The sequence below is a fragment of the Ammodytes marinus genome (assembly GCF_949987685.1).
Source record: "Ammodytes marinus genome assembly, chromosome: 2".
Lineage (NCBI taxonomy): Eukaryota > Metazoa > Chordata > Actinopteri > Uranoscopiformes > Ammodytidae > Ammodytes > Ammodytes marinus.
Genome location: NC_137231.1, coordinates 20,668,171 through 20,956,528, shown reverse-complemented (window position 1 = coordinate 20,956,528; position 288,358 = coordinate 20,668,171). Strand labels below are relative to the sequence as shown.

At 40.4% G+C, this 288,358-nt stretch overlaps 5 protein-coding genes across 6 annotated transcripts in view; all 5 read right to left on the bottom strand.

Moving 5' to 3' along the window:
- grid2 (glutamate receptor, ionotropic, delta 2) overlaps window positions 1-17,072 on the bottom strand; it is a gene marked incomplete at both ends in the record, with an annotated part of 478,613 nt that extends 461,541 nt beyond the window's left edge. The window contains one exon of one of the 2 annotated variants that reach the window (XM_080044597.1): window positions 16,985-17,072. In XM_080044597.1, coding sequence (XP_079900723.1) covers window positions 16,985-17,072 — 88 coding nt within the window. The remainder of the gene's footprint in view (window positions 1-16,984) is intronic. The other variant, XM_080044598.1, reaches the window with a different exon arrangement.
- Window positions 17,073-91,449: 74,377 nt separating this feature from the next.
- On the bottom strand, window positions 91,450-217,633 carry ccser1 (coiled-coil serine-rich protein 1). The gene is made up of 11 exons (XM_080044587.1): window positions 217,521-217,633; window positions 209,201-210,287; window positions 207,967-208,408; window positions 203,905-204,089; window positions 196,431-196,521; window positions 192,538-192,643; window positions 175,586-175,760; window positions 170,172-170,249; window positions 158,635-158,712; window positions 154,394-154,474; window positions 91,450-94,224 (listed from the first exon to the last, which is right to left on the bottom strand). Exons 2-11 carry the CDS (start codon window positions 210,254-210,256, stop codon window positions 93,454-93,456), a joined length of 3,063 nt encoding a protein of 1,020 aa, XP_079900713.1. The 5' UTR covers window positions 210,257-210,287; window positions 217,521-217,633; the 3' UTR covers window positions 91,450-93,453.
- Window positions 217,634-218,666: 1,033 nt separating this feature from the next.
- trim36 (tripartite motif containing 36) lies at window positions 218,667-243,559 on the bottom strand. Its single transcript, XM_080038641.1, has 13 exons — window positions 243,436-243,559; window positions 241,956-242,193; window positions 235,187-235,533; window positions 234,434-234,580; window positions 233,161-233,256; window positions 231,642-231,779; window positions 231,317-231,432; window positions 230,167-230,288; window positions 225,855-225,972; window positions 225,535-225,728; window positions 223,220-223,403; window positions 222,648-222,761; window positions 218,667-221,872 (listed from the first exon to the last, which is right to left on the bottom strand). Exons 1-13 carry the CDS (start codon window positions 243,457-243,459, stop codon window positions 221,518-221,520), a joined length of 2,193 nt encoding a protein of 730 aa, XP_079894767.1. The 5' UTR covers window positions 243,460-243,559; the 3' UTR covers window positions 218,667-221,517.
- Window positions 243,560-250,937: 7,378 nt separating this feature from the next.
- On the bottom strand, window positions 250,938-267,895 carry pggt1b (protein geranylgeranyltransferase type I, beta subunit). Its single transcript, XM_080048301.1, has 9 exons — window positions 267,767-267,895; window positions 267,021-267,139; window positions 261,573-261,637; window positions 260,753-260,904; window positions 260,442-260,574; window positions 259,060-259,105; window positions 257,155-257,339; window positions 256,311-256,419; window positions 250,938-254,307 (listed from the first exon to the last, which is right to left on the bottom strand). Exons 1-9 carry the CDS (start codon window positions 267,892-267,894, stop codon window positions 254,141-254,143), a joined length of 1,104 nt encoding a protein of 367 aa, XP_079904427.1. The 5' UTR covers window position 267,895; the 3' UTR covers window positions 250,938-254,140.
- Window positions 267,896-268,139: 244 nt separating this feature from the next.
- Window positions 268,140-273,658, bottom strand: ccdc112 (coiled-coil domain containing 112). The gene is made up of 14 exons (XM_080038952.1): window positions 273,608-273,658; window positions 273,108-273,220; window positions 272,369-272,490; window positions 272,131-272,220; window positions 271,763-271,838; window positions 271,327-271,453; window positions 271,034-271,150; window positions 270,666-270,803; window positions 270,406-270,527; window positions 269,259-269,385; window positions 269,006-269,173; window positions 268,718-268,816; window positions 268,499-268,620; window positions 268,140-268,392 (listed from the first exon to the last, which is right to left on the bottom strand). The coding sequence occupies exons 1-14, from the start codon at window positions 273,629-273,631 to the stop codon at window positions 268,362-268,364; spliced, it is 1,476 nt and encodes a 491-aa protein (XP_079895078.1). The 5' UTR covers window positions 273,632-273,658; the 3' UTR covers window positions 268,140-268,361.
- Between the last annotated feature and the right edge of the window lie 14,700 nt (window positions 273,659-288,358).

Sequence of the window (288,358 nt, the reverse complement as noted above, 5' to 3'; positions counted from 1 at the left end):
ATATGTCTTAAGGCCACAGCAGAAGTATGCTGTTGCTCCTTGGAATAAACTGCATAACATTAATTTGTGGCTGTTAGATCCATCTTTATATTTCTCCCCACTGCTTACTAGTAATCGACAACATCTTCCCAAATATATTCTGTATAAGATGACAGCTCTCACTATGTTTTTTTTAAATTGTTTTTGTTTTTTTTCATTAAAATGTATTCGCTTAGTATTGTTCAAGCATCAAACCTGCTGCGCACATAGCTTTTTGCTGCAATATAGAGTAATGGCATAATCACTGTGGTGACACTCTTGCTCATGTGTCTTATAACTGTAGTATACCAATTGACATAGGCTGTGTTCGAAAAGCTATATGAATGTCCAACTAATTTTGACATCAATTTGAGTATGTACTGGTTGTGTATGTGAGTTTGTATAGGCGAGAAATGCCCGGATGAATACTTACTTCCGGGAAGATTTTGTGTCTGGATCGACAGGTTACTTTTCCTACTCAACCGCCCCACAACGCATTGCGTCTTCATAAACGACACGGAAGGTTTTTTGAAATAATTTTATTGCTTGTGTATACTTCAGTGTAAACAGTCGACGAACCTTGCATATACAATCGATCGTTAAGTAGACAGTATGTAGTATATAAATGTTGAGTATGTAGGAGGGGGGACGTTAGTATGGCTTTTTGAACACAGCCATACACTCCCTAGCTATTATGGCATATTCTGAATGAACCCGAGATACGAATTCCGAGTTGAACTGACAAACATTCTAAAAAAAAAGAATACTACATAATGCATTTACTTATGTACACAACATTATTTTGACACGAGTGATATTTTATTATTAAAAATATGAAAAGTGGCACTAAACCCATCAAATCACTGGCAAAGTCATTTGCCAGTGATTTGTGTCAAAGGCATCTCTGCTTATTGCATAATCCGGGATGGCAGAGGTCATTACCACTGTTGACTGTTAATTTTGTCAGAGTGACAGTGTGTCAAGATCAAAGCGCCGCATCAACCTCCCTCTTGTCAAACTGATAGAAAAGTGAATGAGGGCAAATCAAATAAACCTGATGGGATTAGCGGAGCTTCTAAACGTTATATTAAATGAGCAGACTACATAATTAGCTACTGTTTTACCACTTCCCACCAGAATGCCTAATGTTGGCTCACTTTACCCATTTTGTGTAACCTCTTACTTCTCTCTCGTAAAGGATACATTTCAGCCAGTGCTGCAATATTCCCCTTTAGGAAACTAAATTACATGCCCATTACACGTTGCACAGTTTTTCCCAGCATGCCACATATTCGCGGGCACAGGCTCCCATGTGCACTCTCACACACACACACACACACACACACACACACACACACACACACACACACACACACACACACACACACACACACACACACACACACACACACACACACACACACACACACACACACACACACACACACACACACACACACACACACACACACACACACACACACACACACACACACACACACACAAAATGAAATGTACCGCACACTTGCACACACATTCCTCGGAATAATGTTATGTTACATTCACGGTATGTTAACACACGCAACCACAGAATAAAAAGATCAAAAGTGCTGTACAGAGCAGCATGCACTAAGGTTACCCTTACTGCCCACACTTACAGTACGAGAGCACGCACTACACGCCTGATTTAGTTTTACTGCACAGTTATGCGCTGGGGTTATATGGCTGTCCAGTGTGCGTAACCCTCGGCAGCTACACAGAGATGGAAAAATAAGAGTGTCTGTTTTCATATACTGCTTTTCTGCTGAGCTGCACAGCCAGACAGTATGGCCCTCCATAGGATTGGAGTGTCTGTGTGTGTGTGTGTGTGTGTGTGTGTGTGTGTGTGTGTGTGTGTGTGTGTGTGTGTGTGTGTGTGTGTGTGTGTGTGTGTGTGTGTGTGTGTTGTTCGGACTCAACATCTGATATGTATATTCATCTGTAAACATTGTAGAACAAATACAGAACATTTGCCTTACTGCTATCATCAATTTCTGTTTAATTCTAATTTAAAATTGGTCTCATCACTGTATTTATTATTATTTTTTTTTTTTTTTAATTATTTCAGGACAATGCACATTGATAAACATAGTCATTCCAACATGTAAATGTGCCAGATTGTAGCCCAGGGGCTAATTTCCATCTGTTGTCCATAGAACTGATTTGATTTGTATTAAATATAATAGAAATTGCACGTTTCAAATGCATTAAATTATTCCATAACGCTGTAGTGTAGGCATGTTATATTGATACAGTCTACATTGTATTACCTTGGTGTTATACTAAACCAGGAAACAGTTGACATAATGTGGTAACCCACCTGATTTCCAGAAAACAAATCCATAGCACAGCACAGAACAATGTTAAACATCATTACAGTATGACGCTCGGTAAGTGGGCATACTGTAAAGGAGTTGGCATGTGAACATGCATTCATTTCACAGCTCTGTTTTGTTGTCCAAAGTCAGTTCCACTTTAGTGATGCATTTTGACTTTGGGCTCTTGCTACCTTGTAGCGGCAATACGTACTAATCCACTTTTGCTCTAGCTCTCACCACTAAATCTTTCCTGAATTACAGTATTGTCCTGTTGTGCATGTCCTGTTCTAAGCTCTGCTATCTGTACACGTGAGAAAGAGAGAGAGAGGGAGAGAGAGAGAGTGGCTGCACGGTTTTCAGATAATGGCAGATTGACGATTTGTGAAAGGAACACAAATTAGAGTGACCTTCCCTGACAAGCATCTATCTAGAGAAAACACACACTCATAATATCTCCTGCACGCACCAGCACACACACACACTACACACTGGCACACACAGGTCACCGGAAATCAGTGGAATTAACAGGACCAAAAACAACAATATCCTGACGATTAGAGCTGGGACCTCCAGACTAAAGAGGATTTGCAGCTTAACTTTTTAAGATTTGGTTTGAAGACTTATGCTCAGGACCACAGTGTAATTGAATAACACATTTGCATAAGGATTACCAGTACCCAGTTCTAATTCATTTTATTTAATACCGCAAAGCGACATTTTTGAGTCATGTGAATAATGGTTATAAATAACAAAAGGTAAAGTCCACAGTCTCCCTCCCACTCACAGCAATGTTCTTTGGAGGGAGGAGGGTGAGCAAAATAGAGTGATTCCAATTATACTCAGCCGAACATTATGACTTACACTATGGTTCCGCCAAAGCAACTGTACAAGTGGTGATTTTACTTTCTGCATGTAGTTTAAGTCTTTTAAGGGTCCTATCTCGTCTTAAACCATGACAACACATTGCCAGAAGTAAACAGCTTTCCCTAAGGTTATAAAACAAAAGGCAAAGCTGCACTTCACACAGCAGTATCCTATAACTTCTGCATGAACGAAGATGAGCTGAGCGAGGGGCAGCAACATGGGGGAAAATAAAAGGCGTTGTGCTAATAATTTAATGCATTTGCATTAGTTGAATATAGATCTGATCATCTGTGGAAAACATGATGGAATGAACTTCTGACATACTCCCCTGCTGGATCATAGACAATACCATTTATCTTCAGTTAGAATTTTTAATGACAGAGCAACGGTGGCAACGGACTTACAACTTGCAGATACAACCCAGACAGTAAAATAAGGCCAAAAGACACAATGCAAAGAGCAGCACATACTGTATATCAATATTCAGCTATTTTACAGGTTATATTTCAATAGATTTTTTTTTTCTTTTAAAACAAAATGGTGATAAAGAAATGACAGTTAAAGCAAACATCCTTATTCATTAAATAGTCCACTGAAAACTCAGTCAGTGAAATATATTGATAAACCTTCCTGTCTGATAACCGGTTACACAACAAAACCTGGATGACTATCAAAAAGTTGCTTCCCCAGAAAAATCATTTCTGACAGCAGGAAAATACAAATTGGAAGGAAAGGGAAAGTGTGACAAGTGTTGGGGAATAAATTCAGTAAAAAAGCAAAACATCCATATTTACTCCATATTGATACCAACTCAGAGACAACTATGCCAAATGAAGACCGACTGGGGAAAAGTGGAGTGAGGAAGCAACTAAAAGCTGCTTAATTGGAAAACAGCAAGAGACTAGAGAAGAAGCCAGGAAGCACTCATAGTTTATCGATTTCTCTTCCAAGACGTAATTGTAGGGACCAAAAATCTCTCTTTGCAGTATACGCCTCTGAGTTTAGGAGCACATGATCCAAGTTTTCATTCTCATGAGTATCGGTATTAGACGTTGTAGCGCTCTGTATATAAAGCATTAAAGAGATATTCAGAGGAGGCAGAACCCAAACAAGCATGAGCAAAGGAAGAATATAAGAGAAGAATGAGCTTGATTAACAGAGAAAATTAAGATGACTTTTTTCCTCTAATTGTAGGTCAGCACACGGTCAAAGAGCCTGCAGCGAGCATAGTGTGGGCAGAGGAGAGAGGCAGAGACAGCGGAGGAAAAGGAAAAACAAGTGAAAAACAAAAGGCCCGGAGAGGTTCTAATGATGCTGTCTCAGTAACATTCCGTTGGTTCCCGTGTGCGAGAAATAAAGGGTTGTGCTCGTATGTATGTGCTATGAAGTAAGACATGTATGGAGGAGTTCCTTCCTGGTTTGCCATCGTAGAGGAGCCTTTCTGTGTGATACCGAAATATGTTGTCGTTTATGATATAGTAGTAGTATACAGTAGCATATAGAATAGAAAATGTAGTAACAATGCATTATCGGAGATGTATTCATATTTACATGCATTCTGCCAAATGATCTTGTTTTTATATACATGCCATAACTAGGTTTCACTGATGGTTTGAATATGGATTAAGAGTTTTTTAGACTGAACTCATACATTGAGCATGAATCTTAAAAGTTTACTGTTCTAGTTTGAGTAATATCAATGGTAGAAATGTAAAGAACAGACAAAACAAACTATAATGACAACGACTCCCTGCAATGCATTAAAACTATGTGTAGAACACAGTTTGGGTCAATTAAAGGGTTCAGGGTACAAAGGCGCATAAAACAGCAACACATTTCCCAGGACACACTTTACACTGAATCCCTTTAGTCTGGAAGCTGTAACTATTACAGTGACTGTATAATCAGCACAAAAAAATGCGGCCATAATCAATATGCTACCTTGCCACCATTCCCAAATGCATTCATCGCTGTAAATAACAATGAAGTTTTTATTTGACCTGCTTCAGGATACAAATTTGCAAGCTATTATGAAGAGGTGAATTATCTCACATTGGGGGGAAGCTGAGAGACCGGCACTCGCAGATTTATTAAGAGCTAGCACACAATAGCTATACGTCCTCTCAGTGCACCATGTGCTGTGTATGGACAGTGTGAAATAATGTTGTATGATAATGTCTGAATTGCTTGTGTGTGTATTTTCAAGATATGTTTTACATGTTTGAGACATGCCACTATACAAGCATGGGACAGTGCAAAACAAACAGACATTTATTTGCAATGGGACGGGCAGTCAGACGGTTAAACCTATACAACATATATATTAGGTGTTGAATGATCATCACTATGCCAACTCTAACCCCCTACTGTTACTGTCCATAGAATGATGTGTTATTACCCAACGTTGTTTGCATTGCATGCAGTTTCAAAGGGGGTACTCTGTATTAATGTGTTATGTACTGGGAATGTATTCTGTTCTATCAGTTCTATGGACCACGAGTAGTGCCTCAAGAGCAGTAAATTGAAGAACAGTGCAGGCATTGTTTTCTTCATACCTGCATTAGCACATGCAGGTTCAATGTGTTTGATTGTAAGATAAAAGCATGTAAGCCAATGTGTGAACATATATACAGTACATTTTTGCTTTGAAGCCTCTTGATTAGTTTTGACTTCATAAGGGCTAGAGGCAACACACCATGTGTGAATGCATTTCAGGCTGCAGGGGTTCATTGAATGTGGGCTACAGCTGTATAGGGAGCCTGTGCTGTGTGTCAGAGTCAGACTATTCCTGCCATGACGAACCCACAAGTTGAATCTGATGTGCCGTACAACACATGGAAGTAAAAGGACAGAACAAGTCTGTGCATAATACACCCTCTATTAAGCTTTCACCTTCCCTTTCATTTCTGCATTCACTTAGCAGGTCAATGGTCGTAACTAAAATGGGGGCATGGTAAACAGTGGTATAGCGTTATATTATAAATGTGGGCAAGAACCAACGTATAGTCAGCTCCCCCGTATCTGCTCACAGAGCTGAGAATTTCCTAGCCACAAATATGCAAACCGTATTCAAATGTCTGCTCTTACTGATCTCCTCTCCCACTCAATTTGCTGATTGTCTTTTTGAGACTCTAAAGGATTGGAAGCTTCAATCCAGATGGGCATATGCAGGCGGCTCTGTGACATGTTGCCAAGTGTGTCAGACAAACAAACAGCACATTACCAAATCCACGGCAGTGATTATCAAAGTGTTAAACACCTCTCAGTTCCGATGCATGTTTTTTCTAATCACTGACAACACGGTAAACATCAAGGGACGAGATGTAGGGAGGAAGAACAGAGGAGGAGAGGTAGGAGTACACACTACAGGTACAGAGGAAAATAAACAGAATATTTCTCAGCACAAAAGTAAAGACAAACAATAAGGCAAAAGGGAGAGACCATAAGGGAGAAAATTAACCAGAAATAAAATGCTGTAGGAGAATCCAATAAAAGCACATTGAAGGTGTGACCAACTGCAGGCACAGCTCAGTACTATGGGAATTGATTTGATATTGCTTTGGGAAAAAAATACCAATATTAAAAAAGGTCCAAGAGCCCACATGCACACACATAAAACATCCCTTGATAGATTAGCCACAACAGTGAAATTCATCTGGAGCTATGTCCCATCTGAATTTAAACACAGAAGTCATGTATTTAAACAAGTTATATAATTGTTTTACTTTGATTGTGTGCACTGCATATGTAGTCTTTCATGTATAGCAGCTGGTTTACATCAGCTGTGTTTCCCACGCAAGTGTTTGAGTGTCTGCATACAGAGTTTATTCAGGGAAGGCGCATGGCATTTGATGTTTTTTTCATAACAGTGATATTTAGGTTCCTCCACATTAAACATTACATAACAGTAAAAAGCGTCCTTCTGCTCACCACTGTCTTGTTACGTTCTAAATGGCATAATCATTAGTACGTATTTGCCATTGTGACAATCCCCACTAACTGTGACGTTGAGCAAAGTTGACACCTCTTTTTTCTGGTATCAACAATAACTTTTTTTATTTATTTTTTTTAGATATTTTTTGGGCATTTTTATGCTTTATTGGTAGTGCAGAGAGACAGAGGTGAAATGGGGCAGAGAGGGGAGTGACATGCAGAGAACGACCGCGGGCGGGAATCGAACACGGGTCTGCTGCTGGGCCCGGCCCGGGAGGGGGACGCCTTACCAACTGAGCTAAAGACACCCCCAATAACTTTTTTTCTATAATTTTTTAGGTAAATATATGCAATCTAATTTTGCATGTTGATTGAATTGTCCAAATGCATTAGCTTTGAATTACACAACGTTCACATTACATTGTGTTCTATACTGTATACTGTGCGTTAAACACTCCAAACTGTTTAATTTTAAACAACTATCATTATATGTTCCTCCTTCATTATCATCACTGCTCATTTATACTGTAAATGCTTATCCATTAAAAGATCAACTATATTCTTTGCAAAGCATTATTTTACAATGAATGTGTTTAAAGCAACAATGTAATTTCAATTAAATTGTAATTTTCCCTGATCCAACCCTGTGTGTAGGTTATATGTTTCCTAATATTAAGAGGGGATGAGGGATTGTTGTGACTATTAGCAGCTTCCAGGTAAGGTGTGACATACTTGGAGATTGTAAGTCTGCTTTTGCTTAAACCCAGCTTAGTAAACAACATGTATGATGTAAATGATTTAAGAAGGCAGTAAAGTTTTCACATCTCGAGACACAGGGGTTCATGTTGTATGTTGCAAAGGAATGTGATTAAGAGAGCCCATGTTCATGGTACGCGTGTGCGTGAGTGAGTGAGTGAGTGAGTGAGTGAGTGAGTGAGTGAGTGAGTGAGTGAGTGAGTGAGTGAGTGAGTGAGTGAGTGAGTGAGTGAGTGAGTGAGTGAGTGAGTGAGTGAGTGAGTGAGTGAGTGAGTGAGTGAGTGAATATTTTGTTGCATATGCTTTTGTTTACGTGCGTGTGTTCACTGTAGAACAAACGTCCAAATGCCATGCTCTCTGTGTTTTATAGTGCTATGGAAAGCAGCCTGCCCATTATGGAGGAAATAATTCAGAGGAGAGAGAGAGAGGCACTCCCAGCAAATTAAGCTGGCACTGACATCTGCACACATGCATAAAGTCACATACATATACAGTACATACACCCACACACGCTGGGATGTGCCCATAAACACAGAATGCAGTCCGCAGATTTGTTCACAAATGCAAGTGTAGACGGTGTGCACTGTTTAATGCTGACACACATGCATGTCTGAGATGCTCACACAAATAAAGGATGTTGTGTGCACACAATTTAATGCACATTCAGTGCACCCTTTGACCCAGCCACACACACAGCGCAGATTGCTTGAAGACTATAACAGCATTTGTGTCAGAGCAGGGACATGGAACAAGACTATGAAAAAGTACTGAGAGAGAGAGAAATACTGAGAGAGATGAAGGACAGGGCAGCTGTACATAATCACTCCACTGCAAGAATGTACGAAGCAAAGAATGGATGAACAGCATACAAGGACGCATACACCCACAAATACAGAGTACGTGCATACAGAACATGCCATAGAAATGTACACACGTACAACCACAAAGAACTGCAGTCAAGTAAGTCCAACGTCCTTTGAAGTTAGCATCATTAGCATGATTACCTAGACCTCATGCACACCAAGCATTCTTCTGCAAAACACTCACTGCATACAAATAGTATTCCTCCACTGAGTTTCACTGTATGATCAACATATTTGTAGTATTCTCTTCGCTGAATAGTAACTGCCAAATACAGCGATTCATTTCTCAGTGTGATGTATTATGATTGGCTTGAGAGCTAGGTGTTAAATGTTCCCACTCTGGTTTGAAAGGAATGTAAATACAGATCACCTTACATCTCTTGGATATGGGCCGATACTGTCCGATACGATATCATAACTATTCTGCATTTCTTTGTTGGTAGTGATGTTATGTCTAAGACTAGGAAGGCTTAAGCAACACAGCAATTCTGATTTAAAAGAGCAAGAAATATACACAAATGCATATAGGTTTATCTTAAAGGCATATATGCAATATTTTAATGGAAATATAAATTCTAGAGTCACACAAAATAAATCCCTCTCAATGATCACTTCTGCCCCACTAGAATATGTGGTGGTGTGATTATCTGCACAGTCCTCCTCTCTCTGGCTGTATTTTACACAGTATAATTTTTAGAACAGTGCAGAAGCCTCTCCACTTCCTTGACTAGGGTTAGCTTTGGTTATCTCAGTGGCTAACACACTGATTTGTACTCTATGTCTAACTAGAAAGTGGTGTCCTCTCTCTCCACCGAACGTCGGCGCCTGCTCGCACGCTCTTTCATAGTTAACTTTTTTTTTTTATAATTTTTTTTTTTTATCATAATATCGGAGTTGTCAGTACACTATCCAATATATAGATTGCAGCCATATCGGACCAGATACCAATCGGATCGGCCCCATCCCTAATTTTACCACATCTCATTCTGTATGTCATCTCATCTGGTGCTCACTTGGCAGTTGTGTTGCTGAGGACCAAAGGGAGTGTAGTGCCCAGTGTGAACTAGGATCAGCAGTTCTGAGGAGAACTGCAAAATGCCCGGCCAAAAAGGTCAAGAGTGCGCCACAATCCAAGTGGCAGCATGGGCACATCCCGAATGGGCATGGGCTACTCTAACTATATGAAAGAAGACGTCTCTGTCCGTCTGTCTTTCGAATAACTCGCCAGCCGTTAATCCGACCTACTTCACACTTGGCGGGGGGTTATTGTAGAGAAAACCGAGGGAGCATGGCAAGCGTGAAGTTGTCTGGATCAGCAGTTCTGTAGAAAAACCCAGTGAAGCTGCAGCTGCTAACGTAACAGCCTGAACAGTCACTGCACTAGTTGATCAGAAAATGTAAAAATAGCTTCCTTTCCAGAGTCCAGAGAGCACAAGCGTGCTCTTGCATTTTTAATATTTTGAATAAGTGTGTTAGTCTCTGTGCAAGGTTAATCTATAATATGCATGCGTCTGTGCTCACAGAAGGGTGGAAGTCAATTTCCACATAAGCAAAGCTAAAACTTGTTCTGGTGAACAACAAAAGGTTCCTGTCCTCGGATGACATAAAGCGTGTGTGGCTCTTTGTGGGTCGACCGAATGAACGCAAACACACAAAGCAATTATCCGGGAACAAGGGTCTGTGTTGTACAAGTCCTTCTCAGGCCATCTGGACTGTTTTACCCCCATCGCTGACTGCTGCCCAAGCACCGGCTGGGATGTCTCTCCACGCCTACATCTGCAGTCAACCACAGACAGGTAATCATACTTCTTCTCACAGCTACCTGTCAGTCTGTCTCAAACTCAAAAACACACACACACACACAGTAATATCTCTTTCCCTCTGTCTCTGTGGCCTGGTCCTGCATCAGTGACTAGGTACAGACGTCAGCGCTGATGTCTGTCTCTTTCTTTTGCAAGAGGATGCATAACAGTCTCAGACATAACACAAACCAGACACACAGTTTGCACATCTCGGAATACTATTCACACACACACACACACACACACACACACACACACACACACACACACACACACACACACACACACACACACACACACACACACACACACACACACACACACACACACACACACACACACACACACACACACACACACACACACACACACACACAGAGATAAAAGACCAGTGTTCATATACTCAGGTGAGGTGCTAAATCTTCGCTGTCAATGATAGCATGGACCAGCACAAATGTCAACACTCCTAGATACATAACGCAAAAGATGTGGGGCAGTTCATACAAACTGCCTTGACCCCACCTTTCTCTATCAGTGCATATTACAGCTGATGAAATTACACCTGTGCACGTACATATACAAACAGAAGTTGATAGTTCAAAAGAGGAATTGGTGTTGAAGCACAGATTAATAAAACAACTTGGCATTCCACAGAAAAGACCAGAGTAGCTCTAAAGTGAAAGAAAAAGCAGGCCATGCCAGGAAAAATCTCCCCGTCAGTCTTTCTCCCCCTTATTTCCTCACACCACAAATAATGGAAACCTGTCAACTCTTTCCATCTAAGTGATGGAAAGCCTTTTTTCTGTCATTGCTGATATGCGACAGAACCCCCCCCACACACACACACACACACACAGGCACACACACTGCATAGATCCATTAATCTCTACGTCCATCCCTCACCTCGGTTATTAGTCCAACGTCACACTTATCAGTCCAATTTTGGGACCGCACATTCCGTTACTGAATCATCTCACACATATGCAACCCTTTTTCCTCCTTCTTTCTTCCAACTCATCTGGAGAGCATCAAACTGGACATGTTTTGTGAGGCACTCTTATGTAGATGGTGTAATGTTTCAGGAGACGCTTCACAGATCAAGTCAAGCTCTCTCTCTCTCTCTCTCTCTCTCTCTCTCTCTCTCTCTCTCTCTCTCTATACCAAGCGCTCTCATAACCCATAAGATGGAACACAGACTAAGTACACCACATAGAACACATTTCTGATGTTTTCTAATTTTTTATTTTTTTGGACATTTTTTTTTATCCAAAATATTATCCAAATTTTTTTTTTTACCCTAATATTACAATGTGTTGTCATTATTTTTTGTTTAGATTTGTTCAAATGTACTTTGAATTTAGCAAAAGAACATTAATTCAAAATAAATGATAATGATAATGATAATTGATTAGCTTATTACCATTTTTGTTATTGTGACAAATACGTCACTCCAAATTTTTATGACTATTTTGAGGCTCACGGCCCGATGACGTCACAGCGATATTTACCTAACTTGTTCTATATAAAGTTATTAATGAAATATGGTCAGACTGGGTTAAATGTAATACAGGACACCCTATTAAAGCATTAGAAGTGTTAAATGGGTTTTAACTCACCTTTAGTAACAAAAAACAAGCTTTTGAAATTTGCTAATTTCTCTAATTGTGTGCAGCTGTCACTCTGCAATCTTTGGGAAGTCACTTCCTGACACAGTCACATGGCTGTCACATGACAACCACACCAGGATGTTGAGTATATGTCACTAAGGGACTTAATGAGTAAAAATCTAGTATAAACCTGTATGAGGAAAATTTTGGGACATTCAAAGTGTGTGTAACCTGGATGTCACCGTGGGTCCTTATGGGATAAAGCAAAGGAGCATTGTCATGCAGCACATGATGCAGTGAGGGCCAAGAAGCAAGCGGACTCCCCCTGTCTTCTACATGCTGATCATTAACGACAGAGAGAGGTAGCAAGGGCCGAGAGAGAGAGAGAAAGAGAGAGAGAGAGAGAAACACGGGTGAGGCAGTGGTGCCAGCTCCCCAGAAGCTCAATCACATTTAATGCCTGGACAGTGCAAGATGAACAGTCTGCCGGTCACGGCTGTTAATATCCCAGAAAATAAAGGCAACTCTGTGATTGGATGGCACAGGTTTGCAGTACAGAAGGCCAGTAGTGGAAGATGATGGTGACTCAAAAGTCTATGCTCTGTGCCTTTGTTCCCCCTGGTTTCTCACCCTCTTTCCCTCCCTTTGATACACATCTCTCTTTGCTCTCGTCTCTCTCTCTTCCTCTCTAGTGTTCCATCCATCTTTAGCAGCAACAAAGGGATTAAAGAGGGATTACTTCTGACATGTCAATGTGATGCGCCTGCTGGGTAGGCTATAGTACTTTTTTTCTTTGCAGTCCAAAGTCTATATGATGCAAACACACAAGTGCACGTAGACAGGTCAGCCTTGAATTAGATGAAGAGAAGGGATATAAATGATCTCCAACTTGCAAGATGCTAAATTCTGACTTGGTGGAACCGCTGAATTTTTAAGTGTGGTTCTACTCTCCCCGTACCATGCTTGTGAATAATCACAACTACTCTTCTCTCTACTTGTTTCTACTGCATCCATTACCTGGTGTATCTGCTGTTTCCAGGGTCTGCTAAAGAAGTGAAAATAAGGTTGGTACAAGTGAAAGATGGGAGAGGGAGCGAGAGGCAGAATGAGAAAAGAGAAGTATTGTTTTTTTGGGGTGATAACATTTTGTTGTGATTCAACGTACTTGTGGCTAGGAAGGAAATAAGCTATTGATTATGCAAGGGAGAAGGAGGGTAGAGAGAGAGAAAAGGAGAGAGGGGGGGAGAAAGACTGATATCACAGCAACAAAACCCCCACACTGATCCTTTGTCCGTGAACGCACTCAAACAGACACTTGTCTGCACATAGGCTTGTTTATGCAGGGGGGTAAAAATAACCTGCAACACACTGCTTCAATGGAGTTGTAACTAACTAGGAATAAATTAAGCCAACCAATAAACTGCACACTGCCTTCACTGTCTATTCTACTAATTGAAAACCACTCACTCACTAGCCTGGTTTACACCACGGTGCCAAGGAGGATGAGCCGAGTTTTCTCATTATCCATGCCACTAAACTTGCTCCTCAAACGTATATCTGTGATTTGTATGGATTATGTTGCAAACTGGAGGTGATTGCAGGGCTTCTACTTCTATAAATCACAGCCTAAACGTACCTACTGACCGGTATTAAAAGGTGCAAGTCAATATATCTATATCTATCAACCTTTACGCGTATTACTCAAACCCTGAATAAAGGGGCGTTACCCATTTATGTTTGATGTTGAGTGTAAAATCTGTATCTTTCTATACTGTTACAGGAATAGTAAGGTTGTCTTTGAACTTCCTCAGTCTGATCAGATCTGCCTGTTCAGTTCCAGAGATCCAACTATTCGTGACACTACTTGTCAATGAGAAAAGTGCAATGGAGTTAGACATTTGGCCTCCCGTCAGCCCGAAAACAGTGGAAAACGGACTTAAGATCACTGAATACAGAGCTTTGAACTAAAGCCTTCCAGGGTTGAGATCTTTAAAACTAAGTTAACGAGTGACACTGGGATTTCAGACGCAGCCGAGGCGCGAGCGGCCGCAAGCCTTACTGAGCCAGTGGCGAGAAAAGAAAAGGGAAAAAAATGAGATGCTTGCTGTCTAGGCAGGGTTAGGCGACTTATCTTTTCCTAAACATTACTACGCCTAGCCCGAGCAGGATCAATATAGCCTGGTGCACATGTGTATAAATCCACTTTGGTTTTTGCTTTTGCCATCTCCAGTTTCACAACTCTCTGCTATGGTTTTTGACCGAAGACCCGACACATTATCGCCACCTACTGGCCTGGCATGAGTACGTCAGGGTTGTGCCTTTTCACTCTCTTGTTGAAATGCACACCGACTGACCAAAAAAGAAAAAAAAAGAAACAGCGTCTTGACCTGAAGAACTTAAATAGACTGCGGGGGTTCCGACTGATGATTACAATCAACGACTTCCAGGTGGCAGCCCCAAAAAAATATGTATGCTTACTTTACTCCTGGCTTAGTCAAGAGGCTAATACATGCCTCTGTGTCAGGATCACCATCTAGTTTTCATTTTAAGAAAAGACAAAATGTCTATTCCCAAGGTTCACTGACTTCTACCCAATTAGTAGACTATTTTTACACAGCATTTAAAAATGCTTTAATATGCAGTACTAAAAGAAACACCAGTAAGCTTCAATGTTTCTGGTCAACCTTGTTGAGTCCATACAGCGAACTAATCTGAAAACTACAAGTTTGCCTATAGAGACCAGGGAAATAGAGCAGTCAGTGCACAGAGAACCTTGACCCAGTTTTCAGCAGCTGACAAGAACCTCGGTGCAGTTAGCCCACATTGCTGAAGATCCCTGTCTTAGTCGTTGTAAGCCTAAACAATGTCTCACTGCTTACACTCTTATCTAACCAAACTTGCAGACAGAGAGCAGGTAAAGTTCCAGAGTCTCGCTGTGAGACACTTGCAGAACATATGGCTGCTGCTAGGATCAAACCATCCAGTCACAGGGTGATCTGTCTAAACAGCAGATTACAACTGCCACCCCTGTAGGGCCAGAACCACAGCTTCACAAAGCCTGTCTGCCGGATGAGGCTTCTGCCATGCCACTTTATACTAATACTCCATCAGCAATTTCCGCATACACTCATTTGAATATCTTAAAACAAAAAATGCATGACAATTCGGAAGAGAGCTAGACTATTATTCCATGACAGGCATCGTTTTTAATGTTTGGTTTTCCTAACAAGTGGATGTATATTTCATTGTGTGAAAATTAGACGATACACATTCACCGTCGATAGCCCGGGTAAATCTCATTCATTTGTCCACGCTGCTGTTGTAAGTCTGATATGGAGCATAGGCTTGGTCTGTTGCCCAGAGAAAAAACCTCCAACTGATCCAGCTTGTGGCAAATTGCATCCAGGAAGCCTCTAAATTAGCCTACGTCTGCTCTGTAAATCAGCTGGCCAGGCTCTAAATGGATCAAACAGGCCAGTCCTCTGTCTCTGGCAGCATAATGCAGTGGGTTAGACTGTGGGCTTCAGAATGAGTGTGTGTGGGCGTGCATGTGTGTGTCCCTCTGTCCAATCAAACATGGATTGTGATCTTGGCAAAGGTGCATTATACATTCAAATAACAGTTCAGCGTGGACAGGTGCTTATCTCCCAGATAGTGTGTGTGTGTGTGTGTGTGTGTGTGTGTGTGTGTGTGTGTGTGTGTGTGTGTGTGTGTGTGTGTGTGTGTGTGTGTGTGTGTGTGTGTGTGTGTGTGTGTGTGTGTGTGTGTGTGTGTGTGTGTGTGTGTTGTGCACCTACACACTGCTCATTGTGGCCTATTGCCCATTCGAGGCCACTGAGTTGTGCAACGATTATGTGTGCCCACCACCACCTCGCGTCGTCATCTCTCCCTGCAAGACACGCTCTCCAGCGTCCTCTCTCTTTCCCTCTCTCTCTCTCTCTCTCTCTCTCTCTCTCTCTGTCTCTCTCTGCTGGAGCCGGGGGCGCTGCTACATCGCCTGGAAGAATACGCTCCCTGATGTCGAAATCACACTCAACACAACAGTGCCACACATTGCCGGTGGTGGTGGAAGCCGGAAAAGACCTTATAGGACATGAAACGTTTTTTCTCTCTCTCACTGCAGTAGCCTATCTCACGATGGAATGTGGTAATGCCATTGTGCTTGAGGGAAATGTATTAGATTTGTTTTTCTCTCCAACCAGGGTACTACTTCATGCCATGCAGGACAACAGCACGCCATCCGAAACCACCTGTTTTTTTTCGGGCATCTACCCACAATTGTATATCAAATTCCAGCGAATGGTGCCCTCTTTAAAGTGCAGTCCCTTTACTTGGCACTGCCCACCTTTATCGATCATTTCACATGGCTGCAATTAAACCACTTGAAATTAACGTCTGTTGTAAAGCAAGTATGGGGAATTAGGAGTAGCCTAGACTAGACCTATATATATGATCAGTTCAACTCAAATGCAAACTTCATTCAAAACTATACATATTGACGGTAAACGGATATCTAGTGTTATAGTTTCACAGTATTATAGAAGTAAATGTGCCAAACATTCTGCTTGAACCCCGTGTTTAATATGGCGAATGCAATAGTGTTTTCATCCATAGAAAAGCCCACTAAATACCATAGGGCGTCAAATAAATCGCCAGCAATGTCGTGATTTAAGCAGCGCAGCGCATATCAAGGCTGAACCCTCCAATCTGTTTCCTGAGAATCACACAGAGAGCCTGATTGTGGCCGCGAATTAGAAGGGGGGGGAGAGAGCGCAGTAACTCACCGATGTGGATGATTGAATCCGAGAGCGCCGACTTCCACTCCTGGCTCAAAAAAACGGCAACGAGCAACATAGCCGAGATAACTTTCATGTTGTCCAGATATATTTCCTCCTCAAAAAACAGTGAAAAAACCACGCAGCTCCCTGAGTGAGAGCGATCAGAGTTAATATCCCGAGAATCAAATCTTCTCCTTTTTTTTAGTCCATCTGTAGGGCGGTCAAGGAAATTCCCTGTAATCTATTGATGCCTTGATATGTTCTCTTCTTGACGTTAGAGTGTGGTGCTGGTCCGCAGAGGGGGGAAATTATTGGAGATTCCCGGGTAGTCACTGACTGATACCCTGTTGAAATTCCTCCCAACATTAAATCATATTCTGGGCGAGCGGAGAGACGCAGGGAAAACAAACCGCATCCAAACGCCGCTGCGTTAAGGCGAACTGGGGGAGCTGGATGATGTGGCCGCTCATTAAACGCAATAGATGTTAAGCATTCAATGGCGTGAGGGAAAAAAAACCTTAGTAATCTTGAAAAGCAGGTCGTGTAATAATGACCCGTGATTCCCACAAGCCTGTCGGACCTGGCGACGCAGTTTCTCCCCCTGCACCAATCACCAAACAAGCAGCAGCAGCAGCAGCCTCAGCGGACCAAGCCAACGGCCAAAACTTCCATTAGCACCGGGAGCTTTCCCTTCCTTGAATATCGCCAACGTCACAACACACACAAGACGAACACGACTTTTGTTGGAGAGCAAAGAAAGCCCAAATGATGAACAACCTTGTCACATGGCATTAACCACGGAGAGGTAGCATATTCCAAAATTGTCTCTAGTTTGCTGTAGAGATGAGAGAGACCGGGCTGGAGAAGGGTTCTTCCTATACATATAACGAAGGAGAGCTCCCAAATGCAGACTAGGCTATCTGGAGGAAAAATTAACCCGAGGAGGAGGCGCGCAACGACACTCCGCGGTCCGCACTCCGTATGCGGGTACACGCGTCAGCCTCCAGCACGCACGGTGGCTGGTGAAGAGGAGGTATGCCGCGTCCGTGTGGGAGAGCGAGAGGGAGAGAGAGAGAGAGAGAGAGAGGAAGAGAGCAACTTTGAGCAGCAGCAGCAGCAGTTGCCAGCCGGGGCGCGCATCTACCGTCTGGATTTACCTTGGAGGATGAGAGAGACGAGATGTCCCTGTGAGGGCGGGTGGGCGGGGGATGCAGAGCGGTGTCTAACTGAGGGACAGTCACATGAACAGAGGGCTAATCTGGCCAACCTTAGCTCTGCCATGGGCTCTTCAGGCAGCCATCACCCGCTGTTTACCTCCCACTTCAACAAGTACTGGTGATGGGGCTGCCAGTGGGATAGAACCAATGATATGTAAGGTTATCTGGGTCAACAACTGAGCAAATTCTGCATTAGCAAGCAGATGACCATTGACTTCCCCACTGTTGTCTGGTTGGAGGAGGATATTGTATCATTTTCTCTGCTCTACTGTTCAATTTATTTGCATCAAATACCGGAACAGGATGCTGTCATTCTCCGTCAGTCATTTGCCCATTCTTCACTCCGTGCTGTAAACTTGTGTATTTTCCAAGCAAATTAGTTTATACTTCTTGCCACTCCTTTTCTGATATATGTAATCCAAATGATCATGCATTTTGCTTTCTATTTGTGCAATATTTGTTTCTGTATGACCTTTTTTAACATGTTGGAAACCATTCTCAGATCCTTTTGTGAAGCCCTACTGACCCAAGGGTTCCTTTTAATCTGCCCGAGACCTTGGATTAGGGATTAGAAGTGTCAGGAGCCTCAGGCTTCCATTGGCCTGACTGTTGTGTACGCATTCAAGGAATGGGAGATTAAACTGACAGTGATACTGATTGTGTGAAATCTGCTCTCACTTCTCCCGTTTCACTCTATTGATTTGTTATTAAATCTTTGTATATCCACTCATGTTGAAGAGAAATATTGAAAATACAGAGGGAAGAAAAGCAAAAGGTAATGTAAACAATACATAGTGAGATAAATTTGATAAAATATTTCACTGCCGCAATGTCTGGTGTTTATGCATACATCAAAATTAATTCCTTACAAAATAGGCCCTGGGTATCCGTGATATTGTAGAAATGATTGACTCCAATCTATTTTTCACTTTATACAGAAAAGGGAGCTTTTCGGTTCTTGTTCTACATAATTTTTTACATTTGTGGTCATACTGATTTGAATGTACAGTATAACCCAGTGAGGGCAGGACCTTTTGAGCACTTTGATTAGTATGGATGAGTTTTAAACCTTTTATTTACACCACACACACACACACACACACACACACACACACACACACACACACACACACACACACACATCTTGAATGTATGCCACTCCAAGACATGCTTGCCTAAACTCTCACATATAAATCATTTAGTGATCACAAACTTTAATTTACTTTCTGGCAGAAATATAACTAAGAGTGGTTTACATAATGTGATATGACTAATTAATTTAAAAAAAACAGATGCTTCTGCCAGTTATGTTGAATAAAAATGTATTGTGTGATAATTCGTAAGAAAAAAATGGGAATTTTCCAGTTCATTAGGAAGGATCCAGTAAAGTTAGTGTTTATGTTTAAATGACTGACAGATACTGAAAGTGTAACCTTGAACAGTGGCAGGCAATTGCATCTTTGCACAACACAGTCCATGTATTTCTAATCCGACCTATTAAAATCATTGTGACACTAGGGGCGCCTTTAGCTCACTTGGCGGACCTGGGTTCGATTCCAGCCTGTGGTCGTTCTCTGCATGTCACTCCCCTCTCTGCCCCATTTCAACTCTGTCTCTACACTATCAATAAAGCATAAAAATGCAAAAAAAAAAATCTAAAAAAAAAAAAACATTGTGACACTGAAACTGTACCTCATGTTATTTTTATTGCAGTAGTCAGTTTATAATGGTTACATTTTCGAAATGTAATTTTTGGACGTAGAAAACATCCATTTACATTTTGTTGATCGTTTAAACCGTTGAATTAACTGAGAATGGAGAAAAAACTATTTTTTGGTTCTCAGATTATAGCGGCAGTATGGTCTACTCTATATTCTAATATAATTATACCTCTATGTTCAAAAACACACACACACAATAGAGTACTTATCCTTGGGAACTCTTATTTTTTAAAACTTTCAATCGTTGTGGTTATGCAAGTTTTACACTGCCTTACAGCAATGTTTTACTTTTACAGAACGGCTAGTCTTCTCTGGGGAACCTTTGTTACCACCAGCAGTCCGACCTTTTGTCAGCTCTCAATGTTGAAAACTGTAAACAAAATTGAAAGGCAAAATTGGGCCATGGACAAAAAAAGTGTAAGCAGTTTGTGTGTACTGCCCATACATCTACACACACACACAAGATACAGTGTATTATAGGTCCAGTTGTGTCCGTTGTGCAACATTAACTTCTAAGCTTTTGTGTCATTAATGTGGCTTCCTTGCTCATTAAAACTCTTAATGAGAAAAAATGGGTAATAAAGTAAGAGAACACGATAAGCCTCTGTGACTTAAGAAAGATGAGATTGGGTAAGTTAAAAAGGAGGGTATACATTTTTGGAATGCTCTTGGAATCTTTTTTTTATGCTTTTTTTCCCTTTATTAGACAGTTTGGAGATACAGAGATGAAATGGGGCAGAGCGGGGAATGACATGCAGAGAACAACCACTGGCCGGATTCGAACCCGTGGTCTGCTACTTCTGAGGACTTAGCCTCTATTAATGGGGGGGGGAGAGGGGGCGCTCTAACCACTACACCACAAGCGCCCCCCCCCCCCCCCCCCCCCGCTCTTGGATTCATAATTGTTTCATAATTGTTTATATTATTATATTACTCCTAGAGCAGCACAGTTTTTGGATACAATGAAAACACTGAACATTATTATTGGCAGGACACTATTTGTTCCTTTATTGCTCTTTACTATTACGGGAAAATATGGATGACACAAAAAAAATGTAATTGCATGACGAAAAGCATTTCAAAAATTAGTTAGCTCCTTTGTTCTCAAATGGGTGCTGTCCTTTCTTATGGGGAATCTAGTAGATGAGTCACCTTGAAATGTTAAGGGCCGCCGATTTTATCTGCCTGCTATAGAGGAGGTACGTTAAAGCCTTTTGATGAGCCTACAAACCCAAAACAAACACACACACACACACAAGGAAAAGCAGACCCACATGCACATATAGAGAGACAATGATCAATTCAGGTGTGAGCTGGGTGGCTTGTTAGTATGCATGCCTACTGCTGTCACTAGCTCTCAAGGACAAGTCTGTCTTGTTGATGTACATTCAGGTGGACATGGTTGTGTATGTGTGTGTTTGTTAGTTAATGTTGGATATTTTGCACATTGAATAAAGAAACTAAGCTGCTCTTTTTTAATGATGCCAATGCAGGCAGCCATAAAGTGTCTGTGCAGTAAAGGCCAACACTACTGCGTCTGAAGAAATACCTGCCTTCCGAGCGTGCAAGTCTGCGTTTCAATTTTTTTGTGTACGTGTATTTTATGTGTTTTAGCTCGTACATCCAAAACAAAGACCAGACAGCCTAAACACCCTTATATAAAGACAAACTGTTGAGCATGTGTGCGCAATATTGACCCTTTACCATGTGTATTGAGATTGATTGATTGATTGATTGATTCAATTTTATTTCAGACATATAAAAAAAGAGAAATTAAAAGCATGAAAATACAATAAAAAAATATGTTCAAATGATTTCACAAATAAAAATAAACAAAAAATAAACAAATAACATATTGAATTGATATGCCTGAAAAGGAGTAGGAAGAAGTATTAACTTATTTGATCCTACCCCTTTTCCACAGCTCAATAACTTTATAATAATTTTTTATATATATATATATTTTTTTATATTTATACAATCCATATATCCATATATACTCGACACCATTGCAAATGAGGGCCACCCCTCAATTGGTCTCCTGAGGATAAACAAAAATCAAACGAAAAAATGAAATGAAATATCCACTACATACATCCATACAAAAATACATCCACCATATGCATCAACACAATTCATACGTCCATATCTCCATATTTGTACAACTCACATATCCATATCCACACATACATATACTTTCCGTCTTAAATCTCTCCCTCATCCCTGTACCTGTTAAAAATCATTGCTTTGAATTTTTTTTTTGAACTGAATCATGTTTGGACATTGCTTTAGCTCCGTGCTCATACCATTCCACAGTTTCACACCACCAATTGAGATGCAATGACATTTTAAACTCATGCGTGCAGCCAGTGTCTTAAAGTTTAACTTAGATTAAGCAAGAGTTCAGTCATTCTCTCTCTTATGCTTTTAAACTGCTAAAAGTATTCCAGAAAGTGATAACAGTATGTTTGATCATTATACATCTCCGACAGTCGCGGGCAGATGCACACACATAACACATAGTGCTTGGCGACGCGCCGACCTCACAAGAGAATGCACCGTATTACCTATAATATATCAACACCCTTGCCAGCCAGGCAAGCAATGAATTAGCTCTGCTAATAATTGAATTCCCTTTTTTATTTTTTTAGATTTATTTTTTAACAATATGTCGTTATTTGTCCACCTACCCATTACTTTTAGCTGCTAACAGCTGCCTTGTGTGGCAGAAAGAGATATGTTTAGGGGCATCACATGACCCAATCTAATACCGTGAAAACCCAGACAACATGGCACTATCTCCCAAAGAGAGCCAATTCCAAGCCAACGTAAATCTAACACACATACCACACAAGCACAAAATTACCCTCCCTCTCCGTACAAATACACACAAAAAAATCTAAACACATCTTAAGTGAATAATTGATACATTCAAAGAGTGTTTCTTATCTAAGAGTGGAGAGACTAGAGGAGAGGGCAGGAAACATGGAGACAGGCATAGAAGGAGAACAGAGGGCGAGGTGAAAAGAGCACACAGGACCGAAGAGTTTTTTTAAATACGTGGGCTTTGGAGATATTTCTCAAGGGGCAAGCAAAAGGTGTGTGCTGTGTGAAGATAAGAAACATGATCAAGGCTTTAGCCTGCATGCATTGTGTGTGTGTGTGTGTGTGTGTGTGTGTGTGTGTGTGTGTGTGTGTGTGTGTGTGTGTGTGTGTGCCTGTGTTTGTGTGTGTGTGTGTGTGTGTGTGTGTGTGTGCGTGTGCGTGTGTGCGTGTGCGTGTGTGCGTGTGTGTGTGCGCGTGTGTGTGTGCAAGCAGCTGGCTAGAATCTTGATTCCCTACCATTTTGGCAGTCTTTAATTAGTAATATATTAACCTCGCTATCAAATGTCTGGACTTAAGTGAAGTCCTCTGAAGTGAGCCATAAAATGAAATCCCTTTATTCCCCTTAGCCCAGGGGATAAAGAAGAAGGTAGGGTGAGAAGAACTGGGAGGGTTGTGGTGGGGGGGTGGAATGGGGATGTGAAATTGAAAGATTGAAAAAACATGAGAAGAACAGAGCGCAAGATGTAGATCCTAGCCTAGGGGCTCGGTATTGAGCTAGCTCAGGGTGCTGAGAGGATGTTCTCAGGGGTAATTATACAGGAATACTCCGTTTTTCCACATTATCTCCCTCTATCACTCACTCCCCTTTACGTTGTCTTCTTGTATATCTAATGTTTGTGACTCTCGAGTGCAAATGAGGAAAGAAACATCTTTCCATGGTTATAATGTAATGGTGGAAATTTTCCTCTGACATAATTTGCAGTACAAGTATGTGACATCTGGTCTAGTTTAAAAACCTACTTTAAACTGGCAAAGACTGTTCCTGTATTTTCCGCTTGTTAGTGAGGTAAGTGAGGAGTATTTTTGCTTAGCAGGCAGGTTGCAAAATTAAATTTAAAAAAAAAACATAAAAAATACAAACCATAAAAAAGTTTAGCTGTCAGTGGGGTAAGGGTTTGAAGGAAACATTCACTACCCTGTCTTTTGGTGAACATAATTATATCAGCTCTTGTGGCTTTGCCAGAGAGTAATAAATGCATTGTTGGGAGCTGTCCTTGTGTAATGGTGCTGAAACACTCAGCAAAACTCCTGCACAGCAGTGGAGCTGTCCAGTAGGGATGGTGCTGAAACTAAACTCGAGCAGCTCAAGATCGAGCTTCTAATGTATAACACTTCCAGCATAATGTAGAGCAAAGAAAAATACAGAATACTATGTAATATTGTTGCGTGGGTTACTGGTAACATCATGACTGCTGCAGTAGTCTTCTGGCCACTACACCCTAACATATCCCATTATCCCCATTCAGGGGTTGTCATATGAAGGCCTGTTCAAAACCAGTTGGTGGGTGAGGATATGTGGAAAATAAAATCCTTTAACTCCAAGTGTGCATCAGTTCAGATGTTTTCAAACTTCACTAACCCTATACACACAAGCGCCACAAATGCAGAGGAATATACACCATTTTTCCCTACACTTATTTTAATGGTGGACAAAATACCGTGTAGTGACTCTACATGCAATGATTAATTTAAGTGTACAACTTATGTTATATGAAAAGCTCAACGTTAAGGGGAAAAAAACATCATGTAATTGAACAGCTGAAAGACCAAATGGTCTATCAGGACCAGTGGAACGCCAGCTTCCTGCTTAATTGTCGAGAATGTTGAATTTGTCCCACTTTAAACCTCTTTTATCCTCGTCTTAATACAGTGTCACATGAAACAACACTCCATAACCAAGTGCTGGTGGGGAGGGACTGATGGGGACTGGCGACGAAAAGGCCTCTATGGACCCGATTGTAACTTGAAAGTTACATTAGCACTGGAATAAGGCTTGTGTTTTCTCTACAACTAGACAAAAAGGCTTTTCAAAAACATTAACTATACATAAATAAAACATGTAAGACGTTGGGCCAAAACATGCTTTAGAGCAGTGTTGCCAGACCTTCTTTTTCAGCTGTATTCCCATATGCCCTTAATATTCTAAACCCAGGGGTAACATTCAAGTTAGCAATGTCATTGAATAAAAAAGGTTACACTGGCTTGGCTCTCGGTATAGGGCTGACAGTCACAGTATAGATGGTCTCTGTCTCTATGTATGCCACCATCTCTGCCATAAGCCTATTATTAGGCTCCAGCGGTTAACAGCATGGGATATATCCAATACAGTGTTAAAACTGAGAAGTGTTCACTCTGCAGTGTTGAAAAGTGGAACTTTTTCTTTATCAGACTGTGGCAGACCACAGCATTGGAACATTTTGCTGTGGATGCTGTTGAGTGCTACAATTTATCCATTTAAAATGACTTACATCACCATAAGTGCATACATTTTAAAAATGGTGCCCAGTGGGAATTAAATCATATACTCGAAAGCATGAGTGACTTGCTGTGCCTGTGGGGTTAGTATTACATGAAAGTTGTCCGCATGCTCTTTAATAACACAAATGACCATCAGGTACTGTCAGGGATCCATTCAGAGCACGCATATTATGTCAGAGAGGAGTTCACTACTAACATTCAGCTTTAGTGTATTCAGTGAACTGATCAGTTTCCATTATACCATGAAATTGAGAATTTGGCAAGAGCAAGCTGTTTCAAAAAAAAAATATTCCAGCCGTCCACCAAGGGTGAAAATTCAAAACCACATTGAGAAATATCACATAGGGAGCTGTGCTCGCTCACTGGAGCTAAAATATGTTAATATAGACCATTAACATGTGATATTTGGAGAACGCTTTGATGCTAAGCAGCTTACTTGAGTGTGAGTCTCTTTTAGCATGAGTGACCCCAGTGGGAGGTGAACCCCTAGAATTATGAATGCTATCGTGTTGTCCTGTCAAAACATGGAACAAAAAAACAGTTTTCTAGGTCATTTTTTTATTAAGCATGTAGACAAATAAATACAAAAAACAGATTAAGTGGAATTTTGAATACATGTTTACAGGCCTAGCGAGATTTAGACTCATATGTGAGTGTTTGCGTGTTTAATACCATAACCACTGAATATTCTGGACTTTAAGTTTGATAATTATAAGATTATAATGATTTACATGAGAAAATGAATGACAGTTACATTTGATTTGATGACCTTATGGCTGACACGTTGAACGTCGAGTGTGTATCTTGCTGCCATTCCCAACCAAAGCTTATTTCAGCAGTGTATGGCTTTTCCTGTGCTCTTGTGCTGCATGCATTATCTACTGCTTCCCCAAAACAAGCATAACACAATGAAACTGATTTGCGTTTGAGGAGTAAATAGACACACTGTCTGATAAGCCATTTTGTATATGTACTCCGACACTCAGAAGCATTCAAAACCAACCGCTGATGCTCTCTATCATAGCTCTATTGCAGTACTTGGGTTTGTTGTGTAACAACACTATCAAATCTGAAGTCTATTATTACATTAGAGCAGCTCACTGCACAGACAGAACCTATAGAGATAAAATGCCCCCTATACCTGAAATCTCAGTTTACGTTCAGTCCAAATAACTACTCTGTAACTAACCGCAAAACACAGCATGGGATATGAAAATATACATATGTCCACATTTCATTATACATGCAACAAGATTTTGTTAAAACTTTGTTGATCCCGCTCTCCTATAACACTATATTATTGGAAATATTTGTTATGCTAACCTCCAGCAGTTAGCCTTTTTCCTATGCCCGCCCTATTGAATATGGAAAGCACCATAGTATCCTGGCACTGTGACTGCTAGGGCATTTTTAAATTCAGTACACTCAAAAAGCCAAGAGATCAACGGGTGCTGCATGTTTAAGTGTGATATTCAAATATCAAAACAGATTTCCATCTTAATTTATTCTAGTACCACATAGCAGCAATTGATTCGTCATTGTGTAATGTGGCAGAAGGTGAACGTCTCAATGTAAGTTGCTGTCCTACAGGAGCAAAAGTGTCCCGGTCTGCCAGTAAAAAGCATTAGAGCCGCCCACTGTGGCCTGTGCGGAAGAACAGGTTGCCCTGTTCTGTTCTGGTTATGGGATAACATGCAGTGCAGTAGGGGAGAACGGGGTAATTTGTCACACGGGTTGGTTGTCACAATCGTTATATCTCGGAACCAGAAGGCGTTGTCTGTGAAATTTTGGTATGTAAATATTCAGAATTGGGATAAGAGGTCACCTACATAGTCTTCCTTGGAGTTTTTTTTTCTTTTAACCTTTATTTTTCCAGGAATATACTCATTGAGATTCAAAATCTCTTTTTCAAGAGAGTCCTGGCCAAGAAGGCAGCATAAAAACTAGTGGTGGGCCGTTATCGGCGTTAACGTGCTGCGTTAACGCCAGACTCTTATCGGCGATAAAAAAAAATATCGCCGTTAATCTCTTATTCCACCTCCTGTTCGGCTCAGGGGAGATAATAATAGCCGGGGGCCGTTGTTGACACTTGAGGAGCCTTTATTCTCTCACACACCCGCCGCTCTCTCTCTCCATCACTTGCCCACGACACAATCGGGTATTGGAACGCAGGGTGGGTGTGTGTGGCCACCGGTCGCCACGTGACTATAAGTTTCCAAGTTTTAAACACTTCTATCTCTTCAACGTCAACGTCACCGTACCCGAATCCTAAATATCCCCATAGCAGACGCTATATTTCATCGGGGGGGAAACTTTGTTTTGCACCACAGTTCGGCCGTAATGCTGCTGCACACACACACACACAGACACAGATTAAAAAATTAATCTATGCCCACCTCTAATAAAAACATAAAGGATTCACATTAAAAAAACAAAATTTCATACTTAAAACAAGACACAAAACACAATAAAAAATAAAAATAAAATAAAAAGTCACAAAGCATCAATCTCATTGGCAGTAAGTCAGTGTTCAGTAACCGGGCATGTACAGTTTGCGGTTAAATAGTCCTTAATCCTGCTTTTGTAATTGTTCATGGTGATAAAGGATTCAAGTTTAAGGTGTTTAAAATATCTCTTAAACCTGTAGCTTAAACCATGATGAGGGGGCAAAAGATTTGAAGGCACTTTCACCAAACGCAGTGCGAGTTAGACTGCTGAATTTGAGGTGAGAGGACTGTTTGTGTTTTTCATGTCAAATTGAAAATATTTATCTTATCAGTATTTTTCTTCTAGGCTTTTACAGAATGGGTTTATAACAAAACACTTGTTACCCATAAAAAGTGTGAAGGGTAAACTATAGTTTAGATTGTGGTTAGCAAGCTAATTAGTTGTCAGATGGTTGTTGGCATTGATGCTAGCAAAAAATTCAAGTTGGGGTTGGTCGTCACATTTTTGGGGGGGTTGGTTGTCACATGTTATCCAAAGGCTACAGCCAGAAAAGGAACCCAATAACGAAATAAATTGTCAAGCTGTATCCTCACTGACACCCCAGAGAAGGAAAGAATAGAGCAGGAAAAGGCAGCTAGCTTATACTGTATAGGCCTATTTGTCAACTTGACAATGCAATTGCATTTTCAAATTTAGTTCTACTTTCTTTCCTTCTTTTCAAGATTATTCCCATTAAGATAACATTGTGACAAACAACCCCATAGTGTATGACAACCGACCCCTTGATGGGGTTGATTGTCACAATGTGTTAGGGTGTCTTTGATGATTAATTTCTTCTTTATTACAATAAGATAGAAAAAGTGAGGGGTACACATTTCGAGCCAACACTTCAATGTAATGTAGGAATGACTATCGAAAGATGTTTAGGTGATGAGCAATTCTCAGTACAGTAAAAAGTGTGCCTACTTACCCCGTTCTCCCCTACTGTCTATCCTAATGTTTTTGTCTTACTGTATTCAATTCCGTGGCTGTACCCTAAAGTATGACCCACTTGAGCTAAAGAAAGTTTGTTTACCTCGCAAATACATTCACTAAAAACAGTATGCATCGCTGTTGACATACATGTGAAAAATTGTGATACAAACCAATCTATTCAAATGCATGAGCTGTGTTCATTCTGCACTTTACTGACTGAAAATAACTAATTGAACCTTGCAGAATCCTAACAAATACCCCACTAGGCTCCAGAACAATTCACAGGAGCTTTGTGTGCTGAAGTATGCTGTTGAAAATTGGATCCTACTTTCATACTACTGTCTCATTTTAACACCTTCTCACTCTCTCTCTCTCAAAATAGAATGTGTCAATGAAAACTTGTTCAGAGTCAGACTCTCTGCCATTTTAGCTAGCTCTTGTGTAATCTTTCATCTCAATTAAAATAAAAAGGCCCCTTGAAACAGAGGTTTAACCTGCTGTTTCTATATCAAACTGAATTGCAGAGTACCAAGATTTTAAACTGTGCCACATATTATGTGTACTGTGCATGACAACAGTATTATGTGTTGGGTAAAACATTGGTATAACAGGGCAGTAACATTGCAACAATATGGTGTTGGTTCTGAAATACATGTTCCTCAGTCTGTTTTACTGTCACAGCAGGGAACTGTTCTGCTACGAGTGATACTGGAATCTGGAACTAAGCTTCAGTTAAGCAGCCACAAAAACAATAGAAAAAAAGATTGTTTCACTCCAAACGCAACACTGAATAGTCTATATGGAGTACGTACAGTATGTTGATGTGATATCACATGTCGTCAAAGAAAATTGGAGTTGCTTTTCAAACATGCGTAGTTGGCCATTAATATAGAGCGTGACATTTTCTTAGAATTAATGGGTGTCCCTATACAGAGGAATTTAGACACCAATTTTCATGATTGTCCAAGTAATTCTAATACAACCATGAATAGTTTTTTTTCTAATGTTCGTTTCAAATACATTTGATCAAACTATTAAAAGATATACCCCTCCCCCCTTTCATTTGAAATGTGTTACTATAAGGGATTCTGTGAATAATCCCGCCAGTGTCAGTGATTCTCTCCTTACATGTCTGTAAATAAATCCAGTGTTAAAGGTCACATATTATGCTAAATGCACTTTTTAAATGTGTTCTAACATATCCATGGGTCCACGGTGTGCCTAGAAACTGCCAAAATATTAAAACAAATAACAATCTCTCCTGTTCTCACTCTCCCCCTTTCTGAAACCCCCACCCCTCCCCCCCAATATACTCCAGTCAGAATTTTCCCCTTTTCTGACCTCACAAACTGGAAAGCCAGAAGCTTCCACTGTGCAGCCCACACCCCTATTTCTTATTGGTCCACGGCCCTGACAGACAGAGGGCGAGGCGTATCTGGCTTCGCTTCCGGACAGGGGGCGGGAGCAGCTCAGAGATTGTATATTTACGAGGGGAGCTGCAGCTCTTTTTAAAAAATAGGCCATTGTGAGATTAGCTGAACATCAGCATAGTACAATAAATTATCTGAAAGTTTTTTTCAGCAAACAATTAAAGAAAAACGTATTAGGGACCACTAAGACCATATAATATGGTGTATAATAGTACCGAAAAGTGTATAATATGGGAGCTTTAATACACAGCCTAGGCTCTGTAAACGGGCTAATAGCTACAGTGTGTTTTTATAGTGTTTTTTTGGCAAAATAATGGAGCAAACCAACTGGATGTCATAAAGTGAAATAAGAGGCAAAGCACATATGGCAATTCTGAAATCAATTCAGGAAGATTGTTTCCTGTAAAATTCTAAATTAAAGTTTCTAATGTGAAGGCATATCCAAGTCATTGTCATATGTTAAAGTGTAATGAGATGGTTGACTTCAGATATGCTGCAGGATCCATTCAGAAGGATTTGCTTAACACACAGACCAAATCAAAAAATGTATTAAAGCAAAGAAAACATGGGATATATAGTGAATGATGAGTGCAGGTTGGAAGAGACCCGAGGATAGATTGAAACACACTTTCAGTCCCTGCTCTACACTGTTGCACTCTGTTAATAGCAGGCTGCACCAGCTTTAGCCCAGATGCGGCCCACTTTCACTTTCATGTTGCTCAGCCACATGCCCATCCATCCTCCATATCTCCCCATCTCTTCCTCTCTCTCTGTCCCCTTTCATCTTTCATTCCTCTTTCCCCATCTTGCTCTCCCCATCTACACCCTCTTTAAATCCTCTCCCTCTCCTTTTCCATTGACCAGAGGGCCATTAGTTGTTTTCATGATGGTTATGAAACAAACATAGACGTCGATTACGGGGGGGATGGGGGGTACATGTACCCCCCACTTTTCGTCAAGACTCATTTTGTACCCCCCACTTTTTAAGCCGGACATGGAGTGCGTCCAGCCGTATTAAAACACAGCGTCAAGGTCTCTCTCTCTCTCTCTCTCTCTGTGCGCGCGCGCGCGACCGTGATTGGCCGCCGCCTATCCTTGTTTCGGCACTAGTAGGCTTAGACCGTAAACTTTTTTTAAATAGCACAACAGCAGTGGATACCAACGACAAAACAGTGAACATGCTCCGAAGTCTCCGCTAGTTTGCACACCAGAGAAGACTGATGCATTTCAATCAGCAGCAGAGAGTGGCTTTAAGTGTCCCGTTGTGAAGTGTAAACTGTAGGGATTACCATCCTCTATGCCCACTAATGACTGTAAATGTAGCGGACACTAACAGCAGCTTGTGTCGCGGCACATGGATACTGACGATGTTGTTTATCAAGAATTATTACATGGCACTTTGAGAATCCTATGTAAATCACAGCATTCTACAGGTCTGTTATTTCCAGCAAGACAGACCGCTGTCAAGGGCTGTTGCTAAGGACCTACGTCACAGTTTTGATGGATAGACGTCCACAAACAGGGCTACTACTCGTTCAGAAAACAATGGAATACTTTTTCAACATGACTTTGCATGTATCAGGAGAGCAGGGAACACAGGAGTCATGGTTAATGTCCGACAGGACTCCAGTCAACACGACGTGAGTAGGCTACTTTGGCTGCATATTGACAGTTAGACAGTAACTTCAGGCTGCAGCCTGCAATGTAACTGTTCCGCAGTCATTTTCTTCGTGAATTGTGTTATTTATGTTGGGGGATGATGCTTGTTAGCTAGATGGAGCTCTTGTTAAACATATTGGCCGATTACAATTATTATTTGTACAGTGTGCGAGTCTTGAGTTGTGTTAGCAAAACAGTAGCTCTAGCTAACAGCTGAGCCGGAGCCTCCGGTCAGCTGAAGCAGACAGTCTAGCGGGGCGAGCAGACTATTCCCCCGTTACTAGGTCGTATCCTTGGTCGTTCCTATTTACTGGTGTATTAAACTCCGTTTTCATTACATAAGAACCTAGTGGGTTTGCAATGACTATTCCAGTTGTTAGACAAGGTCTCAGGGTTGCTGGGGAAACGAGTTGTTTTTTGTTAAACTCTTCTAGGTTGGCCGCAGCTTGACATAGTTACCGTTGCTACTGAGTGAGTTCCGACCGTGTAGCGGACTCTTTTTGGCTGTTAAAACCATAAAAACAACATGTTGCTAAAATGAATTGCTTTATTATTTGTAGTAGCCATGTAATAAGCGGGATAAAGTATGTGTCACAACAATATTACTCCGCCTCGGTCTCCATGGCAACCTAGCTAGCTAGGTTGCCATGGTTACCGAGGCGGAGTAATATTGTTGTGCGACAGTCCAGCCGTGCTTCGGCTCGATTTGAGCACGGTCAAAATGCCTATGTGTCAGACATCAGTGTTTTGTATACATTGTATTCATTAAGGTGCGAACACACTAGGCACTTTACACGCGTACAGACGCGTATGAAACCCGCCCCTTTTCCATAGGGAACCATTGGTTTACGCGCGTACATGGCGCGTAAATGCGTCACTCGCGCTAAAGCAACATTTTCACTCGCGCTAAAGCAACATTTTTACGCGCGTATATATTACGTGCGTATATATTACGCGCGTATAGCTACGCGAGGAGTTCAAAAAATTGAACTTTTGTTGCTCCTACGCGAGACGATTAGCCGCGTTGGCCAATCAGCGTTGAGCTTGACCCTACGTCACATACATTGGCAGGGTCGGAGAACAGTGTACTGTACACAGAGGCTGATGCGAGACACCGAGGAGTAAATGTATTGCGGCGGCCGGTGCTGTATGAAGCCGCTCGGGGTTACAATACGTGGGGAAAGTAAACCAGGAGAGTGGACTTCCTGGTTAATTCAGTGAATATGTGTAGCTGTGCTTTAGCCGATAAACAAAGTTAGCGCCGTATAGCATTAGTTAACTCACCCTGTTGTGTGCGGGCGGCTAGCGCCTCATATTATGAACCCAAACATGACGACTGTCCGCGGGACTTTCACGACAAGTACACGAAGCACCGGTGTTGATCTACGCCAGCCACGGTCCCCTGTCACGGTCCCCTGTTACAGCCAGGTAGGGTAATTTTGGCTACTTGCCTTTATGTTGTGCCGCCGTGCACCGATGCTGCTGTAACTGTGTTTGTTATGTAGCTGCCGTGAATATGCAATGCTGTTTTAATGCTAGGCTATTTGTGCTGTTCAGTTTGTCTTTTGGCACAGTTGTTGGCCGTATTGTTGTTGTTTTTGTGTGGACATGCACGCTGTTGTGTCGGGTCGGTTCTGATCGCAGCAATGGTTGATAAGGGAAATACAATATCGGGAGGGAGACTCGTCACATTACGCGCGTATAACCATTTTTGACACAAAATGATCAAGCAACATTTTAGCCGCGTTACGCACGTAAATCTTACGCGTGTAAAATGCCTAGTGTGTTCGCACCTTTAGTGAGCGGGTATGCCGTCTTTCAGAACCGTTCATTACCTGCACTAAAGAGAAAAAAAGATGTTTCCTCATTGTCACCCCCACTTTTGAAAATGCACTCCAGAATGCCTGTTTGTCCCCCCCACTTGTTTAGCCAAATCGACGTCCATGGAAACAAACCAATAAAACTGCATTGGAAGTAGCTCATATGGCTGATATAATGATGTTTAGAACACACAGTTGCAAACTCTGTAATAACTATTGGACAAACACAGATTTACAGACTGGGACAAATATCCTGAACCATCTTTGCTGTATTACAAATGGCCAGGACTGAACTAGCTGAAGTCAGAGTGACCCATACAAGAGAAAATAATGAATATCATGTAGCTCCCTGAACACAAAATGTGCCCTATGCATTCTTGTGACACTTTAAATCTGTTATTTCAGACTGGCATGGCTATTTTTTGGGAGAACAAACAATCACAAGTGTATATGGGCTGAATGCCTTTGTTACAATCATGAAATTGACAGAAGCATATAAATACAGGTCCTTCTCATATAATTAGCATATTGTGATAAAGTTCAATATTTTCTGTAATGTAGGGGAGAACGGGGTAAGTAGGCACACTTTTTACTCTAGTGAGAATTGCTCATCACCAAAACATCTGTCAATAGCCATTCCTACATTAAATTGAAGCTTAAGGTGTTGGCTAGAAATGTGTGTCTCTCTTTTTTTCCAACTTATTGTAATGAAGAAGTAATTTACCATCAAAGACACTCTGACACATTGTGACAACCAACCCCATCAAGGGGTCGGTTGTCACACACTATGGGGTTGTTTGTCACAATGTTATCTTAATGGGAAAAATCTTAAAAAGAAGGCAAGGAGGCAGAACCAAATTTGAATGTTTAATTGCATTGTCAAGTTGACAAATAGGCCTACATAACGTTCTGTAGCCTTGGCAGCTGGTCTAGTTTGGGATGCACTGGGTTGTTTTGATTTTGTTGCCCTTTTTTCTTTTGCTTGCTAGCTGCCTTTTCCTGTTCTATTCTTTCCTTCTCTGGGGTGTCAGTGAGGATACAGCTTGACAATTTATTTCGTTATTGGGTTCCTTTTCTGGCTGCAGCCTTGAGATAACATGTGACAACCAACCCCCCAAAAAATTTGACGACCAACCCCAACTTGAATTTCTTGCTAGCATCAAGGCCAACAACCATCTGACAACTAATTAGCTTGCTAACCACAATCTAAACTATAGTTTACCCTTCACACTTTCTGAGGGTAACAAGTGTTTTGTTATAACCCATTGTGTAAAAGCCTAGAAGAAAAATACTGAGAAGCAAAATATTTTGAATTTGACATGAAAAACACAAAACATCCTCTCACCTGAAATGCAGCTGTCTTCCTCCAAGGAAGTCTATGTATGTGACCTCTGATCCCAATTCTGGACCTTTTTTATATCAACATTTCAGAGCTAGCGTGCTCTGGTGGCGAGATATAACGAATGTGACATCCAACCCATGTGACAAATTACCCCGTTCTCCCCTACTGATAAACATTAGACTTTCATATATTTTAGATTCATTACACACGACTGAAGTAGTTCAAGCCTTTTATTGTTTTAATATTGATGATTTTGGCAAAAAAGTAAAGAAAAACCAAAAATCCCTATCTCAAAAAATTAGCATATTTCATCCAACCGATAAAAGAAAAGTGTTTTTAATACAAAAAAAGTCAACCTTCAAATAATTATGTTCAGTTATGCACTCAATACTTGGTCGGGAATCCTTTCGCAGAAATGACTGCTTCAATGCGGCGTGGCATGGAGGCAATCAGCCTGTGGCACTGCTGAGGTGTTATGGAGGCCCAGGATGCTTCCATAGCGGCCTTAAGCTCATCCACAGTGTTGGGTCTGGTGTCTCTCAACTTCCTCTTCACAATATCCCACAGATTCTCTATGGGGTTCAGGTCAGGAGAGTTGGCAGGCCAATTGAGCACAGTAATACCACGGTCAGTAAACCATTTACCAGGTTTTGGCACTGTGAGCAGGTGCCAGGTCTTGTTGAAAAATTAAATCTTCATCTCCATAAAGCTTTTCAGCAGATGGAAGCATGAAGTGCTCCAAAATCTCCTGATAGCTAGCTGCATTGACCCTGCCTTTGATAAAACACAGTGGACCAACACCAGCAGCTGACATGGCACCCCAGACCATCACTGACTGTGGGTACTTGACACTGGACTTCAGGCATTTTGGCATTTCCTTCTCCCCAGTCTTCCTCCAGACTCTGGCACCTTGATTTCCGAATGACATGCAAAATTTGCTTTCATCCGAAAAAAGTACTTTGGACCACTGAGCAACAGTCCAGTGCTGCTTCTCTGTAGCCCAGGTCAGGCGCTTCTGCCGCTGTTTCTGGTTCAAAAGTGGCTTGACCTGGGGAATGCGGCACCTGTAGCCCATTTCCTGCACACGCCTGTGCACGGTGGCTCTGGATGTTTCTACTCCAGACTCAGTCCACTGCTTCCGCAGGTCCCCCAAGGTCTGGAATCGGCCCTTCTCCACAATCCTCCTCAGGGTCCGGTCACCTCTTCTGGTTGTGCAGCGTTTTCTGCCACACTTTTTCCTTCCCACAGACTTCCCACTGAGGTGCCTTGATACAGCACTCTGGGAACAGCCTATTCGCTCAGAAATGTCTTTCTGTGTCTTACCCTCTTGCTTGAGGGTGTCAATGATGGCCTTCTGGACAGCAGTCAGGTCGGCAGTCTTACCCATGATTGCGGTTTTGAGTAATGAACCAGGCTGGGAGTTTTTAAAAGCCTCAGGAATCTTTTGCAGGTGTTGCAGTTAATTAGTTGATTCAGATGATTAGGTTAAGAGCTTGTTTAGAGTACCTTTTCATGATATGCTAATTTTTTGAGATAGGGATTTGGGGTTTTCATGAGCTGTATGCCAAAATCATCAGTATTAAAACAACAAAAGACCTGAAATATTTCAGTTGGTGTGCAATGAATCTAAAATATATGAAAGTTAAATTATTATCATTACATTATGGAAAATAATCAACTTTATCACAATATGCTAATTATATGAGAAGGACCTGTATATATTAACAAGTAACATAAGAGGTCCTTGGTGGATAACAATAGAAGAAAACGATAAAATACAATGGTGAAACCATAATAAAATATTTTGAAACATGCCAATCAAATCAATGCAAGAGCATATTATTTGTATACATTCAATTCTTACTAAACTTTAAAAAAAATCAAAACATATCTTTATCAGGTAAATGGTAAATGGACTTGACTAATATAGCGCCTTCTAGCCGATTTTCTCAGCCCCAAAGCGCTTTACATATCTTACCACATTCACCCATTCATACACACACTCATACACCGACAGGTGGAAAGTGACATTTCGTAATCAGCGCAACACAGCCCTTGACCCCAAGCAGTTGATCAACATCTGACGTTTCAAAGACGTCATGGGAAATGTCATTATTTTGCCAGTGTATTGGCCACCAAACCAAATGAATAGTTTAGACTGCAGATGGGTATTGTACTGATTCTTGACTCGAACAAAAGAGCAACCATTTACTTTGGCTCTAAAATCATGAAATTGTAGAACATCGATCCCCATCCAAGTTAACGTGATTTCCTTCTGATGTTTTGAGAGGTTGTATTAGGCAAGCTTGTGGAGAGGTGGCCAAACACCTTCAGGGGAAAGACAATAGAACAATGCAGAAAGCTTCATCAGTGAGCTGGGACGAGTCCTGCTGGCAGCTGATCCTCCTGAGGATGACTCTTCTGTGGATGTCAGCCTTCAGTGAGTTTCCTCAGTTTTAACAAATACTGTTAGAGAAGTGACATTTATAGGTATCGTATTTTAACATTTAACAAATCATTATACAGTTGAAAGCTCAATTGTGAAGTGAAACATTGTACAGGATATTCTATATACGTACTGATCAAGCTTCAAAGCACTGAATAATCTTACTAAGATTTAATTACGTTTAGAGCGGAGGATGTCCTTGTGCTGATACAGAATAGCTGTTTTTGTTTTGCAAACTGTACTGAAATGTACAACATTTCATTCAAATTGTTATAAAACTTGTGTTGTTACAGGTTGGAACAGGGATTTCTCAACAATGTCATTGCCTTTACATATGATCCCACCTTTTGGTCAGATGAGTCTAGGAAAGGTGTCAGCAGTTAGGTTTGTACTTTGGTCCTCATTCATGGTAAGAATTGATGATTACGGTGTAGCCTACAACATAGGCCTAGATGTTGGCAAAGTCAAGAAGAGTATTCACAGTTCAGATTAGGAGTGCTATGTTAGTGATTGAAGGTTCTCCATCATGAAAGGATTTGTGTTCAGACTAAACTAGATGCTCTGAATAGGTTTGTTTGGCATTTAAAATTAAATCACACTTAATCGTCTGGAAATAAACTTTGCCTTAAAGCGGCTACGAGTAACATTTAAATATCTTATCTTTAAACAGCCTCATGTTTCCTCTGATAATCATAAATGACCTTTAACAGCAAACGAGACCATCAGTGCAAAGAAAGACGTTTTTATATAGTTTTTATTACTGCTTTTGGTCTGGTCGCACACCCAGTCCGATTTTCGGTTCGCTCGTGCAGGCTCTATGGTCACATATCCGTATTGGTCGCAGATTTCAGTGTGGCGCTGCAACGCGATTTGAGAAGCCTATCCCTCCAGGTGAGGGAAGGGGAGCGGGAGCCTTGTTTGAGACAGTTATTTGTCGTCATAATGACTGATAACGGGGCTGAACCATCAAAGAAAAAAAAGGAGAATGCAATGAAGAAAAGCTAAAAGGGAGAGTGATATAGGCTACGGGCGGGACAAGGACGTTGCCAAGCAACGTGTATACAATTTCACGAGAGCGAAACTAGACTGCAGTGTTTACTCCTAAATGAATGAGCGGTTGGTACTAACACAACGTTTGCTTTGCTTCACCATCATCAGATAACCATTATCTGAAATAGTCATTATTTACATCAACAACACAAACACATTACCTCATCGTGATCCATACTACTCATTGCAATCAGGTGTGTGTAGCACTGACTGGCATTAGTTGATGCAGTGTCAAAACCACTCTCACGGAGCCGAAAAGAGTCCTCACATTTTCAACACACGGACATGCACTATATTGCACCCTTCTCAGTTCACACTCGCACGCCTGGCACGAGCTAGAAAACAGCTTTGCGACAGCGGGCGTCGTAAAAATACTACCGCTTTTGTCCAAAGGGGACGCCAACGTGCCATGTTACTCGTAGTGGCTTTAATATGCTCGGGCTGGTTGCGGCTGTGTAGTACTTTTCAGGTTTTCAGCAACATTTAAAAACACTACTGACCAGCTGGTTGATACGGACAATCGTTTACAGGCTAATGTGGCAGCTAAATCGATTAGCAATACTGGAGAAGCAGTAACTATTAGTGTAGAAGAGACTGCCACAATATCTCAACAGCTACAGCCTCTGCATTTCATAAGCTTAAGATACATGTTTCAATTATCTTAGTGTGCTTAACACAGAGGGGCATTCAAAGAAATGTAATTCCCATGTGTTATCACTTGATTCATGGTATCATAGTCCAGGTCACTGTAGATAATGTTGCACTGCATTGCCTGTTTGAGTTTGTCAAATAATGTGAGCTTCACGATTGCTGTTGTTTCTCTCTCCTTGAGAAAGATTGGTTTTGCTCCCTGTTGTTTCCTGATCTGCTCATCCCCAAAACCAATTGGTCAAGCAATTATCCTGAGCTAATTGTGAAGGTACAATGGGACCAAATTATATTCTCTTTGGAATATGTATATTACCATCTAGAAATGACCAGTTTGTTTAAACACTGAATCCCGTTAAGCCAAATCCATTATATTCAGACTAGTTAGAATTCAGAATAAGTAGTAAGCAAGTTATCACAAAGATAGAATGTGTCATGGCATATTGGTGGAGAGAATAAATAAGAGTACTGCCAAGTCAATAATATAAACATGCAATAAACAAATCGTATCTAATAAATGTGAAAAATTATGTTTGTAAAATGTAAAAGATGTACAATGTGTGCAGGAGTTTAAATAATGAGTATACCAAGTAATTGCAAGAATAACAAGGATAGTTCCTTCAGACATTTTAACTGAGTTTCAATCTGTATTTTCCCCCACTCGGCACATGTGAATTAACTGTTGACTCAGGGAGTATATAGTTTATTGTATGTGTCAGTGGTGTGGGATGCCTGTTGCATAGAGATATAATGTATTGTGTGGTCTGCAGTAACCTGTAGTACTTTCAGTCAACAGCAGAGAGCTCTGTTCCTGCTATGTGTGCCACTTACATCCTTGGTTATGGTCATAAAGCCTATTTAAGAGTTGATGTACAGTACTGTATGGACATGAACAGGGGGACAACTCTGTGAAGGACAATCACATCAACAGACTGTAATCTATTATGTGTATGTATCTAGTTTAGCCTTCACTGTGTTACTTGAAAGAAATCTAAAAGGAAAATTGCGTTCCTGATTACTACCCTATTTGTTAAAACTAGACGACCTACTGTTAACATTTATGGGAAAAAAACTCAGTATGTACTACTCTTTTGAACAGAAAATAATTATTCTGAACTTCTGTCTGTAAGCAGTAGTATATTTGATAAAAAATAGTGAAGAAAGTGCACATCTTAAGGAGAGCAGTTGGTGTTAAGCTTCCTTAAAACCAATATAAAGCCTGTGTGACAGTATGGTGCACTCCATCCTTTGTTTGTTTGGATTTTTGAGGATTAGAGACATGTAAAGAGATGTTGTCTAAAGGCTAGCAATACTTGACTTTTAGTTTGTAATACTCCCATACAGGATAAATATAACAGAAGAATGGTAAAGATCAGGTTATTTAGCTAGTAAAAGAAACATTGTTTTAACAAATTAAAAGCATCATGATCATGCCTATAATGAAATATATTCATGATAGAATCACAACAAAATAATTTTTATTCAACAAACTCAAGTTTCCATGTAACAGTACAAGCACACTGACAATAGGAAATAGTAAGGGCACATGTGCAAAAGGTCTTGGAAACACATCCATTGTTTCTTTAAAGTCAGGGACAGCCACATATTACAGTGAGTCTGTTTGGCAATCTGTTTCCTCACTGGACCAAACAGATTGCCAAAAAGAATCAATGTAATATGTGGCAGTCCCTGACTTTTATGCGACAACCAGGGTGTTATGTATTCTCCAACACCTTGGTGTGAAAAAAAGCAGAGGAAGGAAAGAGAATTGCTGTGTTGCTAGTTTGATAGTCACGGTCATATTTAAAAAATAGTGAAAATATGTTTGCCCAAGTTTTAAACACCCATTCAATTAGATTACATGTTAGAACAAAGTGATTTGAATTAATTAGTTCTATACAAGGATAAGTATTTGTATTTATTTATTTTTGACTGTATACAACACTGTACACTGTTCTTGGGGTATTAAGCAGACCAAAATTGTGTGGTTTATGTTATGGCACACGTTATGCCAATAAATGGATTGGCCCAATGTAGGATTGCTTTCAAGGAAAATGTTCTGCAAGACTGTTGTATCTTGCACTGCAAGTGAGTTCCCTGAAGCTCTCAGATAAGTCAGACTAAAAGAGAAAAAACTAGGATATAATTAAATGGCGATAAAAAGTGAAAGCGGTAAGGAGACCCAAGATTTGTATCATCTTAAGCAGGCTGGATAAGTAAAGTAAGGGGTTTTGGAGGGAGCTTTTGAGAAGACTCAGTCTTGGTGAATTGAAATTCAAGCTAAATGTTTTCTTAACAGATCAATGGATGCCTTGATGTGTAGCAATAAAGCAAACACCGAAGCTTAAGATGGATAACTTGCCAGAGATTTAGGTCGAAACATACATTTGGAGGTTTGTCATGTTGTATAGTAAATTCTGAAGATAGATGGCTTCCTTCCTATTATGGGAAAATTCACCAAGTTATCGTGTATTGCTCTTGTTATGCTCACATACAAAATAAGGATGACTCATGGCACGGCAGCCCCTCCTTCTCCTCTGTGTGTGTTGTGTGTTTTCCCTTGTCTGTCTGTTCCTCTTGTTCTCCCATTTGTTTGTCTCCCTGTTGGCATGTGGGCGTGGCGGCACTCCTGGGCAGACTGCTCCAGGTGAGGATCGTTGGCTAATTAGACCCTCTCTACTTAAGCCTCTGGACTCCAGTCATTCTGCGCCAGATTGTACTTCATATCAGAGCGGTATGATTCCCGAGTTTTCTAGAATCCTTTGTTTGTTGTTTTCTCGTTTTCAGTTGGAGCTAGTCGCTAACTCTGCTCTCGTTTTCTTCCGTGCTAGTATGCCTCCGCCGATCACCTTTTCCTGCCTGCCCGCAGCTCTGGATTCTCACCTGCCCGTGCTCACTACAACCCCCGGCCGTCTGTCGGATCCCCTGGATTAAATAAACATTGTTCAAACTGTCTACCTGAGTTTGTGTTCTGCTTCTGGGTCCAATCCCCGAGTTCCATAACAAGGATCATGTTACTCAGTAAAGCTCTTTTATAATTGTTATTGCAATATTTTGGAAAACTGCTTACTTTAATTGTGTGTTTTGTTGTCTGTGTATGCATGCAGGTTTTGGGATCAAATTCATTTACTGTATAGTGAATGTGAATTTCACTGTCAGAATAAATTGTTAAAGAGGACCTATTATACTACTTTTCTGGTCTTAATTTCTTGTTTTACACTGCTATAGAGCAACCTGACACGAATCACATCACAAAAAATTATGTAGATTTTCGGGAAGCTCTTTCTCTTATTTTGGCGATCCAGCACGTCCTGTCAACACTTGAGTGTGTGTGCTTCGGGCATCTCCGCTCCCTCCGGCTGTGCTTCGGCAATCTTCGCTCCCCTCCCCCCCCCCTCCTGCAAACCCCACTCCGTTGTGATTGGTTACCTTCCTTCCGGAACACTTTCAGTGGCGGGAAGCGCGAGCATGGACCTATAAGGGCAAGAGGCAGACGCGAACAGGGAAATGACAGCATTACCATACATGGAAACATCCGCGTGGTGACGTCACAAATTTTTATGCGACGTCACAAATTATGAAAGGGTAGACCGCTTTGAAGACGTGACTTCTCGACTGGCGAGAATAGTGTTTAGTGCTCTGCACAGACACCCCAGACGGTCAGCAGGGAATACGTCGAAATGCATGTAAGTCATTATTTGATAATTTAGTATGGTTAAGCATGACTATGAATCATCATAACAACATTTATAGGTCATAAAAGTCAAAAAGCATCATAGGTCCTCTTTAAAAATACTACCTGCCTCCACACAGTGTAGTATGTTACTCCACCGTCTGGGCATCCCTCTAACCACTTCTAGTCCACACTGCTCTTTCAAGTCAGGAGGATTTACTGTCCCATCACTTTACACTCATTAACAATGTTACTGTTTTGTTTGTTCCTGCAATATAAAAAGGAAACTGCACTCCTTGTTGAAATGGAAAAAGCTTGTGGGATGGTAAAATAAAAACACCTTGAATCTCAGTTAGATACACTCTAATGTACTGACATAAAAAGTGCATTTCCAAATAATATTCTTGCTAATTTTTGCACAAAGACACCAGAAAGATACTGCAGCAGAAACATAATACCATTTATTGGTGTATATTGGAAGTCAATTATATTTTTTGTAAAATGATATCACATTTCAGAGGGTTGAAATACACAGTGCGTTACTTTATGAAAATTAATAATTTAATAATCTAATTGACTGGAATATTGATGGAAACATTTACTATCACATTTACTTGTGTCATTTTGTGAAGTTTGAATGCGAAATCAATACATATTTCATATTTAAAGTTTAACAGGTTACTGCATATACTAAGTCATCTATGCTGTCAAAGTACTGGTGAAGCATATAAGCAAACTTGTAAACAAAAAGTCTTATGTTAAAGGTGAAGTGAGCGGTTTATTTGTGTTAATATATGTGTTATATCACTCCATATTCCTACAGCAATCACTTCAACAGAGTGCGGACGTCATATCACAGGTCTCCAAGTCATTCTGATTTGCAGTAATAGCCCAATTAAAATGTTGTAGTATCCCGATTTTTTATCCAATCAGGAGAGAGAACGCTACAAACCGTCACTCGTCTCACTCATATATACTATATACACGCCATGGTCTCACTGCTGGTGCACGCCAGAGCAACAGATGAGTGAATGTGTATGCGCCTACAATGGCGGAGCAGGTAAAAATCCTTCCCAATATCTGTTTTGATGGTTTTTTCTCATGTTTTATCCGGTTTTATCACACTTATGGATCCGAGATGATGCTAGATAACTTGCTGCTTGAAGACCGCAATGCATTAAAGCTGCAGTTGATAATTTGAGCCGTTGGGATCCCAACGGCTGTTTCCCCAACGCTCTACTTGCTGTAGCTCCTCCCTCTGAACGACAGCTTCGCGCGTTCATGTGAATTCAGTTATATTGACAGGAGACAAACACCATGTCCGATTCCGAGGTGATTAAACATTAGTAATGATAACTACATACGTACATATTGAGCATACATTTTAATCACAGACATACCATGTATGTTAGCTTAAAATCATTGTAAGTGTGCTGGTAGGCCTAACAAAAGTAGCTGTAACAGCCAGGCAAGATAGCAAACTAATTGTAACAGAGCGGAGAGGTGTGTGTGTATCTCCTATCAATGCACCTGCTCTGACCGCAGCTGGGAGGGGCTGCTCGGGCAGTGTTGCCAATTTAGCGATTTTGTCGCCATATTTAGCTACTTTTCAGCCCCCCTGGCGACTTTTTTTTCAAAACAGCGACAAGCGACAAATCTAGCTTTTTTCTGGTGTAATTGGTGACTTTTTCGCCGAAGCAAATATCACTTTTAACGCTTCTCAACGAGCAGCGGGAGCCTCCTGGCCCGTCCCCCGTCACAGAGCACTGACAGACGGCCCGGTCCTTGCGCAGCAGCCCCTCCCAGCTGCGGTCAGAGCAGGAGATAGCCTACACCTCTCAGCTCGGGGCTCCCGCTGCTCGTTGAGAAGAGATGATACTTGCTTTGGCGAAAAAAGTCACCAATAACACCAGAAAAAAAGCTAGATTTGTCACTTGTCGCCGTTTTGAAAAAAAAAGTCGCGAGGTCGCGGTCGGAGAGGTCTTGATGTGATAGGGCAAGAAGACATGGCCGGTGTACTTTTTTTCAAGCTCTCTTCGTCTCCCTTTCAGCAGTTAACTTTTCAATATTCGTCTTTCCTCGTTTTTTTGCTGTCTTAGCGGTGTTAGTTGTTAGTATCCTGGGAATGGTAAATTGAGGGTTCGTTTGTGAAGACATTGCCACTCGCTGTCCGCCGTAGTAGCCTTGTACCAAACAGTAGGCTAGTGTCAGACTGCTAGGGTCGTGAACGCTCACGCAACTGACGCATCAACGTCGTTGCCAAGGTCCCACAGCCAATAAGAACGGAGAATCTGACCTCGCTCTGATTGGTCAAAATTAACATGAGCGGTGGCAATTTTGGGGGGCAACACACAGAGGCAGGGGGGAGCAAAGTGATAAAAAAATATTTTCAGACCACTTCACCTACATATAGCTGAATGGCTATTATGACAGTTTTGCCAAATATTACAGTAAAAAATTTACTTTAATGTGGTGACGTAGGGACGAGCGAGGGGACTGCTAACTGCAGTAACTGACAGGAAGTTAGCTAAAAGAACCATTCCGCTTACAGCTCCTTTAAATACAGTAAATTGTTAAGTTAGTGCTGTCCTTGTAAACGCAGACCCCGTTAAATGGCACACAACGTTAGCCCTTATTAGCTCACAGAGATATCATTTACCTCTGAGCTGTTAACAAACATATTGTATTTTATGTCTGAGGTTCCTCAGGGCTGATAATAACATTGCAACAGAGAATTCCCCTGCAGAGAGGGCTGCTGAAGTAGCCAATTACTGTACCCTTCAGGATAATAAAAAGGAGATTATTTTGAATGTCTTGTCCTGGTGCCTCAGTGGACTAAGGTGTGTATTTTTGAAACTGTGATGTCCTGGATGGTATCTTCCTCTCTTTGCCAAGCATTCCTTTTTCTCAATAATTCAATGTCAATGACAGCAAAAAAAGGAAAAAAGTTACTGCTGCCCTTGAGCCTCTGGCAACATTGTCAAATTCATATAATACATCCTAAATTGGATTGTGCTGGACAAAATTTCCCTCCAATAATATTTAGTATGCTACTATTTCAAGGGCACACAAATTAAAAGACAGCTACTTACTTTGTAAGTGCTGATAAATCAGAGCCTGTCTCCATAAGGAGTTCACTTTCCACCAACATGCATTGCAGGCAAATGCACTTTATCATAGTCACAAATGCAATTGTCTGACAAAGCCAGGGGAAGGAACCTACTTCGTATTTAAGTTGTATCTATGCTTTCTGTCTCCTCATTGGCTTGGCTTGATGGATGAGGCTTCTCTAGCATACAATCACTCAGGTGACTATGGAGTAAGTGCGCATGTGTGTGTTGCTCTTCAAAGAACTGGTACTCAAACACAGCAGTAAATTGTACAGGGAGAGGGAGAGAGAGAGAGAGAGAATGAGAGAGGTGGGACAAATGATGAACTGTATTGCCATATACTACAAAGAATTAAGGTTTCAATCCCCCACTCCTTTAAATCATATTTTTTCTCTACCCATGTATTTGTGTGGTTTTAGTTTTGATGTACCTCTGAAAATGTTTCCCACTTATGATATCTGTGAACACCGTTCAGATTTCTGAATTCTAAAGGTTACAGCAATCGAATCTTCCATCAACAGATGGAAGATTGGTTAAAGGGGACATATTATGAAAAACAAAACATTGCAGGTGTTTGGGCACCCTTTTAGGTTATTGGGGTCTCTACCAGCACACACAAGCTTCAAAAAAACAAATGTGTCAGTTTCTTCAGGGATGCTTTTTTAGAAAAAAGGGGGATTTGAAGGTTTCTTCCAAAAAACACAGACTGGTGACGAAACCGGTCGGTTTTCATTACCATAAATACTCCCACGGGAAAGCTTACCAGAAACTCGGTAGTTGATTGGCAAATCAAGACGCCCCGTTGGTAATCACACACAGCTGAGCCTCCACTCCCTCATGCAACAACAGAGGAGAAGCAAGCTGCAGTGTTAGCTCATCCTCAAGCTACCATCACACCCCAGCCTCGAAGCAGACCGGGGCTGAATGGATTTTTTGTTTGGCTATGCCCAGCAAAGGTTGGCAATCTAGTGTGATCTGCTGTTATACTGGAGTGTGGAGGAGATTGTGCCTGGAAGACAGAGAGACACCATCTCTCCTCTGGAAATGTAAGTAGTCCTATTTAAAAACAAATCTGTCCGTTTATGAGTTCAATGTGTGTAATGTGCTTTAATTTATCCCTCCTATAATAACCAACGCCGACTGAAACGAGAGAATGTCTCTGGCAGTGGCGGCTCCTGACAATAATCTCAGGGGGGGCAATTGTTGCCATGATGGGAAATATGAACCAAAATTAACCTAAATCAGATAGCATATGACAATGTCATATTGCATTTAACTGTTTGTTTTTCCTGTTCATCTGGCATAACCACTCTGGCAACATTAGACAAGCATTGCACTGTACAGTATTTTTGGAAATTAAGTTAGTTAATTTCTTGAATAAAATTATTTTAGCTCTAAAATGATTTAATTATCCGGCTGTGGCCATCACAGATAACTTGTCATCTACCAGTGTGCTCCTCAGATAGGCTTCCTTTAAAAGTTAGGAGACAAAAATGGATGCTGGCATAGCATGTGCAACATTAACAGTGCTAATCATCACATTGGTTTGGGTTACTACTGTCTACAGCACTTGGTAGGCGGGTTTATGTCGGACGGTGAAAGCAGCTGTCAGCTAAACGACGATCAACAGCTGATCGCCGTTCGGCGCTGGCTCGTATATGCAGATTGATGTTTAATGTTTGTTTTACCTTTTCTGAGAGATGATGCATAGGGGTGACACCCAAAGTTATCCATGCGGTCTCTGTGCTGCCATCAGGATGGATAAAAAGCCAGTATACAGTCCATATCATCATGCAGCGGCAGCAGGACAGAGCGTTAGCGCATTAGCATCCTGCTAGCCTCGTTAGCCGTTCAAACGAGCCCCGTGAAAATCCGCGTTTATAAGATCCCCCAATCCATCTTGGTAGATACTTGCTTGATGGTTACATTTTGTCTGGGAAAGACCTAGTCCGAGTCCGATCAAGTAAGTAGCTTGCCAGCCTAGCCTGAGTTGATATAAAGTTGTGTTGGTCTTGAATATGACCGCTCTGGGCTGCATACTGGACATGTGACTGTATTAGTCACTGTAATTGGTTTATTGTTTACTGTACGTATGACGACAACACGTTAGGGCGAGCACCCCCGGAACCCATAGAGATTGCATTGCGAGGCTTGCAGTTTGAAAAAAAAAAGTTTTACATTGATGTCTATGAGAGCGCTGGGGGCGATTTTCAACCAGCCCGACATCGCCCCAGAGTGACGGTACAGAGCACAGACGCTGATTGTACAATGATATTCAGACTTAGATGCAGGTAAAAACTGTATTGAAATCATAAATTATGATTATTAATACAAAAAAAAAAAAAAACATCATTATTATTCATTATTATATTTTCGTTTTTTGCTGATATGGCTCAAGGAGGGCGGCGCCCTATCGCCCTCTATGGGCGAGCCGCCACTGGTCTCTGGGTTAAGTAGTTAGCGTTAGCGCCCGTTAGCTGTTATGCTAACGGTTAGATCTGTGAGTCTGTCCGTGACAGCCCCTGTGTGAAAACACGGTGAAACTGTATGGTGTGTTGGAAACTGAAGAGTATTTGTTTGTTGTTGACAGTGTGTAGTTATGCAAGCAGTCGTGGTACATGCAGCAGTAGGCCTATTACATCTCCAGTGTCATATAATAGACAGGAATAGCCTACTGTAAGTTGCCTCTGCTGCTGTTTGTTTCCTCTCCATTATATTTCAAAAAGCACACAGTATCACTCAGAACTCGTTTCTTCTTGAGCAAGGGCTATACTGAACTTATTAGTGGCCCATCTTATTTAATAATGGAAGAAAAAATATATTTTCATTAGTTTGTAGCTTTGCCATAACTACAGATGTATCATGTATGTAGGCTACACATGATGTAACATTGAATGTGCCATGTTTTACAGCTATCTGGGTGACCTGACGGAGCGTTGACCCACAAGGACCGTCACACTATCTGTTCCATCAGAGGACTGTTCACTGGGTGGAACAGGTGGTCTTCTTCAGGGCCCACCAGCAACAACTGGACAGTTACATACAATATGGCTTTGCTTCTGTTTGAATTATGTACACTTTATATTTCCATTTCACTGGCTATGAATAAACTGCTTTATTTTTAAGTATGGTTTTGGTCATTTTAAAATGTAATGATACTGTTTCAAAGAAAACATCTTCAGAGAGATAAAGGGTTGAATTAAAAAACGTACAAGTCAATGCATGTAGATCGGTCTGAAAACTAGTCCAACATCCTGACTATGAAAATGTGAGTTTCAAGTAATCCTTTACTACACGAAGCAAACAGTGACAGTAAGCAACACAATACATGTTTTAACAGTAAAACTTTATTATAAATGAGTGATCACAATACAAATGATACATTACCTACTAGATATTGAAAGGGTGTCAGATAATTTGCAGCTCTGACTGTAATTGTTTCTATATATTTTTTTTTTACAAAAGATAATGTCTTTCCAGTGGATCTTGACATGATACATTCCTTTCCTGCCACGTTACTGTACATTTACAGCATGGCTTCATAACCAAAGCTTTTTCACTCCACTGGGTTGTAGATCATTCCCCAGTTTAACCTGTAGAGACATACATAAAACGTTGTATGTTACAAGTTTAGAGAGTTTATTCATAAATACTTAGCTCATATTCTGTTACTGACTGTGACATATTTAAACTGTATTTACCTGAGGATAATGTCAGGGAAACCAGAAATCTTGATGCAATTTTCACAGTTTTCAGCTCAGACTCCTGCCTGACCAGGTTCAGTTGTAAAGCTTTTGGTTTAGAAGTGATAAGTGTGCTGATATTTGCTGTAGAAATGAAGGTAAACATGGTAACATCGATCTCCATGCTGCATTGGCCAAAAGTAAACAAAACTGACAGCTGGGCGTGTGCCATGCCCATATAGGTAGGTATAGAGTAAATGAGCAGGGCGGTGCATGCACACCCATGTAGATAGGAGGGGGGTAGATGTCAAAACCAAATTTTTTAGGGAGAGGCCAAAAAAGGCCTGAAAAGGCAATGAAGAAATGGGCATTGGTAGAAAACTAATGGGCTTTTTGTACAATAGACCATTAAAACCTTTTCTAGTAGACCTCGGAAATACACATTTAAACCCGAGTTTTTGCATAATATGTCCCCTTTAACTTTGTTCATGGATGGGTTTCTTGTAATTGTCATTCTAATTTTTCCCTCTTTTCCTCTCCTCTCTTTTCCGTTATTTACCCCCAGTGTCTTTCTGCCCCCAGTCAGAAAGGTGGCTTTCGTATTTGGCCCCCCTTATGGATTGCAGAGAGGAAATGCATCACCAGCCACTGGCAGGAGGGTAGAAATTGTGTACCCATAATTTGCTTATGGTTTGCAAATTAGGGGCTGTATTTGCTCATAGCTATATTCTGCATCTGTCTGTTCCTCTCCTTTCCCCTATCTCCTCCTTCCCCTCCATGCCTTACTACTTTGCTCTGTTATTTTTTGTTTTGGGGGGGGGGTGCTAGGAAAGAAGGCTATCAAATGCTTGAATATATGAGGCAGAGAGGGAATCAAGTGCTCATGTAAATTATCCAAATATTTGCATGTGGGTCCCCACCACTACAACCCAATTCCAATTTCATCTAGCGGATAATTGTCAATTCAAGCAGGAGTGTGAAAAATATATCAATACCCCCCATCAATCCTCCCTCTCACATATACGCTCATATTTTCTCTCCCTCATTTGTTTGCCTGAATGACTTGTTCCAGAGAGGAGGGTGGTGATCCATTTTCAAAATGTACTGTTCTCATTGCTGCCCCTGCTATTGTTATTTCTTCTTACTTACAGACGACATGAACTTTGCTTTTCTGAGCTGACGGCTTAGGCAAGTAGAGTAAAAAAAATTGGAATACTGGTGAACGTGAGGGGAAATATTTTTGATGTGGCTTAAACCTGGGTACATGTGCATGTGTGTGTGTGTGTATGCGCGCGTGCGTGCGAGTGTGTAAACACAAAAGTATCAAAAGGGAAACTCACAACATAAGTTTTTTCGCCATAAGGCTTTCCATCTTCCACCATCCTCCTTCTCCTCTAGTCGTTTTTTTAAACAACATGCTTAAAGGCTTACAGGTAGCTTTACTTAAAGTATTTTCTATTATGACTAAACTATGGAGGCCTGAAGACAATATCCCCTGGTGTCCCTGTACAGCCTCAAGTGGTCAAATTGACATTGAAACATACAGTACGCGCCCACACATGTATTTTACAAAGGGCCGGGCCGGTGGTATTCAGGTGATAGTGTGATGGCCTAATTATCTGTCTAGTCAGCTCACCCTGAAAGCTATAGAACAAGTGAGTATAGGGTGGCTGGTGGAGGAGTGGGTGAGCTGAGAGAGATAAACATTAAGTCAGCTGTCTGGTCTAATGGGCCTCTGTCAGAAGAACACACTGAGATAGCATACGGAGCACTCAATGACACACACCGACTAGATTCTCAACCAGTGATAAGGGCACTTTCAAGGTTCGACAAATGTGCAACACTATCGATTGCAAACGGATACCTTTTTAAAGCATTGATAAGCACAGGAAGGGCAATTTGTAGGCCATATAGAAGCTACAACTGATTCAGTATTGTAGGGACCAGCATAACTGGTTTGTTCATTGTGTGATTTTGTTTTAGTTTTTTTTATTGTGAAATCATACCTCTCCTAGAACTACTTCCTGTGACAGTACACTGACATCACCACTGACCACCAAACTAAATCACCACGGCTCCATTGTTCCCTCTGTTTCTCTTGCTCCCGGCTCCTTTTCCAAATGTACATAATCAAGAAATAACCCAAAACCAACATCTCTAACCTAGCTTATTTTAGTGATATTTCTGTTTGATTAATGAATTATTTCATGCAGGCTGCCACCTATGCCTGTGATGCACCTGAAAGTACAACAACAGAACTCAATATGCATATGAATGCAATCAATCAGTTTGCAGTGTGGGGTTCATTTCATAAGTCCAGCTAAAATTGTTCCACCAAGTTGTGGTAAGAATGTAAGTAACCATGCGTGCCCAGTGTAACTCGGAAAGACAAAATTACTTGTCGTCTGAGAAATTGAAATGGGGGCGATTGCCGATAAGAAAGCTGGATACACAAATAAATATGTCATGTTGGTCATGGGGGCATACTTTGGTTTCATTCAACATGACAAATGACAAAATTAAGCTTAATAGAAATTTACAAAATTAGCAATAGCAAAGTAGCAAAGAGTGTCCAGTGCTGGAAGTCTTTGTACATAATTTATTTTGATAGGTTGTTTGTTACAATATTTTTAGGTTTTTTTTAGATGTCTGAAGCTGTTTCTGGTCAAGTCTTCCATAATGTCTGTCTAGGCCAGGGGTGTCCAAACTTTTTTCACTGAGGGCCACATACAGAAAAATCTTCGAAGGGCCGGGCCATTTTGCAAAAATAACACATTTATCAGGACATGTAGCTGCTCTGATGTTTAGTTTCATAGTGTCTTCGTAAATTGTAATCCTTCTTCACGGCAACACTTTCCTTGCAGATTAAACAGACACATTCCCCCTCTTGTTTATGCCAATGATACACCCAGTGTTTTCTGCCTTTGCGTCCCATGTCCAGCAGGGTGAAAATAGTATCCAGCCGAGGTCCCGACCCTCCTAGGGGGTCCGGGGGTATGCCCCCCCGGGAGATTTTTTAGAAAGTTTTTAAAGTGAAATGCATGAATCTGGTGCACTTTGAGAGGGAAATTAAGAGGCTAAATCTGAAGAATTTTGTATGAAAAAAAAAAATGGAGACACTGTGTCAGATGAATTAGAAGCTAATGGAGAAGGACACATAGATTTTCCATAATAATATTAATTTAAAATAAAATATTATTCAGGGTCCTCTGGGATGGGCTTGTTGCTCTTTTTCTTTTATGGGACATATTTCTCAGTAATATAATGAGTGCATTTAAATCATTTAAAAATTAAAAGCGCCATATCACATTATATTTTTAAAATGTGCCACGGGCCAATCAATAAGTGTTGGACACCCCTGCACTAGTGGGTTAACTAAGAAATGCAAAAAAAAAAACATATATTTATTTTTTTCAAAGGGCCATATTACATTATATTTTTTAAATCGGCCGCGGGCCAATAAAAAGCGGGCCCGCGGGCCGTAGTTTGGACACCCCTGGTCTAGGCCTAGTCCAGGTTTGTAAATAAAATCCCTGTGTGACTAAGGGTGTATTCACACTGGGAAAGTCCGCTAGTTCACTTGCTTTGGTCCAGACCAAATAGAGATTACCGTACTTTCCGCACTATAAGCCGCACTGGACTATAAGCCGCAGGTGTTATAATGTTTAATTACCATATGTAAGAATTCGTGCACAGAGGGGATTGTCGGGAAAGAGATGGCTGCTTGAGGAAGCTCCCATTTATTAACATTTCAACAAACAAGTTGCATATTTGCATAACGTATTCAAGTGTTACCATTTAGTGCAATAGCTACTAGGGATGGACACGAGTGTTTTCACTACTCGTGTGATCGCTTGCATTCCTCGAGGATCAATCGATTCCTCGTTAAACTTTTTTAAATTTTTAGAACGCAGCGCATCTGTCTGCAGAATAACGGTGCATCGCAATAAAGCCAATAACCTGCGCTTAATGCTTCTTGTCAAACAGTCACAGTTACCATATGATTGTAAGTAGGGCTGGGCGATATGGACCAAATCTTATATCACGATATAGGTAATTTTATATCACGATATGGATATAGGGGAAGGTGGGGTGATTTGTGCATTTTGGAAGTTGCAAAACCCCTTGTTTCTAGAAAACCGTGGAAGAAATTGGAAATGTGACCACATATTTAAGAAGAGCCATCCATTTGACTCATCCTGTAAAGAAGGGAGACACAAGGAATAAGATATAAGCACATTTAAGCTCAAAAAACTGTGTTTTGCCTTTCAAAGTAAAATTTCCATGATCAAGGTTTTTTGATTATTGTGTCTGAACAATTATAGACACGTTTGAAAACATTTGACACATGTTTTAGTGCTTTGGTATGCTACACTTTGAGTCTATATAGTTAGCACAATGTCAACCCTAAATTGCTGCATCATGCCTATTATCCAAAATTCTGGGGATGGGGTGATTTGTGCGCAAGGGCCTGGGTGAGTTATAAGTAAGTAAGTAAGTAAAATGTATTTATAAAAGCACATTTATGACAGTTTGCACTGTCCAAAGTGCTGTACATAGTGCATTCAGTAGGTAAACAATGAAGGTAAAATAACAATAACCAAAATAAAAGACGTAAAGCCCATACATCCACATAAACACAGATAGTAGTGCAGAGGTAAGTAAGTAGTGCAGAGGTTAATGGGGAGGAAACACCAGGGTGTACATATGGGTTTTGAGCCTTGATTTAAAGGCAGAAATGTAGGGGGAATCACATTTGTCAGGTGGCAGTTGGTTCCACAAGCACGGAGCAACTAGTGCAAAGTACATTTCTGAGAGTTGTGCCAGTGGCATGGCTGTATACGCTGGTCACCAAAAGAAAGTGATAGTCTACAGTAGCTCAGGAGAGAGTGACATCTCAATTCCACTTAACGACACCACTGATGAGAGTTCAGATGGCCAGAAAGATGATGATGGTGACTTTGTCATTGTGACACAATGACGCACAAATCACCCCACTACGTGGGGTGATTTGTGCGACAAGACAACTTTTTTTCCGAAAGCTATATTTCTTAAACAGTTTATTCCAGATCCAAAGTTTTTATTGCCAGGGATGCACAACATCCTGAAATATATGTACATATTTGAGTTGGAGACATAACTGTCAAGGCCTCACTTTAAAATCACTTTGAGTAAAAAGTTGCACAAATCACCCCACCTTCCCCTATATCACGATATAGTATTTTTCCTTAAAATTCAATGGATTACAATAACCGTACTGAACTTTAATCACGTAAGATTATTTTCAACTTTTGCTTGGAACTTAAATTTCCATACAAAAGAGAAACTGGTGCAAAATACCACACCAGTCTGGCTTTAGTCAGTCAGTGCAAAATAAAAATTACAGCATCAACCAAAGAGCCTACATTTTCCAATTGATAGTAGCCTATATCAAAATAATGAAAGACTTGAATTTTACTGCAGTATTTGCTCATCTTCATTTAAAAAAGCTGTCAAAATTAACTAATGAGCAAATGCCTGGTAATACTTTAACTCCAGCTTCAACACAAATAATATTTTCAAGTTTGACATGTTTTAAAGTTACATAAAACCAGCCTTGCTGGCTGTCTCCAACAATAACAGCACGGGGGTGAAGCCCCAAGTAGGCTAAAGATGTCATTATTAGCCAGCTAGCTCACGAGAGCTAACCCATGTAGTTTGCGGCTTAAAACAAGCCAACTCTGCGTCACGGCAACAGCACGCTGAAGCAGCAAGCAAGTTTCCTTTGCCCGATGACATTTTTGACCGTTAAAACCAGCTGCTCTGCCACCGTGACACGGAGTTGGTTTGTTAACTTTAGTGACGGTGTTCTGACATTTTCTGCTCCCTCGTCAGATTTTGCTACCGTAGCGCGACTTGATAGCGGACTCTATCAGATTATGCTACCCTATCAGAAAATGCTACCTTACGTCATTGGTAGCGTATTTGAGCTGTAGACCAACAATAACCTCTATCAAACGATGCTCCCACAACATAATCACGTTATTTACACCACTACTCACCCTATGTACACTGTAAGAATATGGGGAGCATATTTTGATGCTGTTTAATATTATATGCTTCCCTATCAGAAAATGCTACCTTACGTCATTGGTAGTGTATCTGATCTGTAGACCAATAACCTCTATCAAACTGCTCCCAGTACAGAATCACGTTAGTTTAGACCACTATACTATTCCACATTACACTGTAAGAATATGGGGAGCATATTTTGATGCTGTTTAATATTATATGCTTCCCTATCAGAAAATGCTACCTTACGTCATCGGTAGTGTATCTGATCTGTAGACCAATAACCAATCAAACCCCAGTACCGAATCACGTTAGTTTAGACCAGTACTCACCCTGTACACTGTAAGAATATGGCTAGCATATGTTGATGCTTTTTAATATATATGCTACCCTATCAGAAAATGCTACCTTACGTTATCGGTAGTGTAGCCTATCTGACAAGGGAGCAGAAAATGTCAGAACAATGCTTTTTAATATACATGCTTCCCTATCAGAAAATGCTACCTTACGTCATTGGTAGTGTATCTGATCTGTAGACCAATAACCTCTATCAAACTGCTCCCAGTACAGATTCACGTTAGTTTAGACCACTATACTATTCCACATTACACTGTAAGAATATGGGTAGCATGTTTTGATGCTTTTTAATATACAGCCCTATCAGAAAATGCTACCTTACGTCATCGGTAGTGTATCTGATCTGTAGACCAATAACCAATCAAACCCCAGTACCGAATCACGTTAGTTTAGACCAGTACTCACCCTGTACACTGTAAGAATATGGCTAGCATATTTTGATGCTTTTTAATATGCTACCCTATCAGAAAATGCTACCTTACGTTATCGGTAGTGTAGCCTATCTGACAAGGGAGCAGAAAATGTCAGAACAATGCTTTTTAATATACATGCTACCCTATCAGAAAATGCTACCTTACGTTATCGGTAGTGTAGCCTATCTGATCTGTTGACTAATAACATATGAAACGCTGCTTCCGTAGGCTACAGAATCACGTTAGTTTAGACCACTACTCATCCAATGTACACTGTAGGAATATGGGTAGCATATTGATGCTTTTTAATATTCTTCCCTATCAGAAAATGCTACCTTACGTCATTGGTAGTGTATCTGATCTGTAGACCAATAACCTCTATCACACGCTGCTCCCAGTACATAATTACGTTGTTTTACACCACTACTCACCCTGTGCACACTGTAAGAATTTTGGGAGCATATTTTGATGCTGGTTAATAACGTCTTTATTGAAGATTTTACCTCTATCAAATTTTGCTCCCAATGCAGAATAACATTTTACACCAATACTCAATAATCAATTAAAGTAAAAAAAACACAAGCAAAGTGTAGCAAAGTATTATTAAAACTTGTTTATTATTGTGAATGGGATTCGTATGTGTGTGTTTGCAATAGATAAATCATCCAATAATAAAAACAATCAATGATCTCAAATATTACTACTTACCAAGATGAACCTTAACCAAAGTGAAGGAAAGGCTAAAGTTTGGAGTAAGAAAGGATCTGCTCATGATCCCAAACATACAGGCTCATCTGTGAAACACGGTGGAGGAAATGTCATGGCTTGGACTTGCATGGCTTCTTCTCAGATGGGCTCGTTAATCTATATTGATGATGTAACACATGATGGCAACAGCTAAATGAACTCAGAAGTTTACAGAAACATTTTGTCTGCCAATTTAAATAAAAATGCAACCAAACTGATTGGAAGATCCATCATCATGCAGCAAGATAATGACCCAAAACACACTGCAAAAACAACAAAGGAGTAAATCAGGGGCATGAAATGGAAGGTTTTAGACTGGTCAAGTCAATCTCCAGACTTAAACCCTATAGAGCATGCATTTTACCTGCTGAAGAGGAGACTGAAGAGAGTAAACCCCCAAAACAAACAACAACTGATGTCAATGGGTCAAAGTTGATCTATTGTCTCATATTCATATTTTGGTGTCAAACCCAAATGTTTCCAGTCTACTTCCAATACTGGTTCCAATACTTTTGGAGAGCACTGTAGCTTCCTGTTTTTTTTTCCTGTCCTTTCTTTTTTTTGACTCAGATACACACAGTTTTTTTTTTAACTTGTTGTGTGCTGCTTTCATCATTGTCTTTTTTTTCCTTTTTGTATTCCTTCTGTGAACAAAACATTTTATTACTAAATCAGGTTATTTAAAACAACAGAAGGAATATGCATACAAAATGATATAGAAACTGAGACACATATTATTATTACTGTCTGCATCAGAACGATCTGGTTTTGCAGGGGTGTGGAAAGGACTTCTTGCTTGCCCCCGCCCTGTCAAGATCATACTGGGCAAAAAAAACAAAAACGTTTTTGAGTCAATTGATAATACAAAGCACATATTTTATGTAATACTTTACCATTTCAATAATGTTCTCATCTGCATTATTTTCAGCAAAGGAGCACACCACACAGTAGTCCTCTACATTCCGTAGAAACAATGATTTTCATAAGCTTTTAAACTGTGGCAACTCCAATCATTCCATGAGTAAATAAATCATGGTACACTCCAGATGTATAATTTGTGAATAAAAAAGAAAATACATCACACAATAGTATTCACACACATCGTATACTTAAATGTATACATGTGTCACATGTGTTATGCTAAATAGACACTAATAACATTAACATTATATATTTTCTGTAACACTGACCAAATGATGACTAAAAACTGTAAAAAATAGTTATGTTTAACAATGTAAAAAGTAACCCACACAGACTGATCACCGTATGTGACTGAGGTTATGGATTTGCATGGATTTTGACAATCGCAGTATGGAATATTTTCATGATTGTTTACTCTTTGGCAGTTTTCACTTTGTGCTTCCTCCTTTTCCATGCCCTAGAATGTCTGTCCAATGAATGAATGACCTCAGCTCAAGTGTAGTTTTGCTTCGTTATCTTGGTTCATTTGCAAAAAGGGCAAAACTCTGCATGCAGTGTTTGTTGTCACTGACCTTTAAACTGAAGCAGTGCAGTGGCTACATGCATTCGTGCCCGATGAACAGCCTGCTGTGTTGTTTGGACATCAATGATGTCTCCATGTTTGAGATAAGCATCTGCAAACTGCAAAATTGCATTTTAGATGGTAACAGTAATTTCAGTTACTTATAAACGGCTATACAATTAGTACAAACATGTTTACCATTAACACTAAAATTCCACAGCTGGTGGAATCTTGCTGCATGTAGTGTTTAATTGTTTTCACCGTCCATTTTTCTCCCTTTGTTCCACAGCCTGTAAGCCTCAAGAAATTCCTAATTTTTATTAAAAAAAAAAGGAAAATCAAACCCACAGTGAACATGTAGTAGGCCAATTCTCTTAACATGAAAAAGATTCAAAATTTCCGTTGTGAAATTGCAAAAGTCTTCTTCAATCTGACCAATCTGTATGTTTTCAAAGTTGGAACTTTATCACAAACACTGTTACCTCCAGTTTCGTAGGACTTTCCGAGCATATACAGTTTCATTTCCCAGTGGATCCACCACCACAAGTGTCTTGCCTTGTATGTTGACAATCTAAAGATGTTAAGTGCATTCATGTTATTCTCTCATCGGATTACGACATTTACATTGGTTTAGCAGATCCTAATAACTTAATTACTATGCGCTCTGCTTCATCAGAGGTCAATTGAAATATCTGTATGCATGATTGCATGATGCATGATGTCGAGGTACGGGCTGGCTAACAGAGTGAGAACGAGTCCGGTAGGTGTAGCCTGTAACAATGACCATGTAATAAATATGTCTGATATGAATAATATTGCACTGTAAATTAAAGAAAAGAAAGGTATCCAAACCACTAAGATCCAGTGAGCCCCAATATTGACAGGGCACATCCAAATGTCTTCCACTGGAAACTTCATCTGAGGAATGGGTTAAATACAAAGTTATTGTTAGTTGTTGTTATTGATAATCACTAATGCTAGATTGTTACAGATTGAGTTGCAGTTTCCACAAGGGGTTGCCATTAGGGGAACTGCGACCCCATCTGTAACAACTGATAATGAATTAAATTAATAGAACAGCAGCATAACAAAGGTCAGCAGCAACATGGCAAAACAGGTCAGCAGCAAGGCAGCAGCATGGCAAAATAGGTCAGCAGCATGGCAGCAACAGGTCAGCAACAGGTCAGCAGCAAGCAGAGCAGGGGCCAAGACTGAGGTTTCTCCCCCTGGTTATATGCCGGTGGCAAATTAAAGAGGGAAAAAGAACAAACTAAGAAAACAAACAGAACAACCCCACATGTAGCACAGCCCATAATAACAACCGATGATGAATGTGATAAATATAGTACCTTTTTGAGGGGCTTGAACTGTCCACAAAACAATGTTGTGGCAACAACAGCACTGAGCTGGTGAACAGGCTCCTGTTTAAAACAATAGAAGTTTATAATGCTAAATTATAGTTAAATAAACATCTAACAAAAGCTACATAAATATAACTTCCACTTGCCTGGTGATCTTTAATGCTGATGTAGATATAGCCATCAATAACCTGTATTGAAAAAAATAATTGACAATAGTAATAGAAACTATAATAAATAAATGAATGAATAAATAAATAAATAGACATTTTTAAATGTTCTCTTTTGTGTCTTACATCATCAGCCAGCCAGTTATTGTCATGCAGTGTGCGTATGGATGAATCATACATTGTGTATGGTCCAACCTTTGCTACCACTTGGCCATAGTCCTCTGCAGCCCACAGCATTTCAACTGAAAGCACAACATGAATGTTAAACCATGGATACTTTTTAATCAGTATCGGGCCGATATCCGATATCAGTAACGGCCCACATGAACAGTTTCAATGGGCCCAATCTTCATACAATCAATAGGGTTGGGCCAAATAAATGACCAACAGGTCAGAACTCAGTAACTCAAATGACCAACAGGTCAGAACTCAGTAACTCAAATGACCAACAGGTCAGAACTCAGAACTCAAATGACCAACAGGTCAGAACTCAGAACTCAAATGACCAACAGGTCAGAACTCAGGTCAGAACTCAAATGACCAACAGGTCAGAACTCAGAACTCAAACCTCTTTGTTCTGCACTCAGCGTGTTCAAGGTGGAATCTTGTGGATGCTTTAATATTAAAGATTATTATTCGTCAAATACACAGTTGTACACACAGTTACAACATGCATGTGAAATGTCATGAAATGTCGACTTGGCATACTCTCCAGTAATTGTGTACAGAATACATGAATAAACTGCATAACGGAAGAATATATTAAATAAACATTGAACAACAGACATTATATTAAAGCAGAAGTATGGAGGCTTTTCAAATAGTGATTTTGATTTTACCTTGATTGTGACATCCTCTTTGGGGGGGGCATAATGGATCACAGAAGGCCTCTGTGGCATGAAAACTTCAGTTGCTGGACCTCCATCAGTTGGCCTCCTTCGGTAAGGCTTAATGTGGTCCACATTGTACTTTGTCTTTAAGACATCCCCTTTGGCATTTGTCAGGGAAACAAGCTTGCCACTGATAGAATTTACCACATAAGGTCCGGAAAAATCAGGCTGGATCCGTCCCCCCTTCCTTCCCCTCTTCCTCATGTTGTAAAGAAGCACCTCATCGCCAATGTGATGCTGGTGATGCTTCTTTTGTCCCCTTTTTGCGTATGCCTTGGTCTGTTTCTCCTGACACTTGGCGATATTTTCGGCTGTGGTCCTTTTCACAGCCTCCATTGCCTCGATTTTATCTTCCAACATTTTTTTATAGTTTTTCTCCTCTGGCATGACGATGTCGGAAAGCTGAAATGACAAATAACTTGCAAAAATAGTAACTTGATTCCAAATATTTAACAGCTTAATATCTAATGAAAAACAGTTTCAGTCTTTATGTGCAGTTTATGTTTGTGGATACAGCAACTAAGCAAACTAATCATTTTACTATATACTGTGCTGTAGCTCTGATTGGTAAAGCAAATTTACTAATCGTACAATAAGCCATTATGATTATTTTTCAAAGGACTCCGGAAACAAACTGACCGGCATGTCAACTGGGACCTCAGAGGGGAAAACGGCCTCTCTCCCATACATAATGAGGAAAGGGCTATGTTTGGTGGTGGTCTGAATTTTGGACCTCAACGAAAAAAGGGTAGCATCCAGGAAGACATCCCAGTTGTTCTGTTTCTCATTGACCAATTTTATGAGAGCTCTAAGATGCAAAGTAAAAATAACAATACATACACATATTATACAATGCAGACAGTATAAGACAGTGGTGAAGAATGTCTGCAATTACAATGGAATGCGTTAAAGTACAATATAGCCCGATTAAAACAGGAACAGGTAGAGTTCGACAGATTTAAGATAATAATAATATGTTTAAATTTGTTATTTGTTAAAGGATATGAAAGTATGTATTGTAATTTGTTGCTGTAAGTTGTTCCAGGAGTCAGGGGCACTGAAGCTAAAAGCTTTCTTTCCAAGCTCAGACTGGGCATGTGGGACATATATATATACTGTATATATATAGCTTGACTATATATATATATGTCAGTGGAGCGGGTCAGATAAAGCCCACCTGAAAAAGATAGAAATATATAGATATGAAATACATATCGGTAGATATGAAATACTTATCGATAGTTAATAAAAAATAATAGATTGAATCCGTTATTAATAATATCTATTATCCATGGTTAAAGCAACACTGTTCCTTTTCCTGAAATCAGAGTGGAATGTTAAAAATAGCGTTACTGAAACAAGGCTGGCTGTCACAAAGCTCTACTATAAACGCGTAAAAAAAAACTTGCTGCTTAATGTTGTGGTTGGTCTTCTCATCCAGACCATTTGTTTGGGGATGATAAGCAGCTGTCACACTCCTTTTGATGGCCAACATGTCACACAGTCTGGTGTTGAGCTGAAATAAAAACAATTACAGTAAAGAAATACAATCCAAGCAGAAAGGAATAATTCCTGAATTGTATTAACTACAATAGAATTTTTAAAACTCTCATACTTCATTAACGAACTCTCTTCCCTGGTCAGACAGGATCCTTTTAGGACAACCATGGCGATATATTATGGAACAGATATGGCGTCCCACTTCAGCTGCTGTTTTTGTCTTCATGGGGAAAGCCTCCACCCATTTAGAGAAATAATCAGTGGCTGTTAAAATGTACTGGAAGCCATCATCTGTCTTTGGGAGAGGTCCCGTCAGGTCAATCCCAATCAGGTCCCAAACAGCTGACACCTATTAATGTAAAAAAAATACAATTATTTGTACATTCTCAATACTTCTTCATTGATAGCTGTTGAATAATATCAAGATACCACTGTACACATTTACCTGAATGCATTGTAGAGGCTGTGTAGCAGTCAGAGGTTTGCCAACCAGCTGACACTTGTCACATTCCAAGACCTTTAAGAAAGCAGTTGTTAATAACAAATTAAAAAACATCACACAACAATGACTCACACACATAGCCTACCCAGTTGTTAATGTCTACGGACATGCCAAACCAGTAAAATCTGGATGACATCGCCGTACGGGTTTTGAAAATTCCAGAATGCCCCCCAATGGGTGAAGAGTGAAATTCCTCAAAAAGCTGTCTGGCCTCCTCTCTTGATGGAATAGCTCTTCTTCTCCCAATGTAGAGCTCTCCTTCTGCAGTGGACATTAAATAACTTGTATCATTAAAGAGCTATCTTAATAAGATAATATCCCAATTGTAATGTATTTCAGATACTCACCCTTTATTGTGAATTTGGAAGCATACCTCCTTAGGTTGAGCTTCTGGGACTTGTCGTACCCATCAGGGAATGTTCCCAGAGACAGGAGGTCAAATGACGCCTTCCATTTTTCTTCCATAGCTTTACAAACACAAGTATTTACAATCGATATAGCACAATCTTGTATACATGACAAGATAACATGGCAATAACATTACCATTCCCTTAACCTCTTCAATGCTGTTGCTATGAAACTCAAAGTGAGTTTCAATTTTTAATCATTAACTCACTTATTCATCTATTTGATGCTACCACATCACTTGATTGTATGTTATTTAGGATTGTATCAATCTAACCTGTTACATCCCCATTTTATCTATAGGGGTAAGGACTGTAAAACAAAAACCAGGTTTAAAAAAAAGGTCGGAGTCAGGCAGTAAAATTATGGGTATTTAATTAACAAAACAGCAGCATAACAAAGGTCAGCAGCATGGCAGCAACATGGCAAAACAGGTCAGCAGCATGGCAGCAACATGGCAAAACAGGTCAGCAGCATGGCAGCAACATGGCAGCAGCAAGCAGAGCAGGGGCCAAGACTGAGGTTTCTCCCCCTGGTTATATGCCGGTGGCAAATTAAAGAGGGAAAAAGAACAAATTATGAAATCACACAAAACAACCCCACATGTAGCACAGCCCATAAAGAAATTATTAAAATAGTTAGCTATATCATAAGGTTTTGTTATGAATGCTCCATCAGAATAAATTAAAGAAATGGACGTATTAGATTTTCTTTCAATTATATCACTCATTGTGGTCCACAGTTTTTCTTGTAATTTTTAAAGTTGATAAACTTTAGTTTGTAATAATCCTTCTTTTTAATTTAATTTTGTCACATGATTCCTTAATTTACAGTATTATTGTCTGGCTAACAGGCAACACAGTTTATTAGCCATTTTCTTGGCATTGTCTTTTAAGGTCATCATATCTTTCAGCTCATTGTCAATCCATAGCGCTTTTTTTAGCTTAAGCAGTACATTTTCTTAAGGAGCATGTTCATGAGTGCAGCTTCAGGATCATTCTCATCACAAACACTGGACCATTGTACTTTTTCCATCTCCTTCAGAAATATTTCTTAGTTGAAATTTCCAACAGGGCGAGTGATGAGCTTGTCGTATCTTAGAACAGCGTAGTCCCCGTTCTTTCTAGCCTCCAGCATCTTAGGTATCAGCTCCCTTCTCTTCTGTCTCACTGCCTCAGGGAAGTCTTCGTTTATGAATATTTTGGAACCCCTCAGCTTGTTTGTGTTCCACATAACTCTTTCTCTATCTTTCTACCTGAGGATTGTTTCAACAATGGGCCTTGTAATGTCAAAAGTCTCCTCCTACGTGCACTTGATCCATTCCCGTTGTCTAAATGGACATTGTTAGTCACGATTCTTGTGCGATGGTCCCTTTCTATTCCAAATCCAGTTGATCCACATCCTTCTGTGTGTATTGAAGGCTGGCTTTGAGGTCTTCCGCATTTAGAATGCCATCCAGTCTACTGTTATTATTGTTCATTATAGTTCCAACATGACTCTAGTAGCCTAACTGTTCTCCATCTGTTGTAAGGAATCCGTAAACAAATGTTTTTGTTGATCCAACAGCTCATACTTGCTAAAGACACATTTTTTGCCATCTCCAAAGGTTTCACACTGCAGTGTTCGTGTTTTACAGTTTCTTACATAGTGAACTCCGTTCCGTGTATAACCATGCTGCCTTAAGATGCGTTTCACACGTTACAAGTGACTCTGTTGACTCGTGGATTTCGACAGCCAATCAGAGGTTTGCAATGTTCCGTCACCGCAAACCAATGACAGCTGTCAGTGCAGTAAGGTAATGTCATGAATCTGGCGTGTGGCAGGGTCTATGTGGCTGATAGCTGCGTTAGCTCACCTCACGGGCTATTCCGCCGAGACCGCTGTCCTATCTCGTCCACTTTTCAAAGCGACCAACGATCGATCGTTACGCACAGGTTGTTGTTTCAACACTTGTTTTGACTTAATCATAAACAGCAGCAGCCACGCATGGCCATGATAACACATATCATCTTATTTCTACTTTCAGCAGCAAAGCCAGTGTCTACATGCACATATTTACATGCTTACAGGTCATAAGGCGCAATGTAAAACAGATTTGTAAGATAATTGCGCAGTTAAAAACATGTTTTTAAAGAAAATACTCACCAGCCGCCAAAAAGGTAGCAGAATCTGATGGCTGCTCACGCAGGATTATTTTTTTTCGGAATGCGCATGCGCAGAACCACTAGGGAGCAAAATCTGACGGGTAGCAGAAAATGACAAGTCAACGGCGCACAGAAGCTAGACCATGAGCTAGACAGCTAGGGCAACAGATGAGGCTTCTTCAGTTGCGGGTAGAGAAGCTGTATTGCAGCCCAGAACTCTGCAGCAGAGCCCCCGTGTGGCGCGGCGGTGTAACTGCAGTGTAATTATAGGGACTCGGAGGGACAGCTGCCTCCCGCTCCACATATACTGTATGCTCCCGCCACATCAACTTTGTATCTCCGCGATATAAACGGTATGGCCAAATCTCTCCCGGTAGACACTTTTATATCGTCCACGATATGATATCGTCATATCGCCCAGCCCTAATTGTAAGGATTTATTTTCCACAAGTTTAAAACACAATTTCCTAACTGAAAGTAATTAAATAAGCGGGCCACAATTTAAACCGATCGAGTAGGTCTGCGGTGGAGAGAGAAAAAAGAGAGAGAGAAAAAGCATGGGCTGTAGTTGGCTAACAATCAAAATAGACACCATTTAAAATAAGAAGGGCAGCAAATACAATAAAATTATTGTCCTACAATTTAAAACACATAGATAGGCTAAATAACTCACCAAAGCAGTAGAAGTAGTAGTTGTATATCCAACCGCGTAATGCTCACTCCGTGTCCGTGACTAATTACCGCGACTAATTCCTCGTTAACGGAACGTTACACCGGTCGGCTTTTGAATCTCAATCCTATATTCCATAATAAAGGCTTCTTAACTGTTGTTTGCTCGAATGTGCCCGAAGTCAGCCTGGCTTCTTTACGTGACTTTCCAAGTTTTCCAGCACCGCATTCAGCTCCGCGGTGCTGTGGAGACCACACACTGGCTGCGCTGCATGGAGATGGCAGTTATTTGCGGTCGCTTAGTTTATTTAACTTGGATCGAAATATTTAATTTTGTTAAACTTTATTTTATCCGTTTTGTGCCGTTTTGTACACGTATATAACATTTTAAAATAGGGGCGGCCCGCCGGCCAGCCTAAAGGCTACTGTAGTGTATTTAATAATGACACTTTCTAAGATTACTGATAATCAGGAGATTGCTTAATTACATGCAGAATTAACTAAGGAAAAGCCAGGAGAAGCTCCCTCGGTGTGTGTGTGTGTGTGTAATTTGAGAGTGTTTAGGTTGGAGGCCCAATTCATGGAGGGGGCCACATCCTCCTGCATAGGCCCGAGGGACCAGAGCTAAAGGTATAACACCGTACATGAACATAGTTGGTAGGATGAGCTAATAGCTGTTTCCAGCCAAATCAGAATTGGGCTTGGGCGCTCATCGTGTCAATCTGTGAGTGGATAGACGGAAGCTCAATCTATCCTAGTTTACCAATAAGAATAAGTAGGTAGGTCTAAAGAGAAAGCGCTTTAAAAAGAGGCACACACACAGACTGAAGGGAGGTTGGAATAATGGAATTGGCGAACCGGGCATGGCCAGCCTGGTCTGACACAGGCGCTGGGTTATTTTATCCTAATAAAATACTTTATCCACCTCAACTTACCCTGTCTCAGCAGATTCATTCTATTTCTCAAACTAAAACCTTTTATGATATACCCCTCAGAAATATACTACACTACAAACACTAAAAAAAACAAAAAACTATTTTCCTCATCCACCAATCGAGATCATTTGAAACGAGGAGTACTCGAGTACTCGATTACTAACGCCCATCCCTAGTAGCTACAGAACATATACTGTGCTGTGTAATAACAGGGTCGAAAAACGGGGAAAAAGTTGCGGCTTATAGTCCGAAAAGTACGGTAGATTTTTTTTGTTTGGTGTGGTCCACTTTCATATTGCCCCTTTTGCAAGTGAACCAGCATTATGAAGAAAAACCAAACGTGATCTGAGGTCATTCATTCATTGGACAGACATTCTGGGGTGGAGAGAAGCAGGAAGCACGAAGTAAAAACTGCAAAATATATCATTGATATAGGCCTAATATGGGGTTCAAAATAATAAAAATGCCTACATCTAGCCTATAAATAAAGGAGAAAAACATCAAATTATTGTTTCATATATGCAGCCCTATGACAATGCCACATTATGTGGCTTGTAGCCTACCATGTGAAACATAATTTTTACTGTATTTTTGCTGCTGGATGTGAGGGTCGCGAGAAGAATAGGCTCAAGCCGACAGCTGATTAAGCTGGGTATCAGCTGGGTGTCAGTTTGGCGCAGCTCAGCTCCAAACTGACACAGGGATGGTATTGACAGTCCCGTACATGGGAAGCAAAATAAAAAACACACACTTCTTGCGCAGCGTGAACCTGTTGGCACTGTGTAGGAGACGCTCCCCTCTCCTTCATCTGATCGCTGAACACATTCAACATTTTTACCAAGCCCCAACCTCAGTAGTTTTTACCAGCATCCAATAAGGAAGTGACACACATTGTAGTACCTTCCGGTGGCCACTGGGGGTGGTACCAGGACTGAGCAATTTCTCTTTGACTCACTTGTTAAACAGGCCATTTTCACAGTCTTATTAAACCTATTTACAGCCTGGTCCAAAAAACCATTCTAGTCTGTATGTTTAGTAGGGTAAGTAGGCTATGTCTAGTAGCTCCGAAACTGTGAACCATTTGGTTTTATTCCTGTCTGCCATTATTCCTTGTGGTGGTGTGCGGAAGAAAATGGCAAGACAACCGACAAAAATTGTCTATTATCTAAATAGTCAAAAAATGCTGTTTTGTTACGGAGCTGTCTATTTTTGCGGGGCTGTCAATCACCCGCAACGTCTTCATTCAATCCATTGGTCAATGTGGATGATCGTCAGAGCCAATAGGATCGAGGTACAGTCCCCAGATACACGACAACAACACTTATCCGCCAATCACAAGGAGGCAACACTGTGTTCATATGACTTGCTGTTTGTATTGTTAGCATGAAGTAGCATAATCGCTAGCACCGGTTTTCGGACATAAGCCGTTAGCGTCTTTTTTTTCTACCAGCTCATTTAGTTGTTTGGTGTGAGACTTGTGTTTCGATTAGGTCAAAATAGATATCATGAGCTTTTAGCCGAGCTTCTTTCCGTTAAGTGGGTGTGCTTCATGATATGTTGCTACATGGTTAGCATGCCCTTATATGGTGTATGTTGCAAAAAGCGCAGCTGCCCCCGGCACCGGGGGCTCTCGGGCTGAAGAGGTTAAGAAGCCTTCAATAGGGAATATGGGGATAAGATTCAAAAACCGACCGGTGTAACGTTCCGTTAATGAGGAATTAGTCGCGGTAGGCTAATTATTCACAGATACGGAGTAAGCATTACGCGGTTGGATATAGGCCTACAACTATCTGCTTTGGTGAGTTATTTATATGTATTTAAATTGTAGGACAATCATTTGTTTACATATTATCTGCTGCCCTTCTTATGTTAAATGGTGACTTAGGCTATTTTTTTTTGTTACAACTACAGCCAATGCTTTTTTTCTCTTTTTTTCTTCACCTACTGGATCGGTTTAAATTGTGGTTCGTCTATTTAATTACTTTCAGTGAGGAAAATGTGTTTTAAACTTGTGGAAAAAAATCCTTAATATCATATGGCAACTGTGACTGTTTGACATAAGCATTGAACGCTTAATTGCGGTCAACCGTTGTTTTGTAGACAGATGCGTTGCGTTCTAAAAATAGGAAAAAGTTTAACAAGGAATCGACTGATCCTCGAGGAATGCAAGCGATCACACGAGTAGCGAAAACACTCGTGCCCATCCCTAGTACTATTGCACTAAATGGTAACACTTACGTACGTTATGCAAATCTGCAACTTGTTTGTTGAAATGTTAATAAATGGGAGCATCCTCAAGCAGCCATCTCTTTCCCGACAATCCCCTCTGTGCACGAACTCTTACATATGGTAATTAAACATTATAACACCTGCGGCTTATAGTCCAGTGCGGCTTATAGTGCGGAAAATACGGTAGCTAATTCCAATGTAGTTGGTTCTTAACGTTAAAAAAATTGATTTGTCTAAACTGAAGTTACTGAACAGTAGAAAAGGGTAGAAAGATGTGGAAACGATGAGAACAAATTGTCTTGACAATGGGGACTTTAGCTGAAGTAGCTTATGATAAATTAACTGTTGAATTTGGTGCTCAATGTATTTGTCATGCAATAAGGGCCTTGGTGATGACAGCCAAGAAGATGATATATACGGGCAGATCATAAATCTGTGGGACCTATTCAATTATCAATATAACCATTGCTGTAATTTGATTTAAATTCAAGTATGCCACTCCCTTGGTGCTATAGGCCTTCAATATCAGGAGAGTAAGAGAACGCTATATTCTGTGAAAAACAAAAAGGGGCTGAGGTAAAGTTTTACAGGTAGAAAGTTAGAAATGTGTGTGAAGCTCCATTCAATTTCAAATAAAATACGGGACATATGCTCACATACTTGTGAGGGTAAAACTCCTGGTAAAAGCAGTCCAAATTGCTTTAAAAAAAATTGCAGTCAATAATCAAATTATGTATGTATCCAATAATAGTACTGTAAGCAGAATGTGTTCAATCTTCTCTCACACAAAGTATTTTTTTTCCCACCACCTGGTCCATTTTCTCTTTCATATCTACATACAATGGAGATGAAGAGATAAAGGGTCTTCAGACATTTACTGTGGAATTATCTAACTTTTTACAGTAGAAAAGTTGGATTTGTAGGCACTAAAACAGATTCTTGATCAATTCAATACACCCAGCCCTCCCCCCCCCCCCCTATACACCCTGTGTGTAAGGGACTGAGTCTGTTTATCTGATGACCACTCTATTCTCCTCTTGCAAAATCCAATAATTGTCACTTGTGGCCACAGTTGGCAGTGGTTAGCAGCTCAGTGAAACACACTCATTTAGTCGTGGTGCTCCATTAAGTAGTGTCATAGGAAACTAAAACAGAGGGCATTTGAACCCAGTTGAACCCATCTTACTGATCGAACACTGCACAATGGTACATAAACATATTGTGACAACATTTAGGGTATTAATTTGGCCACTATGAATATGATGAACAAGCAGTTACATCATTTAGCAGTCAACGTATATAAGCTAGTTAGATATTAAAATAAGACCATTTATTGGGGATAGTTAGTACTGTATTATAAACACATAAAATGTACAAAGAATCAAAAGTACAACTTTTAAGACGGACTAGCAGTGTGGCCCTAGAGGTGGTAAAGTTGTCTCTTTTTATTACACCCATCAAACTATTTGTATGGTGTTTTATGAGCATTAGAGCTAGTATGGCTATATCATTTAAACATTGTCCCTGAACTTTACAGCCAAACCAGAAGGACTAAAATGTACCAACATTTTGTTTTGGAAGTGAGTGAAATACAACAACCACAAAATACAGGTAACACACCTACAAGCTCAAACTACATCAACATCGGGGGCCTGCAAACACACCAAAAAAGGAAAAAGCAGTCACACACAAGATGCACATGGGGAGCTACACAACACTTATTCAGTCACTCACATACACACACTGGATAAGTGGAGCCTCAGACAAGAGCCACAAACAGCAGGCACTTAATTGAAGCAGGCAGGAACCAAAGAATGTCCTGAGCGTGTCCAAGGTTTTCCCTTGCCAATGAGATTGGGACACATACTTCTGAACCAATGGGTCATCATTATCAAACAGATGCATGAATCACTTGCTCACACTCTCCCTCTCTTCATACCCCTCTGCCTTTGTTTCCCCTTTCTTTCAATATCAATGAGACACATGGTGACTTCCCATAGCTACAATGCATCGAGGGAGCCATAGAACAATTCAAAATAAATATTCTCCTGACTATGCTTGTTGGACTAAATAGTGTGTGTGTGTGTGTGTGTGTGTGTGTGTGTGTGTGTGTGTGTGTGTGTGTGTGTGTGTGTGTGTGTGTGTGTGTGTGTGTGTGCTTCTGTGACATTAACTTTTTACTTGTCCTACAGTATTTGAGTAATAAACTTATGCCAACAATAATTCACCAGTGATGGTCTATAATAATATGTCAGGTTATCCGCTCACGTATACTGTCTTTCCCCTCTCTTTTCTTCCTACTTCTCCATCTATCACTTGTGCCCGACATGCTGCACAGTATAGTTATTTATTTTGTGCGTGTGGTATAATTGCTTACTAATGTGTTCTGCAATGAATTCAAAACGTACAGTGTCCTGCTATACTATAGGATAAGCACAGAATGTCAGAAAGGTAAATAGTAAATGGACTCTTTTCCCTGGTTTTTCACAAACCCAAAGCGCTTTGATTTATCTCCTCCTTAAAGGTCACATATTATGCTAAATGCACTTTTTAAATGTGTTCTAACATATCTATGGGTCCAAGGTGTGCCTAGAGACTGCCAAAATATTAAAAAAAATAACAATCTCTCCTTTTCTCACTCTCCCCCTTTCTGAAACCCCCACCCCTCCCCCCCAATATACTCCAGTCAGAATTCTCCCCTTTTCTGACCTCAAAAACTGGAAAGCCAGAAGCTTCCACTGTGCACACCCCTATTTCTTATTGGTCCACGGCCCTGACAGACAGAGGGCGAGGCGTATCTGGCTTCGCTTCCGGACAGGGGGCGGGGGGAGCTCAAAGATTGTATATTTACGAGGGGAGCTGCAGCTCTTTTTAAAAAATAGGCCATTGTGAGATTAGCTGAACATCAGCATAGTACAATAAATGATCTGAAAGTTTTTTTCAGCAAACAATTAAAGAAAAACGTATTAGGGACCACTAAGACCATATAATATGGTGTATAATAGAACCGAAAAGTGTATAATATGGGAGCTTTAAACATGATGAAAAAGGAGATATAGGCTGTGGCATTTTATAATACACAAATCAATAAAGACTTAAATTGCAACCACAAGCATCAGACAAGGGTGCAACTATATGCCTGCATAGACCTGTTGGTCATACAAATGTAATGTCTGGGCCTCTTAAGTTAACAATAGCCATAGGCACATTGTTGCACAGATGATCAATACAAATCTCTAGCTGCCTCTTAATTGCTGAAACAGTTTCCAACTGACACAGCATAATCTCAAAGTAAGCACAACTTGGTGGGGAGAATGCAGACAGATTGGACAGTCTGGATATTGTCATACTTATGTCATGTCAGCAAATCTAGTGTTAATATACAAAAGTGGCAAACAGTATTTCAAACTGATGATTTGTTCATACAACTTGCTTAAAGCGGCTACGAGTAACATTTAAATATCTTTTAAACAGCCTCATGTTTCCTCTGATAATCATAAATTACCTTTAACAGCAAACGAGACCATCAGTGCAAAGAAAGACGTTTTTAAATAGTTTTTATTACTCCTTTTGGTCTGGTCGCACACCCAGTCCGATTTTCGGTTCGCTTGTGCAAGCTCTATGGTCACATATCCATATTGGTCGCAGATTTCAGTGTGGCGCTGCAACGTGAATTGAGAAGCCTATCCCTCCAGGTGAGGGAAGGGGAGCGGGAGCCTTGTTTGAGACAGTTATTTGTCGTCATAATGACTGATAACGGGGCTGAACCATCAAAGAAAAAAAAGAGAATGCAATGAAGAAAAGCTAAAAGGGAGAGTGATATAGGCTACGGGGGACGAGGACGTTGCCAAGCAACGTTTATACAGTTTCACGAGAGCGAAACTAGACTGCAGTGTTTACTCCTAAATTAATGAGCGGTTGGTACTAACACAAAGTTTGCTTTGCTTCACCATCATCAGATAACCATTATCTGAAATAGTAATTATTTACAACAACATAAACACATTACCTCATCGTGATCCATACTAACTGCCGTCTATCGTTCATTCGCTTTCTGTGAGGAGTCGGACACGGTCGGACACGTAATCTTTCAGCTCCGTGAGAGAGAGTAGTTAGGTGACACTGCTCAACTCATTGCAATCAGGTGTGTGTGGCAGTGACTGGCATTAGTTGATGCAGTGTCAAAACCACTCTCACGGAGCCGAAAAGAGTCCTCACACTTTCAACACACGGACATGCACTATATTGCTCCCTTCTCAGTTCACACTCACGCGCCTGGCACGCGCTTTGCGACAGCGGGCGTCGTAAAAATACTACCGCTTTTGTCCAAAGGGGACGCCAACGTGCCATGTTACTCGTAGTGGCTTTAAGCTATGCAAACCTTTCAACATGGACTCTTTATGGCTAGTAACACACAAACAACAGCATTCTAACAGGGTTTTTCCTGGCTCAGAATGGGCCTTTGGGGGGTCAGTACGCGACCAACTTTTTTTGGGGTCGCGACAGTAAAGGCAAACGATTTGTGTATTTTAAGAGGGGTGTTGGGTTGGGAGAGGGGAGTTTCTGTCCAGCTCAAGAGCATTTCAGTCAGCCTGTCAATCACTGCGTTACCATGGAGCTCACTGACGCTTATGAAATCACAATAAACAACCTGTAGATATGAAGTCAAAATACTAATAATGACTAGGCCTAACTGTTTAATACTTTAATTGTTTCTAATTGATCTAAACCATGGAAGAAGGTAGGGCTGCTCAATTATGAAAAAATCATAATCATGATTATTTTGAGTAATCACATTGTGTTATCACGATTATTAAAGACAGTTAATCATTGATTTAAGAACATTATGCATTTATTTTACTTTTAACAAGGTTTTTTTCTAAAAACACCATGACTTTGGACTTTAAACAAAGGCCTAATTGAACTGAAAACAGGGAGAATAGAAATAGGCTAAATAAGTGAAACATATTTTTAATAATTTAATAAAAATATGTCAAAATAAAAATAACCAGTTGTAAATGGTGTTGATAGGGCACGTCTTTTGCTAGCATTAAATGTAAGGGCATGATTTATTTATGTCATGGAGCTGGCTGGATAGGCAGTTGCATTGTAGTGTTGACAGTTGTGGTGGCAGAAGTTAAGGAGCTTTAAACTTCCTGTGTTTTTATTCATTGATTGCTTGGTCATAGACCACTATGACTCGACTTAAAGTGAATAAACAAATTGGTCGGGATGTTTAAAGGTGCAGATCAGGTCGTATATCACTTTTCTTTCTCTGTCTCTCTCTGTCTCTCGGTCGCGTATGTCATGTTACTCGCGTGTCCGCGCGTGACAAATCTTGCACATTATTTTAGTTTGTTGTGAGTCTGAAGTGTTTTCAGACAACACAATTAGTTTTACCTTTATTCTCGTCATCTAGAAGTTTTTCAAAACACCCGGCAATGCGCAACATCTCCCTCGTAGCTACTCTCTGGACTAGCCGTTAGCGAAACTATCAGGTGAGGGAGGGGCCGAGCGGAGCTCACGGCTGAAAGGGTTTGCTGCATTTATAAGCCTGCATGCCCCGGCGAGCGGAACAATGATAGTTTAATAACGATTATCCCCCACCTGATTTCTTTTTTTACAACTGAGATTGCAAGTAATATGACTGGAATGGCGCGGAAATGGAAACACATTTGGAGCCGTTTTAAGTAGATTTTTATTTATTTATCTCTATAAAAAAATAAAAAAAACACTTTGGCGCTGAGGATTTTCCTTTGGCGGGCGCTAAAATTCCTTTGGCGGGCGCCAAAATTTTTTGAATGCAGGAGAAACCCTGTTCTAACACTGTGCCATGGTGGTGAGATACGGTGACATATTGGGTGATGTAGTAGGGACGGGTTTGGGAGGGGGTAGGGAGGATGGGTTTTATTTTGGGTGGTGTGTAAAATGTTGTTGCAAAAAATAACTTGTATGTTTATGGTGATTTTTGCAACATAAATAAGATTTACACACACATAACAAGATTTCTTAGTCATCAAATCAAAAAGTTATTTATTATGGTGTCTTCACATACCTGTATGCAACAGACGCACAAAGACATTCATTCATCATTTAGCAAATGAGGCTTTACTAGAGCTAGGGACAATTTTAATTTATTCAAAAAGTGGAAGATGCATGTCTATACTAGAACTACCTAAAATGATGCTTCTGATTGCAGCCAGCACAGTAGAGGAAGCAAATAAAGGTTGGTGGGCTTTAGTAAAAGGCACAAGGAACCTTTCTCAGACTGTTCAGCTGACCTTTACAAGACAGTATTGTAAAATTACCTAACTATACAAAAAAACAGTAAATGTTTCAGTTAATTAAAGCATCGGTCCCTCCACTCTGAAGCTTAAGCCCAGTTCAGACCAAAGATTCACTTCGCAACGAGACGCAACTGCTTGCAACGAGCTGGCCTGGACGTTCTAAAACTGGACCTTGCGATTTGACATGTTGAATCTTCTGCGACTCCTTGCAACGGCTTGCAACGCGCTGCAACAAGCAGTTTACACTGCTGCGAATTCTTCCCCACTACGCTCTAAAACCGTCTCGTTGCAAGTCGTTGCGAGGCGAATCTTTGGTCTGAACTGGGCTTAGAATTCCTAATAAATATTCACATAAAGCAGCTATTTGGCATGCTGACACATTATCTATTAATGGCTACATTTCAACCATAGGCCTACTGTTTGTGTAGATTTAAGCTACAATGATTGATTTAGTGTCTTGCTCTGAAACCTTTGGCTAGGGCGGAGGATTGAACAGAAGTCATCAAAAAGAAACAATTGAAATCGGGTTGATATCCAGAGAAAATAATTGACAGCTAAACTCTGTTGCAATGAGCATACTGTGCTGCAAGTCAGTATCCAGACAACTTAAGAGGCAAACATATTCTAAAGACAAACTTCTAACAAGACAAAAGTTAGAAAACTAAAAACTGCAAGAAGCAGACAAGCAGCCAAGCCAAGTGGGTATGTGAAGAACATATCGTTCAACTGTCTGCTGAGAGGAAGAGACAGAGACGATCGGCGCCTAGACACATCGATCTCCATGACTACAGGGAGTGGCTGACACCAGAGCCGGTGTTCATGTGTGTCCTTCTGTTCTCCTGTGCAACTTCCTCTAACCAGGTGAAACTTTGCATTTTCCTGTGAGGGGCCTGATGATGTAGATTATCTAGGGTCTTATAGAGTTTAGGTCTTAATTAGGAACCTCCCATCAACCCATCAATGGCGTAACCCACCCCACCTAAAAAAAACAGCATATAAAACCTGAGCATTGTTTCAAAACAACCTCCCAAGTTTTTTGAAAAACTGCACAGAATGTCAACATTTGCTAAATAATTTGTTTTCTCAGCCTTTGTAATAGATAGAGACATGAAATATAAAACCTTTAAAAGCCTAAACCATTGGCCTTTAGTGTTAATTACTATATTTGCCCTATAATTCATGAAGATTTTAAAAGGAAATCAATAAACATCATAAAAAAACATGACAAATTATAAAATTGCTTAGCCTCTGTAGCAGGTGAGAAAAAAAAACACTTGAAATGTTTAACCCTTGGCTTGAATGGTGAATTACTTTAATTTTTATTTGAATTTTTTGCCCCATAGGTTTATTGGTAATTATGCTGTTTTCAGCCCATTTATTGGCTAAGATATGAGGAACAAGAACCAAGGTGAACAGAACCCTGAAGATCACACACCACTATACATAGCAGCATTGTACATATGGGACATCTCAGTAAGTTTAATAACACAATAAAATTAAGTGTGTCATACTAAAGCCCCTATCTCACTGGGCTGCGACTGTTTGCGACCAGTTGGAGACACAAAATTGCGACAAAATATGCCAATTTGCGACAATTTTCACTTGCAGTCTCACTGAGTTGCCACTTACAACACGTTTGCGAATGTCCTTGCCGGGAGGTCGCATTTATGTCTCACGAACGTCTGGCGAGTGTCGCACGAACGGAATGCCAGTCTAATTTGTGTCTCAAAGCAGTCGCAATTTAGTTTCATATGTCGCCAAACACTCGCCAAACCCTCGCAAAGTTGTCTCACACTTCTCGCACTTTCTGACTCGCGGAGACTAAATTGAGAAGGGTTTGCGACGCATGCGACACACCTGCGACGACTCTGAGACTATTTTGAGACTGAGTTGTCACACACTTTTTTTGAACATGTTCAAAATTCATGCGACAAGACTGCGCGACTCTGCGACTCATGCGAGGAAATTGAGACCTCCGCGAACGTTTGGAGACAGTTTAGAGACTCGTTTGCGAATGCAGTCTCCAACTTGTCGCAAACAGTCGCAGCCCAGTGAGATAGGGGCTTTAGGTCACTTTACCTGACATGGTGAGGTAGCGCAAGATAGACATTTCATCGTTTGTTTGTTGAGAAAAGCAAGGGCAGTCATTGGCCTTGTTGATACAAGGACACGGTGTATCAAAGCTTCATAGTCTAAAGCAGTCTCAATGACCCTTAACAATGTATCTAAACGTCTGATTCTCCTTGCCTAATGGAACGCCATCATGTGATGGGCGAAGGACACTCAACAAGACAAGAGTCCTCCACATTTAATATCCCATGATGAGAATTTAATTTACAGCATGTATGCCGATGTTGCCCATATTATTATTATAAGGATCACAAAGGCACCACTGTTACGTCTCAATAAAGAGAAAACATAAAGGGGAGAAGGAAAGAAGTATCAGTTTGTCCTCCTGAATATTTCTATTCTATTATGTAACATTTTGGCTTCTATAGGTGATATAAGTGGGAACGCAGACATTTGAGTGTTGAACTGTATTCAGCAAATTGTCCATCTTCAGAAGATGAAAATAATCTTGAACAACTTCAGCCATGCATATCTTCACCTTGACTTGCAGAAATGTCATTTCTCACATTCATAAATTATTAGAGCCTGAAGTGTTTTGTGCTAGTGGAAAAGTGAGGTTAGAACACAGACAGTGCTAGGACCACAACACTGGAGGTGGTACAGCTTGTGCTGCTTTTGTGGCTTTATCTGGTGTGGTTTGATCTTGATAACATGTTTAGCAGTTCAGGTTTTGACAGCACTGCAGGATAAGGCCAGACTCTCTACCAGAAACCTACAGTGTATTAGTTATGTTAAGGTAGATATTGTGCCATATCATTCTTTGTATATTGTGTTGTATGATATTCAGACTGATGTATGTTTTAAACCTTGCTGCAACTGTTTTGAGTTGAGAAACTGGATATCAAATCAGTGGACTATTTATATGCATGTACTCTTCTTGTAAACACAACTGAACGCACATTATGTTGAGCTAGATAAGACTGGATGAAAGCCACATTGTTTGGCTAAACGATTTTGCAGACTCTAGTAACAAGAGGTAGTATGTAATGTTATGCTAACATACAAAGGAGGAGATAAGGGGCAAAAAACGATAATTTCATCAATAATTGCAACGCATGATGAGCAAAAAACGTCATCATCCTTTAAACAGTTAAAACTTGTTGTATTTGCCTTAACAAACATAACACATTGACATTCAAGCTGCTTTCATACACTTTGTCATATCAATCAGAACTGTAATATGATGATTATATGAATATGACCTTATGAAAATACTTGACGTGATATGCTTATTGGTGGCACAACATCTGAGTCTTGTAGCCCATTGTAGCAAATTGCATTGAGAAACTGTCTATTTTTAAATTACTTGAAATTTCTAATATTTATGAAAGAATGGAATACTGGAGGTGTGAATTAAATCAACTTATATGTTGGATGAATCTAAATTTAAAAACAAACTTTGGAAACAGCTCATTGCCTACGAAGGAAGACCTGATCAGTCTTCAAATCAGACACACATGTGTTTTCAATGGCTGCAGCTCTAGCCATCATCAAAACTAAAAAGTAAAGATTAACTTGGAGTTGCACAGCCAATTATGATATCACTATATCAAAATGACACAAGATTAAGCAACTGCATACACACATTACTATGTATAACACACATCAAACAGAAGCACAAGAGCCTGCGGTCCCACCCTCTTAAGTTTGGTGCATATCGATGTGCCTGTGTATGTTATGTGAGAGTTTTTTGTGTGTGCATGTTATGTGACAGAGAGTGTGAGTGTGTGTGTGTGTGTGTGTGTGTGTAATAGGTTTGAGCAGGTGTGGGGGATTTTCTCATCTCTCAGTGGTCCTCTCAAGCCTGAGGCTTGTTCCTTTTTCAACACATTTTTCTCATTGTTTCAAGAGGATATGGTAAAATGTTCAAGCCCAAAATAAGAAATTATGCAATGACGTGTAGGGCTGTTACTAAGTTACCTACTGGTTTCACATACACCATCTTCATGGTCGTAGTGGAAATGCAGATAACAACTGGCCACCTGAACCTTTCAGTTATTTGAAGAGGAGAACCTTGAACCAAAAGTTCCTGGTAGTTTTGGTGGAAAAGAGGCTTATGGTTATTGCTCAACTCAACAGCGCAATTATGTCCCCCTGTGACTTTGGACCAACACTATGTGAACTTTCCAATCCATTAATCCATAATGGATTATGTGGTGGATGCACTGATATCATTACCCTAGATTGGAAGCAGGTGATTCTACTCGGGCCTTTCTAACGATCTGTGTGCCGGGGTTGCTGTGTTCAGTCAGCTTCTGTGTCTGCTGAAATCCCAGCTCTATATACAAGATGAATACATTTCCACTGTTTGGCCAACATTAAGAATTGTAAAATAGAAATTCCTCAAACATAACAATGAACTGATGGGTAAATACATATTTGTTGTTCCATTCATCATGAACATGTTGCCCAGACACTTCTGGACTTTAAGTGCTGCTTAAGATTTCTCTTTCATTGTCATCTGCTCTGTGGCCTCAGGCTCTATTCGACTTTGTGTTATAATGACACCATTCTGACACACACACAAAAACACACACACACACACACTGCACTAGCAGAAGCCATATGGCAGGTTACCGGCCTGCATAATTGGCTTTAACAAGAAGCATTGTGTGTATGTTTTCATGAAGGCTTGAGAGAGAGAGAGTGTGTGTGTGTGTGTGTGTGTGTGTGTGTGTGTGTGTGTGTGTGTGTGTGTGTGTGTGTGTGTGTGTGTGTGTGTGTGTGTGTGTGTGTGTGTGTGTGTGTGTGTGTGTGTGTGTGTGTGTGTGTGTGTGTGTGTGTGTGTGTGTGTGTGTGTGTGTGTGTGTGTGTGTGTGTGTGTGTGTGTGTGTGTGTGTGTGTGTGTGTGTGTGTGTGTGTGTGTGTGTGTGTGTGTGTGTGTGTGTGTGTGTGTGTGTGTGTGTGTGTGTGTGTGTGTGTGTGTGTGTGTGTGTGTGTGTGTGTGTGTGTGTGTGTGTGTGTGTGTGTGTGTGTGTGTGTGTACGAGGGTGGCTTTTCCTCTCAATAGCAACAACCCGTCGATAATCATGCAGCAAATGAGCCTGCTGTCACTGTTGTGGTCCCCTAACAGAGCTGCTGCAGCCACAGAGCATCCTGCACACACAAAGATACACACGCATGCCTCAAACACACACACATTCTGAAATACAATACATGCTCACCAAAATGTTACAAATCGAACAAATCTATCTGCCTTCTGTTAGTAGATTTGTTATTAAATAGTAAACTTTTTTGAAATACAAACACCACATCTGTGTATGTGCCAGTCAGTTTTACCCTTCTTATTTTGTAGCCTGTACAATAGTATATTTAACATTTTACCCTTCCCTCATACAAAAAGACAACTAATTTGCAACGTTGTACAGCTATATCCACTAAATGTATGTCTTCTTTATGTCCTATCGCTACCATGTCAACCAACTTGTACACTTATCTTCAGTGACCCAAATAAATGTTCTCTTCTGTTAGGTGCAGAGTAAAGACCTCCATATATTGTATTACAATTTCAAAAGACTCATCTAGACAAAGAGATTTACATTGATTAGATGTAGGGATGTCCATGGTTAACTGGTTCACCATTAACCGTTAAGAAGATCTTTAACCGGTTAATACTAAAGGTTAAACGGTTAAAAAAAATTAAATAATCTTAATGTCTCTGAAATCCGGACTCTTATTTTGATATCGCTAAACCGGATGTAAGAATGCCAACTGTCGGTAAAGAATGATACGCTCCCAGTCACAACTTATGGTCACAACATTCCCGTGTCATATGTTTGTATAATTTAATTAACAGCGTGGGCTCCCGCTAGCTTAACATAGCGCTAGCATTAGCCTTCTTGAGGTGGATGCTGTCCTGCCTCTATCACTGTGAGTGTGTGAGAGAGTGACAGACAGCCAGGCAGTGAGTGCACGAGTAGCCACAGCTGCCCTGGGGCAGACTGACGGAAGCGTGGCTGCCATTCAGCGCCAACGGCCCCTTTGACCACCACCTCAAACATACAGCAGTCATACACATTCACACAAGGCAAGGTGGGTGAAGTGTCTTGCCCAAGGACACAACAACCATGACACAGGTGACCGGGCGGGGATCGAACCGCCAACCCTTGGATCGTTGGCCAACCCGCTTAACCACCTGAGCCACAGTCGCCCCACAGTCGTTATGCAGTACTAACATCGGAGCTTATCAATTTTACGGTCTTTCAAAATGTTGCCCCGTGCTCAGCACTACTTAGCACATTAATTATTTAAATTAATATGCCGGTCCTTGGAACAAAAAAAGGTCGGGAACCCTGCTAATGCTTAATGTATTTCACTATAAATAGGCTACATTAAATCTTAACGGTTAACCGGTTAATAACCGTTAATTCTGGTGGTTAACCGGTTAAAGAAAAGATTCTAAATGGCCATCCCTAATTAGATGTATTATAGACCCTGAAAGCACATGCACTCTGCTATAATTTCCATGCATTGCATCTCTGGGAAATAGTAATACAATTGCATTTCGTGTAATAGCATTTTTTTTCCAGTGGTTATAGCTTTCAGTTAATTCCCGTATCCATACAATCCACATTTGCAACCCATGAAGTTACTGGTTTATTCCAATTAATTCCAGATATTGAATAACATCATTTCCACAGCCTTCTCAATTTAAAACTTTTTTATGCATCCAGGAACTCACTTTCTTGAAATTCTTGATTCAACTGATCAAAAGCCAGTAAATTAAATGTATTTCCAAAGTCAATTATGGGCTAGAGTAAAGGATTTGTGAGTAACTGTCTTGAATGATTATGTCTGTTCTGAAAGGAAGACATATACACTGCAGCCGTCAAAACTTTTCCCTGGGGGATGGGGAGCAGAACTTACGACTTCAATATTTCTTAAAAGTTGGCAGAGAAGAAAGAATTACATTTTAGTTTAGATGAACTTCAGCTTCTGTCTAAAACAATCTTTGGTTGTTTACAGAAAGTTCTTGAATGTAGAAATGACATGCAGTGCTGCTTGAAAATATGTGAACCCCTTGTGACTTTTGGAATTTTGTTCAGTTTAACCATACATTTTTATCAATACCAGTATTTTTTGAAGTAACAGATGTTTGTTTATCAATTCAACTTTTTTTTCTTTCGGAAATCGATTGTTAAAACAGATAAAACTAATAATTTGTCGACTATTGTATGTGCAAAAGTTTGTGAACCCTGAGCTGCATTGCTTAAATCGAGCAGGTAAACATAATCAGGTGGGCCAATTTGAGTGATGAAATGGACCAATGTAATGAGAGATCTTTAGGGAAGAAATTCGGTGTAACTAGATTAAACAGAGATCAAACCAGGTCCGTTTAGGCTCACCAAAGTGAACCCATACAGGTCAGACATGCCAAAAGGGAAATTAAATCTCAGAGGATCTCAGGAATAGAGTTGTGATGTTGCACATTTGTCTGGGGACAGCTATAAATTAATTTTTTTTTAAAGTTTGAGCTCCATCAGTCCACCGTGAGACAAATCATCTACAAATGGAGCGCTTTAAGAGTGACTGAACATCTGCCTAGAAGTGGACTTCCTTCAAAAATGTCTACAAGCACCACAATAAAAGTGATTTTTCTGGTAAAGGCCAACCCAAACATTACATCTTTCTTCATATGGATGGGTTCATATGCCAACCTGAGAAGCAAGAGAGAGCTAGGGGGCTGGAGGGGTAGATTGCAGTTTGAAGAAATTAAAAAAAGAACTGTAGCAGAATTAAGCATGTCAGTGTGCCAATTTCCTCATGCAAGCCAGAAATGGCCCATTATGTTTCGTATTCTGAATCTCAGTGGAGAAAGAAAAGAGCAGAGATGCCGAATGGGCTGCTGGGAAGAGTCATCAGTGGCTCACACAGTAACGTCAACATAATACCCTACCATCTGCTTGCTGTAAAAGCCTAGGATAAATGTGTCTTGTGTTGTATACACATGGTAATCCATTGTAGCAAAGAACAGAGAGCGAAAGTGTGGGCAACTTTAGCATTGTAGAGAGTTCACAAAAGAAATGCCATTACACCAACTGCTTTGTTTAAAACACATAAAAAGCCATTCTAAAAATGTCAGCCGAAATCACATAGGTATTCTTCTGTATTTGGGAAGACAGGAGAAGAGCATCGGAGAGTCAAACAGAACCTCTATGTAAAGCGGTCGACCCATATTAAGAATACATCTGGATGATTCGCAATGCAGGGCTGTAGAGGGAGAGTGGAGAAATACACTGCAGGCTGACAAGGCCAACACATATGAATCACTATGAAGGGGATGATGCAAACCAACACAGAACCTGCTCTGAGTGCTGAAGATTAGTGACGGAGCTACACCGCTAGTGAGTGCACTTAAGCAGAAAGTATCACCTTGTGGCTGCCAGCGTGCCTAGGATCCTGTTATGAGTATCATGTGTGTAGTTCCAACACTCAAAGTGTGTATAAATCTCAGGTGGCCCAGGAGCAAAACAGTCACCCACCAGGCAGAGAGAACCAGGTTCAGTTCCCAGCAGCTGTATCTCCAACTTGGCCATGTGCTCCAACAAACAAATGCTGGCAGGGTTACAAGGGTGGGAAGCCAATAAGGGATCATATCCTTGCCGCTGAACTATTGACTCTTCCTAGACGGTTGAAGCGCTTGTGCAAATGAAGGGGATGTGGCGAGGGCGATAGCACAAACCTCAGCATGCATCAAACCCCTAATGCTGAAGTTTCCCACCGGCAGGAAAAGCAGCTGCTGGTGACTTCATGTGCATCCATCCCCAGCCCAACAGGAGAGTTAGATTATGTGGTGACAACGAACACATTATAGAGAATTGGCTGTGTTAAAGTGGGGAATATAGTAGAAACATAGTAGATTAATAGTTTATGGATGAAGTGAGCAACATATGTATGCCTAATTATGCCCCCCCGCGTAAAAAAAAGAGGAATTAATTTGTGTTTAAGCTTGTTAGCCCTATAGGATTATTTCTTAAACCTATGGCTAGCAGTCTCTCTCCCCATCTCGAACTACAAAAATAAAACTAATTTTCCTGGAGGCAATGCCTTTTCTTGGACACCACACTGAAATAAAAAAATATATTTTTTCTCCAATAAGCGCCTTTATATTTAGATAGCTGTCTTCTGTGAATCATACGCCTGCACATCAGTGAGATCTTGGCTCAATGTTCCACACTTCTATCCATCTTTCAAGATTGATGGACTGCTTTGGGTTCAACCAAGATTACTAATGTGGAGTGCAATCATCTCACGGTCCGCAATAGGCATATTGAGGGCAAAATTATCACTAATTTTTCACTTCTTATTTCCTTCCTCCCTACAACACAAGGAAGCAGACTTAGCCAAGAGCTTACAAATGGGCATCTCATCCTATCAGTGACTGACAGAAAGACGACAGCTTTCTAAAACCAAATGTCTAATGAACAAGAACAGAGGCATATTAAATTCTGAGGTGAGGAAATATGTAAACTGCAATATCAACAGGAAACTCACAAAATTAAATAGGTTAATTTTAGAATCCAATCACTTTAAATTAGAGAAATAAAAGCTTAGCATGGGCTTGCATTACTTTAAATTGGAAGTGCTATTCAAAGTGCAACTGTAATCATACTGAGACTTGAGGCTCATAATGTAGACGGTTTGATCTTAGTAATATTTGTGACATAGGTTTTGGATATTTTACATATTAACAGTAAGGCAGTACATGTGTTAAACGTTATCGCTGTTCGGCACATATCTGATTTTAGCTCTGTTATTTTAGAGCAGCAAACTAGACATAATCCTGTGTGTGTGTGTGTGTGTGTGTGTGTGTGTGTGTGTGTGTGTGTGTGTGTGTGTGTGTGTGTGTGTGTGTGTGTGTGTGTGTGTGTGTGTGTGTGTGTGTGTGTGTGTGTGTGTGTGTGTGTGTGTGTGTGTGTGTGTGTGTGTGTGTGTGTGTGTGTGTGTGTGTGTGTGTGTGTGTGTCTGGGCAATGTTAGAAGATTGTAACTGTTCACTGAGAGTGACTGGGCTTCATGCTGTGTTGAGTGTAGTGTATGAGCAATGTAATAGCCTAAGGCCATTTCTCTGGACAGTTGGGGGGACAATACGAGTGGTTTTCTTGGATGGGACAGAGAGAAACTATGATGACAGATATGGGGGAGAGACAGATGGATAGCTATAGAAAGTTAAATCCATCCACACAGATTTTGAATAATGGAACAGAGACAGAGCGAGATGGCAGTGACACTCAAACGCGCCCACAGACTATAAAACTAGAGGCATCGATGATCAGCGTCACAGTGACAAAAACGATTTAAATCCAAATTTAAGTTCAGCCAGAATAGTAAAGCAGATTCAAGCAGCACGTAATTGAGAGCAGCATGATACATAGAACACACACACACACACACACACACACACACACACACACACTACAGTAACACCACCCACCTCCTTTACCCCTTCACTCCAAGCTCACAAACATGAGGGAAGCGTGCCCGTCACAGCAGCGACAATCTGACTGAGTGGTCTGGCAGCGCTTCAAAAAACTGTTATTGATCCGTCTAGTAGTCAAGTTGGGACAAGAAAAGTACAAGACCTGACTAGTTAATGTCACATGCTCCTGCTAAGCCTGTGCCACTACTGTCCTCTTTAAAACGTGTGACATGATATGAATGCAAAGTGAACAAAACGGTAAAGGTTTTGGAGAATTGTGTCATGTTTTTTTTTGTTTGTTTTTTTCACACCAGCGAACCCGAGCCGGCCTTACCAATGAAGTGATATAAGTAGTTTTTTTGTTAATGAACACAAATCAAGAAATAGTCACAAAACAAAAAGCTCAGAGATGGCAACATTTGTTGGTTGTGTTTCGTCAACACAAAATTCTGATTTAACACCAGCCTCCGGGTATTTCAGTGGGTAAAAGGGACGAGTGAGCACACATCTGTGCCATAACCCTCGTGGATGCCATCTACATGCATGAGGACTCTGCAGGTAAACACATCACCATCACCGCACATTCTAGTGGGGCATTGGCAATATTGATCATTGAAAGGAATTATCTTTGTTAGTCTATACTTTCTTTCTGAGGGAATATCCTGTCTGCCTTTAAGGGAGACACATTATGGAAATTAAAGAGATTGTGTTTTTTTTTTCTCCGCCGGTTGAAGTCATAAACAAAGGAGACAGGACATTTTGGCACAGACCCAGAAACTTGGGAATGTATGCCTGAGGGAACATTGGCACAGGGGAAACCTAAGGCCTCATTTTGATAGGGGGGAGGGAGGGGCATTTTATAGGGCTGAGGGAATATGGATGACCCCTTGTTTTTCTGTTATTAATTATTATCAAGACTTGTCTTTACACGAGTGCCATATTACTTTTAGGAAACTGGCTATCCCAAAAAAATAAGAAGAATTACTTCCCAACAATGTTTGTAGCCTACAACAAATGCAACTATATCCCACTAATGTCCGCACTTATAGCTAGGCCTATGGCTAATTCATATAGCTACTACAGAACAACAAAAAATAATGCAGAAAATTACAAAAATCATCACAGCAGACGTTTTACCATTATGATTTTATCTCAAACGCAACAGGTGTAATTACTTAAATACATAGCCATGATAATGTAACTGTGGGCCCTGCTCTCGTGCACGCCGCCTCGCTGACACAGAGCCATGACTGTCGCATTAATCATCATCACCTGTGCTCAAAGTATCTGCCGTGGAAACGCTCCGTAGGCGAATTGACAACTGATAAATATAGAGCCTGCCCACACGTAGCAATGAGTGGCTGTTTATGGGCCGCTGCTGACAAACAACCCCTGACTGCGTCGCCAGCTATTTCAAGCAAGACGAAAAGTATTGAAAAGTAGCAAAGGTACTTTGCTATATATAATGGTCGGCCGTTTCACCTGCGGGAAAAGAGCCACAAACAAAAAAGCAAGGAAACATCATGTAAACGTCACCTACCTGTGGCCTATGAAAATACTTCATCGTGGCCGGAATTGTCCCGATTTTCCTTCAGTCTTTCAGGACTTAACATTCCCACCGATATTTTAGCCAACTGTCAAACTCTTAAATCCAATATATTCCAACTCAGTCCTCATTTTCTTCTCCCTTTCTTCTGCGGGCAGGTCCACAAGGTTGGCTCAACCTGGCCTCCAAACTGACGCTGTCAATTAGAGGAGTTCACGTACATTCTGTAAACACAGGCTACGTCGAAAACTACAAATTGTAGCCTACATGTTGTTTCATTTGAATAATTTTGCTACATGTTTGTAGTTTAATTTGTGTAAAACTGACACTGAGGTAGGCTACTTTCCCTTGAGCGTCCTGACCACTCACAGCTTCATAAAGTTATTTAGCAAGGGCCAGATGCATGCAACTCAGGCTGCAAGGCGTCAAACCGAGAGTAGACGTACACACAAAAACAAAAGTAAGTCAAAGCACCATTGTGTAGGATCTACAAAGTCATGAGAATGATAGATAGATAGATAGATAGATAGATAGATAGATAGATAGATAGATAGATAGATAGATAGATAGATAGATAGATAGATAGATAGATAGATAGATAGATAGATAGATAGTTTTCACATTAAAATCTAGGCCTACAATGTGAATGCTGCAATATCAGTATCAATATGTATTTCCCAGTTCTGTATTCAATAACTGTAATCATAAAAATACTTCTGGTACATTGTGTCTGAAATACCCGATATGTTATGCTAACTCTCTTGTTCCACCCTACTCGTTGAGTCGTTTCCTTTTACTGCAACAACCAGTAGGTCAGACAGTAATGTATTGGCATAGTGTGTGTGTTTGTTTGCATGTTTCTGTTAACACATTCACAGACATCAGTAATAAATATTTGCCAGTGTACGGTCATATTTATGTACATTTATGAGAAATGTCCATCTCTATGGACTTACAATGTACCAATTCACACACATTTTTAAACAATTCAAGTCAGAGTCAGTGGCACAGTTTTACCTTTTTAGAGACAATACCTAAGTGATAGAAGTGGTGAGCACTTCATTATGATATTGATAATTTCTTAATCATAATTAATTTTCTAATTAAAAAAAAGTTGTATGGCTATTGTACAGTAATCAATAATGCTGCTTGCTTGTTGTCTGCCAAACAGTTCAAGAATCAAAGAATCGTAGAACTAGAACTAGACTTTCTGAACTGGATACCAATACCAGAAACACACATTTAACAGCCTACGGAGGATTAACATAAATTCATGTGCTGCCTGTGAGCTCTTTGGACTTCAAAGCTCTGTTAATCAGTAGTGTGTTTTCTAATAAGCTGACCTTCCGTCATATCAATTACAGCAAGTTAGTATCATAACTGCTGTCCTCTAATCCAGTGTGTGTGTGTGTGTGTGTGTGTGTGTGTGTGTGTGTGTGCGCATGTGTGTGTGTGTGTGTGAGTGAGTCCAAAAATGAGAACCGTGCACAGGTCCCCCCTAAGGGGTAAACAGTCAAAGTCTACATCCCACTCACACATGCATGCACACTAACTCATTCTAATGTAATTGATTTTCTAAACACTTCCAGACATCAGGGTCACTGCCAAATGAAAACTCACTCAAATAGGTTTGAGGCTAATGTCAAATGAGGTAGAATTACTCGTCTGCACCTGCTGCCATGTGCAACCTTTTAAAAGTCCACTCCAATGTTGAAACTGCACGGGCAGAAGTTTTTTCCTCAAGTCAATCTTTAAGAGTGATGGGCCCTAGATTCTTTATTCATTACTTTGTTGTACTTTCTACTTTCAGCCTTTGGTTTTATTCAATCTTTTCTTTAGAGATTTGTACAATGAAATCCAGCCCAGCCTGCGCGACGGAGCCCAGGTCTCATAGATACCCTTCTTTATTACACAGCCTTTTTTTCTTATCTTTTGGTGGTGGAATCCATTATTCTGTCTCATTGCTTCAATACATCATAGTCATTTTTACACACACGCACGCACGCCCACACACACACACCTTAAATATGTGAAAATGTTAAATGTATGTGTGTGTAATGGTTAGTGATGAAAACAATAAAAAATGGGATCAGTCTCAAATGTTTTCAGCAATTTTATTTGTATTAAATATTAACAATAAGGAGACGGTGGTCAAAAATCTTTTTGATAAAACTTTTCACATGTGAACAAACAAATGTGGATAAAAACTGAAGAGAAATACTTGAGGTAAACACACACTGCAATGTTTTACTGACCATTGACCATGGTTCTGGACAATCTCAAAACTGGGATACAATCTCAAAACTGTTAAGAAGGACCATATAACATAAAAAAAAACTCAATCAAAAACTTTTTTTTTTGTACTGCCGGATTATCCCTGGTGTATCATAATTTATTTCAAAGTGATCTCAAGCAGAGATAGTCATAGTGCAAAGGCTGGATTTTCAAATATTGGAAATGTGGAATCAGCGAACCCACACCAATGAGCAAGTCGACTGGCCTTCAGATCTGGTATCTAGTGAGTTTATCTCATCTGTGTTCTGTAACTATAGCTCGACACGCTTTGGTAACCGCTTTGCTTCCATTTTTGTATCTTTTTTTTCCCTTCAAATCGGTAACGTGGAAACAAACAGTGCATGTAAATCCTATGTCTTCAGTGTCTTCTACATGAGTACAAAACGTCACACCGTTTGTGAACAGTAAAGATCAACAGTTATAATAATATATGTACAATTATAGATTAAGTTCATTATTACAGCAGTTCATGAAAAACAAAATTGCATTACATTAAGCACATTAAAAAGCTAGAACAGTATAATATCTGTGATTCATTAAAATTATACCAATAACATTGTCATTTCCCTCCATGATTATTATCATGACTACTTTCTGTTTATGTGAGTGCCAGGACGCTTTTAGGAAACTATGGCATTAAATATAAATAAGGCAAACAAATAAAAAAATAAATAACTTTCCAACAATTAAACTGTAGTGTCTTAAATGCACAACATGCTAACACATCTGTGAAAAAATAACATAAAATCTGAGTGGGCAGTGCAATCCGGGCCCAAAAACTCCCTCATGACATTTCACATGGTATCATTAACTGCAATATGATGAATATGAGGTCAGCCAGTGAGAAAGATGTGTTGCCCTCTCCACCTGTAAACAAGTGTGGAATTTGTAGTTCACATTTACAGCTGTGGTTCTCGGTCCAGCGGCCTCCGGAAGCCATTTCACTGCTGCCAGTCCTATCCTACCAGGTAGTTAATTACATCAGGGTTAAAATGATTCCCTGATTAGGTGGCTGGAATGAAAATAGGCAGCGCCACAGGTCCCAGTGCTAAGGATTGAGAGCGACTTCATCAGAGTCTGTGACAATTGCACTGTACGACAATACAAGCAGAGGAGAGAGGTGGCGGGAGACCTGGGATAGGGAGGAAAAATGGATAGAAAGAAAGAACATAAGGCAAAGAAAAGATAAGAAATAAGGAAATAAATAGGAGGGGATAGGGGAAAAAGGGGGGATATACAGTAAGAAGAGAGGAAGCAGACCAGAAGGAGAGGCGTAGATTGCAACCAGTGGGAGCAAAACTGTCTTGCTTCAGGCTTTTCTTCACCTCTACCAGGTCCTTCACACGCACGCACACACACACACACACACACACACACACACACACACACACACACACACACACACACACACACACACACACACACACAACTTATACAACTTATACAACTTCTCTAAAGCTAGGTGCCATTTAAAGACATACTGTACAAGGTCAACAACTTCTCCGAAAGCTAACATTCTTTTTGCAGACACCTGTAATCAGAAGCAAGGCAGGCTCCCACCACCCAGTTGACATTATGAGATGAGTTCACCCCAAAGCTTATTGTGGGAGGGGGGGGGGGGGGGGTTGGGGTTGGGGAGAGGGTTGTTTGATGATCTTGTCAGTTCAACAGAGCAAGAATATTCAGCAGTGGCAAACTGAACAGGTTCTTATGCAGTCCAAGTGTTCACAGATGTAAGAAGAGAAAAAAATAAGTTTCTAATCATTTGTGGTAGGTTTTGTCTTTAAAGTGTGACTTATGACCACCAGATCATGGCTGTTACGTTATATGTAAATCTCCCTTGAAAGGTGCGCATTCTGCTGTCCAAAACAACATAATTTGCTCGGCTTATTATACCAAATGCCGCCTCCTTATGTCAGTATCTTAAAACATAAGCAGTACATCTGAGATTAGACAGATAAAAGAAGGATAGCGTATGAGGACCGGGTATTCATAAAAATAAAGTATAATAATGATGCTATTAAATGGAATGGTTTGGATATACAGTATAAATAATAATGCTGGTTGTGATGAAAATATGTTTCTGCCTATTGTCTGGAGTTTTTTTATTTTGATAGTTAGGGGTCAGTAGGGCGGCAGTAGTCAATGTTTCAAATGGCAGATATCTTATTTTAGAATAAAACCATTAATTCCACTTCTTCTGTAAAAAATCTTACATTGGAGATTCACATTCATTCTTGTATATAATATGTGGGTAATATTGCAACATAGTGTTTCTACTAAAAAAGTTGTCCAGCATTAAGCCAAAAGTAAATATAACGCCTTATTTGGCTGAGCAGAAGAATAGACATTTAGTTCTCAAAGCACTCTATAAACAGGCTCATGTCTTAGAGGTTATGACGTGTATTCCGTTCTTGAAACACTGAGGTGAGAGTTGACACATAAACATAATTAAATTACTTGAAGAGTCAACATGATGCCACGTGTGTTGCATTAGAAAATGCTCACCTGTATTTTCCTTATATACTGTATTACAAAGCATGCAGTAAAAGGGTCCTGGATGTGGATCTTAATATGTCCTTCAATTTGAACTTCTGTCTAAGGTAATCAAGGAATGAAGAGTTGATCTGATGTAGGATTTGGCAATGTCAGAGTATATCCTTACCTGTGCTAATTAAATGTCCCATAATTCCTTAAGCAGCATGTGGTTTTAACCAATAAAACGACAAAATAAATGGATACAAAAAAATATTTGAACATCTTCACATACTTTACTGCTTCACTCAGTTTTACTGAACTGTTATTTGTGCAGATCGCGAGGCAGAGATATCACAGAAGATGTCTCCATGTGAGAGTACGTACTACGTACAGAGGTGTGTGCGACTAGATATGTGCGTGTGTGCGTGTGTTTTCTTGGATATGAGGTGAGTGGCAGTGGGCGTAAGCACATCTAAACTGTCAGCATGACAAAGCGTGGGAGTTATGATAGACAAGTGAGTGCCTTTTTCATACTTGCAGGCCGATGTGAGAGAGTGTGTGTGTGTGTGTGTGTGTGTGTGTGTGTGTGTGTGTGTGTGTGTGTGTGTGTGTGTGTGTGTGTGTGTGTGTGTGTGTGTGTGTGACCATGCATATGAGTGTGTGTTTAAGCAAGCAAATCTATAAACAGAATGTCAGCAAATGGCTTGGGCGGGATTGTATAGACGTGTGATTGTAAGCGCATGTGGTTGACGATTCTTCGGGGGAGAGGGGGTTTGGGACACCAGCGACTTGCACTGAAGGAGCAGCAGTTTTTCTCTAAAGTCACAAACAGCACTTTGTCACTTAATTCAATATGGCTGCTCACGGGTTGGGGTGGTGCCCTCAACTGTCTCTCTGCGTCAGAGCTTGCAACTCGGAAGTGTGTAGGGAATGTTGGAGGAAGACATTTTTACGACTGTAGCTATGCAGAGACAGAGGGCCTCGAGGTGGCTGTCCTAAACGTCCCGTAAACGTGGAGGACGAGGAGGAGGCCGATGACGGAGTGTTGGGAGGCGGAGGGGAGGCCTGAGAGGATGAAGGGGGGCTCCCTCTGCTTGATGAGGAGCTGGTAGCCACTGCACGAGGGATATGGCTTGGGGGGTGGTGGTGTTCTCCTCTTTCTCCTCTCCTCACCCCACCTGACAGACTCACTCCTCCTCCTAGAGTTAAGGACTCAGAAGAGGAGGACACCCCCTCTGGCAGCCTGGAGAACAGGGATGGAATGGCGGTGTGATTAGCGGCCGCCCAAGCGGTGCCTGGGCATCGATTTGGGCTGAGGCCCGGGTCTGAAACTTGAAGCTTGGCTGGAGTAGCGTGTGTGGCGAGGGCTGACACTGCAGCAGCATTAGAGGGCAGGTTAGAGGAGCCTGGAGTCAGATTGAGAGCGGGGTTATTATGGGCCATGAGCCCCAGGCAGCGGCGCTCCTCCCTGGCAGTATGTCGTTCAGAAGCAGTGCAGAGGCCATGCAGAGGTGGGTAGTGGTGGGGGAGGTGCTGGTTAGAGAGGTCCCCTCCGAACGCTACCCCCACAGCCCCCCGCACCACCCTTCTGTCCCTTGGAGGCAGAATGCTGCTGCTGCTGCCTAGTCCTGACCACCGGCCTGGATGATTGGTCTGAGAGAGATGAAGACAGAGAGAGAAAAAAGTGAAAATTATAAACGTTAGAGACTGTACTGTATTCTCTGCTTTTTGTCTGTCAGTGAGTGTGTGAAGTGGACCTGCAGTATTTTTATTTAGAATTATTCACTGAGCATGTCTTGAGGGGAAAATAGCGAGAGCAAGGAAGACAGAGAGAGACATAGAATGAGAGAGAGAGAAAGAGAGAGACACACAGAGAGAGAGAAAGCACTGTTGTGTGTTCGGTATATAGATTGTTAATTGGGTGACATTTGGAGAACGATCTCTCTGAGCTCCTGCAGCTTGTTCTAATTGTTTCTAAACCAACCGGAACCCTGCTCTCTAAAGAACAGACGCGCACATGCAGTGACACACACACACAATTTAAGATAGAAAAAAGAAGAGGAAACATGTGCATGTATGGAGATATGTGCTCAGGGCATGTGCAAGTCCCAACTCACAAAGCAATGGGATTCCTCTCTCTCTCGGTCACACAAACGCACGCACACACACACACACACACACACGCACACACACACACACACACACACACACACACACACACACGCACACACACAGGGAAGATGGCACGTAAAGCTAGATGGCAGAAATGAGAGCCACCTGTTCTCTTTCACACTTCACTGCATACCCTTATGCAACAAATCTCATCACTGTGCCCCTTCTCTCTCTCTCTCTCTCTCTCTCTCTCTCTTACACACACACACACACACACGCACACACACACACACAGCAAACCAAAATCAAATGGGGACAAAGTGTGCAATGTTCACTAAAGTAACACAATCTCTTCTGACACCGTACCTCATGGGAGGGTAAGCAGAGATGACATTTGCCGACACAATTGCTGCCTGTGTTTTCTTGTGTGAGATGTCCTTATACGAGCGTGTGTGTATGTGTTATTGTATTAGTGCAACACATGTGTCCATATGCATGTTTGTGTCTAATGCATGTATTTACATAGCCCCCCATGTGCTTTCATGTGCATGAATGTGCTGGTGTTTCCTTGTGTTGTACGTTCAAATTAATATTAAACGTAATGTTGTTACTGTGCCAGGGCTCTAGACAGGCATTTGGTGTGAGTGGCAGAAATGCAATTAGCCAGAACACATCTAACTGGTGATCTAACTAAGTACAGTATAACAGTTGGCGATGCTAATTCAATGAACGCTTTCTATTCGTGAGGTAATACCGTCTCTCTGAAATCAAATTAAAGGAGGGAGGGGATTGAAGAAGCGGACGGATCACAAAGAAAGTGGAATTTCGTACAACGCTTATTATTGGACACGTTAACTGTGATAGGAAATTAGCCGTGTCACAGGCACTTACGGATACACTAAAATGAGGAGTTAGTTGATCTGTTATTCAGATACCTTATTGCTGATCTTTCAGTAGAATTCAATTAGTTCAGTCAGTTTCTTAATTAAGTTGTAATTAAATTGTAAACCTATAACACTATATCACTTACTAGCACGTGTTTGATCACTCGTTAACACTCCATAAGAAGCAGCAACTATATTGTGGTCCCTCTCTTGGACCATTTGTTTTGTCTGTGTGGCATGGTGACTGAGAGTCAGTTGGTTGTGAACTGTATACTGTATATATGGTATTTACTGTAGTGTGTTCCACTTTTCACACCTTTTCATGGAGCCTTCCGGTGTTTTTATGGTGTACATTGAGCTCCATACAAATGTAGCCAGCATCATACTCGGGATTTGACTTTCTTTATATACTACTGCTGGATTTGCAATCTAAAAAAAGTGCAAATTAAGGTATCAGAATCAATTACAGTACATGTTGGTTCAACAGATAAAAAAACTTAGCCTAATCCTTTTTTGTACATGGTACATACCTTACGTAATTAATTGGACAGAAGTAGTCATATCCATGAAATAGACAGTTGTACTAATTAGACTATGTGGTAGGGAAATTCTGTCTGTGCAATGGCTTGTGAAAGTTCCAGCCCCTTAACACCACCAGACTTTTAATATATGTGAGGTGCTATGTTGAGCTTTTTTTTTTGCATTTCAAAGTTTTAAAGTGACTGTGCAAAGTGAGTCTCAGGCAGTATATAATACAGGGTGTGTGTGTGGGGGGGAGGAGGCTGTATGATAAAGTAAACATGGTAGAGAGGAACAGGGTCAACATTGCTTTGAAACTTTTTCTTCTTACTGATGTTTTGCGATTAAGGAATTAAAACGGTTTTCTTCCTTTTCTGACTTTAAAGATACATCATCAATCATGCATAAACCGGTTCACTCAGACTGTTACATGTGTTAATAGCATCTTAATCTGCCAGTGCCTCGTGTCTCTGATGCTTGTATTCCCCCAACTACAGAACACAGAAGCATGAAAAATACTTTCTGACATGTTCATTTGAATTGCCTTTTAAAAATAAATCTGAATTACAGCCAAACATCCTACATTTTAACCCTAGAACACAGTGGCGGCTCGCCCATAGAGGGCGATAGGGCGCCGCCCTCCTTGAGCCATATCAGCAAAAAACGAAAATATAATAATGAATAATAATGATGATTTTTTTTTTTTTTTTGTATTAATAATCATAATTTATGATTTCAATACAGTTTTTACCTGCATCTAAGTCTGAATATCATTGTACAATCAGCGTCTGTGCTCTGTACCGTCACTCTGGGGCGATGTCGGGCTGGTTGAAAATCGCCCCCAGCGCTCTCATAGACATCAATGTAAAACTTTTTTTTTCAAACTGCAAGCCTCGCAATGCAATTTCTATGGGTTCCGGGGGTGCTCGCCCTAACGTGTTGTCGTCATACGTACAGTAAACAATAAACCAATTACAGTGACTGATACAGTCACATGTCCAGTATGCAGCCCAGAGCGGTCATATTCAAGACCAACACAACTTTATATCAACTCAGGCTAGGCTGGCAAGCTACTTACTTGATCGGACTCGGACTAGGTCTTTCCCAGACAAAATGTAACCATCAAGCAAGTATCTACCAAGATGGATTGGGGGATCTTATAAACGCGGATTTTCACGGGGCTCGTTTGAACGGCTAACGAGGCTAGCAGGATGCTAATGCGCTAACGCTCTGTCCTGCTGCCGCTGCATGATGATTATGGACTGTATACTGGCTTTTTATCCATCCTGATGGCAGCACAGAGACCGCATGGATAACTTTGGGTGTCACCCCTATGCATCATCTCTCAGAAAAGGTAAAACAAACATTAAACATCAATCTGCATATACGAGCCAGCGCCGTTCAACAGCTGATCGGCTATTGAACGGCGCTCAGCTGTTGATCGTCGTTTAGCTGACAGCTGCTTTCACCGTCCGACATAAACCCGCCTACCAAGTGCTGTAGACAGTAGTAACCCAAACCAATGTGATGATTAGCACTGTTAATGTTGCACATGCTATGCCAGCATCCATTTTTGTCTCCTAACTTTTAAAGGAAGCCTATCTGAGGAGCACACTGGTAGATGACAAGTTATCTGTGATGGCCACAGCCGGATAATTAAATCATTTTAGAGCTAAAATAATTTTATTCAAGAAATTAACTAACTTAATTTCCAAAAATACTGTACAGTACAATGCTTGTCTGATGGTGCCAGAGTGGTTATGCCAGATGAACAGGAAAAACAAACTGTTAAATGCAATATGACATTGTCATATGCTATCTGATTTAGGTTCATTTTGGGTCATATTTCCCATCATGGCAACAATTGCCCCCCCTGAGATTATTGTCAGGAGCCGCCACTGCTAGAACACTAACCTCGGCTGATTCCTCCCCCGATTGTGTTTTCATACTTTTCATTGTGTTGCTGCTGTCTGAGTTGCCAGGGTCCTTCAGTACCTTCAAGCTGCTCAATGACGTTATAGAAGGTATAATTGTTACCCAGCTCCCATCCCTGCTTTTTTCTACAGGCACGTTAGTGATAATGTATAGTTCTTTTTACAATGTAACTGTATGGAGACTGTATGTAAGTAAAGGTAAGTGAGAGAGCTCCTGGAATTTGCATGTTATATTTATTTAGTGTATTTTTTATGAATACATATCACTTAGTGGTAATGTCAAAGGGAATGTATATGGTCAAAGTATATATATTCAATTTATATATTTTCTCCATCCCAAAAAATGCCCTTTTTTGTTTATCTCTCCCACTGCTGTCAGTGATGCAGGGAGACTGTGCCTTCACCAGACAAGGTTCACATGTCTCAGGAATGGGTGGGCCGAAGAACAAGTTCCCACCTCCATTGTTTTTTTTGTTTGTTTTTCTTGTTAAAGATTCGCTTATTTCTAATTCATTTTACAGCCTTTTTATAGGATCCCCCCATGATACCTTTTCCTTTTATGAGAAGTTGTATGGGGGGAAATAAAAAAAACACAATTTGCCATGTACTGTTGTACTTTAATATATTTTTATGAGAAATACTTTTTATCGGGTATATTATATCGGGGGGAAAAACACCCAACGTTAGTGATAGAGTAACAATATTTAGCGTTAGTGTTCTAGGGTTACAAGCTCAGCCTATGACCAATTATGTCCGACTGCATGATAAAACTTTAAAAAAACAGCCAACAAAACACCAAAAACATCATGAAGTGTGTCGTTGTCTACACAGCTTCCTTAAAGAGCTCAGGGAGTGTGTCTCTGCTTTCTAATAGGCTCTAATGGCTGGATAAACACTACAAGACGCCATGCAGATTCCTTGATCTAATTAACAGGAGTGAGAATTTAAAATCCAGCCAAATCTTCTAACATAGGGCGCTGTGAAAGAACATGAGGGAATTGCCACAGTGCTGAACAAATCCACTACGGTCGTGGAGTTTTATGTGGGATGGCCTAATTAGGTCTAAATCGCTAATCTTACAAAAAAAGAGAGGAAAGAATCAGTGGTGTTTTTAAACACCCAGACATTTAAGAAAACAACAGAAGGTAAGGCGAGAAACAGTATGACACACATTAGCAGACAAGATTGAAAATAATTAATTACGGGGCGGGCACAGTACAAAGAGTTGGTTGTACAGACATATGGTCTGTATCAAAGGGACATTTTAGATCCAAGTTTGAAAAGAAGAAGGGGAAGAAAAGGTAAAATATTGATCGAATAATGTATCAAATGCAACAACAAAAAATGGGGTAAAGCCGGAACAGAACATGTTTGTGAGTACCAAGAAGGGCAAACAGACAGACGGACAAAGGAAAAGGTCAAGCGTGATGAGAGAAAGGAGTAAACAAATGTAGAAATAGAGGTGAGTCGACAGGAGAAAAACAACAAGAGAGTACTGAGAAGGTGATTAAAAACTGAGATGAAGAAGAAGAAACAATATTAGAACAGACAGTGAAGCAAGGAAAGGAAGAGAGCGAGACTGATTTACAAACTCAGGTGTCCTTCTCAAGTACGCGCTCTGCGGCAAGCAGGCTGCATCTTCGCCAGCGACAGACCGGCCTGTGTCTGTGCATATACACTCTGGAGAGTCTCTTACACACACAGTGCTTAAACACACAACCACACACAGTCCTTAAACACACAACCGCACGCACGCACGCAGGCAGGCAGGCAGGCAGGCAGGCACGCACGCACACACGCACACACACACACACACACACACACACACACACACCTAGGTAAATCAGAGTGATTTAAGTGGGCCCTTTCCTGCAACCTTAGTTTTTATTGGGCAGTGAAGAACACAACAATGTGGTAATGGCCAGGTCTGCATAAAAGAGCTCCTTAAACTCCTAAAACAACCCCTATACAACATTTGCTATTGCCTGTCTTCGTCATTTTTTATACTTGGAGAAGGGGGTTGGGGGGTTATTTCATGACCCTTCACTAATTATAAAAAACAAAACCGACTGTAACCACGTGTAACACAGGCCCAGCGCAAACAAAGCACCCCTACTGGAAATGCCATCAATCACACACCATGGCTCAGTATCCCTGCACCCACGCAACTCATTTTAATTGAGGCCATCAAGCTGAAGTACATTGAACATCCGAAAGTTTCCAATTCTTTACGTTGAGATTAATAATTTAAAAGTTGGTAAATGTGAATTTTTCTTATATACCTGTATATTCATTGACACCTACATGAAGAAAGCAATCCTGTGGTTCTTTGAAAGTATAGGGGGAAAAACTGAGAAAAACATGATGTCAACACTCATGAATCTCACAATGCAGCAACTATCTACTATTTTGCTCTTGAACAGAAAAGCACCATTGAACATTCTCAGACAAGATGTGCACGTCAGAGTCTCCCACATCAACTGAAGGCACTTTGCTGGGTAAAGCAGCAACACAAAATCAAACAAGGGGTGAAACTACAGCCCGGGCCTGGTATCTCAAGACCAAAGCACACACCATTACTTTGAACTAGCTGGTTTTCATCAATACACAAACCCTTTAAGGAAGCGAATCTCTTGTACAGCCCGTGGCAGCATCCTTTCTTTCCCCTGCCATCTCTGCATCTACACTACTGTTGTACTCTTCCATCTCTTTCTCCTGGTCTATTCCCTACCTCTCCTCACTCATCCCCCTGTATGGCTCTCCCAATCATCTAACTGTTGTCTCACAATTCAACTCGCCTGCTGTGTCTATGTTTTTTTGCAAATATTCGACTTACATTATATAATAAAGGAAACACATCAAAACTAAAGGAAATGCAGGGTATAATAGGTATAATAGTAAATCTGCTACAGAGCAAGATAGCAGTTACAATGAACTAAGAACATGACAAATCAATTAAATACATTTAAGAAATAATGTGAATTATTATACTGTTAAGAAAAAACCCGCAATTTACATTGTTTATTGTGTTTTTAGTCAATGACATTGGGGACAGGATTTGGTTGTTGATATCGACATACTCTCTTAGTCAAGCTAGAGGGGAGGACGGGGGAATGTGAGGCATCGGGTAATGTGAGACACCCCCTGTATCTAGGACACTGGACACATTTTTGGTCATGTGAGATATATGTTTTCAAGGCCCTCTCATTTCACCTTGGCCATGACAGAGAGGACCTCATGGGGATGTTGTAAGCATGTTTTTTTCACAAAAATGTCTTTTTTGCATGTAAAAGTTAATTTTCTTGCTGTCAACTTAATCAACTGTTGTGCCAAAGCAAATTGATTCAGGTAGAAACACTTCTATCACACATGTTGATGAACTACCAACATATGAAACCATGTGATGATGATAACTGAAGATTAGCCTGAATTGCTGAGAGAGGTAGGTTTTTCTCAAATTGTGGCAGTGGGGTAAAGTGAGACAAATGCTGTGGGGTAAAGTGAGACAGTGTTTGTGCCCTCTTATAATGAATCCATTATATTTGAGGTAGCAAGGAGACTAGTTTGAAAAGACAAAAGACAATGTGGGCTGGAGGTGGGGGTTGATGGTTGAAGGGGTGTCAGCAAGGGCATGGTTTGCCACGTGTGTATGTGAGGGGCAGGAGAGTGACCTTTAACATCAATAGACACTAAGAAATATGTCTTTATTCAATGAATGATCCCAATAAAACAAATGCAGAAAACAAGACTCAAAATATGGTAAATGACAGCAAGGGGGTAGTCCTGTGTTCTGAGTCCCAGACTGTTCTGGTTCTGATTGTCCTTTGCTCTGACCCCCAGACACTAGCTGGCTCTAAGGGTCCTGTGTTCTGACCCCCAGACTGTGTTAATCTAACTGGTTCCATCTGTCATTTGAATGTTAATTATTGAATATGAATTACATGTTGTATTTGATCAGAGTTACTTTCAAGTGTTTAGAAAAATATTTTGCTTACTTGACCAAACCCCATCAGTGTTTCCCCCAGCGCTTTATAGTTAAGGCGGCCGCCTTAGCAAAACCAGCCCCCCGCCTTGACTACTGACCGACAAAAAAAAAAAAAAAAATTAAATCTTTATTTTTTTTATTTTTAGTGCTGCACAATTAATGTACTAGCAAGCGCGATGTGTGATTTTTCATGGTCAGAAATGCGCGAAAGGCCGTGATTTGCGGTAAATAAATGTGCACATATGTCTCCAAGCGTTTCTCTCTGCTCAGACTATCAGCTGCTCTGTGTCGGGGGCTCTGCGCGCGCGACCGTCCCGCGCTGCGCGCGACTACGGCATGTACGCGGGAAACGAGCAGCAGCAAACCGACATTTAACCGGTGGCGATAATAAACGCAGTGCAGTTCTATGGGGATATTTAGCTGAACAGAACGAAGTGCTCTGCAAAGCTAGACTAGTTTAAGACTCCACATCACCGTGGCAACACAACTTATCGGCTCATACAGCGCAGAGAAAAGTCTGATACATGCATGAGAGTGATGGCCCAGGCACCTTTCAGTAAGTTTACAGAAGTGCACACTGTAACTGTCTTTGAAATGCATTTAGTCATTTTAAGGGGAAAACACTTTGTATTATTTCAATTATTGAATTATTTTTCAAACAGCATGCTAGTGTAGCCATACAAGATTTATTTTTCTGAATTTTAAATGCTGCTTTATTTTTATGTTTTAAATTTGGAAATACATGTTCCAAAACAACCAATAACCTCTGTATTTAAAAAGAATTCAAGCAAGTAGGCTAATAATAACCATATATGAATTAATCGCATCACAGTATGCCTATTGTCCACAATAATCTCACATCAGCCCCCCATCCAAAAAGGAACTTTAAAAAGCACTTTGATACACATGTTAAGTGTATGGTCCATTATTTTTATTTAGTGTGTCTGCATGGTATTGCACCAAAACAGTAGAACTTTTCTTTAATTGTATTTTGTACCGTCTGCATGTTTGCACAAAATGTGCACATAGCAAACAAAATTGCACAACTGTAAGGTCAGTGTCATTCAAATAAACAGAACTATTTCTTTAGGGCGCATTGGCATCTTTGAGCAAAATACCCCCAACATTTTCGCCGCGGCGCTCAGCGCCGCGCCTCCTGTACGGCTAGACAGTGACCACCTTGACTAAGACATTTCCTGGGGGAAACACTGCCCATGATTCTGTTACTAGTCCGACATTAGTTTTGGAATATTTGGTTTTCAAGCCAGCTGTCAGGATTCTAACTGTTACAATTTGTGTTGTTATGGCAGTTTCAGAGTGGAAGAAGCAAGTGGTTCAGTTTACCCCCTTGATTTTTCTGGTCTGTCTCAATTTACCCCACAGCTGGGGTAAAGTGAGACACATGGCAACTTTTTTTTAAAACAATCATATTTGCACTGCCCTTTGTCTTGAATAAATTCTGCTAATGCCCATTTCTAGGAAACATCCTGAATTAATGGGAAAAGTGTAAATTTGAGTGATGAATCATTTAGCTGGCTTAGAGGGGAGCAAATGTAAAATGTGTCTCAGATTACCCCGTTCTCCCCTATATGTGTTATATATTTCTTTATATACAGTATACTGTATATATTTTTTTCTGTACATTAAACATAGCTATATTTTTATATATATTTGCCAAGTCCTTTCAATTCACAAATCTTTTTCCCTTTCTGTGAATGCTAATTCTGGGCAGTAGGCTAAATGCTGGTAACAGTGTGTGGGCATTTGAATATTGAAGGTGATTGATGTTAACAGTAGGCAGGTTGATCTCTGAGAGCCTGATTAGGACCCCTTGTCAAAATATGAGGAATGTGTTGTCCAGGAAACATAAAAACTAAAAGCCTGCCCTCTAAAAGTCTGCTCTCTTATCTCATCGTACTCTTACCTTCTCTGTACCCCTCCATTCTATCTTTAATTCTTTCTTCCTCATGCAATTTGGTGTTTAAGTATGCCGGCGGCAGGCAGGGCCGGACAGACCCTGCCGGTTCAAGGATTGATGGTACGCTAGTGCGGTCTGATGGAGTAAGGCGAAAGTTTTGTTTTGTTGTTGTTTTTTATACTTTTTTGTTGGTGACAGTTGGGGTGGGGTTAGTGCTGAGATGACCAAGAAAGATGGAGAGGACAAAAGTAGACCTGACGTGGCTCCAGCTGTCAATCCGGCCCACACTGCAGCAAACTGCCTAGCAGCTGGCGGGATGTCACATCGTGGACCTCCCTGCTTGAGGCACACACTGGGAGGCAGGACACTAATGTGATGCACTGCACAGCTAATCGGCTCAAACAGTGCGACCAATCTTCTAACGCTGCCATTGTCCTACTGCAGAAATTATCTATATAACGCTGATGTTATATTGGGGATAAAGCAGCCAAAAACAGTCACCTTGTGCAACCTACATGTCTCAGTGAGTGTTTGTAACTTGATAAATATTTAGACACTCAATATCTCAGACAGGGCATAACCACTGCATATCAATGTGGCTGAGGGCCTGAATATATTACAATGTCTGAGACTGAGTCATCTCTTGCCCGATTCTCTACAAAGAAATTCGGAAAAGAAAACAAACTTATTTACAGAAATAGCCTAGGGGAAAGGTTGCAAATATTATAGCAATATATACAGCACACAAACCATCACATGCACTTACACATGCTCTAACACAAACTTGAGAACACTGTGAGTAATTGAGGGGCACATTAACCATTCCTGTTAACTTGTCGCCTGAGTGATATTGTTATATTATATTATATTGTTATTTGTTCTCCTATGTAACTGGTGCGGTACTGTTGGTGCACACAACCATACATTTGTGTTTTTTGTCACTGCCAAATAATTCAGATTCAGAGCACTTCATGCACACTGTGTAGCCCCGATCTCTGCTAAGCACCTGGGGAGAGCAGGACCGATGTTCGACAACAGTATAATCAAAATGCAAATTAGTCCGCCATGTCCTCTGATTACTTTTAGTGACTTTTTAATCAGCCTATCTCCATTGTTGCTGTTAGGACAAATATGAAAATTGATAACAATGTTATTGAGTGAGAGAGTGGTGTTCTATCTACTTGAATGGACAAGAATTGAACACACAACCTCTGGACATGAGCTTGTTTATAGCCAATGATTTACAACAATGTTTGGGCCGACAAGTTAACAAAGGAGGAAAGCCAAGTACTTAATAAGCTCTTGACTCTTTACCAGCTTAGAGGGACTTTAGTGGGGAATTTGGAGTTTCAGCTAAATCTTAAGATTTGTTCATAATTGATGTGTTTCTGTGCCTGAATGTAGCTTCTGTTGATAGTTATTGTGTGTTGTTTATCTTGCAGGCACACAACTGATAGACGGACGATTATGTGTTGCATAGCAACAGCAAGTCGACTGCAGGCCACGGAAGCACCGTGGTTCACCTTGGTGTTCGCGGCGTCCAATGTGATTACTGCCTAAGGCAAAGCAAGGCAAGGCAAGGCAAGAGCTTGGGTGAGCTTGGGTTTGATCAGTGACTCCAAGTCACTTCTTCTGATTGTCGATGAATGAGAAGTAGAAAACCCCAGGATATCGAATTCTTACCAGAGTGTGAGAGGCAGACTGGCATGTTTCAGTGCCAGTGCCATGCTGTGGCCAGGAGGCCTAATGAGGTTTCTTGAGTAGAGCTGATGGCCATAGAATGCTGAGTCTGGCATTCCTGATCAACCAACATCCCAAACAGGTCTGTTTGCGAATGCACGTACGCACATGCGTCTGTGTGTGTGTGGTCGTAATCATAGCGAAACTCATTGACCACAGGCATGTGCCAATATGCTTGGTGAAATTGCCCAGAACCAAAAGCAAGGGGAGTCCGATGGAAAGAAGTAGAAGGAGTAAAGATGAGGGAAATGAGAAATAAGACAGAAGGAAGGGAGGAAGGAAGGAAGGAAGGAAGGAAGGAAGGAAGGAAGGAAGGAAGGAAGGAAGGAAGGAAGGAAGGAAGGAAGGAAGGAAGGAAGGAAGGAAGGAAGGAAGGAAGGAAGGAAGGAAGGGAGGGAGGGAGAGCCAGGGGAGTAGTGAAGGACAAAGAGGACAAAGAGGAAGAGAAGGTTAAAGAAAGTTGGGTTAAAGACAAATGACAAAACAAGGGAAAAAAAGCATGTCAAAGAAATGGATGGCACATGCAGTAGTGAGGTAAAACAACATAAGAAGAGAGGAGAGGACAGCAATATGGGAGATAGAGATAGGGATTTTTATATGGATGAGGGGTAAAACAAGGTAAAAGTGAGTTTAATAGCTGACCGCACAGATCTAAAGTTACAGAAGATTAAAGAAGGAGATAATTGGAGTTGTGGACAAAGAGGAAAGCAGAGAGGGGCTACGTCTGAGAGGAAGCATTAATATCAGACAAGTCAGAGGAGCTTTTGGAGAATTAATGTGTCAATATCATCATTTCCAAGGGTCCTACTAGAGAGAGAACAGGCGTCACTTCCCAGTCATGATGTATATTTTATTCAGTCTACTTAGAGAACATTAACCTTACTGTAAAGTTCAGCACGTGTAACCGAACACCGCAACTTCTATTATCAAAGGATTCCTCGGGAATGACATGCTTGTCATGTGCCGCTGCTCATTCTGGATCAATGGGATTGGCTGTCTGAGTTAATGCCTAATTTAAGTCATAAAAACTTAATTATCCACAACAGGATTGCCCATTAAGCTCCAAACATCCATGTATCCATGTCACCTTGAACATTCCAGCTGCCAATGGCAATCTAAAATACACCGTTACAGTTTAATCAATTAACAAAAGTGGACAAAACTGTCCCAGTGTCCCTGATTGGCTCTTTAATCTTAGTCTATTGAGCACTTTGCCCTCCCTCCTCCCCTTTTCCTTAATTATCATAAAAAAATGCTGAACAAAGAAAAATTCATGACGTACACTCACTTCATCATATGTAATCTACAGTAGACGGAATTTAACTGCCACTATTTTAAAATGAGAAGACGCTACATTTTGGTTCTCAGCATTGGAGAGAACTGCCATGCCATTTTAGTCTTATCAGCTTCCCTATGCAAAGCCATGCCAGGCAAGTGAAATGGAAACTGTGCATGGCCTGTAGGTATGACTGTGTTTGTCTGCGTTAGCCCTGTGATAAACTGCCACTCCGTTCAGGTGTAACCAACTCTAGGCTAGAGCCTGAACATGGCAAATAGACTGCACTTATATAGCACTGTTTTTCAACATGCTTTACATAGCCTCATTCACTGATACAACGTTAGAAGCAGCTACCATTCAGGTTGCAAGCTAACCAATGGGACCAATTTTGGGTTCAGTGCCTTGCCCAGGGACACTTAAACATGTGGCAGGAGGTGGGGTATCGAACCACCAACCCACCATGCAGTGGGTGATTGCTTTATCCACTGCCTACCCACTGCTGCGCCCCTGAATAGGTTTAGTAAATGGTAAATGGACTTGCCTTATATAGCGCCTTCTAGCTGATTTTCTCAGCCCCAATGCGCTTTACATATCTTACCACATTCACCCATTCACACACACACTCATACACCGATAGCAGTAGCTGCCATGCAAGGCGCTCTCTGAACCATCGGGAGCAATTTGGGGTTCAGTGTCTTGCTCAGGGACACTTCGACATGTGGCGGGGAGACGGGGGATCGAACCTCCAACCCTGCACTCCAGAGGCGATCTCCCTACCCACTTCGCCACTGCTGTTTAGTAGTTTGGTTAACAAATAGATGGATGTTTTACCTGATCTGCAGCTATCTGATTTTGGCTCCACGCTAGCAAATGACGCGGCCTGCCCCTTCTTGTGCACTTCAACTGCAACCAGATTAATTGCAGCACCAGGCTGCTCCCCCATGTGTCAACATGGTCCCCGCTGGTAGTGTCTAATTATTGCAGAAGCTGTGATCTATGCTCAGAATTACTCTCTGTCTAATATGTTCCTGTAAATTGTCAATTCAGCTCACACCGTGTGGGCATACAATTGTTCCTTCGGATTACTATGTACTGCTGCATCAGTGCTCCTCAACCATTCCCATACTACATTTTATAAAAGTTGCTAATGTTCACATAGTAGACAAAACTGACACTATAACTTCTATCTGGTCCTATAATTGTGTTGACAGTATTGCTTTACATAGGGTGGTCCTCACAATAAGGAACCCTGGTCAAACCTAGCAGCAGACTCTGTCAGAATCCCTTTCCTTGGCTTCCCATTCCATGTCAAACTGAGATCTGGCAGTAGACCTGGGATGCCTCCACCTTCATCAGGCTACCACTGTTGGCTTCTCCCTCTTCCTGTGTATCTGGACTGCGGGGGCGGTAAAGCTGTGCTGTTCCTATGCCCAAGGCTTCTACTGTAACTGCTACATTTCCTGAGTGCAGGCTCATTAAGCAATGACTATTGCACACCCAAACATTTTACTGCCCTTCTCCAAGTTCTCTGTAACTTATCTTTCTAAACTTTAAAACTCTGGCTAATCCAATGTCTCTCCATTTGTTTGTCATTGTGGTCATAGACTTGTCTTGTTTCTAACTCTGCCTGGGTTTTCACTAATATCATTTCCCATGGACACGGCAGCCAGTTTCTCCACTCAACAATGGTAGAAAAGCACAAAAGGGTCATACCTCTGCCCATCTTTTACTACCCAAAACTACAAATCACTCCCACTCAGGGATACACATCCACAATGCCACAAAAAGCACCTAGAATCCACAATTACTACCATTAAATATGAATAGTTGTTTTTAATAATATAAAACCTGTAAGTTCAAACTGCATACACACCCTGTAGCCAAATTATATACACTATCAAACAATTTTGCTATCAAACTATCAGGTTGACACTGTTTCAGTATTACCTGTTTTATTCTTATAAAAGGAATATTTCCAACTGTGGAATTCAAAAGTCTTACAAAGGTATTACTACTTTGTTTTTAAGTCATTAACTGATTGTATACAAATCAAATGTTTTAAAATGTAATAATAAAGGAAAACATTTAATACTAAAATGGGCCAATTATTTTTTTTAAATATATATTGATAAGAAATTAGCTAAAGCACAGATCAAATCTTCCATAACATAATTACCTTACATTATTTTGAAAAGGGTGTATAATAAATACAGTGTTTATAAAATACAGCCACTTTTCAGAGCTAGCTGTTTCATATGACTAAAATGTGTCAGACAATAGGCTCATTAGTATGTTGATATTTGGGAAGAGAAATACAATTGATTGTAACACTGACCAGTCAGCTGAATGAGAAGGATGATTTTCGGTTTCAAAACTATTTGTTTTGTGCTATAGTGTACTTATGGCACTTTTCCACCGCACACATGTAGCTCTACTCGACTCAACTCGACATAGCTTAACTTGGTTTGGTAGCAGCATGGGTTGTTTTCCACTGCAAATAGTACCTCCTGAACGTGGGCGGGGCAGGAAGCAGACTCCGGAGCCAGGTAGCAAAGCAGTAATTACGAGCAGTTGTTGTACTATTTATTGAACCAACCGCCAAAAATACGGATGGAAAATGTTTGAGGAAAACCACCCTTGTATCTGTTTGCTAAAAGAAGTAGAAGAATATTGCGACGGGCCATTAAAAGAGTCCTGATGTGTTTGCTAATGCAAGCCATGTCTCAGCCTGAATATTTTATTGAGGAGAGTTTGGGAGAATATACAACAGAATAAAGCTGGGAGTCTCTGGCCAATCAGTGGCCGGCTGGCTGACGTCACCTTTTAGCATCGTTTAGCAACATAGAGCGAGGCGATACCAAAAAAAACAGCCGCTACCAGGTACCAGGTACCATGATTTTGCGGTGGAAACGCCAAAAATGCGAGTTGAGTCGAGACCAGCTGATACCACCCAGTGGAAAAGCGTCATTTATCATTTCCGTGTGATCAGCAATACAATATGATGTGTGCACTAAGTGCAGCCAAATAAAACGTAGGAGTGAAAGACACTGGTAAAGTATAAAGCCTTGACAGCTTTAGTTTGATAGGTCAGATGTATAGCCTGACAGTAAGGAAAACAATTAAGAGTGTACTTAAGACAGTGTGGAAAAGGCTGTCAGGGAGATCTATCATTTGGGAGAGCTCAGGAATTGTAGCAGTAGTGGTTGTTGTGTGTGAGCGTAAACATACTGACACAGATTAGTGCATCTACATACACAGGCTCTGTGTGTGTGTGTGTGTGTGTGTGTGTGTGTGTGTGTGTGTGTGTGTGTTTCGTACTGTATACATCAGTGTGTGTTAGAGCCGTGGGGCTCATAACACAATGGTGAGCAGCACTGATGGTTTGGTCTGATGATTACAAGAAGTAACACACACTCATACCGTAGCAAATACAGTAGACACACACACACACACACACACACAAACATATGCCCCAAGCCTTATTACAGACACATAAAGTCTCACTAACACAAACAAACACATGCTCAAACAAACACACACACACGCACACACACACATTCTAAAAGTTGGCTGAGTTGATAAGCTGATTTCCCATCTTGTTCTGTGTGACAGGCCCATGAGAGCTGAAAAATATAAGAATACAGGGGGGTGAGGGATAAAAAGAGAGACTGAAAAATGAAGTATGAATAGGGACGTGGAAGTGAAGAGAAGAGATGACAAGAGAAGTGAAGCCGTGTCAAAGCTAGAAAAATAAATAAGTAGATTTTCCATCAGATGTGTGCAAGGCCAAATGATAATGTTGCAGCTGCCACCTGTGTCATCACACTGAATACAACTGACTGCCCTGCTGCACCCACACTGCACTCAAGCAGACAGAGAGGAGAGGAGAGGGGTGGAGAGTTCTTCCATGATACATCTAAGCAATATACAGTATGTAACACCAGCTGCTCTGGTGGATCTACTTGGTGGCTAAGACCGTAGAATGGCAAATATCTTTTTCTTAAACTACAACTTATACAATCTCCCTTAGTTGGAGAAATACATTTCCTATAGAAACCTCCTTTTGTTGTTGTCTATTTTCAAGCAGCTGTTAAGCGCTGCCGAGTGATTGAATCATCGTACCGGAAGGCCAAAGGTAAAGTTAAACCAAAAACAAAAGTGTTGCCAAGAAGAACATTTTCCTGCCAAGCTTATTTCTGTTGGCATTCATATGATCCTTGACACCTCAGTCACAATTCATTTTTCTAATGACCCCCTGGAATAAAAATTGGTTTCCTCTTTGGTGAAGTTGGATAAAGCCTAAATTTGTCTCCATAGTGCTTCTGTCAGTGCGCCATGATAGGGAATACACACACTGCTTTTAAAGAAGATAAGATAAGCAACATTTGATGACTGCATCTCTGCTGTATCAGCACCTATGTTCATTAAATTAGCAAGTGCCTGTTTGTCCCAGCTAAGTGAGCACGTCCTTTGAGCTCACATTGTGGGCTCGGATACAACCAAGACCATGCCTAGGCAACCATGCAGTCACGCTCCTTTCGCTCAGTGAACTGCAAACAAGTGACAATGTCAACAGCAGAAGGGACAAACCAGTAAGACATGTTGCTTTTGAGTCTATCAAACAAGATTGTTTTAATGATGCGAGTACCAATAATACAATTCCAGTCACCTTCACTGTAATTTGGCAGCAGAAACATATGTAACAAAACCTTAAAACATAAAACATCAAATTTGTTGTTGATGGTGAGGAAAGTTAATATAGAATAGAAATACAGGGTTCATTAGCATTTTATGGAATCCAAATCCAGTTCCGAACCCAAATCCTTTCAACTCCCTTCGGCAAAACTTTTTCTAGTTTGTTTGGTGGGGAATTAAAATGTATCCGAGTTACCAAAAAATATTCACTGTTTTTATTTCACTCCGTATAATATCTAAACCACATACAACTCTACTCTACTGGGCTAGAAGAAAGAAGGGCTTTCACACCACTGCTGTCACTGCTCTGTAACATTCCTTAGCCCTGTCTTCTTGGCTCATCTTCCTTTTGCTGCGGGGAAAACATTTGATAAGGGACTTGCTGATCACGTAGCTTAATAAATCTGAAGGGTTTTAGCCGGCCTCGGAGGCCCTCCCTAGGGATATAATGTGATGATGTGCAAGAGAAGGCATTGTGTGTTTAATTATATATAAATGGCTTCAGTTATGTGCTTTCAATATCTACTAACCTTTGTTTAAGACAGCCTTATTATTAGTTTCACTTAGGAGCAGCCCTTAGTTGTATTCAGGAATCTTACATCATCCTATTTTTATACAAGAAATAAAGCACCTTTTTTATTGCTTCATATTGTATTCTTTGACTTTAAAGCCTGGTATTGATTCATCCTACCGTTCTGAGCTCCCCCGACAAATATATAAACAAGTTTTACCGAGCTTGTAATTAAACAAGCATGCTTCTTGGAAACATTTATTGATTAAAATACAGTTAGTGAAATGCAATGACAAAATTCAACTAGTTCCACAACTCTGTACACAGTCCCTACACATTGGCTGGAAGTCCAATACTGGAAGTCCGTCCCAGTTTACTTTTAGAGAATATATTCACGGGCTCTGTTTCACATTCTGTTTCTTTGTGCGGGTGGACATGAAGAAAAAAGAGAATAGTATAAAAGTTCCCCTCCACTATTTGGGCAGTCCATTATCTGTGTAAATGGAAAGGCCAAAGCAGTTAAAGCCACCGACAGGTTATGCAGTGTTGCAGCTGTCATTAGTAGCTGATGTTGGCTCAGATGTTGGCTATGCTCGACTGGGAAGGACTTCTCAATTCACAAAATAAGCATTTACACAGTTTTTCCTATTTTCTCTCCATTTACTTCCAGGAGGTCTAACTCCTTGTGAATGCTGCAACGACTACGGACTAAGCATACGCACATAGAGGTGTCTGTGACCCTTTGATTCTTTAAGACAGATCCACAGGCACAACATCTAGACCACAAAATCATAAGCATTGACTATACAGATTCTTTGTAGATTTTTGTGTGTATGAACAGAGGCTCTAGCAGGGCAAGCTGACGGCAATTCTTCTCAGCTTCTGGAAAGAATCCAGAAGGACAGAATTTTTCCAAATGAGACACATTTGCCAAATGAGGTTGGATAAGGAAAATGAGTTTGCAAAAGTTATTTAATTCTAATTATTTCTTAATGAACTATTTTTGTTCTGAATAATTGAATCCTTTTCTCTTGTATAAGCCACAGAGATCATTAGCCTACATTCTACATTGGAATTGTCATTGTTTCTGCACTGTGTCCCATTTTTAGCCTTGTTATCGATGGATACATTCAAATCACTGCCCCATTGCGTATAGCAGTAAGGGTGACTACAGACCAGCCAGCCTCACTGGGAAGATTAACTGCAGAGAGCCATTTATGGCAGCTGCAAATACAAATTCAAGCAGAGCAAGAACTAAAAATGCTTTCACTGCCTGGAAAAATATTATTAATTGTGCTCCATTCACCCAAATGTGAATGTATTGGATATCAAGTAGCTAAAAATGTAATACCCTGATACACACAATAAAACGTACACATAGAGAGAAGCTGAAGGGAGGGACTGAGAGATGAAAAAAATGTCTGTCCTCCACGACCCTTAAAGCCACTACGAGTAACATGGCACGTTGGCGTCCCCTTTGGACAAAAGCGGTAGTATTTTTACGACGCCCGCTGTCGCAAAGCTGTTTTCTAGCTTGTGCCAGGTGTGCGAGTGTGAACTGAGAAGGGCGCAATATAGTGCATGTCCGTGTGTTGAAAGTGTGAGGACTCTTTTCGGCTCCGTGAGAGTGGTTTTGACACTGCATCAACTAATGCCAGTCAGTGCTACACACACCTGATTGCAATGAGTTGATGCAGCAGCGTCACCTAACTACTCTCTCTCACGGAGCTGAAAGATTACGTGTCCTCACAGAAAGCGAATGAATGAGAGACGGCAGTTAGTATGGATCACGATGAGGTAATGTGTTTGGGTTGTTGATGTAAATAATGACTATTTCAGATAATGGTTATCTGATGATGGTGAAGCAAAGCAAACGTTGTGTTAGTACCAACCGCTCACTCATTTAGGAGTAGGCTAAACACTGCAGTCTAGTTTCGCTCTCGTGAAATTGTATACACGTTGCTTGGCAACGCCCTCGTCCCGCCCGTAGCCTATATCACTCTCCCTTTTAGCTTTTCTTCATTGCATTCTCTTTTTTTTCTTTGATGGTTCAGCCCCGTTATCAGTCATTATGATGACAAATAACTGTCTCAAACAAGGCTCCCGCTCCCCTTCCCTCACCTGGAGGGATAGGCTTCTCAAATCGCATTGCTGCTCCACACTGAAATCTGCGACCAATACGGATATGTGACCATAGAGCCTGCACGAGCGAACCGAAAGTTGGACTGGGTGTGCGACCAGACCAAAAGCAGTAATAAAAACTATATAAAAACGTCTTTCTTTGCACTGATGGTCTCGTTTGCTGTTAAAGGTAATTTATGATTATCAGAGGAAACATGTTTAAAATATATTTAAATGTTACTCGTAGCCGCTTTAAGGATGTATCTTTTAACTCTCACTCCTGCTACGTTTGGTAAATGTGCAGAACAGGAATGTTTGTGTGTGTGTATGTAGATGTGTGCACACATGGGTTTGTGTGCTGTATAGCCTATGTGTGCTATCAGTGAGTGCAGGTGCACACACACACAAAAGAGTCATGTCTCCTATCCTATCTCTGAGTACTTAAGGGCCTTGAAAGTCCAACACTGAGGATCTCTCGGTCTGCCTGTCTCCTTCCTTATCAAACAGGAGGAGGCACATAGCAGCAAACAATGAATGAGAGAAGAGGCAGAGAACCTATACAAAGAGAGAACAATAGAGGACATGCAAAGGGAAATAGGTGTACGTGCATATAACGTTATAATGTAAGAGAACACCCGAGAAAAGGAGGGAAAGACAGACATGGGAATAACAGATATTTTCAATGATAAATTATCCCCAGAAATACCCTTAAAGAAAGAGAAACAGTGGGAGCCAGAGGAAAACACAAAGAAACTCACTCACATACGCAATCAAGCAGAGCCACCAAGGTGAAAGTTGGAGCAACACAGCGCTTCTGAAAGTCTATTAAACTCCCCTGCAGTTGTGAGGACGGGGCAAGTAACAGAAAAAAAAATCATAGCAAACATTTCGAGTGAAGATGTCCGCCTCTAAATTTTGGAGGTTATTGAATATACACCATGCATAATCACTTCTAGTTTCACATTTGATTTTTGAAGAGACTGCGTCTGTAGTACATATTCGGGTTATTGAAGGCAAAAATTGCCCCTAGCACAGAAAGACAATTTGCTACCATCGCAAATCCACTCAAAGCACAGGAAACACTCTGGCACCCTTCGCTGACGGATAATAAGAGTGACCTTCTGCCTGATTGTTCAAGTTAGTGGTACCAACATCACAACATGCTCAAAAATTGTAAAAAGCGGACACAGATTAAGAAACTAAAACGTCTGATATTCAAGGAATAAGGAATTGGTCTACGTTTTGGCAAATATGCATATTTAAGTTAAATTTTTTAATTTAGAAGTCTCCATTGGCAGATGCCAGAGAGCCATTGCGCATACAGTGATAAATTCAATAACCCTTCACTTGGATTTTTTTTTTCATATTAAGTAAAAAATATATGTAACATGTAAATTAAAACCCTTTAATTAGGCAGCATTATGTTACCTCTCGACACAGCCAAGCTAGATTTTCACCCATGTTTCCAGTCTTTGTGCTAAGCTAAGCCTTACCGTTGCACGGTTAAACTCTTCCTTTAAATAATTCAATAAGAATTCATGAATAAAAAAAAACTGGAAAGGGACAAAGTAATCTTTTTCTCGCTTTCCAACAAACTGCGGTTACAACTGAAACAACTCAGACATGAGCGCACACAAAGGCAATATGAGAAATATCAGCGGAATAAGATTCACACACAAACCTTTGCTTGTTTCTTTGTTTTTGTGTTTACAAGAGACACAAGTGTGTGTGTGTGTGCGTGCATGCATATGGCGTGTTTTTAAGTGGGCACAGTTGCCTGGCTCAGAAGGGGACAAAATAAAAAGACCATGACAATTTCAGATTTCATGTTGTCACCGAACAACTCATTTGCAATATTTGTCAGTGAAATATTCCGCCTTTGTGTTGTGTGCGTGGTTATGTGTGTGTGTGTGTGTGTGTGTGTGCATGTGTTTTACTAGTTTGCCTCTAGGCCATCCGGAATGTGCAGATTCCAAAAGGGTAGCTCATCAATATTCATGCGAGTTTATGCTTTCATTAATGTTGCAGCAAATTGTCTCAGATCAAACTTGCAGCTTGTGTGTGTGTGCCGTCCACACTGACGTTTCTCAGAGACAGGGAGAGACAAAACGAGGGAGAGTTATCAGAGAAGGGGATGGAGATAAGGAGAAGAAAATACATGGAACTGCTACAGATGGCCCCATGTTTCAACCAGATGAAAAAGAGACTTTGAAAAAGAGAGTATGAAAGATCACAGAGGACAGGAGAGCAGAGGAGAGAAGAGACTGAGTTCTGAAGGTATCTGTCCTACTTTGGTTTGACTAATGAACACAAAGTGTCCTGAATCTGTCCTGAATCACCAGAGGGCCCAGTCAGACCACCCTGCGCTGAGGGTGTGTGTGTGTGTGTGTTTCCTCCGGCATGTGTGTAAGCCTGTGAGACATCTTGATGCGTGTCTGAGTGAGCTTTATACTGGTTGCGTGCTTGATTTAATATGCTCTTTATTGTATATTGAAGTGTGTGTGTGTGTGTGTGTGTGTGTGTGTGTGTGTGTGTGTGTGTGTGTGTGTGTGTGTGTGTGTGTGTGTGTGTGTGTGTGATATCCCAATGCCCTGCATGTGCTTAATGAACCACTGTCCCTTCCAGTCATTTGGCTTCAAACCAATATGTGTTAAGCAATACACACACACACACACAAACTATTCGCCCACAACCAGCACACGTAAGGAATAAAAGGGGTCTTGTCCCATGATAGCGATCACACAACACAGCAGCTTCCAAGACCATATCTCATATTAGCAATTATGTGTCCACACTCTGTATCATTTTAAATAAACAATCCCCAGTGCGCTTGACGTTGTTTCTGCATGTGTGTGCTCATGCCTTCTAATCTCTATCCCCTTGGCACGATATGCGTGATTAACCACGTTCAAAGAGGGGCGACTGTGAGTTAATGAGAGTCATGTAAGTGGCTTTCATGTGCTAGATGGGCGTCCTGGTTTTTCCAAAGTTCATACAGTGAATAAAGTTGCCATATACACATTATCTCGGGCAAGATTTCTCCATATTTAGTTTCAGCTCTCGGCCTAGTTGATGGAAGATGAAGGTTAAATTCTGAAGATAGTTTGTACAAAATGGGTTTTTAAGTGCTGTGTGCGCTGACATGAAGTTTTATTGCAGACTAATAAAGAACAAAAACAAAATAATAACTGAACAAGGTGAATGCCCTTGGATATAAATAGTCATTTAAAAAGACTTCCAACGACAATCCGTTTAAATTCAGGGATTTACAGAGTGACTCTCGTTTTGTACCCGTAACAAATTTCAGCTGAAGCAACAATACGGGTGGAGATAGCCCAGTGGACAGACGAGAAATCCTTAGAAAACTTACACTTTCTTGCTGGCACCCCACCTACTATCTCCACCAGCTCAAGCCCACCTGTTGTGGCTCTCTCCTTCTACACAAACATGCCTAAGAGAACATTCTTCCAGACTTCAAATATAAGGCACCGCACCTATATCTTCCCCTCCCTTCTTTACGTCCTCCCCTATACTATCTCTGTCTGCACTAATATGAACCCCCATGGCCTTTTATCAGATTTTCAAAGACGAAGCTCAAGCTAATTGCTTTTTTTTAATAGCTTGGCACATGGTTTAATGGTTTATTGTGTGTGTGAGCGTGTTCTCATGTGTATTCGATTGTAAGGATGTGCAGCTGGGATATGATTACAGTAACATTATTGTTTTCTCATTTTGGGTTTCCAATCAACATGCCATTTGATGATGCTCTAAAGAGTATAAAGCCTCACTGTGACGTCTGCTATGTATTTATATTGAATTTGGATAAATGTATATCTTTTTTCAAAACGATTGAATGTAACTCTTGAGGATGGCTGTGTGCTAGAGGGAAATAAGGAAGTCATAATATTCTTTCAATGGTTTGGAGTGATATCAAATATGTTACGTTGTCTCAATAGAGCTGCCTACACTTGGTCTCCCCAGAAACAGGATGAGAAAACTTCAACCTTAGCCTAAGCACAGACATGTCAGACTGATGCACGAAAGAATATCAAAAATATCATCATTTGCTCTCCTCAGTAGCGCAAAAAGTGGGTATGCACTATATGCGGCGCATAGGGGCGCCGCACTAGAGGGGCGCTAAAGCGATCGGGGGAAAATTATTTGAAGTCGGCATTTTTCTGTATTTAACAGCGTTTGTGTAAATGATATGACCAGTAACAGAGGCACGTCACTGATAGGTGCCCCCCCGCTCCTTCGCCTCCTCCTACCCACACTATAGGCGCTCCAGTGCGCGCCCCCTCAAGCACGCGCTGGGGCGCGAGAGCTTTTGAATCGTGTTGTCATCTGATGACAGGGATCTACAGATGGAAAGAAAGCTCTCGGGGGAACAAAACAGAAAACGGGAAGATTGATAAGGAGAAAGATTGCGTGGTTGAAATAAAACCTTTTCAAAGTGGTTAAATGAATAAATACACCGTACAAGGTATTTGCGTACCTTTGTTTTATATAGCCGATTGTATTGATTAATGCACACTGATTAACGGCCGCGACTCGCGGATTGTCACTGCAGATTAACGTGTCTCCTCAAGTTTTTGACTATTGCTGTTTTCACAGTTTTTAAATGGTAGTGAAAAACAGGTCAGCGCCCAAACAACACACTCACCTGTTTCCCACTATTATCATATTTTGTTCCAGCGCACGATTGAGTTATGTGTGTGTCTGTGAGAGAGAGAGAGAGAGAGAGAGAGAGAGAGAGAGAGAGAGAGAGAGATGGTTGTGTAGCAATGATAATGAAAATCCTGTTTGCCACAATCTTAATAGTTTATTGTAAGGGAATTTGGTGCGATAGATTTGACGCTCTAAGTTATTTTCTATCCTATTTAATGCCTTTTCTCTCTCCTTCACTTGAAAAAAATGGTTTATCAACAAGCTTGTTTTTCCCATTTAACCGTTTTTCTGAGCTGTTTTTTAACGTCTTTCTTAGTAAATACCTACACATGTTGTATGGGTAAAGTCAAGAAGGTTGGCTGACTAACTTGTATGGTTCATTTTACTATTTATTTGAACTGAAATAAAAGTTGTATTTGTCTTTAATTCTCTTCACCAGAGTTCACCAAATTGTTTATTTTACATGTACAAATCACAAAAAAAAAATTGGGGGGGTAACCCCCAGACCTCCCTAGAGGGGTTTGTTTTCGGACATGTCACCATTTTCATGTCTTATGAGTTTGCATGCCTGACACTAGTGAGGCCACACAAACCTAAATGCCCAGTATGGTTTTATTTCTGCTGACCAACCTGTTAGTCACTGTGTCCTTTACTTTTGGGATAATCAGTGCAGGCAGACATGACATGGTTGAGCCAATCACCTGCTCTAATATGTAATTTAAAATGGAAGTCTGTAATCCGGAGGAGAGGGGGGGCACCTGCTAAGTGTCTGCATACCCCCCAGAAAGTGGGTAGTTGCGCCTCTGGCTCTCCTCTTAGCGAGCTAAAATGATTTATCTGTCAAATGTACACATTTCCCATTAATTCAGGATGTTTCCTAGCAATGTACCTTATCAGAATTTATTCAGGACGAACGGCAGTAAAAATATGATTGTTTCAAAAAAAGTTGTCATGCGTGTCACTTTACCCCAGCTTCGGGGTAAACTGAGACAGACCAAAAAATTCAAGGGGATAAACTGAACCACTTGCTTTTTCCACTCTAAACTGCCATAACAACACATGTTGTAACAGTTACAATCCTGACAGCTAACTTGAAAATCAAATATTCCAAATGTAATTTTTACAAACACTTGAAAGTAACTGATCAAATACAACACATAATTCATTTTCCATAATTATCATTCAAATGAAAGATAGAACTAGTTAGTTTAAAAAACAGCCTTGGGATCAGAACACAAGACCCTTAGAGCCAACACGTGTCTGGGACTCAGAGCAAAGGACAATCAGGACCAGCTTGAACAGCCTGGGAATCAGAACACAGGACTAGACCCAGCTGTCATCTTTTGAGTTTTTGATTAATATTTTTCTGTATTTGTTTTATTGGGATCATTCATTTAATAAAGACATGTTACTTAGAGTCCATTGAAGTTAAAGGTCACTCTTCTGTCCCCCAGATACATACCTGCCAAACCTTCCCCTCCTGACACCCCTATAAACATTCAACCCCCACCTCTGGCCCGCATTGTCTTTTGTCCTATTCAAACTAGTCTCCGTGCTAACTCAAATATAATGGATTCATTATAAGAGGGCACAGACACTGTCTCACTTTACCCCACAGCATGTGTCTCACTTTACCCCACTGCCACAATTTAAGAAAAAACTACCTCTCTCAGGAATTCAGGCTAATCTTCAGTTTTCATCATCACATGGTTTCTATGTTGGTAGTTCATCAACATGTATGTTAGAAGTTCTACCTGAATCAATTTGCTTTGGCGCAACGGTTGATTAAGTTGACAGCAGAAATGTTTTACTTTTACACGCAAAACAGAAATTTTTGTGAAAAAAAACATGCTTACAACATCACCATGAGGTCCTCTCTTCATGGCCACGGGGAAACGAGAGGGGCCTGAAAACATATATCTCACATGACCAAAAATGTGTTCCTTTGTCTAGATACAGGGGGTGTCTCACATTACCCGATGTCACAGTCTCACATTCCCCCGTTCTCCCCTAGATAATATAAAAAACAAGTTTCAAAATAAATGTTCAAAATGACAAAAAAAAGGGTAGGGGTTTTCAAGCTGTATGTAGAGCAGTGTAGAGCTCTGATCAGAGCCCTTCTTCAAAGGCGAACGGCCTTTCATCTCAGCCTGCAAAATCTCACAGGCACTTGTTCGCACACTGTTGCAGTGCCTATAAAAAGTATTCTTCCCCTTCTGACTTTTTCTTGCGTTAATATTTACAAAACTTGAACACAAAAGATGTAAGTAGCCAATTTTTTTTGTTTAACATTGATATAAAAAAGACATTGTTTCATGTGGTGAATACAAATCTGTACAAAGGAATCTAAATTAAGGACAAACCAAACACAAGCTAACTCTTAAGGCCCCCACAAGTGTCTTACTCTGGCTGAACAGACCTCTGTTCAACTCCAGGCTGGAGCTATACTATACACCCTGTGTTGTCACCAAACTCGTAATAATGGAAGTTTTATTCAAAATGTTCACTTGCTAACAAGTGCAACAAAGCAATTTTTTTCCCATTCGTCTCTCTTCCCTAGTTTGAAGTTGAAGAGTGAAATACCACCAACTGGTTTCTTTTAAAGATAATCAGGTTAAAGATGATGCCAACCACCATACTGATACATAGTGACAGTTATATGTGATATGATATTATTTACAGTGACACACATTCATCCATGTATATACAATCATATGAGAAAGTTTGGGAACCCCTCTCAGCCGGCATTATAATTGACTCTGCTTTCACAAAAAAAATATAAAAGTGGTATGTCTTTAATTTACCAGGAACAGCTAAGTACTGGGATGTTTTCCAAACAAAGATTTTTTGAAAAGCAGTATTTGGTTGTATGAAATAAAATAAAATGTGAAAAACTGGCTGTGCAAAAATATGGGTACCCTTGTGGTTTTGTTGATTTTAATGCCTGTAACAGCATGTAAAACTGATTAATTTAAACACAAAGTTGGTTGGATTATGTTGTTAAGCCTTGAACCTCATAGAAAGGTCTGTTTAATCATGGGAAAATGTATTTTAGGTGCCTAAATGCAAGTTGCACTTCTCTTTGACTCTCTGCTGAAGTGAGACAGAATGGGATCATCAAAACTGCTCCCAAAAGATCTTAAAAACAAAGATTATTCATTATCATGGTTTAGGGGAAGGCTACAAGAAGCTTTCCCAAAGGTTTCAATTGTCAATTTCTACTGTAAGGAACGTTGTCAGGGAATGGAAGGACACAGGCACAGTTGCAATTAAACCCAGGTCTAGCAGACCAAGAAAAGTACAAGAGCGGCATATGCGGCGGATTGTGAGAATGGTTGCACACAACCCAAAGATCACCTCCAAAGACCTGCAAGAACATCTGGCTGCAGATTGTGTATCTGTACATGGTTCAACAAATCAGTGCAATTTGCACCAAAACATCTGTATGGCCAGGTGATGAGAAGGAAGCCCTTTCTGCGCCCACGCCACAGATACAGTTGCATGGAGTATGCAAAAGCTCATTTAGACAAGCCAGATTCATATTGGAAGAAAATGCTTTGGACTGATGAGACAAAAATTAAGTTATTTGGTCTTTATAAAAAGCAGATGTTTTGGTGCAAATTGCGCTGAATTGTTGAACGATGTACATATACACAATCTGCAGCCAGATGTTCTTGCAGGTCTTTGGAGGTGATCTGTGGGTTGTGTGCAACCATTCTCACAATCCTCCACCTATGCCGCTCCTGTTTTTTTCTTGATCTGCCATGCCTGGGTTTAACTGCAACTGTGCCTGTGTCCTTCCATTTCCTGACAACGTTCCCTACAGTCGAAATTGACAATTGAAACCTTTGGGAAAGCTTCTTGTAGCCTTCCCCTAAACCATGACAATGAACAATCTTTGTTTTTCAGATCTTTTTGGGAGCTGTTTTGATGATCCCATTCTGTCTCACTTCAGCAGAGAGTCAAAGAGAAGTGCAACTTGCATTTAGGCACCTAAAATACATTTTCTCATGATTAAACAGACATTTCTATGAGGTTCAAGGCTTAACAACATAATCCAACCAACTTTGTGTTTAAAGTCATCAGTTTTACATGCTGTTACAGGCATTAAAATCAACAAAACCACAAGGGTACCCACATTTTTGCACAGCCAGTTTTTCACATTTTATTTTATTTCATACAACCAAATACTGCTTTTCAAAAAATCTTTGTTTGGAAAACATCCCAGTACTTAGCTGTTCCTGGTAAATTAAAGACATACCACTTTTATATTTTTTTTGTGAAAGCAGAGTCAATTATAATGCCGGCTGAGAGGGGTTCCCAAACTTTTTCATATGACTGTATGTGCACTGCCCACATAAAGTATTACTCAAATGCAGCATACAGCCCCTCAGTGCAGAAACGTCCTGATAAAATCCTTTTACCCGCAAAAGTTATCCACGTCACTGAATATTGAGTAACTGCTGATACCAGTCTCCATTTGATATTTAATATGTACTGTATATTCTTACATAATGCAGCGGCACAGGGTCGACTTTAGAGAAAGAGAAAGCCCTATCCAATTCTGATATATTTTTGACAGCTGAATATTTTAGCATGACGGACATGCAGCCAGCATCTGAGCTTTCTTTGAATGGTTTCTAGAAGTGTTCGGTTTTCCTCAAGTGTCTTGTTTAGTGTCTGTACTGAGAGAAAGTTTCAGTCAAGAACCGTTGCTGAGGGGATGTTTTGGACAGCCCCTCTTGAGGACAAACACATGTTAGACAAAACACACATTTAGGCCAAAAGCAGTCTGTCAGAGGCACACTGCATAGAACACATGGTAAATATTGACGTTTCTGAAGGCAATAGTTCTGCTCACTCAATCTCTCTGCTCACGGCTATGTATTTGTTTGTACTTATTAGCAATTCAGTCAAGAATTATTGTGATTGCCATGGAACATATCTCCCTGAAAGCATTACTTAAACACTTTTCCTCACTTGCTGAATATTCTGCTTAATAACTGTCATTAACCAAAATCTCCAAGACACAGAGTAATGGATACAAGCAACTTCAACCATTCTGTTTTTTTTCCTATTCTATCAGCACTGCTGGCTGCGGAGCTCTCCAGAGTGCTGATCCTGCTTCTAGGAGAAGCTAGGAAGCTACTGTATGCTGGGTGCACTCTACCCAGCAGCAGGAAAGCGCAAACTTATAGCCAGTAACGTATCACTGACTTCAACAAATTAGACACACATTTACACACAGTGTTTTCAGGTTTGCTATATCTTGAGTTTGCTTTTCCTTGTATGCATTTTCATAAATTCCATAAATGTGTCTTCCTGCCCCTCACTGCACTATTGCCCTCACTGTATATTTACATATTCAAGCTAACAGTGAGGTTACAGTGAGGTTGAAGCCAATCTCAAAAGGAGGAAGAAGCCAGGAAAATCTCTTGCCAGATCAATCCATCCATCCATCCATCATGCACTCGTTCTGCCACAGCTAGAGTCTCAAATTCACAGTAGCAGAGGCACTATTTTAAGTGATAGAGCGACATCCAATTAACAATGAATCATTCAGGAAACTGTGAGTACCTGTGAAGAAAAGTACATCCTGTAGCCTTGAGCACTATCTCCATTGTTGTTAACCTTGCACAAAAAATAGCACCCTTCAATGGCTGCTGGAAGAGGTATTTCTGAGGACCTTCAGGATAAATGCCCTGGAAAATATTTTTGTTTACAAGCAGCGTATACTTTGACTGCAGTTTCCGTTCCGTTGGTGCCCATGGCAATTTTGAGACTTTCTGTCTCCATCCCATTTCTCCGGCTCCTTCTAAATATGTGTCCTAAATTCTCTTCCTTCCTGACAAAAGTGTGTGCCCCAAATGACCAACTACAGTCCTATTTTTTATTTATTTTTAAAAGTGTAAACAGTTAAGAAGATAAATGCATTGCAATGTGTTTTCGGGATTTTTTTTAATTGCTATGATTTTTCTAAATGTTTTACATCTAATCACCATTGTATGTCTCTTTGAGTAAACAACTCATTATTCTAATAATATATACAGCAAGGGGTTAAACTTTCAGATGAGTTAGCGTCCAAGTTTATAAGATCGATAACGAATGTGTTTGTGAGTTCTGCTCCCCAAAGAATTTTCTCTGAATGATGTGCTACATAAAGGGAGTCCTTTATGAATGGGAGTCAAAACAAAGATGAATGTCTGGAAGCTACATAATGCAACAGACTGCACACTCTTACTACTCATACAAATATCCTTTACAAAATATCCTCATACAAATACAATTTTTACCCAACTCACACAAAAAACATGATAACGAACCCAAACACCTCCAAGACGACCACTGCCTTGCTAAAGAAGCTGAGGGTAAAGGTTATGGACTGGCCAAGCATGTCTCCAGACCTAAACCCAATTGAGCATCTGTGGGGAATTCTCAAATGCAAAATGCGTAAGGTATCTAATATCCAACAGCTCCGTGATGTCGTCATGAATGAGTGGAAGAGGATTCCAGTGGCAACCTGTGAAGCTCTGGTGAACTCCATGCCCAAAAGGGTTAAGGCAGTGCTGGAAAATAATGGTGGCCACACACAAAATATTGACACTTTGGCCCAATTTGGACATTTTCACTTAGGGGTGTACTCACTTTTGTTGCCAGCACTTTAGACATTAATGTCTGGGTGTCGAGTTATTTTGAGGGGACAGTACATTTACACTGTTATACAAGCTGTACACTGACTACGTTACATTGTATCAAAGTGTCATTTCTTCAGTGTTGTCCCATGGAAAGATATAATGAAATATTTGAAGAAATGTGAGGGGTGTACTCACTTTTATGAGATACTGTATCAATGTGGATCAATATTTCTGGGAACTGCCCGGCCCGGCCACTCGCTCTGAGTGTCAAATATTGCCGCGGTTAGTATAATCATAAACAAATGTTCGCCACATGTTGCTGGAGATTGCTTAGCATGCCTTTAAGAATCACATAAAGTACCGACTGATATGTGAATTTGAAGATGCACATTAAGTAAGGTGGTAATCTTACAACTGATCTGAAATAAGGTACAAAACTGACAGATTAAGTGCTGAACCTTATTAGGCTTTGACATTTACATAGTATTGTTTCATACCATCTACCGAAGGTGTAAATGTACCTACATTTCTTAAATAAAAATCTGTCGGTACGGTCAGTGGCTCAAATCATAGCTGTATCACTGAAGGTGACTAATCACAATAAAACATAAAAACACACAAACATGCTCCAAAAATGTAGCGCTCTCCTGTTGCTTCAGTACACAATACATCAAAGTCATTGCTTCAAAAGAACATGGACGCCCAAATTACTGAAGTTACTCAGGATCACAACTGGCAGAATTTGCATGAGCAAAATATGAAAACAAGAGCCAAATGACTTGTTAGCTGGCTCGCAGAGGCTTTTAGATGCCCTGAATTTGGACAACCATTACAAGATGAGACAACATCAACAACTCCATGTGTCATGAATTATTGACTACTCAAACCTTCCCTTTTGTGGAGGCAATATATACATTTGCAACAACATTTTGAGGTGTGCTATAAACAATGATTAAAGTACAGAGAGAAAAAGGTTCTAGGTGGCATCACACTGTATTTGAACAGAACCGATGCTGCACAGCTGGCTCACTTATCTTACACAGACTCGCACTAATAGTACATAGTTAATCCATCCACCCACCTAAAGCCTCCTTCTCAAACTGACAGAGAAAGAGTTCAAAAAACAGTAAGACAGAATTACTAACAGACCTCCTGTTGGGCATTTACAGAGAGTGATTCAAAACAGCTTGGCATCAACTGTAGCACCCACCCGGTTCAGGGTCAGTTCACGACTCATAGAATACTATATCTAGAAAACCATTGTAAAGGAAGTCAGCGTACTGTATAGTGTTATATTGTGAGAATGTGTATGTGTTGCATAGGCTGAGTGAACCCCGCCGACTCTGGACCCAACCACTGTTTAGCCCCGTTTACTTCCTCCAAAGCATTTGGCTCCAATCACAAACGGGCTTTGTCCCCCAGGTGCGCTAGAGGCAGGATTAGCGCAATGACGACAGTGAAGCGAAGGCTAGAAGCTTTTTGTTTATCAAACATGGCGGATACAGAGGTGCATCAACACGCTGTCACTGCTGTTTTGAGTCATTTAAACTGCAACTTTTCTTTGAAAACAGAACAAAAACTCGCCCTCGAACATTTCCTTCAAAGGAATCACCTTTGTTGACACGTGTTTTATTGGTCTGATTGGTTGAAGGTCTATCCAATTGTGTACAGAGGCATTTTGATCTACGTCCGTTGATCAAGCCTCTTCAAAGTGGGAAATGACAAGTTGATTCCAGACCCATGTTTTATCTTAGGTAAGATTGATCTGTGTCTGGCGATAGCCAGGCTTTGAGTGGTATATTTGTTTGTATACATGTAATACTAAAACATATCTACATCAACTTTGTTATAACAACGAAAAAATCACAAGTTCCGTTTTTCCTGCGCTATCCATGGCAGGCCTTTATGTCTTCAAAAACGTACAAACGCCTGTATGTATGCACTAAAATGAAAGTTTGCTGGTACCCAATCCTGAATATAGAAATGAAATATCTCAGGGATGTTGGCATGTGCTTGGACAATATCATTAATGATTAATCAATTACAAATGATTAAATTATTGTTGATTAATTGTCTGATGACATTATAGTATGACCTAATAGAATAAAGCATGATTCTTTACCATACATGCCAGAAGGTAAGTCCATGCCAACCCACTTTCAAGTTCGAACACGCACTTGTCAGCATAATGGGATTTGAGTGCAGAGGACAAAAAGTCTGCTGTCTTCGTTCAGCAGTGGGGTATGTTTAAGTGGACGTGTAAAAGATAGAAATTGAACCAAGGCCAAAAGAAAAACACGCAGAAAAACACATACAAAAAAACACATAACACCCTTATGTGTTACTAACAGATCAAGGTGTCTGATAGCTAACCTGTGTGTGTCTCATTCTCACACCTCTATCCCTCCCCTGCACCATGACCCTAGTCATAAATGGCAGCCTGTCTATTGCAATCTTTATTCTCTCACACTAATCCATCCATCATTTCCCTTTAGCCTGACCCTAATTAATACCATTTGCCTACCTGCTTAGCTCCTTCTCCCATCCATCTATCCATCCATCACCCTCGCTCCAGCCCAGGTCATTACCCACTGTGATGATGGGTTTGTTACTCTAATTAGCCTAATTATAGTTGTCAGTTATAACCTGTTCCTCTGCAGGGACCCTTGTGATCCTACTGTGACTCCTGATGTGACCTTGGCCATGGAGTGTGCGCATGTGCTTGATACCTCAGAGCCCACTGCTGACCTGAAGACCCCCCCCCCCCCCCCCCGCTCCCCCGGTGACTAACAGGGTGGAGTGCAAACCATTAAGTCCTTGTCGCAGCCGTCCCATTTTATTCCAATGTCAACTCTATTCTATTAAATAAAAAGGTGAAATGCAACCAAACAATATATTTGAAAGAGTGCACCACACTCATATTGTCCTTTTCCCCTTGTTTTTTTTCAGTTTATTTGTATTTACTGTTTATCCTACCTGTCACCTTGGCCTTACCTTACCTACGTGGTTAAAATAAAGTACAATCTAACATTACTGTTTCACTACCCGCACACTTTGTTTACCTTGGCCTATACGTTGTCCTTGTTTCATATCCTATTCGCTCTCAAACCTAATTTATTTTCACTCTCAGGCCCACAGTTAATGTAAGTTGCAAATGTCTAGTTCAATTCTACTTTATTTCACCCTTTAAAGGACTTTCAGAAAATGATACACACACAACCACTGCCAGCTATAGCAGAGGCCATCGGCTCTTCAGTCACAATAGGCAAAGTGTGAACAGCTTATTGCTCAAGAACAAATTGGTTGTCAGTCGCATAATTCAACGGATGGCTATTTGTGGTCATTACATTTCTCTGTTCTTGTTATTCACATATCTGTTATGGACACTTGCGCACGTCATCAGCAAATGTGTGTGGACAGCTGTACTCGCTGTTTACACTGCTAACAAGGTCGGAGTGAGAACAATAACAAAAATCTAATTAAGGATCATAGAAGGTGAAAAAGAAGGAAGTAGTGTGTACTGTGTAATAGGGTTTCATTTGATTGACAAAGTATCCGTTTCTTGAGAGAGAATCCAAAGATGCTACAGGAGAGGCTTTAATGCAAAATTGTTTAAAGTCTCATTCTGCACCTGGTCTGGATTCTGTGACTGTCATTTTATAATGATGCAGAATGAGAATAAGTTATTTGACTAAACATTCTCCCACCAGTGGACATAATTAGATTAGATCAAAGTACTATTTAATTATGGCAAGGATGACAGTAATTTGGTATTCCAGTCCTTCATACTGTACAAAAGCCTTAATTTGCAGTCTTTGAGTCTTGTGATGGAAGCGGGCCAGATATATGCGTTGCATATGCAGCGTATAAAAGAACCCAGATGATTATATCTGGTTATATCACGCACAGCAAACACAAGGCCTCTGCATAATGACCACAAGAACATCAAACAGGTTGGGTAATTTGGTCTTCTGCTACAGTAGTTAATGACTTGCAAACCTGCTGAAATCTTCATGATGCCTTCGACTCACACATGAGTCCAAATATTCTCACATTAGCCTGCTACAACTGGCCTTTTAACTGACATTCTTTGTTTGATTTTTTAAATTATATTTTTTAAAGCCGAAAAACTGCTTTATTTGCCCAGTCAAACAATGCAATTAATACATCATTTTTTTTTACTTGATTGTACATACACCCCTCACTATATTGCAAGTTAGTTCAACAACCCCTTATATCATATTACACTTTCATTCAATACATTCAACATTTCTATTGTTTTCTCTCTGTCTGTTTGTTACACCCTGCACTCTGCAGAGATCATTTCAAAACAGGTTTCCATTCCGGTGTATTCTTTTCAGCGTGCGTAAAAAAAGTGTCTACGTATTAGCTGGCAGTTGTTTCTTTGACTAATCCTTTCTGCTACATGCCATAATTAAGATTAATGAAAGGCTTTTCTTCTTCTTCATACTGGCTCAGAGCAGTGTGTGTTTGGGAGTGAATTTATGACAGCACTAGCTTCTTTTTATGATGATAAATGTGATGTGTGTATGTGATCTGTACGTTAACTGTATGGGTGTGAGAGCAGAGCCCCATCCATACACTGTATCAATCATCATGAGAAGATTCCGGTCTGAATGCCTGGCATCACTTCAGTGTTTCTTTTTGCGCTTTTTATTTTCTCTTGCTCTGCCTTAAACCATCACTCGCTGTCTGGCCCTCCCCTCTTGCCTGCTCTCTCTCTCTCTCTCTCTCTCTCTCTCTGTGCTCCTTTTCAGACAACCTCCATCCATCTATCTCTCTCTTTCTATCTCTCTCTCTCTCTCCAAGGCATCTTTCTACTTTGATGAAACAGATGTCCCTTCATTAATAAAGACCGACCACAGTAATGAAGGAATTGTGTGTGTGCACATTAGTATTATGTGTGCGTGTTGTGCTACATAACTAACCCACTCCCCTTTTCCTCCCTGTAGGCAAAAATCACCAACATACAGACACATTGCCTGGCTTGCTAGGAAACAAATCACTTCTTTACCTGAACGTATTTTTTTTCATCCATGCTCATATTATACAAACTGTCTGGCTGTTACTGTATGTCACCCGGTCATTTCCAAGGGCCCTGTAAGCTAAACAAAACATGAACTGGTGAATCATGATTTGCCTAAATTTGAAATATTTTGCTATTTTGTGCCTTTTCCAAACAAAATGCCTGAAAACATCTTAACCGCCCTGCTGAACAAGAATGTCAAGAATTGAAATAAATAACCAAAACAGAGTGTACACCTGCGGCTGAGGCAAAGCGTGAATGCCCAATGCACCAGGAAAGTGAAGTGTAGCTAAAGGAAGTGCTTGGTTGGTTTCAAGGATAGTTTAAGTAGCTTTCCCGTCGTGTTCTGAAGATAATTTCATGTATTTTCCCCTTGAGAAGCTTTGCACTCCGGGACACACCAGCTGTTCCCCACTAACCCCCCCACTCTCACACGCCAACGTAAAACCCTCTCAGAGATGGACACCACTACACACCGGCAAACACACAATGCCTGATGACGCATGCGCACGCACAGATGCATCAGCATGACAGCACAAACGGGAACCCACACGCGTGCGCACACGCACACACACACACACCTTTCAATAACGGCCCATGAAATTGTCTGCTCAAAGCTCCACGCGCCGTTTACTAATACTAGAGACAGATCAATCAATCCATTTTTAATTTCTAAGCTACCCGGGAGTTACTGATGCATCTTCATATGGCCACATCAAATCGATCAACACATGAACCCCACTGAACTTAATATTGTTCTTTAATATCGGTTTCAATCACCCGCTGATACTCCCACTCTAATTCTAAAGGAGAAAATCGAATACCCTCTCCCCCCCGTCTCTCTCATTTCAAAGAGAGACTTACTGGCTTTGTTTTGTCTGAAAGCTGACTACCGCTGTATTCGTGTTTTTAGTGCTGCATATTGTCGTGATGTTGTTTTCATATTCCCTCAGTTCTTTTATCTGATCTTCAGCAGGAGAAAAAGAAGCATTTGTCACATCACAGGCGAAGGGCAGATTAAAGGTTAACTACCATTCTGCCAAACACACTGGAGACAAACTGAGATGACATGGCCTTCCTCTCAGTGCTTTTTCATTTTTCCATCGGAGGCCGAATTCACGCAGCTCCAACCCGACCATTTTTTATAAAAAAAAAGAAAGAAAAAATCTTTGGCTGGCCAATTTAAAGAACTAAATCAGACTCACTCTGAATATATATCTCCTCCAATACAAGATAACGCACAGAGAGGACATGGTTATCTGCCTGGGCTCAATGTCGAACACATTCTCCTACAACTGGTGAGAATATCATAAGAAATGGCTTCACATCCACTAGATGATCAATCAAATACTGAACTACAGCTGCCCATTTAGTCACACAATGACCCTTTACTTTGCACTTCTGTTAACAGTGTGTTCTTCATTACAAACACGCCATCTGCAGCCCAGTCACACATAAATAGATAGTCACAATAGCACTGGAAAGGAAAACAGATATAATATGGAACAATAACAAAACAAAATATCAACTCCTGCTGGACCAAATAATAATCCTGATTTGTTAATGCGTTCAGGTACAGACACATGCGCACAGAAAGGCTGGCCCCAAAATGTGCAAAGAGCAGATGGACAACACACTCAGGATTTAGACTTAGTGAATACATTTGACAAAGATGAGATACGACATCCAACTCTGCCAAGTGGGCGATGTAATCACAGTAATACAAATCAACAGCCATCACTCAATGGCAAAAACCTGTCGCTTCACTCACTATGAATGACCTCCAGACAGGTAGTTAGTGCATGCAAATCACAGCTGAGTCAATCAGAGTGATCTCTATGAATCCAAACAAAAAAAAAGAGAATTATATACGACGGACACTAATTAATAAACGCTGATTAGGAATAAACAAGAAATGACTCAAGATGATTTTATGGTTATTTTAAGTACATCAGACTTGACATGAGATGATTATCAAAATATTATTTACATACTGCATTGTCAGAGACAGCCCTCAAAGCTGGTGTCCAAGTTAATCAATCTATCTGTAAACCGTTTTAGCGAGAACAAATATACTTTTCAATCGACATGCATTAGTAAGGAGCTTGTCAAAGAGGGAGCCAGACTAGGAATCGGCCCCTGATATTAAAACAGTTACTTCTAGTCTTCGTTTACAGTTAAATCATTGCTTCTTGCCCATGAGTACTAAAGGAAAAGGAGTCTCAATAGTCTTAAGTGGCTGCCTTGCTACGATCCGTCAATGTGGTCTTCCTTTTTCTCCTCCCTTTTCCTGTTCTCACACATGCTGTTAGACTGACAGACTATACAGATGGAATTTGATTTCCATCTTTGAGAGGGGGAGTGGAGGAGGAGAGGAGAGGGGAGTGTACTTGGCAGGGATTAGAGAGCCACTTGAGAGCACTGAGACCTACATAGAATTAGATTGCTTTGGAATACACCCATGAGGTCACATTTACCATAACGAAGGTAAATCAAATGTTCAGCTGTCTTGATTGGAGAGAGAAAACAGGCTAAGCAATGAGCGGTTGGATAAATGATGGATGGAAAGCAGATGGTACATATACAAACCTGGGCCAGTTGTGAGCTTATCCCTGCCTGGAGGGTGAATAGACCGTTACAAAGTCTATACGGCCTGCCAGACTAGATCAATCAAATGCAAAAAGAAATAATGGAAATGCTAAAAGAGCAAGATATTCATTTAGATATGATATCTTGTTCCTATATGATGGTACCGTTATAACAGATCTCCTATAACATATTGAATATATTGTCGCAATGCAATTTAAAAAAAATATATCATTGGGAGAAAGCCATTCTCAGACCCAGGTTTGAAGTTTGACCCACAACCAAGACAGTCATACCTGTTTCAATCCTCTGTCATACCGTGCTGCTTACTGCTTCCGGACATATGGAGGTAGACACGTATGGAATGGATGGAAACACATAAGAGAAGACACAAGAAAGATGGCGCGGTGAGATGAGTTATGGTGGAACATACATGATGAGCATGGACAAGACACATTCAAAACACAAGTGCATGGATGAACACACACAGCCAAGCAGGCACACAAAAGGAGGCATGAAGATGTGTTTGAATGGATAGAGAAAACAAAATGGGTAATTATGTGGCCACAGACATTGCACAACATTAATGTTGTGCAATGTCTTCGCCAATGCGGCAGTGGCGAAGTGGGTAGGGAGGTCGCCTCTGGTGTGCAGGGTCGGAGGTTCAATCCCCCGTCTCCCCGCCACATGTCGAAGTGTCCCTGGGCAAGACACTGAACCCCGAATTGCTCCCGATAGTTAGCTTAGTTAGCTTAGCACCCTAGTGCTAAGCCTACCCTGCGTGGTAGCTGCTGCTATCGGTGTATGAATGTGTGTGTGACTGGGTGAATGTGTACAAAAACAACAAATGGATTGAAGAAGAGATGTTTTACAAGAAAGAACAAAAAGCTGTATACATGATACCTTTTAAAAAAACAGCACTTAAGACGGACATAGAGATAATAGCCACTCACAAAAGAAGCAAGCTTTATAAATATGGCGCCATATAGCGTCTGTGTGTGTTCTTGAACTTGACGGTCCATGGGGAGATAACATATGACAGAGAGAGAGCCATTAGAGATCTGTGCGACTGCCTGTTCTTGTGGGAGTGATATACTGTATGTGGATGTACCACACATACTAAAGAGAACAAAAAAGAGTCAAAGAAAAATGGCCTGTGTTATACACAAGTGAAAAAGCAGTATATTGAATGTTGAGGAGAGGGCTTCGACAACATTTATTATCAGTCGGATGAATGTACGTTTCCTTATCCTCAAACCTAGAATACACAAAGGCACGTCCAGGCAGAAGATATCCATATAATGCATGTAGACAACAAACACACACACACACACACACACACACACACACACACACACACACACACACACACACACACACACACACACACACACACACACACACACACACACACACACACACACACACACACACACACACACACACACACACACACACACACACACACACACACACACACACACACAGAATGCAGCAATTGGACTTCTTAAAAAGGATATACGATGAGAAAACTGTCAAAAACCGTGGCCGTACAACTAATGGTGATGTGAAAATGGAAACGAGGAAGTAGAGGGAGTGATAGAGGGAGTGATACAGAGAGAGAGAGAGAGAGAGAGAGAGAGAGAGAGAGAAAACAGCACTGGGAGAGGGTGCCAAGACAGTAGGAGGTCTGGAATAAAAGGACAGAGGAGAGCGGTGGCAGATGAGAGGAGGATCAAAGACCAGGACAACAAGAAAAGAAATGGTGCTGCCAGTTTAATTTAAGATGCCCGAAAATGGCCCCCATAGCGCATGTACTTGTACTTTTAATGATTTCCCTTTCCAATTTTTATTCCTTGCATTTGTTGCGACAAATAAGTAAGTTGGTCAAAATTGCACAGGATGCCAGATAAATCAGGATAGGATTTCAAATCTAAACCGCATTAATCTAGAATTAACCCCTTCATAAAGTCACCATGCAGCATTTGCATTATACTGATGTTTTGATTGTAAGTGGTTGTAGTGTAAGGCCCACAAATAAAATGCTCTCTGTTTACAAATAACACTCACAACACGTGTGGCCAATGCATTGTTGCACTCACTTGGATGTTTCCAGCTTTAAAATGAAACAATCACTGAAGGTGAATGCAAGGAGGGTTAATGGCAATACAATTAACTTACGATCAAGTGACGAACACAGGCTGACTGTGTAATGAAACGTGTAAAATATTAGCCAAACATTACCTGCTGTGAAGAACAGCAAATGAAAACACTGAAAATGAGCAAGGCGTAAGGAGGTGAGGGAAGAAGAGAGACAGATGTCTCTTGACGGGCGAGTTAAAATTTTAATCTGGTGTCAACCTTTTAGAAAATATCTAAGGGGGCTGAGAGCCAACAGGCGTGTGCCACACTCACAAACACACACACACACACACACACAAACACACACTCAGACATACACACTCAGACGTCTGCTACAGTCAAGCTCTGGGCTCCTAATTATGTTAACCCGCTACTCCAATAAATGAATATGTGACCACAGATATGGAGTTTGGTACTGAGCGCTGAGGGCGCTTGGAGGAGCATGAAGGGAGAGTGAGAGAATGATGGAGGGAAAAAATAAACAGGTGGTTATGGAAAGAAAGGGATTGACAGAGGGGATGATAGAGAGGTGGAGAAGGAGATGAGATGGAGCCAAGAGGAAGAGAGGACCTTTAACTCCATTCATTACTGATAAGAGCAGGTAGGTCAGAAACATGACAAACACTTGTGTAGGGATGCATGTGTGCTTCGCACTTGGGGGCACACTTAGCAAGAAACACTTACAAACACACTGCATCCTTCATCCCTCTACCGCCTTCACACTGTTGTCTTTTAAGCTGAGTATTGTTTTCATTTTTCTTTCACCTCTCCAACGGTTTCTCCATTATTATTTGTTGTCTGTGCTAACTATGCCCAATCCTTTGAACCCTTGTATTAGAGCTCCACACGTTAAAAACCAGAGAGAGAGACAGAGATTGCTGGTCCCTTCGAGGTTGTGCAGTAGCTTTTGAATTCTGGTACTGAAAACATCACTAGACTTCAGATCTGTGAACGTTGGACTCTTGAAGCAGCAGTTCAGGATGTTTCACCTGCTTAGTCTTTGTTAATTTCTAACATTATTGCATGGTGTCAACAGATCACACATTTTATTTTCTTCCAGTCCCCTTGCCGTTTCTTTAGTCGTCCTCAGTTTTGTTTGTCATTGACTTGACTTCTTCTCCTAGTTTTCTTTATTTCATTTTCTCTCCTCCTCACCCCCCATCCTCCCATCCTGTTCCTTTACCCTCCCTTTCATTCTTTCTCCTGGCCTTTCTCAAATCAGCCTTCCTTCTTCCCTCCTTACCTTCTGGCCCCTCTCTTGCCCTACACCGGTTGCACCCAGTGTCATTGTTCGAGATAATTATTTATTAACGTGTTTGTGTCGTCCACCGTCCCCCCTGTCTGTTGCTGCCATCTGTGCCCAGTTAGGTGCCCGCCTCCCTGCCAGGCTCTGCCCTGCCCGTGGGGGGACAGAGCCGTACATGGGGGCACAGATCAGACACTCCCACACAAATCTGTGCGCAAACACACATACACACAGACACACACAGACACACCCACACACACACCTTCTGCTGACAGCCCACTCCTCCCCTCTGCGCTGCCCCTGGGGCTAGGTGGGGTTAGCTGGGATGAGAGGCAACGCAGCAGTAGCCACCACGGCCCCTTCTGTTCTGTTCTGTTTGCTTTGCTCTCTTCTGTCAGCACTATGTATATAGAAGAACGTGGGCGGGAGGCAGAAGCACTCTTACCTTGATAAAGTTATTTAGAGGACACAGTGAGAAGGCCCATTTTAAGGCACATTAGACAACTAATTATGGATTGAGTGGGTTGAACGTGTCATCCCAAAAGATTAATTAAGCATAGCGTAGATTTTTAATGCTCGGACTATCTACAATGTGAAGCCTTCATCTGATCATACCCAGATTTAAGCCTTAAAACAAACACAAGTCATTCAGTTTTCTGTGAAAAAGTATTTTCTTTAGGGCTGCAACAACAAATCGATAATATTTGATTATTAAAACTGTTGGCGATTAATTTAATTATTGATTTGTTGCGTCGCACAATTAATGCGTCACCATGCTATGTCACATGCAGAGAGAGTTGAGTAGACTGCAGCAGAGATAGAGCAGAGATGATATTTTGAGAGTAAATGGAACAAGTCAAACATGGCAGCGGCGGCAAAAATGGTTTGACCAAAATCTTCTTTAAGTGTGGGAGCACTTCACACTACAGCAGCTGCTCTCTGCAGCAGGCAACATAGCTTCCAAGAGGGGAGCCAGCCTTAGCCATGAAGACATGCTTACATTTTTGCATTGCACTGCAAGGTTTTTGAAGAAAGGGAGTGACAGAGTGAGTGTGTGCGTCTGTGGACGTGAGATGTGTGTGCAATATTGCAAGATCACTTTTACTTAGTTTGCGGCTTAAGTGTAAAATGTTGAAATGTTGAAAAAAAGCTTGATGAAACTTTTGTGATTGGCATTTAAGTTTGTATTTATTATTTTGACAGCTAAGGTCCACAAACAACAGAACATACCTATTTTTGTGCACCTTATAAAAAGGTGTGGAAATTAAAATATTTTTTTAAAATATGACTTTGATTAATTGAAAAAATGATCGACAATTTATCGATTGTTAAAATCACAGCTAGGTGCATCCCTATACATGACTATCTATTCAACATATTGCAAGGTGATGTGTTACACACTATTGCAACCTAAGCCCAATCCTGAAGGGTTTAAACATCTGACTGAGTGCTCTCTCCGCCGTCTTGTGATATGACAAGAAGGAAGAAGAGGATAAGGATGAAAGAAAAACAGAGAGAGAGAGAGAGAGAGAGATAAGGAAAGAAACAAGGAGAGAGAGGGAGGGAGGCAGACAAAAAGACGGAGGGAGGCGGAGAAAGCCTGTGGGACGGCAAGGGGGTTGTGATCATGCATCCTGGTTCTCAATAAGTAAACAGAACAAATATTCTCCATCTCTTCTCCTCCTCTGCTCTCCTCACAAGCCATTCCAAGTCCCTTGCCAACCATTCTCTCATCGTGATCTTGATCTGTTGGCTTCTTCACTTCTTGGCAGTTGGTTTCTCTCATCTCCTTTGCTCCCAACGGCAGCATTCTTTCATCCCCTTTTTTTTGTTGTTGCTCTTTTTCCTCACATTTTTTTCTTTATATTCCCACCTAAATCCAACTGATGGTCCCCCCCTATGTCATTGGGTCTCTGCGTGTGAGTATAACACCCAGTAAGAAACTAAGAGAGGGAGGGCTGGCAGAGAAGGTGGTCCTGGTGGCCTCTATCAAGAAGCAGCAGAGGAGTGTGCATACTTCCTGTGGGAGAGCGCCTCATTAGTGTGAATGGTACACAGGAGAGCATGTTGAGACTGTGTGTGTATATGTGGCTGTTGGAGTGCCTCTGTCTATAATTAGGAGTCACAGCAAGGAGAGTGGTAGATCAGCGTTAGATAAGTGCTCTGGCAACTAGCCAGCATTAGTGCTAGCCTCACGCACGCACCCACCCACCCACCCACCCACCCACGCATGCACACGCACACACATACACACACACACCTGAGGTTCTTGTAAGGCATTGCAGTGTGGTGGTTGGGAATGGCTTGGCCTCAGCTTCCTCCGAAAAGCACCAGCTGCAGATGGCAGGGGCCAGTTGGATGTTTCACTTTGACAATGTCTGTCTTTAGCTGGAAAACACATCCACACACCTGCACTTTCTCACCTGCTCATCTGAGGCAGGCAACAAGGAAACCACAATGAGCCAAAAGTGCACACACTCTAGCTGGAAGACACATCCACACACACACACACACACACACACACACACACACACACACACACACACACACACGCTCAGAATAAGGATTGTGCAGCACCTCACACAACACCAGAAGGGACAACTCACACAAGCGTGCAAAACACAGAGACACACACTTCTGCCGGCATGCAACCTCCACCTGGGTGAAGGAATCTTTCATCTCGGCATGACTGCCACTGGCCTGCAAACCCCCACACACACATGCTTGCACTCTCTCCACCTGCTTCCCCTTCCTAGAGTTTCACCATAACCACCCCACAGACACAAGCACAGACTTTGCTTGGTAGAGTTCAAAAGTTTGGAACGGCTTGCCACAAATGCTTGATTCGGCGCTCTACGTTTCTGAATGGTCTTTCAAGCTTGTATATGCTGTAGAAAGACCTCTTTTTATAACACATATTATTTTCAATGAAGGCTTCTGAAAACATTTTGTAAATCCCACCCCCAAATTCTAAATACAATGATGGAATGGCAAAAGACACACACACACACACACACACACACACACACACACACACACACACACACACACACACACACACACACACACACACACACACACACACACACACACACACACACACACACTAATTCTGGCAGAAAAATCACAATAATTTTTTGCCCAAATTGAGGCAAACATGGCCCCAAACACACACCTCTTTTACCCTAATATCTCTTTGATTGATGTATAACTTACAAAACTGCCACCAAGACACACATTAAAAAGGTGCAATTAGCTATGTACTTTTCCATTGACCTATATGTACAGTCTGACTTATTTGGACATCTAATGGAGATTATGATAATGTGTTCCTTTATTGGTCCCTCAGAGGGGAAATCTTCATATGAAAATGTGTGATTTCCACTAGGTTTCACCTTGCTGAACAAATTAGGTTCTGCTCATTTACTGTATGTTGTTTCGCCTGCAACAGGTCCAGAAGTGACCAATAATTCCACAGCAGCTGCATTACTGTCATGCCTTGAGAAAATGAATGAGCAAAAATCACACACAAGAACACACACACGCAGGCGTGCACACACACACACACACACACACACACACACACACACACACACACACACACACACACACACACAGAAAACAACAACAGGCAAGGAACAGTGAGTAGTTGCCCTTGCACAAATGGAGTGAACAAATAAAGCTCTGATGGCTCTTACTGTCTCCTTATGGTTAAACCTCTCACACAGGGGTTATTTCCCTGAGAGGAACAGGCGGCAAAACACATAAAACTGCCTCATTTCTGTAATATCTGTAAATTATGTTTAACATTAGATGTGTTCTTATTGAGTGTGTGTATGTGGAGTCTGGCCCTTGTGTGCATGTATGAATGCCTGTTTCTGTGCATGTGTGTGAGTGTGTTCTGTATGGTGGGTCAAAGCCTGTCTGGATGAGGTCAAGGGTCACACAGGGTCAATAAAAGATTATATTGTACTTTGACAGGTGGGGTTACAGCTCATAGTGCAATGACAGTCGGGGTTAAAGTCCACACATGAACATGAGGAGGGGGGCTGGGACACTGCATTCAGACACTTGTGCTCTCAATCCTCTAGCATGCAAGCTCAACTCCAGTACAGTGCAGGTAGGTAGGCAGGAAGCAGGGAATAGACATGAGAAAAAAGTTAACTTTGTTTAGTTTCCCTCATCAGAGGCGCTTACACTAAATCTGGGAAAACTCTGTTCTCCCCTGCAACATAATATTTTCTCTGCAACTTCACATTAGTGTATTTAATTCTGCAGCCTGGTATAATGAGCTCTCTGTAAAAAGACATGTCCGAGGGGGTCATTTTCATGTTGGCAGGCAGTTGATGAATTTTTCCATTAGTGAAAAAATGTCCATTAAAAGGAGGGAAAAATTAAGTGCACCTTTAATACCATGGTGACTGTACTATAATTTGCCAATCCCTCAGTTTGGTTAGTTGTTAGGATGTCGTGTGGCACTCTCTTTTATAGAACTGGACAGTGTAAATAGCATCCTATAAACACAGGATGTGTAATAAAAGCTAACAATGGCGCAAAATACATACTTTGTCCCTTTTCATATGAGCTAGAATCTTTGCTTTATTTGGTGTTTGAATCACTTGAAAGCCCACTGAGCTTGGAGAATATGCAGACAGGGATGTACTTCACCTTACTCTGAAACCATGTCATTTGTCAAGATCATTGGCTTATAACAAAAATGGTCTGCATCATCGAATTGCAATGAAAGAGAAATGATCTGTACCACTGACTTCTGCCTGAACAGGGATTTTCTCCACTCACCCCCTCCCCTGACTTAAACCACAGATAACATTACATCAGCTTTTACATCGACCAACAAAGAAAGCCTCTCTGTTAATGTTATTGACCTACATGAGAAAAGAGATGATCTTGGTGCTTAGATCCTTTAGGGTCACTGTCACTTTGGGTAAGGTTATTTCAAGATGGGGCAGCATTCTTGTCTACATTACAGGACAGGGCAGTGCAGGTGGCATTCCTCACTCAGAGGGTCTCCATACAAGGAATGATTGATGCATCCAGTGGCTCCTCTGACCCCACAACCCACTATCATTTCACTTCACATAACCAGTAGCAGAGTCTGTGACACCATCTGTTTTAATGTAAGTCAGCCTGGGCTTGTCAAGGGCATGATATAACTGTCTTTTGTTTTTATAACTGTAAACACATTTTCTATCAGCTGATTTTTTGGGAGTATAATCCACTTCAACTATTCATTAATTAAAATGTAACTCAAGTGTGTGAAATCAAATTGTCACTACATACGAGTGTTTCAAAAAACAAATGGGATGAGCACTGCATGAGCTGATTTGTGAAGTAAAACAATTGGCAGATGTAGAGTTTAATCAATCCATATAGAGCCAGGAAGATTAATCAAGCCCCAGTACCAAGACCCCCTGTTCTCCTGTCTAGTACAGCACATTAAAAGGTAGACGACTACAAAACACAGTCACGTCCAGCCAGGTGATATCAGAACACTCACTCAGTTGTCTCCTTGATGACAGAGTGGCGCTCCCGTGCGCTCTGATGCCCTGAAAACAGTTGACACAAAGAGCAACAAGTAGGGGGAAAAAAATAAAAATGAAAAGGGAGGTCGGAGACAGAGAGGGATTGTTGTTAGAGCACAGGGGAAAAGCAATAATTTACTTGGATATATTTCAAAACAATCATAAATCAACCCTCCAATAGGCCTTTCACACCGCCGCAAAATCGGAGCTAGTTCTGGGCTTGTTCGGAGTTAGAGCCAGTGTTTTGGTTTCACACCGCCAGAGAGCCTGCTCCGGGCCGTAAAAACCGGGGGAACTCATACCCCAGGATTGAGCAGGGTTTGATAAGAACTGCTTGCGCGAACGGTTGGGGGAGGGATTATCCTGACCAACCAGAGCAACTCAAACCTCATGCCCGCCATATTTAAAAACACCGCTACTACGAGACGTAAACATAACATAATTACCGAACGTAGCGAACAAATTGACCGGCGAGAATACGCTGTATGGGTCCTGTTTGCTTAAGAAAGCAAAGCGAGAGCCAACAAGTGTAAAAATAAGACGTATTCGCCGCTGTTGTTGTGCTTAAAGCTAGCGGTAGCTTTAGCGTTAGCCACAAGAGCAGCGGCGTCGGATGACGTACACACACGTTTACAGTGACGTCATGACGTTGCTCTCTTGCCTGTCTCCGGTCGATGTGAAACCAACCGGTTCATAACTGGGATAAGGCTGTAACCAGTTTTGAACTGACCCCAACACCAGCCTGGAACTGACTCTTGGTTCATTTTGGTGTGAAAGGCCTACAACACTGCCTGCCAACTAATGTGCATGTATGGAAGTGGAAGACAGTAATTTGTCATTATGTGTGCAAACAGATCTTTAGAAACTGAAAACATATGTGCAGTGTCCCTGAGAGTTGAAAGGAAGTTAGTTTTGATGCCTGTAAAAACGTTGTCACCGTGTTAAGCATTCACTCACTCACGGCTCCATGTCTGCCATAGTGTCTTGTTAGGTGACCTGCTAATGTGCAGTGACTGCACACGCCGAATGAGGATTATTGTGGCTCCTTTGTGTCATACTGGCAAACTGTGTGAGATGCCCTGCGTCTGTGACACCAGTTTCGATGAGCAGGAGAAACGAAATTGAGCTAGTGGGAGACACGGCAAGAGACTTCAAGGTCTATAAATACTGGTGGTTCATTCCTCATGTTCCCCACACAAGGTTGTCCTTCATGTACCCACAAAGCTATGTGAGTGCCCAAAACTACAAATGTTATAATGAAGCCACGATGAGACAAGGACACAATGTTAAAGGCAACTGCGTAAACACTGCATTCACAATGCAAGACTGTATTTTCCCCCTCAACATAGTCAGCTATGTTACCCATGGTAATTATTCAATCCCAAATGGCATTGCTCTATTCCTGTTACTAATCATATCTAATTCTCAAACTGTGAAACAAACCGAAGGAAGCGATGTGATTTGTAAACACGGTGTCCTCTTTCAAGATACCAGAGACAAAACATGTGGTCTCTATACTTGTATTTAAATGATCATTTGTTACATGTCATGCTAATTTAGTTTGAGTGGCCTAATGTGTTTTTTTTGCATCTTTCCGACCGCATTTTAATGAGCCAGCAGTTATATTTGTCCTTAAGCATCAACATGAAGGGTCACTCAGGAGCTTACCTTTAAAGGGGTTATTAAAGCACAAGGATTATTTAATCGTTTTATGGTAATTGTTGTCATGTAACCTTGCCTTAACAATACTTTTGACCACAAAGGCCGTATTGCAGTGTAAGTTATAATTAAAGCTGATTTAAAAAAAAAAATAAAAAATTATTTTTATTTATTTTAAATTATTACCAAGTTTAATGTTATGATATATAGTAATATAGTACAAGTGTGATAAACGTATAGCTTTATCAGAAGAAAGTAAATGACGAATATTTATAAAACTTTAGTCAAAAAAAATATTTCACAATTTTTTTAAAATATGCATTTTCACCTTCTTGCCAGGAGTTGATGAATCTGGTCAATATAGTGTTTGGAATAATTATTGGATGGGTGCAACGATGTAGGAGGCAACGCAGCCAAGAAGTAGTAAAGCACAGGGTCATCCCTTTGTAACAAAAGTCAGCATTGTACTGTTGCAGACAGGACCAGCAGAAAGCAGTGTTTTCATTTGAAAAACGTGTGAAAATAAATGGCTGTCTGGCGGAAAACTAGCAGTTAAAAACTCCTTCATTAAGCTTCTAATTGTATAGATATTTATTTTTTAGGTAAGCATCTATGTATATATGTGGGGGGAGAAAAAAACTTTTTTCTGCTGGCCCTGTCTGTAACCATACACTTGGCTGACCGCCATCTCAATAATGTCTAACTGTGTATAAGCACCTCATAGAATCCCACTTCAGTAATACTGAACCATCCCTTTAACATATACTGTACATTGAAAATATGCAGTATGGGGACTGTGGTTCCTCTCATTAGTTCTTCCTTGACTGCTTGGTGAAATTTGGCCCTGCTCACCATTTTTAACAGTCCAGTCACTTTTATGTGAGACACAAGTTAGATATTTGTAGGCATATTCAAGGAACCTAGGGCCCTGGTGAAATGAGTCCCTGACAACATAAAACATTTAGAAAATTAAAGTAATGTATGTTAACATAGCATTAAACTGGGGAACATAGGACTGTGAAGGGAATATAGCTGTATGCTCCTGTTGAGCACATATCCTCCAGTAAAAACACCTATCAGTTTTAACACTTTGGTTTGGAAAAATGCCATTGCATTTTCTCTTCAGAAAAGCCGCAATATGCAATGACAAATTAGGTAATGGTGTTAACATTTATTACAATGTACTTTGTAAAGAATAAGGGGTATAAAAAAGTGTCAGTTTAGACCCACTCCTAATTTGTTTAACTATTAAAATGATGTCCAAGCATCCAGTATACATTACGACAACTGCTGAGCCACAGAAACAATTTAATGGCGTCCACACTGATTTGCTACCACTTACATTATAACATTACGTTTTTTTTTTAAAAAGCACGCACACAGCTCAAATCGTAGCAGACAGATGGAAAGAGGTCTTGAACAGTAAAAGTTGATGGGCACATAAAACTACAATAAAATTCCCTATTCCCCTGAACACATTTTCCCCATCTATCTATCTATCCATCCATACTTCCATCTCTATTTTTATATACACCATATATATATAGATGGATAGATGGATAGATGGATAGATGGATAGATGGATAGATAGATAGATAGATATCCATGTAAAGGGTAAAACAAAATCAGGAGGCAATGGCAGATTGGACCCTTTACAAAACAAACAAACAGGAAGGATAAGGACGCCATCGCCTCCTGTAGGGTAACGGAACCGGGACCCTACCACGTTTGACAATGAAACCCCCTTTACAATCCAAACCTAACCAGTCCCCCAATGAGACTACCTGGCACCGTTTGAACTTAAAGTGAACTCTGCTTCTTAGGACTTAAATATCAGAAAAAGAACAGGAGAGGAGGGCATAAGCACACGACACAGCTAAGTCAACACCTCCAACAACACGGAGGGCATAGCATTTTTGCTGTCAGTAACTGACAGGAACACACACACACACACACACACATAGACACACACAGGAAACAATCAGACTCAAAAGGAAAGAGTCCATCAGCACAAAATTAAATCATCAGGGGCCTCATTTATAAAGCTTTGCGTGGGATTCACGTGGAAGCTAGCATACGGAAGAAATGTAGGATGTACGTGCGAACAAAAATATTCTGATTTATAAAACAGTGCGCACTCACGTCCTACGCCTGTTTCCCTTTATAAATCACAATCAATTCTAAATGTGGCGCAGCCTTTGCGGGCTTCACGTAACGCCCATATTCAACCATACATAGTCATTGACACGCCCGAATTAATATCATTTACTGAGTGCATGAAGGCGGTAGTGGCAGTCGCCGACTGAAAGGGAAATGGAAAAATAGACTCCACACGGTGTGGATCACTGCGGTCACGCCGAAGTACCCGTTGGAGAAGTGGCGACCAGGGAAAATTTAGTTTAGTGGCACAGTGTGAGGGTAAAGGCGTCACAGTGCAGCCTGTGGCGATCTCTGTGAACGCTGTGGTCGAAATAAAAAGAAGCGATCCTACATAAAAGTGGACGCAAAAAAGTGCATATTTGTGCCACGAGCGGGGGACACTGAGACCCCCCATGAGATACAGATTCGGAGAATTCATCCCGGTGCAGTGACGGGCGGCGGAGGGTTAATAATAATAAACTTCACAGTCCCTTTCAAAACACAGTTACGACATGCTTAAACACAAAGAAAAACACATAGATAAAACGGACTAAAAACCGCGAAAAATTAGCACAGTATGTGATGTACAATAGGCTTATGATTAGTGTATGAAACTGTGCACTCCTGTCTGCCTGACTGAGGCATCGAGAACAGCGTCAGTGTAAAAGTAATAGGTTGTATTCCACCTCAATATTATCAGAATGAATCCAATAACATGCAGAGCTTATTCAAACGTTTTTTTTTGTTTGTAGGCTATTTAAGATCCTAATTCGTTTTGTTTTTTGTTGGTATCACTCCATGGAAAAATCATTCGTGGAGGCATTTTTTTATTAGTTGTAAGAATGGCTTCATCCGTTTTGCAAAGGAACTCCCTATATGATAGACCTACATGGTTTATAATAGGCCTATATCTGGATTCATTTTACACAAACACATTCTTTCTCGCACTTCATAGCCTACATGTGCCGACGGAGTCGCCGTTTCTCCCTTCTCCACTTTCTGTGCGTACGCATGGGTCAGAGTTTGCGTGGAGGACCGCACATCAAGTTTGCTTTTTATAAATCCCAATGTTTGCGTAGAAATTGGCGTGTGCCCTCTTCTGGGCGTACGCCACGTTTATAAATGAGGCCCCAGGACATGTTCTTATCGGGGCCAAACTCTCATGAATAAGAGCCATGGATGCATGCAAATATTCCTAGAAAACCTCAGTCAATTTACCCAAATCATGTGATAATCATTATCGTTCATGTGTAATGCAGATACAAACTGTTGTGTCATTGATTTGACTGCTTCTAGCAGTTAATTGATCAGCTAATCAGGTCTCCCATACCATCTCCAATATAGATCTGTGACATAAAAAAATTATTCATTCATTTTTGCTGTACATATAGTGATTAGTTATTATAACAATAGTGTTAATTAAGAATACATGAGTGTGTGACTAAAATCAAACTTGTTTGTGTTTGCTGTATTTGCATTTGAATCATTTAACAATAAAATACCTGGCCTTGTTAGTGTCAGTACTCTGATTGACTTCATTTTAGTCATTTTTGCTATTATAATACTGTACATACTGTCATGAGATGTATCCGCCTTCAAATCATACTAAGTATGTTCACTAATTTCTATGATGAAGAGCAAGTGAAGGTACAGAACCAACCACTCTCACATTAACATGAAAAGTGAGTGTAACAAGAGGAGAGGGTTAAAAAAGGAGAATAAGATGCGCAGTGAGAGGGCAGGGCCAGGTAGGGTGAAAGAGTAACGGTAATAAAGGAGATGAGGAGGGAGAAAAGGGAGGGAGGATATGTGAACGGAAAGGTGTACAGGTGAAAGGCCAACCATAAAGATGAGAACGTAGCAAGGCAGAGCGAAAGCATCTCAATGAATGGATGAGAAACATGTGGAAAAGAAAGATGATGGAAGGGGGATGAGGAGAAAGATAGTAATGGGAAAACAACATTTGCGCAGAAGTAAATGCAGTCCAAACAGCAAAAGCGATGACAGGGAACAGAAAGAGTAATATTAAGATAAAGAGAGAGGTCAGTGCAAAGAACATTGATGCATATGTGCAGGGAAAACCAAAGGAAAAACTATTGAAAAGAATAAGGAAGAAGAAAGGGAAGAACAAGAAGACTGACAGACATGCAAAAAGTCAGATGGATAAAAACTCTAAGTAGGGCAAAAAAAACCCTGCTTCTCTTGTGCTCAACCCCCCATCTCCTCCTCTTTTTCTCCATCTTCCTTTCTTTATTTCTATCCTTAGCAGCACCATTACTCAGTCGGCTGCACAAAATGATCTAGTTTACAGGAATAGGAGTTGGGAGACCTACATAGTCACAATCAGCACTGGACCCCTCCATCCTTTCTATTTCAATTGGCACGGATGCGGATAGCACTGATGACGTAATGGGTTAATATAATCTATGTCCTCAGATAACATATTGATTCAGGATTTCCCCCCAGTCCTAAGAAAATGGCCACCGGAGTGACCACCATCTACAGCAATTACAGGTGTACATAAGTATAGACAAGCTCAGACCAAAGCTTTGTTTGTGGCCCTGAACCACTGGATCAATAAGCCTGGACCAAAAAAAAAAGACCTTGGAACAAAGGTAAAGAAAAATCATCGATTGATGTTCTGCTTTAGTTTGTACAAGTGTTAGGGACAATCTTTTTCACATAGCTTAAAAGGTGTTAAAGGGCTGGCAATGTGACATTGCTGCGACTGAAATGGGAAATCTCTCATAAGCGGGTGTACTGTTAAGGAGACTTAATGAAGATGTACCAGGGCTAAACTCAGATTAACTGCTCTCTCATTTGCATAGAGAGTTTATCCACTGTTAAATCCTGAAAATAAAACTCGTAATGACCAAAGATCATATATCACAGAACAGCAGCTTTGTGATCAAATAGATGTTCAATTGCTGTTTATACCTTCTACAACTTAGAGATCTGAAGGAGGAAGAACAGGAAAGGTCTACAGGCCAAGTAAGGACACATCTCATCATGATCTAAAAATGAAAACAATATTCAAGCACAGGAAAAACTGTCTGAACATCTCAAGTCCAAAGCTAGTTTTATCAGATGTCAAATTAACAGCTGTCAATCACATACATTTACACTGTAGGGAAGCCTGTATGTGGCGGTGATCCTTTTCCTTTTATTTTTCTAATTGAAAGATTGTCCCCCACAGGGATCCAGTGAACATGTCCTCAGGTCTGAGATTTCCATCTCAAAATGTTGCTTTTTGTAGAGTCACAAAGGGACATATCTGATTATTATCCATACTTCCTATCCCCCGGGGCCGGCTATAGATGTTAACTGCTTTAAGCGTTGGTTATACTCTATGTACCAATTGAATTAATCCCAGAGAAAAAAATGTTCATCTACATCGAATAATTTTTAAATTCATTGTGTTGTTTACAAATAGTGGCAGCATCTAAATACGTCAAACAATTGTCATATAGCTGTTTTTATGTACAATCTATTGCCCCATCAGCAAAATATCCTTATTTATTAACTTATTAACCTTAATATTTTCTTAATAAAGGCTTGTGAGATTTTAAGCAATAGAGCAAGTTGTCAGGAATGATGAAGAATAAGTACAAAAATATGAAATCTATCCCAAAGAGATGATTCCTCAGCACATAAAAAAACAGAGAGGGGAAATCTGCATGATCTGCCTTGATGTTTCCCCGTTCAAATGTGATAGCTCACCAACAGTGACAGCTCACTGCGACTTTCGAGAAGCTGCTAAGGAGAGAGGAGGTGAAGCCAGGGGAAATGGAGAGAAAGATTTGGTGGCAAAAAAAGGTAAAGTTGCTCAAATCTATTGAGAATAGAATAAAACTCCAGAGAAGAGAGTGAGTATGACGAAGCGAGAAAAGTAAGCTACCCAACAAGAGCTTTTGATTCCCACCGTAAAATGTTCCCTCTAAGAATGCCCTTGAAATTAGCTCTCTGAAAGAAAGCAATCTCAATCGATTCAATCCCCTCTGAAAAACGTTCAAACAGCCACCATACCTCCAGCTCTTAAGAGTCTCTGTGGGACGTAAAATAGCTTCTTGCCTTTTACTCCCTAATCTCCCTTTTCTTTCTCCTTTCTGTCTGACTCCTTCTCACTTTCCCTTTCACCTTACCTGCCATCTCTACAGGAGAAATATTAAAGTGCAGAATTGAAAAATAGGGATTTGGTGAATTGTGTGTTTGGCTCCTTCAATAGACTGTCGACTGTAGAATTCAGTACTACCTAGGGCAACAGAGGGTTGGCAAGATACTGTGTCTTCATTAACATTTGAAAATGTAACTTTTAAAGGGGGTGCAGTTCAGTCTTGCATAGGGGACAGTTTTTTCTTTTTTTCATTCTCACTCATTATATGCTGCATCTTCATTAAAACCAAAAATGTAAATCAGGTTTGGCCATATTTACAGCTGAGGGACTGGACTGATAAGCCCATTGTTCATAACACACTACATATTAAACTCATTATGCAGAAAGCAAGAAAATAAAAGACTGTAATAGGAATGGAAAGTAATGGCTCCTGTTATATGAAAAACAGTCAAATTAACTTGTTTCTAGACCCTTCAAGAACTCAGCAGGTCATGATGACATGAGGTAGCTCCTTTAAAGTAGAATGAGAGAGGAACGTAGAAGCAAGTTGGCTTAAAGTTGGATTTCTGTTAGATAGAGTGTCCGAAAGTGGGGAAACCAGGACAGCACAAACTCTGATGGACTCCTGGATCCCTGGAAACCAGGGAGAGGAGAGGAGAGGTGAGGAGAGGAGAGGAGAGGAGAGGAGAGGAGAGGAGAGGAGAGGAGAGGAGAGGAGAGGCAAACCAGGCACCAGGCAAAAAAGCTAACTTTATCATGCACTTCTTCCCATAGAGCGAACTTCTGCACTTAAAGTATCAGCGAACAGTAACAAGTATAAGAGAAGGACAAGAAAAACAAAGTGAGGAGATTCAGGGTGACGAAAAGAAGGAGAGTGAGTCAGAGGGAGAAAAGATGAGTGAGATGGTCGACCTCATGATGTGGCAGAAGCAGTAGAAATAGCTGCCCCACTTGTAGACACACTTTCTGCTGCTTGCCGTCTGTCCTCGATGCACTGGGGTAGCTAACCTATATAGGCCTGCTCCATGTCACAGCATTCCCATTCTGTCTCTCTTTCTCCCTCTCTTTCATACAAAAAGGCATGCAAACATGGGAGGGGAGGGGGAGGCTAAAATCAGGCCGCACAGGCTGTAGCTACTGCTGAGTTAAGTCACCTGTGCTGTTAGCATAGCTTGCTAGCGGGCAGCCAGCTGCTTCTCTAATTAAAAGCCCATCTACTCAAGGGGCCTGAGCATATGGAGGACTCTATAGCTAGGTACTGGTCTTATAATCCTAATAATACTGGTCTTATAATTTATCCTCTCTCGAGGATAAATAAAAGTTAAATGAAAAAATGAAAATAATAGATAGAAATGCCATACGGTTGAGAACTGGCCAAAATTCCTAAAGTTGGATGTGGTGTATTAGGACAATCAGGTTACGTGGCGCTGACGAGATGTTATAGATGATTGAGTATTACCCTTCTCATTTTTTGACGGACCAATACTGTGTATCTGGTATGCTATTAATGCAGACTGCATAGTGTGACTGCAGAGTAGATTATACACAAAGGGCCTTACTTGAATTCAAATGATTATGCAGAGTCTTTCACACTAACCCTCTGGAGAGGCATATCAAGGTTAAAATATTAAATTAAAAAAATTAAATTAATTGAGATTTATCAGAAACGTAATTACAAAAACTGAGGGGTCTCGACATTTTTCTCTACAGCAGTAACCTCTCAATACCACAGTACATATTCCCTGGGCTCCAGAAAGTACAAAAACAGACAAACAAAGAAGTTCAAACTAAATGCATCCTCCGTCAGTAATGTACTAAACTTAACTAATAAAGGCAAAAAACACACAACACAACCCATCAACAACAATATTAAGGGAATTATAATGTCTGAGGCATAAATGCAACACATTTGACTGAAGTTAGTACAACACTTTCAACAGCAGTTATTGACTCTTCTGTCCAAGGCCAGGACTAATGGCTGCTTCACAAAACAAACACACACACACACACACACACACACACACACACACACACACACACACACAAACACACACTTTTGCTCTCTTTAGTCTCTTGTGCAAACATACATACAATTACAAGAGGCCATTTCTGCCAGAATTAAGAGCAATGCATTAGTCACTCATGGCAATGGAAGGCACACAGTGGAGACTATGTAATGACATGTGTGTGTGTGTGTGTGTGTGTGTGTGTGTGTGTGTGTGTGTGTGTGTGTGTGTGTGTGTGTGTGTGTGTGTGTGTGTGTGTGTGTGTGTGTGTGTGTGTGTGTGTGTGTGTGTGTGTGTGTGTGTGTAATTTGAAAAAGTGATAGACAAATAAAGAAACTGATGGAAACTTAACACGTAGGAATAACAAAGATGACAGATTTGCAGTGGCTTTTCTCTGGAGAACAGTTATGTCTTTCATTGCATGCACTGGTTTTGGCGATTTGTCACTGCACAAAATAGGGCAGTGTCAATAGCTATTGGGCATGGCACTGCAATTTTGATGTCATATTTCACTACATCTTATGCCATCAACAGTCCACCTATGTAGCCCTGCTCAAGAGTGCACTGTGCAAAGTGCACTGAGATCAGGGCAATTTTTAAGATACTTAACATTTTTCAAACAACAGACACGTCTTCCTATTCTTGAACAAAACTTATTTTCTTATTCGTATTATAACTGATATTAACACAAGTTTCTTAACTAGCTTGACACTTTTAGAGACAATACCTGTGGCCACAATAAGCAATGTAATGTGGAAGATCAGAATCGTACCATTTAACTGGGTTAGGTCATTTTATAGTTACAGTAGAAATCTTACCCCAGGTACTCTCTACTTCATTGTGAAACTGCTGTGCCAGTACATTTAAGTTAAGAGAGCCCTATTTTTAAGGCAATAAAAAAGTGTCAATGTCATTGGCAATGATTGTAACAGACACACACATCCACTGATAATGGAATGCAACCAGTAATAGCTCCATGATTTGTGTAGAATTAGAATTTTTGTGTTTAATTGAGTAGCCAAACAGTTTTGTTTGTTGGCCACAGCTGGCTGTGCGTTGTAGCTGGCTCCAGCATCTCAGAACGGCTTACACCATATATGTGTCTCCAAAATTAGATAGAGGCTGTGAGCTTTTAGACTCATCAAACCTCATCATATAAGGACAAACAATTTATAAATTTTTACAATAGTTTTGCAGAACCAGTGCAAATAAGGATACATTGCTTGTCATACCGTTATTAATAACAGATGGATATCAGTGCTTAATATGATATCAGGATTCTCATATTAAGAATGTTAGTGTTATAAAGCAAATGACCAATTCATGAAGTTAGATTCACAGTAGAAAGGTTATGTTGTGTTCTGCAACACTCAAAATCATGTTTCGTCAATCAAGAAAAACAAAATGAGTAAAGTCAAAGATAATCTGTAGTATATGTGTGTGTATGTGAAAAACGTGGGTGCTAGTGCAGATACTGTGCACACAATCACTCACACAATGACACAGCATCCACCTTTAACAATGTTTGTTGCCAACTTTATACGCCAGAGGATTAAAGTCCCCCTAGAGGCTCAGTCCGCATCGCAGCAGACCCCGGTTCGAATCCGACACGTGGACGGTTGAAAAACACCAAAAAGTAGTGGTAGAAAGAAAGAAAGAAAGAAAAGCGAACTAAATAAACAGAACCAAAACGCTTCTCCTGTTTCTGTTACAGGCAGCCATTTTTAGACAGTCATCCATTAAGTCTGCTGCGTTCCCATACTGTCAGCCCAGAGTGAAGCCAAAGAGGCCATGTCAGCTGAGGGCGTTAGGCAGGTAAGCACGTAGGAAGCAGAGCAGCACGCTCTCTCTGCTCTGTGGGAATTGGTTGAAGGAGAGGAGGAGCAAGTAGTGGACTATAATATGAATGTCACTGCAGTACAGCATCCATAGAAAGAGTGAGATGGGTTAGAGCTTTAGCTCAACTTGAAAGGATGCTCTCAAAGAGGTGGGAAAGAAAAGGAGGAAAGGTGGAGGGATGGCGGTCGTGGCACAGCACAAAATGCATTGCCACAGATAGGACAGCACAGTTAAAGGAGAAGAATAGATAGGGAAGGGGTTTGGAATTAAGACTTTTGTTAAAATCGAGCACCAGTTTATTAAAATGCACTCAGATTCTTACATAAAGCACATTTTCAATGCTAGAAATGGAGTGGTCAGAGCCTTGTTAGTGTGTGTGTGTGTGTGTGTGTGTGTGTGTGTGTGTGTGTGTGTGTGTGTGTGTGTGTGTGTGTGTGTGTGTGTGACTGTGCGTGTATGTGTGTGTCTGTGGGTGTGTGTATGGTCTTTGTGTATCTCACCTCTGGCCCCATGTGTTCTGTCTGTGTTGTGCGGTCGGTCATTTGGCAGTCCTTCATCTTCAGGGCAGCTTTGGCACTCTCCTTCATCATACAAAGCAAATAAAAAGACAACATCAAATACGGATAAATGCTCTCACAGCAGACTCCTAGCCTCCACTCACAACACTTAGTACAGTTGGCTTCCATGCTAGCTAAGCGATCAAAAGACAAAGATAAATAAATAAACTGTTACACTAAAACAGCAACGAACCCCAACCCAAGAGGTCATAAAACTAAGCTGAATTTCCAGAAGAACTTTTCTGCAGCCCCACATTGAAGCAGGGACCCTTCCTCAAGGTGCACCAGTAGAGTAGAAGTCATAAAAGGTGACAGCTAGTGCTGGCCGGCCTGCTAGAAAGGTCCTTCCAGGAGATGATGAATAGCTTTTCTCTGGCAGATTTACAGACGGAGGTGTAGAGAGAAAAACGTTGGCCCTGTCCTTCAAAATACAGCAGGAACTTGCTAGGCTACTGCGTGTTACCTCTATGGGATTATTTTGAGAAGGCGGGTCGCAAGTCCTCTGAATACGAAGAACCCAGCACTATTTCCACCGGGAGCAATTTTATGACGATGTCACTAATCATTGTGACATGCTCGGCCCACACCGCTCACGGGAAGGGGAAACAGAACGGGGTTGGAAGTTGCAGTAGCTATGAAATATTGAGGAAATTAATTAACCTTGATTAAAATTAATCAACCAAATTAGGACAGGGTGTAAGGGTTAATGGTAAGTAGAATGACAGGATGTTATTTTATGATAGCTCCAAAACCCCAAATATACAAGCTCCTGATTCCGATCCAGCAGGAGTGAGCTGACGGATTGAGTTAAAAGTCCGTTTTCATTAGTCATGCCCATGCCTACGTGAACAGCAAGGGGAGGCTTCACGCAGCTAAACATTGCAGTTGGAGTGTGGCGCTTTGGACAAAATGTAGCAGCAGAGAGAGAAGAGAAAACTCATAAAAAGTGACAGCTAGTGATGGCCAGCCAGCTAGCAGGTCCTCCTATGAGATAATTAATAGGTTTTCACTGGCAGATTTACAGGCAGAGGTAGAGCGAGGAGGACATGGACTATAAGCCGCCCTTTCCCTCAAAATGCTGCACTTTAACTTTGGCTGCGGCAACAGCGAGGTATCCCTTTCAGATACATACACACACAGAGGCTAATATGCACCCTTCGCAAATGTTCACAGGCACAGCATGGCCCCATCAAGGCACAACTTTATCAATTTGAAGCAACATCAGAATGACCTTTGTTCCAAGGGCGGATGGTGGAGATAAAAATGAGGTTAGGCTGTGGCTGCACCAAGGATACAGGCTAGTATTAGACAATTCATCAACACACAGTGAAATAGACGCATGCAGACTTTTGCTCGTAAAAACCCACGAGCGGAATATGTCTGGAAATCAAATCCAGCTGGTGGCTCATACAAGCACACACAAACACACTCATACAAGCACACACACACATGCAAGCACACACATTCAAGGCTGATCATCATCATGGTCGTGTGTGTGTGTGTGTGTGTGTGTGTGTGTGTGTGTGTGTGTGTGTGTGCGTGCGTGTGTGTGTGTGTGTGCGTGTGTGCGACTGTGCGTGCATGTGTGCGTGCGTGTACGCCCAAGCTATTGCATGTCCTGAAGACTGATTGATGAATCCATGTGTGATGTCAGCACATTGGAGAATGTCTGAGAGAAAAATACACAAAAAAGTATATGGGTAAAGAGAGAGAAAAAAAGAAGAAACAGAAAGAAGGATAAAGGAGTAGGACACAAAGTTTATTTAATAAGCCTATTGTACGGTATCAAAAAATCCTACGAATCGACCAAAACCAACAATGATTTGAGTAGACCAAAGTGTGTTGAAAGCGTAATACGGAATAGATTATTCCTTTGTGTTGTAAACCTCCATTGCTGTTCAAAGCTATTAAAAAAAGCAATGAGTCACAGTTGCGCTGGTTTCAGAGTAAACACGAGCTCCATAGTTTGTTTTGATTAAATTCCTCAAACTCTTACTGCCTGCTGATGTCAATACTTACAAGTGCAACAAATCTGCATCTCGGAAAAGTCCTTAATAAGTTGACGTTTTTCCCATTTTTAGTACAAAATACATGTATGACCCTTGCTTTACTAAATCTAAAGATTGCTTTAAAATGTACAGGTGTGCTAATTAAAGTGGTAACTGTATGTATAAAGATATCACCTTATTGATAATCACGGTTATTTACTCCCTGTGCCAAAGACTGATCAGACTAATAAAGAAATATTAAGATAATTTGTGGTACCAGCCAAAGAACATAGAAAAGTTACTGAAACATTTAGGCTTTACATTAGGGTTTTAGTTGATAGCGTTTTTAATCACACTACAATAATCAGGTCCGTATCACAACTGAAAATATAAGATCACACAGCTTCTAGACAAATCAATCAACCTGAGCCACTGTGTGTGTGTGTGTGTGTGTGCGTGCGTGCGTGCGTGTGTGTGTGTGTGTGTGTGTGTGTGTGTGTGTGTGTGTGTGCGTGCGTGCGTGCGTGCTGTACAGTTTGTTACAATGCCTGTAGACATTCGATTGAAAGAGAAATGATTGTTGAATGAACTGTGTAACAGTGTCAATAAACTTGGTACAGCTCCTGTCTGGAGGGGTTTTTGTGCAACAGAGAAAAGCTCCAGGTCTGAATAGTTGGTATAACACCAGACATCACCCGTGCATTTACTGTAGTAGCTGTCTGAGTGGCCATTTATGTCCTCAGGTATGTCTCAGGACTGAATACAAATGTGCCCAATTTTGGTATTAACTTCACATTATGTGCACACAGTGGAGAGAATATGGCCCAGAGAGAAAGCAGAAGAGAGAGAGAGAGAGAGAGAGAGAGAGAGAGAGAGAGAGGAGGAGGAGTGGTGCCCCTGATGGGAGAGGAGAGAGAGTGTTATCACAGTCAAAATGAGGCGAGAGAAAGAGAAAAAAAAGGGCAGAGTGAGAAAAATGAGAGGAGTGAGTGCCAGAGAGTGTTCAGACCAACAGATGCCAAATGAGACTCCAGTCGGTGGGTTGGACTGGTTTCTCACACAATAGTGGCATAACGCTGGCACACTATCTCTTGCATAATGTCTACATTACATTGCTTTGATGGAAACAGGTGACAAATTACAGACATGAAGATAAAAAAAAACTGTGGAAATTGTTGTGCGGAGCATTTTTTTAAGATGATCCAAAACTCTAGCTTCCGAAAAGGTAGTTGAAATAATCACTCAGACAACAAAATATATTTTGCATTTAAGTCTCTGTATTTCGTAAGTAGAATTCAGCTCTCCCAAATAAAAGAACATAGAAATGACTACCGGTACATGCTTTCCATCCTTTCCGTCTTCAAATTTGTAAAAAACATTACTCTTCTGTCTAAACTGGACTGGAGTCTCAATAATTCTGATATTACTGATAACAGGCAGGAACAAGCAGTGCACATTAAGAACGATGGAAAAGATGGTCCTTCTGGTGCCATGCCATGTGATATTGACAGGGTGACTTCAAAGTCAACGTTAAATCTATTCTCACATAGATTTTCTATCTCTCTCTCTCTGTGGTCAGTCTGAAATGTCACTCTGCCCACTGCCGTATTGTTTGCAGTCTCATATGTAAAAACGTCACAAGACGAAAAGAAAACTGTTTTGTCATTTTGCAAATTAATTAACAAAAGTTAAAACTTCGGTTTTTCTTTATTTTTTTTTATTTCTTCAAGCTTGAAAAGGAATGACAAAAAAGTGCTTCAAAGGCAAGTAGTCTTTCATTTATAGCCACAAAACAAATAATAAAAAAAAAAAACATTCAAGCTATTTTAATATTTTATCTTAGAGAATTTTTCGAAAAACCGCGACCAAGAGAAGAAAAAAAAAAGAAATTAGATGTGCAAACTTTCCTTTTATTCCGTCTGGAACTGTCTAAGTTGCTTCTTTCATTAGTAACAAAGACTTTGCAGTGTATTGCGAATCAATGGATGTGTTTGTGTTTCCCGTAACTGCACATCCGGATACCATTTCACAAAAAAAAATAATAATACCAGAAAATAAACTCATTATCATTTTAGGAGTTTGAGGAGGAATTTGATTGTCCTGAAATGTTTAAACCTGCTCATTTAAAAATAATCCAAAATGATGCAAAGAGGAGAGCCAGAAATCAAGAACAAATGCAAGTGTATTGGAGCTTACCAGTTCACTCATGAGTCTAAGAATCAGTTCGTCTCTCTCTCTCAGCTGTTGCAGCAAGGCCTCCTCTCGGCTGGGATCCTAAACACATGCAACAAGAAAATTGTGTTACACATTACTAGGGACACTGTAGGCAACAGTAATTTATCCAAGGGACCGTATTCCCGCAAAAAGCAACACATGGGAGCCTAAGAGGATGAAAATATATGAAGATGTGAGGCTGTTCCAATAAAAGTTTATGTGTGTTTGAAAGTGTTTTATGTTCATTATGAGCGTGTGTGTGTTGTGTGTGTAGTGTATGTAATAAAGTTGTCATGTGGTGCACGCTGCAGGACCGTGATCTCCTCTCCTCTCTCACTACGTGTCTGTGATAAACTTGGTGTGCCCCCCCCCCCCCCAGAACACAGAGCACTTGAACATGACCTTGTGTTGTCAGGGGACATTACTGTTGGTAAAGCTAGAGAGAAGCAACAGAGAGACAGAAGACTACTGAGGAAAATGAGAGTGAGGAGAATAGTAATAATACAAACAACAAGTATAACTTCCCTCTTATAGATGGCACTTTTCAAAAACAACGGTTGCGAAGTAATTCAGAGCAGCAAACATAAAATAAAAGTGTCTTAGGTTATAATGTGTTTCATGGTGATGACTAGTCTGTAATAAATATTAAATTCTAATGTATGCACTCTATGAATTAAGTTCTTCCAAGTAAAAATGATTAGATATGATGAAAAAACCGCAAAAAAAAATGTAGGCTTGCCAACCTCATTCCCCCCCCCCCCCACTCCCCACCCCCACCATAAGTGTTTTCTAAGGCCCAGTCATCTTAACACCCAGGCTGAACTGTTGAACTGCCAACAGGGAGCTGCCAGGGGATTCTTTGGCTATACTCATCGGCTCATGGGGAGGTTGGAAATTAACAAATCTAGCGGAGCTCCAGGACCCAGCAGCCTTCAACCCAATATTAAACTCTGACAGGCAGCGAAAATGTGGACAGAGAGTCACCAAGGAGAAAGAGAGGGATATAAGACGAAAAGAATGGGAGAGCAAGTGAGACATAGGAGTGGGGGGCGATCATATGAATACAACGGAATAACAGATAGATAGACAGACAGACGTTTATAGAGACGGACAGGGGGACAGCCATTTCCTCTTCAAGGACACGAAAGCGTTGGGGAAAAGATGGGACAACATAACAGGAGGGGAAATGAGGAGGGGGCAGACAGGGGATGGGGGATAAGAGGAAAGGGGGACAGTGATAGAGAGAAGGAGAGGACGAAGAGGGCCTGAGGCTTAGCATGATGGTCCGAGACCATAGGGAGCCATCTAGCTAAAGGACAGACAGAGAGTCAGAGGGAGACTACAGGGAACTATATATCTACGACAATGTCCTTTAAATGACCTCTCTGATGCAAACACACAGACAGCTAGCCTGACACTTTTCCTTGAGTCTCATCATTATTACGAAATTAAGAAAAAAAAGGAACATGTTGTACACGAGTGTGATTGTTATGATGATGAAAGCATTAAAGGTGAGATGACCCAAAAGATTGTTATATTGGCTGCAGCATGATGAAGACACTTGTTAAGAGCAGAGGGAGGTTGATTCAGTTCGCAGTGAAGAAAGCGCAAGCATAATAGGTTTTTTTTTGTGTTCGTTTTTTTTTATCTTGGAAAAAGTCCAGCACCTTAACAGGAAATGTGGAGAGAAAAGTCAATAAGCGATACTTTCTTTTATAATCTAAATCAAGTTGTACAGAACCTTTCACAGTGGGTATGACTTGGTGGTCAAAGTGGGTAGTTTGCTCAACAAGAAAAGTCCAGACAACGTATAATGCAGCAACCACGTCGGAAGAAAGGTGTTTACACTTGTTCTGAAAGGCCACACTTGAAGGCGGGGGGGTGAAATGTCTATGTACTTGACACAAATAAAGAGGGAACAAAAAAGAAACTTGACAGAGAAGTACAAACAGGGTTTTCTGCAGGGTTTTTAAAGATATTTTCAATATAGAATGCAATCTAATACCTGTTTTACCATCATACCAAACTAAAGTGTAACAGTATGATGGAAAAGTTCATGGACAATTATTTATTAATTGGTCAAATTGATTATGTGTTGTTTGACCATCCGACAAGCCCTTTGTTTAGAGCATAACTGTACGCTAGAAAAGTTTGAGAAAGTGGTGTCCCATTTCCTCACAATTATATCAATAAGAATGCTTCATCCTTAAATAGGCGGTGGACATGCTCCACAATTTGCAGGAATTATAAATGCCAATATACTCAAGATTTGCAAGAGTGTCATGAGGTTTTGATGGGTTTTGTTTGCTGGTTTCCTCATATTACAGGTCTAATCGATGTTGAGGTCTGCCTTGGGGGCGTCACAATGGCACAAGATAATGGTCAAGGAGGACAAAGCTAAAAGCTCCGCTAAGTGCTTGCCATTGTGATAAAACCAATAAAAGATACCTTTCCCACTGGGAAAGAGGAAAAAACAATTAACACAAACAAAACCCAGCTGTATTGAATCAAAATGTTCTCTGTTTACCTGGCAGGTTTACAGGGGAAATACCCATATTCTTAGATAATATGGAGGTTTTTCTTTACTTCTGTCACAATACATGCACACCAGCAGCAGCAAAAAACACAACAACTACACTAACATGAGATTCTGATGGGACTGAAAACCACTAACCACACCAGGTACAATTACTCAATTAGTCAGCCTCTAACTAATCTCACCCAAACAGGACTGAATGGCTGCTCTATATAAGCAGTCTGGGCGAAAAGTGCAGTGTGTCTGCTTATGTGTGATGTGTGTGGGTGTGTGTTCAACACTCCAGGTATATCAGTAGTTAAAATATTAAGAATATACGCATCCAAAGCTAAATTAAACAAGACTTTATTGACTCATGTGGTTTGTCGTCCGAGAGAGAGAGAGAGAGAGAGAGAGAGAGAGAGAGAGAGAGAGAGAGGGACAGAGAGAGAGAGGGACAGAGGGAGGGAGGGAGGGAGGAAGGGAGGGAGGGGGAGAGAGAGCGAGAGAGCGAGAGAGAGAGAGAGAGAGAGAGAGAGAGATACTGTACTTGAACCAGGCCACACAGAGTTCAATGACAGGGGACTGGACACACTCACATGACCTCAATGTGATGGTCTACAAATACAAAAACTGTGAACTGGCCTTACTTTTGGTGTGACTTGGACCCTACCGAAATCATATAAAAAGAGGAAAAGGATGACCAAACTAAAACTGAAAAGGAGAAACTTGCTTCTGCTTGCTGGAGAAAAAGAAAAATCCTCTCAATGTGGCATGAAGACACCCATCAGGTGGCATTCCAACCAATTCCCCATGGCTGAATTGAATGGAAAAGGCTAGGGTGAAAAAGTAGGGCATGCGAATTTATTTCTAATGTGATTGGAATGGCCTCGGTGGGGATAAATCTGATCAGAATCATTGGAGTGCATCCACTTTATGCGATTTTGTATAGAGGTTGCGGCCACTCTATGCACGCAATCTGCAGCAAGTTGAAGATGGTTCCTTCTCCACAATTCCATTTCCATCAGGATGACACATTACAAAAGGCTTGGACTTCTTAAAGAGGTGATACGGCAATAAAACTTTTAAACTACAGACAGAAAACAATGAAGGCTGATCTGAGAGGCTGAGCTTTGGAGCTGCTATTTAAAAAAGGTCTCTCCGCAGTGTCCACGGATCTTAAGCCCAACCACCTTTCGTTTTTTAATGTAGCCTGACTAAAAGCCAAGGAACAGCCAAGAAGTCTTGGTGAGCAGATATAAAAGAAAACCCATTTCACTAGGAGCAGTTTACAGATTGAAAAACAAAACAATGTGAAAAGAAAAAAAAGTCATGAATCCTTAGCATTTTACTGGCTTTTGTTGTATTTTATTTTTTATCTGAAAATTGGGTCTGAAAGGGGTTATGTTCCAAACAATGTCTGATTTTTGTGCATTTGCACATTTCCTGTTGGTACATACCACTAAATCACTTTACGTCTTTGAATACTTACTGTCAAAATAGGGCACCTTCAACATAAAGTACAAAACAGTGTACTTCATATCCTCTAAGGAGCTGGAGTACAAATGCTGAGAAGAGAAAATGCAACAATGTTGGCTGCTCATTGGATAAACACATTGTCTGAATATATTACACTAGTCCTCAGGGTGGATACATGTTCGTATATGTTGTGTTTTCGTTATGTAATGTGGTCTTGTTATGTTATGTAAGGTTTTGGTTAAATGTGGTAGGGGAGAACGGGGTAATATGTCACACGGGTTGGTTGTCACAATCGTTATATCTCTGAACCAGAAGGCGCCGTCTGTGAAATTTTGGTATGTAAATATCCAGAATTGGGATCAGAGGTCATAGTCTTCCTTGGAGTTAGACTGCTGAATTTGAGGTGAGAGGACTGTTTGTTTTTTTCATATCAAATTGAAAATATTTAGCTCCTCAGTATTTTTCTTCTAGGCATTTACACAATGGGTTTATAACAAAACACTTGTTACCCATAAAAAGTGTGAAGGGTAAACTATAGTTTAGATTGTGGTTAGCAAGCTAATTAATTGTCAGATGGTTGTTGGCCTTGATGCTAGCAAGAAATTCAAGTTGTTATCCAAAGGCTGCAGCCAGAAAAGGAAACCAATAACGAAATAAATTGTCAAGCTGTATCCTCACTGACACCCCAGAGAAGGAGAGAATAGAGCAGGAAACGAGAGCTAGCATGCAAAAGAAAAAAGGGCAACAAAATCAAAACAACCCATTGCATCCCAAACTAGGCCAGCTGCCAAGGCTACAGTAAGTTATGTAGGCCTATTTGTCAACTTGACAATGCAATTAAACTTTCAAATTTAGTTCTGCTTTCTTGCCTTCTTTTTAAGATTATTCCCATTAAGATAACATTGTGACAACCGACCCCTTGATGGGGTCGGTTGTCACAATGTGTAAGGGTGTCTTTGATGATTAATTTCTTCTTTATTACAATAAGATAGAAAAAGTGAGGGTTACACATTTCAAGCCAACACCTTAAGCTTCAATTTAATGTAGCAATGACTATTGAAAGATGTTTAGGTGATGAGCAATTCTCACTAGAGTAAAAAGTGTGCCTACTAACCCCGTACTCCCATAATATGTTGTCTCATATGGCTGCTTATGATAAAGTACACTTTTTTTATCCGTTGCTGAACAGTGTCAAAGACAAATGCACAAACCTGCACGCACCAATCCAGCAGTAAGTTGCCTACCTCTGGTATGAATTATTTGTCTTTATTTCTGCTTGTGTGCTGTCTGTGTTTATCTACAGTACGTCTGCCTGACTGACTATGATTATGACTCCAATAGCCTCCGATTTATGCACACTGACAGAAGAGGGTGAGAGAAGCACCTTCAAGTGTTAAAAAAGAATAAGGCGAGGAGGTGATGGAAAAATGTGTCAATTACACATCCAGATACGGTATCGTGCATTAAAGAATGTGCAATTAAAAAACTGTGACCTTTGTCACCTGCCGTTATAAATTACCTTAGCTGCCAGTTACATGGAAAGATCTGATTCAGCAGCTTTGAAAATCAAAAAAAAAAGTTTTGTGCAACTGAACACAAGACAAGCTGTGATGCTAGAATCCTTCGTTTTGAACTGAAGGACATGTTGTGTCTGGTGAACAACTGTTGCCTTGTGATGTTATGGGTCCCCTGTCGGTCTGTCCTCAAAAGATATAAAGCCGACATCCCTCACAGGAACAGTTAGGTAACCTGTCAAACCAGCTCTGTAATATGTACACAGTTTGAAATAAGAAGAGAGATGTCACCTGCCTAGACATCCTTATAAAAATTTAGCAATAGCCACTGAGCTGCTGTGTGTGGAAGATTCACCGAGACAAAAAACAGCTAAGTAAAGCTGGGGTGGGGTGATATTTACCAAAAGTTTCATATAAGCCATTTATGTAGGTGAAGTGGTCTGAGAATATCTACTCATCACTTTGCTCTCCCCTGCCTCTGTGTGCCGCCCCCAAAAATTGCCACCGCTACTCTACACTTTGACCAATCAGAGCGAGGCTCCGATTCTCCGTTCTTATTGGCTGTTGGGACTGTCCATTCACTTTGGCACCGACGTTGTTGCGTCAGTTGCGTAAGGGTTCACGACCCTAACAGTCTGACAGTTTGGCACTACGGCAGCCAACAAACAGCAATGTCTACAATCAACGGCCCCTAAATGTCCTATTTCCCGTTTAACAACAACTGCTTACACCGCTAAGACAGCAAGGATATGAGGAAAGACAGGGAAAGCGTGTCAGGGAGGGACCAGAGAGAACACAAGTGGAGCGGTTTAGGTATTTGGATTAGAATCTCTATCCCAACTGCTATTTTCTCCCAAATCATATACCCCAGCTTTAATTACAGTGATATTACATTTCAACGGTATTTAATGTTGCAGAGACAGGAACCCACAGACACATCAGTGATGATGTAAAAAAAAAAGAGGAAATGTTAGAGGTGCAGAACTGGTTGCACAAAGACAGGCTTTAACTTTGGCTTAGTCAGACTTAAGATATATAATTCGTTCATGCTTCAGTAGGAGTCATACTAGGTAAAATTAAATGTAACGTGTTCTGAGTGGATTAAGACATTACCACACGTCTAAAGGATCCTCATTTAAATGTCACTATTAAAGGGGATTTAGTTTTGTCTCAAGAACTGATATTTACTAACAGACTTATTATATTTAAAAGAAATATTGAAGTCAGGACACATTTGACCACTTCTCCACCTCTACCTCCCTCACACATTAAGACAGTTCAGTTTCTGATGGTGGGTGTGAGACTCTGGCCCATCCTGGCTGTTATTGCGAGGGGAACAGAGGGGGTCAAAAGGTTATCTGGAAAACAACGATGGATAGAGATAGATGGATGAGACTGTCTTTTTTGTGCTCCTGCTTTTGACAAAATATAGATTGTATGTTTACGATGAGTTTGTTTGTTTATAGGGTATTGTGTGGGTGGCCATGAGTGTCTTTACATGATTTCCTGCATAGGTGCTTTTCTTTTTAACCCTCTCCTTCTGTGTGGCCCCTGGGGTCGGAGAACGGCCCATGATTAAATGCGTTTGCAGAGCATTATAATTATACATGATTCATTTTCTAATTACGCAGCATTTGACACAATGATAAAGGTTTCGCTATAAAAGGAAATTCCTCGCGTCCGATGAAACAAAGGTGAATGTGCACAAATGTCAATGAATTAGGTAGAAAGTTGCTGTCCTGACTTTTCTTGTTTTATAACACACTGGCGGGTGCTCTGAGTGCACCTCCTGCATCTGCTCTAGTGTGAGATATTTTTCACTTCAGTCTTTCTATGATACAGTACAATACTTTTAACTGGGACAAAACCCGGTAAGAATCATGTCATATGCATTGGCTCTAAATGAAACTAGGGCGCACTGTGACACTGCAAGCCTCTCAGGTGGCTAGCGTAGATTATTTTTACTCCCACAGTGTCGTTTTCTGGAGTGCCAGGACAAATTCTCTTCTCCTCACCCCTCCCTCAAACCCTCTTTTTTACCTTCTTCCCCTCCCTTCCCTCTGTCTCTACCGCCCTCCTCCTCCTCAAACTCTTACCTAGTTACACTCCATCTCCATCTCATGCGCTCCTGTATTCATTTTCAAACTTAATAGGGTCGTGTTGCATGCATTGCTATTGTATGCACCTCACATATAGCATCCACATGTTCCCCAATCCCCTCCCTCCTCAATCTATCTCATAGTCAAGTAGAACAATATGCTATTCTCAGCTGTGCAAACATTTCCTCCTCAAATTCAGCTTCTTGTCATAGAATATGCCCTCTCCATCTTTGTGTTTTTCTTCCGTGCCTGCAGCTCTGTCAGAAAGGTTATCCTTTGCCTCCCACCTTCTTACTCATCCTCACTCTCTCGCGGCCCACACCACACACACACACACACACACACACACACACACACACACACACCCTTTACTTTTTTCCATCTACTGCCTAACCTCAATTTCTCCAACTCTTGCTGCTTTCTCACTACTCTTTATATCAATCTCCATGCTGGTGCCTCTCTCTCGGTTTGGTGTGGTGAGGTTCAGGATTTTTTAAAGATGGATGCTCCTTCCTTCGCAGATTGAAAACAAACAAACAATACTTTCGAAAAAACAAAGTTGAATTGTGTCCAGCTCCTCCCAACACTTGGGTGCCAGCCGGCGCTTGTTCCTCACTCAAAGTTTGGCATAACACATGTTTTGTAATAATCTGGTGCAAAGCTTTCTTAATATTCAAGCTTGACAATCTGTACTTCATAGATGTGTATTAACTTAATACAAATATGCAGTCCAAAGAACCAGAAATAGCCAAGTAAGTGAACTTTGCTTTTCTATTAATATTCCATATAGATATCTTTATGACACATACTGTATGTGTCACTTAATTAACTCTCATGCTCTTTTCATAAAAGTGAGTTTTACGTCTGCATTGCTGTGTTCACTTGTAATATATTGTGATGGTTCTGCACCCAGCGACACTATACACTTTATCCACAGAGATACCTTTTAACCTTTAGATCAATCTGAATGACAATCATTTATTGTTGATATAGGTCAAGTCTTTATATGTAAAGCCACCAGACATTCGCCCTAAATTTTCTTAACCTCTCTCGACCCCAGTGTTCAAGCTGTCCACTCTCCCAACAGTGCATTCCTTTAAACGAGAGAGTGAACCAGACATGCCGTTTCCAACACTACATTTTTAATTGTTCGCTTATCATCCAGCTGCTACTCTATGTAGATAAAGAAAGAGGGAATGCACTCACACAATCACTCATCCTCTTTCTAACACACACATATACATACACTTACATATATATATACACATACATATATATATACACATACATATATATATATATACACATACATAATATATATATATATATATATATATATATATATAGCCTACATACATATATATATATATATATATATATACATATATATATATATATATATATATATACATATATATATATATATATATATATATATACATATATATATATATATATATATATATATATATATATATATATATATATATATATATATATATATACTATACACATACACATATATATATATATATATACTATACACATACACATATATATATATATATATATATATATATATATATATATATGTGTATGTGTATGTGTATGTATATATATTAATTAATCTAAATTAATCGCATACTTATATGACACATGCCTGTTTATAAACAACTGTATAGGCTACCGTTCGTCTCTCTCTCTCTCTCTGAACTACTAGCGCCGGAAAAAAAACAAGCAGGCGGAATGAATAAATGACGACTGTCTATCTCCCACAACAGACAGCGCTGCACTGCACTGCCACACAGGTGTGCATAGCCTATGCCGACTCATTCAACATCGTCCTACTCATAGCCAAAAATATTGACACACCACACATACACACACAAAGGCTGTGTGTGTGTGTTTGCTGTAAAAAAATAAACAGAAACAGAAAAATAAACTTGCCTTGCCTTGCCTTGTAGACGATCGCAGCTAGCAAACAAAATTGAGACACAGAGGAAGATTGAGAGTTGTTTTGAACCTACATTGTTAATTAGGCACCCACTAAATCAATGCACAGACACTGCGGAGAATAACATAAGACGTATTCCTATACCTTCTTGCTTATTTGCCTGGAGCAGCCCATAAAACGTCCATAGAGCCCTCTCTATGCTTCTTTCTTCACTCTTTAATCCCGTGCGGGCAAACTACAGGTGCAGCTCCGCTATTGTCTCACCTCTTTTGCACCGGGTCAAAGGGCAATATAGAAGTGCGATTAATCTGCGTTAATTTTTTTAATCGAGTTAATTTTTCTGTGAGAAATTAACGCGTTAATTTGACAGCCCTAATATATATATATAAAAAAACAAAAAGTGACAAATTAACCAACAATAAATACTGTATGTAGCCTTATGAAAGGGGGAAAACGAAAAGATGAAAACACACACATATACTTATAGTCAGTAAACAGCCATGTTTAATATTTGTTGGCACTGCGTTAGAGGTAGAGGTTAGGTAGATACCTGGACAGTTTGTGGTTGCGTTTTACTGGACGATATCTAAAAAATGGAACATGTATTTACCGGAGGCAATATAATGCAGTTCAATAACACACCAAAACAGGCAATAAAAAGTAGCATGTAGTTTAAAGAGTCTTGTCCCTTCTGCTCCTCTCTCTAACAAGCAATCTGCTGCCTCCCAACTAAATCCAACAGAAAAGCTCCACAAAAGCCCTGCTTTGGATGAACCTAAACTCTGCTCACAATCACTTGAGCGCACACACACACACACACACACACACACACACACACACACACACACACACATTTGTCCCTTTTTAATTCAATTTATCCGCACCTCTCTTGCTTTTCATCACTCTTTTTTGCTAATTGTATTTCCCTCTCCTCGCCCCTCCCTGCCTTGTGCCCCTGCTCTACTTCTTCCTATGTGATCTCTTTACGCCTCATTAGAAGCTGGTGTGGATTGGAAAATAGGCTGTCAATTGTTCTGATAAGGATAAAACTGAAGGAGACACTCCAATCAAAGGGAGGATCCGGTTTTAATGTTTTTGATCACACACAGATTGCTGTGTTCTTTTAATTGGACTAGCTAGCTCAGTGTAGTGTAGGGTTGTGTATGTTGCCAAGCATACAGTTTTGAGCTGTAGCTACACAAGCACCATTTCAAACAGGATACACTGTGTGCTCAACATTGTCGACCAAAAAGGGAAAAAGGTTCCTTCAGTTGTGCAATTCTACTTTGAACAGAAAAGTAAGAAGAAAAACAGAGAAGTATGGAACCGCAGATGGTGTTATGGTGGGAAGAAATGGTCTGTCTGTTCCTGAGCTTCAGTTTTATATCCCGGCAGTCCACGACATGTAAAACACAACTGCAAAAACATTAAAAACAAGTGCACTAAAGTATATGACGAATTTCTTGACAGCCGCCATGTGGGAAATCGGAATGTGGAACTGCTCAAACCCTAAGACAGGCCGACAAACATTTCCTGCTAAACAATCCATCCAGTCGTCCAAGGGCCAGATTGTTTATCGTTCAGGCGATTAATAAGGCATCGTGACCTCCTCAAACTGCTTGTCAAAACCACAACCGGTCGGGCAGAAAATTCAGCTTCCATTGTAAAATCAGACAGGGACGACCAATCTGGTAGGCTAGAATGGGCCTCTGTCCATCCAGCTTTGATAGTTTGATTGAAACATTATCTTACTTGAAATTCATTTGGGCAAAGTGTGGGTGTTGTGCTTACAGTCAAACTCCTTGACAGATGGCAATGATAGCTGGTGTAAAGTTCCTCCAAGCTGCTCATTGAACACTCGGTAAATATCTCCCTTTTTTTTCTCTCAAACACAAACACACACATGCAGTAATATGCATAATCATTGAGCAAAAATTGAATAGTATGTGCTAGGTTACCTTAAACGGAAGGGATTTTTCACTGCAAGGGCTAATAGGTAGAGACTGGAGGCTGCTGGCGGGACTTGTTTCTGTGCTCTGCAAAAGACAAAAACATAAATATAAAGAAAAAACTGAGATGAGTTTATGTATAGTGCTAATGACAAGCTAGTGAAGTACACATTAAGATTTTCACAGGATCAGTCTCATTTTATACTTGTAATTGTTACTCATACCATATCTACAAGTGTTTTATTTAGTTTTGAAGCAATAATGACTAAATAAATCACACACTGTTTACTCCTTCATTAAGAAAACAGAGGCCGGTATAAAAGACTTGTTCTATCAAGTTTTATTTAAGATGCAACATCCTTAACCTTAGTGTTGTAGAATATATTATAGAATGACTGCAGGGCAATATTACATCTACTCTCCTAATCCAGGTTTAAGGCACCCTTAGTTCACAGAAGTTCTAGAAAAATGGGTTTCATTTCATTTCATTTATTTATTACGGCTCACGGCCATAGCACATGGCATGGAGCACACAATTCAACTGAAATCATTACAAAACAAAACAATGGTGCACGGCAAGGAAAAACAAAACAAAAACAAAACAAAAACATCATTTAAACAATGGCAAAACATTTCTCAAAAAGGCACCTGTTTTAACAATAACCCCTGGCCTACTTGCCCTCAAAAGCGAAATCAGTTTGGTCATGGATGGAAAATAAACATAATAATTTGGCAGGTACTTTTTTCTATAATACATTACGTCCACATTTTCACACTCAAAAAGTACATGGTATTCATCTCCAACACAATAAAGCTGAAGCTTTCTGCATTTATTGAGTAAAGCAAACATTGCGCGCAATGCTTGCTTATGCAGTTCCTCCATAGCAATTTTAAATGAGCCATTGTAATTCATGATGACACCAAGATATTTAAAACAATGTACAGTCTCTAGACTTTGACCGTTGCACACAAACTGTAGTTTACTAGTATCAGCTCTTCTAAAACCAAAAACTGTAACTTTAGTTTTATCGTTATTAACTTTTAGTTTCCATTTCTCACAGAAGTCACACATATGATTTATAGCTTTCTGTAACCCTCTCTTAGTTGTAGACATGATAATAGTATCGTCAGCGTACATTAGTACCATTAGTTGTATATAATTGTCTAACACAGCATCATCGAAAGTAATGGGCTCACAACCTTTATGTAAAAGGTAATCCTCTAAGTCGTTAATGAAGAGGGCAAACAGCAGTGGTCTCAGTGGTTCAAAGAGTCTTGTTGTGCTTTTTTATCTTACGTAAATTTTGTGTTTTCTAAGGCCAGCTGCGATTTGACACATTTTGGCACTACTTCTCAACACATGTGTATAGTGGGCAGAGAGCAGGGGCAGCTAGAGGGGGTTCCACACACCCCCCTCCCCCTCCACACACACACACAGTCATGTGACAAAGTGTCCACATGCAGACACGCATTCAGAGGTACACTAACATGCACAAACACACTTGAAATAAAGCAGATGCTGGTCTAAATGTCACCTGTGAGACTTAACAGGACAGATGAATAAGCTAGAGGGTAAAGTGTGAGATAACCACATGTTCCACACGCTTGGTTTTCTGTGAAGGTATCACTTGCCTTTTACTGCCCTATTGCAGATGTACAGTATGTGCCAGCCTGTTAGGAGAGATGACCACACAAGATGTCCTACATACTTGCTTTCTAACCTTAAAATCCTGATAGGTTTGTGCAAACTCTAGGCCTACTTTCAGTTTATGAAGGTAGCCGAGAGAGGCCAAATCTTTGCACAGCATAAACTTGATGTTTTATTGGTTTGGCTGACCTTTTAAAGAAGCATACCTCCCTATCAGAATTATAGGTGTGCTATGGCGTCAGGCCCTCAATGTGTCATCGGTGATCAATGCCTTGCCCCATGTAGAGAGACAGGTGCACACTCACTGACACCAACACGCTCTTTGTCTGTCTCTCTCTCCCTTTTTTCCTCTCCACACACACACGCATACACACTCTCTTTAAGGTCACCCCTGTCCCACAGGCCTGAGCACACAACTGTCCGCACAATTAGATGTGGTTCAGTAAAAAGCCTTTTGGATTTAAGAATGGGGAAAGCTGCCTGGGAGCTGTGAGTTTAATGACTTGCACTATTCAGAAGATAAATGTCTAAAGATGATGAATGGCCTATGAAAGGAAAGCTGGTTATGTAGTTTGACACACCCCTTTAATCACATTCACACATCAGTTAAATCAAAAAAATTCAAACCTTCAATATTTTCAAGGTGCATTCATGCCCCATTTTCACATGTTGACATTTGGCTTTTTATCGTTAGGCAATATCATTACCACAATACTGTCATGCACTGTAGGAAGTTATTTGGCAAATACAGGTAGACCGTTTAGAATTTTAAATTCCAACTTTGGTTAGTTATTGTGTTAAACTAAAGCGTTGAATGAATGGTTCTCTGTTCCACACCTCACAGACACAGAACACACACAGCCAGCTAGTGTGTATGTGACATTGCTGCTTCTTTCCTAAAAGAGCTGGTGTAATGATGGCTGCAGATATAAATGCCGTAGCCTGAAATGTAACGAACAAGAGCCTTTTTCGGCTTCATTTTATCATATCCCAAGCTAGCCCTGAAACACTAACACTAAGCTGCTGAAAAGATTTGGCGGAGGCATCAAAAATAAGCTGCTGCCACAAGTCAAGCAGCTGCCTTGAGGGGTACAGAGTCACAGAGACGGACGGATGGACCACAGAGGCATAAGTTAACAGGGCCTGGTGGCGCTCCATGTGCGGGTATTGCACAATGCACATTCATAGCAACAGAAAACTGTGAGTATTGGCTGTAACAAATGGGACAGTCACAGTTTTGCTAGAATCCATGGCCGACATTGAAAAATGGGGATTGTTGTGTTAAGCAACATTAATGCAGACAAGGACAGTGGCATTTTAGAAATGTTACTCAGTGCAACTGACTGTTTAAACTGCTGAAAGGGAAACAAATCAAGTATGGATGGTGGTGCCTCAACAACTGCCTTACATATGTGAATTTGACAAATATGATGTACAGTATGCACAAGATATTATAGGGTGTGATGTATTATATGGAAAGTTGGTCATGTATATATATATATATATATATACAGTACATCATTGTCAATCTAGCTAGATAATAAATTCCTTAGTTAAAATCTAGTATCATGTTAGAATGTCAATACCTTCCTCGCAATCCTAAAAGTTTAACAGACAGTGTAACTTCTTGGGTATCATTTAGAGATTAATAAAAAAAAAATAATAATTAAATTGTTCATGTGCGTTTCTCTATATAAAAAGAAATAGTATTTTTAGGTTCGCCTTTGAAAGCCTCTACAGTGTTTGCAACAGTTTTAACTATTGGCATGGAGAAAATCGAGGAGATAATAGGATAAATACTGGAATTTTTGGACTTGAGCGCACGGCTTAAAAAACTGTTAAATTAAGCAGCCTGACTTATTCATGATAATTTTTCTGAAGCCTTTATTCGGTTTTTAAGGAAGACTGATATAGAACTGTGCTGCAGGCGTAATGTGAGACATAGAACAATGACCAGTGTTGTGACTGACATGGAAGAGGAGAGGAGAGGAGAGGAGTTGGCTGCTACAAATAAAGGTAAACAAAAGAAAAGAAACAGAAGATTTGGGCTCAATACCAGAAGGTCAAGCAAATGATATGCAGAGAGCCTAGACTGACATGCCGAGTCACCCTCCCCTTGCTGCAGAATGGACTACGTCCGCTGATGGTGGTTGGTAAAAAAAATTGCACAATGACACAACAGAGCAAGCAAAGAGGGCAAAGCAACTCCTCTTTCATATTCATGTTCTGCTGCTGTGCTCTCTCTCTCTCTGTCTCTCCATCACCACTCTAATTTATGTCTCTCTCCACTAATTATCATTTTATCATTTTCATGTCCCTCTCTCTCTCCCACGACAAGGAAAAATCCAGACATATGCACAGTAAACAGACAGGCAGACACCATACATATGCCTCGTGGACTGTTATTCACAGCTAGCTTTGATCTTAGTTTAGAGGTACTAATGGTGGGCTGTTAGGGAAGGTCTGCTCACCCTTTTATGCATCTTTCTGCTTATTTGTATCCATGGGCTTCGTATAATATTGCTGTATTTGGTCAGTCGCCCATGTTGATGACAGGAAAACAGCAGCCAGACATTGCAATTGCGTGTTCTTTCAGCTCAATCTTTGGTTTGTTTATGGTTTAACTAACATCACAGCCTTTCAAAGTATAGTTACAAAGGGTTTTAGGGAAAAATTTAAATTTTAACAATTGTTTAGGCTTCAGCCATTTTTCTTTTTTAGAAGAGTGTTATTATCGTTTTTGCCTGGCTTGGACTGCACTCCGACTAACATTGGACTATACATTCAGCAGGTTGGTTGCATAAGTTATCATTATGACTGAGAACTTGCCACAAGTCAGGCTCTCTGCAAAGTGCATTTACCACCAAATAAAGCCCGCAAATCACATTTACAACAATTTCACGTTTATGTTTCTTCAGAGACTTCTTAATAGATGATGAAATGTAAATGTTAAAAGCTAGAATATTATTATGTCCTATTTACATTCTGGAGTGAGCCCGTCGCACGGTTAAAAAGCCTGGCGCGAATGCACAGGGTGGCCGTCAATACGCTCCCCTGGTTTCTCCCCAGTTAAACCTTGTGCGGCTATTGCAACGTGTCAGTGCTTCCCTAAGTGACCATTACAGCTAATCACGTCTATAATGGGCTGGAGGTAATTTTACTGGTTTTCTCACTGAGATGGCCTGATAGCCTGATAGCCTGAAGTAAAACCTTAGCTTAAAGCAGGCTAAGGCATATAAAGACCAGAGTGAAACAGGAGGATAAATGTGTGGACTGTTAGTGTGTATGTGTGCAAAGGCTATGAGGGCAAACGCTCAGACAAGCCTCCCGATTTCTCCCCTCAAATGTAGAATTGGATTAAATTAATGAAACAAAGTGATTACAGAGACCCTTTAAAAGGCGGAAAAGCCTCCACTTTGAGACGATTTCATGGATCTGATCGAGCTGATTTAAAAAGGGAGTGAAGAATTTGTCAGTTGAGCACTTATACACTTTTGGCTCTGAATGCCAATTGCTTTCTATTATTTGCTGACTCCTGACTCCTGGTTTAAAAACATTTGATGCATTTATAACTTGATCAGAGAAGGATCTGTCAGTGTGTTTTAAAAGACGGATGATAGTGAATGTGAGCTTTTTCAGTTGTATGTATTGTGCTCTGTGACGGTCAAAAGCACTAAAGGCCCTCTTCATAGTGAGCTAATGTCTCTTAATCAGCATACAAACTCATGTTAAAATGAGAGAGTCCGTATGCTGGCGTCTGCATATAATATCCTACCTCCTGCAGTGTCCGTCGCAGTCTTAAAAGCAGGGTTTTGACAGCAGTGCAGTCCTGCTGCATCAGTCTCAGTGGAAGAGTCTCCAGGCCTGGAGGTAAGGGCTCATCTTCCCTGCCCAAATTCAGCCCCAAAATCCAGTCAGCAGGAAGTAGGCTGGTGGGACGGCTGGGCTCCCTGGAGAATGAGAGGGTGAAGGGAGAGAAATAAAGAGATTTAATGGTGGTATATGAGCCAGTGTGAAATCCTGATCATTGACCTGTCTTCTTCACTGCTCCCCACTGCTCTCCGCAGGCAACAAGAGGAATCTCATCCTTGCCTTTGGTTATTATTACTGATGGTGTGTACATGATACATTATGCAATGGTGAGAAACGTTGTTTACACGCAGGAAATTGATGGAAGGAGAGAGTAATTGAAAGTAGTCTTTATTCCCGGGCAGGGCCGCTCCCCCTTCACACACACAATGCAATGGAAAGTAATGAAGATGCAACAGGTTTAGCTGAGTTGCACCCATGATCTCTTTAACCCGATGACGCTTTGCAGCAACAATACTCTCAAGATATCTTCTCAACATCCCAAAACTTTCCACAAGCTTGTGTGGTAAGCTGTGTGATTGTGACCACACAAGAGTACAAACATGGTTGACACAATGGCTCTTCAGAATGCAGGATAATTTTGTCTGACAATTAGTAGCAACTCACTCGCAATCATAAAGATCTGTCTCCATTATACTTGGAGCCGTGGCGACACAAACACACACATTTGTTTTCCATAGTTTTTCTATAAAGTACTATGTGAAGATTTTGAAAATGCTCATCTTTGGCAGATCCCAATCAATCAATTTAAAAAAGGACACAGTGGCAAAGCGCAATGCAGCCGACTAACTTCTTCTGAATGTACAACTAAATGTTGAAAGATAAATGAAACAGAGAGAAAGAGCTTTCTACGGGGGGTGCTGCGTGGCAACTGCTCCCCCTACGGAGTCAATTTTAATGAGCAATCATTTCTGTAATAAGTCTGTTTTAAGATGATTTATAACCGACAACATGAGGTGGTAGCATACTCCCACACAAACAAACCTAAAAAAATAAAAGTACATAGCTGCACAAGGCCAGCGTGCGTTGACACACGTACACACTAATGCATTCAAAGATCAAAGTCCATCTTCTAACCCAGCGTCTCACCATCATTATCAACTCCAAAGGATACTTCCTTTTTTCAGGAGCTCTGATTCATAACAAGCCATCGTAGCCGTGTGATCCTGTCCATGTGTCCTCCCCTTACTTTTGTAAGGATCCTCAAGGTGGTGTTTCGTTTTGTTGCTTGCCAACAATGAATGTGTTTACAGAGACAATCCTACATGTGTGTGCATGTAGCTGAGTGTGTGTGTGTGTGTGTGTGTGTGTGTGTGTGTGTGTGTGTGTGTGTGTGTGTGTGTGTGTGTGTGTGTGTGTGTGTGTGTGTGTGTGTGTGTGTGTGTGTGTGTGTCTAAACAACTTCTTAATTAAAGCTTTTGACATATGGCACAGCGGACCTTCTGGCCGTTTGACAGATAGAGGATGTTGAAATCTCAGTGTCAAAGGCCCGATTATTGACTAGCCTCCAAAACAATGTAACTCTTTAGTCCCTTACACAGCTGTGTCACTTTTGAGGTGGATCGGATTCAGACACGCACAAACACAAACAACACTGCACTGTTTTAATTAACTATCCCATTAACTGTGGCCGGGGCCTCTGGAGCAGTTTGTCTTTGGTCTTCTTCAACATGTATTTAGTACGGCGGAGGGCAGACACTGGGAGGAACTTTCAACATGAGTCTGGGTTGCTCAATGTCATGATATTCCTCTTCTTTCATTGCCTTCCAGCCAACAGTAAAGCTCGACTGCAGCACTGCAACTGCAAAACACTGACCTTATCTATAAAAACTCTATCTGCATGGTCTTTGGTTGCCCCGGGCCCACTTTACTTGTTCTGTCAGTGTCAAAGTTCATAGAGTCTATGTATGTAACCATAAGTTATTCCAGATTGAGTTCTGTTCATTGTAGACTGTGTACCATTAAAAAGTACAATGAGTTCTTTTTTCGATCGCCACACATAATGTTTCTTGCTCAAGAACAAAAGGGCAAATATGTGACTCGATTCTCGCACATTCATTCAAAATTGGTTGTGACACAGTATCACAGTAACATTAAATAAACCACAGGATAGACAGGGGACCAACATAAGAATCTTGTGCAGTTTACTAAAATTATTGAATATCAACTATTAACGTTAATAAAGTGATAGAAGGATGCTTTATAGATAATGTAAAAGTAATGTGCTTATAAAAACTATATGTTCCCATGTAAGATGGCAAAACCTCAAAGACTGAAAAAACTCAAAAAATGTATAGATTTAAAAATACTACATTCCTGCAATAACATTCCTCTTCCAAGTTGTATTATTTTGGTAGAATTGCATAAAGGGGAACTGAATGTTGAACCTTCTTTGTGACATTTTCAAAAAGTCTGGGAAAAAAGTCACAAGGACAACTAATCCACAGTCTGCATATCAAGAAAAGAAGGAAAGGGAGGCAGACCATAGGCAGCGAAACACAGAGCTCTTTATCATCAAGAGGCCATTTTCCCTTTGACTGATGTGGGTAAGAGGAAATTAGGGACCTTTTTCTCCCATTCTGCCATCAAAAATTATCAAATAAACAGCGGAGGGCAGCATTAAGTCAGACAGCGAGCTTGCCTGAAGAAATGTTCTTTGAGCAAAACAAGACCATATCACAAAAATATCGATCAACATAAGCCACTCCTGAGGCTTCTCACTGAAAAAGGTTGGGAGAGAATTGTCCCTTCTTTGCCCTCATACTTTTTTTTTCTTAACTGGTTTGACGTCCCAACCCCTGTTTCTCTGTTAACCTTCTGTCTGTGAAGCCCTCCTTCTCCCTCTCCTTCAATTCATCAAGCTGTAGTCACTGACTGCTCTCTCTCTCTCTGACTGTTCTTTGTTCACATGCCCTTCCCCTACCTTTCGCCCTCCTCTTTCCTCTCTACAGCTCTCCCCGTGCCCCTGTGTGCCCCCCGCCCCCTCTCCCCAACCCCATCTCCATCCTCCATTAGTCTGACAACCGCTACACCAAACTGATGCAGTATCAAAGCTTTAAGGTGTCCCTCTGGGGATCCTGCTTAGCGCCTCAGACAAATGTCAATGAAGCCTGCTGTCTTCTGAGGCCATGTGAGATCCGTCTGTCAAGCAGCCACGGTTGTCTTTTTTTCTTTCCTTTTAACCGTCTTCTTTTTTTTCGTTTTTGTCCCAGCCTGGCATCTCAGGTTAGACTTAAACTTTCTCCCTTTTATTTCTCTGTCTGTTCTTCCGGCCTGGTATCTATCTAGACAGGATGCATTGAGCAAGAAATAAATGACAATCATACGCTCCTTTCTCTCTCTCTGACAGTTTGTGTCGAGTGGGGCAGTTTTTTTCCCTCTCAAAGTTGTTTTGTTGTTTGTTTTTCCACGTCTGTGTGTTTCTCTGAGACACTCTTGCCTTTTGTCTTGCTTTCACCAGGTTTTCTTTTTAGGTGCTGATTCTTCGTTTACCTCTGTGGTGCGCGTCAAGTCCACATAGTGACAGTAAAATGAGTGGGAGAACGATTCAAAACAACATTCACCTCCCCCAAAACAATAACCATAAAGGTGTCCTCATGCAAGGGGTTAGCAAACTTAGCAACATGAGGGTTGTAAAGGTGTTTTAGTGAAGGCAATATTTTCACCATTAAAGTTCACCTTTACAAATCACTTATGGGTCCTTTATTATGGAAGAGACCTTTTCCTCCACTACGATGGAAGAAAAAGACAGTGTAAGCAATAATGAGAAACTTTCATTTTACTTTAATTTAATTCATGAGTATCTCAGATACTGGCAAAATAATATGAACATGTCTCAAAACAAGAACTTTTTCTCTGAAAATGATGAGAAACCTAATGATTATTTTACAATTATGACTTTAGTATCTAAAAGTATCGCAAAGTAATGACTCAATATCTCAAAGCGCACCGACTCTCCTTTTCAGGTGAGGAAACCATTCATATATTAGATCAACGTTGTGGGACTCGTCACCCTGGCAACCAAGAAACAGGAGGAGACTTTCGTTCTGGCTAGGGCTGTCTATCCCGAGCTTTATGATATGTCAGACAGAAACTATCAGAGACAGAAAAGCCCATTTGGGGGAGCAGATTGGCAGGACACTCAATGTAGCTTGGTGATCATATCATAAAGGTGATGGGAATTTGCCGTATTGTTTTCTCTGTTCATGTCATCCACCCACACACACCTGTCAGATTGAGTGGTGACAGCGGGGACATCAACATTACTAGTCCCATCTATCCAAAATATGAGGGCAAGCATCCTTGGGTCAGTGCTCATGGTGACAAATCACCGTCAGACACACAAATACAAAAAGATAAGATAGCCCAATGTTAGTCCGTCATATATCGGCGGTCAGAGTGGTTAGATGTTGTCTTTAAAAAAAAAAAGGCTCAGCATTTGTTTATATCACAAGCATTGATTACTTAGCCATTATTAATAATCAGTCACTAACTTAAGAACGTTTTCTTTACAATGACTTACCATTTATTTGTGGCGTTAATCCATACTTTGTCATGTTTTGGTATTGTTTTTTTATTTTTATTTTTTAAAGATAGTTTTTGGGCATTTTTATGCTTTATTGATAGTGCAGAGAGACAGATGTGAAATGGGGCAGAGAGGGGAGTGACATGCAGAGAACGACCGCGGGTGGGAATCGAACCCGGGTTTGCTGCTGGGCCCGGCCCGGGAGGGGGACGCCTTACCAACTGAGCTAAAGGCGCCCCCCATGTTTTGGTATTGTTAATGGTACTCCTATTTCTATTCCAACAAATCAATTAATTACATCTAACTGAAACTTGTTTTGCTAAATAATTTCATCCTGTATGTGCTAGTTATGTATAATGTGAATTCTGAAAGAAGCTAATGCAGTGCACAGAAATGGTAAGGGTGAGGTGAAGATGGATCGGCAAGCCTCATTCTGCGCCAGAAGTCCGTTTTAAATATCCATTATCTTCACATGGCCACACAGTGTTACTCTATACTTAACAAGGTGGTATTATTGAAAACATTGGCATATCTGCAAAATATTTTGCAAATGCACAGGATAACATTTGATTTATTTTACATATGCAAATCTAAGTATTGCGCACACACACACACACACACACACACACACACACACACACACAACAGGACACAGTTGAAGACAAGTCTGTTCAGTGATGATAGATGTTATACAGGCAGGGAGGCCGTTCCTCTACTCAGGGTCATCCGTCTTTTCACTGTAATAAACCGATAGCCGGTGTCGCTCACCCTTTGCCCCTACCATCCCCCCCCCCGCTCTCTCTCACTCACTCACACACACAGACATGGACAAACACACACACTGCACCTGTGAACTGGTTATATGTACAGCCAAAACCGAAATTATTCATACCCCTGGCAAATTTTGACTTAAAGTTAATTTTATGAAACCAGCAAGCTTTTTCTTGATTGGAAATGACACAGGCTTCTCCCAAAAGATAATAATACGATGTACAAGAGGCATCATGTCCAAAATGAATAATTTTGGACAAGCCACTTTTTGTCAAATGTAAATAAAATCTGAAGAATATTTTTTTTCCACAATGATGCATCTTGTACATCGTCTTATTATCTTTTGGGAGAAGCCTGTGCCATTTCCAATCAAGAAAAAGCTTGCTGGTTTCATAAAAGTAACTTTAAGTCTAAATTTGCCATATATATGAATAATTTCGGTTTTGACTGTATGTGGGTAAACAGAATAGGAATCTGTCCATTTAGGAAATCTTCTAATTGACTGCTCTCACAAAGTCCCAATCTTTAAGTCATAACAATTTAGTATTACACCCGCTAGTGGCTGAATTCGGTACTGCGTGACCATGTCAGCGTGAGGCTAATTACAACTGAATACATGGAATAAAGTGCAATTAAGTGTTCTCAGAGGTTCCTCTCTCTGCAGTCTTTTCAGAGTAATTACACAAAGGAAGGAAAAAGTAAACAAGGAAAGAGTATTACAAATGACCCCCTCCTCCATTGGAATCTTATGTTTTTCTTTTACTCCTTCTGTCTTCATGATACATTTTATCTTTTAATTTAATTTCTTTCTCTCTCTATCTTGCCTCTCTTCCCTATTTCACGTCCTCTCTTTTCGGGGATTTATGCGTACCTTTCAATATGTAGTTTCTCGATCTATTGTCTCCCCCTTTCCCCCCTCCAGCTTCTCTATTCTCTCCATCTTTTTCCAACGCACACCCCTCTCCTCTCAGAAGCCATTTCTCAACAGCAGAGTTAGATGTGATCCATTTCACCAACCTGAAAAAGCCAATTATCTGCCTTTTTATGACTTTCATTATTTCACCACTCACACAATGTTTTATAACTGGGCTCTAGGCTCCAAGCACGGACACATACCTGAGCATGCACACACACGCACGAGAGTGCACATCCACAGAAGCAATAAACAACACACACACACACAAATACAGAGCCAGACAGACGTTGACGATGCACACATTCTTGCGTGCACACTTAGACGTGTGGGTTTACATAATGTTAACATAGTGCGTGAAGAGCTGGATAATGACTGGTAGCCAAATAAAAATACCATTTGATACATGTGCATTATCTTTAGCAGCAGTGAAGAGGTTCGGGCTCCCTTGTCAATCAGTCTGTATAAAGACAACATTGTGTCATGAATAATAACAGTAAAGGACACTTAACAGTGAAACACGGTAAGAGCGGTACCAACTCTTTGCTCATTGCATTTTTTCCTGACAACAAGGAATATATCTATAGGGCCAATCCTATATGTGAGTGTGCGTGTGGCTGTGTGCATGCGTGTGATGCAAACATCTGTGTGCCATGTGTGCAGCGGTTGCAATGCATGCACAAGTAAGGTATATGGCACACAGCTATTGGAGACTGATCGTCCTCGTTTGTCACTCCTTCTCTCCATCTGACAGACAGCGTGTTCATCTGAATTCAGCACCTGAGGCTTCCGATGTTTAATGCTGCCATTAAACTCATCTCCGACATAAAGTGCATCTGTGACTAAAGAGTGAGCACAAGCCAGGCTCCAGGCAGCGAAACTAATGGTGAATTCAGGTCTTCAGACACAGAAAGGGAGAGAATATAAAACAAATGTAATAAGGCAGGAGAAACTTTTTGATTTACCTAATTGTCCTTCCTGCTTTCCTTTTGCACTCTGTACTCTGAATCTGCAATTATTTTGCCAAAGAAATCCGTGGCTCCTTTTCTTTTAAACAAGAGGTTAAACGATACATTGACATAGATCACTTTATCAATTCATTGGCGCGAGATCGAACCGTATCGATGCAGCACCCAAACATTGATAAAGGTTGCCGTCTTTAATACCCGCTTTTATTTTGACAATCTCTCTGCAATCTCTGTCTGGATGTGACACTATCTCCATTAAAAGGAATGGATTGTTTTTCATTTAAATATCTGAAAGAGTTCCAAGATAAAATGGTAAAATCATAGTGTAGTTATTTTCGTGAGTTGTTAAGAATATAACAGGTTGTTAAATGGGCATATGATATTGTCTCTATCGATCGCAGGCCCCTAAATCCAATCTAATCGAAGTATCATCTCAGCAGACTTTGTGTTATTTGCAAATATCGATGATGCTCCTGCCTCTCAATCTATTTTTCTTTCTCCCTGACTTAGCATGTAGTACCTTCTGAGACTGTGCACTCGTACACTGCATTTGCACCACAATAGCTTTTTGTTGTGGGGGAGCAACCTGAGGAGTTTTTTTGAACACCTAATTACTATCTAAACTTATTGTTGCTTGGATAGATCCATATTATATTGGTCCCATGTGTCACATCACATTTTTCTATTTCAAGGAACGTTGCCAAGCCACATTGCCTCAAATCAATATAACACTAAAATAGAACATTCTCACTTTCTTTTGCACAAAAATGAGCGAGCAGTTCACAAGGTCCACTACTAAAAGTGACTGCTCTGGGATATCTGAGCCACATTACTTTTTTGAGTTATGCAAGCACTCTAGGATTTCTTGCTCGTTTGCAAATTCTCAATAAAAAGAACTGATTAGAAAAACATGAACACCAAAGGTGACAATAGATCACAAAAGCAACCACTGGTTGAGTGATGTTGAATTTGTTTTATAAACTTCAATCAACAAATGTGTGTTCAAAAATGCTAATCCCCCCCCCCCCCCCTCCCGCCCAAAGCGAATTATAGTTTGGAATGCACATTAATGTTCATCTCTTCAAGTCATCACTTAAGAACATGATAATTTTACGCTAGTTATTCTCACAGCAAGGATAATAATGGACCAGAATTTCAATACCTTTTTAATGCTTTGCGATTGTTTTTATTCAAGAAGCCTCAGTCTCATTATGCTTTACCTGAGCCTGCAGCTACAAGAATTAAAAAATACATAAGATCAGAGACTTGCTGAAGAAATATTAAAGTAACCATAAGGAAATCAACATACTGTAGTAAGCCTATGATCATGTATTTTTGGTATATGTTGCGTCCTAGTTGTCAGAGGATGAGATTTAACTGTCCATCCAGCAGTGATACACAGAGCTCATATTGTTACACGCTGCGTAATGAATGAAGGTTTTCTGTAGTAAACAGTGAAGACAAATTCCCAGTCAAGGATATGTTTTTTGGTTTGAGGAAAAACAACACAGCGTGTAGCTAATGTTTTATGAGGATGGTCTGTATGTAACAACATTAACAACAAAAACCAATTAAATTGTTGTATCCCGCCTTTTTAAAAATATATAATTTCTTCTTGTCATTGCCAGGCATCCTAATGTCCTTTCAGCGAGGCAAATAGAATGTTTAACATGAGTCATAATTCTGATTGTCTGTTTTTGTGCTGTGGCATGGTTGTCAACACTGTGACAAAGTAATAGCACCAATTAATAAAGGTTCCATGCTGAGTCATAGCAAGGCACACATGATTTACATGAAAGAGATCATTTATGCATTGCACGCTTCGACTGTCAGCTCAGATCCATGGCAAATGTTTAATTGATGACCGCAGTTTTAAATAAACGTCAACCAATATCCCCTTATTAAATCAGGACATTTAAGTCCTCCTATTATGTTTAGCTGGTACAACATCAAAACACATACTTTCCTGCTGATAATAACCTGCGAAAGCTTTGATTCTGATCAAATAAAATAGAAATGTTCCATGTTTGCAGGAATATGTTTTGTAAATACAAGCAATTAAATATAGACATGTTCCCCATCAAGCTGTTTCAATATAACTATTGAAACAAGATGTATTCATGCATGGGGGGACAAGAAGATGCAAATTATTTCTGTAGGTTATAGTTGGAGTAACATGTTACAACCTTTATTGAAAAAAACAATTCCAGAAACCACTTCTGTGAAGCATCTTTAGTAGCATGATTTGCCTGGTATGGTCAGTGAGCACAGGTTTAAGTTCAGTTCAGTGTCAAGTTTGCCAAGAAATAATTTCAACATATTTTACTAAATAAATAATTGCAGTAGCGAGTCGCGACGTCTGACTAAAAAGATTGCTGTGAAGAAGCTCTCTCTTCCAGACCCTAGTTTTTACTGATGTTGATGCTAGCTGCTCCAGACTGAGCCTGAACATGAACATGGGAAGTCGTAATCAGCAACAAGTTCTCATGGGAAATAGTCAGCATTCATTCATAAGTATACTCTTTTGTTGTCATTAGTAGAAGTAATGTGTTTGAGAACGCTTCAAAAAGGGTAGGAAACATCTTAATATATCACTGCAGAATGTAAGTTTTAGGAAAAATGCTCTTATCACTGCAAGTTGTATGAAAAACATGTTCAAGGTCAATATACAGTCCGGTGTACTCCACAACAGCAAGAGATAAGATAAAGAAAGGAGAGGCAGGAACAAAAACAGATGAGCATCCCTGTCTTTGCTATGGAAATATTCTCAATGTGCTAAAATTGGAAACCAAAGGAATTACTTATTCATTACCAATCTGAATCTGTTTTTCATGTTACAAACCAGAACCACAAGTTCCCACTCAAAGCTTAACAATAAAAATAAAAAAGCTGCGGGGCGCCCTTAGCTAAGTTGTTAGGCCCCACCGGCACAACTTAGGCCACTCTCCCCTAAAAACATTTAAAGAAAAATGCCAAAGAAAAAAAAAACAAACAAGAATAAGTCTCCCTGTGGTGAACATTTAATAAAGCCAATGTGGAGGGATGAAAACGATCAGCCAAACAACACAGCATTGGACAAAGGAAACATGCATGACAACAGTTGCACACTGCAAGATTTTTAAAAGTGTAGAAATAAAAAAAATCAGAGAATGCAACTATAGAGATTTCCTCCGAGGCTTCTGAACAGCATGATGTTTCGGAAGTACAAGCAATCTTTGGGCATGTACTGGGGGGAAAAAAATGAACGTGTCGGGTAACATAGAAAAATAACCAGTATGTGATTAATACGAGATAAAAGACCTGGCATCATTACATACCAGCAAATTGAACATAAAGGCCAGGGAATCTACTCTGTGTACCCTCCAACTCCAATCAATCAATCAATCAATCAATATCCTTTATTTAACCAGGTTAAATTCATTGAGATTAAAATCTCTTTTTCAAGAATGACCTGGCCAAGAAGGCAGCACCATGATACAATAAGAACAATCAACCACAATTCTCATACACCACATTCAACGTCAGGTAAAGTACAATACAAGATCAGGGACAAGACTATATGAAGATTGAAATGAGTACAGTTAAAAATTAAATAAATAAACTGGTGACAGATGAATGAATAAACCCGGCCGTTATCAGAAAATAGCTTTACAAACAATTGCATTGACCAAGAGAACTATCTTCTCTGTCCTTCAGGATTCCTTTGAATTCTCCCAAGGTGACCAGCTCCGGCAGCTTCAGCTGCTTTTGCACAGTGTTCCAGGCAGAAGGCGCAGCATATTTAAAGGCCTTTTTCCCTAACTCAGTTCTAGCTCTGGGTACCAACATCTGTAACACATCCCTAGAACGCAAACCATAGCTACATTTGTTTGTGGACATGTAAACACATAGATATGAAGGGACCAGCCCAATAAGACACTTGTAAACAAAAAACAAACAATGTGAGAGTCTGCGTACAGATAGCGATGGACATTTTGCAGTGGCATACAGGGTACAATGGTGGACACGATTTCCACAGCCAGTTAAAAATCGCAGAGCACAGTGGTAGACGGTATCCAATTTCTTGAGGTACTGGTCAGGGGCGTTTATGAACAGCAGGTCACCGTAATCTAACAACGGTAAAAAGGTCGCAGTGAACAGACGTTTCCTGGCCTGCCATGAGAAGCATGATTTATTTTTATTTTTATTTTTTTATTTATTTTTTTATACACAATATAGCAAAACATAATTTTTCAAATGTAACAATTTTTTTTTATCCCCAAAGACAAACAGACAAAAATAAATCAATAATCAATGATTATTATAATAACAATAAAACAAACAATGACAACAAAAAATAAAAAATAAAAAGTGTGTGTGCACAGTTTGGAGTTATTGGGATCCATAGCAAAATAGAAGTGAAAAAAATAAAATTAAAAAATAAATGTGTACATCCTTAGAGCTGGTCAAGCAGATATGTAATGAAAGGCTGCCAAACATTGCTAAAATTGTCCTTTGAACCCTTTAAAGCAAATCTTAACTTTTCAAGCTTCAGAAATTGTAGTGTGTCCCTAATCCAGTGTTTAAAGGAGGGTGGAGTAGCCTGCTTCCAATTAAGTAAAATTAATCTTCTGGCTATAAGAGTGACAAAGGCAATACAGTTTGATTGTGCTCTAAAAAGATGATCACCCTCACATTGAATGCCAAAAACGGCTGTAAGAGGGTTCGGAGCTATTGGTCTCTTAAGTATCTTGGATAGAGCGTCAAAAATAGAGGACCAGTAACTAACGAGTTTCGGGCAAAGCCAAAACATATGAGCTAGTGTTGCAGGTGAATTTTTACATCTGTTGCATGAACTATCACTTGATGGATACATTTTTGAGATTCTGGCTTTAGAGAGATGGAGTCTGTGTGCCACTTTAAACTGGATCAAGCCATGTCTGGCACATATAGATGAAGAATGTATTCTTAAAAAAACATTCGACCACTCAACATCTGTAAATTGTACATTCAGATCAGCCTGCCACGCCGCTCTCAATGCATCCAGAGACGCTGATTGTACAGAAGAAAGTTTATATAACAGATATTGTGCCCCTGAGCTCTGGGTCTGCTGGGAAGAGACTATCCATAGGTTGAGGCTGGGGGATTGTAGGGAATGTTCCTGTATTGTTACTTGCCCAGTCCCTAACCTGTAAATAACTAAAGAAATGTACATTCCGAGCATGATTTATTTCTAAAAAAGAAACCTAATTTAATTTTTAATTTGGAGACCAGTTTTTCAATATGAAGTTTAAAAGACAATTTTTCATCAATAATGAAACACATAATCAACAGTAATCAAGAGAGAATTAGGAAACAGAAAATAGGAAGGGAAGTGGAACATTCAACAGGCAGACTGGTGTTACCATGGCAACAGGAAAGCTATAGCCCAACTGTCAGAATGTAATTTCCTCTGTGTCTATTCCTATAGGAGACACGAGGGAGAGTACCAATATCACAAAACTAAATGCATTGAGTTACAAATAAATATTCAGTAAATAAAATCCTCTGCAACCCTCATCCACCAACTCAAAAGCACAGAGGCACACTCATTGTTGTCCAGCAGGGAGGATTGGTAGTTTTATCTGGAGTAGCTTTGCTACTGGCAAGAGTGCTAAACACTCTGAAGAGGCCTTCATCATTTAGCTGATGCCAAAACATTTATTTTTTTGCCCCACTGATATTCTTTCAATACTAAGGCCTGCATGAAATAAAAGTGCATTCATTTTATATTTACAGCATTAAAATATTAAATGAAAGCATAAACAAACAGCAAACAACCCCACTGTGTTGACCAATCCCCGTTCATCAGCCACTGTGCAACATGTTGAAGGTGATGGGGTATAATATGACTCCATATTTCTTTGCCCTATATGGAAGTCGATATAGGACATATAAAGAACAATCTTTCTCCACAAAAGCATGGAGATTCATATTCAGCACCTGACGCTTACTTACTGCTATAGGTTTGTTATTTTCGCTCTAATGTTTACAAAGTAATAAACACAGAAGAAATGCTTGCCATCACACATCCTCCAACTGTCATACATCAAAGAGAAGATGCGAGTGTGTGCGAGTGTGTGTGTGTGTGTGTGTGTGTGTGTGCGTGCGTGAAGCAGATGTTCTATGCAGCCAGCAGTCAGACAGCCTGCAGCTCTCTCTGGACAGGCTGACTGAGTGACAGGGGTGTGGGTGTGTTTTTGGTGTGTGTGTGTGTGTGTGTGTGTGTGTGTGTGTGTGTGTGTGTGTGTGTGTGTGGGTGTGTGTGTGTGTGTGTGTGTGTGTGTCTGTGTGTGTGTGTTTTTGGTATGTGTGTGTGTGTGTGTGTGTGTCTGTGTGTGTGTGTGTGTGTGTGTGTGTTTTGGTGTGTGTGTGTGTGTGTGTGTGTGTGTGTGTGTGTGTGTGTGTGTGTGTGTAAGTGCGCCCTCGCATGTTGGTGTGTCTGTTTTCTTGTGTGTGAACAGAGGGGAGCTTGCTTCGCCTCTAGCAAATCAATGTCTCCTCAAGGGAATATGGAACCTGAGACGATGAGCGAGACAGACTGTGCGAAAAAGAACGACAGTCGGAAAGAAAGAGCAAGCCCATGGCAAAATCATTTTGCTCTCTTTTCCCCTTTCCGATTTTGCATTCATCACTCATGGTCTTTACACATTTTTCCAGTAAAATCTGCCTTTGTAAGAGATATCAGTGAAAATGCTGAACTACCACGGCGGGATATTAACCGCTGCCAGCAGCTACTCAGCTGATCAGGGGAAGAAACTCTGACCTGGCTCCTTCATGTAACCCTGCCCAGTGTACAGTATTAAACACTGGCATGGATTCCCCATGCTTTTTAAAAATAAATCTAAATCTAATATGTACGTTGATATCAAAAGAAAAAAAGAGTCAGAAAGTATTTATATATGCCTTGCTGCTGCCTTGCTGCTGCCTTGCTGTATAGAGCTTAAGTTACCTGAATACACATTTCGCACACTACATAAAATAACTGTCTCACTGTCAGCAGCTCACACACCGTTAAATTGTGTGAAGTGTCTCCTGTCTACAGTTTTGGAGGCCTGTGTCATTCTGGAATAAATGGTTCAAAGCCTAAGTGCAGACTCTTTGGTGGTTATAAAGGTGGCATACTGTATAAGAGGGGACCTAATTGGGTCATTACTAGGATTGAAATGTGACTGCGCTGCATACCACTTTTGCATGGCTCTGGGATTGGAAGTGTCCATTTGGCAGTCAATCAGTTGGTCCTCCCCTATGAGCTCGATTACCTTGAAATCTGGCACACACAATTGTGTCCCATGCACCTCAAGGCTGAATAGTTCAACTTTGATGAAACACCAAACATTTCATTAAGCGCCATCATCAGGTCAACATTTCAATGTGTCCGATACTACAAAACGGCAATGTGAAATGACAATTCCGTTAGACTCAGCTGTTATGGTAGCTAAACTAAAATAGGAGCATAGTCAATATCATACGATAAACATAATACCTGCAGCATGTTAGCATTATTATTGTGAGCATGTTAGCATGCTGTTAGCTTAGAGCACCACTGTCTCAAAGTACAGCCTCACAGAGCCACTAGCGTAGCTGTAGGCTCTTCGATTTGTTTCAGTATGTCATCTAAGAGTGATACTACAAAGTAAGGTAAGGGCGTTTGAAACTACAGAGCTCAGAACCCATTCCCACATTCAATCATTCATCCCTTTTTCCAAAGGTATATGAGGATACTCCACTGTCTCTGATTGGATTGAAAAGGATGGAGCCGTCGTCTCATTTTATAGCCTGAACGACAGGCAGCTGCAGTCCAGTTAATCAGAAAAATGATTTTAGCCATGATCTTGTGTAGAGGGAGGAATAATTCAAATATCAAGAGTGTGTGTGTGTGTGTGTGTGTGTGTGTGTGTGTGTGTGTGTGTGTGTGTGTGTGTGTGTGTGTGTGTGTGTGTGTGTGTGTGTGTGTGTGTGTGTGTGTGTGTGTGTGCGTGCGTGCGTGTGTGGGTGCGTGCGTGCGTGTGTGTGCGTGCGTGCGATGGAGAGAACATTAATAGTGGGTGACGTGTTCAGGTTCAACCGAATAAATTAATTAATGAACTGTTTCAAACAAACCTTGGATGGGTTGAAAAGGTTGACTGACTTCCAACTTGCATAATTCACTGACACTGTCTAGACAGAGAAAATGTCTCTCCTATTAAGCAATTTAATCACAAAGTGTGATAAAAAAAAATCCTTTTCATTAAAAACTAAATAAGCAGAAGCCAAGGCTAAGTCAAATGTCTCACTGGTAGTATACATTGTTCAACCTCAACTTCAAAACCACTCGACCTGCTCTTTCTATGCGAACAAAGAATTGCATTGCCAGTTTATTCAGGTGGGGATACATGGATAAAGACACATACTTTTACATTTTCTACATTCACTATGTGGCTGAAATAAAATAAATCAAACTGGGAGTAGATAGAGGAGCGCTAAAATGTAAAGTAATAATCATCTGCTTGCTTGTTGGACACACCGCCAGACATATCCACTGACGATACAAGCCCTTTATTACCCACTGACTCCATAAAGCCAAATAATCCGTCCACAGAGTGTGTGTGTGTGTGTGTGTGTGTGTGTGTGTGTGTGTGTGTGTGTGTGTGTGTGTGTGTGTGTGTGTGTGTGTGTGTGTGTGTGTGTGTGTGTGTGTGTGTGTGTGTGTGTGTGTGTGTGTGTGTGTGTGTGTGTGTGTGTGTGTGTGTGTGTGTGTGTGTGTGTGTGTGTGTGTGTGTGTGTGTGTGTGTGCGTGTGCGTGTGCGTATGTGTGTCTGTGTGTTTGTGTGCATTCCTCCGTGTGCCCAACAAGACCAATCGTGATTCCTGAGAGTCTAGAAGAAAACAAGTGTCCAGATCAAATCAGATATGAGAGCCCTCCTTGGCACACGCACAAACAGAAAGGGTAAGTGTTCTCTTTTAGCCGCCGGCTACTGGGAGACAGAGGAGGACAGAAAGACGGCTTGCACATTCATTACGAAGACAATTAATTTATTTACCCTCCGTACTGTGTTAGAGTCTCTCTTCTTATCTCCGGGAGAGGAAAGTGCATAGGACATGTGATGCATAATTAGAATTACAGGGAACATTCAAGATCAGCAATACCTAGAAGAGACAACATCGCTTTGCCTCTTTTCCTTTTGTCTCCCCGGTGGCAATGGAGTGTCTGGTATGAAGGAAAAAAAAGCTACATTGTAGCTATAATGTAATTAAGTTATACCGAACAGAAGGGATATATGCCCCTGCGGCCAAGTGGGTAAGTGCATCAAAACAGATCCTGGAGCCATGTTCCAATTGTATGTGATTGAATCCTGTTTTAGGGCCAGCCACTATTGCACCACAGCCCATTTTTCTCCTGTCTTTTGTGCCCCACCATGATTGTGCTTCTATTACGTCTAGCCCATATATAATAACACACACACAGGCACAAACAGACATGTCATTTTCTAACTATATATATATATATCTTCATTTACTTTATTACAGTGCAAGGCAACTCTTGCTCTGGGTTTTCACATACAGTAATTATAATGACTGCACTTTTGCATTTTTTCCCACACAATGACTTTCTTTTCCTTCCCCCTGTGGGAAATGTGAAAGCACACACAGTATATTAATGCAAGTGTGTATATAATTACCTCTGATTGTTTTCTTTCCCCAGGATGCGATCTCCTGATGGGTCCATAGGCGAAGGGAGGAGGTTGAGACAGGAAGCAAGGGACTGGCTAGAGTCTTCTCTTGAAACTGTGCACATATCCAAACACACATTTGGATTAGTCATTATTATAGTACCTCACCTGACAACATGTTATATTAATTCAAAAAATAACAACTCTTTACTTCAAAATCTCTTCCCAAATGAATTTACAGGCTACAAAACACCAGTCGTGCCAAAAAGTAGCCTATTTAAATTCAGTAGTGGTCTAATTCTGTGTCTATAGATCAGTGTGGAAGTCTGGAATGGAGATTGGTGGTGAAGCCAACATCTGGCATTTATTCATGTCTTCCTTAAGATTCCTGCAGTCTTTACTCTTTCAGTCCATATCTGATTCCACACACAGGGCATAAGTCACAGCCGGAGTAGGAACACAGAGCCCTGAAGCCGATCATTGTTGGCCATAAATTGCAGTGAAACCACTGGCTTTTTAATAAAGACTACAACAAGCCACCTGAGAGAGGTAAAAAGAGAAAAGGCGTACCAATGAGAGAGTGCAGGGGTGTGTGTGTCCGTCCGTCTGTGTGTGTGTCTGCACATCTTTATATGTGTGTGGCCATGTATTTGGTCTGCTTTGTTTACATGCCTGAATGTGTTTGTGTGTGTGAGTGTGCGTGTGTGCGTGCGTGTGTGTGTGTGCATTCAAACTCACTCCGTTTAATTTGAGTGTGTATTACAGCCTTACTCTTCCACCGCCAGAACAAAGTCTTAGTCCCTTCCCTTTATGAGAACAATTCATCAAACCTTTAATTTCATGCTACACTCTGCAAACCATTAGGTCTAATGAGTAAGCAAGCATGCTTGTGTGTTAGTGTGTGTATTAATGATGGAGCCTCCTTTGGCTCTGCATCATCCCAGCTAGTGCCTTCAGACAGGTTTTTAAAGATGTGTGTGTGAGTGTGGGTGTATGAGTGCTTAGTTCAAACCCTTCCCACCAAAAATTCTTCAAAGCCCATAAGCACACAAGTCAATTATGTTTATTAGGGCAGAAGTTCCTGTTGTCCACTGAGTATTGTACTTTATTTGGATGCAACTGTATTATTATGTGAGTCCAACCGGGACTCAAATGAAGAATCCCACCTCACATTGTGTATGGGGTGGTTAGATGTGCATGATTTGGCTCAGATCTGGAGATGGAAGTGCTCAAAATTATATATTTATTATTTTACTATACAACTTTTTGCTATCTTTACAGTCAAAGAAGTAGTTGTTATATTCATGAATCATATTAATATATATAATATAATATATATAAATAATATAAGCCACCAATGTCCAACTTGATGCGTACATTTTGAGTAATTGCAGATTGATTTATATGAAGCAAACATTTGCAAATCTGATATCACCCGGAGCATAATAAAAACTGACAGTGTTTACAAGAGTTTGCAATATTGCCCAATTACCATAATGTTCCTGCACGGAATTATTAAATAAGAATAGTGCTAGAAAATGAAATAAATAATTTCACCTCACTATGTTGTCCATGACTAGTGAAATAGAAAATTCCTGTTTAAGACAGCAAATGAATGTGTTAAGATTAAGAAAGAAGTCCTTCTTAACAAATTTGTGTCTGGTGTTACAGCCACCCACCACACTTGTTTAATACAGTCCTAATGTGTTATATAAAAGGAGGCTGGGGTTACTGTGTTTGGCACTCCATGCTGCACTGTGGCTGAGCAAAAGCAATCATTCTCCTCTCCAACAGTCACTTTTCAACCATGAGGCATGTCAGTGGGAGTGGGACTGAAATGCCAAAACAGCAAAGGAGATAAATCGCTGTAAATGAGGCAGCTACATCAAAGTCGTGGCACATGTTAAAATAACCTGCAAGAGTTCTGGTTTCATGTTTTAGGGTGCTGGAATAGAGGTGGCTTAATGAGGAAAAAAGAGAGGCAGAGAGCAGAATAAAAAAAAGAGAGAGAGAGAAAGTGACATAAACAGACAGCAAAAAGGGGGTGAAGAGAGAAATAAAAACACGGAAAGAGAAAGAAAGAATCACAGACAATGACAAAATATGGGCAGGCATTCACTTGAATAGGAGGAAGGATAGATAAAAGGCAAGAGTTTAGATGACTCTCTCTCTATCTTTTGATTTGAATGCGTAATCTTACCAGAAGAACCACAACACAACAATTGTGGGGAAATGTAGCTAATAAAAAGGACCACATATTTGACACAGCTGCTGATAGTTTTATTTTCTGCATTTGACTTCAACCCTATAACTACAATATTGTAGTAATTATCAAATAAGGCCGTATGCATATCAAAGTATTTAGACAGAAGCAGGAAATCATCTTGTTTGAAATGTTAAAAAAAAAATCGAGTGTAAGTATTTTACATTTCCCATAGCCTGTTGTATGCTACACCCACACACTTGCCTGGGAAGTCTTCAATGTGAATCATAGATAGTATATCAAATGGATGTACAGTATCATCCGGGCTGACCTGAACTGCATCCAATCGTCCTGGCCAATGCGCGTCGCTGACGTATACCTATATATACCTATATACAATATATATATATATATATACACACTCAACAAAAATATAAACGCAACACTTTTGTTTTTGCTCCCATTTTTCATGAGATGGACTTAAAGATCTAAAATTCATTCCAGATACACAATTGTACCATTTCTCTCAAACATTGTTCACAAATCTGTCTAAATGTGTGATAGTGAGCACTTCTGCTTTGCTGAGATAATCCATCCCACCTCACAGGTGTGCCACATCAAGATGCTGATCTGACATCATGATTAGTGCACAGGTGTGCCTTAGACTGTCCACAATAAAAGGCCACTCTGAAATGTGCATTTTTTTGCTTTATTGGGGGTCTGGGGACTCAGAACCAGTCAGTATCTGGTGTGACCACCATTTGCCTCATGCAGTGCAACACATCTTCTTCGCATAGAGTTTATCAGATTGTCAATTGTGGCCTGTGGAATGTTGGTCCACTCCTCTTCAATGGCTGTGCGAAGTTGCTGGAGATGGCTTATGGTGGAGAAATGAACATTCAATGCACGAGCAACAGATCTGGTTGACATTCCTGCTGTCAGCATGCCAATTGCACGCTCCCTCAATGCTTGTGGCATCTGTGGCATTTTGCTGTGAGACAAAACTGCACATTTCAGGGTGGCCTAATATTGTGGACAGTCTAAGGCACACCTGTGCACTAATCATGATGTCAGATCAGCATCTTGATGTGGCACATCTGTGAGGTGGGATGGATTATCTCAGCAAAGCAGAAGTGCTCACTATCACACATTTAGACAGATTTGTGAACAATGTTTGAGAGAAATGGTACAATTGTGTATCTGGAATGAATTTTAGATCTTTAAGTCCATCTCATGAAAAATGGGAGCAAAAACAAAAGTGTTGCGTTTATATTTTTGTTGAGTGGATATATATATATATATATATATATATATACAGTGTGTGTATATATATATATATATATATATATATATATATATATATATATATATATATATATATATATATATATATATATATATAATTTGAACCTCCAATAGAATAAAACCTAGCCTGCTAGAAAAAAATTCACCCCCTCAGTGTTGTCATGTAAATATGACCTAAACTTACAGACTAGAATGTTTTTTTGTACCATGCCTTAAATAGGTTTAATAACGCTGTGAAAACAGCATATTTAACATGGGAGTCAATGAGAAATTGCCCTTAGTGGCCACTCGGTGAACTGCAATTTCTGTCACTTCCCCATTGGATGCTGGTAGAACTCGCTGTGGTTGGGGCTTGGTGTGAATGACACAGATGTTATGTGGTGGGGAGACTTACCGTGTCGATGTCGATGATCGTCAGAGAGGTCCAGGTCTAACATGAGATCATCTTCATCCAGCTCTGAGGAACCCAGGTAGTTTAAAACATCCTGAAGAAAGAAATAATATTAAAATAAAATATCTCACAAAAATATTTTTTTATATTCTGAGTAATGTGATTAATGTGGGTTGGTTTATATTCGTAATAGATCAAAAGTACTGAGGAGGATAGGGAAAAAAAATCTAATCAAAAACAAACCGGTGACAACATTAGAGCAAATTAATAAATGACTTTCATCCAAGTAAACAAGGTGGCTCGCAACATTAATAAAAATATTCCAAGGCAATTTGTCAACATTGGTAATGAAATATGATGTTATTTTAAGGTATAAGTTATGCCATTGGGGTGTTAATAGGGAATGCATTTTTTTTTTCACTTTGCCCGCATGTAAGAAGACATTTCGTCCGTCATCATTTCATCCAAGATTATGAAACTTATTGCTACTCCTGTTATGTGGGGATCATCAGGGTTCAGTTTGAGAAGGCAAAGGATGCGCCAAATGAGGCTGCAGTTTTGTGTGTAACATCTGTCAACAAAACCCCTTGCTTCACAAGCAAAAAAAGCTGCTGAACAAATGCAAATGTACAGTTTTTGTCTTTCAGTGACGAAAAAAGACAGCCCATTAGTCTTGTGATTGTTAAAATTGTATTCACAATCGAAAACTTTCAAAAGCATGTCTCGTGTCTTTATTAGCTTGATTTTGTAGGCCCGTAAAATGTACCATCTTTTCCATCTGTCTTAGTCACTCAGAAGAGAGGTAAACTGGAAATAATTCAGTTTGAATATTATTATGTTAAACAAAACAGTGATGTACAGTGATAAGCGTGTATTTCCTCTCATAAAAGCCCTTAAAGTATATGTTTAGATAAACTCAGACTAATCTGTCAAAAGTTCTACTACGGTAACATAATTATAGAGAGTCATGATTCCCCATCATATGCCCCACACAGAATCTTCACTTTGTTATCTTTCAGTACATGCCTCCCATGTTCTTAATATCGAGGTTATGATGGTGCATGACACTGCTTTTGCTTCAGTTGCAAGTCAATGCTGCCATCCGATGGTCAACAAAGGTAAATCAACTGCAGAAAAAAAAGTTGTAAATAAAGTGAAAAACCACACGTCCTTGTATAACATGCAGTTTAATAATTGTAGTTATGTATGAATAATTGTATCAGGTACCAAAATTGGTTAAAAGTCGAATTTTCAGAGTCTCATAAACCCACAAGACAAAATAATGTATAATTCATAATAAAAAAAAAAGTGCTTTTACCTCGTTCTGAAAAAAATCCATTACCTGAAACAACCTTTAAGAACATGTTTTCAAAATTGAAAATGAAATGAATGTGTTAATGCTGATAAAAGGCCTTCAGAGCACTTATTGTTAGTTGAAAACCCTTGCCTGAACTTTCATGCACATAACTCTTTGGGAAATTCAACCAGGGTGAAATATTAAGAGCCAGAAACTACTATGAATCCATCTCGTGAAATATCTGTGGATGCAGATGGATCTGGAAAACAAATCCAATAACCAACTCTGTTCAAATCTCATCATTGTTGTTTGGACATTAACAACCTCACAGCCACCTTCTGAATCGATCTCTCCCTATTTGAGTACAAGGACCACAATGCTTAGTGACATGCCCTACTATTCAACCACACCTCTGTGTGTGTGTGTGGGGGAGGGGGGGTGTGTGTGTGTGTGTGTGTGTGTGTGTGTGTGTGTGTGTGTGTGTGTGTGTGTGTGTGTGTGTGTGTGTGTAGAGAGATGATAGTTTGAACTTCCAAACGGCTAAATCAATATTTTACTATTCCATACTTACATGAAGCCATTGTGGTATGTGTATGAATGTGTACTGTATATGTGATATTTCTTTTTCCACCAGATCCTCAGCGCAATAAACATGAGAAATAGACCAGCATGCATTTCACTGTAATGCTATTGAAAGGAGGGCCTCATTTTAGGCTTTGAAGCTGATAGCTAAAAGGTATTAGAAAAGAAATGAAGACCCATACAGTGCAATACCACTGCACACACATACTTCATCTAAAGCTAAATTACCCATTCTAATGTGCCCCTCTAACCACAGAACTTCGTTAATATGAATTTAGATCCCAGACATGTCACCTTCTAACCTCGCTTATGTGATTGGAGTGAGTATAATCCTCAAGTTAATAGAGATAATATCAGATTGGGATCTCATTAAAAGATGGCGCCATCAATTAACTGCCAAGCAGAATGACATCCAAAATATGGGCAAGAGGAAGCAAGAGGTTATTTTCGTCCACTAGTCTCTGTTCACAGTCTCTGGCAATCACATATCCAGTATATGGAACTTACATTTATTCAGTGCTCTAGGGTGTTAAATGCATTAAGATCAAGGGAGAGAGATTTTACTTTGCAGTCAGGTATTATGGCTCCTAGCAATGGAAAAATATACGGACTAACAAATTACTTTCATCCTGTCGGTGCAGACACTTCACCAACAATTGTGTTTACAACATGCCCGGGGTAATAAAGGATTGAATGTCCAGTCAAATCGAAAAATACGTTTGTTGAATGAAAAGAAACTGATTTTTACCGACACTGTCTCACTTTACACCACCTGACGTTTGTTATTTTTAACAACTCTCCACTCCTGCAACAAACACAGAATAATCACTCATCCCAGAGAAAAGGAAAACCGCCTTTTGACATTCAACAAGCAATGCACCAAAATTGAAGAGAGACCAATAGAATATCCAAGTGCTATACCGCTGACTGCCAAATCCATATTTTCACTATGGCCATAAATTGGAGGTACATATTTTAATTAAGGAGTCCTATAATATATTGTACAGTGTACAACTTTATTAGAATATGTTTGTGACCGAGGCTGCTGAGGCAGAAAATATGACAACAGCCACAACTAAGAGTGAGAGATCTACATTTTCCTACTTTGGCAATATGTAGACTGGAGGTGAAAAGGATTGTCTACCAGATTAAGAAGGTAAGAGGAACATAATTCGAAGGCGTTTTTGCATGTCTATTGACTTATTTAAAGCATACATTTTGACATGTCATGGCAGGAAAAGCACAGGGTTAACTACTAATATGGAAAACCACTTTGTTCTATCTGTGAGAGACTTAAGTTGCGGTCAGACATGTTTTTGCTCACCATTTATTTATGCTCAGAACAGGGCTAGGCATATTTGCTTCCAGACGCCTCTTTTGATTCCTGGCGCGTTCAATTTGACTGATTGTTTCTCCAATGCCCAGCATGTCAGAGAAAGGGCGTGGTATACACTGTCATTTAGGAAATATTGTTTGTTTGTACAGACAACCGTCATCTATAATCTGTCACACCTGCACCTTTTCTGCAATGACTAACCAAAATATCTACAATGGAAAAGCGCACCAACACAACCAAAAAATTATTCAAGCTCGTCAGCGATGAATAACATAGTTAAATGGTCTTTCTACAGCAGAGGAAGTCCATTTAATTAGATATTGAGCCCCTAATTGACTATCAACTCCATTATTTTCAGGTACATTAACCATTTTGTTAGCCTCCACCACACTCTTTAATGTTTTGAACATTAACACATTTAGAATATAAAAGGAGTTATCTGGACATAAGGACATGTCCCTATTGAATGCATAATATAAGTAATTTACACATGCAGGTTAACCTGCTGACAACAGAAGTTGTTTGTTTTTTAAATGTATTTAGTAGTATGTATAAATGCAACTTGATGATTATTGTTCATAACAATGTATATTTATTTTAGAAAAATCTTACTTTAATAGACAAAATACTACCAATCCTGTTAATATAAAGCATTTTTGACTCATCTCGCCTTTTGTGCCAATAGCTATGAACAGGTATGCGTTAATCAGGATATAAAGGATGTTTTATTCATCAGATACTGCTTTAAGAGCTCTCCTGTGTGACCAGCTGGCATTAAGCAATCTAGCCTCAGAAAAAATTATTTGATTTAAAACTTGATTTGATTTTGTGTATCTATAATATAATGTTATTGCTTTTATCTAATGTCTTCTTTGGACAAAGTAAACATTCCATATCCATATTTTAAAATATCTTACTTGGTTTTCTTCCCAAAGCCCAACCGTTCTCGTTTAGACTGTTACATATGCTGTCTGGGAGTGGAAGTGAATCTTAGCTGTAGTGTGATTAATACAAGTGTCAATTATGACAGGTAGCCTTTTCAAGGCAGTAATCAAAATGGAGAAGGTGAAGAGACACCGTGACTGCGTTCCAAATTGCATACTCTTCCCTTTTTCTATTCTACATTCTACATCCAACCATAAAAATAATCTAGATAGCATGCAGTAGGCACACAATTGGGACATACATTTGCATTACTTATTTATTTAATTGCAACATTGTGTCTTGATTTGTCTTCTTAGTTTTATATCTGTCGCATCCCCGGTCGGGCTCCGTGGCTGTGACGTCACTTCCAGTGCGCAGTGGATTGTGGGTCAGAATCGCCCAAATAACATGTTGGTTGCGTTCCGAATCGCATACTCTTTCTTTTTTCTATTCTACATACTACATCCGACGATAAAAATAATCTAGTTAGGATGCAGTAGGCCTACTATTGGGACATACTTTACTCTCTTATTTCATCATAACATTGCGCCTTGATCTTGCCTCTTGCTTTTATATCCGTCGCATCCCTGTTTGTTTTCATATGGAGGCTTCGTCGATGTTACGTCACTTCACGTGCGCACTAGATTGTGGGTCAGAATCGCCCAAATAGGATGCACTTTTCAACACTAACAATCTTGGCCGCATAAAGTAGGACATCCGGGTACTTCTAACCATCCTAAATCTGGCCATAAGAATCGGGACATCCTAAATCTTTTTTCTACATACTATATAGTAGAAAGTATGCGATTCGGAACGCAACCGCTGATTTCAACCTTTCTTAATAGGTCCATGATTTCAACACTAAAAATCTCAGCCAGATGTAGTAGACATTTAAGCATACTAAATCTGACCACAAGAATTGGGACATCCTAAATCTTTTTTTCCACCATACTGTATAGCAGAAAGTATGGGTATTGGAACGCAGGGCCTGTCTTACACCACTGCCTAACAAGAAAGCTGCAAAGACATCGCTGATATGCATAAGCAAGTCAAGGTAAAGGGGGCTGCAGCTAAACTATTCTGCTGCATATGTCAATCAAAATACAAAGAAAAAGTTTACATTCAAAATAGCTCATCTCGTCTCTGAGATAAGAGAGAATTTCTCGAAATGAATGTAAGTAATCACTGACGTCCTGCCACAATATTATCACATCTGTCTTCGAGAAACGTATGAGCAACCAACACTGTTTATGTCGGTTAAATAAACATCTCACTGCGTCCCAAAGGGATATATATATTTTTTTTTAAACAATAAAACAATAACAACTGGAATGAGATGAGGCAAACACACCGTTGCTTCACTTCGTAAAGATACCTCACAGTTTATCTCCGCAAGTTCAACAAATTAGTCATTTGTCAGTACTGCAAAACAAATCTTTATTTGCTTTATGATAATTAGACTCTGTCTGGGCTGTAATGACACAGCCACAATAAAGCATATCCACTTAGCATACTGTTTAGTGCGGTGTGCTTTAGTCTGTCCCACAGGCCTATTTAACACCTAAGCCTCAACCACACTCAGACACAGTGTATACACAAATCACTGAGCAGATCATGCCTTTGCTATAAATGAATACCTTCACCTGCTTCAGTTAAGAATGTACTTGCACTCGGTCTGTCGACAGTATTTATTTTGCAGGCACACTGTAAGAGCTAAGGTGTCTCAATCCAGACTCTCTCATATGAGTGCCCACTGCTTACCAAGAAACTAAATGAAGCCCTAAGAAAGACAAGAAGTGGTAGTACATAATTTAGTAGACACTCTAGGTCTCCTACTTTTTTCTGCAAGACTTAGGCCCCTTAAAGACCCTTCATAGGGCAGAAGAAGGAAAGGGAGAGATTACTCCATGTTTTGTGAAGTCGGGAAGCAGACGCAGTCTTTAAAGTACAGAGCAACGTGCTGCGAACATCCCCGCCCTTTTAAATCTCTTTGTGAAAGCCGATAGCCGCCTGGTAAAATAAATGGGATTGTCTTAAACTAGCTTTCCTCCCACCGAGCTTCCTCTTGTGTTGTTGAGAATCAGCTGATACACAAAAGCAGCTACAGCTTTCCCAAGAAACAAATATATGGTAGCTACAGCGTGTGTATCAACAAAGGCGGGTGCAGTGTTTGTTCGCCCGCCAAAGCTAACAAACAGGATATAGCACTTAAAGCCTACAGACGACTGGAGAACTTTTTCAAAGAACTTTATCCATTCACTCTGGCATTGAACTTAAGCGTAGGGCTTTTCCTCAAATAGCTGCAACTGTAAGAAACCAGACTTATGAGTTGTTGTTTTTTTACATTCCTGTTTACACGGATACAGCATTACTTATTCTAAGAATATTATGTTTAGCTTGAGCTGGTGAATATCAGTGCCAAGTGACATATTCAGACTCAAAGTTCAACTTTGGCAGAGTCAACACAGCACTGTTGATCACCATGTGAGACCTTTCTCACGTACTGTAGCTCTCTTCACTTTCCATTAAATAACTTGTCAAAATGGGTTTAAGAGAAGTCCAACATACCAGCTTTTTTCCTAACTCTAAATGTGAACAGGCAAAATTCATTTTTAAAATAAACCTCTCTAAGAATGATGTAGAGTGTTTATTTTACTTTTTAATTAAAATATTGTGAAAATTCAATGCACTATTGTTGGAAATTAAAGCTGATAAGTACCGTCAAGTGCACTGAGGCTGGTTTTCCCCAGGGCTGCAGGAATACTTTGGTAATTTCATGGCCAGAGGCATGGGTTCTGGGTAAGATTAGGAAGGACGCCTTATAATCAGTATATTGTAGGAAAGTGTGTTAGCAGCTGGTTATAAATAAGTCAATTATATACAGTCTTTTCATTCCCTTTAAAAAGCAGGGTCTCTTTCTGTAATGATACAACGGACATTTTGTTATCCATAGCCGCTTTACCTATGAGCATAATGTATGTATTTTTAAATGAACTTGTCTTACTGTGAGCATGTAAAGAAGAGGAAGTAACACATGACAATATTTTGTCACACTAATTGAATGTGCACGAGTGTGTCTAATTAGGCTTCCCTTAACATTTTAATGGTGGGTATGACAACTGATACACACAAACTACACTGTATGTTTAATATGCACACTATAAGTGTATGTTAGGTGTACAATAATGGTAATTAGGCATGGTCTTAAACATACTAAATAAGCCATAGTTGATGATTAACTTCAAAGGCTTCACGCATTATATAATCTAGGGGCTTTGCAGTAATTAATAAAAGGACACACACACACACACACACACACACACACATCTCAGACCTACCAGACTTCCCAGTTTGGATGATGAGGAGTTGTTTCTTTGCTTGAGCAGACTACATCCCTCCATGCCCGGGGCATCTCGGTGGTTTCCGTGGATACGCGGCCCGCCAGCCCCTTCGGACGAGGAGCGTAGGCGCCTTTCCATCCGCATGACCTCATGATAGGGGCTGACACTGCTGCACAGAGACGCTGGGAGACAGGGGGAAAAGACAGAGAAGTCAGTGAGACAAAGAAAAGGAATGAATGAAGGTGAAACAGTGATCCTACAAGCAGAGACATAATTATCTTTTTATTATATTTCCAATTGGTAGAAGTCAGCCTTCTTTCTTGTAGGACATGTTTTTTTCTTTCATAAAATGTAATTACACTGCAGCTTTTACTTACTCTGCATTTGGAATGTAGATACATCTTCCCATTATGCAGTTCTTCAGCTATATTGCTTTGCACAAAAGCTATTTCTACCTGTTCTGTAGTAATCAAGTTTGATTGGAGTGCCTACGGAACTACAGAATGAAAGTGTGATTTCAGGGACCCAACTCTTCGGTCAGACACACAGGCTATTGCAATAGTATCTCTATTTTGATCCACTAGATAGATGTGAAAACAAACAAACAATAACATGTCCTGTAATTGAGCAATAGGATGTAAAATGTATGAAAAGCAGCACTTCATGCCAGGACACTTTCCCATTTCCTCTTTCTCTCTCTCTCTCACACACAACCACACACAGATCACCTTTGTGTGTTGTATGTACGTATTTGTGTGTGTATTCTGAATTGTGTCTTTGTTTCATGGATATAAAATAACAAAGAAATTAGCCGGGACATTTGTAGTTTTGGGTTTGAACAAAACTCCCCATGAGTACCATGTCGTCAACCATTTTACTAGAGGTTCAGATCATTTCAACCAGAAAGGAAATTAGACCTACAGTACAAGGGGGCCCATATACCAGGGTCCTGTGAAACCTTTTCTGAAAATGTACTATTATATAGTACATTTTTGGAGATCAACTGACAAGATCACCCTGTTATCACAGCAGTCGGCCAAAGTGTAAATCTATATTCAGCTACTTACCTGTAAGCATAGATTGCGTCCCGCTGAGTGTGTGAGTGTGTGTGTGCGTGTGTGCGTGCGTGCGTGTGTGTGGTGTTCACTTCACAATACCACACAATAGGCCACTGATACTGCACAAAGTCATGGCGGACATACTATCAATCATGGCAAATTTAATATGGCATATTTCATATAGTAAAATAGACCACAGGTACATTTCTTCCGGAGTTGAATCATTTAGCATGGGAAACAAATAGTTAGGCCTAAGAACTCTGACATTGAACGACACACTTAATTGTATGTCTGGCTCCCATTTTACGCTACACTATTTACTTGAACATAATAGTATCTTGACGGTATTCATTCCACTCATATCTCCTAATAATGCCGTTACAAGTTTCAACTACAAACAGAGCATTAATAAACATTTCATTATCTGTGACACGCAATTGTCAGTGGCAGCAACTAAACTGTGGTTCCTAATTACAAGGTTTGTAAGTTCTAGTGACACGCAAAATGTTCCATCACTTCATCATAATATGAGTTTGAATGATCAATCTCTTTGCCTGAAAGGATCGTTAACTCCGTCAAAATGTCATGTTTTTCAGTGTCTGATTAGAGTCTGACATGAGGTTAACAATTTTTCGGAAACAAGTAATGGGGCTGCAGATTTGGGGAGATTTATTTTGTTGTTACCGGAGAAGCCTTGGCCTAAAAACCTCTTTCAGCGATATGTTAGAGCTGAGTGAAGAAGTGAGGATGAGAATAACAAATCATCTGCGGTCAAGGATTACATTTTCAGAATGACAACCACTCTTTTGCTACTGTCAACTCCAAACTGGCATTGATTTATTAGACCGAGGCAGTTTTTAAAATTTTTTTACAGATTAACTGTCTGCGATACTGCTGTTAGAGGGAGGGACAGCTACAACGGGTTTAGTTTTGTGAGACATGAGTATTAATTATACTTTGATTATGATTAACCTAGTTTGCATCCCTTCCACAAATACGTCTCCTGGGGGGGAATCTCCTTGAGAGGCTTGGTAATGAAATATTTAAGATTATGTATGCGGAAGTAATCAAACCAAACACCAATGAAGTAGCAGGTGCATGGCATCACTTAAACCAGGGGTGTCAAACTCATTTTGGTTCGAGGGCCACATACAGCCTCTCTGATCTCAAGTGGGCCGGACCAGTACAATAATGGCAAAATAACGTACATCAACTCCAAATCTCTAGCTTTGTTTTTCAGTAATATGCTTTATCACTCAGTCTACATTTGTAACCTACATTATCACGGATCACAAGGGATCTCTGTACCCCCCAGGAAATGTCTTAGTAAAGGTTGCTGCTGGCCATGGGAATAGGAGGTGCGGCGCGCAGTGCCGCAGCAAAAATTTGGGGGGTATTTTGCTCAAAGATGCCAAAACGCACTAATGAAATAAACAACTGTTTATTTGAATACACAAATACAACAGGCACTGACGTTACAGTTGTCCAATTTTGTTTACTATATGTACAGGGACACATTTTGTGCAAACATGCAGACAGTACAAAATAAAATTTAATAAAAGTGCAACTTCTACTGTTTTGATTTATTTTTAAATACAGAGGTTATTGGTTGTTTTGGAATTCGTTTTTCCCAATTTAAAACATAAAAATAAAGCAGCATGGAAAATTAGGAAATAAATCTTGTAGGCCTACACTAGCATGCTCCTGCTCGTTTCGCACGTGCAGAGCCGCGGACACATCGCGCTTGCTAGTACATTAATTGTTCAGCACTAAAAATAAAAATTGTTTTATTTATTTTTTATTTTTTTGGTTTTTACTTTGCCATAAAGCACTGGAGGAAACATTAATAGCGGTGAAGCAAGATTGCCATTTACCATTTCCCACGTTGCTAAAATGTGCTTTTTTTTTTATTTAGGCTGCCCCCTAGCGGCTGGAGTGAGCATTTTGGTTATTTCTTTAAAAATTCATATCTCCTCACAGGAATGGGCTAGAGACTTACTTTTTTTTTGAAATGCTCATAAATGTGTGCTCTACAAGTCGCGGGCCGGATTAAATCATCTCGCGGGCCGCATCCGGCCCGCGGGCCGTATGTTTGACACCACTGACTTAAACCATCTGACAAATGTTTACCGTCCGTCACACAAAAAAATTGTGCAGAGCTCTTGTGAATGTTATGGATAAAAACATAGATCGTTTGTGACATTTTCTTTACAGGCCCAGTAAGCCAGCTGTATACAGTGCTTTTTTAATGTCATTATTGATATTTGATACATTTCATTCTTCATTAACTTATTATACATAACCTTAATGATGGACTTAAGAAAAATATTGACGTGCTCTGTTCCTCTGTGTGATTATATCTAAGTTGAAGAAAGCGTATGATTCATACAAGCAAGCAGCAGTGAGTCAATACTGTTGCTGCCTTTGAGATAAAATACCTGGTCAACAGTTTCATGGAGCCCTCATCACAAGAGGATGTCAACAAGTGCGGAAGGCCAAGTTTGTATCTGTCTGTGTCTCTCAGTTATAATGCGGGATCAACCTGGGCCTGTAACTCCCACTGAGCACTAATGTAGGATACAGTACTCTTGAGTGTGGCTGTGCATGTACGTCTGTCATTTAAAGGAGTCAGCGATTCTTGAGAATGCTTGTTGACAACTCACATTTTGTCAAAATCAGTGAATCCCCTACCTTTCCATTCTCGGTGGGTGCTGAAACAAAATCCAGTGTTAATACACAGCCTAGGCTCTGTGAACGGGCATGTTGCTTGCTACGGTGGGCTCATTTTGTTAGTAATACTAGTTGTTTATACCAGTTTACAGAGCCTAGGCTGCGCTTGAACACTTTTTCTTTAGCTCACACAGTACGTAAAAGCTAGCGAATTGTGAGGAGATTTCACAGATATAAAAAAAAAAGTGATTTTGACAGTGAAGCACTCTCAAGAATGGCTGACTCCACCTTTAACTTGCTAGTATTTGCACGGGTTGCATCACCATATTACCTGCATGCGGTTTCCTCAAGTGAGAGGGCCTGGGCTCGTGGCAGCCACAGAAGCTTGCTCTCTCTTGAGCGGAGAGCGCGTTTCTCGCCCTCCTTTCCGTTTGCTCGGGGTTAGAGTGGCAACCCTCGCTGCGCACCACACACGCCTCGCTCTCGCTGGTGGTCTCTGTGTGGTAACCCCCCGTCTTCCTCTCCTCCTCCTCCTCCTCCTTTTCCGCCGGCTTCTCTTTCCTCTGTTCTGCTGACTCCTCTTCCCTCGCTTCCTCCCTCTCTTCCTCCCGCTCCCTCTTCTCTTCCACTGATTGTTGGTATAGGGGCAGGCAGGGCACAGCTGTTTCGGGCTCCGACAGGGAAACGGCAGTCTCGTAATCCGTGTTGTTGGCCGTGCTGGTGTCGAGGAGGAGAGGTTTGTCAGCGCTGGACTGGGCTGGCGTGAAGAAGACCTGAGGAAAGGGATGTTTTTATTGAGTCAATGTGTCAACACAGAGCATGCTTACATAGGATTTTAAAATGTTACATTCACACCACAATAAAAGATGAAAACTGTGAACTCCAAGGCTCGAGAGGAGAACCCAATTAAGAATGCATTGAGTAGGTGGATGTATTTGTGTCCACATGCAGCTGTAAGCATGTTTAGATAACACAGTTATACAGTATTCACTCTTCAATGTGCCAAGATGCAGATGTTTGTCTTTGCAAGTGTTCTACTGGGTAAATGGTTTTTCTTTCCGGAGTTCCCTCCTCTACCAGGAAATAAAATAGAATAAATCCTTCGGAGGCGGTATAAAGTTGTTAGCCCGAAGGTGTGAAATGTGGAGGGTAGTTTGCAGACATGCTTAGATTTTTATTTTTTTTCATTCCATTGCCCTTTCGGTAAAAGGTCTTTTCATGCCCGGTGCTCAATTTTTATGCTACATTTCATGGATTCCTCACGGTGGTCATAAACTATTCCTCCTTTATGGCTTTTGTTCTTGACATCAAAGGACACCTGTGGCTGTATTGTCCGTTCCTGAAGCACTGACATTTACATATCTTTTTACAAAACAACTCCTGCTTGTACAAGCAAAAAAAGCATTTATTATACTGCAGATAACTAAGCCTGCTTATCAAAATGTTGCTAACCTGTACAACTACAAGCAACTTTTATATACACTGATAAACTCATTTGATTCCAAGCACTTGATTGATTGATTTAGAAAGACGCAAGTAATGATCCTTAAAAAAATGAAAGCTACCTGTGAGGTGGAGACCGCCACACTGAGGTTCTCTGGAGCAGCTGGGTGAAGGTCAGGTGGTGATGTGTCCAGAGGAGGCGGCCCCCCAGGCACAGAGGCAGGTTCTGGGTCTTGGGCTTCAGATCCGGGGCTGGGAGCCGGCAGGGCGTCTGCCTCCGACACAGAGTCCTCCGTGATGGGGACGAACTCTGAAGGGGTGACGGCCGTGGTGCGGTCCTCTGATATCATAGGGGACTGCAGCGAACTCTCACCCCCGGCACCTAGCAGCTCTCCTGGCCACGATCCCGGGGTGAGCCCTCCTCCTCCTCCGCAGCCTGGAGTGATGGTGGTGGGGGTGGTGGTGGCTGTGGAGCTGGCAGGTTCCAGGTTGACTTCCGGAGGCCTGTGGTGATCCGAGTTGCGGGAGAAGCGGTGGTGAGCCGAGAAGGATTTGGGCAGCAGCTGTTTCTTGTGGCGCGAAGATGAAGAGCGTTTGCTGTTGGTATTGCTGCTGCTGCCGGCGCTGTAGTCGTCCAGGAAGCCGGAATCGTCGCACTCGTTGGCCCCCGAGCCGCTGATGCAGTTGATGAAGACGTTTCGATTGGCCGTGGAGGAGGAAGAGGAGGAGCCTTTGTCGAAGTCCTCCGTCTGGGAGCGCGTGATTTTCTTCTGCCTGCCGCTGCCGAAGCCAAAGGAGTGGCGTGACTTGGGGCGTCCTCCTCCATCGCTGAACCCGGTGGACAGTGACGTGGGTATGGTCTGCTGCTGCTGGTTGTTTCCGTTAGTGTCCGTGCCCTGTGGGAGCGGCGGGGTGAGGTTTAAGTTGACGGGTGTCACGCGGGGCTCACTGTTTCGTTTAGTGGAGAACCGGAGAGACGGCGTGCGGAACAGGCTCCGGCGCTTCCCAGTGCTGCCGGAGCTGGAGTTGGTGCTGGAGGGCGAGGAGCTGTGGACTCCATTTCCCACGCCGCCTGAGGACGGAGAGGAGGGCAGAGACTCCTGCCTCTTGCTGCTGCTGCGGCGGAAGATGGGCAGGCGGGACACCAGTGTGGAACGGCGTGAGCCTGATTCCCCCATCTAGAAGCTGCTCGGGCAGTCGAGGCACACACTGAGTGAATACAAAGAACATTCACTGAATATTACATCTATCAACACATATTCACATTCAACATGTACCCAGACAACAACAAAATACTTTAAAAAGATGTTGTTTGAAAGAGATGAGGCACTCAATTGATTGTGAAGTGTGTCACTTTCAAAGTGAAACTGGTGCTCTAGAAAGGCAGTTGTTAAGGACACTGCCAAAGCAGGAACCACTCATAACTGAAAGAAAGGGAATGTAGAATTTAAAAAATAATAATAAGTACAAGGGGCTCCAGTGTACAGAGTGCTTGAAGTGAGAAATCTCACATTTCACTCGCTGAATGAGACAAAACAAGTTAGTGCGACATCTTTAGCCTGCAGATGCTTCTGTTGCAAACAGTGGTGTCACTCGTGATAGATTTTACCATTTGAGGCATTGGTAATAACATGTGTAAACAGAAACAGGCCTGCTAAGCCTGTTGGTGCTAGAGGATTGTGTGATGAAAACATTTTAAAACAAAACTGCACGAAAAGACTCTAAAAAAATACCCAGCAGAATACTGATGCTGAAGTTGTGGTGCAGTTCTGTTTCTGGAAAATCCATATAGGGGAGAGTGGCCTAAGTTGTGCAACTTTTCACTCAAAGTGACTTTAAAGTAAGGCCTTGACAGTAAAGTCTCCAACACAAATATGTACATATATTTCAGGGTGTTGTGCATCCCTGGCAATAAAAACTTTGGATCTGGAATAAACTGTTGAAGAAATATAGCTTTCGGAAAAAAAGTTGTCTTGATGCACAACTTGCCCCCAGTGTGGTGTAAGTTGTGCGGTTGGAGAGAATACCATGGGGTGAATTGTGCCATTGATATATATCTCATAAACTGTAATGCAAGACAAATCCATTAGACAATCACTTATTTAAGGTGTATTTAAGGTAAATAGTTGACAAAGATTGAAGGACAATTTTCTTAAACAAGGCCTAGCAGATCTAATGGTTTTACCTGCAAAGCTCACAATGACAAAGTCACCATCATCATCTTTCTGGCCATCTGAACTCTCATCAGTGGTGTCGTTAAGTGGAATTGAGATGTCACTCTCTTCTGAGCTACTGTAGACAATCACTTTCTTTTGGTGACCAGCGTATACAGCCATGCCACTGGCACAACTCTCAGAAATGTACTTTGCACTAGTTGCTCTGTGCTTGTGGAACCAACTGCCACCTGACAAATGTGATTCCCCTACATTTCTGCCTTTAAATCAAGGCTCAAAACCCATATGTACACCCTGGTGTTTCCTCCCCATTAACTATCTTACCTCTGCACTACTATCTGTGTTTATGTGGATGTATGGGCTTTACGTCTTTTATTTTGGTTATTGTTATTTTACCTTCATTGTTTACCTACTGAATGCACTATGTACAGCTCTTTGGACAGTGCAAACTGTCATAAATGTGCTTTTATAAATACATTTTACTTACTTACTTACTTATTACTCACCCAGGCCCTTTGGCACAAATCACCCCAATCCCAGAAATTTGGATAATAAGCATGATGCAGCAATTTAGGGCTGACATCGTGCTAACTGTATAGACTCAAAATGTAGCATATCAAAGCACTAAAACATGTGTCAAATGTTTTCAAACGTGTCTATAATTGTTCAGACACAATAATCAAAAAACCTTGATCATGGAAATTTTACTTTGAAAGGCAAAACACAGTTTTTTGAGCTTAAATGTGCTTATATCTTATTCCTTGTGTCTCCCTTCTTTACAGGATGAGTCAAATGGATGGTTCTTCTTAAATATGTGGTCACATTTCCAATTTCTTCCACGGTTTTCTAGAAACAAGGGGTGGCACAACTTCCAAAATGCACAACTTAGGCCACTCTCCCCTATAGGGTAAGAATACAGATTGGACGTATGTGAAAGGTCACAGAAAGAGGAGCTGAATTTGTCATCTAATCAACTAGTATTTTGGACCCTAAATCTTCCTGTCATCCCGCAACTTTCTCTAAGACATCACTTGTTTATTTGTTTATTTTTTGGCATTTTTGCTATTTGAGACAGTTTGTAGGGACAGAGATGAAATGGGGTAGAGAGAGGGGGATGACATTCAGAGAACGACCCCGGGTCTGCTGCAACAAGAACTGAGCCTCTAGGGGGACGCTTTAACAACTACACCATGAGCACCCTGAGTTTATTTGTTGTTTTAATAATCTCTTATGAGCAAAATACAACTGGTACATCTGTTCCATTACACCAACTTTGGTTAGGTGCATGAAGCTTGGGCCCCAGGGATTGTATGTTCTAATTCAGTCTTAATGAGATATAAAGAAATGTCTATACATGCAGGTTATTCCTGCAGGTAAAAGACCTGGAGGGTTGACCTTTCTTTAACATGCTGCATCAAAATGAACATTTATCTGACAGCTAAGATCATGAAGAGACAGGAATGTCTCTTCTTGATTTAAATCCAGAGGGAGAGCAAGAGATAAAAAAAAGTACTCAGTCACTATGTATTGAAGTGTTTGCAGCTGCACATACTAATCATATAAAAAAAAGGGCTGATACTCTGTGCTCCAAGCATTTTGTACAAGACGGAAGCTAAGCGGGAGCCCTATTTACTGTATTGATTATCATCACAGAAAAAGAATCCATGAGAATCTAATATTTAGATTGAATGTTGAACAAAGAGAAGGCTCATGCTACATACACGTGTTATTGTCTCACTGCTTTTAAGAACTGGCTGGGGAGCCACGTGTTCAGTCACAAATTAAAGGGACAGGAGGATCATTTATTTTAGTAAATACGCAGGTTTTCATTGATTTCTGGAATTGATTAGCCTAACAGTGACTGTGTAGTCCTCGTGATGTGGAAGAAGCTGCCCATGTGGGTGCCTCTGAAGTGTTTTGTTTTCGATCTGTCTGTAATAAGCTTATACATTAACACCCTGTAGAGCTTTACAGAAGGGGTGTGTCTCTACCTTGGTAGTAAGTTAGAGCAAGTTCTGAATACACAGTTACTATTATTTATACCTTGTTAGGCAAATACAAAATAAAATGTAATATATATATTTTTTTTAAAGCTCCATAAATATTGTCAAAGACAGAATAAGCCGATAATAACATTGACATAGTTAGCAATAGAATCATAGACACACACTGCTTTGATCTGTCCTGGATAACTTCAAGCCTTCTGTCAAAACTCAACCCAGGTTTGTAGCTAGATTTGTCAATCACATTGCAACACGATTGGAGACGTGTCCTTTTATGGACGAGCCAGCAGTCTGTTGCCGTTTAGTTGTTTATCACCAGCACTACAAAGCCTTTTGACCAGCCAATGGCACTCACACCCTGCCTCTTTAAGTGAGACAGCCGACAGAATAGAAAGAGATTATAGCAGATTGAGAACACCATTGTTGGTTATTTACCTTAGCAGCCTGGGGTAATCAGAGAATGACACAGCCTAAAGGTGCTAAACCTGTAACAGGCCAACGGTTAATGGACATACATTATTTGGCATTATAGGGTCCCTAACTCAGTTAACTTGTGCTATACTTCATTGAAACATTCCTCACCAGCATAACACAAAATTGCTAGGTGATAAAGTGCAGGATGCCTCACATTCCCAGGCTAAAGCTTTCAAAAAGATGACAGAGAAACTGAAGCAAGTGTTTACTTCCTCACTGCGTAGTTATGGCAGGAGAAGTGAGACTACCTGTGTCAGAGAGGCAAAACTTCCCCTCCTGTACTTCCTCTTCCCTTTACTGCAGCTAGTGATAGTCCTTATGTACAAAGCAAACACAATTTGATTTGCTGTGTGTTAGCCCTGAACGTCCATCTGAATGCGGCCATAAATAAATGAAGCCCATTCAGAATGGTTTACTACAGCTTCATTTTCGGAATATTTCATTTTTAAGCAACTCTAACCTCATTCACACATTCAGAATAGTTATATTCTTACAGTCATCAAAGCCACAATAAATTAACTGCCTCAGCTCTCAAAGTGAAGGGTATGGGAAAACATTTTGGCAAATAAAAAAATCATTCAGTCAGTCAGTTAGTGTATGTTCACTTCTGTGCCTTGAGGACTTTTCTTAAATGTCAAGAGTAACAGTGCCGACTAGAGCCTTCTTTCTATTTCAGACACAGATTGTTGTGATGCAATTTCAGTATGGAATTTACAAAATATGTTGGTAATGCATTGTTTTGAAACCAATGGCTATAGGAGTCCATGGCAGCCCCCTGCCATGCTACTTAAGATCACATATGCCAAATAAACCAGCTTAGCTTTAAGTCTTTTATTCCTGACCTGCACTACTGTGAAGTTTGTTTCACCAACAAACACACACAAGGCTACAGTCGAGCCCACAGTATAGCTATAATGAATCAGAAAGCTAATGTTTAGGTTCAAAACAATAAAAGGTGTGTACGGGTATTCAGTGACTGGGTGTGTCCTATATGTAACAGGTTCTTGTTGGAATCTTATTCACTCCAATAACCACGTTACACAGAAAGCATTATCTTCGGCTACATGCAGTAGAAGATTACATATGAGGCAACACCAAACTGCTGTACTTGTAGCACTGATTGAATACAGGAAAGAAACGATAAGCTTTATTCAAGTATTCGCAATTGCTCAGCTTTCAAAGAGGCTTGACCAAAGACTCTGTACGTTTCATTTAACATGTAAGCCTTTGGGATGACTTTCTTACCTCTATATTATCTATATAAAAGATGCATACATACAATGGGGAAACATAAACACCACATTAGTTTAGTCTGAAGAAATGTACACACAAAAATGTTGAGACAAACCATGGTATTGTGGATATGATGATGACCAAACACTGTTACAGTTTTTCTCAGTTGCTTTGGTGCTTTTCTCAGATCAGAATTAAAATTCTAACAACTATTAGTTCAACCTCCGCAACATTTAGTCATTTGAGCACATCATAGTAGCAATTTCTCCTTCCTCTGAACAAATTGCAAATGCTTTTGGACATGTATCAGTTGCTTTCATACAATTCTCTGCTGTTTTATAACATTGTCATTTGCTTATGTCATGTCAGTCAAAATGAACTATACTTATGGATGCTGAATAGTCGTACCCAATAAAACTAATAGTCTTAATTTCATTGCTTGAGTCATTACATACAAAATTGTTGAACTAGTTATCAAATTCTGTCAAGCAAATTTTATACCTTTTCTTTATCATAGATACTTTCCTCGCTGCATTGCAAGGGATAATATCCGTTGTGATGTAGATGAAAATATGTGGCCAGACAGACAGAAACGTCTGGATGTGCCAGAATGATTTACCTATATATGTTCAGTTACAATATGTCCTGTTATATTGTTCACATTTGTGCACAGCTCTACCAAAAGGGTGTTTTTTTATGTTTGTTCTAAATAAGTGACTGAAGTATATTTTTCTTTTGCACAATGCTGTAGAATTACAAAGAGCATATACAGTAAAAATGTGAAACATACGTATTCAGTGTCTTGTACTCACTTACTCCCCTAACTACAGCAATGTGTAACTTTACTGTAGTTTTCAAATGGCTGTACAAGTAGTGTATAGTGCTGTCTTGAGCATTTTCAGGTAGTGTCACCGAGTTCTGACCTTTATTTTGCATTGGAAAACACTGAGAGAATAAACTGTCATAATGAAAACATGACAAAGCCATTTGACTATCTTGTTCATAAACGATGGTGTCAAGGCTTCTCATTTTGATGACACTGGCAGTTTCATTGACATGAATACTTGCTTTTGAGGAATAGACTATCCATTTTGAGCAAGTGACGTACTTTTGCAGGTTATCCACTTGGTTTTGCAGCTTGCACTAATTGTTTTGAGAAATGCACTAACTGCTGTGCAAATGTTAATAGTGATGTGAGAAAAGCACCAAAGCGACTGAGAACATAGGTAAAACATTACAACAATATGCAACATTAACCAGGGACCAAAAGGACAAATGCAATCTCTAAGCACCTTTGGCCAGGACAGAACATTGCTCATATAGATCACAGCTGCTTTGTATTGGAGCCACTAAAGAAACAAGAAACTACTGCAGACTAAAAGCTTCTTAATAAGACTGCACCTATCATTACAGAGCAACAATTTTGACATTTGGTAAAGCGTTCACTTTGAAAGCCATGGTTGCCGAGTGGTCAACCCCCTGTTAGGTGTGAAACTCATGCAAATAGACAAAAAAAAAAGTAAATCACAAGACATGACGTGGAGCAGACACACATCACATTTAGATAACATAAGAACAGATAGACATATTTCAAGTGTATCATTAAACACATAAGTCTGTCTAAGATATGAAAAGTTATGTTTAACAAACTGAACTGATGCAGGTTACAATGTTATGATCATGGTGGTAACACATCAGTATTGATCAGCATAATGACAGCAGGATATTGTACCAAATATTGTCATGGAACTCACTAAACAAATGACCTCGAAGTGAGGTGACATCAGTGTTTCCAGCGGCCAACAGTAGCCTAAGCAAGCCTCAAGTGAATTGAACAGGAGATGGAGCGATAATTCGAATAACTAGCCTACTCAAGCCAATGCAGGATGCAGTTGGCTGGAAGTGGGTCAGGGTATTTTGCTATTAATTTTTATTATTCATGCCCCAGCCTTGATATTTAACCGGCTGAACCGCAATAGCCTACTAGACTGAACTTTAATTGTAAAATCAGACTCACTAAAAAAATATTCCTAATATATTTACAATGGTTAATGATAGGCTAGTGATTATGTGTTACTCCATCCACATTGCATATAGCCTACATCCCATGAATGACAGGGCCAAGCATGCTGTTGCTGTGTTTTGATGTACAAACAGTTATCAGTTATTACAGCTGTTCAACAGTGCCTTTTTTTTATTCTGTCCTGCCATCAGCTATAGCCAGGCATCATGCAGAATATACAGTTTGCATGACTTGAGATGCAGTGATGTTAATGTAAGCAGCAGCACCGTGCACGGCGGGACAGCACAGCAGCAACTGTCAAACAGAAACGTCAACAACGCTCTGACGCCTGTCGACCAGCTAGCTGTTATCAATTCAACAGCTAGGAGGAAATCTCCGGCGCTAATTGTCCCTGCGACATAATATCAATACAAATGCAGTGTATCGCTGTCTCCAAGCAGGAAAGGTCACCAGTGTTTAGCCTACTACTGTATCAGGTTCCGCCGGTTTTGGCTAGCAGGCAGCGGACATACACACACAAACGTTCGTGAATTACCTTCTTTTTTCTCTCTCTCTCAGCGTTTGCCCAGTCTCTGCCGAGGCCGCTCCGTACAGAAATAGCTCAATAACTCTTCGCCTTGTAGTCGCGTGAGCTTCTTCTTTTATCCTACATGAGAATATGTGGGGTTGTACACTGGTACTGCGATCGTATTGAGGAGGTACTAGCACCTACTAGTGTGTTGCGCTGACGCCAATACACCTCAGTGACGTGGAGTCTCTTTTCCTCCTTCGCCTCTTCCGCGTTGCAACGGCAGGCCAGGCCGCGCGAGGAGCGTGCACAGCGTGACGTCTTTTCTCCCCCTCCTCCCACAGCTCAGCATCCTTCAGCAGGTGGATGGATGGATGGATGGATGGATGGATAGATAGATAGATGTACACTTTAATCTTTCTCTGGCGAATATCATCAATAAAACAACCATAAGGTGCATCATTAAAATAGATTCTTCTCATACACGGCCAAATTAATAGGATTATAAACTGAAGCTTAGCATTCCTAAAATAGCTTGTTGTTGTCCATTCCTATGTAGATAAGTTTGAGAAAATATGTTATGTAGGTTGTTTTTACGAAATAAAGCATTAAAAATGGAAAATGATCAACATAAAAAGGGTATCAACAGAAATAGTCTAAAATAAATGTAGATCAAATGTGCAAAATTCAATTCAATAAAAATAATTGCACTTCAAGGGAACAGTATTAGAGCCATATTTAAACAGGATTTACAAAGATATGATACACCCTAGAAATGTGTTATTCGTGATAATGGGCTAGGTCAAGCCTATATGTGTCATTGAATTGAAGCATAATTGTGTGTATTTGTTTTAGAACATCTGTATTCAAATGGCTTAAGAGCTTAATGAATTCTGTCACTGATTTTTTCATGTTTTTTGTGTAATGGCCACTCCTGTAAACTAATGTCCCAGTGAAGCTTTAAAGGAGTTATACAATACAAAAATCATAAACACACCTCAATACAAAGAAACTAAAAGATACGAGATAAGGTTTTGCTGTGCTTTCAGTAACTAGATATATAGAACTGCAACTATATGTGAATATTAATAAAGACAACAAATTATTTAAAAACAGACTAGTTTTATTTGATGAGATCCCCACACAGTAAATCAAGTGAAGCGTTTCCAGGTATTGAGAGCAAAGGATAGTATTTCCACATCTTTACATACTACACATACAGAAACCCACCACTGACACATAACATCCATATCCTCTCGAGGAAACACGGAACAAATGCACTCATTTCAGTGTTAACTGATAAAAAATAATCACAGGTTTAGTATTTAAAATTCACTTTGTACCACGGAAAAGCCCATTTAAAACCTAAACTATAAAGAGTGCAAATTGTCTTGATGGGCTTATGTCTTTCTAAACCAGTCTCATCTAAATCCTGTTCAATAATATTGCACACACACATTTCTTATACATATCTGCAGAGCCAAATACACGCCGACATGCTGCAGATTGTTTTAAAGTGCTAGCTTGGAATTTGATTGAGAGCCAGCCTGCGAAATATTTGGTTCTAAATACATCTGAAAAGCAGGCTATAGGATGGAATTTTATTTAAAATCAGCTGCAGTGTTGAGATTACAAGGCTTTTATCAGATGTCTGTGACTACAAACTGTGCTGTAATACCCATGTGGAGCAACCAAATTAAAGAAAAAAATTTAAACAACAAAAAGAACATTCAGTTTTTTGTTTTGTGATGAACAAGAATACAGTCTGTGATGGAAATAAAACCGTGAAACCGGCCTGCCAATTCATAAATGCATAGACTCGTTTAAAGATGTTGAAACAGTCAATTTTAAAATGCAGGTATCAGGATTCAGGTCCGTTAGGATTTAAGTGAAAATAATTGACAGCAAACCCAGTGAGACAAAGTGTGCACCCCGTCACAGATATCCAATATGTAGAACGTTTGTCCAGCCAAATGTAAAAACATGAATTTATTCCATTTTAAACACATAATAAAATTATTTTATGATCCACACACACTATAACCAAAACACCACAAAAAGAAAGAAAAGGGTTTTAGTACCATTTGAAAAACACTCCCTTGATAAAAGGCAGCTGAACAGTGTAACATCCGTTTACAGTAATTTCCACCAATATTGATACACATCTCTTTCAAGTACACAAGCAAATTTCCAACTAAAAATAATATTACTCTTAATATGTACATGGAAGTTAAATCAACCATTTTGAAGTTCAGCTTATCATCTGACATTAAAGACAAGGCGGAGATAGTAAAACGATAGTTATGGACAAAGCTGCAAAACAAACCAAACTTGTTTTCTGTGAGGAAAAGGTACAGTAGTTAAGGTTTTCCAGGCCTGACAGATAGAGGTAGGTAGCATTGGGCCCCAATCAGGGCCAGAAACCTGAGAAAACACACACAAACACCGCTTACCCTGACCCTCCAGAAATCTAAATTAAATGTACAAAGCCATGAGCAGGCACATGTACATCTATATAAAAAAAAATAAAAAAGCCAAACATGGTTGCTCAGTAAAACGGTCTGTTTAGTGTGCTCTCTTAGACTTAAATATATACACTGTGATTTATTCAAAGCCAATCAACCCTTTAGTGTCTCGTCTGATACACATACTCAACCAGTGACATGCTACTATGGTATTCTCCATGTGTTGGTCTGGAAGTAAATGATGGTAAAAAAGTACAGCGTGTTTAGTGATAGCACTTTTTGTAAGAACCTGAATAGCTGTGTTTTCAAACTGCGTATAAAAGCTGCTAGGCCACAGTGTTGAACTCAAGTCAGCACTAGAACCAATATGCTTTGGCAATTATTGACTTTGCAGCTCTTAAAGTGATGTTCCCAGCCAGCACGCGGTGTTTCTGGTACCTTGCTGGTATTATGATGTTGAAAGTCACATTCAGTACTGTGCAAACAGTGATGCTTTTAAATCCAAGTAACTGCTCCAGGATTCATGTTAGTAAAAGGTGAAGGTTTCTGTGAGTGTGACTGACGGTGTGAAACAATGTGTTGACTAAGTTTACAACATTTAAAGTGAAAAAACTAACTTAGTAGTGATCAAACGTGATGATTGTAAATGATAACATGTGCGATGCTTCTTTCATCATATTGTGCAAAAACAGCTGAACATAACTGTGACAGGGAAGAAAAGTAGTGTTTTCTGTGATATTCAAGAGTAAACGGAGAGTACGCAACAAGTCATAATGATAACTTTTAACTATTGTAACTTCGACACCAGTGTCTGATAAAACTACCTACAGTAAAAACTCACATACAGTATTATATGCTGAAGTATATTTCCATAATGCTTGTGCAATGACACACAAATATGCTTGCTAGAGCAAACCAAGTGAGCAATTTCTTAAGAAGAAAAAAAAGGCACAAAGGCGCTAGCTTTGAAAGTAGCTACAAGGCTCCCAGGTCCACCAAGATTACATCTAACCCTGCTGCTACCTTTAGAGAAATAGTTACAGAAAAAGAGCCAAAGAAACAAACACCACCAAGCAATTAGCACACCAAAAATTCTATAAAACAGAAACCTGGCAAAGAGGAAGTGTAAGCTCAAAGGCGTTTCATGTTAAAACAATTAAGATTCAAAGCAGCTACCGACTAAATGTGCAGCCCATTCCACTACATCAACAGCTGATCGCAGCTGGGATTTAAAAACAGGTCAATACAATTAATAGATACAAAGACTTTGGTATGTAGAGAAGACCTTTCACATACCAACCTTTTTGTATGTGGACACTCCTTGTCAGTGTCATGCTCTTGCTTGTGCATTATACCTTATACATGCCAAATCTAAAAAGGCCAGGTTCTGGTCCTAGATGTAAAATGTGATCTATGCTGAAGGCCCTGATCACATCTGCTTAATCTGACCTTTTAGATTGTACTCCATCACCCTGTCAATAAACCTGCTCTTCAAGGAACATGCTAATGATTAAATAGCTGCAGGTCCTAATGCATCACCATGCTCCTTCCCGTCTCCTTTAGAACATTAGTCGTTTAGCCGTGATAAACTCTTCCAGCTGAACCTTGCCACTGCCCATGAGGCCGAAAGCCGGATACATTGTTCCAGAGCAATCCACCTGCCTCTCATAAAGGCACCGCATGGTGTCGGCATCGTAGAAATACACTCTGCATGCGTCGTAATCAAGGCAGATGCCCAAGCGCTGTGGCGAGGGGAGCACGCGGTTGCCAGGGTCACCAGCAGCTGCGTTTGAGGATGAAGACGTCTTGGGGATGAAGAGTTTCCCCATGCCCACGGTGAGCAGGGTGAAGGGCTGGGAGAGCTCGTAGCATGCGTCCTCGCTGCCGCTGTCGTGCCCACTATCATGGTCATACCTGCTCAAAGGAAGAAGCAGAGGGTGGGCCAGATAGGCAGGTGTGAGGTTTTTGCTAAAGTGATGTCAGACCTAAATATTATTTATATGTAGATTATTCTCTAAATACTAGTTTATCTTATAAAATAAGATAAAAAGGGCCCATCACAAAGTGACGCCTTCAAAAAAGGTCTTGTTTTTTCTGACCAACAGTCGAAACAGAAATACATTTAATTCACAAAGACATCTGATAATTGTCCATATGTACACTTTTAAGGGGTTTGAAATTGATTGATCGCAATTGCTATAGATTTATTCTGACATTCTCTTTTGTTGGAGATGTGGTAATTTGATACATTTTAGTATAAAAAAAGTATTCCTAATACTTTTCTGTTCTAAACAAGCAATTATACAGTTTCATGCATTCTCTTCAGCAGAAAAATTCAAACTAAACCTTCAAATGGACAGCTTAAATTCCTTATGTAATAACCAGATAATTAAGATATATTTGGAAAAAAATGTTCCTTTAACATGAGCTGATCCATTGAGAAGGACATACTTGTCTGAGTAAGCTCATTACGAGTTTACAACACAAGCTCTGTTACATCACAGGATTAGGTATGACTTAAACACTCTTATCCCTGTACTGGGGATGTTTCAGCTGTTTATGTTGCAGTCAGGTACATTAAAGGAAAAACATACACATGTGGTGAGAATAAAACAAAATTGCATCAATTCAATTAATCAATTATGGACAAACCGTAAATTATAGATGTATTTTATGTACATGCACTTACCTGGGGCTGCTGGTATCTCTAGGATTGTGAAACCATTCAAGCAGCTTCGAGTCAGAGGCCACTCCAACTTTTACCATGTAGGAGTACTGTTCCACCTTGAAGGCCCAGTAGTGCCTGCAAAACAAACCATTAATGAGACACTTATTTTCTGGGTTGACCCAGGTGCAAAAAAATCTCCTCCATAATTAATTAAATATCACTCTTTCTGAATGGAGGCTGGTAAAAGATGGTTAGCAAATAAACATTTAATACGTTTAACAACCTGTGCTCAAAAACACTGCACTTTGGAATATCTTATCTCCAGAGTCAGACAGCATGACATATTGATATGCTAATTAGCAAGATGCCAGTGTGCTTTCACATTGTGTGCTTAACGACTTGTGCTTTGGTTTTTTTTAGCGATATTTAACATTAAAAGGGTTTATGTGGCTACAGCTCATTTAGTTTGTCTTTAAAGATAACTTGCATTGAGGCTCACTTTGCAAATGTAATTGGTTTTGTAGAAAAAACAAGTGTGCTGCTGGACACAACTTCTATGAACAGTCCCAGTGTTGTCAGATTTTTTGGCATACCTTCCCTGAGAGATGCCTGTGTCCCCAATTATGTAGTCTAGTCCGATGTAGCTGCCCGTCTGCACACGTTCTGCTGCGAGGAGGAAGGCCATGCCGGCTACGTTCTCAACAGTGTCCCGTCGCTTGTTCAGAAGGAGACGCTCCGTGCTGAAGCCACACTTGTCGCTGAACAGGAAATCAAAAGCTACACACAAACAGAAAGGGGGCAAATGAGACAGACGGATTGGGGAGGAGACAAAAAGAAACAAAGAACAGAAAAGGGAGAAAAAAAAAGTGTATACAACTTGTGTAAAAGACAGTAGTTTATTCCCTATAAGGAATGTTAAGAGTTTGGAACTGGGGAGTTGACAAGAGACAACACATGAGGGCGCTATAGGACAGTCTTTAAGAGCTACACAAAAATGTATCATCATCACACCGGAATGAATAACAGCCAACTGAAACCAAAGCCCCATTTCTAATCTGCAGCTGCCGTTAACATTCCTCATCTGGTTGCATTTTATAAATAGTTTGTGGGCCAAAGGCTACAATTACCATAATCCAGGATCCATGTAGGCCGACATGATTATGCCTGTTCACTCAACCATCCCATGCAATCTGTGGTCCACACTGGGGAAGACCACTTCGTTTGCATGCATCTAGGGAAGTCCTTCCAACAACTAGGCCATGATAATGATAATAGTATAAGTCTACCTAAAGGGTGACCAGACAACAATGCTGTAGTTTATTTAGAAGTTATGTAGTAGGGAGGCACCGATTCAGACAGCTATCAAGACATTCTTAATTAGAAGCTTAGTTAGAGGCTAATAACTTTAGGGACAACGTAACAGATGTAAACACATACTCTGCCTTGATGAATTTTGGAACAATTTTGTTTCATCCTCCAACACCAGCACTGTTCTTCAAAGATAATGTTAAGATGGCAGATTTTGTAATTCCTGTCTATGGAATTGGATTTGTTACATGATAGTTACACCCAGAATAGCAATCCAGGTCGCAACTGTGACACTAGCTTAGTATTGTAGATTGATTCTACCAGTCATTTAATAAATAATAGAAATAAAAACTGGGCCACACATAATTGATGCAGCATGAAATTAGTCCCAAAGCAGGCAACTATAATTTAGTTTCACAGCCTAAGAAATAGACCTAGATCAAATAATAGCAGGATTTTTCTTTTCGCAGTGAGTTATAATACTGACAACTATGTCTAAACGACAACCAGATCATTAAACCTGTCTGTTCAGAGTCCATGGCCTCAAATTTGAATTAAGTTTTAATGACATCACAACGTGTTAGCACTTGCAGATTTGCTTTCCGGAGTTATCAGTCTCGAAATTGAGTATTTTTTTTGTTGTAGTTAGCAACTATGTCACCTTGGGCTCTGTCATAAGCCTTGTGTGTGCACACGCGTGCATATTTGGTCATCTGCCTTTCAGCCCAGCCTGAAATTCCCCCTCATTACGGCCACACAGTGCATCCATCCACTTAGACTTACACGAACCAAAGAGCACAGGCATGCGGAATGTGGAAGCTCCAATCATAACACAAATGACGAGGCTTGTGCAGGAGACAAATCAAAGTACGGCCACAGCAGATCAGGAATTGACGTGTCATGTATATGCATGTGTGTAAAATACTGATTTTGTTACAGAAAGTAGTGCCTCTCAAAACCCTATACCTTTAAAACTGTTGGCATAATCGTATAATTAGTGCAAGCAGTCCAAAGAAAGAAATTGAATTATTGCCAAGCAGAATATAAATAAAAGAGGAAACATCCCTTACTGGGAGAATACGATTTGAATTCAGGTTCAGCAGATGGTTAGGGAGGGTTTTAATTTTTAATTAATTTAATCCACTTTATGTCTGTCAACCTAGCTTAAAATGCTGTTTCTTTTCCAAGCTGTTGCGCTGTACAACACAACCCACTCTCACCAAGGCTATTTGGGATCCACTCATCTGAAACACAAAAGCCATTACCATGGTGATCAACTAAAACACCATTGTGCTTCATTACATCCATAGTGTAAACTGCAATAGAATCCAAGTTTAAAAAAACAAAAGCATCCCTCATTTATTAATCCTCCCCAAAGCGGTTCCAAAGCAAAACACCCAGCCGTGCTCTGAGAAGTAAGGGAGCTTAGCTGCTGCTACTTTGGCCAAAAAGAGGCCCAATAACAGGGTCTGGCTCTCCAATAGGCAGTAGCTTAATCATGCAATAACAGTTTGGTTAATTAATTAATGCACTTAGCATCAGCTCAATAACACAGCAAAAACATTTTCAAAATATGTGGAAAACTAAAGCCCAGGCTTACCCGGTGCAGGTGGCGTGTGGAAGGTGACCTCGGGGCTGTAGGGGCTGAACATGGAGTTCCTGCAGCTTCTCACCCTGAAGGAGTACAGGCTGTTGGGCTCTAGGTCAGACACCACAGTGCTGGAGCCATACACCCTGTCTGTAGGCCTCCACACCACACTGTCTTCACCGTCCTCCTGGCTCGGGGGCCCCAGTCTGAAAAGGACAACAAGATTATGGTCAATTCATTTAAATTGTTCCACACATCTAGGAGATCGTTTTTGGCTGTACACATTCCTTTGTTGTTCCTGTTGCATGTATCTATGTGTGTGTTGCACCCACCTGCGGTATTCAAGCATGTGGTGATCTGTAGGTAGATGATCATCAGACAGCCTCCAGCACACTGAGGCCTCGTTATAGACTCGGCTATTGGACAAGTCAATCAGAGGAGGATCTGGAACTGTGAAAACAATGGATGAAGAAATAACAGTAACACGTTAACAAGACATGGCAAGACTCAGTAAACAAGTACAGTAGTAACATTGATTTGTATTCCCCTATTAATGGTGAGGGAAGGGGTCTTAAAATATTGTGTTTAACATGTGCGATATGCAGCCAATAAAAGCTCATTTCAAAATAAGGTGTGTGACACTGGTTAATGCTAACAACATGTTTCTGGTGACAAGCAATATGTAATTAACTCATATGCATAAATGTTAATACTACTGCATTGCAAACATAAGGAATTTCCATTAAACCTTTTGTCTTTATCATGCTTTGTATCGATCATATCGAACTCAATAACTCATGGTTTGAGGAAACGCAGCAATGAAAGTGCAGAAACGATTATTTAAGTCAGATCAGAAATAATAATAATAATAATAATAATAATAATAATAATAATAATAATAATAATAATAATAATGGACAAGACTGTCCTGCATAATGGAGCCTGTTAAGAGGTTTCACATAGACTCACTGCCCGGAAATGCACTTAGTAAAGCATCCCCACCGTCACCATCCCTCTTCCCCTCATGCTTTCACATTCCCTTCTCCAACTTTTTTTTACCATGGCATATTCTGACCCCTTCACACCACTTTCCCTTTCATCTACTCCACTTTATCATCATATAATTGTGCATTTTTGTCTCCTCTTGGTGGTTGTTGGGGTTTCCCATCAAGCATCAATCTGTCAAGCTATGACTTTTTTTTACATCCATCTACAGAAATATTTTCCAGCAGTCATCTCACTCACTCAAAACAGCATCCTCTCTGTACCACCCTTCACATCATTAATTTCCTGTTGTCTCAGCCTAAAGCTCAATGTTCTCCAGAAACAATCACATTACTGTAACCATGTAGGTCACTGAATTTTTCCTCTAAGATCAAGGCATTTCACTCTCCCCATGAGAATTTCCTTCATCATCTCCTTGTCCTGTAATTTTTCCCTCTGTAGTTTTATGCCTTCTGACTTTTCGCCATTTGTAATCCTTCTTTAATAAAAGGTGAAATACTCTCTCTCTCTCACTCACTGACCAGTTCTCCCACTGCCATATAGCCTCCAAAGTCACTTGGCTAATCCCCAGTCCCCAAAGTCTTTTCCCCAGGCATAAATGTCCTTTATGAGCTTGTGTCCCATTTTAGCCCTAATCATTTGCTATGCCATTGCCATGTGGGGAAAATGGCTGTGCTGACACATTACGATGAGTACATTAATAGATAATGCAGGAAAAAAATTATGATCTTTACCGTTTCAGTTTACATCCCTGAATTACAATAATGTGTTACTGTTCGAATTCTGACAAATGATCTATAAAGCTTCCCTGTCATTCTGTCTTCACTTCAGATATGTGAGGTTGCAACATAAACATGTTATTCCTGAGTAACTATCAAATGTTCTTAAAAACAATAGTTTTTAAAGAATTTCCTCTAAGTTTTTGTTACGCAACCGTTTCTCCCCGAGTTGTATAGAAAGTGGTCCATTTCTTGTCCACTGGTCAGTAAGTCTAGATGGAGCCAACGATAGCTGTCCAGATGAATCCCACATCACTGATTTTTAAAAACAGCCCAACAAGGCCAGTTCCCCACTGTAAAAACAAAAGTCCACCACAGCCACAAAACTCATGTCACTCGCAGCTTTGTCTGTCACCAACAGTCACCGAGACAACAGCCTTTTGTTTAGCCACATACACTTGAGGGGATAATGGCTCTACGCCAAAGGGACCTCAGCTTTGTCTACAATGTCAGCAACAGCCACGTTTTACCCTTTAATAAATGCAGCATTTGTTGTATGCCAAGGTCTGGAACATCTGCCACTCAAATCTACACCAGTTACTGAAAAGGTGGAGTCAGCGATTCTGGAGAATGCTTATGGTCAAAAATCAGTGAATATCTCCTCACGATCCGCTACCTGTCCGTACTGTGCGCACGATGAAAAAAATCTGGTGTTAATACACAGCCTTGACCAGGGGTGTCCAAACTACGGCCCGCTTTTTATTGGCCCGCAGGCGATTTTAAAAATATAATATGGCCCTTTGAAAAATAAATAAAACTAATTTTTATTTTTTTGCATTTCTTAGTTAACCCACTAGGGCAGGGGTGTCAAAACAGATTGATTGGCCCGTGGCACATTTTAAATATATAATATGGCCCTTTTAATTTTTAACTAATTTAAATGCACTCATATTACAGAGAAATATGTCCCATAAAAGAAAAAAAAGAGCACCAAGCCCATCCCAGAGGACCCTGCATAATATTTTATTTTAAATTAATATTATGGAAAAGCCATGTGTCCTTCTCCTATAGCTTCTAATTCATCTGACACAGTGTCTCCATTTTTTTCCAAACAAAATTCTTCAGCTTTAGCCTCTTAATTTCCCTCTCAAAAGGGCACCAGATTCATGCATTTCACTTTAAAAAATCTCCCGGGGGGGCATACCCCCGGACCCTCCTTGGAGGGGCGGGATCTCTGCTGGCTACTATTTTCACCCAGCTGGACATTGGACGCAAAAGCAGAAAACACTGGGTGTATCAATGGCATTTAACAAGAGTGGGAATGTATCTGTTTAATGTTGAAGTAAAGTGTTGCCGTGAAGAAGGATTACAATTTACGAAGATACTATGAAACTAAACATCAGAGCAGCTACATGTCCTGATAAATGTGTTATTTTTGCAGTGGCCCAGCCCTTCGTAGATTTTTCTATATGTGGCCCTCAGTGAAAAAAGTTTGGACACCCCTGGCCTAGACCCTAAACGGGCATGTTTCTAGCTACGGTGGGTCCCCTTTGTTTATATACAACTTTACAGAGCCTACGCTGTGTATCAACATTAGATTTTTTTGCAGCACACATAGTTTGTAATTGTAATGGATTGGAAGGAGATTCACTGATTTTAACAAAGTTATTTGTCAAGAAGCAATCTCAATAATCGCTGACTCCACCTTTTATCAACATTTGCCAGCTTCTTATTTCGACGGGGCTCTTTTTCCAGGATGCCCCCAAATCTCAGATACCAGTTAACTGTCACTGAATAACTACCGGTACAACTGAAATAATTGACATGGGTGTAATCTGCAACAATATCATTCATTCCACCCTGAAAAAATTAAAATAAAATGTTGCACCATGCATGACAACGATTTTTTTGCAACTTGCTTCATTATCTGCAGACCTTTGATCTTTGCTCTTGGAATTTTGTATTGATGTAATGCATTGAAAGTAACTTTATTTGAACAAGGTCAATGTACAAAAGAAACAATTACCTTGTTTAGAGCAAGGTGAGATGCATTGTACCAGGTTTTAGCAAATTGCAATTTTTTTTGTTATGGCTGATATGTTTAAAAAAAAAAAAAAAAAAAAAAAAAAAAAAAACTTACCTGTTCGGTCATTTCCTGCTCTTTAAGAATCATGAAATAAAGAGCAGGTTGTATTGGAAAAAATATATATCTATTTTGCTTTTCTTTCCGTCTCAAAACACCATCTAAAATAGCATGGCAACCCCCTTTGAAGTAAGGTTGCCATTTCAATCAAGTAGTACGTTATCCTTTCATGCCTGGGAAACTTTTACCTGAGCAGTTTGTTATAGATGAGCCTTTGTAAATCAGCAGACCAGAAACAAGCTCCACAATGAGCTTTTCCAGTTTTGTTTATTCAATTTCCATTCTGGCAGATGACCTCTGAGCACAGCACAGTTCACGGGGCTTTGCATATGATAGACAGGTAATGATGAACAGCTGAAGTCGCAGTATTAAAAACACAAGCTTATTCTTTAAACCAACTTACTAACAAAGCTACTTGCCATGTTCTAGACTAGGATACATGAACAAACATCCTCTTTATCTTTAGAGATAATAGAAGCAGAAAACGTTGCCGTATTATGTTGACAAACTGATGGTCACTTTTTCAAGCTACTTGTGACAAATGTGTGAACACATTGTGGAAGTTCAGAGACAACCCTTTAAAAACAGTGGTAAACCGCTTCAAAACCAACATAAAACTGTTGTGTGATTCAAATTTGAAAGTGAGTTTAAACTTTGAGAGAGTGCTAGTTTTTTTTTTAATAACAATATCACAGTAAATTCTTTATCTGGGGAAATAAAAGCAAGAGGCCCTTTTCTCTTCTGCTGTCATGTGACTGAAATAAAAATGAGCTGTACCTCCACCAAAGCACATCTCTTTGAGCAAAGTTTCTTCTTTAGACGTGTCCAGCACAAACTCATCAAAGCAGGGATCAGCTGAAGGATGGAACGTCCTCAGAGACTCAGTGGCCTTCTGGATCCTGTAAACATACAAAGATTTGGTTTCTGTAATTCAAGTGAACATGAGAAATCTGATCAGCAGACTCTTATCTTGATTAGAAAACATTTTTAACTTTCCCTCCCTCACAATTACAACAAGTAACTTCCACCATTTCTTTAATCACTTCTTAAAAAGAGAGTTATATCTATATTTATCTTGAATGTTATAAGTGAAAAAGAGGATTAAAAATCAAGTTCTGTCGACACAAGAACTTTACCGCAGTATCATGCTTGAGAGTGAAAAGGTTTCCTTGATGAGCCAAAGCTGCTAATGCAGATCAATTAGTTGACTTAAAGCAGAAGACACGCCGACACACAGAATGGACTGAACACTGCCTTTAATGCCCATGGGTTTGGTAAGCTTTGCAGTGTGTCAGGAACACATAAAGCCACGTGCAGTCACCCAAACACATACTGTAATGACACTGAGGCTCTCAACACTAAAATAAAACAGATCAAATCCCACATGTGAAATCTGACGGGAAACAGGAAGGCACAGCTAATGATAAACTTTACGTGGGCAACATAATTAATTATACACAGAATTCAGGGTGAGTGTAGAATGTCTAAACTAATCAGGTTTCACTTCTGTGATTTGTAATGAAATTATATCTGGTAATCAAAACTAAGCTGCTTAATTATTGATTTGACACTAATACAGTTTACAGTCTGGACTTTGGTGGGGGAAAGCTCTAAATAATATGATTCCCATTAGACTCACTAGGTCCAGCTTCCTGTTATTAAGTTTATAGGGGACAACTTCATTGAGATGCTTAAGTGCACCTGTTGGCTTTTAAGTGTTAAGTTTGAAACTGTGTAGGTAATGTTAATTGTAAACTTCTTTGAAATGCACAGAGTCCCATCAAAAGTGAGTGTTATTTTACAGAAGTAGTAAAATGTTCCATGTTAACTTATTTGGTTTTCAAAATGTTCTGAAATAACCCAGTCATCAGTAAAGACTATTTAACATGATGATGAAAACATGACTGTCAGTGTCACCCAGCTCTACCTGATGTGTAGCTGCTTTGCAGTCTGTACAAAGCAGGACTGATCCGTCTCCTTCAGCACCTCCTGAGCGTAGCCCACTAGACCACTGTTCTCCAGCATGCCTTGGTACTCCTCCACCTTGGGAAATAGTTTTAAGAGCATTTGTGTCATTCGATCATCAAAACAGGTGGCTTTAGATTGAAGAGCACCCTCAGGAAAAATCCTAAAAAGAAGACAAACTTTGACCCCTAATATGACATTTTATTTTCAGGTTAAGAATATGATGAGTAAAGGAATCATTTGGAGATTACTCAATAGGAATTAAATAAAGTCCAGACATTTCATACCTGAGTCTTGAGTTGGTCCAGGCGTCGGGTTTTAGACTGTTCGATGGACCTCAGCATCTCAGATTTCCTCTCCTGCAGTGTCTCAAATAGACGCTCAAAGTGCTCAGTGGCTTCACGCTCGGATAGCTGCCCATTTTCCTTTAAAAAAAAAATATATATATATATATATATATATATGTTGTTCTCAATTTGTACAAATTTTTCCATATATTCCAGATGTGATCGGTTAAAACTGTTAAAAGTTTTAGGACTTTCTGTAATTTCCATTTTAGGTAGTTCAATTAAGTAGAAGCTTTAAAAGTTCACATTTGAAAAAGCTCTGTACATTAATAAATGAATAAAAAACAAAACTGTCACACACTCTTTAAAAAAAAAAAAAAAAAGCGCAGGCGGCGGACACGAAAGCAAAAAGGGGAACCTTTTCAGAGGCTGAAAAACCCAGACATACAGGAGGGAAACAAGTAGCCATAAGCAAATCCTGTGTTTCCTTGTTTGTGTGGTTTGCATACTGTTTGTTTAGGGACCTTCCTTCTTTGTACACAGACAATGTGTGTGATTGTTCCTCAACTTCACCGACTTGTTTTGTGAAAGCTATATCAATATTTGTATTCTGTTAAAAAAGAGCGAAGTTCAGAAATTAACCATAGACTGTATTAAAACACTTTGATTTTTGTAACTAGCAAATCAACCATATTTCACAATAGATGTCATTGTGTAATAGGGTAAATACTTAAGTAGTGTAAATGCAACTATGGAGAAACCTCTTGGAGGAGGAGTAGAGGAGCTTAAAGATAAGGGGAGGGTCTTAAATTGTAAAATTAGATAAATAATAAATTGAATGCTAGCTGCCATTGCCTGCTCTATTCTTTTCTTCTGTAGGGTGTCATTGAGGATACAACTTTACATTTTATTTTATTATTGGGTTCCTTTCCTGGCTGCAGCCTTTCGATAACATGTGGCAACCAACCCCCCAAAATATTTGGCGACCAACCCCAACTGGAATTTCTCGCTATTATCAAGGCTTACAACCATCCAACAACTAGTTAGCTAGCTAACAACAATCTAAACTATAGCTTTCCCTTTACACTTTTTAAGTGTAACGAGTGTTTTGTTATAAACCCATTGCGTAAAAAAGCCTAGAAGAAAAATACTGAGGATCAATTTGACATGAAAAACACAAACAGTCCTCTCACCTCAAATTCAGCTGTCTAACTCAAAGGAGGACTATGTAGGTGGCCTCTGATCCCAAATCTGGATATTTCCATACAAAAATTTCACAGACAGTGCCTTCTGGTGTCGAGATATAAAAAAATGTGACAACCAACCAACCCGTGTGACTTATAACCCCGTTCTTCCCTACTTATCACATTTTCAGTAAATGGAAAAAAATAAAATTACAATTAAAAAAGAAGGAATAGACAACAATAAGATTACAGTTGAAAACTAAAATGGAAACTCCATTTCCTGCAGAGCATGCTGTACAGTTTCTGGAGTTGCAGCAGCGTGACTCAGCTCTTACCTCGGTCTGATTGATTAGCTGATCGAGGTCGGTAATCTGAGTCCTGACCTGGTCCTCTTTGCTGATGAGGTAATGGATACTCTTGGCAAGCTTCTCCTGATGAGGGAAAAGATCAGCAGCATTTACAGACAGTTTCATAAGGTCTTAAAACACTTAAGTGTGTCCACACAGACACAACATTAACATGACAAACAATAAGAAGTAACTTACACACCGTTCACAAAGGGATATCGGCCCAAAACAACAGAATGTCAATCATCGTCAACTATAGTATTACAATGATATGACAACAGTGCAATACTATTCAAAGCAACCGAAACCCATAATACTTCCTGGCTGACGAAGAATTCCGGGACTGTTAAGTACACCCGATACATTGTCTAACAATTTGAAGACAATGCACAAGATCATTGAGAACAAATGGTCTCATTAAATATTAAAGCACCATAGTGTTTGTGTCCGAACACACACACACACACACACACACACACACACACACACACACACACACACAGGTAGATTGAATTTCACACAGATCCTGATGAACAATCTCGCATGGAACCGAGTGTTCATACCAACGACATTAAATTACCATTACAGGTATTTTAAAATTTAAACCGGTTCTGTTAAGGTTCGGTGTTTTGTGTTGTCTCTTCCATAGCAACCAAATAGTCCTAAAACAATCACCTGTCTTTAGATATATAAGATAAACCAAACACTCTAACTGATTGAAATTGAATTCTACTAAGGGGCGAAAATCTGATGACCACATGCACGTATAGTCAATTAGTTTTAACCTTGTTAGCGAGCCTGGGTTTGTTTACAATCAAAAAAAGAGATTGATTTCTACAGTCTGCTGCAAGTCAGCACAGGTACAGGTCAGTGATTAACATTACAGCAGGAAATGAGATACTCGGGGAACAGCCAGTCATAAACCCAACTGAATGGAAGACATTGCTCACCAAATGGATTTTACTCAATTTGAGAGTATTAAATGCAGTTCTGTAAATAAAGTTACCACAAAACAGTTATGGGCATATTAAGTTTAAAAATGGTGTTTCCAATGGTGTTTAGCTGTGTCATGACTCCATTTCAAGCATTTGTCAACAGTGGCATTGTGTTCAAGCTCAGCTTTATCCATGTTATTAAAAACTCCTATTTTGTAACACTTTAAATTACTCAGTCATGGCAGATACAAACACACCCAAATCCAGCGTATTCAACTGAAAGCCAGCCGACCCATCTTTCCTTCCAAAGTGTCTCAAATGTGTACCTTGAGGATCTTGTAGGCACTGCCCATGGAGGTGACTTTGTGGTTGGCGTGGGATCCTCCCAGCTTGCACAGGTGACACACAGGTCGTCTGCAGACCTCACAGTACATGTTCACCTTCTCCATCTCATGCTCTGGACACATGAGCACCTGAGGTATTTAGCAGAACAACAATGAGTTTAAATCACAGACAAATGCCACACTTGCATACATAACTTACTGCATTGTAAAAGCCTTTAACTCTTATAGTGATCTACAGCTGACGTGATGTGAAACAGGAAGATGAACTGAAGTTAAAAAGCATCTGGACAGCTCTTTGTTCGCCACTTCCTGAAGTGTCTTTAAATAGAAGTTAAATCAGCACTTTTTTACTGCCAAGATCCTCACCAAAGTTTATCCAAGACAGTGTTTGTTTTTGATCAACAAAAAGGAATATGAATGATTAAGTCGGACTGATTAAGTCAAAATGGGAACATTTACATGAATGTTCTTACTGTATGATTAAGGCTAATAAGCGATGAAATCAATGAAAGATATTCCTGAGAAAATGATCAGGAAAACCAGATAGTGACAGACAGATGTGCAGCTGCTTACATTGACTTTCAACATCTTGTATAAAACATGTTCAATATTCAACCATTTAAAGACGTTAGCATTGCCTAATGTATACATGCCAATGATTATTTTTGACTCATGTGATGACAGATTATCAAAGTTCAACTAAACCCTTCCCTGGGGCAGTGACGGTATACTTGCCTTGGGCCTAAAATTGGTGGTGGGGCCGACATACTCATGCTGAGCTTTGGGCGTCCCCCAGGGGTGGTGCAGCTTGAAGCACTCGTTGCAGTAGCTGGCCTTGCAGTCCATGCAGCTCTTAGTGGCCTCTTGCAGCTGTGGAGGCTTACAGATGTTGCACATGATTGCGACGGCTGCGCGGGCGGCCTGGCGGTAGCGCTCCACAATGCTCTCCAGGGTGAAGTTGCGGAACAGCATGCTGATGCCACGCTCGCCCAGGTCTATGTCGTGCTGGCAGCCTGGGCATGCGATGGTGGTGACCCGGGGAGTCACAGAGCCTCTGCGCCACCCAGGGGAAGAGATGGAGCCTGGAGAGGAGCCAAGCGAAGAATACATCGTTTGTATTGTACGCTCATAGCCTCGGGTCACCCAGTTTACAATCTTGTCTGAGGCCCTATTTTCACACGTGGACAACAATGTCCTTTGACTTTTAGATTACACTGAAGGGATAGATTCCGAGAGAGTCAACTTGGGGTTGAGGAATTTGAACCCCCCCCCCCCCGTGTTCAACAGATTCTGCGCAGAGATTGACAAAAGCAGCATTACATCATCTGCACGACTTGCCAAGTATGATCTTAAGGAAAAAGGAAAGAAATGCCTTTGATAATGCACATGGAAATATCAAGCCTTCACAAATAGGGCCTCAGTTTGTCTCCCTTTATGCGTTGTTTCCACAATGACCACTACTCCATGAAGACAATGATCTATGGAGCAAAACATCTAAACAGGCATCTTATCGAGTAGTGGTCATACATGGAAATAAGTCCAGGAAAAGAGACTTTCCAAGAGTACTGGTTTAGATTGAAGAGGGAGGAGATACGGGAAAAGTCATGGGGGAGGTTGGCATCCTTGGAGTTTATAGAGAATACATAAATACATATACGCTATGAGAAATCAATTTCACAATGCAAGTCAGTCAACATATACTACTTGAATGAATTAAGTATTTAAGTGTTAACAATGATCTGGACAAAAGGAAACAGTTTATTTTTCCTAAAAATGAGTGACCAAGGATTTATATTATAAAAAGAAAACTTTGAAATAAAGACCAACTGAATTACACTGTGTGAAGCAGAACTTAAAGTTATAAATCATAAGTTCCTGCAATTTAACTTTAATATCATATGTCCAGTTCAATGCATCAACACTTATTTTTACAACAACAAAACACCTCTGAAAGCAACACTGGCTTTCAAGAGTTTTCTCACAATATTCTGCTTGTTAGTGATGCCGCAGCATCGTAACAAGGTGTTGACACAGTAACATGAGGTGGAGATAAGGGAATCACATCACAGAAGCAAGCAATGGGGACCGCAAAACACTGGTACCACGCACACACACTCAAAATCAAGCCGGCAAACTGAAGTCACTACACGGCAAAATAAAAACGACAGAAATATTGCTTTCACGTTTTTGGGGGACAGGGGAAGCGAGGAGTGCTGGATCTATCTCAGTTTGCAAGCCAGATTTTCCACTTCGTTTCCGAGGACCTAGAAATTAAATCAAACACTCCTCAGGTAAGCGAAATACAGGGCAACTTAGTCGGAACAGCACTTATGCACACAAAAAAGAAAAGGGAAAAAAGGAGCAGCTGAGGGAAAAGCAGTGGCAGAACAGCAAACATATATACTACGTGTCATGTGTAGCCATGTAACCACTTTGAGATATGAGTAGGACTGAATAATGACAGTACAGGGACAGTAAATAAATAAATCTGTCTGTGGTCCAGCAGCAAACTGAACTACTGAGCACCGTTTGCCACACTTACCGACTACCCAGCCTACCTGAAGTCAAGACAAATGTGAACTTAATATAATTTGATGTTATGATGAAAAATGTAGTCTGATGATGGTAATGAAAGTGACATGGTCTTGTTAAGATAAGTTAAGTCACTGGATGGAAGGTGAAAGACTGAAGGCCTTCATATTCAAACTAATGACTGATGCAGAAGAGCTGACGGTGAGTGCATGTATGGATGTCTATTAGATTTGTGTCATGTTGGGACACTGTGCAATGACTCAAGCTCTCTGTTAGAAAGAGCAGGTGTGAGTGAACGGGAGGCCGACAGGAGACGCCTGCAGCAAAGTGTGTACGTATGTGTGTTGAGAGAGGCAAGGTCGAGGGCAGAAACTGACGAGTCATTGCAGCGCTAAAAAGGGGCTTGGTCCACAGATCTGGAACTAATGTAGCATCTTTATGTTTTACTCTGTTGCAAAGTGTTACTGTGTGAACATGAGCACGTCTGAACATTAGATTTATTTATTTTTTGAACTGAATATGGTCACACAATTGAGGTTCTAATATATCCAAAACATTTAGTTTTTCCATTTCTATTGTAAATATGAATTTGGGGAGTCCTGTTTACTGAGGCTTGTTTCATTTCATTATTACGTATTTAGAAATTCTGAATCAACATAGATCACATGAGGTTTAACTTTACTTTTGATCGCATCTTCATTTTGTTTGATACTATGCTATTACATTTCCAGAACACTCCTACGTTTGTCTATTCTTTGAGGGCATAACTATAGAGAAGCATTTTTTTTAAATAAATTGTGTTTGTGCTCAAACACATAATGAGACTTTGTTTTCAAAAAAAAAATCCACTGAACTTGTTAAATGTGTGCACTAGTTTGCCAACAATAGCAGTACCGGTATTTTGTCTTGTTTTACTTGGCTGGCAATCTGACACTTCTCCATCCATCATTCCTAAAATGATTAGAGGTAGGCTGTAACAGGTCTGTGTTCTTATAAACTGTTTATTGAACACTCATAGTTGTCAAGTCAAGCATAAACAGTACCCTAAAGGCACAGAGATATCAGTCAGTAAAACGCAGTTAGGAATCTTTTAACAAGCCCAAACTTATTGTGCGTTGTATGTGTGCAAGCATTCAGACAAAAAGCTGACAGATCAGCATCTTAATAAAAGTGGCTTTACTTGCCACCATGTTGTATCTGATGCAAACCCTCGCTAGTGTACAGACACGCACACACACACGCAGCGGGGTGTCAGGGACACACACAAATACACATTCCTGTCCTACTTCAACTCCTAGGAAACATCCTCACCCCTTCTCTCACAAATTTTAGTCTTGGGTCCCACTTGTCCAATGCCTAGCTCCCCAGCTCCCCCGTCAAGACCTCATTGCTCCTTCTTTACTCCATAGCACTCTTCTTTTAGTTACCAAAGTGGGGCATTTTACCTCTTCTCCCAACGATCTTTTCTTTATTCTGGAATTGTAATAATTTGATACTTTTTATGCTCAGTGGACTTCTCAGTGGACTTCTTTCATGTGCTTAATTTCAACCATTATGTAGAAATGTATGTCTAACAAAATGCTTTTATAACTACATTAAATGTTGTTACAATGTTGTATCCCTAAACAGTGATGCAAGTTTGTATGGTCATGTTGACAGGGCTAAAGTAGACCAGGTAGAGAAAAGGTAGAACCAAACTAGGGTTTAACAGGGAGTTCTAGGTAACACTGTACTCACTACTACAGCTACTCAAAACACGGAGCCCGCGTCTACCTCGACTTCCAAACGACCTTCGCACAGTGGCTGCAAGCAATGAACAGAGAAGTGAGGTGAGACCAACAAGTAAAAAATAAAACAATACATAACGTGAAGTGACGGTAAGAGTGAACTGAAAAACTTGTAGTTAAAAAAAAAAAAAAAAGTCTGGAAATGCAGTTCAAAGTGAAATACAAAACAGCATTTATAATATACATAACATACATACATACATACAGGATGTGAACTGTTATTAAAGTACAATTAACTCTTGATTTGTGCACCCTTCGTATTTAGCTGGACAAGAGTGGTATCAATATTTTCCTCCAGCATATTTACTAGGCATGACAAACTTATGCCAAGTCTGAAGTGCACTTGTCAAGAGTTAGCTGTTCAACATAAATGCACCATGCACTGTTTGAGCCCCAGCAACATAAAATAAGATGAAGTTAAGAAACAATGCTGATGAAGTTTTTAGTAAACCTCCTCTTTCCAAGCACAGCAAGGCTTGTCCAAGCTGCACACTGATAAATATAGCCTTAAGTCTTTTCTTTTTTTCTCCCTTCACCTAATCCCTCATTCATTCCTTACAGGCAGGCTGCGTCACCATGGCTACCAATGATCTGATCTCCCAGTGTTGAAGGCGGTCGTCAGAATTACTCTGTTGTTCTGTTTGGGAGTTAATGTGCTCATGTGTACTACAATTTCCCCGAAATATTGTAAACACACAGAATCTGTTTTTCATGAGCTGCTGATTAAATGTACTTTACACAGGAAGAACATTACTGTATAATCCCCAAGGGAATTCCACATGTGCAAAACCTGTGCATTTCTCATGTTCTTTGCTTCTTTAAGAGAGAACTCTAAATGTACTGTAAATTAAATGATATTAAGGGTTTCAAATTATTTCAAACAACCATCATTGAGTGAGTCAGAATGAGAATATAGAAAAGAATTGCACTATCTGGCTTGTGGAAACAGGCAAGATTTGTTTACTCGAAAGGTGAATTTGATTATTTCATGCGACAGATGCAGTGCCGCTAGTGAAGAATGAACTCATTCAGGTTGAAGGGAGAGGTGCAGTGGGGGTGGGGAGGGGCTGAATGAGGGAGGCTGTGTTCCAGTGCCCGGTCTCCGTGGTTTTCAACCATGAATGGCGTAGCTCCCAGAAACGTTGTTCACCTCACTGTACTCTGGGGATCTATTTAGCTCCGGTCTTTTGGATTCTTAATGCTGCTCTGAGGCTACGTGGCATCGTATTTGAATGGACACCAGCTGTCACATTTCATACGAGTATGCTTCATTGGTTAGAAACTAATTTCATGTCAAACATTCTGACGATGGGAAGTCAATTGTGGTGTCCAAAATATAAATTAATGACTGTGTATTGACAATAATAGTCTTTGTTGTATGCCATTTTATTCAGCATCCAATAAATCAACATACTTAATAATTTAAATTCACAAGAAACGTTGCAATACTTGCACCTATGAACTTAAAACTGCACTTTATTTTCTGAGGATGATTAGTTATTTGTATTGTCAGCTGCTCCTCCTTATCCTGTGTGCATTATTCTCACACTCATATAAAAAGTATTTTAGTATGCGTAGCTACTGTTTTGAGTCGTTTTGTCATTTTCCCTACAAACTCAAAGCCAGCTTAGAACCAGCTTTTCTGGATATTTCTGTAGCCGTCTCAACATCGAGTAGCACCAAAAGTTTTTTTTTAATGCATACTGACCATTTGGACTACACAACGTTTTTCCAGTATGAATACACTAAATACTCAAATCCCTGCTTAGAATTAGTGTGTAGTATGGAAGTCGGACCCAACTCTGGTTTGGTCACCGGGTGAGGGACAAGGGTACAAATGAGACAAAATCTTTATGGAAATGGCCTGAAGCCCAGAGCTCTCAGAAGACAGAAAGGCAGCCTTGTGTCCCTGTGTGCTGTTTTCAAGGCTTGGACATTGACCTGCTTGAGCTTGGCAGCAGCAGAAACATGTGTTAAGCAGAGAACGTATGAAATGTTGATACAAGTCATCTAAGCTTCCAGGAGCCATCCAGATTTTCCTCCCATGAGCTCAGCTTGGTTTAAAGAGTTTAAAATGCCTCAAAGGAGCTTACAGATGTGCTCTGTTCGCTTGTGTACATAACACACGCATGCCTTTGCATTCAATTATAGGTGGGGTGAAAACGATGGCTGCTCTGCTTGACACATTTTCAGATGAATAAAATGAGCCCTTGCATGATTGTAGGGGATGTTTGATGCCCCTGGGCCATTAGAGGTAGACAACCAGGACAATTAGGGCTTGAGAGAGCTTGTCAACATTTATCTTCTTTGTCGACAAAATACAGCTTGTCAAGTTCCTCTGCTGTCTCTTTAATGAAGCCTGTGAAAGCCGACATCAGGGCAAAAGGAGTGATGACTGACAATGTTATGGCTCAGCAGTAAAATAATTAAATCATTTCTGTGTTTGTTTTAGTTTGTCTAGGACACCAGAGGGAGGAGGGGCGGTTACTGTGCACAATAAAAACCATATAGTCACATAATGCCTGGTCCACGTTTGCCTTGCTCAGAGTTTCCTTAGGCTTATTCAATCTTTCCCTTAAATTTGCACCGACCAAAAAACATTTTTTTTTTTGGAATGGTTCATGAAATGCTCATCACAGTGGCAGTACCCTTTATGTTTGTAAGGTAAATAATCTTTACCAAACAGTTTCCTATTTGTAACCACGTATTTGCTTATTGGAGGAATGTTTAAGCGCTTTAATCCTTTTTCTATAGGGAGGGCCAAGCCCAGGCTCCAGCCATTGAAACCTGTTGAATACATGCACTGAGACGACAGCAGAACTAAAACAAACTGAAGTCAAAAGGTATTAGGTGGAAGACAATGGAAACAAAGTTGGCATTACTACTGACACAAATGGGCCAAATATATATTTAATAATTGCATTTCCTGCGCAACGATCGCATATGCCCTCCTTCCACCAGCTCACATCATAACTCATCTAATCAGGCCAAATCGATGAGCAATGTTCCTACTACCTACACGCTGCGCTGAAATGCTTTTTAACCTCAGTAGAAATGTGAGATCCTACGCCTGCACCAATTATTTGCACACAATAGAATCCCTCCTGTAAAAGAAAACATTTATTCAAAAACCTACAAGGGGAGAATAAAAAATAAAAGAAAAAGTGGATTTTTTGGTTCCTTACCACCTGATCTCATAAGCCTGTCGAGCCTCTCCATGGAGGGGGAGGGCACCCTGGACCGGGGGCTGCCCGGCAGAGAGCACTCGGAGCCGGCATCGAAAGAGTCCTCTGGGTTGAGGTTCAGCAGCTCGCGGACACACTTGTGGCAGACGCTGTGCTGGCAGGGCAGGATCAGCGGATGGGTGAAGAGCTCCTTGCATATCGGGCAGATTAGCTCCCTCTCGATATTCTTGATAGGGACCTGGGTGATTTGAATCGAGACACAAATATCAAGAAACTGCCATACAGACGTAGTTTTTTTTTTAACTTCATTCTTCAAGATTTTTTTCTTCTTTTTTTATGCTTTATTGGATAGTTGTGGAGAGAAAGATGAAATGGGGCAGGGAGGGGAATGACATGCAGAGAACGACCACGAGCCAGATTCAAACCCGTAGTCTTCTGCTTCTGGGGACTGAGCCTCTATGGGGGCCGCCATCTAACCACTACCCCACAAGCACCCCCCTAACTTCATTCTTTTTTTTAGGATTTTAGAGTAAATTTTTGAGCACCACAACGGTTGTCATCCTTTTATCAAAAAAGAACAAAGTATGAAGATGAATAGGCTCCCAATTCACAGAACAGTCTGGAATAAGCTCAGCGTCCTCTCAGTTCGGAGGATGCAGCTTTCATTTGATAATTTTAAACAATAACCTATTAATAGGACATTTGAGAGGCAGCTGGAACAGGCCTATTGTATGCACTTTAAAGCTGTTAGAACACTGTTCCTGTGTCAGTGAGTGTGGGGGGAAATTGTGCCTTTATTACATTCAAGTAAGCCTTTACTCTTATCTGAATATAAACTAAACTTTACTTTACTTTGAAATGCACTGATACGGTCACAACAATAACAGCCAGCCAGTGTCTCTTACCATGTTTTCTGACACATTACATAACACAGGATTAAGCCCCGGCTAAATATAGACAAAGAGTAAAAGCACACGGTTCCAGCAGCTCACGTTTTAAAGCTTTAAAAGAGACAAGATGAAGACGCATTTACCGAGCCCAGTCACAGCTTTCGGTGTAACACCGGAAAGTGTCCTCCCATAATTATAGAGGCTGATCAGTTCATTTCTTTCAGGTGCTGTGAAAAAACATTCCCCGTAAAGTTTGTCCTTGTGCTGCCAGAACAAACTTCATCTTACATGAAAGATAATAGCCACGGGGGGCAAAGGGGGTGTTTAAACAAGAAAAATAGGCTAACAGTGCTGCTCAAAGTTTCGTTACAACAAAAAAGAAGCGAAACAATGACTCGAATCATTAATGAATGGACACACACTGGCGCGCGGACAGTTTACAGCTCTGCTAACTGTGGCTAACTTTTTTTAATCTAAACAATGCCCGGCCTCTTTAATATGCACACAACAGAGGCGCTACAGGCTGTTAAACAATGACGACTCCAGGAGCGTATATCATCTTCCCCAAAGCCTCTTCTTTCCTCACTTACCCCAGAAGAGCTGGAACGCCGCATCTCTGCAGACAAGATGAGAGGGAAACAAACGCCTGTTTGCGCGAGATAAAATAACCTTATCCGGCTTTTTCTATTGTTGTTGTTTGGGCTAAATGCAACTTCTCGGACGCGAGCAGAAGATGCCGACTGCGACGGCTGAGCGAATTTAAATAGAGTGACGCTGCGGGTAATCAGCAACCAATTCACTGCAGTAGGCTACACGAGGGCGGACCGACACATACACACAGGGGGTGGAGAGAGAGACGGGGGGGGGGGGGGGGGTGATCTATTGCTGCCTTCATGTGCTCCTCGTAAACTTCACTTGAATAGTCAATCAACTTGGTTAGCATTTGATTAGAGATAAGCATGCAGGACAGCAAGAGAGAGTCAGAAATATTTATGCAACAGACAGTTAGATCTGCGTTATCTTATTCATTGTAATCAGTCAGAGCTAGGCTACATGTAGACTAGCCTATGATAGGCTACACTGTATCTTTTTCTCACTGTACAGTGTGATTGGAGCTTTTTTTGGGCTAAGTATGTCTGAACACACAAGGGATTTGACTCCGGATTTAACTTTGCTCCGCATGAATCCTTGTTGCAATTTACAGAGCAAAGCTATTAAAAAGTAAGCATACAATTGATCAAAGTAACATTAATTGATATTTTGTTTTTAATTCAGTTTAAAAATGTATGCCTACAATGTCTATGAATCAAGTCAAGTGTTTCTGGAATAAGCTGAGGCCTATTCCATTTTGGATGTATTTGGTTAGTATTGGACAACTTAAATTAATTTGACCTGATTGTGACGCTACAGGAACCATGAAGGGATAACTTAAATCGTAACATTAATTCTGAGGGAAAAATAAATGGCCCACCAGTAAAGATGTTAACTGGATATCTTTCTGATTAAGTGAAAACTTTGACCTGCTGGTTACCCTGGTAAAAGAGTATAAGGGTATAACCAAAGCCAGCCAGCTTCATCCTCTTGGGAGCATGCATGTCTGTACAAAATGTGATTGCCATATATTGGCCTGTTGTTTAGATATGTATCACACAACTTGCTGGTGGAAAAAACCTTGGGTGGTCAAGTAAGTTATTAAAGTGAAAGTATAAATGTATAAACTAGAATGTGTTGAGTTACAAGTAACATTTCTAAATAGTTCACTGTATAAGAGAACATTTTGAACTGTTGATACTAAAGAAAAAGCCAGGGGTCACCACATTCCTTGATGAACCTCTAACTCAATCAATCAATCAATCAATCAATCAATCAATCAATCAATCAATCAATATCCTTTATTTAACCAGGTACAAATTCATTGAGATTAAAATCTCTTTTTCCAGAATGACCTGGCCAAGACAGCAGCACCATGATAAAAATAAGCACAATCAACCACAATTCTCATACACCACATTCAACATCAATTAAAGTACAATACAAGATCAGGGACATATATGAAGTTTGAAAGTACAGTTAAAAATGAAATAAATAAACTGGTGACAGATGAAATGAATAAACCTGGCCGTTATCAGAAAATAGCTTCAAACAATTGCATTGACCAAGAGAACTATCTTCTCTATCCAGAACTATCTTCTCTGTTCTATTACTAACTACCTAAATTGCATGTTGAGCCATCCAATGGCTGTTGAGATATTTAAATCTGGGCAAAAGCGATAAAGCGACCACTATATTGCTTTCCATAAGTGCCACACGGCCAGCATGGCTCAACTTGAATGTACATCATGAGCACATCTACACACAAGATGCACTCACAAACATGGAGCGAAGACACAAGGGGGTTGCAATTCAAAATGAAATCAATAACTGCACTTGAAGGAATGGAATTGGTTGCTTGGTTAAGTGTTTGCAGATAGCAGCGTTAAATGCTGTTATTGCACATGTAGCAGAAAAAACAAGGTGTGTGTGCAATGTGGGTTTTATGACGGACAGAAATGTGTCAAAGGGTTGCTAGTGTGATCGACTGCACACACAAGCTTTGCTTTGCATTTATACAAAATGTGTTCCTGAGGTTTTTACAGTCTCTGACTGTAGGCCACTGTATTCTGCCCCCACATAAGGTTTTTGCACTTTATAAAAGGGTCCTGTGTAAGCAATGACCAATTACTTTTGTTAGTTTTCAGTCTCTACCAATGTTAGGGTCCCTCCCTTTATTTCATGAGATTTATGATCAACTAATGGCTTGCTGCAGTGCATGGCTATTGGTGCGGCTCATCTTATTGTACTTCTTTGCACCCTAGCAGGTCAGCCCAAGAATGTGTTGGTTCAAGAACAAACTGGAGCATGTAACAGCTTTTTGTGTGTGCTTGCTTGTGTGTATGTGGAGAGTGGGGGTTGTGGGAGGGAGCTGTAATTTGTTTAGGAGGTGAAAACCTAGCATAGACAACTTTGTGCGCAGCGGCAGAAGGGACGTGGATGAATTAATCTATCGGCCAAAGAGTGCACAGTCACTGAGGGGGCACTGCGGGCATCCCTGAGTCATTCACTTTGTGAGCAGCATTTGTTGGCAGCGAGCAATACAGACAGCTTCAGTAGGGGCCTTTGTATCAATGTCTCTGGAGGCAACAGAGGTTCTATCCATGTCTGTCTAATCTGCTTTCTTCCGGTACATGTTTTTATGGATATTCTGCAGTTTGCAGTCAGCAGGGACCTATTGGCCCCACTGGAGTCAAAACACAGATGACAGGTGCTTGTCCTCTGTAAGATTCCATGTGTTTTTTTTAATAGTATGTGGTCCGTTTTCTTCTTCCTTTTCCCTCAAAGCAAAATGTTCCTCCAATGTTCACCATACTATACATATGATTTCCTGGGCAATGCAACAAAACATTTATAGGAAAACTTCTATCCTTAACTGTGTCCTGGCCCAGATCCAATAGATCTATTCTAGTGTCACACACAGCTGTTAGACATTGTGTGACTTTTCAGAACAATAGACTTTCCACACAAAGTTAGATTAAAAAGGATACTAAAGGGTACAAAATGTCTATACAAGCTGTTGGTGCTGCAATTTGATACTATAGCCAACAGAAAGAGACCCAACAAAGAATCACCCACAATTGTATCACCGTCTCATACAGCATGTTCATATTAGTAGGCATCAACTGAATTCAGCGGCTGAAGTCTCTTTTTTAAATCAGACACGGCACACACACAGATCATTGCATGCATGGGTGGACGTGAGCAGGAGAGATGCATTTACATGTGTTCTGTCAGGCTGAATCTCTCCCTCCCTACACCGACACATACACACCTCAGTAACCCGGTGCCCTGTCTCACTACACAGCTGCTGCCAAGTGTCCCACATATTGACAGGACTGTGCGATGTGCCCTCAGCACCGTCTAACTACCAACGTACTCTCATACAACTGAAGCCTCTAATTAAACTCTTTGTGATCACATCATCTAAGAATAGAAGAGGAGGCTTCGCCCTAAAGCTAGGAAGCATCCACATAGAATTGAATAAAATACAATAGAGAATGTGTGCATCTATCTATAGCGTATTCAATCTTTTCTGAACAGAGAAATGGTCTATTAATATCTCAAACCCCTTCATATATCAGAATGGTATGGGGGTATATCTCTACATCGCAATACTTGCAGTGTTGGCATTAGATAGATAGATAGATAGATAGATAGATAGATAGATAGATAGATAGATAGATAGATAGATAGATAGATAGATAGATAGATAGATAGATAGATAGATAGATCATCCATTGCTTAGTGAGTTACAATGGTTAATGGAATATAATTGCTGTCTATCTAGACACAAATTAATTAAAAAACAGATTAGGGTTTACTCATTACAAGATTAGAATAGTGAAGAACAGAATACAATGATGTGATTATATAAAAAAATAACAGTAGTCAAAAATGGCAAATATAAATGGTTAATATAATTGAATTCAATTAGGTTTGGTGTTGATAGGATAGTAATGGCACACCCGTGAACTATTTTACAGTAATACAATGGAATAGATGTGGGTCTATGCAATGAAACTAGCCTAATAGAACAGAAGAGACCCAATTATAAACATCTCGGATCATGATAATATAGACCTAGTGTGGTGTGATACAGCATAGGCTAATGCAATAGCCTAGCCTATATAGTGGAATCCCAGTGCTGGTACGAATGTGATTAAAATAGTAAAGACTATAGTCAGTGTGGGTTCTGTCAGCATCCCTCGCCATCCTCCTGACAGACCCGCAGGCCGGCCCGGCGCCGCCGCCTGTCGCAGCATCTTGACGGACAGAGCGCTGCTGTCAGGAGGGAAAACACCGTAAATCATCCGGGATGACACTCACCTCGCCCCGCTCGATCCGCTCCACGATGCTGGCGAACTCCGTCATGTCCTCAGAGTCCGACATGGCTACAGATGGTGATGGATATGGTGGGGTGTATAGCTAGTGGTATTGTAGCCTTGACTAACCGGCCCAAAAAACAGAGAGGGTATTACAAATGTAAAAAAACACACACACAAACAGCAGGAGGCTGCGGCTTACAGAAGATCAAAAGCGGCTCGGCTTCACAGGGGAGGTGAGATAAAATGAAGAGAGAAGAGGCGCTCCTCAGACCACATCACCATCCTCTCTCCTTCCTCCCTCCCTCCCTCCCTCCTTCCCTCTCTCTGAGTATTTGTCCGTAGTGTCTACAGTACATGCGCCGGCTGCAAGAAGCCAATTTTCTTTTTAGTTGGCCTCATCTTGGAGGGAAAACGCCGCCCTCGTCTCTGCTCCGGTACTGTACCATCTCCCTCCTTTACTCTGTCTCTCTACATCATCAGTAGCGGCGATGTCTCGACCCAAAGAGCCCTCTGTATCCTCCTGCTCTGTCATCTACCAACCCACAGTGACTGGCTTCCCCTGTATTGTTTTTATTTCTCATCCATAAATCACAACAAATAATCAGATTAACGTCAGTTTGAAGATTAAGAGGGCGGGTTTTTTAAATCTGTTGCTGTCAGTCAAATTGGGCATTTAAGCACGGCTGGCCGGGCGCTCGTGTGCGCATATGTTTGCTTTAAATAAGGACTGATTATTCTGCTCACATGTGGCTGCAGCTCTTCTGTTGTTAGTTGAGGGGTGGGCGTATAGCCTATGTGACATGTTCGAGAGAGACCCATATTTTAATGCAATTTGTCGGAATGTGAGAGCGGATTAGGTTCGCATATTTTTTTTTATTTTTTCTGGCAATGCCACTTGTTCCACGTCACCAGATGGTCTTGTCGCTCCATGCTTAGGCCATATTCTGCCCCATTGAGCACAGAGATGGAAGAACAGGGCAGTGACAAACAGGGCATGATAAAACTCATCTACTACCACATGACCACTGTTTCCAAAAGCACTCGGTTAATCACTGTTCACAGCAGGGAAGTCCTCTGTGGTGGTGGGATGGAAAATCTTCATATGTACATTGTTTTTCTTTTTTACACTCAATTGTGATTAGATTTAACAGTGTAACTTAATATAATCACACTTATAAAAGGTGTTATCCTCCTACAGTGCAATTTATGGTTTTAAATAATTTACTAATGGTTTATCGATCAGTTATAAGCCATAAAGTGGAAACACTCTTAGGTTGCCAGTTTGTGAACAAGATTACATGCTATGCTGCCATTTGCACAATGACTGTTAGTTTTTACCTTGTTTATCATATTCATTTAGCCATTTAGTATGCTAACATTTGCTAATTAGGAAATATAACACAGTAGGCCAACAGCCGAGGTCTATGTGAATGAAGGTATTTGATTATAAACCAAATATTGGACAAATTTAAAGTTTGATCTGACAGTGCTGACATTTGGGATTCATCCCAACATGAATGTTGGCACCAAACTTCATGAACAATGACCTTGTCCATGTTAATTGTTCATAGCTGGTCTACACACATTTGTAAATGAACTAGACCCATAAATGGTCTTTAATAAGACATATAAACCCTCTAAATCATTTATCAATTTGGCTCACAGGGTCAAGTGTGCCTCTGTGGTGGGCGGCTATAGCCAACCTTTTGAAATGACTCTAGGGGATGAAGACAGCGCTCATGTGTAATATCTGTGGAGAGGACACTTGAATAGCCGACATAGTTTAGCTGCAGTGACCTGCTCCACTCAACTGTATAATCAATAGAAAACATTGATTAGTGTGTTTTACTCAGTAGAATTGATTATAACTACAGAGGTAGCAGCTGATGTACTAACACATGTAAGTCCACAAAGGGGCTGTGGATCATTTAGCAATGAGTCATTCATATCACATGATGTAAAGCAGTAAACACGCTGTATTTGTATGTGTGGTGGCAACAGCTCCATTCAAAAAACTTCAAAACAAAAGAAGTTGGAACACAATATCTGAGACATCAAAGGTCAGCCAACCAGATTTTAACTTGAGATTTCTGCAACCCTCTCTCCTTATTGGTGGTATAGAGAGCCACTCAGGTATAGGATGTCTGTCAAACAGGGGACCGTAAACACACCCGGCCAACTACAGCTGCAGCTGGATCTGAACAGAGCGTCTCCAGACAATTCTAATCTGGGTTGGGCTGTAATCACAGAGGAACAAACAATTTCAAACCTGGTTTTTCTTTTATTTTAATTCCTCTGAACTTAAAAAAAATCATAAAACATGTCATCAAGTGCTGCTGTCTAAATATTTTATCACCCATATCTAAAAAGCCACACTTGGTTGGATCGAATTACCATGTCAACGCCAACAGAAGTCTGTGACTGTGCTATGCAGCTCCCTAGTGGGACTCTATATGTGTTTGCATGTGTGCCCTGTATCTAGTGAAACTACCCTTCCCCCCTATAGTGTTTTAATTGTGCCTTAGTCACTGACCTAGCAAACAGCAGGGGGGGGGGATCATCATCAGACTAGTTGCTCTCAAGCACAAATCAACGTGGCAGAAACATTTAAAGGCCATTGAGGCACATTTGAGTAAAAATTCTAAACAGATGTCATATTTGAGAGTAAAAATGGGACAGCAACAGTTCTGAGTCATCCAGCCACACAGGAAATTATCATTATTATTTTTATATACACAGAGACTCAGCTGTCTGATGTAATCACCCATGGGTACAAGAAAGGAAAACACCAACCAAGCCTGAAAAGACACAGGACATGACACTTTTGGGAATAAAAGTGTTAAATTTGAACAAGGATAAACATGTTAAGAGATGATGCAATATTTCATTGTTGGCTAATATTAGTGACAATGCCTGCCCCAAATTTGGAATGTATATTTAAATCTAGCGTAAATCCTATTGATCTGAATAGTTCATGTAGAATCAGTATGGAGCTGAACATTGATCTCTAGATCTTGTGGGCCAACCAAGGAATAGAGATATTTTTTAAATGTGAACTTAGCAGCCTAGTTTTTATATACTTACAAGACTGTTATGCAGATCGAAAGAAAGTTCTGACTTCTTATGAACAAAATATGCAAGTCATACAAAAACAAACGCAGTGAAACCAGAACAAGTGTAAAATTACGTGTTTTTATTCACCATAAATACAGTATGCAGACTAGGCACTGCCAAGCTAGAATCAATCAATGTCCTCAAATTCAAAGCTGAAGTACTATAATACATCACATATCAACATTTGCATATCCAATTCTTCTCACAGCCTCACTTCTGTCACTGTAAACATTTTTTTTTCATCTTGAGCACTTGCACGATAGAAGTCGGATATTTATAGACATTTACATATTTATCTACACTCAATATTTCTACAAAGCATAGAAAAAATAAATTCCATTAAATTTGTTACATTATTTATTATTACATTATGTATATTAGTTGATGATAGAGCAAGGGCTACTATTGACCAAAGTGTGGCATTTTTTGTCCGCATCCTGCAAAACTTTCACAATTCTTTCACATCTCTCGACTGTCCACACACGGCTTCACTGCAGACGCCTTTAATAGCACAACGCCTTGGTCCCTTGTTTACATGCAGGGGACTGAGAGCAATAGACTGCAGTGTGATGTAGCAAAAAAGGAGTCGCGACATAACTGCTGAGAGGCGGTTTTCAAATGCAGTAAGTGGCAGATCCATCCGTCCAATCTTTCATCCTATTTAAGGTCGAGTAGGCCTTTCCCTCATTCTGGAAATACATTATCGAGCGGACATGAAGTGACGAAGCCACATTCTGGTAAATAAATTAAAAATTAAAAAACTGCTGCTACTCACCTCTTGTCTGATTGGATGAGTGAGCTCTACAAAGATGGGGGGGGGGCATTTGTTTACAGGGCCCATCTGCTACTTCCTGAATATTTACAATGATTTCAGAGAAACCTTTCCCTCCGAACCTTCAATAGCCACACTGGGCCCAATGTAAAACATGCTGTACATGTAATACAGAACAATGCAATAAGAGGCACATTTCAGAGTGAAGTTTTAGATGTTCTCGCTATACGACTGAGTGACAGTAGGTTGAATAATGAGTAAAAGTATCTTCAGGAGATTTTTTTTTTTTAAAGAGACATTATTTTTCCATCGCATTTTTGATTTTAGGGCCACACATATTTACTAATGTTTTATAACAAAGCCACAAAAAAATTGAAAATCAATAATTCAGAAGCACATTTTGTTGAGCTTGTATTATCACATTATTTTTGTGTCCGAGCCTCAATTAAGCAGCAGAGAAATTAAAGTTGCATCTGAATTTTCCCAAAAATATAACAATAAAAGTATCTGTAAGAATACTGTCTTAAGCAATACAGTGATAAATAACAATAGATCAATATAGTATGCAGTTGGCAACAAAAAAAAGCGATAGTTTTTGCACCAAAACAAGGCTATATAACACTGGTGGATTGGCCAGGGTTCATCGAGGAGATTCCAGCCTCGACACACTTAATAATAGATAGGTTCAAATGATTTATTTATTCACCTCTCCTCTCCACCCCTCCTCTGTCCTTTCCTCTGTCTGCCTGCTCTGCTTTCTAACTCTAAAAACGAGGTCAACTTGGCAGGAAGGGAGACGGGGCAAGATACAGCCTCATTTTAGGAGGGTATAAGGAAAACCAAAGTGGTGGTACTATTTGTATATATATAGTCAGACCTGGAGCTACATACAGTAAACTCCCACAGGACACATGTTGCAGAGGAGGAGGAGGAGGAGGAGGAGGGGGAGGGTGGGATATTGTTTTTCCTCCTCACTCTTCAACCAAGGGAGCAGGTGTTCTCTGTGACTGCAGCCTTTTAGTAACAGGGTGTGGCATCAGGAACCTGTGAAGCTGGATATGTTGCTGGCTGGGTATCAGCACACTGATGTGGTGAGAAGGCAAGAGGAACAGGTTGAGCTCAACCCAGAATTTCAGTTGCCTACATGTTATCACAATTAGGATTTTAAATGATTTGCAATTTGGGAAGCAGCTTTGCAGACAATGGGTAGCGTTCCAGAGAACCAAGGGGTATGAGTCTAGGTGAATGTGAACATTTAGGACTCAAAGGCGAAGTGAGCAGAACATTAGATTTCAGAAGTTTCGATAACCTCAGTCTCGGTAGAAATTTCTGCTCATGTGCATTGTTATTTATTTTTCCCATGCATCCCTTTCGGTTTTGGAATAACAAGTGAATTCCAAGTGCTCTTCAAAATAATACATTTCCCCAAGTCATGAAGCCACCGGTCATCTCTCTCCTATTGATTTCAGGCCGGCTAGCGCCTTGAAGGAAGGATGGGAGCTGCTGAAGAAGGAGGAGCGAAGATCAGTTCAAGGTTCAGGAGTCGAGGGAAGTCGGGTATGGGATCAGCTGCTAAATCTGACAGCTACTACCCTCGCACAAAACGGCATTTGCCCCTTTTTTTACCAAATCCCCTTTAAGAGAACCAATCTTTTTTTTTTGGAGGCCCCAGGAAAAACAAAACCCTATGTTACATTTCCTTTGATCTGAAATGATAAGGCCTTAAACCAAACTATTTTTTTTAAAAGAGCTCCAGGAGGTTTTTTTATTTTGACTTATTGATTTGGCCGTTTGGGGAGATTGTTGGCCCTTAAAGGAAAAAAGCCTGCACTAGTGAAACTGCAGGGAGCTGAAGCAAGAGACAGAGGACATTTTACCCACAAGGATTTCATCACCTTTGGGAGTGGAGAGCTTAAGGCTTTTAAGGGGTTTCAAGAGCATCTAAGGGATGGAGAGGTTAGGCAGGAAGAGAAGCAAAAAATGTAATATATAAACAAAAAGGATATTCCTTGCAGTGTTTCTGTCTGAGAAAGTAGGGATTTTTTTAAGAACGTCTTATTATGTGAAGTGAGTCAAAGTGTTAATCCTTGGCTACAAATGCTTCCAAAACCTCTTTATATACAAATTTTGCAAGATTGAGGCCTGTGCAATTTCGGCAACACTACAGTGACTTAAAAATGTGACTTTTTCTGGCACATAATTTTACCCCCACAAAACCACAATGCACATTATTTACTACAGTCTACCAATACAAAAAGGCAACAAAATAAAGTGTGGCGTATACTTCTTAACAAAAATAAGTCGTATTAGATGGACTTGAAAATGAGCTCCTCTGAGTCACTACTGTGTAACTGTTAAGTCTTAAGTTGAGCGACCAAACGTCTTGAAGACACACAGCAGAAGCCCAGTTGCCTTTGGAACGGCCTAATGTTACACGGTCATAATGGCTGAAACCTGTTCAGAGGGCGGAGCTGTGGGCCATCCCGCCTGTCAATGCTGTCTGCTGCAGCTGCCAGTGCTGTCCCTCCATGTCTGCTGCAGCTGCTGGAGGCGCTGAAAGGCCCTCTGGGTGATGTTAAGAGCTGGGTGGACCTTCCTCAGACTGGGCTCTCCGATAAGAGACAGACCACAGAGGCCTAAATAGGCATGGAGAGGGTCTAGTGGACAGGGGAAAATGGAGAGGAGAAAGCGGTAGATTGGAACAAAAAGGGGAGGAAAGAATGAGGGATGAAAGAGTGAGAGAAAAGGAGTGGAAAAAGGGGAGGAATTAGGTCAGAGATTGTAACATGTACCAAAGCAGAAAAACACCTGCATGTGACAGGTTTGTGTGTGGACCTGATCAGAGATGAGACGTTGATTGCCTTTGTCACCCTCACTCTCCATTACTGAATCAATAAAACAATAACCTAATTCTCAATTCATAACCACCATTATGCAGAAGCATTGTTTCTTTGTTGCACTGTTCCTTTTTACAAGGATATAAATAATTCACATTGGCAGGCCCCTATGACCCTCTCCCTCCCCTGGGATCGCAGTAAAAGCTGCACAGGCCAGTAAATGGAGCGGTAATTGAATTATAATGAAATGGCAGATCATTGGACATAGAAATCAGAATCAATCAAAGCGCCATTAGCTGCATCAATCATACGGACTCAGACTCAAGGTTGTACAGGAGACATGTGCAGAGTCCAAGGTTTTATGGGGAAAAAATGCGATATATGGAAATTGTATTCAAAATGAAAACCTCAAATTTCAGTTTTAGGATTGCAGCTACTTCAATAATAAAGTATTAAACAATAATATCGAATTATCGCACAGCAACCTCAGAATATTGGCCAAACTTGTAAGAAAACAGTTTCTTATTTAGACATCCAGCAGTTACTGAGCAACATTATCATTCATCTGCTTTTCCTGTTTCTGTTCACCTGGTAAATGTAAGTGTAATATTTAGTTTATCTCCATTTTTGGTCTCTACCAACTTCAAAAAGGGAAATAACAGACTTGTAGGTCTTCCCCAGCTAGTTGCTAACTCTGTTTCTCTGCCATCTGTTGCCCAGTGGGTTTTATGGCGTTTTCACTGAAAACAGCTTCCAGCATTGCTATGAGAGCAGTAATTGTGACCTAAAACAATAAAAGTTGCAGTCTGGTCAGCTGAACAATGAACTAAAATGCCTACATTGCATCGTAAAGCTGAGTGTAACTGCGGATTCCTGCAATACCACATGAGTCTTTATAAGAGCGATGGCACAACATTCTTGATGATAATTTGATCTGTGGTCCATCACTTTAAAGCGATAGCCATCCTGTTTCTACGCAATACCAACTGTGGTGTGGAGAGTACCAGCTTGGATCAAATGTTCAAAGTACATGTGGCTATATTTGGTCCAGATTATGCTCAACATACCCACAGCACCTTCATTTGTTCTGTTTTAGTTACATTGTTACTTTCCTATCTTCCCAGGCAAGCTCCTGTTTATCTGTAGCTGTGCATGACTGCACTGTTCAAGTACATGAAAGTCCAATGCTATCTGTGGCTGCAATAGAAACCCTTTTATTTCCTAAAACTCTCTTTTGTTTAGTTTTATTTGTACTTTTGTCCACACAGTGTCTGTTTCGCCCTTTTTGTTTCTTGCAGCCTACCTTCCCTGCTTTGTTGTTCCTGTAACGTGAGGAGCGCAATCTTGTGTGTCCTCCAGGCTAGCTATGAACAATTGCCTCATCAATAACACATTACAAGGGCCAGCAAGAACACAAGAACGCATTACAAAACACAAGCATGTGTGCCATTGAAGTTTAGGGTTACAAGAGCTTTTCCATTGATCTCAAGTAAAACCAACGACCACAACTCCACCCTGACCTCTCTGCACCTGTGGAGGGCAAGGCAGAAACTGTTCCGCCGAAAGAAAGGGAAAGAGAGAGAGAGAGCGAGAGAGAAAGATTGAAATTGCTTCGCTTCACCATATTTTTTTAATATGGTGAGCAGCAAAATTGTGTCACTTTCCCTTTAACAGAAATCCTCCTAAAGATACATGAAAAACAGCAATACTGACCCCTATATATCCAATTGCGTTTCTAGTAGCAGCTTCTTATTTGCAACTATCTGATGACTGTGAGGTTGTAACTGCCAGACGTTCCAAACTCTGCAAGTCTAGTGATTTACCTGGATGGCTGTCTGGCCACTTGGCGAATCCCCCAACCAACCGATCCTGTGTGGACAGGATGAAACTCCTGTTCTTGTCAAAGTTAGTATACTGGAACACATCTAACAGCTGGGACAGGAGAGAAATGAGGGCAATGAGGGAGACACGTTAACATGACATTTGGGAACAATTAGGAAAACTAAACATGTGTCTTATATGGTTGAGATAATTTTTTAAAAGACCAAAGATGCTGAGTAGTTGTGTTAAGAAAGTGAGAAAAATCTCATATTGTATTCAATTTGACAAATTCAATCAATGATATAACACTTCATATTTTCATTCTATAGAGATATAGAGAGTGGAGAAAACATCAAGCCTTAATGTTAGCCATACTGCACTTTTCCATATACAAATATTTTGTCTGACTGCGTATATTTGTCCCTCTGGCACAATTTGACCCAGAAATTCACAGTTTTCTGAAGCGAGTTTGCTTATGTGTGTGTGTGTGCGTATTTCCTTGGCTTACTCATTGCTGTTTGCAGTTTAACTCACAGTTTTCTGGATTATGTGTGAGCAGCGTGGTTGTAACTGGCATACTTATGCCCCACATGCTGAAAGGTTTGCTTACAGATTTTTTTTTAAGGTTGTGTGTGTGTGTGTGTGTGTGTGTGTGTGTGTGTGTGTGTGTGTGTGTGTGTGGAGGAGACTAAGCCAGTTGTTTAGAGTATATAAGCTGGGGCACTTTTTTTTTATTTGTATTATCTTTGAACTGTTTCCACATGCGTAAGAAGAAATAAAATACTTAAATGCTCTGAACATGTTCATGCATGCAGGGGGGTGTGTACATGTAAAAGGTGTCTGTACCTCTAGCGTGGCTCCCACCCAGAAGGAGTAGCATGTGTCTACAGGTTTGTTGGGTCGCCCGTGGAAACCGGTCTGCTGCCTCATGATACACCAGCGGCGGATCCTGTCCAGCTCCCGCTGACTCAGCGCCTCCTCCAGGCGACCCATCAGACACAGAGAGGCAATGGAGCAGTACGTCCAACCACCTGGATAACACAACACAGACAACAGTGCATTATTCATATGCAGTGGATATATGGACTGTTCATAAATCAACACAAATCTGGCTCAATTACACTACAGAGTTCTGACAAGAGAATAGTGGTTGCAGTGGTTCCATGTGGATTGTTTTGATTACAGACGACTAGATGATTACATGGCACTGCAGTAAAAACAGAGGGTGTGTCTGTGTGTGTGGGCCCTTTCACTGCCAAATATATGAACGCATGCTGCGACTACTCTCATGTTCCACCTTTCCTTGGAAATGATCACAACATGGAGCATCCTCCACATTGAATATGAATATACTAAAATGTGTGCTATTGAGGAAAATGGCTCATATATCTGCATTTTTACAAATACAATATTCGACTTTTGAGTATAGTAAAGATGGGTTGTGGCATTTGAGTAGGGTAAAGTGTAGTTTCATCAGAATGTTAAGTTATGGGTTAGGGATAGATAGACAGATAGACAGAGTGTATTCTTGCAGATATAGTCATATAGTCAAGAGTGTGCATGTGGATTTATGACAAGCAGCTATCCATCACCTTCAACAACCTAAGTGTTAACTGCTTACATTATCTCCATGCCTTTAACTCATCCCTTAACATCAGCACCATCCCTAGCTGCTTATCTGTGTTTGTGTGTGTGTGTGAGGGAGGGTGAGAAACAAAGACAAAGTGAGTTGAAACCAAAGCGTGTGGGTCAGAGATGTAAATCTGCCGACAAGTTACCCCCCGCCCCCCATCAACCACGTCAAGCTCACTATCTGTGGGAGGCACAGTAAATATCAATCAAAAACGACTGTGGGGTTTTCAAAGACACTTACTTGAACAGTAGGTGTCTTTGCTTTATATCACAATAAATAAAAAACAGAAGAAAAAATCTGGAATTATAGAGGAAGCAGTGAGATAAAAGCCCACCACATTGAATACATAAACACAGAGAAGGCCCTTATTTCTAAACCCCTTTCTGTAACACCATGTTTGTCTACAAAAACAGTGAAAGAGACACAGCGTGGGAGGTCTTGCTGAACAAACACACACTCCAAGGGTGGATGGGTTGTAAGCATCTATGGTATATCTCTACTGGTGTATAATAAGCCCTCAGACAGAGAATAGTCTGGCTTGAAGAGAGCAAAATCTTACTGAAGCCTATAATCATATAAATCAAATGCATCTCAAGGAGAGACAATTACCAGCATGTATGAGGATGTGCCCCTTCCAGCAATTTCCATTCTATTGATGTCATTTATGCATTCAGCTTAACAAGACGGCCACCTTTACCATGTAAAAAGAAAAGTGACTTTGGACATGTTCCAAGCAGGGCTTTGAAATGTGCATATAAGAGGCAGGCTTTTGTGTCAGAATGATATATGGTTTAATTTGAGTAAGGGATTAATGAGAACAATATATCTACAAAGACGGATTTTATTTGCTAATCCTTTAAACCAGTTACTCCCATCAGCTACGTTCATGCCCTCTACCACGACACCACCAACATTTTGACTCAATAAGAACCTTTTGACTCCCAAATAATCTAGATGTTATTCACAGATCAGACACTGGAATGTGGGCTGATTCGCCAAGTGTACACATTTTTACCCTTTTGAGCCACCAGACTAGGTGATGCACATTCAGATTCAAAACCTGACTCTGATGTCTGTAAGTAAGCCAGTACAAACCATTAGAGGCTCATGATACTCACCGTGTGACTCTCGCCCAGATCCCTGCCCAAACCCATTGTCGTATGACTGTGTAGAGAACAAAGAAAAGGCCATTCAGTTTCCCAAGCAATACTTTTGAAGGAAAAGTTAACGTGAACATAGAGCGAGATCAGTGTCAGACGGTAGCCAGAGGACAAACTGTAGTGCATACATTTAAATAAATGTAGATCTCCATACTAAACCGTCTTTTAAAATGTAAAAATACATTTGTGAGACATGATTTGAAACCAATACATGAACATATGCAGAGAAAGAGACAAGCAAAGCTCTGAAAGAGCAGCTAAATATGAGCATGCTCTATAACCCTGGTTAGGGAGGGACAACACTCTAGGGGTCCTAGTTATTTCTGTTCACTGACTGAAAAAGAAAGAATGTTTAATGAGCTTTGAAAAGTTAAACACTTGCTTTAGAATGACCTACGTTTCTCTGAAATGGTAACGTGTTTCAAAGCAAAATAAAAATCCTTTCATGAGCAGTGGTTCAAGTTCAACAACAGGTGACAGTCACTGGGGAAAAGCTTACAAGGTGGATTTCTTGTCCGTCTGGTCTGATCAGACCGTAACAATAAAGGCTTGGTAAATTGATACCTAGTGGCTGGTGCCATCAGAATTATCTGGTAGTTTCTGTATACTTACATTCACCAACAACTAACTTGAATTGCCAAATGGCCAGTGAATAAATACACTTTTCAGACATGATGACTCCCAATTATCTGTGATTTCCTCTTCCCTATCTCTCTCTCTCTCTTGTATGCATTTTTGTTATACAGAAATAAGAGCAGTACACACCCTGCACACAATGAAGAAGCTATGTAATGAAACACTACTGTGTGAAATCTCACACTTTTTGTAAGCTGAAGTTTTAGAGATGAATGGAGACCCTCTCGCTGCTCTGGGGACTTGAGTACTACAACAGAGCGAGATCACGAGCACAAAAACAATAACTCGCACAGATCCCTTTGATGTGTCTAACCCACATCTGATGTGAAAAAACACTGAGGCCAAAGTAAAGGTTGAGTTATACATCAGTCTACAATGTGCCAAATCATAATCTTGTAAAAAGTTGTTTTTGCTCCTGGGGGGGTGGAAAAAACCTCTGCTACAGCTTTAAGACCATGATGCACTGCTCACTCCCCCCCCCCCCCCCCATTTATTTTAAATTAACTTTGTCTAGGCAGAGTGCCACCTTCTGAGAATGGGTGGCCTATTCTCCCCATTCAAGTGTTGAGGCACTGCTTTGAATGGTGCTTTTACCACTAGGGAACATTCCTGCGGGCCTGTATTATAGTTCTCATTTTATTCATTATTTAAAGAGATGCAGCGAGAAACCTCACTCCTCATTTTACGGTTTCCCATCTACTCACCAAACTTCCTCTGATATACTCTATGGCCTTTTGGATATCCATGCCTGACCAGTCATCCAGCATGTAACAGATACTGGCTGCACAGTAGATAAACCGTATATCGTTTTCACTTCCTTCTGGCACTGCATAGAAACTGGGAGCAAAAACGCACACAGACACAAAACAGCCATGAAGACAAGAGGTAACACAAACAAATTGACATGAGAGGTAATGACAGTCCACTGCTAGTGTTCACATGACCTAAGGTGTATTTGAGTCAAGAGTGCCAAATGTGTTTGTGCGTGTGTGAATGCGTTGCCGTTTACACTGACCTGCCATCCTCCAGCTGCAGTGCTCTGAGACCAGCCAGACAGGCTTGTTTATTGACCCGGCTCAGGTCGTCTCCAAGTATTAGCAGGGAGCACAGCCCCGTGTAGGTCATGGCTACATGGCCACTGTCGTATGGATGGAGCACACCTGGACCCTGGAGAATATATCAAAATGAGACATTATTCATACAGCAACATTTTAAAGACAAAAAAATAAAATAAAACAAGAAATTACAGTGATTATTAAAAACCAGTATCCTACATTTTATTTTTTAAATATACCATTTCAGATCAAATTATTTAGCCATGTACCTACAGCAGATATAGACGTTTTGGGGAAAATTACTCCAAGACTATGTCCATGGGGATAGCGAAGCAAAAATACATCTAGTGCAGTGACTGGTGATATTACAGCTGCTGGGATGATGCTAATAAAACTTGAAATGGCTCAGGTCCCCTGATGTGAGCCAACATATTTGTATAATGATTCAAATTGCTTAGAAATCTAAATATTGTGACTGAGAAGGATTAACGCCAATGCAAAAATAAAAGAGAGCGAGCGATCACAGCAGCGAAAAATCCAATTCAGGCTAATGCAAAGGGAAGGAATGCTTAATATGTCATAGAACACACACACACACACACACACACACACACACACACACACACACACACACACACACACACACACACACACACACACACACACACACACACACACACACACACACACACACACACACACACACACACACACACACACACACACACACACACACACACACACACACACACACACACACACAGTGAGAAAGGGCAGTACCTTAGTGCTGTAAGGGATTCCAATATGTGATGATCCTCGAAACCCACAGCGACTTAGGTTAGACTCTGCAAGGGACAAAACAGGAGGAGGGCAGGTATTAGATGAAAGAAATGATTGAAAATACTTTGCATTAGGTACTGGTGAACAGCAAGAGTAAACTGGATCAAGCTAGCACAGCTCTGTTTTACAAACTAGGTCTTATTGTATTCTGACCTCCAGCAAGGTGCTTCAAAGATGCTCAGCTAGCTAAAAGTGTGCTGCTGCCCTCTACTGGCTATGGAAGAAACAGTAGATACAGCGAACAAAACTATATATATATATAATAAAAAATAATTTACATGTGTTATACATCACATTGATTGACTGACGGGCTTATAATACATCGATCATGTTGTACTACCTGATAGTATGATAATGTTTGTTTATTCATGAGTTTGTACCTTTCAGATCTGTATTAAATGAAACCAGGAAAAGGTCTAAAATAGTTGTGTATTTTAAGCATACTAATGTTATAAACAAAGTGTCTTCTAACCAATGTTTAATAAAAATAAAAATAAAATTGTTCCCATAACAACAGCAGGGACAGATGTTTTCTGGTACAGACTTGACACATACAGATTATTCATTGAACACACCTTAACTCAATTGGAGGGTAACAATTATTATCAGCAACATTTAAAAGTCAACAGCAACAAATGTATATAGTACTGAAAATATATATTTGTTTAAGACTAGCCTCCCAAGCATCACATCTTAATGACAAGAAAAACCAACCAGACACCAAACATATGGCAGCAGCATAAATGAGACCAATTTCAGGGTTCGACATAACGTATAGCCCGATGGCCCGGGGCCAGTAAAATCATATGCAGGGCAAGTTGATTGGCCAGTCACTGTCCCGCCCGGGCCAGTGACTGGCCAATCACAGTTCAGTATCTTTTTGTAGACTACATCATGGTTCATTGAAATGCGCGTTCTGAGTCGTAATGAAAGCAGTGTTTATTTAAGACTCAATATAATAAACCTAATATAAAATATATTTTTTAATGAAAGGCCAGTGGACAACCGATGCGTGGGCGTTTTGACAGGCACCGTTGGCAGAGCTGCCTACCGTCCGCCTGCGAGTCGACAAATCAATCGACTTACTCTGCCCCCTTTCTTTCTTCCCACAGCAGAGGTTGAGGCGCAGAAAATGATAACTGCGCTTTTCCTTTATCTGCCGCCGTAATGTTACAATATTTGCATCCAAGCCCCAATGGTAATACAAATGAGAGGCGTTATTTAAACGCTGTGAATGCGTCTCCGGTGATTGTGTCGGTTGTAGACAGAAACGAACGGAGGGACTCCGCTCACTGTACAGTTCCTATAGTCGCGCAGTTTGGCACTGTGTTTTCAGGCTCGAGACATTCAATCAGATCGCGGAAGTCTTTCCCATTGAAATCGCTAACGGGGATATCCCCGGTTATTATTTTAGCCACAAACCACAGTTCATCTGCGCGGCGGCTCACTCGCTGGCGAGATCACACGGTGAAACGCTGCTGTGATCGGACGAAGGCAGTGTGTTTCTAAGGTGATTTAACGTCATAGTCTTAGACGAGCGTTTAACTTATGCTGCATATTTTGCACTGCATTGTTTTTTATCAATAGTTTGAAAAAATGGTCCCACACCGGACTCTTATATGTGAAGCTGACACTTCATGGAGAAGTGACACTGCTGCAGCGCGCTCACGACCAGACGTGAACTCACATACACGGTGAAATCTCCCATTAAAAAAACGGCATAACCCACTGATTTTCGGATTTCTATTCTATTTTTAAAGTCAACTTGAGCGAAAGTGGAAAACCGGTCATTCGGTCGACACATTCACATCCCTAATGCATATAGAGAAAGTAATAAAAACAGCCTACCACACCACAAAGAATGATCAGACCTTCATCTCTTATTTATTTTTTATGTTTGAACATGACTTCTGCAGGTGAACTATTCATTAAACTGCCCAAATTCAAGAATAAAAACAACCTTCAAACTACTGGACTTTAAAATACTGGCCGACTCTTTCAACATACTTTCAGTTGTAGGCTTCTAATTCAATATGTTTGCCTGGTTTTATATTATGTGTATGAGCAATATCAACATTTCATATAATTAACTAAAAGAAAAATAACCAAATCTAAAGGGAATATCTATACTGTTACAGTATAGATATTCCCTTTAGATCTGGTTATCTTTCTTTATTTTTCTAATACAGGTATTATAATTATTGACACTAAATTATGAAGAAAAAAAAGTGTGTGCAGGGCCAGTGAAAATATACAAGGGGCCAGTAAAACTCGGATCCACTGGCCCGGCGGGCCAGTAGGAAAAAAAAGTTATGTTGAACCCTGCCAATCAAGCACGCTATCCCGACAGGATTTCTGATGTCTTGAATAATTAACTGTCTGTCTAATGAAGCAGATGGCACAGAGTGGCTTGTTAATGGCAGAAAAAAAGTTGTTAAATATTTAGTGTCCAACTTTTCCTTAAGAGAGAAACAGGTCATATGAGGACACCAGGGGCCTCATTTATCAACAGTGCGTAGAAAAGGTTCTAAATTCACTCTTACGAATGAAATTTAGTATGTGCTTAAGTACAAAAAAATCGGTATTTATCAAACGTGCGCTGGCCTATCGTACGCACACCAGTAAGTCATCAATCTTGATAAATCCCACATGTTCTTAAGTGTCATGCTCGTTCACGCTCAGCCCATTTGCATTCAGAAACGCCTCCAATTAACCATATATGGTCACAACACATCCCTTTATCAACCATCTGAATGTGTTTTACCCCTCTCCGCCACAATGGTAAAGAGCCGAGGGTAACGAAAAGAAACTTCTCCAACACAGAAATGGAAACCCTTGTAAACGAGGTTGAATCGAAGCAAAACATATTTTGTTGGCGCACTTAGTGCAGGCATTAAAACAAAAGAAAGCTTGCTGCATGGGAAAATGTGATATTTTCGAGCAAGTTGTAAGGCAACGGCATTGTTTGCCGCGATCTGACAACTTTACGTGCAGTCATTCATAAACTCTTTCAATAAAAAAGAGATGAAGATAAGCTCCTAACAACAATAGAGTTAGCCTACTAAGTGAAATGAGTGATTGGCGAGTCTGGCGAGTCACCGCGGCTCGTCCAGCTCACAGCTGAGTGCTGAGACGCACAGAGAGCATCGGAGGGATCCTCCGCTTCAAAACATGTAAACGTGACACATTTAATGAATAATCAATTAGAGCTTACCTAAAAATAAGTGTGCCATATAACTATTTATTGCATTTAGGATGTTAGCTCATTTGGACGCTGTTTTGACCATCTGTTTTCATTGATGTATTGGCGATTTTACATCTACTTCAGTTTCATTACTGAGTCGTGATCAGTGTTCTTAAAGAAACTTAGATTATAAAACAAGAGGTCCAAAACACAGATGATGATTAAACAAACAAATGTATGACTTTATATTACCCTAGAAATGCACGGGTGGATTTGACGCGTGGCGATTATAGATATAAAGAGAACGCTGGCGGTTCTAGTGTTAATGCAGACGTTGAAACTCTTAAATGCTTTGCTTTGTGCTTGTAATATCGCTATTCTACCACTAGATTATGTTCGTAAGCATGGTCAGAGTTGTGCTTACATTTACACACATTCATAAGTCTAAGTACATTTTGGTAAATGCCATACTTTGCGTGGCAATGTTCTTACGCCCTACTTACGCACAGATTTGTGCGTAAGTACGGTTGATAAATGAGGCCCCTGGAACCTGGGGCCTCATTTATCAACAGTGCGTAGAAAAGGTTCTAAATTCACTCTTACGAATGAAATTTAGTATGTGCTTAAGTACAAAAAAATCGGTATTTATCAAACGTGCGCTGGCCTATCGTACGCACACCAGTAAGTCATCAATCTTGATAAATCCCACATGTTCTTAAGTGTCATGCTCGTTCACGCTCAGCCCATTTGCATTCAGAAACGCCTCCAATTAACCATATATGGTCACAACACATCCCTTTATCAACCATCTGAATGTGTTTTACCCCTCTCCGCCACAATGGTAAAGAGCCGAGGGTAACGAAAAGAAACTTCTCCAACACATAAATGGAAACCCTTGTAAACGAGGTTGAATCGAAGCAAAACATATTTTGTTGGCGCACTTAGTGCAGGCATTAAAACAAAAGAAAGCTTGCTGCATGGGAAAATGTGATATTTTCGAGCAAGTTGTACGGCAACGGCATTGTTTGCCGCGATCTGACAACTTTACGTGCAGTCATTCATAAACTCTTTCAATAAAAAAGAGATGAAGATAAGCTCCTAACAACAATAGAGTTAGCCTACTAAGTGAAATGAGTGATTGGCGAGTCTGGCGAGTCACCGCGGCTCGTCCAGCTCACAGCTGAGTGCTGAGACGCACAGAGAGCATCGGAGGGATCCTCCGCTTCAAAACATGTAAACGTGACACATTTAATGAATAATCAATTAGAGCTTACCTAAAAATAAGTGTGCCATATAACTATTTATTGCATTTAGGATGTTAGCTCATTTGGACGCTGTTTTGACCATCTGTTTTCATTGATGTATTGGCGATATTATATCTACTTCAGTTTCATTACTGAGTCGTGATCAGTGTTCTTAAAGAAACTTAGATTATAAAACAACAGGTCCAAAACACAGATGATGATTAAACAAACAAATGTATGACTTTATATTACCCTAGAAATGCACGGGTGGATTTGACGCGTGGCGATTATAGATATAAAGAGAACGCTGGCGGTTCTAGTGTTAATGCAGACGTTGAAACTCTTAAATGCTTTGCTTTGTGCTTGTAATATCGCTATTCTACCACTAGATTATGTTCGTAAGCATGGTCAGAGTTGTGCTTACATTTACACACATTCATAAGTCTAAGTACATTTTGGTAAATGCCATACTTTGCGTGGCAATGTTCTTACGCCCTACTTACGCACAGATTTGTGCGTAAGTACGGTTGATAAATGAGGCCCCTGGTGTTTTGACTTCTGTGTTATTTTCTAAAGTTATGTGTTTGTCCACAAAGTGTCCAATACGGAACAATCCTAGTGATTTCATTTTTTTTGTAAATATTTTGTCATATACTACATCTTTCTTCTCTCTGTCACAAAAAAGGGGAAACAAAACTAAGGTTTCCTGTTGACAGTCAAAATACCCCAAACTTTTACAATGTTGACAAAGACAAAACAAGGATTCGTGTACACACTACAGCTCCCGTGAGGCTTATACGGATTTGTTATAGTTAATTTACTTGACCACACCATTTTGATTTGCTACTTAAAATAACAGAAACATTTTTATGTCATTCTTATTGGAGAATTTTCAGATTTAACTATTGAACCTTAATATACTGTATGTGAGAAAAGGTGAGACGAAGATGTGAGACTTACGATCCTCTGCGGGCAGAACCTGCAGTGAGTAGATCCACTCGATCATGGCGTTCCTATCGATCACATCCAAAGCATCCAGCACATCCAGACCAGACAGTGCAAAGAATATGATAGTTAACCTGGAAAAAGGTAGACAGCAATCTTATTATATATTAATATTACTTTCGTATTGATGGACAGAAAGATGCACGTGTGTGTGTGTGTGTGTGTGTGTGTGTGTGTGTGTGTGTGTGTGTGTGTGTGTGTGTGTCAGATATGCTTTAAATCAGAGGCGATGCAAACTGGCAGAACGATTGACCACTGGATGACCCAAAGCAATGTCTTAATACAAGTTTAGATTAGCTATGTAGCTGTTGGTTAAGTTAAACTTGTGAAAAGCAGATGGGACAACTGGAGAGATGTGTCTTTAGTTTACAAATGAATAACCTGGACCATTTGACAGTCACTTTATCTTGAATCCTTATAACGAAACATAGCCAGCTAACCATATATATACTTTATTTTAAAGAACCCCCTTACGTTGACAAATAAGTGTCACAGCACGTACTATCCTACTTTACAGTTCGTTTCCCGTTTTTCTTCAGCCAAATGTGTCATAAGTTCACTATAGCTGATGTTAGCAACCATGCTAAGCAGCAGTAGCCTCCATTCAAAGCGGTTGGTGAACCACAGCTAGCCCGGATGCTAAGTCAAGTTCCTCCACAAAACAAACAAACTAGAGCAACACTTCATTCCGGTAAACTCACCTGGTTGTTTCCAACGATGCGTATCTCTCCGGCAACACCTGAAGGGTTCTCTGGAAGAACCGTACATGTCGGTCTCTTAAAAAGTCTATTTGCTCAAATTCTTCAAACTGGCTCTCCTCTTCCGCCATCTTTGCATCTGCACCTATGAGGAATCTTTTCCGGTAGTTTTGTTTTCAGAATAAAAGCACTACAGCGAAATGCACAAAAAAGGAAATACAGATTGACCCAGTATACCGATTATATTTTGTTCTTAGGAAATTATTACGTTAAATATTGCTGCAGATATGCGAATACACAATAGCACTGAATGTTACCAGTACACTATTTTAACAGTCAATAGAATATTCCACCACGGATTTCACAAAATGTTTCTAATGCTTTTATTTAAACAAAAGTTGTACGAAATGTTAGATAATTTAAATCAAAGATTGTACAAAAAAATCAAACAGCTGCACACAATGGATTCAGATAAAGGTACAATCATGGTGTCAAGGTCCGATTGCATACATTTTCTCTTGATCTTATTTCTATGAAAAAAACAGATGCGATTCTGAAAGCATTTCAGGACCATTCGGTTGGCTTCCATTGTTGCCCATCACAGGCCTTGTCTCCAAGTGGGGACGGCTCTGCAATGAAACAACAGAAGATTTCAGAGATTCAGCATGCTGTGCATTCATAGAAACCTAACATAGTGACTGTTAAGAGAAAGAAAATAAGTAGAGGCAATTAGACCTGTGAAACATCTTTTGCACAGGCCCTCCTCCTCCAGAAGGTCCAATGTTTTTCATTCGCTCATCCCATCCCTTAGTGGGACGGGTAAGCCTGGAGGGATCTCTGCTGACATGGCCATCCGCCTGAATCAGGAACAAATGAACATCACATTTGTTATTAAAACATTTAGATTGATGTAAATCTTATAAGAGACCTTGTGGTATGTGGCTGACTTCCTACCTTCTCTTTCAACTTGGCAGCAATTCTCCTTTGTCTTTCTTCTTCCTCTTTTTCCCTCCGCTGTTTCTCCTGAAGTTTTGCCTCCACCTTGTGCAGATCCTGCAGAAAGGCAAGAAAAGACAAGCTCTGTGTAGAGATTTCTTAATTTTTCTACAAAGATTAATATAGCCTTTGTTATTAGTCCAACGTCTTCCAAAAAGCCCTTGGAAGCGGCAACACAGGTTCAGCTCAAGGAATAAACAGACAAACAACTGGTGTTGTGTTTTTCTACAGCTCTGTGATTTGTACCCTTTCATTAAAGCGCTTGATGCCCTGTGCTGCCTCCCTCTTCCTCTCCTCCATGTCCCTCTGTTCTTCCTCTCTCCTCCTCCTCTCCTGCTCCTCCTCCTCCTCCCTCTTCAGTCGGAGCTGCTCTTCGATGACCAGCTTCACCTCTAGCTGCCGGCGACGCTCTTCCTGATGAACGGAAATCATTTCGACTTGTAAACACAAATACAACTACAGTAAAATTATTTTTCACATTTACGTGCGCAAAAAGCACCTTTGCTTGTTTCCTCTTTAGTATCTCTTCAGCCACTCTCTGCTCCTCTTCCTGTTCCTCGTTCCTTTGCTTCTCCTCCTTCCACTCCTCCAGTCTCCGTGCCGCCTCCCTCTTCTCCTCCTCAGTCCTGTAAACAGAAGAAGATGGAATACCATAACAACCCCAAGGTGACAACAACAAAAAATTCCCCTTTATTTAAAGGTCAACTATTTTGCAAATTTTTTGGGGTTCAAAGTTGTAATTTGGGTTTATATTACAAACTGTTTTCATGGTGTACAGTCCCTGACAAAAGTCTTGTCACTTATCCATTTTGGCCAGCCCAGTCACCAGACGTGAACATCATTGAGCATGTCTGGGGTAGAATGAAAGAGGAAGCATGGAAGACCAAACCAAACAATATTGATGAATTCTGGGAGGCATGTAAGACTGCTTTTTTTGCTATTCCTGATGATTTTATCAATAAATTGTATGAATCATTGTCGAACCGCATGGATGCAGTCCTTCAAGCTCATGGAAGTCATACAAGATATTAAATATGGATCTCACAGCACCAATACTTAATTCACTGATGTTATGCAACATATTTTTGTATTTGAAGTAAATTATTTGTACAATTTTCACATTACTCTCTGTAGGCGACAACACTTTTGTCTTGCCAAAATCTGACCTTTCTGTGTTCATTAAATTATCAATATTTCTTCAGTGAAGCAAATTTATTTTAGTTTATTAAACATAATTTGGGAGGGTTTTAACTTTCATATGAGCCATTTCTAAAACCAATGGATTAATTAAAAGTCATGTTACAAGCTGTTGTTTCTACAAAATGGATAAGTGACAAGACTTTAGTCAGGGACTGTAGTGTCCAAAAAAAAACACTATATATTGTTCACAGTGCCATTGCGGAATCTCCTCTTTTTTCAGCATCTGTCTGAAATGCTCGGGTTTTATAGCATGTCTGTGTGTGCTCTGATTGGCCCTGAATCTAACTGCTGGTTTATGGGGTATATGGGGTTGCACTTATCACAGGTACGTAGAAGTAGTTACCAAGTTATCTTGTTATGACGTAAGGGGTCTTTAAACAGGTTTTCAGACAGGGTGGACGTTCTTCGCCTGTCTGCTCGTTTTTTTTAATCCACTTTTGACTCACCTGTATAGGTGGGCATGGCTCTTGGCTTCCATCTTCCTCCTTTCTGCCTCCTCTGCTTCTTCCTGACTCTGTATCCTGGTCTGTCGTTCCTTATTCTTGCTGGCTTTCCACCGTTGAATGGCCTGGGTGCAGTATAAAGGCGAGGAGTAAAAACTCTGTTTTTTTGTCTTTTTTTTTTACTTTTCAAGTGAACGAAGGAATGTGTCCCCCACCCACGAGGTTTGTTTTCCCATTGAACTCCTTCATGTTTTGCTGTCTACCTCTCTCTTCCTGTCCTGTAGGTAGATCATCTCCTGATGCCAGTCCTCATGTTGCTCTATCTCCTCCAATGTTTTAACAGGCAGGTACAGTTTGGCCTCTTTCCTGTAGGCAGGTTGCCCGCTGTGCTTTGTCCAGACCTGTACATTTAAACTAATTAGACTATGTCAGAAAGGAATGTTGAGACAATTGACGGCTTGGCACCTGGCCGAAGCAGCCTGAAGCAAAAAAACATTAAACGACTGTTAGTTTAAGGAGTGGTGCTCAGTGACTGTGTGCAATTATCTGCGGGTGGAAGGTGTCAAAAGAAGAGGACAAGAATTTCCATTACAACAGAAGTTATCGAGAGCAGATGACAATAAGGTCTTACTTTCAGGAAGGCTTGGTGGTCGAATTGGTCCCAGCCACCATGAGGGCCTCCTGTCTTCTGCAGGAAAGCCTCCAGCGCTCTGACCTCTGCAGGGAGGTCTCTGTCCGGGGGTTTGCTCTGATTGACAAAAAGATAATGCTATAAATAGTACTGTAGGGTCTTGATTATAACTGAATGAAAAGGTTTTTATTTTCATGACACAACAGATTATAAATACTTTCTAATGATTTCAGAAACAATTTTGCATCCATCTCTGTGCTCAAAAGCGGTAATAACTTGTGAAATGAATTTACCTTGGCAGTGGAAGCAGTGGGTAGCTTTGGGTCTGATTTAACAGCAAGGCTCCAGTTTTCTATCTTCTTCTGGTAAGCAGTGACCTCCTGTCTGCACGTCCTGTCCTCCTTCAAAAGGTCCTCAAAGCTGAGTGGAGCAAAGAAACACTTCAATATAATATTTTTCATGACAGTATATCCGATGTTGGATCAAACTGCTTTGTTTAAGAAAACTGTGAAGGGCTGCTTTTTTTAAATTATTTCATACATTTTATCTATTGAAATAAATAAGCATTGGGTTACATTATATATTTCTAGGATGTGATTTTCTTAATGTTATAAGTTAGTAGTAGCCTATCTGGTTTACTGCGTTAAAGTGGATTACCTTCTATACGATTTTTCTATTTTTGTGGTACCTAAGTCTTACTCGGTCTACATTTTTATTGTATCCTGTTACCATGACCGCTGCTCCTCTTTCAGTGCGCTGATTGAGATTTCCACCTCTGACATTATGTCCTTCAGTCGTTCAATCACTGAAACCCCAAGAAAAGAAAAATGCAGAGATGGTATTAATAATCTGGTCTAAAGGAATATTATTATCACTTTCATGACAATACAATCAGCATTTATTGAGATTTTCACTACTTTACAATAACATCTTTTATAATGATGTCGCAGAATGACACACATATTGGTTATAATGATGATAGAAATGTACTGAATATCTTACAAAATAGCTAAAAAGAATAATGGAATAATACTGTATGATTGTTTTTAAAGGTACAGTAAAATAATAAAAACACCACTAGTAGCTACTAAACTTACACTCAGGAGTTGGCTTCACATCTATTAGCTGTCTCTGAAATTTTCTCACACCACTATAAATCTTCCCAAGCTGCTTTTGGAGATTAATCTCTATTGGAAAGAAAAAAAATAAGCAGAGGACATTATGTATAACAGTTTTGTGGTAATAATTGCTGTCTGTCTGTGAGGGCTTGTCACTGCCACATTAGAATGAACAGTGGAAAGGTGAAGATGCTGAAATGCAAAGAAAAAAACACACTCTCAGCGTTTCTTTCTTCCTCCAGCACTTTCTCGCACTCTTCCAGTTCTCCAGACACATCTGTCCAGCCATTCCTTCTGCACTGAATCCTCAGCGGCCTCTCTTTCTCCAACTTTTCAATCCTGCGATGAAAGAGGGGAAAAGTTAAGTATGCATGTCAGATCATTTGACATTAAATGTCCACAAAGACATGAACAAAGCACAGGTTAAAAAAAACACACCTTACTTTTTCTGCTACCGACTTATTATTATTACATTAAGCTTGAACATGAAAATATAGTATGAGTTTTACTTGTCTGATTCACAGCAGTGACCCAGCAGCACCACATCAGTTCTTGCAATATTCAAGCCTCTATGAGGGGATATTCTTACTCCTCCTCAAACAAACAAAACATGTACATAAAATGACATAAACATCTAAAACCCAGGGCCGAACAAATCAAAATTAACACCTAAGCAACCCAGAAGCACCGCCAACTTTATTTAGTCAGGATTTGTTTTGGTTTTGTTTGTGAACTTGGGTCGTGTTTGGGGTTGGGCAATGCAGAGAAGGCTCTGCACCTACTCAAGATGTTCAAATAATTTCAAGAGATCAATGAGTGGAACACAGTCTCTTTTTTAAGCTCATAATTAATGAAGATTTTTTTTTGTATTTAATTTGCTGGCGTGTTGGACTTCACTGACTGTGGGGCGTTTTTGTCCACCCACTGTATCCTTACAGTGAGGTGGCTTTACTCACAGCCTCCTGTTCTTGTCGGCCTCCCTTAGAAACTGTGCAACCTCCTGTCGGGTCCGCCTCTCATCCAAACCGTCACTGCTGCAAGTCGGCTGGACGCTGCAGTCTCCCTCTCCCTGATCACAAAAGGTTAAAGTAGAAAGTACAAACAAAATAAAGCAAAACATTTGATCAACTTTGGATTTTTCAGCAAGAACTTAGGGTAACTAACTTCGTAACTAACAGTCTTTTTAACAAAATATTAGGCAAAAACACACAGGCCTATGTAATGAGGACTGTAGGCTACATTTGGTTAGTGAGCCATTTCCCTTTCTATTTACTTAACTTACATTGACGACAGCTAGCATTGATTAAATACCGTTAGCTCGACAGTCTTCGTACAAAACCCCGTATCTCCTGCAGTCCCTTGACATTTTCAGACATTTGGGATAATGAAAATTTCGTTAACCAACTAAAATGTGTCTAAAACAAAAGAAGTAAACAGCTCTAAAGCAGACAGTTACCGGGAAGAGTGTGGTATCAGCCATGGACCTATTATAAGGTATCCGCGCGTCTTGTGGTTGCTAGGGTGGCCATGTTTGAGTGAATGTGTAAACACAACAAAAATATTTAAAAAGACAGTACTCCTGTAGTTTGTGATTTGTACCAGCAGGGGACGCTGCTTACCACTTGATTGTAGGGTCTACACTACATCATGGTCTACAGTACATTAGCCAGAATGACTGGATTTGACTGGAACAAATTAGCTGGTAGCCTACTCTAAAATATATATATATTTTTTTTTAAAGAATAAAGAAAAAAAGAACCTTAGGTCCATGCACTAGACCACAGGTCCTGATGGGAGACAAATCCTACTGTAACCAGGAGACAGTAGCCATGACGACAGACTTAACCATAATGCTTAACCTGAAACTAATAGTCTGTACAGATCCTAAAAACATCTTTGAATAAATTAATCTATAGTTAAGGCCTTAATTGGTTTTAAAATGTCTTAACTCAATCTTTCAAAAGAAATGTCATAATGCTAAGATATGGGGGATTCAATCTATACTTTTCTTTCTAATTAGTGGCATCCATTTAGATTTTTTAATTTTTTTTACAAATGCATATCCCATTAACATCATGCCGATCTGCATGGCTTGACCCTATAGGTTCACATTGCGACATTGAAGTGACGCCTGCATTTCTATTATTTTGAATTAGGCCTACCTGAAATAAAATAATGATAGGCTATAGCCTAGCCCTAGGCCTACCTAATAAAACAACTATTTTTTTCAACATTTTAAGTAGGCGTAGTTCTTACTTTGTCACTGGACCAAAGAAGTTGTGTTTTATGCAAAACTGACCCTAGCAAAGGAATTAATGTCGTTTATCTCTACAGCCTTATTTTTAGCATGCAATTTAATTCTGATGAGCATTAAAAATGAGTCTCAATCCAATTTGCCTTAAGCTGTAGGAACCTATCAAATGGCATGTTTATTACATGGTCTGACTCCTTGAGTCTAAAAATACTGGAATCAACCTATAGAGTATAACCTCCCAGATAACTTAACTAACTAAACCTATATTAAAGCTCCTCTTAAATTTCCTTTGAACATGATGGTGGCTGATAAGCAGACTGAATTGCATTTTCAATTGTTGTATGATATGAGCAAACGTCCTACTTGTACCCTGCTACAACTGGATGGTTAGAGTTTCCTCCTACGCATCTCATTCTCAAATATCTGCTCATGTTGTCTAGGAGGCCTCGGTTATTTCTGTATCAGCCTTCTTTGATGGCCAACAGCTATAATTATTATGAGAGCTGGCCAAGTGACAGTCAGAGAGGAAAAGAGGAGAGCGACAGAGAGAGAGAGAGAGAGAGAGAGAGAGAGTGGAGAGGGAGTAGGCCTATAAATAGAAACCCAAATCCATTATTAAGTGCTGATATTGGGGATGGTCTCTCCCAGGGGTGCTGTGGCAGAGGTTGACATGGCAACATAAATAGCAACCCGCTCTTCGTTAAGGACTGTAACAAGTTCCTGTCTTGATCCTCAGCATAGGAACTCACTTTGTTTGACAAATCAAACAATAAGATTAACATTCAACTGGTTGGAATAAAAAAAACTAAAAAAACTAGCATTTAGGCCTGTTATGAAGTTGGGAGTTTTCTAGAGTGGCTGTACAAAAATAAAATTGTCCTAGGGTTGTAAACGTTTAGTTCTGTTCCTTTTTTTTTACAACATTTTATGAGAAAACATGTAAATTAAACAATTTTAACTTTTCCAGGCCTTTCAAGGTCTCTTACAATTGTTTCTTCTTCTTGGAAAGCCTTCGCTGGTCGGGTAGCACACAAGTATTAGTATGGAAATATACTTCAGGTACATAACATTACTCAATATACAGTATGGTCCATTATAAAATAATGTGTATAATGTGTATATTTGATAATAATTATTGCTGCATTAACGTGTATTTCAGCTGTTAAAGGTGGAGATCATTGTAACTACCTATACTGTATACCCGCCTGGGTAGCTACATCTTTACCAATATGTATGTCATAATTAGGTCAATCATATGTTGTATTAATAATCAGAATATGGTAGTAACTAATGCTGTCAAATAAACAGTGGAGTAAAAGTATGAAGCATTCTAAAATGGAAATACTCAAGTAGAGTACAACTATTGCAAAATTGCATTGAAGTTTGTTTATTTATTTAAGATAGTTTTTTTTTGTCTCCAATTAATAATAATTTGGCCAATAACTTAACATTTAGATGTATTAATATTTTTTTTATTTAACATTCATATCAAAACTGGAATTGACAAATGTATCTTCAGTCCTGACCTTAGAAGAGTAATGTAGAAAAGCCGCAGCAGGCAGGAGGGAAAGTAGGAAGAGAGAAAGATAGACTTGACCTCTGACCTCTTCCTAGGAGCCATTAGGCTTTTTGGAAATGTTATGAGACGTGATCACTGTAAACCAATCGGACAGTTTTGCATTCTTTGACGTAGGAACTCTGAGTGAGCTTCCCTCCCTCCTGCCAGTTCTTTAAATTAGACATGCTTATTTATGACATCTGTCACTGTGTTTATTTGTGTGTGTGTGTGTGTGTGTGTGTGTGTGTGTGTGTGTGTGTGTGTGTGTGTGTGTGTGTGTGAGTGAGTGAGTGAGTGGAAAGCCTTAAGAGTTAACTTCTTGTACTCTTGCACCACAGGTAAAGTGTGAGTGTGTTTACTTGTGTCCTGCTGGCAGTCAACATGACTTCTTTAATATAGGTTAATTATGTGGACAAACACACATAAACAACATGCACAGACAATAATGAATACCTGCATGGGCACACAAACTTCAGTCTTACAATAGTTGTGAGGATACTCATTGACATAATGCACTGACTAAAAGTCTTAAGCTTTAAAGAGTCCATCGAAGTAGTAAAAACTGGGCAACATATCCACTGCAGGAATGTCCTCACTACACTAGTTTAAAACTACAGACATAGTAATATAAGCACACACACACACACACACACACACACACACACACACACACACACACACACACACACACACACACACACACACACACACACACACACACACACACACACACACACACTCAAATGCGTAAGTAGTTGCCATGTGCAAGAAGACTTGGCCAGATCCTGTTACTTTTTAACACCATATACAGTTACATCACTATTCAGGTGTCAGAACAAATTGTGTGTGTGTGTGTGTGTGTGTGTGTGTGTGTGTGTGTGTGTGTGTGTGTGTGTGTGTGTGTGTGTGTGTGTGTGTGTACACATCAGTTAATCACGCGTGTGGTAGGGATCTTGGGAAGGCAGAGGGAAAGTGATCAGTTTAATTGCTTTTCCTGCTGTGCTTCAGACTTGTACCCTCTCTTTTCTCTTTTCTCAGACCTGTAAAAATGACTAAAATGTGAAACACTAACAACCTGAAGAACCTTTCACAACTATGACATCTTCAATGTGTGACATTTATTTGCAAGTGCAAAAAAAAACGGCTGCTGCCTGTTGCAGTGCAGCATTTCAGTCCGCAAATCAGCACTGAGAAAATCCTTAATTGAGTGTACAATTGAACGGATGTTTATTTTTTAAGGTAAGCATTTATATACGTTGCGGGGAAAAAAAATCGACAGGCCCCCTCGGGTACAATACTGTCAATGGTACAACACTGTCTTTTGCTACAGTGACGTCTCCCCCAAACGACAAACCGGCATCTCCGTAAAACACTTACTATGCATAAGTAGTTCATACAACCCCACTTCAAAAAATAATGAAATATCCCTTTAAGATTGTTTAGACTTTGAAAACAGCTGCAAAAAAGCATGCATAAATGAAATGGTGATGCATTAACGCCTTCATTTGTATTTTTCACTTGCTTACAAACATTATCCAAAACCAACGTTATTGAATTATACACCTAATTTAGTAGAAGTGTGAGAAAACTTTAAAATCACAACTTTGCACATATGAAATCTATTTGGTCAATCATGAAGGCCATCCTGCTTATCTGAGAACATATTATAAATAAAGCAATCCCTCACCATATCAGCGGCTCCCCTATGCCTGTCATTTCACTTATATTCAAAGGCATTAAAGCGATTCTCTTCTCCAGAGTGTCTCTCACATATGCACTGTGACATAGGTCCTCACCGCACCAACATGGTGATGTACAACTGGAGGCCTTCGCTTCCACTCAAGTCCTCATCTGATCTATCGAGAGAGAGAGAGAGAGAGAGAGAGAGTTAAAATAAGGTGGAGTGATTAAATAATATATCATATATAAAGATGTTTGACCTGGGAAAAAGCATGTCAGAGAGAAAATTTTGAGCTATTTAATTGAACTGATGATAGACATACAGTACCTTTTTCATGAAAAGTGGATGTGCAGCGATAGCAACTTATCTTTGAAATCCCCGTTAATTCATGCATTACATAAAAACTCCTTTGGTTTTATGATTGATATTGGTCTTCAATAAAACTGTGATGTAACTCCTAGTTTGGCCTGCATTCAATTAAATAAGACAAAGATAAGAATCATTTTTGTAAGTAGGTCACCCCTCCTGTCAGACATGTGCCTCTGCTCTGACTTAAGGGGATACTTCCCCTCAGAGCGTCATCTACTGCCATGGGATATATAAAATGTGGTTGCACACAGCCCTGTGTGCAACACAGCTTAAACTCAACTTTCTAAATATCCTTTATACACTGAATGGAGTCTTTAATAATTTTAGATTGCAATGCATCTGCTAACAATTGTCCTCCTTAGGTATAAACAACACAACAGCAAATTTGTTTTAAGACATCAAAGTGAAGTTAAAACCTCTGCAGCCCACTAATGAACATAATTACATTGTTTGTTTAATCCATACACAATACTGATGTGCACAAATGAAGAGTTGTGGGGTTTACAGGTGAACTATTTATTGGCTCCTCTAACTTTTAGAATGGTTGCAAAGAAAATGACATGGCTGGAAGTACAATATAGCCTAGTTTAAATAAGATACTGAAACATTATTTAAAAAAATAACAGTTGCAGGTAGAGTTTGGCAGATTTAAGATAACATCATCTACATTTGTTATTTTCATTTGTTACTGTATATCCCCGCTGTAAATACAGTACATTGTCTTTGCTTATTTCTAGTTGGCAAAGTAAATCGTATTACAGTAAAATGACATTGCATTTGTTAAATGATGAGGATCAGCTGTCTCGGGCTATTACAAGTTGATTAAGCATTAGAGGACAGTGAATGAAAGCTCACGTAGAGCCTGGGGGGTTGTTAGTGGGAGTTTTGCAACACAGCTCTGTCACTGACCACAGTTAACTATATGCCCTTGTGTGTGTGTGTGTGTGTGTGTGTGTGTGTGTGTGTGTGTGTGTGTGTGTGTGTGTGTGTGTCTGTCTGTCTGTTAGGGTGCGTGCTCAGGAACATGCAGAAGTGGCCAGCCACTCTAAAGTCCAAGGCTGCTGGTGTCACCCTACCCTAGGTGTTTTATTAGGAGGGATAAGACTGCAGTCAGAGCACGCGTCTCTTTTAGGGAGGCAATTATACACTGCAGGAAAGTAGATTATTACTGGTTTGATCTATTTTATTTCCAAATTAAAAAACCCTCATCACTTTTTACGTATACCTCTGAATTCAGAAGTTTGGTCCGGTCCCTTTTCCACACCCATCTCCTTCTCTCTGATTCTCTGTGGGAGCCACTGAAAACAAACTCAAGAATATTCTGTATACGTATGCAAGAACAAAGCCCATTAACCATGTAATTAGATTGTCGCCTTTGATCATTGTGAATGGTTGAAGAAAACCTCTCAGACACTCCATGTGTTAAGATACCACATCAAACAACGTGAGTCTGAATGTATAAGGCCTGGTGTTCTCAACAACATTAATCTGTTGTTTCCCCCCAGTAGGTTTAAACACTACTATCCTTTATCTGTTGTTGAGCTTTGAGTCCAAATCCAAGTTATGAAAGAGTACTCTTTCAGGCATAGCACTCCTATAAGATTGTCACACACATGAAAGACTAAAAAGAAAGCTTGAAACAATCCCAAATCCAGCAGCAGAATCACACCCATTTAGTCTACCTACTGATCAAACCCTTGTTGAGCCCACTTTACCCAAAATGCAACTCGATAAGACAACAGTTCAGAGAAACTCAGTGTTTCACGTGATATGGGGTTAACACTGTTTTTGGGTAGTTGTCGGTGATGCCTCCTTTTTTTGTCGGCCGTCTGACCTGTGCTGTTCTCCCAGGCTCGATCCTTTTTGTCTTTCTGTTTGAATGTAGGTAAAAAAAATGTTTTGCAAAAGAATAGAGATAAATCAAGAGAGGAGGATGAAGACAGAGAATCAAGGGATTCAATGGTTGGATTGAGGTATCCGCTGAAGTATCAGTGTGATCATGAGTAATTGACACCAGTGGGTTGGAGTATTTAGTTTATCCTCTAGACCAGGGGTGTCAAACTCTGGCCCGCGGGCCAAATCTGGCCCGTTTCAATATTTAATCTAGCCCGCGAACCAATTCGGCAATTCCATTCAATTTGGCCCGCGAAAAAAAAATAAATAAAAAAAAAATATATCATGATTTTTTTTTTTTTTTTTTTTTTTTTTCATGTGGAGCCTGTGCCATATTGGCACGTCGCACACGCTCCCAACCGTTAGGACACTCGCAGCTTACCACTAGGAATGTCTGCTGAAAGTTCCACAGCTCAGGATTTTAAGCCATGAATTGATGAATTTGCATTGAAGAAAATATGTCAGTTTTCTAATGGCTGTAAATAGGCCAATCTATGGGGCTAAATAGCATGCTAATATGATGATTGATTGTGTCAACTGTCTAAGGATGAATGCTAACATTATCTGGTTTCTAACTTTTGCCTGAAGTTACAATATAGCTCACTAACTAGATAGATACCCGCTGATAGCCCACCCCTTTTGTTTCCAATGGTGGCTTTGCATTTCATTACCAATGTAAAGTGTCATAAATAGTTAACACTGGTGCTGCGTCATGATTCCTATAAAAAAAAAAAATTTAAAAACGTGATATGTTTTGAATGTGCAGAAAGTTTTGAAAAATCCAAGAGAAAACATATTGTGGCTCAATCCAGGATGCCTGAGAGCCTTACTGCATTATAGTCCTTTATAATTGTTTCACCAAGAACCTGAATGTTGTCTTTTCCTTTACAAAAATAAAGACATTTCCACAATAAATTGACGCAGAAAAGGCACAGAAAACCAACACAGAAAAATCCACCAGAATACAGGAAATTAAGTGTTTGACGCACAAAAATTTCTGGGGGAGCACCCCCATACCCCCCACATATAATTTGTCCCCCAAAATATGTAAACAAAATCTAGCCTATGCCTCGTATGTACGCAGGTTATATACCTAGATATGTTGTTTGAGTTTTGGATTAAAAAGAAGGCATGTCAGTAAGCGACATGTCTGGCCCTTCGTGTGATTATCATGTCGTAATTCGGCCCTTTGTGAAAATGAGTTTGACACCCCTGCTCTAGACACTGGATATGTCCCTGCCTGTCTCTGGCAGACCAGACCAGAGCAAACACTGTTGGCTCTCTTTGTGTGAATTATCAACTGCTGATAGGTGCCAGAACAGAGAAAGACAAGGCACAGGATTATAATAAAATACCATAGAATAGAATAGAGCGCTTTGACATGACATCTGCAGAATATATTCACACATTTGTCTACAGTTCTGGTCATGACTTCTTGTGTGTCTGAAATACGTTATAGCTACATCCTCTGGTCTGCATTTGAATGCAGTGCCCCAGTGGAATACTGGATTAGGGGCAGCGAACTACATGGTGAATAGATAAAAGGAGGTACCTTGTGGAAATCGTGGACTCTCAAAAGAGTGTAGGTGGGCCTGATGAGTCAGAGTTGCCTTGTAGCAGATTGTTTGGTATTGGCAACCATCGTTGGCAAAGCCAAACAATCAGACTGATCGAGGGGAGTTATTGTGGTACATGGTGCATTCTGATTGAGGAAAATGAAAGTGTTTTTATTTTTTATTATCTTGGTCATTTACAAAATGAATTCCTCTTGACATGAAAACATTTCATTTAAAAGATAAGAAAACCCCCTCCAGAGAACATGACGGGAACATTTCTCTTAACTTTACCTTCTTTTTATGGGTCAGAGATTAAATGTGAGCTTGTACTGTAGCAGATAAGACATCTTGATAAGAACACTAGTTCAGGCGTTGCTATTTATTTCCTTTTTGCACAGTCATGTTACCTGCCAAAAAGCAGTTGTGTACAGTAAATGGTAATAAAACTGCTTCTCATATGTGAGGTATCATTACAGATAACAGACAAAAAAGATAAGAAAATAAAAAAACTATTTCAGTTGGGTTTGAAGCTAAGTTTTCAGGGGCTTTATACAACATACATGAAGTCTACTAGCATAACATTGTAATCTTCCTGGAAGTAAATGAAGCAGATCTTAAAGAGGGTGTCCCTGGTGGCTAAGACGCATACCATGTGACAGCAAAGTTCCTGGTTTGATTCCAATCAGATATCTTTATTGCCCTACATTTTCTGTCTGTATTAGCTAGCCTATAAAGGTAAACATGACAACAAACAAATAGGTAATTATGTAGAAGATGTGTGCACTCAACCTTCTCAATAGTATCTCCAGTGATTTATCGCTTTACATTAATTAGCTCATTATTGTGAAATCCAGTCAAATAGGATCTGCCTGTGTGTGTGTGTGTGTGTGTGTGTGTGTGTGTGTATGTGTGTGTGTGTGTGCTAATTTTGTGTATTTGTTGTTATAATCACTGCCATGCCAGCTAATTCTCCCTCTATTTATATGAGTGTTGTTTTGACAGCTGACTCAAAATGGAAAGTCGTGATGACAGTGCGCATGGAGAGCAGCAATCACTCTTTCTCTCTCACACGTACACACAAACGCACGTACACACGAGCACACATTCACATACTGACATACAATTAGCAGTGCCACCCACTCCAATCAGGGAGGATATACAGTACGTGCGTTTGTGAGTTTGTGAGACAGAAAGAGCGAAGGGCAGAGTAGACCGTGGTGTCCAGTCCAGACCAGTATCAAATTCAGCCCACAGTGATCCCCATGTTAATTCCCCTGCCTATCTATTTTAACTGCAGGGGTCACTTATACAATCGGTCACGTTTTCCACCAGCACCACTTTCTCAGTCACCACCTTCTTGTTTTACATTCAGCAGGTGCTCCTCTTAGGCAGGCAGAGCAATGCACTGTCAGAGCATCAAAGTAAACGGGTAGAACAGAGTGTGGTACTCTGTGTGGAATCAGTGCAAGAGAGCAGATCCATATCCTTTTACAGTTTTTTACGATTGCTAAACCACAGTGGGCACAACTGGAGCGACATGTGCAAAACTCTAACAACAGTATGCAGAGCAGCGGTTCATTCGGACCAAACTGTTGCTCGTTTTTCATTGTTTAAACACAATTTTCAAAACTCTACACACCTATCTCATGGCTTAACCACAGCCTGCACAACACTGTGGATTTCCAGCACTTTTTTCAAATGCTAACACACTGCTGCCACAACTGTAAACCACACATTCAAACAGAATGAATGCCTATGGTGCATTTCAAACACTGCAGATTGCAATTTCAATTGAAACACTAAGATGTCTCGTTTTAGACTTGTTAGTGAACATATATACAGTATAAAGGGAAAGCTAAAAAAAAAAATATTTTTTGGAAATGGACCAAGGAAGACAGGTTGTTGGAGGGAGAAGAGTGGCAGTGAGAGTGCATGTGTGGAGGAAGACCTAGAAGACATAGAGCTGTAATGTCTGATGAAATGCAGTAAGGGCAACACTGATAGACCCTGTTGTGAATCATGGTATCTCATTGAGAGAAGCAGGGTTGAGAGTGCAACCCAATCTGCAAAAATCTAAAGTTGCATCTGTAATGTGAATTCTCCAGAAAACAAACAGCTTATAGTTGCATCCTTACAGTAAATGACAACATTACAGGAATTGATTTCTGTATTACAATTATAGAATATTTACACAGATAAATACTACATTTAGAAATGTTTTCAATAAAATATACAAAATGTGTATCTATTGAAGCAAACTTCTGATTTTAATTTATTTTTGTTTTCCTAAAAAAACTGGTATGTTATAAAATAAACAATTTCATGTGAAATAATTTCACCCTTTCATCAAAGAAAATATTACGTAATTTGTGTGAAATAACTCAAATTATTCTAACTGTAAAGATTAAAAGTTTGTAATTTGTGTATTGGGGTTTGATGCTAGTGTTTGTACTCTGAGCATGTTCTGAGTGACAGTGTGTGTTATCTCAATGAGGCTGGTTCATAGTGTTTGCTGCACTGAGGTGAAGTGAACTGTTCAGCTCCAATGACTGCTGGTAGTGCAGACTGTAGTTAGAGTTTTGCACATTGAGCTACAGTTGTGCCCACTGTGGTTTAGCAATCGAAAAAAACTGTAAACTCTATGCGTTGATAGATTTTGCTATCCCAGGGTCGTATGTGATCACTGCTGGAGCATTGGACACTCACAGTTCATGTGGCAGGTGAACACACTGGTAATCAAAAGGAGTTGAGCTTTAAAATGCTGCACTCAACAGATGCCTTAATACAGTCATATGAAAAAGTTTGGGAACCCCTCTCAGCCGGCATTATAATTGACTCTGCTTTCACAAAAAAAATATAAAAGTGGTATGTCTTTAATTTACCAGGAACAGCTAAGTACTGGGATGTTTTCCAAACAAAGATTTTTTAAAAAGCAGTATTTGGTTGTATGAAATAAAATAAAATGTGAAAAACTGGCTGTGCAAAAATATAGGAACCCTTGTGGTTTTGTTGATTTTAATGCCTGTAACAGCATGTACAACTGATGACTTTAAACACAAAGTTGGTTGGATTATGTTGTTAAGCCTTGAACCTCATAGAAATGTCTGTTTAATCATGAGAAAATGTATTTTAGGTGCCTAAATGCAAGTTGCACTTCTCTTTGACTCTCTGCTGAAGTGAGACAGAATGGGATCATCAAAACAGCTCCCAAAAGATCTGAAAAACAAAGATTGTTCATTGTCATGGTTTAGGGGTGGTTTAGGGGAAGGCTACAAGAAGCTTTCCCAAAGGTTTCAATTGTCAATTTCGACTGTAGGGAACGTTGTCAGGAAATGGAAGGACACAGGCATAGTGGCAGTTAAACCCAGGCATGGCAGACCAAGAAAAAAACAGGAGCGGCATATGTGGAGGATTGTGAGAATGGTTGCACACAACCCACAGATCACCTCCAAAGACCTGCAAGAACATCTGGCTGCAGATGGTGTATCTGTACATCGTTCAACAATTCAGCGCAATTTGCACCAAAACATCTGCTTTTTATAAAGACCAAATAACTTAATTTTTGTCTCATCAGTCCAAAGCATTTTCTTCCAATATGAAGCTGGCTTGTCTAAATGAGCTTTTGCATACTCCATGCAACTGTATCTGTGGCGTGGGCGCATAAAGGGCTTCCTCCTCATCACCCGGCCATACAGATGTTTTGGTGCAAATTGCACTGAATTGTAGAACCATGTACAGATACACAATCTGCAGCCAGATGTTCTTGCAGGTCTTTGGAGGTGATCTGTGGGTTGTGTGCAACCATTCTCACAATCCGCCGCATATGCCGCTCTTGTACTTTTCTTGGTCTGCCATGCCTGGGTTTAACTGCAACTGTGCCTGTGTCCCTTCCATTCCCTGACAACGTTCCTTACAGTAGAAATTGACAATTGAAACCTTTGGGAAAGCTTCTTGTAGCCTTCCCCTAAACCATGACAATGAATAATCTTTGTTTTTAAGATCTTTTGGGAGCTGTTTTGATGATCGCATTCTGTCTCACTTCTGCAGAGAGTCAAAGAGAAGTGGAACTTGCATTTAGGCACCTAAAATACCTTTTATCATGATTAAACAGACCTTTATATGAGGTTCAAGGCTTAACAACATAATCCAACCAATTTTGTGTTTAAAGTCATCAGTTTTACATGCTGTTACATGCATTAAAATCAGCAAGACCACAAGGGTTCCTATATTTTTGCACAGCCAGTTTTTCACATTTTATTTAATTTCATAAAACTAAACACTGCTTTTCAAAAAATCTTTGTTTGGAAAACATCCCAGTACTTAGCTGTTCCTGGTAAATTAAAGACATACCACTTTTATCTTTTTTGTGTGAAAGCAGTCAATTATAATGCCGGCTGAGAGGGGTTCCCAAACTTTTTCATATGACTGTATGTGGGCATCTGTTTCTCTTTTAAATAAAAGTGAAGGGGCAATGTGGTTTATTAGGAATAGGAATGTAATCTGAAGTACTGTATGGTACACAGCACTGCAACTTTTGTTTTTAGGGTCAGATATAGACAATGACATGGGCAGATAAAGGGACAGACAAACAGACAAAGTAATACAATTTTATATGATACAATCGACATTCAGTGTATTGTATTCATAATTACATGCTTTGTAGCCGCCCTGCTGAAATGTTATTCCAACTGTCTGTCATATCGGTAAAAAAACCTTAGTGTCAGCTGGGGACAGACAGAGGCGTGGGATAAGGAGAGGTGTCTGGTGACTGAGGCCAGTTCAGCTGCAGGTATTCAGAGATGGAGGGGCATGCTTAAAGATCTCCTATTATACAACTTTTCTGGTGTTAATTTCTCATTAATGACTCCTATAGAGCAACCTGACACGAATCACAGCACAAAAAAAACATGTAGATTTTCGGGAAGCTCTTCCTCTCATCTCAGTGATTTCAGCATTCTGTGTACACACTGGGCTTTGTGCTTCTCCGCCCCCTCGCCCCCCTCCTGCAAACCCCACTCCGTTGTGATTGGTTACCTTCCGGAACACTTTCAGTGGCGTGCAGGCAGATTTGAGCAGGCAGGTGGGGGCATGGCCGGAGCGTGCCTGAGCACGTTACAGCATTACCATACATGGAAAAATCCAGATTCTCTACGTAACGAATCCCAGAAATTTGAACAAGTGAATCGCGACTGGCTGCCCTAGTGTTTACTGTTTAGTGCTCTGCACAGCCACCCCTGACGGTCAGCAGAATACGTCTAGATGCATGTAAGTCATTACTTCACACTTTAGTATGGGTAAACATGACTATAAATCATTATAATATTGTGTATAGGTTATAAAAGTCGAACAAGTATAATAGGTCCTCTTTAATGTAGGGTGACTAAATATAGACAGGGCAGAAGTAGGCTGAGCTGACAGTGCTGCCAAAAGTGAAAAACGTGAACGCCTTTGTGTACAGTGAGTAGTAAGGACTGTGTCAGATATGTTTTCTTGTCGGCCAGGGACTTGGGTTTAAGGTGTGCACTCAATGCCTTTAACACTTCTGTCCTTATTCAAAACCAAATATGTAGAATAAATACTGAAGTGGTAGGCCTTCCCTTCCCTTTGTCAAAACCTGAGCTAGCACTTGATGATGAAGGTGAAGACACAGCAATGAAGCATTGCATGTTACAACAGATAAAGAAATATTTCATGTTTTATAATGTTGTATAGCCATCACACAAACGTATAATACTTTGTTCTGCCAAAGAAGGCCTTTACAGACAAAGCAAACCCCAGAGCGGTCTGAATCAACTTGGCTTACACTAACCCAAACACCTTACATACTGTATATGGGATTTGGGAGGTGAAGTGTTGCATTCAAAGAACTTTAAACACCCATCACTACAGAAAGTGTGAACATCTATTGTGTTTAACCATGTGTTACATAGAGTCTCTGACAAATACTGTGTTAGTCATATTAGTGGACTTCTGAAACATGGAATTAATATTCTAATTCAAAAGTATGTCAAAAAGAAGCAATTTTGATGTAATCCAGTTTTCTATGCAAAATGAATTAAAAAGCTCAAATTAAGCTTTAACTGGTGGTTTAAGAGAAATCATACACATAAGTGTGTGCGTAACCCTATATTTCAAGCATAGTTTTAGGGGTTATTAAAGAGGGTTTATTAAACCAATTATCTATGTGTTTGCTGCACTTCCTGCATCTGTATAGTAGTGTATTCTGTTCATACACAACAAACCATTAGGCTCCTCTTTTTGAAGCTGGTATAGAGTCTGTATCTTGGTCAAAACACAGCTGTGAGGTAGATTCTTGCCAACTTCATGTCAGGGATTTCACAGGAAACCCTCTGACTCACTACACCCTCCCTGCTGAGCTGACCATTTATTTAAATAAAACTAGAAAATCCAAAAAAAATGTGCACACAGTCATCCTGTCTTTATTCAGCTTCTTGTTGGCTATTGCACTCTCTCTCTCTTGGCATCCCCTTTTGATTTCCTGCTCAATTTGTGAACATGGATCTGATGGCACTGTTTAACCTCCAGCGCTGGCGTAAGTCGTGCTGTGCTGTGACAAGCCCCCTCTTGTTCCAGGCACTGAGACCCAGAAACACCTATGCTAGATACTTCACAATTACTGGCAATGAGAGGTATTAACTTTCCTGAGCAGAGGAAATCTGGGCTGACTGAGCTCGTCACAAATTAGAGGTTGGAGAGGAAGGAGAGTTATTAGAGATGTGGTTGAAGTAAGATTGATTTTTCCAGCTGACATAGTTACCAGTAGCATGTTACTCCGTGTGTCCTCTTTCACCTCATAATATACTAGGCTATTTAAAGCAGGTCATTCTGGGTGTGGTTTATGATAAAGCAAAGCAACACAGTTCAATGACACTGCT

Bases quoted from the DNA above. Each gene is read 5' to 3' on its own strand.
- trim36 (XM_080038641.1), bottom strand. From the start codon at position 243,459: ATGCGGCGTTCCAGCTCTTCTGGG. The intron at 223,404-225,534 runs GTAAGCCTGGGC...GTTTGTGTGTAG, and splicing joins CCACACGCCACCTGCACCGG to CTTTTGATTTCCTGTTCAGC. The intron at 222,762-223,219 runs GTATGCCAAAAA...TTTGTTTTGCAG, and splicing joins ACAGGCATCTCTCAGGGAAG to GCACTACTGGGCCTTCAAGG.
- ccser1 (XM_080044587.1), bottom strand. From the start codon at position 210,256: ATGGGGGAATCAGGCTCACGCCGTTCCACACTGGTGTCCCGCCTGCCC. The intron at 208,409-209,200 runs GTAGCTTTCATT...CCCTTTCCTCAG, and splicing joins TGGCGGTCTCCACCTCACAG to GTCTTCTTCACGCCAGCCCA. The intron at 154,475-158,634 runs GTAAGCTCCAAT...TGTATGATGAAG, and splicing joins TTAGACTCATGAGTGAACTG to GAGAGTGCCAAAGCTGCCCT.
- ccdc112 (XM_080038952.1), bottom strand. From the start codon at position 273,631: ATGGCTGATACCACACTCTTCCCG. The intron at 273,221-273,607 runs GTAACTGTCTGC...TTTTGTGATCAG, and splicing joins CTGATACCACACTCTTCCCG to GGAGAGGGAGACTGCAGCGT. The intron at 272,221-272,368 runs GTGTGTTTTTTT...TCTTTCCAATAG, and splicing joins GGAAGAAAGAAACGCTGAGA to AGATTAATCTCCAAAAGCAG.
- pggt1b (XM_080048301.1), bottom strand. From the start codon at position 267,894: ATGGCGGAAGAGGAGAGCCAGTTTGAAGAATTTGAGCAAATAGACTTT. The intron at 260,575-260,752 runs GTCAGTGTAAAC...TTTTGCTCCCAG, and splicing joins CTGCAGCTGGAGGATGGCAG to TTTCTATGCAGTGCCAGAAG. The intron at 257,340-259,059 runs GTGAGTATCATG...TGTGTTATCCAG, and splicing joins ATCTGGGCGAGAGTCACACG to GTGGTTGGACGTACTGCTCC.